Source organism: Cnephaeus nilssonii (assembly GCF_951640355.1).
Source record: "Cnephaeus nilssonii genome assembly, chromosome: 1".
In the NCBI taxonomy this organism is placed as follows: domain Eukaryota; kingdom Metazoa; phylum Chordata; class Mammalia; order Chiroptera; family Vespertilionidae; genus Cnephaeus; species Cnephaeus nilssonii.
In genome coordinates this window covers 16,826,872-17,070,664 of record NC_137072.1, presented here as the reverse complement: position 1 = coordinate 17,070,664, position 243,793 = coordinate 16,826,872, and the positions used below count along the sequence as shown (strand labels likewise).

The 243,793-nt window shown below is 42.1% G+C and overlaps 3 protein-coding genes and 3 pseudogenes across 14 annotated transcripts; 4 read left to right on the top strand and 2 right to left on the bottom strand.

The window, feature by feature from the left end:
- Positions 1-1,845: 1,845 nt before the first annotated feature.
- ACBD5 (acyl-CoA binding domain containing 5) lies at positions 1,846-70,324 on the top strand (the record flags this gene model as incomplete). 8 transcript variants are annotated; one of them, XM_079773000.1, is made up of 14 exons in its annotated part: positions 1,846-1,967; positions 3,482-3,647; positions 11,195-11,315; positions 15,656-15,728; positions 20,754-20,868; positions 20,964-20,996; positions 31,559-31,693; positions 33,697-33,900; positions 34,880-34,986; positions 41,506-41,773; positions 44,764-44,963; positions 58,053-58,097; positions 58,419-58,528; positions 68,061-70,323. In XM_079773000.1, the coding sequence occupies exons 2-14, from the start codon at positions 3,572-3,574 to the stop codon at positions 68,071-68,073; spliced, it is 1,500 nt and encodes a 499-aa protein (XP_079629126.1). In that variant the 5' UTR covers positions 1,846-1,967; positions 3,482-3,571. The 8 variants fall into 8 exon arrangements, with proteins under 8 accessions (XP_079629126.1, XP_079629129.1, XP_079629127.1 ...); XM_079773003.1 differs by having other exon boundaries at positions 1,925-1,967; positions 3,531-3,647; positions 68,061-70,324; XM_079773001.1 differs by having other exon boundaries at positions 1,946-2,012.
- LOC307100649 (phospholipid-transporting ATPase IF-like) lies at positions 50,486-53,648 on the top strand (annotated as a pseudogene). Its single transcript has one exon. The product of its transcript is annotated as a phospholipid-transporting ATPase IF-like (transcript).
- On the bottom strand, positions 63,467-68,039 carry LOC307100657 (large ribosomal subunit protein uL24-like; annotated as a pseudogene). Its single transcript has one exon. The product of its transcript is annotated as a large ribosomal subunit protein uL24-like (transcript).
- A 13,534-nt stretch (positions 70,325-83,858) lies between the features above and the next one.
- MASTL (microtubule associated serine/threonine kinase like) lies at positions 83,859-131,682 on the bottom strand. 2 transcript variants are annotated; one of them, XM_079772934.1, is made up of 12 exons: positions 131,450-131,682; positions 126,502-126,639; positions 122,459-122,598; positions 121,705-121,793; positions 117,506-117,612; positions 116,646-116,796; positions 102,610-102,782; positions 95,321-96,463; positions 93,884-94,025; positions 88,329-88,442; positions 88,140-88,241; positions 83,859-85,169 (listed from the first exon to the last, which is right to left on the bottom strand). In XM_079772934.1, exons 1-12 carry the CDS (start codon positions 131,633-131,635, stop codon positions 85,012-85,014), a joined length of 2,643 nt encoding a protein of 880 aa, XP_079629060.1. In that variant the 5' UTR covers positions 131,636-131,682; the 3' UTR covers positions 83,859-85,011. The 2 variants fall into 2 exon arrangements, with proteins under 2 accessions (XP_079629060.1, XP_079629061.1); XM_079772935.1 differs by having other exon boundaries at positions 93,884-94,022.
- A 922-nt stretch (positions 131,683-132,604) lies between these two features.
- On the top strand, positions 132,605-207,529 carry YME1L1 (YME1 like 1 ATPase). Its single transcript, XM_079772695.1, has 19 exons — positions 132,605-132,783; positions 143,170-143,301; positions 155,586-155,748; positions 161,448-161,546; positions 170,111-170,220; positions 171,444-171,594; positions 171,978-172,061; positions 174,781-174,863; positions 181,585-181,675; positions 185,622-185,774; positions 187,235-187,367; positions 188,827-188,889; positions 189,924-190,036; positions 190,968-191,123; positions 192,909-193,060; positions 194,316-194,442; positions 194,534-194,607; positions 195,483-195,569; positions 200,217-207,529. The coding sequence occupies exons 1-19, from the start codon at positions 132,751-132,753 to the stop codon at positions 200,358-200,360; spliced, it is 2,148 nt and encodes a 715-aa protein (XP_079628821.1). The 5' UTR covers positions 132,605-132,750; the 3' UTR covers positions 200,361-207,529.
- On the top strand, positions 146,077-152,510 carry LOC307102085 (cdc42 effector protein 3-like; annotated as a pseudogene). The gene is made up of 2 exons: positions 146,077-146,178; positions 151,324-152,510. The product of its transcript is annotated as a cdc42 effector protein 3-like (transcript).
- Positions 207,530-243,793: the final 36,264 nt, after the last annotated feature.

Genomic DNA, 243,793 nt, shown 5'->3' with positions numbered 1-243,793 from the left:
CAACTTGGCCCACAGTTTCTCTAAGTCTTAGGTCGGGCATGAGTTCAGCTCCATGGAGATTGGTACCATTTTGTTCTGAAGGTTGTCCATGTTATTGAGTTTAGAGGTGGTGAGATAATATAGGATTCAATTTGTCCTAATTAGTTCCACTTTGTCTTTAGGGGTTTCAGTTTGTGTTTGCTCTTCCCTACTTCACATCAGTTCCTGAGTATGAGGCATTCTGACTTATAGCAATTTTAGGCTCACCTCCAGACACAGAGGCCATAGTCTTCTATAAGCCTCGTTACCAGCCTCACAAATATATAAAGTCTAATCTCTGTAATTAATCTTATACCATGTCAATCATAGTGGTTCTGCTTTCCAGATCAAATTGTAGCTGATACAAAAGTATATAGTCTATAGACTGATGAACAAAGTACAAACTCTTTTGCATGGCATACATGACCTTCAACCAGCTTTTCATCCAAAGCCTTGTCCCACCTTCCTTCATATCTATGGTTCCTTCACGTGAACAAAGTTACTACTTATCACATATGGTGTGCTGTCCCACCTTTCCCTAGAATGGCTCTTTCCCATCTTTTCTGCTTGTAAATACTATTTCATCCTAGAAAAAAACAGCTCAAATGTTGCTTGCTCAGTGACATCTTCCCTATCTGTGTCACATACATTTACCAGGTAATCACTCTCTTGTCTTCATGGCACTTAAAAAACTTTAATATAAATTTTAATTGAACTTTCACATACACAAAGAAAAATAAACAAATCTTAGCTGCATATTTTTCCCGACATATTTCAACAGAACCTCACAAAGTGAACATACTCATGTAACAAGCACCTAACTCAAGAAACAGAACATTAACAGAACCCCAAAATTCCCTTATCCCATTTTCAGACACTATACCTCCAGCCTGAATTTGAACATACATTGGTTTTGCCGGATTTTGAGCTTATATTAATAAAATCATACATTACATTCTTTTGAATCTAGATTCTTTTCCTTAACATTATGTTTACGTGACTCAAAGTCGATGTTGAACAGGTGTGGTTCATTTGTACCAATTGCTCTTCAGTACTTCATATTTATCTATTCTACTGCTGCTGGTCACTGAGTTGTTTCCAGGTTTGGGGCTATTTACCAAATAGTGCTGTTGTAAACACACTGTAAACCAGCTTATTACAGAAGCTTAATAAAGAGTTTTAAAAATGAAGTCCTAGGTTAGAAATATAACGCCCAAACCCTTTTAAAACTATGCATGACTGACTAAGTTGGAACTGAAAAGAATGCATAAAGAACAAGAAAAAAGTAGAAAAAGCAGTAGATATTAAACCTATAAAGTCTTCCTCGTTTGAGTAAACTAGAAAAATTATTAGTCTCTTACACTTTGGTGTTCTGTTAAAAGCCCAAGATTTAAAGCAAGAGTTTTTTTTTTTTTTTTTTTTTTTTTTTCTGGGTTGACTGACTCCAGGCTCTGCTACTAAGGTGTGGGGCCTTGGGCAAATCAGTCTCAATTTCCTCATTGGTAAACACCCTGGGCTGTTTTTGGAATATGTTTCATAAACCAGGCAAAAATCCGGCCGTAGTCTTTATTACCTGACGGCACTTTCGCTTTCTTATACACAACCTCGAAGTTATCACGCATCAGGAGCAAGAACTTAGACCCCCATTTCCTAACCTACGTCTGACCACACCAGGATCCCCACGACAGACACCACAGCGGGCCCCGGTGGCCGAAGCGGATGTGGTGTTCCGAATTGGTTCCCGGCGCGGCGCCGTAGAAAGGAGGGGTTTCCGCCCAGAGCGCCCAGGGGCCGGCGGACCCAGAAGCCTAACCGGAACAGGTGGGAGGGACGCCCGCCGTCGGGAGGAGGTGTCCGGAAGCGCCAAGCCGAGGAGACTACATTTCCCACAAGTCCTCGGGGCAGGCGTCAGGGACCTTACCGGACAGGCCTTGCCCGGCAATACCAAGGTAAATGCCGGCACTGCGGCTTCGAGGGAAGAGTAGTTACTCTAGGTTTGTACTAGTAGATCTGTACTAGTAAACTTCCTAACCCATCCCGAACGGACAAGGACGACCTGGCGACTTGGGGGTTTCCGGGCCGCAGGACTCCACGCCCACGACCCACCTCGGCCCCCCGCCGTGGGCCTGGGAGCGATTTCTGGAGGCCTCGGGGCGCCGGGCTTGTGCTAGAAAGGGGAAGGCCCGGCACCTCTCTAGGGTTGGCGATCCGTACCGGGGCCTCACTCGCCCCTCCCCCACGCCCTGTGCCTGTCACCGCGGGAAGGAGCTAGGCCATGCTCAGCTCCCGTGGGGCTCCGTGTTAGAGATGCAGGGGAGGGTGCTCTCCCTGTCCCCAGACTAGGACACCCCCCCCCCCCTCCTTCCTTTCGTTGTTGCTTGGACCAACGTCCTTTTCTTCTGGCGGCTAAAGCTGTCGGAGACTTGCGAGCCAAGCTCTGCGAAACACCTCCACCCAGCATCCCTAAAATCTTTCACCCACCTTTGGGGAGGTGTCAAGATTGCCACGGGAGAGGCTAAGTTAACTTGACCTCGGACGGTCACAGAACTTAAATGGTAGAATTTAAAAAAAAATGTTTTTTATTGATTTTAGAGAGAGAAAGGGAAAAGGAGAGAGAGAGAGAAAAAAAACATAGATTGGCTGCCTCCTGCACGCCTGTTATTGGGGGTGAAGCTGTACCCAGACCGGGAATGGGTCCAGGACCTCTAAGTGCGTGGGACCATGCTCAACCAACTGAGCCACACCGGCCAGGGCTTAATTGGAAGAATTTAAGGTTCGCACCGAGCCTCTCCCACTCTAAAGCCCTTTGTTTACGTCCCATCACCTTCCTCTAACCTTAACCTAACAGGGCAGGCGCTGGTGACCAGCGTCTTTTTATTTTTTATTTTTTGGCCAGCGGTGCCCACAGTGCTGCTATGGGCCCAGGCCCAGCAATCCGCGTCCCGTGCTCGCTGCGCGGGTGTGTACACACGGGTCCGGTCTGTTCCCAAAGTGAACACCGCGTCCTCCGTCCACCCATTTCACTGCTTTCCCCCGGTCTCGGGCCCTCGGTCGCCGCGGCCCAGGGGCGGTGGGTGGAGTTTGCTGCGCCGCAGGGGCGGCGGCCACAGCTGGTGGGCTCTCCGGCGGCTCTGGGCGGGGCCGCGGGGAGGGCGCGGAGGGACCGAGACCCCGCGGAGATGGGGGGTGTGGCTGCTCCGTCCGGGTCCCGCGGGTGGGAGAAGGGCTCCGCGACCACCGGTGGCCCGAGCCCCTCCACCTTCCGATAGAGATGGTCTTCCTCTCGGTGAGTTCTCCCGGCTTCGCGGGCCGGCTCCTCGGCTCGGTCACGCCCCCGGGAGGAGGCCGGAGCGGGCCGCCCGGGTCTGTGTGCCCTGGATAGGGCAGGGGAGCTGACCGGCTGGGCTCCTGGGCCTCCTCCCTGTGGGCAGGTTTGATCGGCGGCTGGCGCTCCTTGTTCTAGTTTCATGCAGGCTCCTGGGAAAGCTGGTGCTGCTGCTTTCTGATTCCAGCCCACAGACCTTGGGACCGGGACGGGCTCCGGCGGCTGGAGATGGCAGACACTAGATCCGTGCATGAAACTAGGTTTGAGGCGGCGGTGAAGGTGATCCAGAGTTTGCCAAAAAATGGTACGTGCGCTGGGGCCCCGGTCGGAGAAACCTCCGGCAGAGGCCTTTGAGGCCCCAGTTTATGAACCTCACCTCCTCATGATTCTCACCTCCTCTAATCTTTCTGCTTCTACTCTTGCTTATTTAACCTACTTCTTTTCTGCTTTAAAAGGAATGTAACTAAAGGGAGGCATTATATGTGAATTAATTCCTGGCTGATTTTTCAAGCCTGAGACAAATACGTTATCCAGGTTTGGAGTACTTTACATTGTTGCTGAAAACAAAAGTCTTGTTATTTAATGACTGCGGATTTTGGTATGTTAAAAAACTGGCACGGGATGCCTGGTGGCGCATACTCACCAAATCTACTATTTAAGCCTTTTGAAAACTTTGATACGAAGGGAAAGAAATGAAAGAACTACTTTCATTTGTAAAATTATTTATTGTAATAAATACATATATTTACTACTTATTTTGCTATTGTACTAGTTTCTCCTTATTATACTCATATTAGACCTGGGAGAAAAGTAATTCAGGTTGTTCTTTTGTATTGAATGTGTCATTTCTCTGGCTACTTTGAAGATTTTTCTCTTTACCTTTGATTTTCTGCAGTTTGACTAGGATATGTCTAGGTATGGTTTTCTTCATATTTATTTTCTTTGGGGTTTGCAGTACTGTTTAAATTTATCAGTTTATGTCTTTGACTGATGTTGGGAAGGTTAAGGCCATTATTCAAATTTTCAGGGTTTTTTTCCCCCCCCTGTGGAGAAGCTTGGAGAGGGGGACTTTTATTTTTCACTTCCTATCTTCCTGCAATATATCCTTCTGAAAAAAATAAACCTGTATTTTATTTTTTTAAAATATATTTTATTGATTTTTTACAGAGAGGAATGGAAAGGGAGAGAGAGTGGTGAGAGAGAAATATCAATCAGCTGCCTCCTGCACACCCCCTACTGGGGATGTGCCTGCAACCAAAGTATATGCTCTTGACCGGAATCGAACCTGGGACCCTTGAGTCCACAGGCCGATGCTCTATCCACTGAGCCAAACCAGTTAGGGCTAAACCTGTATTTTAAATGATGCTTTTAAGTACTATTATTGTGACAGAATGTAATACTAACTGAATACAACATTAATGTATGATTATAGTATTTAATATCATGTTCTCTATTCTTATGAATCATCATTTGGCTGCATATTGGACATTCAACACCATTCAATAAAAATCAATTAAGTGCAGATTCAAAAAATTTGGAAACAAATATACACAAAATAGTATTCTTCTTTTTAAAATATATTTTTATTGATTTCAGAGAGGAAAGGAGAGGGAGAGAGTGATAGAAACACCAATAATGAGAACCATTGATTGGCTGCCTCCTGCACTTATTGAGCATGTGCCCTTGACCGGAATCAAACCCAGGACCCTTCAGTCCGCAGGCCCACTCTCTATTCACTGAGGTAAACTGGCTAGGGCTAGTATTCTCTTTGTAATGTCAACTATCAAATTGGAGGAGGAAATATGGGGGATTGAAAGATAAGAGTGAGTGAACAAAATATAAAGAAATATTATAGGAACTTATTTAGGTATTGATTTTATAAAATATCCAATTAAGAGGGTCTATAGAAAGACATGATTCTCAGAGTTTTGTATAAGTTGTACCATCTCCTTTCTCCTAAACTACATGTTTTTATATATTTTTAAAAATTAATAAAGCTAGACTTGATGTCTCTAGTCTACTACCTTTATTGACATTACATATTCCTTATTATTTTTTCTTTTCTTTTTTATTTACATGTCATTTATTAAGAAACCTATGTAAATGTAAATAAAATTTCTATTAAATAATATTTAAGAAGATATTGCAAAGTTAAGATACCCTGCCAAATGGCACCTATGTTGGACAATGTTCAAAATACTGTTATCTTCTGAAAATAAATTGATATTGAGACAAAAGTATTATTATAATGGATTATTAAATATATTTACATTACTTTAAAATTGTTTGGTTTGCCCTGGATTGTTTTTCAAAGAATAAGATCATGTATATACTAGTACATATACATATTTATATCCCATACTAGAGGCCCAATGCACAAAATTCGTTCCAGAGTAGGCCTTCCTTCCCCCAGCTGCCGGTACCAGCTTCCCTCTGGCACCCGGGACCTGGGCTTCCCTCTGGCCACCGGGAGGCACCCGGGATCCAGGCTTACCCTCCGGCTGCCGGCAGGCACCTGGGACCTGGGCTTCCCTCGCAACTCCGGCTTTGTTCACAAGGTCGTCCAGTCTAATTAGCATATTATGCTTTTATTATTATCTACACTAATAAAAGAAGAAGATGCAAATTGTACCTTCACGATGCCCACCAGCCAATCAGGAGCAAGTATGCAAATTAACCCAACAGAAATGGTGGGTTAATTGGCATACACAGGCACGAGCGGCCAGGAGCGGGGCGGGACGCAGGTGTTCCTCACAGCTCCAGCCTCTCTGGGCCTCTGGGCAGCGTGGGAAGGCAGAAAGGCAGCTCCAGCCGGAGCGAAGGCGGTGCTGGCAGCCAGGGGAAGGAAGGCCCATACTTGCACGAATCTTCATGCATCGGACCTCTAGTAGATAATAAAAGCCTAACATGCTAAGTGTCCGGTCGGCGGTTCAACCAATCAAAGCGTAATATGCTAATGATATGCTAAGGCTGCTCAACTGCTTTCTGTGATGTGCAGTGACCACCAGGGGGCAGACACTCTGGCCGGTAGGTGAGCTTGCTGCTAGAGTCTGGCCAATCAGGACTGAGCGAGATGGGCCAGACATGCCCTGGAGCCATCCTGCGGTCCCTCCCGGGCCCCAATTGTGCACTGGTGAGGTCCCTCAGCCTAGCCTGTGCACTCTCGCAATCTGGGACCCCTTGGGGGATGTTGGAGAGCCGGTTTCAGCCCAATCCTGCAGGCCAGGCCAAGGAACCCCATTGGTGCATGAATTCATGCACTGGGCCTCTAGTCTATACTAATAAAAGGCTAATATGCTAATTAGACCAGACATCTTCCGGACTTCCTTCTGGACTAAGCCACGGTGGCAGGGGCCTAGGCAGAGGCAGTTAGGGGCTATCAGGCCAGCAGGGGGGAGCAGTTAGGAGGCAATCAGGCCGGCAGAGGGGAGCAGTTAGGGGGCTACCAGGCCAGCAGGCAGAGGCGGTTAGTGGTGATCAAGCCGGCAGGCAGGCAAGTGGTTAAGAACCAGCGGTCCCGGATTGCAAGAGGGACGTCTGACTGCCGGGATCGGTCCTAAACCGGCAGTTGGACATCCCCCAAGGGGTCCTGGATTGGAGAGGGTGCAGGCCGGGATGAGATACCCTACCCCCCGTGCACGAATTTCGTGCACTGGCCTCTAGTCCTATATAATCCTATATAATAAAAGGTTAATGTGCAAATCGACCAAATGGCAGAATGACCGGTCGCTATGATGTGCACTGACCACCAGGGGGCAGACGCTCAATGCAGGAGCTGCCCTCTGGTGGTCAGTGCGCTCCCACAGGGGGAGCACTGCTGGCAAGCGCCACAGTGGTGGCGGGAGCCTCTCCCACCTCAGCAGTAGCACTAAGGATGTCCAACTGACAGCTCAGCTGTCAGATATCCCCCAAGGGCTCCTGGACTCTAAGAGGGCCCAGGCCAGGCTTAGGGACTGCCCCCAGCCCAACCCAGTGCACTGGGCCTCTAGTATGTATATATATAAATATATTTTTACTAGAAGCCCGGTGCACGAAATTCGTGCACGGCTGGGGGTTGTCCCTCAGCCCAGCCTGTACCCTCTCCAATCTGGGACTCCTGGAGGGATGTCCGACTGCCCGTTTAGGCCCGATCCCATCAGGACTGCTGGCTCCCAACTGCTTGCCTGCCTGCCTTCCTGATTGCCCCTAACCGCTTCTGCCTGCCAGCCTGATCACCCCCTAACCACTCTGCTGCCAGCCTGGTTGATGCTTAACTGCTCCCCTGCCAGTCTGTTTGCCCCCAACTTCCCTCCTCTGCCAGCCTGGTCACCCCTAACTGCCCTCTCCTGCAGGGTTGATCACCTCCAACTGCCCTCCCTTGCAAGCCTGGTCCCTCTCAACTGCCCTCCCTTGCAGGCTGGGTGCCTCCCAACTGCCCTCTCCTGCTGGCCATCTTGTGTCCACATGGGGACAGGATCTTTGACCACATGGGGCAGCTATATTGTGTGTTGCAGTGATGATCAATCTGCATATTACTCTTTTATTAGATAGGATAGAGGCCTGGTGCACGGGTGGGGGCCAGCTGGTTTGCCCTGAAGGGTGTCACAGATAAGGGTGGGGGTTCCCTTGGGGTGTGGGGCGGCCTGAGTGAGGGGCCTGTGGTGGTTTGCAGGCCGGCCACGCCCCCTGGCAACCCAAGGGGAGGCCCTGGTATCTGGAATTTATTTTCCTTCTACAATTGAAACTTTGTAGCCTGGAGCGGAGCCAAGCCTACTGTTCCCTCCGGGGCGGCAGCCATGTCTGTGGCAGTTAATTCACCTTCTACAACTGAAACTTTGTAGCCTTAAGTGGGTGAGCCTGGCCAGGGTGTGCGGAAAGCTTTGCTTCCCCTGTTGCCGCCGGCAACCCTGGCCTGCTCTCTCAAGCTCCATTCTGCCGCCATTTGTTTGAATTTGTTTACCTTCTATAATTGAAACTTTGTAGCTTGACTGCAGGCTTAGGCCTGCAATGGCTATGGAAAGCTTGGCTTGCTCTGTTACCTGGGAAACCTTGCTCTCTGTGGCTGTAGCCATCTTGGATTGGGGTTAATTTGCATACTTGCCCTGATTGGCTGGTGGGCGTGGCTTATGTAGCGGAGTGATGGTTAATTTGCATATTACTATTTTATTAGAGAGGATATATATACACATACATACATACATACATATATATACACTAGAGGCCCGGTGCATGAAATGGGACCCCCAGGAATACACACACACACACACACACACACACACACATATATATGTGTGTGTGTGTGTGTGTGTGTGTGTGTATTCCTTTTTAAAAAAATCCTTACTGAGGATATGTTTTACAAATTTTTTATTTTATTATTTTTTTTAGAGAGAGAGGGGAAGTGAGGGAGAGTGATAGAGAGAAACATTGGTGCATGTGAAAAACAGCCATCAGCTGCTTCCTGTACTCACCCCCACTTGAATTGAACCTGCAACTCAGTCATGTGCCCTGACCAGTAATCCAAACCCACAACCCAGGAATGTGCCCTGACCGGGAATCCAACTGGCAACCTTTGGATGTATGGGAGTTTGCCTTAATCAACAGCCACATCAGCCAGGGTGTTTGTTTTTTTTTTTCCTTTTTACTTTCCAGCCAGGGTGTTGTTGTTTTTTCCTTTTTGCTTAATCTGTACTTTAGACCTAAGGTTATAATGAATCCTATAACATCTATGTCTGGTATTCCCTTCACCTTTAGAAATTTTAATTCTTAGATAATACTTTAAACACATATATCAAGTTTATCATGTGTGAGAACCTTGAGGACAGAAATTATACTTTAATTCAGTGTCTTACAGAACACCTTCATTATATGTTATCAGTTTTGGTTGTAACCTATGCTAATGTATATGTCATCCACCTTAACCAAAAACCTTTAAACTTTATTTGATTAACTTCCTGAAGATATTGTAAGTTGAGGCTTTTGATGTTTTAAATTTAGATCTGTCTACTTATTAGATAACAATTTTTAACTGTAGTTTTTAAAAAATTTTCCGTCTGCTATATAAAGAAGGACTTTTCATTGAAATAGTATATCTAATAGATACTCCTAAATGAGCATATGTTATATAGATAATTATTATTGTGATTTTGGAATTAATTATTCACTCTTGGCCAAACCTGAAACACCAGCTCTCATCTTGTCTCTCATAATTTTGACATTCATATAATACTAGCTTTCAATTACTACATGTTTATTATGTAATCTATAAAGTTTTTTTTTTTGTTAATCCTCACCTGAGGATATTTTTTCCATTGTTTTTTTAGAGAGAGTGGAATGGAGGGAAAATGAGAGAGAGAGAGAGAGAGAGAGAGAGAGAGAGAGAGAAACATTCATGTGAGAAAGACACATTGATTGGTTGCCTCCCGAACACTCCTCAACCTGAGCTGGGTATCAAACCTTCAACCTGGGTACCTGCCCTTGACTGGGAATCAAACCCAGGACCGGACCCTTCAGTGCATGTGTTGATCCTCTAACCACTGAGTACACTGATCAAGGCAATCTATAAAGTTTTTAAAATATAAAAATTTTATAGTTTTAATATTTATATTTAAAATTTTTTATATAAAAGTAATATACACTGACAGTAAATATTTTAAAAATACAAACAAGCAAAAGAAACGTAAAAATAACCTGTATGCCTACTATCCAGAGATCCTCTTTTAACTATTTGATGTTTTCTTCTACTATACTTTAAAAAAAAAATATATATATATATATATATATATGTGTGTATATATATATATAGATTAATTGATTTCTGAGAAGAAGGAAGAGGAAGAGAGAGATAGAAACATGAATGATGAAAGAGAATCATTGATCACTGCCTCCTGCATGCTCCATACTGGGGATCGAGCCCACAACCTGGACATGTGCCCTTGACTGGAATCAAACCTAGGACTCTTCAGTCCACAGGCCGACGCTGTATCCACTGAGCCAAACCAGCTAGGGCTGATTTACTTTTTAAATAATCATTCAGGTTACTGGGTATAACACATACTGAAGGGAAGGCAAGAATAGAATCAACCAGCAGGGAAGGTATTGTAGTCTAGACAGGAAATGACAATTGCTTGGACTTTAGTGGTAGGGTGAGGAATTGAGAGGAGAAGATATATATATATATATATATATATATATATATATATATATATATATATATATATATTATTTTTTTTTTTTCCTCCACTGATTTGTTGTTTTACTTATTTATACATTCATTGGTTGCTTCTTGTATGTGCCCTGACTGGGGATAGAACCTGTAACATTGGCGTATTGGGCCAACGCTCTAACCCAGTGGTCGGCAAATTCATTAGTCAACAGAGCCAAATATCAACAGTACAACGACTGAAATTTCTTTTGGGAGCCAAATTTTTTAAACTTCTTCTAATGTCACTTCTTCAAAATAGACTCGCCCAGGCCGTGGTATTTTGTGGAAGAGCCACACTGAAGGGGCCGAAGAGCCGCATGTGGCTTGTCACAGTTTGCTGACCACGGCTCTAACCAACTGACCTACCTGGCCAGAGCTGTTTTTTTATTTATTGAACTGTGTTAGGCATTGTTATTAAAGTGTAGTCTGAGTTTTTAAAATTAAAAGAGTAAAGCAACTAGCAGAGCCATAACTTTTCTTTTTGTAGGATAGAAATAATTATTTGAACTATTAATGAACTATTGAAGATCACAATATATATAGCTCAGTGACTTTGTAGCCTTAGATTATTAATTGTATTCTCTAAGTGACTTTTATTTATTTATTTATTTATTTATTTATTTATTTATATTTTTTCAAGTGACCTTTATTTAATGTCATTTTTCCAAAAGGTTCATTCCAGCCAACAAATGAAATGATGCTCAAGTTCTATAGCTTCTATAAGCAGGCAACTGAAGGCCCCTGTAAACTTTCAAGACCTGGATTCTGGGATCCTATTGGAAGATATAAATGGTAATTTTACATAGAGATCTGTGAAGGAAATTTTATTGTAACGATAGTTATTTATGTGGTTATATATTATCCTGTGCATAAAATGTTCTAGGTATACGATACAATTTTTATCATTCTTGTACTCTTAACACAATTTCACACAAATAGGAATATCTTGAGGAAGAGAGGAAAACAATAAAACCACAAGCTGTAGGTGCACTGGAGATAATAAAGAATTTTCAGTTAGTCTTTCCTTTTCTGGAGTTTTTTTCTTATTATGCTAAGAGCAACTCCCATACAAAGTTAAAGGAGCAAACTTTCCTGCCTGTTTGACCTGACATGAAAGATAGTGACTTGTAAAGTGACATTGTTTTGAGCCTTTAAGATAAAAACTAACTAGGAACATGACTCAGGTACTGTCTACTAACATTTTATCTAAGGCGTCACTCTTGTCCCACTATCTATCTATATAAAAGCCTAAGTGACCATCGCAACCGAACGGACAACCAAACAGGCTGCGTGGGGCGACCCGGCCGGCAGGGGGGTTAGTGAGGGGTGACCAAACAACCAAGCAGCAGGCTGCATGGGGCGACCAGGCCGGCAGGGGGGTTAGTAAGGGGTGACCAAATGAATGAGCAGTAGGCTGTGTGGGGTGACCAGGCCGGCAGCGGGGTTAGTGAGGGGCGACCAAACAACCGAGCAGCAGGCTGTGTGGGGCGACCAGGCCGGCAGGGGGGTTAGTGAGGGGTGACCAAACCGAGCAGCAGGCTGCATGGGGAGACCAGGCCGGCAGGGGGTTTAGTGAGGGGTGACCAAACAACTAAGCAGCAGGCTGCATGAGGCGACCAGGCCAGCAGGGGGGGGCAGTGAGGGGCGACCAAACGACCGAACAGCAGGCTGCGTGGGGCAACCAGGCCGGCAGGGGGGGGGGCAGTTGGGGGCAATCAGGCCGGCAGGCAGAGGCAGTTAGGGGTGATTAGGCCGGTAGGGGGGCCGTTAGGGGCGACCAGGCAGGCAAGGGGGCAGTGAGGGGGGATCAGACTGGCAGGCAGAGGTGGTTAGGGGCGATCAGGCAGGCAGGCAGGTGAGCGGTTAGGAGCCAGCAGTCCAGAATTGTGAGAGGGATGTCCGACTGCCGGTTTAGGCCCGAACCCTGGGATTGGGCCTAAACCGGCAGTTCAACATCCCCCGAGGGGTCCTAGATTGGAGAGGGTGCAGGCGGGGCTGAGGGGACCCGACCCCCCCCATGCACGAATTTCATGCACCGGGCCTCTAGTCTATATAATAAAAGCCTAAGCAACCGTTACGGTGGAACAACCACAACGACCGGTCACTATGATGCATACTGACCACCAGGGGGCAGACGCACAACGCAGATGCTGTCCCCTAGTGGTCAGTACACTCCCACAGGGGGAGCGCTGCTCAGCCAGAAGGCGGGCTCATGGCTGGCAAGCGCAGTGGTGGTGACAGGAGCCTCTCCCACCTCCGCAGCAGGGCACAGACTGGGCTGAGGGACCCCCCTCCCCAGTGCATGAATTTCATGCACGGGGCCTCTTGTACTTGAATAAAAATTTGATCTTTAAAGAAATTTATTGATTTTGTTTTAGAGAGAGAGGAAGGATGAGAGAGAAAGAGTGGGAGAGAAACATTGACTTGTTGTTCTACTTATTTATGCATTTATTGGTTGCTTCTTGTATGTGCCCTGACCAGAGATTGAACCCCACCTTTGGTGTATTGGTACAGTGCTCTAAACAATTGAGCTAAGTGGCCAGGGCTAAAATTTGATTTTTAATATATTTAAAAGAATAATAAAATGTGCAGAGTCTCCCTGGCTGGGTAGCTTAGTTGGTTAGAGCATCATCCTGATACGCCAGGGTTGCGGGTTCAATCCCTGGTTAGAGCACATACAAGAATCAACCAATGAATGCATAAATACCATATTTTCCGGCATATAAGATGACTTTTTAACCCAGGAAAATATTCTATACGCCCAGTCGTCTTATACACCGGAAAATACGGTAAGTGAAACAACAAATTGATGTTTCTCTCTGTCTCTCTAAAATCATTCAATAAATAAAAATGAAAAAAGAAAAATCCAGAGATAGCTTTGCCATTTTTTTCTTTTAAATATATTTTTATTGATTTCAGAGAGAGGAAGGGCTAGGGAATAGAGAGATAGAAACACTGATGAGAGAGAAACATCATTGATCGGCTGCCTCCTGCATGACTCCCACCAGGGATCGAGCCCACAACCCTGGCATGTGCACTGACGGAAATGAATCAGTGACCTCCTGGTTCCTGGGTTGACTTTCAACCATTGAGCAACACTGGTCAGGCAACATTTTTAAAAAAATATTGATCGGCTGCCTCCTGCATGCCTCCTACTGGGGACCGAGCCCGCAACCTGAGCATGTGCCCTTGACCGGAATCGAACCCGGGACCCTTGATTCCGCAGGCCAACGCTCTATCCACTGAGCCAAACTGGCCAGGGTGGTCAGGCAACATTTGATGTTTTAAGTACTCCTGAGGACTTTACAAATATCTTAACAAAACGTCTAACTAGACTGTTCATTATGAATAGAGCATGCTAATTGGTGAAGTATGTCTTAAGAGCCACACATTTTAAAGGCTAAATTTCTTCTTTCTGAATTGTAAGTCCTTAAGTTCCTTTGAGGATTTCTTAGTTCTCTACTTTTCTCTGAGAGCTTTATGAATAGTCTTAAAATAATAGGTTAAGCCCAGCTGGTGTGGCTCAGTGGTTGAGCATCCACCTATGAACTGAAACACAAGGTCACGGTTAGATTCCCAGTCAGCAACATGCCTGGGTTGTGGGCTTGTCCCCATTGGGCGGGGAGGGGGTGCGTGACTCAATGACTCTCTCTTATCATTGATGTTTTCTCTCCTCCTCTCTTCCTCTCTGAAATCAATTAAAAATATATTAAAATAATAATAATAGGTTAAGTAAAATGGCAACATATTTAATCTGTTTAAAGAAAGTTTATTTACCATTTTTCCTTAGAATTGACTTTTGGTAGAGTTAAGTTGCTTCCAGAAAAAATACATAAAAAGAGAGGTGTTTGCCCTAACTCCATGGTCGGTAAACTGCAGCTCGCGAGCCACATGCGGCTCTTTGGCCCCTTGAGTGTGGCTCTTCAAAAAAAATACCACGGCCTGGGCGAGTCTATTTTGAAGAAGTGGCGTTAGAAGAAGTTTAAGTTTAAAAAATTTGGCTCTCAAAAGAAATTTCAATCGTTGTACTGTTGATATTTGGCTCTGTTGACTAATGAGTTTGCCGACCACTGTCCTAGCTGGTTTGGCTCAGTTGATAGAGCATCGGCCCAGGGTCCCGGGTTCAATTCTGGTCAAGGGCATGTACCTATGTTGCAGGCTCCATCCCCAGCCCTAGTTGCGGTGCCTGCAGGAGGCAAGCAAACGATGTCTCTCTCACATCAATGTTTCTCTCTCTCCCCCTCCCTTCCACTCTCTCTAAAAATCAATGGAAAAAATATCCTCAGGTGAGGATTAACAAAACAAACAAAAAATAATAAGAAGAGAGGTTTTCATTTTAGGCAAAAGTTTTAAAGGACTATTCTCATTATCTAGGGGTTTAAAATGTTCCTTTTTAGAAGAAATCATTGCCATTTTTCAAATGTGTAAAGTTAGACTTTTATTTAAATTAATGGGCATTTTAAACCAAAACTTTGTTTAAAACATAGCTGTGACAGGTAGAGGCTTCTAAAATATTTATTTCTGTAATTGTTCTTTATAATGACATAAAAACTTATATAGCAAATATTTATGAATAGTCTATAGTCTATATAGTAAAGCATCTATAATCTATAGTCTATAGGTGGATTATATACTTATTAATTTAAAATACTGTTTAATTTGTCAATTTATTCACTGTGATATTTTTATTCAAGATGGTGCATTTAAAGATATCCTTTGGGAATATAACATGGCTTTAAGTAGAGCTCATTTTAAACTTATGACCCTATATTATTAACTATAAATTATATTCTGAGCAATTGAAAATCAGGAGTCTTTCAAACTGGCAGTCACAAAATAGTTGTGGAGATGTAAAGTACAGCATAGGGAATATAGTCAATAATATTGTAATAACTATGTATGGTGTCAAATGGGTACTAGATTTGTCAGGATGATCACTTTGCAAATTATATAAATGTCTAATCAGTGCCCACTTCAACTGCACACACTAGTATACTAAAATATAAATGTCTACTCACTGGGTTGTTCACCTGAAACTAATATAATGTACATCAATGAAATAGAAAAATTGAAAATTATTTAAAGAAAAACCAGGTGTCTTTTTGTTGTTATGTGAATATTTTCAATTTTAGGGATGCTTGGAGTTCATTGGGTGATATGACCAAAGAGGAAGCCATGATTGCATATGTTGAAGAAATGAAAAAGGTAGGGAAAATAATTCATAGAAGAAAATAAAAACATCTAGAATCATTCTAATTTAATTTTTTGTTACTAGGAAAATTAGCTGCTTTGTTTTAAGGAACAAGGAGATTATAATCTGTTAGAATATAGAATCTAGATTATTGAATTTATTAGGGCTTTATCTGTCTTAAGTTCATCAAAGTTCATCTTAAGTGTTTTTTCCTTAGATATGTCACATTCGAGTGACATCATATTTTGTTCTTTTGTGTGTTTTTTCCTTTTCCTTGTCTTCCTGGATAGTTCACTTTTGCAGAAAGTGTATAAATATGAATATTTCAAAATACTGATGTCCCTTAGAGTCTGAGAAGTACCTGGACTGTCTTCACAAGGCTTCCTCACAATGGTCTTATACACCTTTTGACTCATATATTACCATCACTATTTCTCAGTAACAAGCATTTTTTTTTGTCAATGCCAAGTTCCTTTGAAGCAGATAAGGATGCATTTAGTTTCTCTGATAACTAGTGCATTCCTTTTAATAAACAAAATAAACTGATGAACAAAATAGATCCAGAGACATAGAAGCATGGCACAGACTGTGGAACTCAGAGGGAAGGTAAGGGTGGGTGGGTGGGAAGAGATAAACCAAAGAACTTGTATGCATATATGCATAATCCATGGACACAGACAATAGGGTGGTGAAGGCCTGGGGAGGGGTGGAGGCAGGCTAGAAGGGCCAATGGGGGAAAAAAGAGGACATACATAGTACATTCAACAATAAAGGTTTTTTAAAAAAAGTGCATTCCTTATTAACTAGCTCTTTTAAGTCTGTTCAAGGCATTGTTTAGAGGAGCAAATTTATGAAGAAATCTTAGATTTAAAAAATGAACTTGGTGCCTTTTTATAAAAGACCATTTTTATCTTGGAGATGGATCAGAAGTTATAAAATTTAGGTCTGTTTATAATCTTAAGTAAATTATCTTTGAACATAAAATCTATAAAAAAAGAATAGGTTTCTTTTGCCAGGTGGCTTAACAGTATTAATCTATGTAGTAATTTCAATTTGGTAGATTCAAACTAGTTTTTTGGGTTTGTTTTGTTTTAATCACATCTACACTGCTCAAATTGTGCCCTTTGTTACATTTCCAAAAGTTTTTTTTAGCGACTTTGTTTGTAACAGAGGGCAGAGTTTAGTTTTTCTGGCTAACTGTGTCAGTAACACAACAACAAAGGAGCCTTTCAAAATCAGAGAAAGAGAATCTAAAGCTTTTTTGGTTTGATAACTATTCCTTTTCTTTACCTTAAATATCATTATTATTTTTAGGGTACACCTTAGTTATATAAATCTGGATTGACACATTAAGAAAATTTACTCATTTTTCCTTTTGAATTTTATTAATACATGATGTAGCCACAGTTTAAATTTGGGGGGAGGGTGGTGAAACAATGTGTATTCTGCTTTTCCCCCCAGAAAGATTAAAGCTATACTGCTGCCTTATAGCTATTTTAAAATGCTCCCACTGTGCCTGTAGAATTTTGTAGCTACTTCTCTAATTAATTTTCATTTCATACTGTGAATATAATAAAGTTCATAGAAAACTTTTAGAGGTAAATTTAAAAATTTTAAAGATATACATAGATTGAAAATTTGATTAGTGTATTCATTTATTTTCAGATGTTAACTTTGTGGACATCAGTAGATAAAATTACATGCTCCAAATAATCATGTGGGGATAGTACATTATCCCAAAGATTTCATAACTGAATTTGGGACTTTTATTATATTTTATTTATTTAAAAATATATCTTTATTGATTTCAGAGAGGAAGGGAGAGGGAAAGAGAGATAGAAACATCAATGATGAGAGAAAATCATTGATCAGCTACCTCCTGCACGTCCCCTACTGGGGATCAAGCCCGCAACTGGGCATGTGCCCTTGACCGGAATCGAACCCAGGACCCTTCAGTGTGCAGGCTGACGCTCTATCCACTGAGCTAAACCAGCTAGGGCAGGACTTTTTCTAATAGTAATAATTTACTTAACTGAAGCAGTCATTGAATTATGTTTTTAAATATAGTTGACAAATCACTGTACTATTGCTCTTTAGAATTACTCTTTTAGTATAAATCTTATTCCATGCTTTTGCATTCAAGGTTTTAAGGAGCCTTATTAATTTTATTTATATATTATAATAGATAATGTTTTATGAAAATTATGCTTTTCATGATTTATAAACTGTTTTGTGAAATACCACCAAAAAAGTTGCGGGAATAAAAATTCTAAAATAATTTAATAGGATTTTAGCTTTGAGGGAATAGAATAATGTGGTTTGGGGTAAATAATCTATGTTTTTATATATAGTTTATTTTGATTTATAATCAGAAAGAAATATAAAATTTTGTTTACTGTACAATTTTACAGGCTGCATTGTGGGGGTTTCCAGAAAATCAGCCAGTATTTGAATAACTTGCATTATGTCTGTTGAGTTTAAAGATAGATCAGTGTACCTTAGTTCCCCATAACCATGGGGTATATGTTCCGAGACCCCTAGTTGATGCCTGAAATCGAGGATAGTACTGAAATCTGTATGTACTGTGTTCTTTTTATACGTACATTCAGACCTTTTCACTTAAAGTAGGGTGGGGAACCTTTTTTCTGCCAAGGGCCATTTGGATATTTATAACATCATTCATGGGTCATAAAAGATTATCAACTTAAAAATTAGCCTGCTATATTTGTTCAAACAAATTATTGAAGTCATCCCTAATACCTTGGCAGGGCCAGATCAAATGATTTCGTGGGACATATGGCCTGGGGGTTGGACATTCCCCACACCTGACTTAAAGGAAGCACATTATGGCTTTTCTTTGACATATTGCATTGTCATCAATCACCAATTGATAGCTATTTATTTGAATGCCTTTTTAGTTCATATACCTTGCTGTTTAAATTTGATGCTTCTAAATTGGCGCACAGTTGTAAAGGTGCCTGAAAGTGGTTATTTCCTACTTTACTTTTGTGCCCTATTAAAAATAATACCATAGAGCTCTAGCTGGTTTGGCTCAGTGGATAGAGTGTGGGCCTGCTGACTGAAGGGTCCCGGGTTTGATTACAGTCAAGGACACATGCCCAGGTTGTGGGCTCAATCCCCAGTAAAGAGTGTGCAGGAGCCAGCCAATCAGTGATTCTCATCATTGATGTTTCTTTCTCTCTACCTCTCCCTTCCTTTCTGAAATCAATCCTATCTAATAAAGAGTAATATACAAATTGACCATACCTCTGCTATACCCACAAGCCATGCCCACCAGCCAATCAGGAGCGAGTATGCAAATTAACCCAACCAAGATGGCTGCAGCAACAGAGAGCAGGAGGCTTGGGTCGCCCCTGGCAATGGAGGAAGCCAAGCTTTCCGCCTGCCCTGGTGGACCCAGGCCTCCACTCAAGGCTACAAAGTTTCAATTATAGAAGATACATAAGTCCCAATAGAAATGGCTGCCGCCATGGAGCAAGCAGGAGGCTTGGCTCCGCTCAAGGCTACAAAGTTTCAATTATAGAACATAAATAAATCCCAGATACTAGGGCCTCCGCTTGGGTCGCCAGGGAGCATGGCCGGCCTGCAAACCACCACAGGCCCCTCGCCCAAGCCACCCCACACCCCAAGGGAACCCCCACCCTGATCCAGAACACCCTTCAGGGCAAGCCAGCCGGCCCCCACCCATGCACCAGTCCTCTATCCTATCTAATCCTATCTAATAAAAGGATAATATGCAAATTGACTGTCACTCCAACACACAAGATGGCTGCCTCATGTGGTCAAAGATGACTGCTGCCATGTGGACACAAGATGGCCAGCAGGGGAGGACAGTTGGGAGGGACCAGGTCTGCAAGGGAGGGCAGTTGTGGGCGATCAGGCCAGCAGGGGAGGGCAGTTGGGAGGGACCAGGTCTGCAAGAGAGGGCAGTTGGGGGCAATCAAGCCTGCAGGGGAGAGCAGTTAGGGGTGACCAGGCCAGCAGAAGAGGGAAGTTGGGAGGACCAGGTCTGCAGGGGAGGGCAGTTAGGGGTGACCAGGCCTGCAGGGGAGGGCAGTTTGGGGTGACCAGGCTTACAGGGGAGGGCCGTTAGGGGCAATCAGGCTGGCAGGGGAGCAGTTAGGCATCAATCAGGCTGGCAGGGGAGTGGTTAGGGAGTAATAAGGCTGGCAGGCAGAAGCGGTTAGGGGCAATCAGGAAGACAGGCAGGTGAGCAGTTGGGAGCCAGCAGTCCTGGATTGTGAGAGGGATGTCCGACTGGATTGGGCCTAAATGGGCAGTCGGACATCCCTTGAGGGGTCCCAGATTGGAGAGGGTTTAGGCTGGGCTGAGGGACACTCCCCTCCCCCCCCGTGCATGAATTTCGTGCACCGGGCCTCTAGTAAAAAAAATATTTTAAAAAATAATACCATAGAGTTAAAGAACATACAGTTTATACTAATCCACAGCTTTCTATTTTATTTACCATTAGTGTCCTTAGTTTTTAATGCACAATTTATAAATTGTATAAAATTTTACATGAAACTTAGTTTTCAAAATGAGAACTATTTTTGTTGTTGTTAATCCTTTGTTGATGATATATTTTCATTGATTTTTAGGGAGAGTGGAAGAGAGAGGGAAAGACAAAGAGAAACATCAATGTGAGAGAAACACATCAATTGGTTGCCTCCTGACCAGGGCCTGGGCCGGGGAGGAGCCTGCAAGCCAGGTACATGCCCTTAACTGGAATCAAGGATATTTATAACATCATTCATGGGTCATAAAAAATTATCGCAGGCTGATGCTCTAGCCACTGAGCCAAACAGGCTAGGGCAAAATGAGAACATTTTTAAGTTTTTAATATATTTGAAACTTTTCTAGGAGGTTATATACATTAAGTATGTAATTAATATAGATACTTTGGGAGTCTGTAAATGAACCTCATATATCAAAATTATCAAAATGTTGTATTATTGGTTAGTAATTTAGATCAGCTTAATAATTTGTGATTTCACAAGATGTGTTTCTTTTGATTACAGATTCTTGAAACAATGCCAATGACTGAGAAAGTTGAAGAATTGCTACATGTCATAGGTCCATTTTATGAAATTGTAGAGGATAAAAAGAGTGGCAGAAGTTCTGATTTAACTTCAGGTTGGACTATTTTACCTCATTTTTAACTCAGCAACTGATACATTATAATACATTAATACTTATATGTCTAATTTTTTTTTATTCTCACATGCCAGTCCGACTGGAGAAAATCTCTAAATACTTAGAAGGTAGGAAAAGTGAAATCCATGTAAAATTTTGTTTAAAATTCACATATCAAAGAATTCTGCACAAATTTATATAACTTATAAGCTTGTCACTCAAGAGTTTTAAATCCAAGCAAATAAATTGCATAAAGTTCTAAAATATATCTAGGTGGGTGTGGCTTGGTAGTGGAGCATTGACCTATGAACCAGGAGGTCATGGTTTGATTCCCAGCCAGTGCACGTCCCCAACTGTGGGCTTGATTTCCAGTGGGGGCGTGCAGGAGGCAACTGATCAATGATTCTCTCTCATCACTAATGTTTCTATCTCTCTCTCCCTCTCTGAAATCAATAAAAATATACTAAAAATATTATAAAATCTTAAGTTTTAACTCTTAAGTTATTGAAACATGATAGGTAGTTCACTTAGTATGTATAAAATTGTAACAGAATTCATAGTTTTATCCTGATGGATTATATTTTCTATTTTGCTTTATTTATATTATCAGTATCATGGCTGAAATCATTTTTTAGCTAATTTTAAAATGCTATATTTACTTTAAAGTGCTAGGTGTTTGTTTTTGTTTGTTTATTTCTAATCTTCACCTGAGAATATGTTTTTATTGATTTTATTTATTTTTAAAATTATTATTATTTAAATATGTTTTTTTGTGTTTTTTTTTTTTAATAGATGCCACGAAGTAGGTGGCAATGCCTTAACCGTATGCGTGTTGTTAGGCCCGAGAGCCTCTTCCATCCTTGTCAAGGGGAGTGCTAACCTTCTCTCCTTTCATACAACACTAAATATGTTTTTATTCATCTTCTTAGAGAGGGAGGCAGGGAGAGAAAGGAGAAACATTGATTAGAGAAACATTGATCAGCTGCCTCCTTCAGACCCCTTATTGGGGATCGAGCCCACAGGCCTGGCATGTGCCTTGATCAAGAATTGAACCCACAACCTTTTGATGTATGGGATGATGCTCCAGCCAAATGAGCCACGCAGCCAGGGCAAGTGCTTGGTTTAACTGTAGCTTAGCAAGCTAAAATAAGGTATCAGTGAATTCACTTAGCTTGGATTTTATTTATTCTTATTTTTAAAATTTTTTTTATTGATTTCAGAAAGGAAGGAAGAGGGGGAGATAGAAATATCAATAATAATTTATTTTTTATATTTATTATTGATTGATTTTATTTATTTTAGATATACATATATCTTTTAAAATCTTTATTGTTGAAAGTATTACATAAGTCTCCTTTTTTTTCTGGCCAGGGTCTGTCTTTTTTTTTTTTTTTTAAATATATTTTATTGATTTTTTACAGAGAGGAAGAGAGAGGGATAGAGAGTTAGAAACATCGATGAGCGAGAAACATCGATCAGCCGCCTCCTGTACACCCCCCACTGGGGATGTGCCTGCAACCAAGGTACATGCCCTTGACCGGAATCGAACCTGGGACCCTTGAGTCCGCAGGCCGACGCTCTATCCACTGAGCCAAACCGGTTTCGGCGGGTCTGTGTCTTTTTGTGTACTCCATAAATAATTGAAAGATGTGTATCTTTTATATATTAGCAGGAGTTGAAGATGCACATTTGCTGGCATTAATTTTAAACATTTGCTCTTGAAATTTTATTAGAAAGCAGAGTGAAATGAACCAATAAGAGTCAATTTAAATGAAAATTGTGTGTTTTAATATATATGGTATCCCCCCCCCCTTTTTTTTGCCATTCCTATTTATAAGGCATCTTTTACTAATTGATGGCAATTACAGTGTTTCAGGACAGTAATCATCCTGTTCTGTCATAAGGCCTGCAGTTTGTGTCTGCCATAACTGATAGTGACTGCTTACTGGGCATAACTCTGTACCATACCTTCTATATCTGAGTTGCCTAGAGGAGCCAAATATTATAAAATACTCTTCCTTACTCAGGCTTATCCAATGCAGAAAGAATATTAAGTGTTTTTCTCTGTATGAAGCATGTTTTTAGGATGCAGATGGCCATAAATCTGGACCTGCTTTAGTAGTGTCCAGCCTACTGGCCAGAGGCAGATGCTTATTTATTTATTTTTTCAGAGACAGATATTTAAACAACTAATTATAAAAATAAGGAAGAGTGAATAATAATAATAGTGGTTCAGTTCCACAATTCCTTAGTTTTAATTTAAAAATTATGAAAGCTTGATGAACCCAAGGTTGTTGTTTTTTTTATAACTCACTAGAGGCTCGGAGCATGGATTTGTGCACCGGTGGGGTCCCTCGGCATGGCCTGCCTGGATCGGGCAGAAACTGGCAGTCCAACACCGCCTCCCACTCCTGCCTGCTGCTTCCGCTCATCCCAGCCCTGCTGCACCTGCCGCAGGCTCGTGCCCAGTCAGTTTCAATCGGGAGAGGCTCGTGCTGCTGCAGTGGTGCTTGCCAGCCCTGAGCCCTGCATCTGGCACCCGTTGGTCAGCTGAGTGGCGCTCCCACTGTGGGAGCACACTAACCACCAGGGGGCAGCTCCTGCGTTGAGCCTGGTGGTCAGTGCACGTCATAGTGACCGGTCGTTCGGTCATTCGGTCGCTTAGGCTTTTATATATATAGATTTGGCAGCAAAACTTGTCCTGATATGAACAAATTGAGGGGCAAACCCTAACTTAAAATGACATGAAGCTATTTGAAGTCTTTATTTAGTCCATCTAGAACTATTCATATATTTTGCTGAAAAAAAAAAATCTTAATTTAAAAAAAAATATTTTTTCATTGAATTTTAGAGGGAGAGAGAGAAACATCAATGTGAGAGTGGAACATTGATGGGCTGCCTCCTGCACACCTCCTACTGGGGATGGAGCCCTTCTACCTACCCCGAGGCATGTACCCTGACTGGGAATCAAACCGGTACCCTTCCAGCATACAGGATGATGCCCAGCCAACTGATCCACACTGGCCAAGGCTTAATTTTTTTTTTTTTTTAGTGAGAGCTGCCTACATTCTGTTGTGTTATGTAATATACAGTATATATAGTGTATTACCTTTACAAAGTTAGAATACTCTGTATTTTGAATCATATCTGAGTCTAGGGGTGGTAAGGACATTGTAACATAATCCATACCATTGTAATGTACATTTAGATTGTTTCTTCTTCTCATCTTCAAATGTTGCTGAACTTGACCATGTCCAAATGTCATTCTATATATGTGGAAGTATAAAATAAGAAATAGTATTTAAAATATAATTGCTGGATCAAAGGATATGGGTGTTTGTTGGGTGTTTGCAATTTTGTAAAATATTGCCACATTGCAGGACAGTTTGCCTGTTGACTTTTTGTTGTTGTTGTTGTTGCTAATCCTTACCCAAGGATAATTTTCCAGTGATTTTTAGGGAGAGTGGAAGAGAGAGGGGAAGACAAAGAGAAACATCAATGTGAGAGAAACGCATTGATTGGTTGCCTCCTACAAGAGCCCTGACCAGGGCCCAGGCAGGGGAGGAGGCTGCAACTAAGGTATGTGTCCTTGACCAGAATCGAACCTGGGAACCTTTGGTCCAAAGCTCAATCCACTGAGCCAAACTGGCTAGGGCTGCCCTGTTGACATTTTTATTTAAACAAAGCATTTTGTTCAAAATAGCCATGTAGGGTTAATAGAACAGATGTATCTTTTCCCCATTGGCTTTTTCAGAATATACATATACTAGAAGCCTGCTGCACAGATTCGTGCACCAGTGGGGTCCCTTAGCCTGGCCTGTGCCCTCTCGCAATCTGGGACTCCTTGGGGGATGTCAGACTGCCGGTTGCAGCCCAGTCCCCGCAGGCCAGGCTGAGGGACCCCACTGGTGCACGGTGCACCGGGCCTCTAGTCTATCTATATAAAACTCTAATAGACTGAACGGCAGAACAACCGAACAACCAATTGCTATGACGTGCCCTGACCACCAGGGGGCGTGCACAGAACATGGTGGGCGTCAGTAGCAGGTGGCAGAGCACGGAACATGGTGGGTGTCGGCTGTAGCGGATGGTAGAGCAGGTGAGTGGGGGTGCTGGTCGCTGTCATCAGGGTGAGCCTCTGGTGGTTACTGAAAATTCTTTGCTCCTGCGCACCGCGGTCCCACCTGGTGCTTGAACCTGGTGCCAGCGCCAGCCCTGCTTGCACCCGCTGCTGGTGCCTGGCACTGGCCCCAATCGCCCCTCAGAACTTCTCCACCTCCCCATGTTCTTGAGGGGTAATTCGGGCTGGCAGCTACCTCTCGCACCCACTGCCAGCGCCAACCCCGCTTGCATCTGCAACTGGCGCTGGAGCTGCTGCTTGCACCTGCTGCCGGTGCCCAGCGCTGAAACGATCACTCGGTGCCATTAGTGGGTGTGCGCCGGCTGCCAGCCTCCGTTGCCCCTGAGGGCTTCTCTACCTTCCCCTGCTCCTGAGGCGTGATTGGGGCAGCAGCTGCTGCTTGCACCAGCTGACGACGCTGTCCCCACTTGCACCCGCTGCTGGCACCGGCCCCAATCACCTCGCGCTGTCAGTGGGTGTGAGTGAGACTGGCGCCATCAGGGTGTGGGGGCGGCAGCGGCAGGCTGCCAGCATAGAGGGTACTGGGGGCCGTGGTGGGAGGGGCCTGGTGGGGGCGTGGAGGATGGGTCAAGACCCGCCCCTGTGCCCACCGCAGCCTCATGGCCCACAGTTCCTTTCAAGGTGCACAAATTCATGCACTGGGCCCCTAGTATACATATAAGATCTTTGGTTAACCTCTTCCCACCCTTCTCTCTTCCCTCTGAGATTTATCAGTTTCCATGCCTGTCTGTTGAGCATCTGCCCCTGGTGGTCAGTGCACGTCATAGCTACCAGTCGAACAGTTGAACTGTCGGCAGTTGGACACTTAGCATATTAGGCTTTTATATATATAGATAGTAAGTTTTGAAATTAGAAAGTTTGAGCTGTCCAACTTTGTTCTTTTTCAAGATTGTTCTGACTATTCTGGATCCCTTGCATTTCCAGATGAATTTTAGAATCAGTTTGTCAATTTTTGCCAAAAGTGCCAGCTGAGATTTTGATAGGGATTGCACTGAATTATAGATCACTTTGGAAAGTATTGTCATCACAACAATATTGCCTTCTACTTCACTTATTTAGATCTTTAAATTCTTATAACACTGTTTTTGTCATTTGCAGTGTATAATTCTTTCTTACACTTTCTTTTGTCAAATGTGTTTTTTTTGTTTGTTTGTTTTTGTTTTTTTTTAATATATTTTATTGATTTTTTACAGATAGGAAGAGAGAGGGATAGAGAGCTAGAAACATCGATGAGAGAGAAACATCGATCAGCTGCCTCTTGCACACCTCCTACTGGGGATGTGCCCGCAACCGAGGTACATGCCCTTGACCGGAATCGAACCCGGGACCCTTGAGTCCGCAGGCCGACGCTCTATCCACTGAGCCAAACCGGTTTCGGCTCAAATGTGTTTTTAAGTATTTTACTCTTTTGGGGGCTTTTGTAATTTGAATCATTTTCTAATTTTATTTTTGGATAGTTTATTATTAAGTTATAGAAATACATAACAATAATTGATTTTTGTATATTGACCTTGTATCTCCAACATCACCAAACTATTTATTAGTTCTAATAGTTTTTTGTAAATTTCTTAGGATTTTCTATATAGAAGAACATGTCATCTGCAAAAAAGAGATTATTCTACCTCTATCTTTCCAATCTGGAAGCTCTGTATCTTTTTAAAAAAAATATTTTATTGATTTTTTACAGAGAGGAAGGGAGAGGGATAGAGAGTCAGAAACATCGATAAAAGAGAAACATCGATCAGCTGCCTCCTGCACACCCCCCACTGGGGATGTGCCCGCAACCAAGGTACATGCCCTTGACCAGAATCGAACCCGGGACTCCTCAGTCCGCAGGCTGATGCTCTATCCACTGAGCCAAACCGGTTTCGGCTGTATCTTTTTTTTTTTCTTGCCTAACTTCCCTGGCTAGAACTTCTACAATATTAAATAGAAATGATAAAAGCAGACATCTTTGTGGTGCTCCTTATTTGGGGGCCGCAAAACTCAGTCTTTTTATGTTAAGTGTGAATGCTCATTGTGAGTTTTCATAGGTGCTTTTTGTCAAATTGAGGAAATTCTCTTATATTTTTAATTTCTTCAGCATTATTATCTTGGATTTTGTCAAATGTTTTTTCTGCATCTGTTGCCATAATCATGTGGCTTTTGTTCTTTAGTCTGTTAAAGTGGTATGTTACATTAATTGATTTTGGGGTGTGGAATAAGGCTCACTAGTAATTCTCTGCTTTCTACAACTTACATTATAGAACTGTTGTAATGCTGTTTTTGCTGCTATCAAATAGTGTTTGACAGTCATTCATATAATGGGGATTTGGGGTGTTTTTTTAAATTGAGTTTTAGAGAGATGTAGTGAGAGAAACATCAATTTGCTGTTCCACATATTTATGTATTCATTGGTTGATTCTTGTATGTGCCCTGATCAGGGATCTAACCTGCAACCTTGGCATATTAGGACGATGCTCTAACCTTTTGGTATTTTTCTTTTTGTTGTTGTTATTCTTGCTTTTTTGGTTGTTGGAAGAATAAGGGAGATTCAAGAACTATGCTGCTACTATGATTTTCTAAGTGAGACTAGAATACAATGCTTATGATAGATTTTAATTTTAAGTCTTTAGTTTCATTAATTAGGTAGACTTAAATAAGAATATAGGTCTGAACCCAGTGACTCCACTTCTGGGATTATATCAGAAGAAATCCAAAACACTGATTCTAAAGAATATATACACCAACAGCGTTATTTATAACTAGAGGCCCGGTGCACAAAATTCGTGCACGGTGTGTGTGTGTGTGTGTGTGTGTGTGTGTGTGTGTGTGTCCCTCAGCCCAGCCTGCACCCTCTCCAATCTGGGACCGCTCTCACAATCCAGGACTGCTGGCTCCCAACTGCTCGCCTGCCTGCTTGCCTGATTGCCCCTAACTGCTTCTGCCTGCCAGCCTGATCACTCCCTAACCACTCCCCTGCCAACCTGATCGACACCTAACTGCTCCCCTGCCGGCCCGATTTCCTCTAACTGCCCTCCCCTGCCGGCCTGGTCACCCCTAACTGCCCTCCCCTGCCGGCCTGGTTGCCCCTAACTGTCCTCCCCTGCAGGCCTGGTTGCCCCCAACTGCCCTCCCCTGCTGGCCCGGTCACCCCTAACTTCCCTCCCTTGCCAGCCTGGTCGCCCCAAACTGCCCTCCCTTGCCAGCCTGGTAGCCCCTAACTGCCCTCCCCTGCAGGCCTGGTCCCCCCCAACTGCCCTCCCCTGCAGGCCTGGGTCCCCCCCAACTGTCTTCCCCTGCAAGCCTGGTTGCCCCCAACTGCCCTCTTCTGCTGGCCCGGTCACCCCTATCTGCCCTCCCCTGTAGGCCTGATCGCCCCCAACTGCCCTCCCTTGCAGGCCTGGTCCCTCCCAACTGCCCTCCCCTGCTGGCCTGATCTCCCACAACTGCCCTCCCCTGCCGGCCATCTTGTGTCCACATGGGGGCAGCCATCTTGTGTGTTGGAGTGATGGTCAATTGCATATTACTCTTCTTTTAAAAAAATATTTTATTGATTTTTTACAGAGAGGAAGGGAGAGGGATAGAGAGCTAGAAACATCGATGAGAGAGAAACATCTACCAGCTGCCTCCTGCACACATCCTACGGGGGATGTGCCCACAACCAATGTACATGCCCTTTACCGGAATCGAACCTGGGACCTTTCAGTCCGCAGACCGACGCTCTATCCACTGAGCCAAACCAGTTTCGGCTGCATATTACTCTTTTATTAGATAGGATAGCCAAGATTTGGAAGCAGCCCAAGTGCCCATTAGTAGATGAGTAGATAAAAAGGCTGTGGTACATTTACACAATGGAATACTGCTTGGCTGTGAAAAAGCAGTGTATTTTACCTTTCTTGACAGCATGGATGGACCTGGAGAGTATTATGCTAAGTGAAATAAAACAGTCAGCAAGACAAGTATGATATAGTTTTACTTATATGTGCAATCTAATGAACAAAATAAGCAAAATAGAATCAGACTTGGCTGGTTCTTCAGTGGTTAGAGCATCGGCCTGGGGACTGAGTGTCTTGGGTGTGATTCCCAGCCAAGGGCCTGTACCTCAGTTGCAGGTTCAATCCCTGGCCCAGGTCAGGGTGGGAGCAAAAGGCAACCAATTGCTGTGTCTTTCTCACATTGATGTTTCTCTCTCTCCCTTCCTCTCCTCTCCCTCCCTTCCATTCTTTCTAAAAAAAATCAATGGAGCCCTAACCGTTTTGGCTCAGTGGATAGAGCATCGGCCTGTGGACTGAAAGGTCCCAGGTTTGACTCCAGTCAAGGGCATGAACCTTGGTTGGGGGCACATCCCCAGGAGGAGGTGTGCAGAAGGCAGCTGATAGATGTTTCTCTCTCATCGATGTTTCTAACTCTCTATCCCTCTCCCTTCGTCTCTGTAAAAAATCAATAAAATATATTTTTAAAAAATCAATGGAAAAAATATCCTTGGATGAGGATTTAAAAAAATAAAAAAAAATAATCAGATTCAGAAAACAGAATGTCAACTGTTAGAGGGGAGGGGGATTGGGAGGCTGGTTGGAAAGGTGACAGAATTATCTAAAAATCCAAACCAAAACAAAAAACCCTTAGACACAGACAACAGTATGGTGATTACTAGAGGGAAGGGGAGTGAGGGAAGGTAGAAGAGGGTAAGGAGAGGATAAATGATGATGAAAGGAGACTTGACTTTGGGTGTTGAATACACAATACAATATAAAGATGATGTATTATGGAATTGTGTACCTGAAACATAATTTTATTAACTGATATCACCCCAATAAATTCAATAAAAATTTTAAAAAGAATATAGGTCTGACTATTTAAGATGTATGGATATTTGAAATTTAATATGTTATTTGTGATGCAGGGAATCATCCAAAGTGCATATGTGTAAGTGAAAATAAAGGCTAAAAGTTTATGGAGAAAGACCACTGTTTTTGACCAGTAGGTACTTAAGAGGTCTTTAGTAGCTTAAAGAGTTGATGAGAATGTAATTCCCTGTATCTCAAAACGAGGACCAGTAACCAATAGCATTGGTATCACATGGGAGCTTTATCGAAATGCAGAATCTTAGATCAGCCCCCACTTACTGATTCAGAATCTGCATTTTAACTAGATCTCAGGAGATTACTGTACATATTAACATTTGAGAAGCTCTGATGTATTTACTCTCATGGTATGAGTTTGGGCAATAGGAGTATATGCCTTTTTAAACGATTGATTGCATTAACTGATACTTTAAAAAAATTTTTTATTGATCTCACAGAGGAAGAGAGAGAGAGAGAGAGAGAGAGAGAGAGAGAGAAACAAACAAACATCAATGATCAGAGAGGAACATTGATTGGCTGCTTCCTGCACACCCCCAACTCAGGATGGAACCTACAACCCAGGCATGTGCTCTAACCAGGAATCAAACTGTGACCTCCTGGTTCATAGATCGACACTCAACCATTGAGCCATGCTAGCTGGGCTGATACTTTTTTTTTTTAAGTTTATAAAGATATAAGTTGTACAAAAGAAAAAGAAAAGTTGTGCACCTGAAGCCCTAAAGGTAATAAAAGGAAAAAAAATTTTTAATGTAGTCCAACTATAATATGATTGCTATTAGAACTAAAAATAATATACTTATGTTTTAAATATGCTAGCATATAGCAACTGTCTTCATTTACCATGTATAAAGGAGATCATTCATCTCTAGCTTTACTATTTTGAATGATGTTAACTAAAAAATAATTTATCCTCACCTTGTTCAGAAAGGTTCAGAAAGGTTTTAATATTGCTTTATCATTTTATTATAAACTGATAACTGAAGGTATTTATTTATGTAATATATGTAATATTTATAGTCAAAGAAAAAAATACTGCCTGGCTGGCATGGCTCAGTGGTTGAACATCAACCTATAGACCAGGAGATCATGTTTCGATTCCTGGTCAGACAGGGCACATGTCCAGGTTGCAGGCTCCATCTCTAGTAGGGGGCAGAGAGAAGGCATCTGATCAGTGATTCTCTCTCATCATTGATGTTTCTCTTTCTCTCTCTCTCTCTCTCTCCCTTCCTCTCTGAAATCAATAAAAAATGTTTTAAAAAAGAAAGAAAAGAATACTATAATTATATATCAGAACCTGTTTCCTTCAGAATTATTCTATTATTTGTAAACTAGAGGCCCGATGCATGACATTTGTGCACAAGGGGAGAGGATCCCTCAGCCCAGCCTGCACCCTTTCACAGTCCGGGACCCCCAAGGAGTCCTTAGCACTGCCATGGAGGCAGGAGAGGCTCCTGCCACTACTGCTGCGCTCGCCAGCCCTGAGCCTGGCTTCTGGCTGAGCAGTGCTCCCGCTGTGGGAGTGCACTGACCACCAGAGGGCAGCTGCTGCGTTGAGCGTCTGCCCCCTGGTAGTCAGTGTGCGTCATAGCTACCGGTTGTTCCTCTGTTCAGTCGATTTGCATATTAGCCTTTTATTATATAGGATCACAGCATTATTGCATGTTAAATGATTAGAGATTAAATGGTCATTTTTGTATTTTAGATCTTGGTAATGTTCTAACTTCTCCTCCAAATGCCAAAACTGTTAATGGTAAAGCTGAAAGCAATGATAGTGGAGCTGAGTCTGAGGAAGAAGAGGCCCAAGAAGAAGTAAAAGGAGCAGAACAAAGTGATAATGGTAATCTTTGGATGGTGGGATAATAATTTTACATTAAATAAGATAAAAGGATATGGAGAGGCTTGGGCTGATTTGGCATTGTAGGAAGTGGTGGGATGTGGGTTGTTGACCCTATAACCAGGTTTTTGTGTTCCAAAAGGGCTATAGAAACAGCCAGCCTTATGCATAGATGGAATAGATGTCCATTGAAGGCTAACAAGAATAGGCCACTCTTCCCAATGTGATACCTGAAATGCTGCATTAGAAATATACTAGTGGCCTGGTGCATGAAATTCATGCACGAGGGAGGGGGTTTCCCTCAGCCCGGCCTGCACCCTCTCCAATCTGGGACCCCTTGGGGGATGTCCGACTGCCAGTTCAGTCGGATATCCCTCTTGCAATCTGGGACCGCTGGCTCCTAACCAATCACCTGCCTGCCTGCCTGATCGGCCCTAACCACTCTGCCTGCTGGCCTGCTCGCCCCCAACTGCCCCCTCCAGCCGGCTTCTTGCCCCCAACTGTCCCCCCTTGCTGGCCTGATTGCCCCCATATGCCCCCCACCAGTCTGCTTGCCCCCAACTGCCCCCCTGCCGGACTGATCGCCCCCAACTGCCCACCCCTGCCGGCCTGATTGACCCCAACTGCCCCCCCACACTGGCCTGCTCACCCCCAACTGCCCCCCCCCCCCGCTGGCCTGCTCACCCCCAACTGGCCCCCCCTGCTGGCCTGCTTGCCCCCCAACTGCCCCCCCCCCCCCCGCTCGCCAGCCTGATCAGCCCCAACTGCCCTCTCTTCCTGGCCTGATGGCCCTTAACCGCCTCTGCCTTGGCCTCGCCACCATGGCTTTGCCCAGAAGGACGTCTGCAAGGTCTCCCAGAATGTCTCCCGGTCTAATTAGCATATTACCCTTTTTTAAAAAATATATATATTCCATTGATTTTTTACAGAGAGGAAAGGAGAGGGAGAGAGCCAGAAATATCGATGAGAGAGAAACATCGATCAGCTGCCTCCTGCACACCTCCCACTGGGGATGTGCCCGCAACCAAGGCACACGCCCTTGACCGAAATCGAACCTGGGACCCTTGAGTCCGAAGACTGACGCTATATCCACTGAGCCAAATGGATCAGGGCAGCATATTACCCTTTTATTGGTATAGATTCCTGTAGTGTATTGTTTCCAATATGAATATGCATATGTTATCAAGGAGAGGAGACAACCATACTCTGAATATCTTGTCAAGAATAGAGTGGAATCAAGAGGATAGGATTCAAGCAGAAGGTTTTTTGTTTGTTTTTTAACCCAAGGATATGGTTTTTTACTGATTTTTTTTTTTTCAAAAGAGGGGGAGGGAGAGAGAAGAGAGAGAGGAACATTGATGTATGAGAAAAACATCGATCAGTTGCCTCCTATACTTGCCAGGTATTGATCCCACAATCTAGGTATATGCTCTGACCAGGAATTGAACTGGTAACCTTTCAGTGCACAGGCTGACTTTCCAACCAACTGAGCCACATGGCTAGGCCCAGGTAGAAGTTTTGACAAAGAAGGAAGATTGGAATCATGGGGCCCTGAATTGGAGGGTCCTTATTAGGAAGACTGTTTTAGAAAGGAGACAGAAAGACACTAAAACAAACTGCCTGGTTTAAGTTTGCCTTCTGGTTCCATTAAGATAAGACAAGTAATACTTTCTTTGAAGGATCTCTTTATTTGCTATATGTACCCCTTTCTACTGCTAGGTCTCATAGAACATTTTGCTCATCCTGAGAGAGTGTGTGAAAACCTTGAGAGATTATCTCTCAAAGGAGGTTCTGGGAAATTCACAGTGAACTGAAACAGTTTTGAAACCAATACAGTTTGTGTGAGTTCTCAGCATATAAAACACCCCTTTTCTAGGAGCACCCCATCTCTCTGCTCCTAGTAGGAAACCCTTCAAAGGGATTATGGGTAGGTTGATATCAGAACAGGGTACACAGAAGTTGACCTAATGTGAACTTTTATGAATCTCTCCATTTTCACATAAAAGATAAGAAAATGTTGAAGAAATCCACAGAGCATAAGAATTTAGAAATCATTGTCACTAATGGCTACGATAAAGACAGCTTTGTTCAGGATGTACAGAATGATATCCATGCCAGTTCTTCCCTGAGTGGCAGAAGCACTGAAGAAGTAAAACCTGTAGATCAAAACTTGGAGCAAACTGGAAAACCTGCTGTCTGCATTCACCAAGGTATTTCCCATATTGTTGAGTCTGTTTCCTATGAATAAGGTATTCTTTTAATAATTTCAGGATATTAGGAGCAATTTAGAATTTAAAATCTCTTATTCAATAGTATAAAAGGGTTTATTTATATTATAAGGGTTTATATCTTTGAAAGACAGTGAATTAGGGCCAGGGTTTTTATGTTTTTCATTGAGATTTTTAATTTGTTTTTATATAGCATTTTAAAATATAATTTTGAAATTTTTTTCAATTGATTTGAGAGAGAGGGAGAGAGAGAGAGAAAGAGAGAAAGAGAGGCACATTGATGTGAGAGAGTAACATGGAACGGTTGCATCCTGTACACTCCCCAATCTGGTATTGAACCCACAACCTGGGTATGTGCCCTGACCAGGAATCAAACCCACAGCCTCTTGGTGTACGGGATGATGCTCCAACCAAGCCACACTGACCAGGGCAAATTTTGAAGTTTTTACTCTTATTCCTGATGTTTCTTTTAACTTAAAACTCTGATTATAGGATACCTTTATCCTCCAATCAGCAAGGTAAGCTATACTCTTTTCATATTTTAGGGATGAGCCTATAATATATATATGGTGAATTATTAACATTATTGCAATTCAGCCAAGTAACCAAGAAATATAATTTCTAAATGGTACAATCAAACTTGACAATAGTCATCTAACTTTAGGCTTCCTAGCTGCTATTTAGTTTTCTCTTATAAGGTTACTGAGTTCTATAAGGTTTGATCTGGGCAGTATCTTTGTATAATTCCATGATAAAATACTTTGATATCTTTTCATGTAAAAATTATCAACTAAACTTAATGTTTTGATAAGTTAAAAGAAAAAGAAGTGTGGCTTGGTAAATCAAATTTGTCTCCCAGTATGAAAATAATGTAGAGCTAATCAATTTTGAAAAGAGGATAAATGCATTTTTTCTTCAGTTAGAGAATAATTATTCTATCTGGGCATTTATTCATCTTTAGATATAAGTGATGATCATGTTGAAGATGTCTCAGGAATTCAGCATTTGACAAGTGATTCAGACAGTGAAGTTTACTGTGATTCCATGGAACAACTTGGCCAAGAAGAGGTAAAAATGACATTTAAAAAATTCTTTATTATTGAAAGTATTACATATGTCCCTTCTTTTCCCCCATTAACCCCCTACAGACCACCCTGCCTTCTGCCCCAGACCATCACCACCCCATTATCAGTGAAAAATGACATTTTTTGATTGGCAAGTTTTCAAAGTGGTATATCAGAATTTGATGCATAACTTCTTTTGATATATATATCGTAGCCATTAGTGACAATGATTTCTAAATTCTTATGCTCTGTGGATTTCTTCATCATTTTCTTATCTTTTATGTGAAAATGGAGAGAGTCATAAAAGTTCACATTAGGTCACATTCTGAATATATATATATTTCAGAAAGGAAGGGAGAGGGAGAGAGAGATAGAAACATTAAAGATGAGAGAGAATCATAGATCGGCTGCCTTCTGCACGCCCCACACTAGGAATCGAGCCCGCAACCTAGACATGTGCCCTGACCAGGAATCAAACAGTGACCTCCTGATTCATGGGTCGATGCTCAACCACTGAGCCATCTCAGCCAGGCTTGATGTGTAACTTCTGTTAATACCAGATGTACATGCTGTTCATCACTTTGAAAACTTACCTCTAAAATGTTTAAACATTTCTATTTTAAATTTTCTTTTGTGAGTTAGAAAGAATATTCAATTCCTGATTATTCAAAATAATTTAACTGTTATAGTTTATAATATTTGTAAATATTCTGAGAGAGGTAGGATGGGTAGGGAGACAATAAACTTATGCTAGTCTCTATATTTGAAACATTGATTAACATTTAAGAAAATTAAATAATTTTGAAACAAATCTGTACTTCACATTGACTTTAATATGTTGAACTGAAAGTTTGAATTGAAATTCTTTTCAAATTTTAGTTAATTAAGATTCAGTATGTGAAGCTAACATTTGAAAAAATTATTAAAACTACATGAATTAAAACAATTTTTTTATTGATTTGAGAGATAAAAACATTGATTTGTTATTCCACTTATTTATGCATTCATTGGTTGATTCTTGTATGTGCCCTAACTATGGATTGCAGTCTTGGCGTATCAGGACGATGTTCCAACCAACTGAGCTACCTGACCAGGGCAAAACTACATCTTTTGTTTTGTTTTTTCCTCTTTGACAACTTTTTCTGTTAATGACTAGTGGTTTTGACAGCTGTATTTATGTTTGGTGGTTTTGAATTCTACCACTATTTCCCTGCCCTTGTTCTAAAAGTTCAGGGTACCTTATAGAAAATTATTTCTCTTTTGCCTCCCTGAAGTAATGATTTTAACTTTTTCTCCTTGTGTTTCCCCTTTTAAAAATGTTATAATGCATCTAAATTTACCTCTTAGCTTTCTCAAACATTTTAAAAAATATTTTTATTGATTTTGAGAGAGAGAGAGAGAGAGAGAGAGAGAGAGAGAGAGAGAGAGATATCAATCCATTTCGTCCCCTACAAAGGATCAAACCTGAAACCCTGGTATATGCCTGGTTAGGAATTGAACTGGCAACCTTTTGGTGCTTGGGACAATGCTCAACCAACTGAGCCACTCTGGCCAGACAACTTTTTTCTTTTTCTTTTCTTTATTTCTTTTTTAAAAAAAAATATTTTTATTGATTTCAGAGAGAAAGGGAATGAGAGAGATAAATAGAAACATCAGTGATGAGAGAGAAACATTGATCAGCTGCCTCTTGCATGCCCCCTACTGGGGATCAAGCCTGCAACCTGGGCATGTGCCCTTGACCAGAATGGAACCTGAGACCCTTTAGTCTGCAGGCTGACGCTGTATTTACTGAGCCAAACCGGCTATGGCTACTTTTTTCTTTTTAAAAAGATTTGCTTGGAGAAGGTTAGTGATAAAGAACTGGATGAGATTAATCAGTAAATATTTGGTTACTAGATTCTAGGTTTGCTCCTATCCTGTTTAATAAAAGCCTAATATGCTAAGTGTCTGACGGTCATTTGACCATTTGACCAGTCGCTATGATGCACACTGACCACCAGGGGGCAGATGCTCTGACCGGTAGGTTAGCTGGTTGTTGGGGTCCCGCTGACTGGGACTGGGTGAGATGGGCCGGGCATGCCCTGGAGCCCTCCTGTGGTCCCTCCCTAGCCCTGATTGTGCACTGTTGGGGTCCTTTGACCTGGCCTGCGCCCTCTTGCAATCCGGGACCCCTTGGGGGATGTTGGGAGAGCCAGTTTTGTCCCGATTCCCCGCAGGCCAGGCCAAGGGACCCCACTGGTGCATGAATCTGTACACCAGGCCTCTAGTTTTTTTTATAAGTCAGTTGATAGACTAAACTCCTTTATGGAACTCTGCCTGATCTGGCTCCTACTTATCTTTTTGGCCTCTGTTCACACCACTCTCATGTTTGGGCTTTGCTCATACCTACCCTAGCCTTCCCGCTGTTTCTCTAATAAGGTCCGCAAAATCATTTGGTCTGGCCCTGCCAAGGCATTAGGAGTGACTTATTTAAGTATTTGACCAAATATAGCAGGCTTTCTTTAAGTTGCTAATTTTGTATGGCCTGCGAATGATTTTATAAATATCCAAGTGGCCCTTGGCAGGAAAAGGTTCCCCACCCCTGCTCTAATATGCCAACCCATTTCCCCTTCTTCTTCCAGCACCAGCATCTTTGCATTCATTTTGCTGGAATGTAATTCACCATTCATTGCTGCATACACAGAGTTTACTCCTTCACATCCTTTAAACCCTAATGCAGATGTCCCTTCTTGAAGGGAACCTTCTTCTTAGATAAGATGCAGCCCCACCACATCATCCATCCTCACTAAGAGTAGGTTAATTATAAGTTGTCACCCACAAATTTCCTAGGTGCGTACTTAAAAAAATACATGTAATTTCTATGATCAATTTTGGAGTCCTTAAGAATCAAGTTGTTTTTCCAAGTTCTATTTGTGAACAACTAATATCACATTTATTTTTTGCCTATTATGATTTGAACATTTTCTTATTATTTTCCACTTAAAAAGGTACCTATAAAAATTTATAATTACCTCTTGAATATAGCAGTTAAGCATGTTCCTACCCCAATATACATACAAGAGTAAGTTATATTTTTTAAAATTTTGTATATTTATTATATTTATGTTGCAATAAAGTATGTAGCCTGATAATATGATATTTAGGATTTGTTTCAGAATAATTCACTGGGGATGAGCATGGGAGTCATAGGTAAAATAAAACAAGAGTAAGAGTAGCCCTGAAGTGATAATTGTTAAAACAGACTTATTGGTACTCTACTCTAGTATGTTTGAAATTTTCCATAATAAAAAGTTTAAAAATAAGATTATAGTCTGTGGAATGTTTCTTTCTCAAGTTGCTTCTGTAATAGTTTTCTTTCCTTTTTTTCCTTCTTCCACAAAAACATTGAATTCACTTATATTCTACGTACAATTAGACCATCATTATTATTGCTCTGTAGTTCAGTTATCACTTTATAATGAGTTCCTTTTGCTGTACTTTCTTATGACTTCTAGAATAACATGAAGAGCCATTATTTATTTTGTACACAAGCTTCATCTATTTCTTATCCATTGAGGTGTTAGTCAATCTGCTAGTATAATTAAATTTTTTAATTTTCTGATCTATTTTTTAATTTAAACTCATTCTTTTTTGTTTGTTTGTTCATTTGTTTTTGTTAATCCTAATCTGAGGATTTTTTCCCCATTGATCTTTAGAGAGAGAGAGTGGAAGGGAGGTAAGAGGGAAAAGAGAGACAGAGACAGAGAAACATCAATGTGAGAGACATCAATTGAGTGCCCACCGTATGTGCCCTGACCAGGACTGGGAATGGAATCTGCAACCTAGGTACATGCCCTTGACTGGGAATTGAATCAGCAACTCTTTGGTGCACAGGCCCACACTGTAACCACTGAGCAACACGGGTCAGAGCTAAGCTCATTCTTTTTAAAATATATATATTTTTATTGATTTCAGAGAGGAAGGGAGAGGGAGACAGAGATAGAAACACCAATGATGAGACAGAATCATTGATTGGCTGCCTCCTGCACGCCACCTACTGGGGATCAAGCCTGCAACCTGGGTATGTGCCCTTGACTGGAATCAAACCCGGGACCTTTCAGTCTGCAGGCTGACGCTCTATCCACTGAGCCAAACCAGCTAGGGCAAAGGTTGAGGTTTTGAAAGATCAAATTATTAGCAGTTACTATTTTGCAGAAGCTGAAAACAAACCATGTTCTAGAATAACCACTTAATGGAATAGATAATGGTTTGGAAGTACTGTTCTGAAACAAATCGATATTTGAAGATATGAAATATTATATATATATAAATAAATAAAAATAAATGAATATATATATATATATATATCTGATATTTCAAACCAGAATACCAATGCATACCAGTACAACATTTGGAATTTTATCAGGTGAGTTAGATTTCTAAGATAAGAGAATAAGAGAGAGAAACATTTTAGATTTTTTTTCTTTCCCCTTTTATACATTTTCATCTATTAAGCAGTACTTTTCAAATTTTAATGGGGAGCTTGTGATAGTACAGATGCTTGGGTCTGAACCGCAGGTTTTCTCATTTCATAGATCTGGGATGGGATCCACAAATTTACATTTCTAATCAGCTTTCAGTTGATGCTGATGCTGCTGGTCTGCAGACCACACTTTGAGTTGCACCTAAAGCATAAGGAGCTAGAGTTCTACCAGAATGGGAGATGTGGGTAGGGGATTAATATTTATTAGTCCCATTTCACTTTTTCCTTGCTTTCATAAAGTAAATTTGTTTTCTGCTGCACTGAGAAGATAGAAGCCCTTAGATTGTTACTCCAACTTCACGCCTGGACACTTATGTCTTTGACTTACTGACTCTAAGCTACACCCATTCAGTCTTTGTCACCTTCCCACCTCAAGCCACTTTCTCTAAAATGTATCATATTTTCTCTCACCTCTTTGGGAACCTTCATTTTTTATACCTTCCAGACTATTCCCAACCAATGTTGCTCTTCTGGTTCTTTATTTTTCTCAAGCTATTATATTTCTTCCATCTTTAAGAGAAAAGACTCTCTGAACCTTCTGATGCCTTGTAAATATTGTCTTATCTCCCTCCTCCCCTTTATAGTCAGGCTTTCTGTTGGTTGTGTTCATTCATGATATTGATTCACTTCAGATATATATCATTATGCCTTTGTTGCTAACTTTTTGTTTGTTGCTAATTTGAATGGATGCTTTACATTTTCCATCTCACTTGAATATCATTAAATAATATTAACTACTTTGTCTTTGAAAATACTTCCTTGGTTTCCATTACACCATTTTTAAGAGCTTCTTTTTATACTTCTTAGGTCCTTTGTAACCTTCCTCTGTGAGTTTTTCTTCCTCTTGTTGACCTCTTAAATTTGGCGTTCTTCAGGCATATATTCCTAATTATTACTAACTTGGTTTTAACTATCAATCACATGCTAATTACTCTCAAAGGGATATCTCCAAGCTATATTTCTCTTCTGAATTCTAACTGCCCTATTAGACATCTTGCTTAGGAATCTCAATTTTTTACCTATCTATAACTATACCATTGTCTCTTTTGTCCCCTAAAGCTCCTTATCCTCTATATTTCTTTTGGTGAGTTTCACAAAACCATCTAGTCTTTTCCTTTCCCTTACTCCTCACATTCAGTCTTCAAGTCCTATAGATTCTGTAATCTCAAAAGTTCTCAAATCATCCTCTATCCCACTACTATGTTATTGGTACATGCTGTCATCATTACCACACTTTGGAATTGGCTTTTACTCATCTGTTCTTTAAGTTTTGTGGGTGTGTGTTGTTTTTTAAACACAAAACAAAAGAAATTTATTATCTCATAGTCCTAGAACTTTAGGGAGGCTAGAAATCTGCAATCAAGTTATCAGCAGAGCTGTGCTCCTCTGAAGCCTCCAGGGGACAATCTGTTCCTTGCTTCATCCAGCTCTCCTGGCCCCAAGGGCTCCTTGACTTGTGACTTTATCACCCCAATCTCTACCTCCATCTTTACATGGCCACCTCTTCCCTATGTTGTTCTTCAAGTTTTAGTTCATATCATTTCTTCCAGGAAGGCTGTCCTGACCAAGCCCAGTATGAGCTCGTATAGCAGCCTTTGTATATATTTTTCATTATACTTATCAAACTATGTTATAATAATATTCTCTCTTTTGCTAAAACTAGAAGCCTCTTGCAGTGATTCTCTTTTTTCATATTTATCCTTAGAGTTTAGCATAGTAACTAGGCTAAAGTAGACATTTAAATGTTTCTTGGATGAATGAGTGACTCATGAGAACAGTTTATTGCCATAATTTCTCAATTCTTTGTTCATGGATGATTCATTTCTATCCCATTTTCCCCTACATATAGGAGGCAGAATATGAATTGAAGAATTTTAAATAAAAATACTTTTATAATAACATGAAAAAATATTTCATAAAAACAGTAATCTATTAACAAGAAAACTTTGTGGTGTATAATTTAGGTTTGTAGCTTTTAATTGTCTTGTTTTAAATTTATAGTCTTTAGATATCTTTACATCAAACAATGGACCATATCGATATTACTTGGGTGGTGATCCCAATAAGCCCTTGGAAAATTCTGGTTTTCCTGAAGATGTTCAAATTTCTCCTGGAAATGGCAACATTGGGGAGATGCAGGTGGCACCAGTCGAAGGAAAAGGTGAAGTAAAGCATGGAGGAGAAGATGGCAGAAGTAACAGTGGTGCGCCACACCCTGAGAAACGGGGTGGAGAAAATGAGGAATTCTCTAATGTCAGAAGAGGGAGAGGTGTGTATTCTTTCTCTCTCTTTTCTTTCTTTCTTCTTTTTTTTTTTTTTTTTGCTGACTTTATAACCTAAATAGCAAAATGGTAGGTTTTAGATTGGAAAAACATTACAACTATCAATTTACAAAGGGAATGTTAAAAGTTATCTGTACATAACATCTGACCACTTTTTAAAATTTCTAGTTCTCTCCTTTTATTCCACAAGGCATAGTGGTGTATTCTCTAAAAATATGGGGAGAGGGCATTTTTATATTTATATTTTTTATGCAGTTTTTTGAGGCAGCCAACTTTTCACTCCCTGAGTAATCACTTAGCAGTTCCTCCAACTGTGCTGATGCTTATTTTACTTACTTTTGATAAAAATTAAAATTCTTGGTCTTTTTTACATTTCTTTACTTAAGTTAAAAGATATTATTTAACATTGACAGTTCAGATACATAAAACATTACAACAGAGATAAAAGAATATCCTAGCTAATAAAAGAGTAGTATGCAAATTGACCATCACTCCAACACACAAGATGGCTGCCCCCATGTGGACACAAGATGACCGCCACAAGATGGCCGGGAGGGGAGGACAGTTGGGAGGAACCAGGCCTGCAGGGGAGGGCAGTTAGGGGTGACCAGGCTGGCAGAGGAGGGAAGTTGGGGGCAACCAGGCCTACAGGGGAGGGCAGTTAGGGGTGAGCAGGCCTGCAGGGGAGGGCAGTTAGGGGCAAACAGGCTGGCAGGGGAGCAGTTAGGCATCAATCAGGCTGGCAGGGGAGTGGTTAGGGGGTGATCAGGCCGGCAGGCAGAAGCGGTTAGGGGCAATCAGGAAGGCAGGCAGGCGAGCAGTTGGGAGCCAACAGTCCTGGATTGTGAGAAGGATGTCCGACTGCCCGTCTAGGCCCGATCCTACTGGGATCGGGCCTAGACGGGCAGTCGGACATCCCTCAAGGGGTCCCAGATTGGAGAGGGTGCAGGCTGGGCTGAGGGACACACACACCCGTGCACGAATTTCGTGCACCGGGCCTCTAGTTTAACAATATAATAGTAAGCATTAAGAATAGTAATGTGATGAGGTAATAGAGTTGAATGGGGAAGAAAAGTAAATAATTTATAATTGTTCATAGTAAGGAATGAATAGGTATTGTCACAAAAGAGAATTAATGGAAAGACAGATGCTTATTATCTCACTTATGTGGAATCTAAAAAACCAACAAACAAAAACAAGTTCATAAATACAGAGAACAGCTGCAGATTGGTGGTTCCCAGAGGCGGAAAGAGGGCAAAATGGGGAAGGTGGTTGAAAGGTACAAACTTTTAGTTATAAAATAAATAAGTCATGGAGGTGTAATATACAACATGACTATAGTTAAATGATTCTGTATTATATATTTGAAAATTACTAAGAGAATAGATCTTAAAAGATCTTATCACAAGAAAACATCTGTAACTACGTATGGTGACGGATGTTATCTAGACTTATTGTGGTGATCATTTCACAGTATATACAAATATCAAATCATTATGTTGTACACCTAAAATAAAAGGAAAATCCCTGTTTAATTTTATGAGGTCATAATACGTTAAAGGATTATCTGTGAGTTTGGTTGAAAAAAATGTACATAAAACAAATTAAGACATGGTTTTGTGAATACTACTGCTTTAGGGTTCCAGGATGCTGAAGGGCAATGAGGTAGGTAGTTTCCGGTTTATTGTGGAAAACAAAACAAGTAAAACTTACCCATTATATTAGCAAATGTAAAAACTTAAAGTATTTCATTTCTGCAAAGGTAGGGTAGCATGGTGGTACCTTTTATATATTGCAGTACAGAACTGTCTCAGCCTTTCTAAAAAATAGCTTGGCAACACTTGTGAGGAAACTCCACAGAGCTGTTAACCCTTGACCCAGTAATTCTTCCAATCTTTCTGTCCTAAAAAAAAACACAGTAGAAATCTAGATAAGAATTTATATACAAAGACATTTATTTCAATGTTATTTGTAATAGCAAAAATTGGAATTGATCCTAACTATCCAAAAGTGAATAGTAAGATTGAATAAATTACTTCATGTCTTACTAGGGAATTTATGCAGCCATTTCAGTGTTTCTGGAATAAAGTTCAATGATGATAAATATTTATAATATTTTTTTAAAGTAGGATACAAAATCATGTATAAGGGGTAATGCCAATTCTGTAAATATATGCAAGAAAAAAACAATAAATGATATATAATAACATTTTTAAAGTAATGAAATTTTAATATTTATATAAATATAATGGAATTTATAATAAAAACATTTTATTTTTATTTTATTATTTTAAAAACATTTTGTATTTATTTTATTTTATTTATTTATTTATTTATTTATTTATTATTATTATTTATTTCAGAGAGGAGGGAGAGGTAGAGAGAGATGGAAACATCAATGAGAATCACTGATTGGCTGCCTCTTGCATGCCCCCTATTGGGGATCAAGCATGCAACCCTGGGCATGTGCCCTTGACTGGAATTGAACCCAGAGTGCTTTAGTCCGCAGGACGATGCTCTATCCACTGAGCCAAACCAGCGATGACCAAGAAAAGCATTTTAAATCACTTGAGAGACTTACAGTGACCAGAAAGGAAAATAGAGTTATTTAATACAGTTTTTAATACTCTAAAGGAAGTCTTCAAATATTTTCAATCTTGTTACTTTTAGTAAAGAATTTTTGAGAATCCACCCTGAATATGTATATATCATTTGTGAATTATATGCATTTAGTCATGTGCTAGTATATTAAGTACATTATAAAACCTTAAATAAAAACTCTAAGAATATATCAATGTATGTAGAAGTGTACATATCTATTCTTTGACCCCAGTAATTTATTTTGTGTAGTTCCTGATTGCTCCACTCCACTTAGGAGAGTTAGATCTTAAAGAAATAATAGGAAAATAAATGAAACACACCATTTCTACTTTTATAGGAATAACTTACAACTAACTTCTTTGCTCTCTTAAAATAGGACATAGGATGCAACATTTGAGCGAAGGATCCAAGGGTCGGCAAATGGGAAGTGGAGGTGATGGGGAACGCTGGGGTTCAGATAGAGGAACAAGAGGCAGCCTCAATGAGCAGATTGCTCTTGTGCTCATGCGGCTGCAGGAGGACATGCAGAATGTCCTTCAGAGACTTCATAAACTGGAAACACTAACAGCTTCGCAGGTAAGCTTCCAAATTTATCTTCTACTTGTTGATCTTTTGAAACTATAATCTATATTGATCAGATTTACAGAAATTAATGTATTTTAATGATTAAAAAATAAATAAATAGGACCTACTTTTGAAAATATTACTTCAAACTGACCCAAAAGCTAAATGCCAGTTAAAATAATAGTAAAATTTTAGTGTAAAATTAGCAGTACCATTTTGGAGGAAGGATAGGTTGCTTGGTGGTAGAAGAATAAGAACTTTAAAAATAGTTTAATTTAAGTAACTAATAAATAGATCATACCTAATGCCCTAGAGTTCATGATTAAAGAGTCATTCTTTTGTAGTAAGCATTGTCCTCTTATCTTGACCTCTTTTAAAAATGCTGTAGAGCCCTGACTGGTGTGGCTTAGTCGTTGAGCATTGACCTATGAACCAGGAGGTCACGGTTCTATTTCTAGTCAGGGGACTTACCTGGGTTGTGGGCTCAATTCCTGATCCCTGGCAGGGGGTGTGAAGGAAGCAGCCCATCAATGTTCCATTCTAACATTGATGTTTTGCTCTCTCTCCCTCTCCTTTCCTCTCTAAAAATCAATAAAATAATAAAATCTTTTTAAAAAAATGCTGTAGAGATATGTTAAGTTACTGATTCTTTTTGTTGTTGTAGTTGTTAATCCTTACCCGAGGATATATTTCCATTGATCTTTTTAGAGAGAGTGAGAGAGGAAAAGACAGAGAGAAACATCGATGTGAGAGAGACACATTGATTGGTGTGATGTTTCTTTTTCCTTGATGTTTCTATCTCTCTCCCCCTCCTACCCTCCCTTCAACTCTCCCTAAAAATCAATGGAAAAAATATCCTCTGGTGAGGATTAACAAAACAGGAAAAGAAATAAAATTCACTGGAAAAGGAGATTCAAATGGGTGTGCCCCAAGGAGGCTGCCCCTACCCAGTTTTTAATGACTACCTCTACTCAAAGCTCAGTATTTCCAAAGAAACTATATGACAGCAACTTTATGAATCTGGGAAGACTTGATACAGAAAAATAGTCACAAAAAGTAATACATTGCCAAAACCGGTTTGGCTCAGTGGATAGAGCGTCGGTCTGTGGACTGAAGGGTCCCGGGTTCGATTCCGGTCAAGGGCATGTACATTGGTTGCGGGCACATCCCCGGTAGGGGGTGTGCAGGAGGCAGCTGGTCGATGTTTCTCTCTCATCGATGTTTCTAGCTCTCTGTCCCTCTCCTTTCCTCTCTGTAAAAAATCAATAAAATATATTTTAAAAAAAAGTAATACATTAAGGGTAGTCATTTGGACTTACTTAACAGGTCTGCTCTTAGTATTTAACTCATGGATAATTTATTATTATTTCAAATTTTAATTGTATTTCTTTTTAAAACATTTATATTGATTTGAGAGAGAAAGGGAGAGTGAGAGAGATAGAAGCATCAATGCTGAGAATCATTGATCAGCTGCCTCCTGCATGCCCCCTACTGAGGATTGAGCCCACAACCTGGGCATATGCCCTGACCAGGAATCAAACTGGCAACCTCTTGGTGCATGGTCTGATAATCAACTGTACTACACTGGCTGGGTGGAGTCCTTGTCTTTTAAAAAAAGATTCTGACACATTAAGGACTTTCCCCCTTAAATTTTGCATAATTCATTTGTATGAATGAAAATTTGCATAAATAGCCCAGCCAGGGCGATTCTCTGGATATTTTATTCTTTTAAGTATATTAAAAATAAAATTTTACCCCTGGCCAGTTAGCTCAGTTGATTAGAGCATTGTCCTAATATGCCAAAGTTGGGGTTCAATCTCTGGTCAGGGGCATATATAAGAAGTAACCAATAAATGCATAAATAAATAGAACAACAAATCAGTGTTTCTCTCTCTTTGACAAGTATCATTGAATTTTTTTTCTTTAACAATATATATGGATAAATATCATTAAAGCAAAAAATCATCGTGCTTATTATATACTAGAGGCCCAGTGCACGAAATTCGTGCACGAAGAGGGGTTGTCCCTCAGCCCAGCCTGTACCCTCTCCAATATGGGACCCCTTGAGGGATGTCCGACTGCCCGTTTAGGCCCGATCCCACACGGGCAGTCGGACATCCCTCTCACAATCCAGGACTGCTGGCTCCCAACTACTTGCCTGCGTGCCTTCCTGATTGCCCCTAACCGCTTCTGCCTGCCAGCCTGATCACCCCCTAACCACTCCCCTGCCAGCCTGTTTGCCCCCAACTTCCCTCCTCTGCCGGCCTGGTCACCCCTAACTGCCCTCTCCTGCAGGGTTGATCACCTCCAACTGCCCTCCCTTGCAGGCTTGGTCCCTCTCAACTGCCCTCCCTTGCAGGCAGGGTGCCTCCCAACTGCCCTCTCCTGTTGGCCATCTTGTGGTGGCCATCTTGTGTCCACATGGGGGCAGGATCTTTGACCACATGGGGGCAGCTATATTGTGTGTTGCAGTGATGATCAATCTGCATATTACTCTTTTATTAGATAGGATAGAGGCCTGGTACAGGGGTGGGGGCCAGCTGGTTTGCCCTGAAGGGCGTCCCGGATCAGGGTGGGGTTCCCTTGGGGTGTGGGGCGGCCTCAGCGAGGGGCCTGTGGTGGTTTGCAGGCGGGCCACGCCCCCTGGCAACGCAAGCGGAGGCCCTGGTATCTAGAATTTATTTTCCTTCTACAATTGAAACTTTGTAGCCTGAGGCTCCCTGCAGGCCGGCAGCCATTTGTGTTGGGGTTATAATTGAAACTTTGTTGCTTTAAGCGGGTGGGCCCTGCCAGGGTGTCCGGAAAGCTTTGCTTCCCCTGTTGCCGGCGGCAACCCTGTCCTGCTCTCTCAAGCTCCATTCTGCCGCCATTTGTTTGAATTTGTTTACCTTCTATAATTGAAACTTTGTAGCTTGAGTGGAGGCTTAGGCCTGCAACGGCTATGGAAAGCTTGGCTTCCTCTGTTACCTAGGAAACCTTGCTCTCTGTGGCTGTAGCCATCTTGGTTTGGGTTAATTTGCATACTTGCTCTGATTGGATAGTGGGCGTGGTTTGTGGGCATGGCTTGTGGGTGTGTCAGAGGTATGGTCAATTTGCATATTTGTCTATTATTAGATAGGATAAGTGCTAGAGGCCCAGTGCATGAAATTCTTGCATGGGTGGCGTCCCTAGGCCTGGCTGGCAATCAGGGCCGGTCAGATTCCCCGCCTCCCCATCTACCTGCCTCCCCCCTCCTCCTTCCCTCATCTCCTGCTTCTGCTGCCACACACTCCTGGTTCCCCGTCCCAGCCCAGGGCCAGGCCCCGATCAGGTGATCGGGACCTGCTGGCTGGGGGGAGGGACTGGAAGGTTGGCCTGCAGGCCCCAATTGGGCGATCAGCCTGCCGACTGGGGGTAAGGGCCAACTACCACCGCAGCAGGCGGGCGGCAGGTTGATCGGGGCCTGTTGGCTAGGGGAGGGACAGAGGGAGGGACCCGGGAGGTTGGCCGCTGGCCCCGAGGAGAGAGCTGGCCCTCAGCCCCACTAGGAAAGGGGCCATGTCTGCTTCCACCCACCCCAGTTCCCCATCCCAGCCTGGTGGCCCAGCCTGACCAGGTGATCAGGGACTGCTGGCCGGGGAGAGGGACCAGGAGCTTGGTAGGCAGGCTCCATTGGTGATTGGGGCCTGTGGGCTGGGAGCAGCTCCTGTGTTGAGCCATCTACCCCTTGGTGGTCAGTGTGCGTCATAGTGACCGGTCATTCTATCGTAATGGTTGCTTAGGCTTTTATATATATAGACTAGAGGCCCGTTGCACAAAGATTCGTGCAATAGGCCTTCCTTCACCTGGGTGCCGGCACCGGTTTTCCTCTGGCACCTGGGACCCAGGCCTTCACTCTGGCCGCTGCCTTCTGTCTTCGCTCCAGCCAGAGCCTTCAGTCTTCGCTGCAGCCAAAGCACCGCTCCTGTAGCTCCCTCCGCCCCCCCGCCCTTCCCCTCAAGGCCGGCATCCCACCCCGCCCGGCCACTCCGCGCTTGCATGCGTGCTGTCCAGAGGCCTGGAGAGGCTGGGGGGCAGGGCCGCCACCATCTTTTTTTGGGGGGGTTAATTTGCATGCTCACTCCTGATTGGCTTGTGGGCGTCGCAAAGTGACGGTCACTTTGCATGTTTCTCTTTTATTAGTGTAGATTGCCAGTTACTACTTAGTTGTAAGCAGGTGTCTTTGGGAATCTTCATTTGCCTTTCCAGAGCATTTGTTACATCGAAAAAAAATTTACTTATAGTTGCATTTATTCTGATTCTTAGTATTTGTTAGTAATTGCTGATTTGTTCACGTTGAGTTCCTTTCTAAATCATATTGACTTATGGGACCTTGGATAAATCATCAGATACCTGGGAGCTCAACTTTGTAAATCTACCCTCTATTTCATTAAGCCTGGAGAAGTAAATCTCTTGGTTAGATATTAAAGTAAATCTCTTGGTTAGATATTATTATGCCTATAAGGTAGTATTACAAGGAGCATTATAAAAATCCTTACCTTTTCTAGATTCTTTCCACATTTGCAACTTGAGTATACTAGAACTGTAACTTCTTTAACACCTTAAAGGTCTGAAGACTTAATGCAACATCCAGAGAAAATTAATTTAGTTTTACCTGTAAGGTGTAGTCATACTGGGCCACACACATTTGCCAGCAGCAGGCTCCCTCCCACCCTGGGTCTTAGCACTTGCTGTTATCTCTGCACAGAAGTTACCCACATAGCTTACAATTGTTCTTTGTTTAGGTCTTTGCTCAAATTTCAGCAAAGCCTTCCTCGGCCACTCCTGCTTCTAAGCTTTCCCTCCTTCCAACATGTCTCATCTCCCTTCTCTGTTTTATTTTTCTTCATGACACTTATCACTACCTGACATACAGTATACTTTACTGATTTATTTGTTATTACCTGTAGCCTTACATTAGAATATAAGCTTCATTAGGTCAGTGATTTTTGTCACTTTGCTCAATGTCCAGAATAGTGACTACTACATAATAGACACTCAGTAAATTTTTATTGAATGAATCAATGAATGATCTCATTAATCTTTATACCATTTCTCAGAAGTTATAATAAATGGAGAAACTGGAATAATAAGTTTCTAACATCTAGCCTAAATAAACTTGTGGGGTGTGTGTGTGGGGGGGGGGGGGGGGGACAAGCAGGGTGGGGGTGGGGTTGTGGCAGTGCTTTGGGTGACAAAGGTCCCCAGAAACAAGGAGGCATGGATCAGACTGTCGGGCCTCAGAGGGAGGGTAGGGAAGGGTGGGGGTAAAGGGGAGAGATCAACCAAAGGACTTGTGTGCAAGCACTTGAGCCTAACCAGCGGTTGAGGACAACAGGGGGGTGGGAGCATATGTGGGGAGGGGTGTGGGATGGGAATGGGGGGATGAGGACAAATATGTGATACCTTAATCAATAAAGAAATTTAAAAAAAATAATAATGAAGGTGGTTGCGGAGAGGCACCCGGCTCAGCAGCGCTGGGTGGGGGTGGCATCGGGCAGCGCCGGTGAGACCTTGGGGCCCCGCGCAGGGATTGAGGTGGTGGCGGCAGGAGCAGCGAGCGCAACTTTAGCCAGAGGGGCTCTCACACTTCCTCCTCCGGCTCGTGGGCCTCCACCTGCAGCCCCTCTGCCCCCGCGTCCTGTGGGACCAGGACAGTGACGTCGAGGGGCATGTGGCACTGGGTCCGGCAGCAGCTGGGTTTTGACCCACCACATTAAAGTGACACAAGAACTATTTACATAGCCAACAGGTTTCCTCAGAATGGCCTTTACACACCTCAGAAATTTATAGATAACCGGATCGTTTCATCTAAGTACACTGTGTGGAATTTTGTTCCAAAGAATTTATTTGAACAATTCAGAAGAGTGGCAAATTTTTATTTTCTTATTATATTTTTGGTTCAGCTTATGATTGATGCACCTACCAGTCCAATTACCAGTGGACTTCCATTATTCTTTGTGATAACAGTAACGGCCATAAAGCAGGGGTATGAAGATTGGTTAGGACATAACTCAGATAATGAAGTAAATGGAGCTCCTGTTTTTGTTGTTCGAAGTGGTAGCCTTGTAAAAATGAGATAAAAAAACATCCGGGTGGGTGATATTGTTCGAATAGCCAAAGATGAAATTTTCCCTGCAGATTTGGTGCTTCTGTCCTCAGAGCGACCTGATGGTTCTTGTCACATTATAACTGCTAGTTTGGATGAGAAACTAACCTAAAGACTCATGTGGCAGATCCTGAAACAGCAGTATTACAAACAGTTGCTAATTTGGACACTCTTGTAGCTGTGATAGAATGTCAGCAACCAGAAGCAGACTTGTACAGATTCATGGGATGAATGATAATAACCCAACAAATGGAAGAAATTGTAAGACCTCTGGCCCCAGAGAGTCTCTTGCTTCATGGAGCCAGATTGAAAAACACAAAAGAAATTTTTGGTGTTGCTGTATATACTGGAATGGAAACAAAGATGGCGTTTAATTATAAAAGCAAGTCACAGAAGCGATCTGCAGTAGAAAAGTCAATGAATACATTTTGATAATTTATCTAATAATCCTTATTTCTGAAGCCATCATCAATACTATCTTGAATTACACATGGCAAACTGAAGAAAAATGGGATGAACCTTGGTATAACCAAAAAACAGAGCATCAGAGAAATAATAGTAAGATTCTGAGATTTATTTCAGACTTCCTTGACTTTTTGGTACTCTACAATTTCATCATTCCAATTTCACTATATGTGACAGTCGGAATGCAGCAATTTCTTGGATCATTTTTTGTTGGTTGGGATCTTGATCTCTATCATGAAGAATCAGATCAGAAAGCTGAAGTCCATACTTCTGATCTGAATGAAGAGCTTCGACAGGTGGAGTATGTGTTTACAGATAAAACTGGCACACTGACAGAAAACGAGATGTAGTTTCGGGAATGTTCAATTAATGGCATAAAATACCAAGAAATCAATGGTAGACTTGTATCTGAAGGACCAACACCATACTCTTCAGATGAAAACGTAAGTTATCTTAGTTTTTCCCATCTTAACCCTTTGCACTCGCTTGCTTTTTTCTCGATTCCTTTATTCTAATGCTAACTGTGTCGAGTCATACTCGACATCCGAGTGCAAAAGGTTAACAACTTACCCCATCTTACATCCAGTTCTTCTTTTAGAACCAGTCCTGAAAATGAAACTGAACTAATTAAAGAACACGATCTCTTGTTTAAAGCAGTCAGTCTCTGTCACACTGTACAGATTAGTAATGTTCAGACTGATGGCATCGGGGATGGTCCCTGACAAGCCAGCCTTGCATCCTCCCAGTTGGAGTACTATGCATCTTCACCAGATGAAAAGGCTTTAGTGGAAGCTGCTGCAAGAATTGGCATTGTATTTATTGGTAATTCTGAAGAAACTATGGAAGTTAATATTTGGAAAACTGGAATGGTACAGACTGCTTCATATTCTGGAATTTGATTCAGATTGTAGGAGAATGAGTGTAATTGTTCAGGCACCTTCAGGTGAGAAGTTTTTATTTGCTAAAGGAGCTGAATCATCAATTCTCCCTACATGCATAGGTGGAGAAATAGAAAAAAACAAGAATTCATGTAGATGAATTTGCTTTGAAAGGGCTAAGAACTCTGTGCATGGCCTATAGACAGTTGACATCTAAAGAATATGAGGTAATAGATGCTTATTTGAAGCCAGGACTGCCTTGCGGCAACGGGAAGAGAAATTGGCAAATGCCTTCCAATTCATAGAGAAAGACCTAATATTACTTGGAGCTACAGCAATAGAAGACAGACTACAAGATAAAGTTCGTGAAACTATTGAAGCATTGAGAATGGCTGGTATCCAAGTGTGGGTACTTCCTGGAGATAAACATGAAACTGCTGTTAGTGTGTTTATCATGTGGACATTTTCACAGAACCATGAATATCCTTGAACTTATAAACCAGAAATCAGACAGCAAATGTGCTGAACAATTGAGGCAGCTTGCCAGAAGAATTACAGAGGATCATGTGATTTAGCATGGGCTGGTGGTGGATGGGACCAGTCTATCTCTTGCACTCAGGGAGCATGAAAAACTATGATGTTTGCAGAAATTGCTCAGCTGTATTATGCTGTCGTATGGCACCACTGCAGAAAGCTAAGGTAATAAGACTGATGAAAATCTCACCTGAGAAACCTATAACATTGGCTGTTGGTGATGGTGCTAATGATGTAAGCATGATACAAGAAGCACATGTTGGCATAGGAATCATGGGTAAAGAAGGAAGACAAGCTGTAAGAAACAGTGACTATGCAATAGCAAGATTTAAATTTACAAGTTGCTCTTCGTTCATGGTCACTTTTATTATATTAGAATAGCTACCCTTGTACAGTATTTTTTTATAAGAATGTGTGCTTTATCACACCCCAGTATTTATATCAGTTCTACTGTTTGTTTTCTCAACAAACATTGTATGACAGCATGTACCTGACTTTATACAATATTTGTTTTACTTCCCTACCTATTCTGATATATAGTCTACTGGAACAGCATATAGACCCTCATGTATTACAGAACAAGCCCACCCTCTATCAAGACATTAGTAAAAACCGTCAACTAAGCAATACAAATTTTCTTTACTGGACCATCCTGCGTTTCAGTCATGCCTTCATTTTATTTTATGGATCCTATTTTCTTTTTTAAAAAAAAAATATATATATATATATATATATATATATATATATATATATATATATATATATATATTATTGATTTTTACAGGGAGGAAGGGAGAGGGACAGAGAGCTAGAAACGTCGATGAGAGAGAAACATCGACCAGCTGCCTCCTGCACACCCCCCACCGGGGATGCGCCCGCAACCAAGGTACATGCCCTTTACCGGAATCGAACCTGGGACCTTCCATTCCGCAGGCCGACGCTCTATCCACTGAGCCAAACCGGTTTCAGCTGGATCCTATTTTCTAATGGGGAAAGATATATCTCTTCTTGGAAATGGCCAGATGTTTGGAAACTGGACATTTGGCACCTTGGTCTTCACAGTAATGCTTATTACAGTCACAGTAAAGATGGCTTTGGAGACTCATTTTTGGACCTGGATCAACCATCTTGTTACTTGGGGATCCATTATATTCTATTTTGTATTTTCTTTGTTTTATGGAGGGATTCTCTGGCCATTTTGGGGCTCCCAGAATATGTACTTTGTATTTTTTCAGCTCCTGTCAAGTGGTTCTATTTGGCTTGCCATAATCCTCATGGTGGTTATATGTCTGTTTCTTGATATTGTGAAGAAAGTATTTGACAGACATTTCCATCCTACAAATACTGAAAAAGCACAGCTTACTGAAACAAATTCAAGTATCAAGTGCTTGGACTCCACAGGCTGTTTCTCAGAAGGAGAAACAGCGTGTGCATCTGTTGGAAGAACGCTGGAACGAGTAAAAGGAAGATGTAGTCCGACCCATGTCAGCAGGAGTGAAATTTCTCTAAGTAGCCTTTGCTGCAGATGAGTGTCCTGTAAACTGGAACAGATGAACATGCATCCCTAGATACCTAATAAATCAGCAGCTGGTTTTACCAACTGAAGCAGGAAGTGTGCTATTTATTAGCACTCTTTGAAGGTAGATTTCACTTTATGGCTGTGGGTAAGGGGTTCTATCGCTAACAAAGGAAGAGAAAGCACCTTTGAAGAGACTTTTCATCTAATGAACAAAAAATGTTGCTTCATAATCTTTCTAAAATGTGGTAAATAGGAGTGTGTATATGGTATTCATATTTGGTTTTTATTTTTATTTTTTTTTATTTTTTATTTTTTATTTTTTTTTTTAAATATATTTTATTTACAGAGAGGAAGAGAGAGGGATAGAGAGTTAGAAACATCGATGAGAGAGAAACATCGATCAGCTGCCTCTTGCACACCCCCTACTGGGGATGTGCCCGCAACCAAGGTACATGCCCTTGACCGGAATCGAACCTGGGACCCTTGAGTCCGCAGGCCGACGCTCTATCCACTGAGCCAAACCGGTTTCGGCCATATTTGGTTTTTATAACTTTTTACTCTGCTACTGTTTTATTTCCTATATATTTTTGTTTGGTTGGCTTTTGTATTTACCAGTACAAAATAATCTACATATAACAGTAAAATCAAAAGATTTTGCTTTTCTTTTTCTTGGTCTATATTTTCTAGTCAGTCATTTGAGACTTTGACATATTTATAAACACACGAGACTGTATTGCTGTTTTCCTACTCCTTTTTATCTCTGTAATAAGGTTTATAATCAGTTGGGATTTTTAAGTTTTTACTTGGTATTTATGGTCTAATTAAAAGTTGTTAAGCTAGAACAGGCTCTTTAAATTATAGTTTACTAGAGGCCCGGTGCACGAAATTCATGCACGGGGGGCCCTCAGCACAACATGCACCCTCTACAATCCAGGAGCTCTCAGGGGATGTCCTACTGATGGCTTAGGCCCACTCCCCATGGTTCTCTGCTCTCTGCGGGGCCTGGGGGTTTCGCTGCAGCCATGGAGATGAAGCCCCCATGCCTTGCTGTCCGCTCTCTGCCTGCCGCCGCCCTGCGCCATGCGACGGAAGCCCCAATGCCCTGCAGTGTGCTCTGTCTGCCAGGCCTGGGGGCTTCGCCAACACTGACACACTAAGGAAACCCCCATGCCCTGTTGTCCGGGCTCTGTCTGTGGGGCCTGAGGGTGTTCCTGCCACCACCTTGCTAAGAAAGCCCCCAAGCCCTGCTGTCTGGGTCCTGTCTGCCATGTCTGGGGACTTCCCCGCCATCACCCTGCGAACGAAGCCCCCAAGCCCTGCTGTCCGGGCTCTGTCTGCCGGGCCTGGGGCTTCCCTGCCATCACCCTGCAAAAGAAGCCCCCAAGCCCTGCTGTCTGGGCTCTGTCTGCCATGTCTGGGGGTGGATCCAGCCTCGCCGCTTGGTCCCCACGAACCCCCACGGGGCTGATGGGCCCAGACATTGCAGCACCTGTGGAGGGGGCAGATCCAGCCTCACTGCTCCAGCGGACAGGCCCGGACACTCCAGCAGCGGGGCTGAGGGGTCTGGGCTTTGCCATCTTGTGGCTATGGGGGCCGCCATTTTTGTCGTGGAGCAATGGTTAATTTGCATATTGCTCTTTTATTAGCTAGGATTAGTATATTTGTATTTTTGTCTCCTCTAAAATCTATTTCTTTTTTTTTTATAATATATTTTTTATTGATTTCAGAGAGGAGGAGAGGGAGAGAGAGGGAGGAGCGTCAATGATGAGAGAGAATCATTGATTGGCTGCCTCCTGCATGCCCCCCAATGAGGATTAAATCCACAACCCAGGCATGTGCCCTGACGGGTATCAAACCGTGACCACCTGATTCATGGGTTGATGCTCAATCACTGAGCAATGCCAGCCAGGCCCAAATCTATTTCTTAAAAGATTTATCAGTGCTTGCTTTTGTGGGTCACAACAAACAATGCAGTTTTTTGGTAAATTCCACTTAAATTTATTTGAAAGTGAAATGTATTCATTTCTTCATACATTTCCCCAAGAGACATATTATTTAGGGGATATTATTATTTAGGGGATATTAAGGAGTAGCAATAACTTGTCACACTTTGCGAACGAAGTTCTCAAATATGTTTGTAAATTGGTAGTTTGTATGGAAATTAAAGAATTAATAAGATCCCTGGCCAAGTAGCTCAGTTGGTTAGAACGTCATTCTGATACACCAGGTTTGTGCATTCGATCATTGGTCAGGGCACATACAAGAAGCAATCAATGAATGCCTAAGTGTAACAACAAATCAATATTTCTTTCTCTCTTCCCTTTCTTTCCCTCTTTCTCTCTAAAAATCAATAAATAGCCATGGCTGGTGTGGTGCAGTTGGTTGGGTGTTGTCCTGTGCGCCTTAAGATTGCAGAATCGATTCCCGGTTAGGGCACATATCCAAGTTGCAGGCTTGACCCTCAGTAGGAGGCATTCAGGAGGCAGTGGATTGATGTTTTGCTCACATCGATATTTTTCTCTCTTTCTCCCTTTTCCTTCCTATCTCTTTCTAAAAGTCAATAAAAGTATTTCTAAAATAAAAATCCATAAATTCATGAGAAAAGTTGATTAGGTAATTAAATTAGAATGTAAAATAAGTAATGGTTTAGGTCCCTGGTCGGCAAACTCATTAGGCAACAGAGCCAAGTATCAACAGTACAACGATTGAAATTTCTTTTGAGAGCCAAATTTTTTAAACTTAAACTTCTTCTAATGCCACTTCTTCAAAATAGACTTGCCCAGGCCATGGTATTTTGTGGAAGAGCCACACTCAAGGGGCCCAAGAGCTGCATGTGGCTCACGAGCTGCAGTTTGCCAACCTCGGGTTTAGGTTAATTTAAGGTGGTTTTTTTTTGTTGTTGCTTTAAACATTTTTATTCATTTCAGAGAGAAAGGGAGAGAGAGAGAGATAGAAACATCCATGATGAAAGAGAATCATCGATTGGTTGCCTCCTGTATGCACTCTACTGGGATCGAGCCTGACTGGGAATCAAACTGAGACCTTCTGGTTTATAGGTCAACGCTCAACTTACTGAGCCACACCATCTGGGCAATTTAAGATTTTGATAATTTCTAAAATTTAAACTATGAAATATAAAACGTCAAAAGCATTTATTACGCTAGTAATTTTAGGGACCTTAAAAAATGCTAGGGACCTTGTCATTTGCTCAATATGGTTTTCAGAATAATCAAATCATAATTAACAGAAGAAGAGAGAATAAACTAATATTTCAGTTTTGCTTTTAAGATAGGAAATTGAAAAATTACTGTAGCCCTATCTGGTTTGGCTCAGAGGATAGAGTGTTGGTCTGTGGACTGAAGGGTCCCGGGTTTGATTCCCTGCAAGGGCACATGCCCAAGTTGCGGGCTTGATCCTCAGTAGGGGGAGTGCAGGAGCCAGCCAATCAGTGATTCTCATCATTGATGTTTCTCTCTCTCCCTCTCCCTTCCTCTCTGAAATCAATAAAAATATATTTTAAAAAATTATTGTATTTTTCTTATTTATCAAAGCTAAATCACTTTCATTTGTATTTATAGGCAAAATCATCAACATTACAGACTAGTAATCTGCCTTCCTCACAGGTAAGAAATCTTTTTTAAATCTAAGAGCCAGGGTTTCAAGTAAGTTACAGTTAATTTAGATTATACAGGCCCTTAAAGAATTCCAGAGGAAGTCTACCCTTTAGGACTTTGAAATTAAAAGCATATATTTATTTTGTGTTTATTTAAGTCTGAACTACTCCTGAAAGTTTATTTACCAAATTATTGTCTGAAATACAGATTTTTCCCTCTCTTTATCAGGAGATTTATTATTAGTTATATATTTTCAGAATTGTGAATTATTTTTAAATTTATACATACAATATGTAATAGATTGCTAACCAGCTTATTTTATTTTGTTAGAGATCATCGTGGTGGCCCTTTGAGATGTCTCCTGGTGCATTAACCTTTGCTATCATATGGCCTTTTATTGCCCAGTGGTTGGTGTATTTATATTATCAAAGAAGGAGAAGGTAATATTATAGTTTTATAATTCAAAGTGGTGCATAAACTCTTAAAATAGAAGAGCCTTTAGCTGCAGTTAAAAGGATAGGCCCATTTCATAGATATATTGTCATACTGAATATTGTATTGATCCTGAGATTGAAATTATTTTGAAAGTGATACCTGGTGGGTTTCTAGGTACTTGTTGGACCTTAGCCTTTTTTCACTTGAGAGCATCTGGTGGATTTGTGCACCTTTGATTTAAGCAACAATAAGAAAATGATTATAGGCTTACTTTTATGGCTTATGAAGAAACAATGTTCTTGAAGTCTGATCTTTATTTTGGGCCCTTTGCTAATAAAAAGGACAATGGAGCCCTGGCCAGTTTTGCTGAGGGTTAGAGTGTCAGCCCTCGAACCAGTAAAGGGCACATACCTGGGTTGCAGGTTCGATTACTGCCCCAGTCAGGGCAGGTGTAGGAAGCAGCCAATCATGTGTCTCTCACATCGATGTTTCTCTCTTTCTCCCTCCATCCCTCCCTTCTACTCTCCCTAAAAATCAATGGAAAAAATATCCTCAGGTGAGGATTAAAGAAAAACACACACAAAACAGATAGGTTAAAAAAAAAAAAAAGCCTGCATGCTCTCTATACCTTTGAAATATAGATATTGACATTTCAGAAAATGCTCAGTTCGTAGTTAAACTTTCTCTATAAATAGGGATTATTATTATTCCAGGGCCAGGAATTCCAGTTTGGGATGCTAGGAGGTAACTCAGATAAGTCTGAGAATAATAGGTTGCAATCCTTGAAAGTGCTCTGAGATTGTCTAGGTTAGGAATACCTGAGGCCAAAACTCTTGGGTTCAAGAAAATCCTTAAAACCTTTTTTTGGGCACTATATAAACTGAATTACTTTCCATTGATGGGCCCATAGAAAATTGCTTACCTCACTGCTGGCCTCACTGATTATGTTTTTGTATTTTGTCACCATTTCCCATTAAGTGACAACAGATGGGGAAAAGAAATAGGGAACTTAATAATAAGATTTTGAGTGCAGTAGAAATACATTTAAAAAAATATACAGGTTTACATAATAATGGGTGTGTTGTTCCTCTACCAAAGAACCCAAGTTTCTAATTATTACATTTGATAACAAAAGCAAAAACCAAACATTTGCCCTTCTCTGATGAAGGGATTATCAGACACTTGTGTAAATGCTCCAGTTATCCTATATAATAAAAGGCTAATATACAAATAGACAAAATGGCGGAACAACCGAACAACCGGTTGCTATACCGTGCGCTGACCACCAGGGGGGATGCGTGGAACATGGCAGGCGTCTGCTGCAGCGGGATGGTGGAGCAGGTGATCGGGGCCGCCAGACCAAGGCAGGGTGCCGGTTGCTGTCATTGGGGTGAGCCTCGGGTGGTTACTGAAAATTCTTTGCTCCCACACACTGCGGTCCCACCTGGCACTCACACCTGCTGCTGGCGCTGGCCCTGCTTGCACCCACTCCTGGTGCCAGAGCCGCTGCTCACACCCACTGCTGCCGCCAGCGCTGGCCCCGATCGCTTGGCGCCGTCAGCGGGTGCAAGCAGCAGCTGCTGGCCCCAATCACCCCTCATGGCTTCTCTACCTCCCCCTGCTCCTGAGGGGAGATTGGGGCCGGCAGCTGCCTCTCACACCCGCTGCTGGTGATGGCCCCACTCGCACCTGCTGCTGGTGCTGGAGCCACTGCTCGCACCCACTGATGGTGCCAGAGCCACTGCTTGTACCCGCTGCTGGTGCCCGGTGCTGGTCCTCATTGCTTGGCACCATCAGCGGGTGCGAGTGGCGGCTGCAGACCCTGATTGCCCCTAAGGGCTTCTCCACCTCCCCCTGCTCCTGAGGGGCGATCGGGGCAGTAGCTGCTGCTCGTACCCACCGATGGTGCTGGCCCAACTTGCACCCGCTTCTGGCACTGGCCCCAATTGCTCCATGCCTTCAGCAGGTGCAAGCAGGGCTGGTGCCATCAGCGCGTGGGAGCAGCGGTGGTGGGAGCAAGGCTGCTGGCAGACAGGGGACGGTGGGCCGGGGCGTGAGGGGCTGGACAGGGGCTTGGAGGATGGGCCAAGACCCGCCCCTGTGCCCACCGCAGCCTCACGGCCCACAGTTCCTTTCAAGGTGCACAAATTCATGCACTGGGCCCCTAGTGTGTATATTTAAATACTAGAGGCCTGATGCACGAAATTCATGCAAGAGTAGGCCTTCCTTCCTTTGGCTGCTGGCACCGGCTTCCTTCTGGCACCCGGGCCAGCACGCACCTGGGGTCCAGGCTTCCCTCACAGCCCCGGCTTCATTTGGAAGGTCGCTCCAGAAGGATGTCTGGGAGGACATCCGGTCTAATTAGCATATTACACTTTTATTATTATAGACTAGAGGCCCAGTGCATGATTAAATCATGCACGTGTAGGGTCCCCTAGGCCTAACCTGCCATCCAGGCCATATCCACTGCCCCGCAAAGCCTAGCATGCTCCACGGACACTGCTAGTAGCCTGCTCCCCGCTTTTTATGGCAGGGGGTCCGCTGGTGCTGGAGTGGACACACAGCTCCCCGCTTTCGATCGCGGGGGCACTGGCTGTCTGTCCGCTGGTGCACCAGGCCTTTCGAAAGCCTCCGGCACGGTGGAGGCTTTTGGAAGGCCTGGTGCCGGAGCGGACAGACAGCCAGCTCCCCCGCTTTCGCTCCCCAATTTTGATGGTCCACAGCAGGACGTGGGCTCGCTGCCCCAGAGGCCCCTTCTGTGCCTCAGCACAGCCATGACGCAGACGCTGAGCTCGCGCCGGTGCTGGCGACGCAAGCTCAGCATCCCACCGGCCCAATCAGCCACCCCGAGTCCCGCCCCCTGCGCCTCCCGCTGGCCCAGTCGTGGGCGTAGCAGAGTGATGGTAATTTACATATTACCCTTTTATTATGTAGGATATTTTATTGATTTCAGAAAGGAAGGGAGAGGGAGAGCGAGATAGAAACATCAATGTTGGGAGAGAATCATTGATCAGCTGCCTCCTGCACATCCACAATCTGGGCATGTGCCCTTGATCGGAATTGAACCTGGGACCCTTCAATTCACAGTCTGGTGCTCTATCTGCTGAGCCAAACTGGCTAGGGCTCCAGTTATATTTTATAGTAGGGAAACTGAAATGCATGTGACATTAAGCGAATTGTTTCAGTTTTCTTTGTTCTCTGCTTTATGTTCACAAATGAACCAAATATATTGTTTGATATACCTGCCCACCTGAAAAACTTTAGTAGGATTTCAGAAACATAATTTGCTTTCCCAGTATTATTTACTCCCTTCCTACTTCTCTTGTGTATGTGTCATTTCAGTTGTTAAGATATAGACTTCACTTTAAAGCCTTTCTTCTTTCATACGTTTTACATTTCTCCTACAGTGGTTGGCTTTAGTGCTAAACAATGTTTTAAATTCTGATTTCCCTGATAACAGGAAGAAAAAAGAACCAAACCTTTATAACATGTAGTAATTTAAGCTGCGGGGAATAGTGGCACTAAAGCCAGGTGTTTACATATTTTGCAATGCATTTCAAAGTTCCCTTTCACGTTTCCTATGTAGAAAGTCAGAGTTGGAAGGTAGAGAAATTTGGCATAAGACAAAAAACTTACTTTGGTTAATAATTTATGCCCAAGATTAAGGCAGCTTGTCACTTTATTAAAGGCTGAAAAAGCAAACTATATTTTGCTGTAGCAGTCACGCAAAATAGCAGTTTTTCTAAAATTATATTTAAAAAATATTCTTTACCAGTAGACATATACACCATATCTCCTAAATATCCCTTTCAGTTATTTACAGATGTCTCTGAATGAAGAAATTCTTCCCTACTTTGAAATTTCTACTTTGTTGTTATTGAATCTTTATCAAATTTTCTGTTGTATGTTAGGTGTTTAATTCTTCCAAATTGCAAGTTATATAGTACTGCGTGACTGCGTTTGGATGAAATATAGTGTTTTTATGTATTATTTGCTTATATATGTAACAAATTAACTGGGGTTAGAGATAGAGCCATGTTTGATTTCAAAATAAATTTTTGCCTTAGGGGGATTTAGGCAAGGTTTAATCTGGTAGGGCTTAACAATGTTTAATCTGACGTTTCAGGAATAAAGATTAGAGAACAGTGTGTAAGGTTTGGAGGAGCTAAGTCTGTTTTGGAGATGAAAAGGAAGATCAAGAAATCCTGTTAGGAAGGGAAAAGTGTGGGCAGGAGATGATTTGCCCTACTCATAATAGAGACCATCCTGTACCTCATCCCTACTACAGTGTATGGTATGTAGTAAGCTTTCAGAACTGTATGCTGAAGCTCACTATTGGCAGAATGGCAAACTGAAGTGCCATAGGATATGGAAAAGCTTTAATTTTATCTAATAAATGTGCATCTGGACCCAAACAGACACACTGAGATAATCCTATACATCCTATATAATAAAGAAGTAATATGCAAATTGACCCTCACACCCTTGCACAAGATGGCTACCCTCATGTGGTCAAAGATGGCCACCCCCATGTGGTCAAAGATGGCTGGCAGGGGAGGGTAGTTGTGGGCGATCAGGCCAGCAGGGAAGGACAGTTAGGGGTGACCAGGCCAACAGGGGAGGGCAGTTGGGGGCAACTGGGCCAGCAGGAAAGGGCAGTTGGGGCGACCAGGCCTGCAGGGGAGGGCAGTTGGGGGTGACCAGGCCTTCAGGGGAGGGCAGTTGGGGGTGACTGGGCTGGCAGGGGAGGGCAGTTAGGGGCAACCTGGCTGGCAGGGGAGGGCTGTTGGGGGTTACCGGGCCAGCAGGGGAGGGCAGTTTTGGGGGGCATTCGGGCTGGCAGGGGAGCAGTTAGGCGTCCATCAGGTTGGCAGGGGAGTGGTTATGGGGTGATGAGGCTGGCAGGCAAAAGTGGTTAGGGGCAATCAGGCAGGCAGGCAGGCTAGCGGTTGGGAGCCAGCAGTCCCAGATTGTGAGAGGGATGTCCGACTGCTGGTTTAGGCCCGATCCCTAAACCGGCAGTTGGACATCCCCCAAGGGGTCCCAGATTGGAGAGGGTGCAGGCTGGGCCTCTAGTATGGAACATAAATGGCTATTTTGTGGTGAGCTTTAAAACATTTTTTTTTACATTAATAGTAATAAGGTCCACTGCTTGGATCCTGCCCTCCCCCCAGGATAGAAGAATATAAATTTAAAAGTAAAAGAAATTTCTCACATTACTTTGCAATGGATTAGAAAAATCTTCTTTCCGTATGTGATATGAAGAACACTTGCAGACCTGTTCAAAAATAGGCTCTGAACAGTCTCCTGTAGTGCCACCTCTCCCCAGTTACCTAACCTCATAATTCTGCTATTAAAATTATCCATGAGTGGGGTGGAAAGTGATGGGTGGAGGTGGAAGAGGGCATAGAGGGGATAGAAGGTAATGGAAAAAATAAAGTACAATTAAAATGTACCCAGCTGGTGTTGCTCAGTGGTTGAGCATCGACCCATGAACCAGGAGGTCACAGTTTGATTCCTGGTCAGGGCACATGCCTGAGTTGTGGGCTTGATCTCCAGTAGGGACCATGCAGGAGTCAGGCAATCGATAATTCTCATCATTGATGTTTCTATCTCTATCTCCCTCTCCCTTCCTCTTTCTGAAATAAATAATATTTTTTAAAAAGAAATACAATTAAAATGTGAAAAAAATTTTTTGAAAAAAGAAAATAATAGTAATAATGATAATAATAATAATAAATTATCTATGACTTAAATACTAAAAGCAGACCTGTTAAGTCCAAATGACTACTTTTAATGAATTACATTTTCCTGACTAATTTTCTTTATCAGTCTGCCCAGATTCATAAATTTGCTGTCATATAGTTTCTTTGGGAATACTGAGCTTTCAGTAGAAACATAGTCATTAAAAACTAGGTAAGGCCCTGGCTGGTTTGGCTCAGTGGATAGAGCATCGATCTACGGACTGAAGGGCCCCAGGTTTGATTTTGGGTCAAGGGCACATGCCCGGGTTGCAGGCTCGATTCCCAGTAGGGGCGCACAGAAGGCAGCTGATCAATGATTCTCTCTCATCATGATTTTTCTATCTCTTCCTCTTCCTTTCTCTCTAAAATCAATCTATATATATAAAAGCCTAAGTGACTGTTACAATTGGACAGATGAATGGCCAGTAGCTATGACACGCTCTGACCACCAGGGGGCAGACGCTCAATGCAAGAGCTGCCCCCTGGTGGTAGTCAGTGTGCTCCCACAGCCAACCTCCCATGGCTGGCCAACCTCCCTCAGTCCCTCCTCCCAGCCAGCTGGCCCCGATTGGGACTGGGCAAGATGGCCCCAATTAGCCCCGATCGCTGGCCAGGCTGAGGGACCTCACCCGTGTACGAATTCATACACCAGGCCTCTAGTGAAAATATATTAACACACACACACACACACACACACACACACACAAACCTGGGTAGGGCGAGCCCTCCTTGTAGCACACCCACTTGAATCTCCTTTTCAAGTGAATTTTCTTGTGTGTTTTTTTTTTTTTTGTTAATCCTCACTCAAGGGTATTTTTTTCCGTTGATTTTTAGAGAGAGAGGAAGGGAGGGAGGAAGAGAAAGAGAAAGAGATGATTGGTTGCCTCCAAAACATGCCCCATTTGGGGCCAGGGAATCAAACCTGCACCACAGGTATACATCCTTGACGAGGAATCGAACTGGCAACCCTTCAATGTGCAGGCCAACATTCTAACCATTGGACAACACCTGCCAGGGCTTGAGTGAAGTCTCTTTATCCTAAAACTCTAAAGGTCCCTAGAAGACTTGGAGACTTGTAACCAGGGGAGCAATGGGCATTGGCAACTTCTTCTGGGCTAACGCCCTGACCCAGTCCTCAAGGCCCCTTTTTCTCTGACTTTCCAGTGAGCCAATAGCAGCCCCACCTCGGCTCACTTCTGTCCTTGTGAATTTTATTTCGTGGTGAGTCAAAGCAGCCCTGCCTAGGCTCTCTCCTGTTGCTGCTTCTCTCCTAAGCCCTTCCTTGTTTCACTGTCCCCAGCTTCAGTAAACATACTCTGAAAAAAAATCACCCAAAACTAGGTAGGGGTGGAGAGGATCTCAGGAGAAACATTCTTCACTGGAGCCTGGTGAAGATGGTACTGGCCCAGAAAGGCAGGCCTGTGCTTCTGGGGAGGAAAAATAATCTCAGCGGTACAACCAGAGTAGAGTTCAATGGGCGAGGGCAAAGGCAGAATTTTATTCCTATTCCCTTATTTGTTGCTTTTTGTGTATTTTCTTCCCTATCACACCATACCCTGCATTTTGCAAGTTAATTTAAAAAAAAAGGAGAGAGATTTTGTTAAAAGGCTGAAAAACATTCTAAGGTTCTGAAGATAGTGATGTCCAGTCTATTTCCCCACTGTCATAGAATAATGTAGAGGATTAGGATTTATAGACCAAGTTGTATAAATCTGCAAAGAATTTTTTTTCATTTTAAGTTTTTAATGAAAGTTGTATATAATATTACTTTATACCTGCATCTTCTCAATTGTTTCTTCCATGTATTTTCCCTTTTCCTTTCCTACGTGGCAAGATATGGCTTTACGTTCAAGGATCTTTTTGCGGTCTTTGTCCAACTTTAGTCTAGTGAGAACCACCTTGCTGGGTTGAATGTTCACATGAACAGTTATACCATTAGCTTTCTCCTGCTGCACTGGTTCAATGTAGATGACATATTTCTTCCTGTAAACCTCGACTACTTTGCCAATTTGCTGCCCTTTGTAATGTCCTCGAACAACCTGAACTTCATCATCCTTTTGCATGGGCATGGATTGAACATTGTACTTCGGTCTCAGCTCCTTGGAAAGAGGAGAAGACATAATCTTGCTTTGAATGTGGGAAAGTGCATTGAAATGCCTTTTATGGTTCTAGCTCCGGTCAGAAGTCACAAAGGATTGAACTTCATTTTGACTGCTGGCGCTTCTAGGATGGCCACAAGAGGGAAGAGCTGCAAGGGTTTTTTTTTTTTTTTTTAATTTTTTTTTTTCAGAGATGATTTTAGAGATGAAGGGAGAGGGAGAGAGAGATAGAAATATCAATGATGAAAGAGAATCATTGATTGGCTGCCTCCTGCATGGCCCCCACTGGGGATCTAGCCTGCAACCAAGGCATGTGCCCTGACCAGGAATCGAACCAGTGACTTCCTGCTTCATAGGTCAACACTCAACCACTGAGCCACACCAGCCAGGCTGCAAAAGACTTTGTGTAGTAATCTGCATCACATGGGTTCTTGATAAATGTTGCTAACTGTTCAAGCACCTTCCAGCTAACATTTCTGCTAAAAACTTGCTCAGGCACTTAAGTCTTTAGAACCACCTACAGCTTTATTCCTGCAGGGGCCTTTTTTCTTTATGCCATGACTTACGTGAAAATTGGTATGATTATTTACTATTATTATTATTTGATTTATTTTTAATCCTCACCCTGAGGATATTTTCCCATTGATTTTGAGAGAGAGGGAAAGACAGTAAGAGGAACACATCAACTGGTTGCCTCCTGCAATAATGGCCGGGGAGGAGCCCACAACCAAGGTACATGCTCTTGACTGGAATTGAACCCGGGACCCTTCAGTCCTCAGGCCATCGCTCTATCCACCGAGCCAAACCAGCTAGGGTTGATCTGATTATTTAAAATGTTACTCCTGCCAAGGAGGTGTAACTAAGAAGATTTGTTCAAAGGATAAGGAATTATTTGATTATTTAAAATATCACTCCTGCCAAAGGGGTTGTATATGAATATTTCCACAGAGGAGAGGAATGAATCTGTGCTGAGACAGCTTCAGCCATTTTGGCATCTTGAGTGCTGGGCGGGTATAGAGATTTTATTTACAGCTCGGGGAACCTTTCTCAGAACTCAGATCATGTGTGATTGTTGTGTCTTGTGATAATAAGCCCACCAATTCTCTGATACCTCCTTCACTCTGCTATCATTAAAACCATCACATTATGCATATCTGAATTGTTGGTTTATATATCTCCCTACCCCCTCAATTAAACCAAAACGTCTTTTGAGGGTTGAGAGCCTGCCTCATTTATGTTTAAATCCCCAGTGCCTGGCACAGTGCCCAGAACAGATACATAATATATATTAATTAAATTAATAGTCCAGATTGTACATCTGTCAACTTGTTGTAGTTTTATTAAGCTATTTTGTTTCACAGCCTTTCCATTTCCCTAAATTATTAAATAATGTAAAAAAAATCTGAACTGTAATTCTCAATAAAAGGTTGAGAATTTAGAAGCTGTGGGAGGAGGAATATATATTTAAATTATTTATTACAAACCATTTGATAATGTCAGCACTTGCAATTAGATCTTTCCTATTGAACTATAAGTGACATGAAATAATTTTAGAAGGATCATTTGTGGGTTTATGGTTTTATTTTGAATTTGAATGTTAGGATTATGTTAGAGAATTCTTTGGCATGGGGTGTGTTTCATATTCAGGTTGCATTTTTATTCATAGGAAATTGGTTTTTACTTTCTTTTTAAAGAAAACTGAACTGAAGAAAATGGTATTTTACTCAAGAAGACTACTAGGCCTGGATGACCTTGGAAGGAAATGGATTGTGGAGCTAACAAGAAAATCCTAGTTTGTGATTATTACATTGCTTTTTGTTGTCTAATACTTTGGTTTGTGTATATATATATACATATATATTTTGCACTACACAATGATAACATTTTAAGGACTAATTTTGCTGATACTTGAATAATCAATCTCAACTAGATTATAAGCATACATAGATTTCCCCTACCCTTGAACTTGAAGGACATTAAATTATTAATTATTGTTTGGTAACATGTTTACCTGATTATCTCCCATAGAGAAATATAAGCTGCTTAGGTACAGTTGTTATAATGATATTAGATTTATAACTGGGTATTTTTAATTTTCTAAATTAAATATGAGAAGTAATGCAAACCAGAAGTAAATTTCAAGTAGATTAAATTGACTTTATATCTTAGTCACTGAATTGCCATGTCAAGAAGTAGAAAACTTCTATGATCTTTGTTGGGTATTCACAGTTCTGACTTTAGTGTTCAAACAACATTATTATAAACTAGAGTACTATATAAGAGGCTTAGTTTTTACAAATGATTCACAGAATAGAAATAACTTACTGATGGGAAAGATGAAGAATGGGCTTAAGGTATGAAAGTTTATTCTGAGCCTGCAGATCATTAATAAGATTATTATTAAATCCTATACATTTATTCCTTTGTAATCATTTGTCTTTAACTGAGTATATCTTGTCTCTGCTTCACCAGGTGCTTTGAAATATAAAATGAAAGACCTTATTTATACTGTTTTTACAAAGGTCAAAAAGGATACACATGAAAATTATTTTTCTGCAACTGGTAAACTACCCAGCCTGGACTCTTAACCTTTTAGTGCCTCAGTTTTTCATCGGGGTATAATATTTGAGAGATGCCTATTTCATAGGGATATTAACAGGATCTGTAAGCTAACAGGCTATGTACTTCCATATGAATAAGGCATACCCAATTAATATAAATTTCAGTTTCTCTCCTCTACCTCTCACATTTAAACTAGAAAGAAGACTGTAATTTTGATCTTTGACGGCTTTGTTTGGAATTAAAAAATAATTTTTTAATTGATTTCAGAAAGAGGAAGGGAGAGGGAGAGATAGATACATCAATAATGAGAGAGAATCATTGATCCACTGCCTCCTGCACGCCCCCGACCAGGGATAGAGCCAGAAACCCGGACATATGCCCTGACCGGGAATTGAACCATGACCTCCTGGTTCATATGTCAACACTCAACCACTGAGCCACACTGGCTAGGTTGGACTTATTTTTCCTGTCTATCTGCTTATTTAGATGTACTTTGTACTTTAAAGGTATCTCTGATTTAAAGGTTTAGTAGCAAATGTTTTAAGCATTCTTGGTATGTATGATATTGGATTTAGCATCATGTGTTCAGAGTGTTTGCAATAAGAGAGAAAGTAATACATCTCTTTTATGGAGGGTGGTTCTTCGTTTGCCTGAAGAAAAATGTATAAGAATACAATTTGCTTTTCCCAAGACTCTTTTTTTCCTTATATTTTCCTTTCATGTAACTTGATGTTTTTTATTTTTTAATCCCATCTTAATTAAAATGTGTCCCTAGAGACGGATCTACTAAGATTGTGTGTCTTTTTTTTGTTAATCCTCACTTGAGGATAATTTTCCTATTGGTTTTTAGAAAGAATAGGAAGGAGGGTGGGAGGGAGAGAGGGAAGGAGAGAAGAAGAGAGAGAGAGAAACATCGATGTGAGAGACACACCTTGATTGGTTGCCTCTCTCACACACCCCAACTGGGGCCTGGGGTCGAACCTGCAACCCAAGTACGTGCCCTTGACCAGGAATCAGACCCAAGGCCCTTAGGTGCATGGCTGATTCTCTAACCACTGAGAACACTGGCCAGGGCTAATATTTTAAAAACTCCTCAATTTAGGGAAAAAAAAGTTTAGATCCATGGATCATGGATTATTTTTAAAAATTAGATATCAATCTGGTATCAAAAATGGTGGCTTTTTTCTTAGTATATAAAGAAATAAAATGCAAATTAAGAAAGTAAGCAGTTGTGATTCATTACAAGCAGTTAGGGATTACTAATTCCTAGGGTTAACTGTTTGTATCCTATTCCAAAGTCTTATTTTATAGTTTGAAAAGCACTTTGCAGACAGTTCTTGTATATATAAATAAAGATGTTATTATAGGCTAGAGTGTTACTGCTTTGTTTAATATGAACTTCATTTAAACTTTTAAATTGATAGCATTGATATTTTTTTAATGATCTTTTCAGTTTCTTTATTGTAAACCTAAGTTAAAAATAAAAGGTTAATGAGAAATGATATGGTTTTATTACTTGTTACTGTTAGAAGTGCATTGATTTTTATACAATAAGGATTAAATGAGGATAAATAGTAGGAATTCATAGAAAGGAATCATTTTTTAAAAATAAAGCCATGCTGTTACATCCTACCTAATAATAGACAAATATGCAAATTGACCGTACCTTCGCTATGCCCACGATTGGCCAGGAGGCGCAGGGGGGCGGGACTCGGGGTGGCCGGGGTGGCTGATTGGGCCGGCGGGATGCTGAGCTCGCGTCGCCAGTGGCGGCTGGAGCTCAGCGTCTGCGCCATGGCTGTGCTGTGGCACAGAAGGGGCCTCTGGGGCAGCGAGCTCACGTCCCGCCGCGGACCATCAAAAGCAGGGGAGCTGGGTGCCTGTCCGCTCAGGCACCAGGCCTTTCAGAAGCCTCCGGCGCGGCTAAGGCTTCTGAAAGGCCTGGTGCACCAGCGGACAGGCACCCAGCTCCCCCGTGATCGAAAGCGAAAGCATGTAGGGGACCCTACACGTGCATGATTTAATCATGCACTGGGCCTCTAGTATCTATATAATAAGGAGCCAAGGTCGTAATGACCGTTACGACTGAAGGCTCGACCAGACCGGAAGTCAGTGCTGGGTTGCCATGTTGACCCAGCACTGACTGGGACTGCTGCTGGCGCCCTGACCCAGCACTGACTGCCTACGGGGCTGTGGATCAGGCCCGGAGAGAGGCCTGCAGAGAGAGAGGCAAGGTCTGTGGCAGCCGTTGATCAGAACTTGCCTCTCTTTCTCTCCCGGCCTGGCCACCAGCTGCACCTCCATTTCTCTCAAGGCCTCCACTGGGGCTGCTTATCAGCCCTGTCTTTCTGATCAGGCCCCGTTGATAGGCCCAGAGATGCTGACTGGCATAGAAACTGACCAATCAGAACCAAATCTGGGTGAATGTAAGGAGCCAATGGCTGCCTAGGAGATGGAGCTTTTGATGCTGACTGGCATAGAAACTGACCAATCAGAACCAAATCTGGGTCAACTGTGAGGAGCCAATGGCTGCCTAGGAGGAGGAGCTTTTGACACTGACTGGCATAGAAACTGACCAATCAGAACCAAATTGGTTGGCAGAGGAGGGCAGTTGGGGGCAAGATCAGGACAGCAGGGGAGGGCAGCTAGGGGTGATTAGGCGGGCAGAGGCAGTTAGGGGTGATCAGGCAAGCAGAGGAGAGCAGTTAGGGGTGAGATCAGGCTGGCAGGGTGGGGCAGTTGGTGGTAAGATCAGACTGGCAGGGGAGGGCAGTTGGGGGCAAGATCAGGCTGGCAGGGGAGGGCAGTTGGGGGCAAAATCAGGATGGCAGGGGAGGGCAGTTGGGGGCAAGATCAGGCCGGCAGGGGAGGGCAGTTAGGGGCAATCAGGCAGGCAGGCAGAGCCAGTTAGGGGCGATCAGGCAGGCAGGCAGAGAGGTTAGGGGTGATTAAGCAGGCAGGTAGAGGGGTTAGGGTCAATCAGGCAGGCAGGCAGGCAGGTGAGTGGTTAGGAGCCAGTGGTCCCAGATTGTGAGAGGGGTGTCCGACTGTGGTTTAGGCCCACAGGGATCGGGCCTAAACCAGTGGTCTGACATCCCCTGAGGGATCCCCAATTGGAGTGGGTGCAGGCTGGGCTGAGGGAACCCCCCTCCATGCACGAATTTCATGCAGCGGGCCTCTAGTAATTTTATAAAAATCAGAAATTGGGATAAAGTTTAATTCATTTATTCATTTAGTTGAGAATGTTACTGACCCAGTCAAAAAATCTAGTTTCAATTCTTATACCAAATAGACAGCTTCTTATAGCCACTCAATGCTCCTTTAATCAGACATCTTAAATACATATAGTTGTTCCTAGGTGGAACATGGTAAGAGGGTTTTGTGTTTTTAATATAAATACATAACTTTTTACTTCTACAGATAGTGATAAAAGTGATGTAAGCTATTTGTATTATTTAAGATAGTAATGTTCTGCTACATGTTATAGAAGTCTACCTGCAGTGGCTTTCCATTAATCCTCCTTTCCAATTGTACCACATCTTATAAGCTGGAAAATGATGAATGTCCTTTTCCTTTTAAAAAACAAATATATCTTTTACACACACACACACACACACACACACACACACATATCCTATATAATAAAGAGCTAATATGCAAATGGTCATCATGCCCTCATGCCATCAAGCCATAATGGCTCAGACACTCAACACTTGGGAGAGAGGAATGGGGACCAGCCAGGTACAAATGAGCTTGAGAGAGAGGAATGGGCACCAGCCAGGCAAAAATGAGCTCATGAGAGAGTAATGGGGACCAGCCAGGCTGCGGCCCAGGAGAGGAACAAGCCGCCCACCCCACTCCTGGGCACCAGCAGCTGGGGCTGCAGTCTGGGAGAGGGACAAGCTGCCCGCCCCGCGGTCCTGGGCACCAGCGGCTGTGCCTGTGCCTGTGGCCAGGGAGAGGGACAAGCCGCATGCCCCGTGGTCCTGGGCACCAGCGGCTGCACCTGCGACCCGGGAGAGGGACAAGCTGCCTGCCCCACGATCCCGGGCACCTGTGGCTGTGGCCCGGGCGAAGCCGCCCACCCACGGTCCCCTGCGGCTGTGGCTGGCCCAGGCGAAGCCAGCCTGGGTCCTGAGTGCCTGCGGCCAGCCAGGGGGAGGGAACCCCGGGTCCCAGGTGCCTGCGACTGGCTGGAGGAGGGAACCCTGGGTTCTGGGTGAGGGGTGAGGCAGAGGCGGTTGGGGCAATCAGGCCAGCAGGGGGAGCAGTTAGGGGCAATCAGGCTGGTAGAGGAGCAGTCAGGCAGGCAGGCAGGCGAGCGGTTAGGAGCCAGTGGTCCTGGATTGTGAGAGGCAGTCGGACATCCCCCAAGGGGTCCCAGATTGGAGAGGGTGCAGGCCGGGCTGAGGGACCTCCCATTTGTGCACGAATTTTGTGCACTGGGCCTCTAGTAGATATAAATAAATATCTAGTGGATATATATATATAAAAGATGGTCTGGAATGAAGGGCAGTAAGTGTCTCACTCACAGGACATGCAGAAGTGCAAGAGAGCCATGAAGAATTATCTCCTCACACATTTGTATTATGGTTAGATCAGTACTCAGGGTTCATATTGTTAGGGCCATAAATAAATATCTACTAGAGGCCCGGTGCATGAAATTCATGCATGGATGAGGTTGCTAGGCCTGGCTGGCGATCAGGGCTGATCAGGTTTCCCCCAACCCCGCCTCTCCGCCTCCTCCTTCCCTTGCTCCCTCAGCACCCCACTGCTGCTGCTGGTCGCTTGCCATGTTCTGTGCCACCCCCTGGTGGTCAGCACACATCACAGTGAGCGATTGAATTCCTGGTTGAACTCCTGAGGGGACACTTTGCATTTTAGCCTTTTATTATATAGAGATACCCTATATAATAAAAGGCTAATATGCAAATCGACCGAACAGCAGAATGACCAGTCGCTATGACGCGCACTGACCACCAGGGGGTAGACGCTCAATGCAGGAACTGTTCCCTGGTGGTCAGTGTGCTCCCACAGGTGGAGTGCTGCTCAGCCAGAAGCCAGGCTCACAGCTGGTGAGTGCAGTGGCAGTGGTAGGAGTCTCTCCCACCTCCACGGCAGCGCTAAGGATGTCCGACTGCCATCAGTCAGACATCCCCCGAGGGCTCCCAGACTGCAAGAGAGTGCAGGCTGGGCTGAGGGATCCTCCCCACCCTGAGTGCATGAATCTCATATACCAGGCCTCTAGTATACACATAATACAGGTGAGGTTGTCGCCATTGTTGTGTTTTCTGCCCTGGACACTTTTCTCCTTCTTTCAATGAGAGCACCACTCTCCTCTGTCCCTTCCCTTTGAGGGCTCTTCCTCTGCCACTCTACTCAGGCTCTGCTCCGAGCCACAGCAATAGGCATATGACACAGACCTGGCCAGTGCATATTGCATTCTGACACAGGGATGGTCCCCAGGATGAGCACAGGGCCATCAGTGAGGCAGACAAGTTATTCTCTGGGTTTATTTCATGAAGGTAGGAGAGAGCATTTTGCCTTTTCCAGAATGTTACATAGTTGGAATCATACAGTATGTAGCCTTTTCAGATTGGCTTCTTTCACTTAGCAATATGCATTTAAGGATATCTCCATGTAATTTCATGGCTTCATATCTCGTTTCTTTTTATATATTTTTTATGCCTGTGTTTCACTAAGCTTTATTTACAAAACAAGCAGAGGGCCAGGTTTTTCTGACTTCTGATTTAGAAAGCTCATTTCTTTTAGCAATGAATAATGCTTCATTGCATAGTTGTACCATACTTTATTTATCCACTCAACTATTGAAGGACATCTTGGTTGCTTCCACATTTTAGAAATTAAAACTAAAGCTGATATGCCCAGCCGCTGTGGCTCAGGGGCTGAGCATCAACCTGTGAACCAGGAGGTTAGAGTTTGATTCCCAAATTGGGGCACATGCCCTGGTTGCGGACTCAATCCCCAGTAGCGGGTATGCAGGAGGCAGCCGATCAATGGTTCTCTCTCATTATTGATGTTTCTATCTCTCTCCCTCTCCCTTCCTCTCTGAAATGAATAAAAAAAATTTTTTAAAAATAAAGCTTCTATAAACACCTGTGCAGATTTTTGAGTGGTCATGTGTTTTCTACTGATTTGGGTAAATAGCAAAGAGTGTGATTGCTGGATCATAAAGTGAAATTATGTTTAGTTTTGTAAGAAACTGTCTTCCAAAGTGGCTTACTCCCCTAGCTGGTTTGGCTGAGTGGATGGAGTGTCAGCCTGGGGACTGAGGGAACCTGGGTTCGATTCCAGCCAATGCCCAGGTTGTGGGCTCGATTCCCAGTAGGGGGCGTGCAGGAGGCAGCCGATCAATGATTATCTCTCATCATTGATGTTTCTATCTCTCACTCCCTCTCCCTTCCTCTCTGAAATCAGTAAAAATAAAGAATGTTTAAAACGAAAAAAAACAACAAAAAAAACCGAAGTGGCTTACTATTTTGTTTTCTCACCAGCAGTGAATGAGAGTTCCTGTTGTTCCACATCTTTGTCAGCGTTTGGTGTTATTAATGTTTTGAATTTTAGCATTTTGATAAGTATGTAGTGGTATCTCATTGTTGCCTTTTTTCTTTTTGAATTATAGCCTATTAGGTTATTCCCCTAGGGATTCTGGGGCCATATATCCTGGCACTTGGAGGAGCCTTAGATCAGTGGTTGCCAACCGGTGGTCCACGGACCACTGGTGGTCTCTGAAGTCCAAAAGGTTGGCGACCACTGGTTTAAGGAAACCTTTGGAGCAGCGGTCGCCAACTGGTGGTCCGTGAGGTCCGAAAGATTAGTGACTGCTGCCTTAGATAAAAGGCTAACATCTAGTCCTAGGCACTTAGAAAAGAGTCCAAAACAGTGAGTTCAAGTCCCTTAATCCAGTTAACTCTGAATCACTACCCTTCTCTTTATACAGTTTGTTTACATGGGTTAAAAATTACCATTTTTTAAAAAAATTTATTGATTGATTTAAGAGAAAAGGAGAAGGGGGAGAAGGAAAGAGGGAGGGAGGGAGGGAGGGAGGGAGGGAGGGAAGAAGGGAGGGAGGGAGGGAGGGAGCGAGCGAGGAGAGAGAGTGAGAGAGAGGAGAGAGAGAGAGAGAGAGAGAGAGAGAGAGAAAGAGGAGAGAGAGAGAGAGAGAGAGAGAGAGAGAGAGAGAGAGAGAGAGAGAGGGGAAAGAGAGAGTTGTCCCACTTATTTATGCATTCATTGGTTGATTCTTATTTGTGCCGTGCCCTGACCAGGATCGAACCTACAACTTTGGAGTATTAAGACGATTCTCTAACCAACAGAGCTACCCAATGGCCAGAAATTTCCATTCTTATTTAAGGTAGTTTAAGTTAGGTTTCTGCCACTTTTAACCAGAGTCCTAACTTGTATAGATAGCTCTTAATTCTCAGGGTTGAGTGCAGGCTCTGGAGCCAGGCTGTCTAGGTTAGAATTCTGTGCAATCAAGGGAAAGTCACTTCGGGTTTTAAATTTCCTCATCTATAAAACTTGAATAATATGTCATAGGGTTAATATATGCAAAATACATAGAACAGTGCTCAGGATGCATTAAGTACTTGGTGACTAATAGCTATTGTGATGGTAATAATACTTTTGTTATTTCACTATCAGTACTTTTATAGAAGCAGGGCAAGAAGGCATATTAATCCAAATCCCTTTTGCAGAGATAGACACTGGAAGTGTTGGTCCAACAGGAGTAGCTGGAGTATTAGCAAGTTTGTACTGATGCTCCAAGGCCCAGATCCCACAGAGTGATGCCAAGAAGCCAGGTGACACCTGCAGATGGATTATAGGAGAGGAACCCTGACTTTAGGTAATTGAATCTTTTCTAATGGTAGTAAGCAGGCAAAATTTTACTAGGGAGAGAGACCTTATCTATATATACAAAAAGCCAGGCGTCCCAACCGGAACAACCGATCAACCAGTTGCTATGACGTGCACTGACCACCTCTTGGTCCCTCCCTCCAGCCCACAGGCTCCCATCGCTGGATGGCCACCGGGGAACCACGGGGCACCCGGCTGGGTGGCGGTAGAGCGGGACTGGGGACTGGCGAGCAGGCGGAAGGCAGACCTTTCGGTCCCTTCCCCTGGCCGGCAGGCTCCGATCGATCCTCAGTTTCTTCCGAAAGGAACGGGGCGCCTCCACTGTGCAGCCTCCAGGGGATGCGGACTCACTGCTATGAGGGGCTCCGGAGCGGAGACTTCAACAAGGACTTCAGCGCCTGCAGCGACCCTCAGCCTTCACTGCTGGGAGGTGGACAGAGAGCATCAGCTTTAAAGCACAAACACCCTCCTCAGGAAGGACCTGCACCCTCCCTACTCCACAGCAGCTTCCAGGTCTGCAAGAAACTGCGCATGCTCCTCCCTGCGGGTGGGCGGGGCCAGAGCCTGAGCTGAGCGGTTCGCCTTGGGGGAGGGGCCGAGCCAGGCTGCTGGGCCAGTGCAGGGACAGAGGGAGGGAGAGAGGGAGGGGGGGGGGGGGGAGCAGGAGCAAGGGGGCAGCCCTGGTTCCCTGCACCTCCTCCCACAGGCATAGTCCTTCTGGGTTGAGTTTCCCACGTCATTGTGAGGGTTTTGTCTGGCGATGCCGGCTGTGAAAGGATTCACAAGGGAGAGAAGAGACAGGTGCAGAGAGAAGGCGTTTATTTTACTTCTGTAAAGGGAGCTAAGGGCCAGGTGTCCTTTGATGGCACAAGGCACCTACCGCAGAGTGGGCTGTTCTTTTGGTCACTGGATGGCAAACGAGGAACTGGGGTGGCTGGCAGCAGCGGGGCCGGACTGGGGACTGGCAAGTGGGCGGAAGATGGCCCTGATCGCAGGCGAGGCCTAGGGACTCTACTGTGTGCTGGGCTTCTAGTCTATATTATATTAGCAAGTATCCTGCCATTTATGCAAAAAGAGATATTATCTCTGTCTTCCAAGGCTGTTCATTGTACAAACATCCTTGAAAAGATGGTCTGGAATGAAGGGCAGTAACTGTCTCACTCACAGGACGTGCAGAAGTGCAAGAGAGCCATGAAGAATTATCTCCTCACACATTTGTGTTAGGGTTAGATCAGTACTCAGGGTTCATATTGTTAGGGCCATGCAAAGACTCTTCACATCTGAGCAATTTATTAACCTATGATCATTTTCCTTTCCTGCACAGCTTTTTAAAATTATTATTTTTAATCCTCACTTGAGGATATTTTTCCATTGATTTTCAGAGTGAGTTGAAGGGGATAAGAAGGGGAAGAGAAACAGAGAGAGAGACTGAAACATCGATGTGACAGACACATCAATTGGTTGCCTCCTGCCCGTGCCCCAACTGGGGCTGGGGGTGGAAATGCAATCCAGGTATGTGCCCTTGACCAGATATTGAACCCGTGACCCTTGGATGTGCAGGCAGATGCTCCAATCACTGAGCCACACCAGCCAGAGCCCAGCTGTTCATTGTTGCTGGAGTTAACTTTTTTCATTTGCTAGCTTTTCTTTCTACTTATCAATAATTCAATCTCTAATTCTTCCCCCGTTGTCTAAATAACCTATCAAGACATTCAGATAAACCAGAATATAAATTTCATTGATATTCTATCAATTTCATATATCTGACAAAGTCTTCTGGAAACTTGACCTGCTTTGAACTTGCTGCCCTCTGTGACTGGGACACAGCTCTTATCCTGGGCTCACACTTGACCATCATCCTTGGGGGTTCTCTTTAACTCCTCTATTAGACAGTCTGCTTCCCTTATTCTATGGATTCTTCTTTTGGTTCACTCTCTTATTTTGATAGAGCCTGGTTTGCAGTGTCTTTCTAAATAAGGAAGGACGCACAAGAGGGAAGTATTTGGGGACTTTGCATGTATAAAAATGTCTTTCTTCCTTTCTGAAGTTTGAAGATGTTGCTCCATTGCCTTTTTAAAATTTTTTATTTTTATTAATTTTAGAGAGAGAGGAAGGGAGAGGGATAGAAATATCCATGAGAGAGACACATCAATTGACTGCCTCCTGCACACCCCCTCCCCCACAGGGGATGGGGCTCACAACCCAGGCATGTACTCCAACTGGGAATCAAACCAGGTACCTCTTGATTCATGGGTTGATGCTCAACCACTTAGCCACATCAGCCAGACTCCATTGCCTTTTTGTTTGCAGTTGTAAATGTTAAGTTTGAAAACATGTCAGATGCTTCTTTCTAAAAACCAGTTCCATAGAAAAAAAATTCAATCTTCCTCCTGTGTTTTCTTTTATTCTTACACTACTCACATTTCAGAAACCAGCTGTGCAGAGTTTTATTCTCACATCAATAAGCTCTTCTGTGGTAACAGCTGGGTGTCCTAGCATTTAAATAAATTTTGACACGTCCGGCTGGCGTGGCTCAGTGATTGAGCATCGACCTATGAACCAGGAGGTCACAGTTTGATTCCCAGTTAGGGCATTTGCCTGGGTTGAGGGCTACATCCCCAGTGTGGGGCGTGCAGGAGGCAGCTGATCAGTGATTCTTTCTCATCATTGATGTTTCTATCTCTCTCTCCCTCTCCTTCTTCCTCTCTAAAATAATATATATATATATATACTAGAGGCCCAGTGCATGATTGAATCATGCACGTGTAGGGTCCCCTACACGCTTTCGCTTTCGATCATGGGGGAGCTGGGTGCCTGTCCGCTGGTGCACCAGGCCTTTCAGAAGCCTCTGGCTCAGCGGAGGCTTCTGAAAGGCCTGGTGCTGGAGCAGACAGGCACCCAGCTCCCCCACTTTTGTTGGTCCGCGGCCGCTGAGGGGGGCTGCCGCGGACACCTGGCTACCCTGCCGTTGAGAGGCGCAGCTGGGTGTCCGCGGCAGGCCCCCTCAGCGGCCACAGATCTGGCAGTTGAGAGGCACAGGGGGCGGGAGTCCTGCCCCCTGAGCCTCTCAACAGCAGGGTAGCCCCCCTCAGTGGCAGCGGATCCGTGCCTCTCAATGGCCAGATAGGCCACCCGAGTCCCGCCCCCCAGCCTCCCGCCGCCCAATCGTGGGCGTAGCGGAGTGATGGTAATTTACATGTTACTCTATTATTATATATATATATATATTTATTTAAATAAATAAATAAATAAATAAATTCTGACACTATCTACCTGGATAGCATCAGATCTCCAGGTTAAGGGCTCAGTCCCACAAGATTGTTCTCCCCTGACTTTAGATGCCAATTGCAAGTCCAGATTGTCACCTGTGCTTTTGACCAAGCGGCTACAAATGGAGATTCCCATAATGCCCTCCTTGGGTTGTATTAATTTGCTAGAGTGGCTCAGAGGACTCAGGAAAACTTACTGCTTTCCAGTTTATTATAAAAGGATATGGTAAAGGATACAGATGAGCACTCAGAAGGAAGAGATATGCAGGTTCAAGGTGTGTGGTAAAGGGCATGGAGCTTCCTTACACTCTCTGGGTGCACGACTCGCCCAGCACCTCCACGTTTTCACCAACCTGGAAGCTCTCTGAACCCTGTCCTAGTGGGATTTTTATGGTGGCTTCATCATGGAGGCATGATAAAACATAAACTCCATTTCCAGGCTTTCCCCTTTCTGGAGAATGGAGGGATGGGACTGAAAATTCCAAGCTTCTAATCATGACTTGGTCTTTCCAGTCACCAGCCCTGTGCAGGAGTCTCCTCATTAGAATGAAAGACACTCCTACCACCCAGGAAATTCCAAGGGATCTAGGAGCCCTGTGTCAGTAACTGGGATCAAAGACCAAATATTAGAACAAAAGATGCCCCAAGTGCTCTTTAACACTTAGGACAGGGGTGGGAACCTTTTTTCTGTCAAGGGCCATTTGGGTATTTATAACATCACTTGTGGGACATACAAAATTATCAACTTAAAAATTAGCCTGCTAGCCTGGCCGGTGTGGCTCACTGGTTGAGTGTCAACCCATGAACCAAGAAGTTGCAGGATCGATTCCTGGTTAGGACACATGCCAGGGTTGTGGGCTTGATCTCCAGTAGGGGGTGTGCAGAAGGCAGCTAATGTTTCTGTCATCGATGTTTCTATCTCTCTCTCCCTTCCTCTCTAAAAAGAAAACATTTTTTTCCCAATTGAATTTACCATTTTTCAGGCTTGTTCACTGATGGGATGTGTGGACTAAAGTACAAAAGCTTGGAACTGGAGTTTTAAAATATATATTTACTAGAGACCTGATGCAGAAAATTCATGCAGGAGTAGGCCTTCCTTCCCCTGGCTGCTGGCACCAGCTTCCCTCCTGCACCAGGACCCGGGCTTCCCTCGCAGCCCCGGCTTCATCCAGAAGGTCGTCTGGAAGGATGTCCGGTCTAATTAGCATATTACGCTTTTATTATTATAGATTGATTTCAGAGAGGAAGAGAGAGGGAGAGATAAAAACATCAATGAGAGAGGATCATTGATCAGCTGCCTTGAACAAAAATCAGCTCTTGACCTGACAACCCTTTCAGGATGACAGAAAAGCATCTCTCAGGCCACAAAGGAGAAAATGCAAGCCTACTTACTATTAACATCTCAGGAAATTGTGCTGTGAATATTTTATACTTTTTTAAAAAAAATTAATTATTGTTGAACATGTTACATATGTCTTCTTTTCCCCCCATTGACCTCTCCCCACCTGCTCCCAACCAGCACATGCCCTCACCCCTCTACTGTCTGTGTCCATTGGTTATGCTTATATGCATGCATACAAGTCCTTTGGTTGATCTCTTACTGCTGGGGTCTTTTCCGCATCTACAAGGGTTCAAGGAATCTGGAGAAGGGGCTGTGCATAAATTAGTGAAGAGACTAGTAGAGAAGAAATATGAATTTTGAAGGCATTTTGGGTTGCCAGATGGAAACTTAATTCTAGTGACTAAGCTCCCTGAATCTCCAGACCCAGGGCTTTTTATTCACACATTTTGCCCTCTAACAAAGCAGATATACATATCAAAGGTAAGGTTTGGTAAACAGTAAAGGACCATCAAGTTGGGGGAATTGCCTTAGGCTGTTCCAGCAGCAGGTAATAACATGCAGATTTTCAGCCCTGCTGAAAGAGTCCATTCAACCTTTTGAAGATTTCTCGCATTTATTATGACCTGCTGGACGTAACCTCCAGCATCTTACCTCTCCCCACGCCCCCCTTCAGCCCCCCTGCCTTCTCTCTGAGGTTTATCGGTCTGTTTGATGCTTCTGTTTCTGTATCTATTTTTGATCATAGAGCAGGACTCCCTTCAGCAGGGCTCTGGTGCCCGCTGAGTGTTTCCCTTGAGTGTGTTGCTGGTAGAGGAGGTTGGATGGAGCTCCAGTGTAATCTGAAGATGTCTATTGGGTGCCTTGGCTCAGGGGCCTACTGGGAGGTGCACCCCAAGATCATCCACTGCCTGTGCCCCGCCCAGGGCCAACTGGCATGAGCTGCAAAGCGAGCTGCACATGGCTGCCACTTGTGCTGGGCTTGGAGGTGTCTGGGCGAGGCCAAGCTGTGAACTGAGACCACCTGCTGCTAGTCCCAGGCTTGGCCCTGCTTAACAAGAGGTACAGGGCATGCTGAGGCCACATGCTGCTTATCTAAGGTTTGTGGGCCTTTGAGAGATTTTAGGAAGTCTGCTGCATTAGCCAAGACGGGCTGTTTGTATTGAAATGCCACTGGCAGCATCTTGGGTGGGCCCACAAGTTGGGTGGGGTGGGCTCTCAGGGAAGCACCAGGGCAGGGTGAATGGTGTTAGCCAGGAAGATGGAGATTCAGATATGGCCCTGGATCAGTGAAGGGGAGAGCTCAGCAAAGGAACAATGGCCTCTGCCAGCACTTCTGTCTGGGAGAAAGCTGCCCCTCCAACCCTCGCCTTGAAGCCAGACAACTCAGTTCCTCCCTTATGTCCCTGATGCCTTTCAAGCTGCTGCCCCAGCACTAGAGCTCAGAGGAAGTGAATCTAAGTAAGCCTGTTGCTGGCCCTTTAAGAGGGACGCCTGAGTTTCCAGCCACCTTCTGTCTCACTCAGCCATAATCTCCACTGGTTTTCACATCCAGAAGTTATGGCGAGTTCTCTTCCCAGCACTGGATCCCTAAGCTGGAGATCCTGGTGTGGAGCTGGGACGCCTGGATTCACAGGGGGTCTTCCGCAACAGATACCCATCTCTGTTTTTTTAACTGTATGTGTGGGTGTGGGATCTGCCTGTTCCTTATCTCCACCTCTCCTACCAGGCTCAGATGTGGTTTCTTCTGTATATCATTAGTTATAGGACTTCTGTTCAGCTAGACTTCAGGTTGTTCTCAGTGATGGTTGTTTATAGTTTTAGTTGTGATTTGATGTAGTTTTGTGGGAAGATGCAAGTGCTGAGGTTCCCTATTCAGCCACGTTGACCGGAAGCTCAGGTTTTTCCTTAACCAGTATCTGAACCCACCACATCTTGACAGATGCTTTAAAGGGTTGGTTAATTTTAGATAAAAAATCACTTGTTCCCAGTAAACACCACTACAGCATGCAGAGTTCTAGGTGACTATAGCAGCACATGCTAGGTCAATAACAGCAAACTTTTTCACTTAAAGGCATGGTTGTTGGCCTTGGGAATAGGGTCACTGTACATTTCCCCAATAGAAAATTATCCCTGGTCCAAGGGCGTGGCCAGCAAGTGAAATGTCAGTGCATTGCCATCTGCTGAGCATAAAGAAACCTCTAGGATTGGATCTTACTCTTTTGAGCATCAATATTTTTTTTAGTTTAGCTATCTTTCATGAATAATAAAATATAGAGTTTCCTGCCTTATTTAAAAAAAAATCCTTGGTGAGGATTAAAAAAAATAATAAATAATCTTATTCTTTTACCTAATTAAGGAAAGATGTAATTTATATTAAATGAAGTTTTAGTAACTTATTTTAAATATTTTATTAGAAGAGCTGACTATTAGGAGGGTTAAATCTAAGTAATCATTACTACTAGTAAAACAAGCTCAGTAAAAACATTAAACCATGGATTAAATTATATAGCACTGTTTATAACTGTCTATCTTTCACGTAAGTTTTACACTTGTCCTATCTTTCTCAGCTACTTTAGCAAGGCTTTTACTGGGATGGTAATGGAGAGTAAAAACATAAAGCCAAATGCAAAAGGAACAATAGTATTAAATAGATTAGCAGCAAATTTACATACATACACTTAAATTTGAACTCTGCTCTTTTGAATGGTAAGTACGCTGACAGCCTCAATGTGTTTAAGATATGACCTGTGAAGCTGAATCTTAGTGTGTGTATAAAAGAATGATGTTGACAAATAATATACTTGAAGTATGTTACACTTATATTTATTAAGCCAAGGTAAATTTTTTATAAAGGATCAGGCTGGTAATGCTGCATATATTTTAAACAAATTATCTTAAGATGTAAACCATCACATTTTTTACTAAAACTGAACAAGCTGTTAAAATTGCTACAGTATATCACGACTAATCTTTCCATAACTATTTTAAACAGATATGCATTGTAGAGAAAGCAACAGAAACAGTCAAAGCAGCAAAACTATATTCATAGGAAAGCAAGCCAAAACCATAGTCCTTTTGTTTATCCCTCATTCCCAAAAGGAGCTACACTACTGAGTGAAGAAATTTTCCAGCTGCATATTGAGGTCACAAATGCAGCCTTAAAGGATTGCCCTTGAGACTACAGCTTTTGCAGGCAATCATGTACAAATAAATTACATTAAAATAAAACTGTATGGTGTTTTGTTATTTTAACACCGAACTGAATGGTGGACTGAAATCAACAGATGAGAAAGGAAATCAAGCTCAAGGCTCAGTCTCTCTAAAATGGTAGTGTCATTCTAGTTTTATTGATGCATTAATTTTCATAAAGTGCAGTGACAAAATAAATAAGATGAAAGAAACTTTGAGATTAAGATAACTTGTTGATTATATTCTTGGTAGCCTTTTACCTCTGTGGAAGCTGTAAACATACATAAAAGCTCATGGATCCAGGTAAAATGATTTTCCCCCTTAAATAAAACTTATAATAAGGAATATATAATTATGGTAGCTCTTTCTATAAGACAAGGTTAGATTAAAGGGCAAATTTACGTGCTATAGACTAAATCCAGATACGGTCAAGTGCTGAGCATTATTTCTGGCTTCAAAATATGATGTATCTGTTTCACCATCTGGTTGGGGTATGAAAGGCATAGTTTGATGCTGTAGATTTTCCCAGTCCACATCACTGAAGAGAGGATGATGTTTCAACTCTTTGGGAAAACAGGAAACAAAATGAAATATTATGACACCATTACCTAAGCAAGGACTGTTCTATCGGAATGAAGAAGAGACACTCTCACATATACTTTGCCATACTTTATTATGTCACTTTCATAGGCATTTGTTTGTCTGTCTCTCTATTTACCCACATTCTTCTCAATGACACACACTGTGTCATTTTGTATATCACTCGGTATAGGACAGGTGCCTGATTTGTATTTGTCAAATGAGTGATTGAATGATTTGTCTTAACAGAAGTCTTTCTCATTGCCTGCATCTTCTCACAAAATCCCTGACTTTAAGAGAGCGAGTATGCTCTACTTTCTGATCCCCATTCAGCTTCCAAACCACTCATCTTCCATGATTAATATCCCATTTCTCATCCCAAGTCTTTGCCACCTCTTTGTAGCTCTGCAATCCTTAGCACTACCTATTGCCCTAGATAACTTTAGCAAGATGCTCATCTCCACTCCCTTGCTGTCTTGGCTGGGCTCCGTCCTTATCTGTCATGGTGATTTCAACATACACATTGATGACACTTCTGACACATTTTTATTATGGTTCTTTGACTTCCTTGATATCACTGACTTGCACCTTCACAAAACACTGACTGTTCAGCAGTATGATCACCTTTCCTATAACCTTCTACCTACTAAAATGAGTGTGCTCTTTTGATCACACTGATATTTAGTTGCTAGACATACCACCCTTCTCAACCCTTCACTTCATAAGGTAACTATAACAGCATTGCCAAAATAATGAAGTGGCCATTAAGGCAGTAAACAGTCAAAAAAAAGCAGCAATCGTATTTGAGGAAAATATTGGGAGAAGACTACACAGACGGGAAAGAATTATGTGTCTGTATTGGGGTCATGGGTTGAGAAATCCATATGCCTACATGTTGACTTTTTCCTAAACTAAAAGACTGTTAGCAATAAGTTATCCTCATTTAGGATACCATAGCAAAATCAATTTTCATTTAGAAAATTTATTTGTCTTTTAATTGTTCAAAATAAATATCTGAGCATGGATTACTTTAGAGTTACTTGCCGTAGTAATTCTTAAAACTGTGACATCTGAATGTGATGTGATGTTTTATGATCCTCTCATCATAGCTATTCACTTAAACTGAATCTATAAAGGAATTCTAATCTAGGTTAAGATGAACTAAACAAACAGTTGAAGCAACTGTTTTGTAACTGAAGAATACCCCTACCATTGACTTCCCTATGTAAACTAGCAGAAATCTGAGGTCACTAGTAAAACTACCTTTCTCCTGTCTCCACTTATTTTGAGCAAATTATAGTACATTATAGATATTTGCTGAACAGTGGTTTCTCAACTTCAGCACAATTGAAATTTGGGACCAGATATTTCTTTGTTGTGTAGACTCTCCCGTGCATTGTAGGAGGGTGAGCAGACTCCCTGGCCTCTACCTACTCAATGCTCCAAACACTTGTGACAACCAAAAATGTCTCTAGACAATGCCAAGTGTCCTTTTGGGAGCAAAGTCACCCCAGTTGAGAGCCCTTGTTCTAAAGTAAGTTTTAGAGCTCAGTTTACACTAATGTCTATACTATCACATTATACAGATTTTTGCACAAATTCCACTTTTCACAGAGGTCTTCCTGACCACTCCATCTAAAAAATATCTCCTGCCCTGACTGGTTTGGCTCAGTGGATGGAGCATCGGCCTGCAGACTGGAGGGTCCCAGGTTCGATTCCGATCAAGGGCATGTACCTTGGTTGCGGGCACATCCCCTTTAAGGGGTTTGCAGGAGGCAGCTGATTGATGTTTCTCTCTCATCGATATTTCTAACTTTCTATCCCTCTCCCTTCCTCTCTCTGTAAAAAATCAATAAAATATATTAAAAATATATCTTTGTATTCTCTCACCCTGCTTTATCTTTTTTGTTTTTGTTTTAATCCTCACCCAAGAATATGCTTTTCATTGATTTTAGAGAGAGAGAGAAAGAGGGAGAGGGAGAGAGAAACATCAATTGGCTGCCTCATGCATGGGCCCGGACTGGGGATTGAATCCATGGGTATATGCCCTGACCTGGAATTGAATCCATGACCCTGCAGTGCACAAGACAACACTTTAATCACTGAGCAACATTAGCCAGGGCCTGCTTTATCTTTCTCCATAGTCCTTACAACTAGATGGCATTATGCCATAGTTGCATTTGTTTACTTCGTCTTTCCACTAGGACATGGGTACCTCTAGCACCTGAAACAACACTGTCTGGCACCTAGAAGTCACTCTATAGAATTTGTTAAACAACAAACGAGCAAACAAACAAACTATGGAACTTATTAGAGGGGACACTCAGAAGCTGATGCAAATGACATATTACTAAAGATAAATTTTCTAAATATACCCTGCAAATGGAAATGTAATGCTTATTTGTCTCTCTATATACCCTGTTACAAAAAGGATCTGATGGCAGCTGATGAGATTTACTAGCAGTTCAAAACTATAGTTAACATATCCCTGCAGTGGAAAAAAACCACTGAATGGATCATAATGGACCAATTAGTCTTATTGGAGGTAGTATGGTACCTGATACATTTGTCAATCAATAATGGTATTAGAAAAGAAGCAGTATGAAATTATAGAATTAAAGTTTTGGTAAAAAAATATTTCTTATATATTTTTTTCCTTGTATTTATTAGGTTCTGATAAACCTAAGACACTGACAAGATAAAACTGTTTCAGGAACCTGCTTGAGATTAATAAAGTTCAATGAGTGACTGTCACAACCTGATCACATTAAATTTTAATGTAGAATAAGGACAAAAATATCAATGGATACCTCGAGGGCAAAAATAAACTAAAAATCTTTTAAAACAAATTTAACAGTTAAGTTATCTTTAGTATTATGAACTTCATATTATTATTAACATTCTGCCCCTGAAACAAATCAAGGGTAGAAGAGTTTATTAATACAAAAGCTTACCTTTCATTCCAGCTCTCTTTGTATCATCAATAGTTAAAAGTATTTCTACTGCATTTTGAGCATCATCAGATAACTTTTCTTCACCTTCAGGCCAAGGGATATCTACAAATATGAATAAGCTTATTGATCATTGCTCAATATATTACTCAGAGATAAATGGATCTATCTTAATAGGAGAAAAAGAATCACCTCTTTTCAGGATATTCTGGAATACCTGTTGTGGTGTTTCATCATTGAACGGGGGAATTCCTGTTAGAAACTCAAACAAGCAAACTCCAAGTGCCCACCAGTCTACCGCAGGACCTAGAATTTAAAAGGAAGTAGTTGAATTTGCAAGAATTTTCTACAAATGTTTGATCAACTAAAATGTTAATACATGGATATTTGGGCACAATCAAAGCATTCATTTCCTAAGGCTTTCTTCCGGCTTCATAAGGTACAAACAGTCAAATGACCTTCAGTTATGCAATATGGCCATTACTTTCCTTCTCTATTTTCTAAGAAGTTAAAAGTAGCCATTAATACATCTAGTTAAAGAAAAGTTAAAGCTATCTTTGGTCATTTATTAATAACCTGATATTCTGGATAGTTTCATGCTCTAAATCCTAAAACACAACCAAGGAATGCATTTAAGCTAAAGATTATTCTCTAAAATAATTAGAGTACCTCTCAATTTCAAATTGGGAAATAACAAAATTTAGATGATTTTATGTTTCACGCACTTCACAAAGTATGAGATGAAGTAGCTACATTTATACTAATTGGAGGATAGACTGGTAATTATGGAAAGCCTTACTTACAAAGTGTTTTCATGTGCTTTATTCCTTTTAAGTTCATAGAGGGATAAATTAGTTTAACAAGTAATATTCACTTAAACTACAGCTTGAGGTAATTAGGAGTTAAGTCTTAATAAGTAGGTAAAACTGATTTCTAAATAGTATTTTTATTAAAGCACCAATTATATACAAAGATGTTTTAAAGGATTATTTTAAAATGACCGTATAATCTGGTTTATGCTTTTGTTTAGTTCTGTCTACCAATAAGGTATTTACTAACCAAAGGTTAACTTTAGTCCAAAAATGGTTAACTTTAGTATAAATTTAGACTAGGGATTCTAGTCTAGTGCTAAATTTGCCTGGAAATCACTCTTAAAAATCAATTTCACAAAATCCATTACAATGGTTAAACAACTGCCACCCTTTTAAAACAAATAGGAAAGCATTGTGGAATATGCCATTAGAAAAAATAATCACATGCATATAGAATACCTTTTCACCTGCAAGCAACATAACCCCACTTCCCCTGAGAACACAAGATGTAAACAGTCCATAGGCTTTTATGTCTTTAGTAATCACTATAAAAACATACAAACCACCTCAGTTAGTAGATTTTTTAAGCAGCACCAAGAAAGTATTCCTGTAGGTTAGATAATATAACGAATATAACCAAACAACAGAAAGGTAGGGGGACATCAGGAAAAAACATACATTTTATTTAGTTTACTTAGATTAGAAATTAGGACCCTTTGACCAGCTCAGCCCAAATGTACTCATGTCAAACACATACATGCTTTCTCCATGGATATGTCACACATACCCATATATGTGAGTCAAAGTCTAATAAGATCATATATTGGGATTAATTATAGCAATTATATCATTAGCCAGAGAAAGAGAACAAACATTTTATACTACTGACTTTCTAATTCACAACCCACTTCTGTAATTGGTATATTGATACTGTTTATACCTTTTTCTTTTCTAATAATAACAGAATTAAATGGTTTAGAAAATTCCAGCCATTTTGTAGCTGCTAATTTTATTATTTTTATCAAGCCTATTTTCTCTGTTGCAGTAAAAATAAATAAATAAATAAAAGCAGAATCTTCAGTCTCTGCTACCTTTAAAAACTAAAAAAAATGCTGCACGCCTACATTTGTTTTCACAGAGCAGAGCAACCCTCATGTCTTCCTGCTCAGAAGACAGAAGATACTTCATTTTTATAATTCATAAGTGAGCTGAAGTGAAAAATAATTTTTTTCTGCAATGTGATCCAGTTATACTTTGACTTTTCTGTTTAATGTGCTTTGCCATATTGCTTTAAAGAGAAGCTCACTCACCCGAAGTCAGAAATCCTGCAGGTAAGAAAACAATAGTTAGGTGCATTGTATTAAAATTCTGAGTTCATTCTCTCATCATGCATTGAACTAGATAACAGGGATTGTGCCGGTATAAGGGGTACAAAGATGAATAAGAAAGAGCTTTTTCTCAGGAGAAAATACCCTGCTTTGGGAGAGACAACACAGATAATTTTAACACAATGTTAAGAGAGCTGAAACAAAAATATGCACAAGAAGCTATGGGAGTGTCCTGGCCGGTGTGCTCAATGGTTAGAGCACCAGCCTGCGCAATGAAGGGTCTCAGGTTCAATTCCTGGTCAAGGGCATGTACCTGGGGCCCAGGTCAGGGCGTATCTGGGAGGCAACCAATCAATGTCTCTCTCTCTCTTTCTCTCCCCCTCACTCTCTCCGAAAAGCAATGGAAAATAATATCCTCTGGAAAAAATATCCTCGTGTGAGAATTAAAAAAAAAAAAAAAAGAAGAAGAAGAAGCTATGGGAGAATCTGGCCAGAGTTCATATGTCTGCATGCTGAGGGGAAGACCATGGAGGGCATCAGAGGAGTCATAGCTGTGCCTCAGCGTGACAGTGGGAAATAGAGAGGTACACATATAGGAAGGAGCAGAGACTGCCCCTGGGATCTGGGATGTGGGACGTGGGGGAAACAGGTAGAGAACAGGGAACTGCTGTGTTGTTTTTTTTTCCTTTTGATTATAAATAGCTTTGTACTACTTGTTATTTTAAAAACGATATATCAAATTACTTTTATAGAAAATAAAAATTTAAAAATATATCACTAGATAGCGGAGGTAACTAGGTGCCCCACTAAAATAGTGGCAAGATCTGATAAAGTAAATCTTTACATCTAAAGCTTCTTTTCATACTTTATCCTAAGTTAGAGAACATGCAAATTGTAATACAGTAAATGGGCTAGCAAATCCATGACTTAGCAAAAGGGGCACTGTACAAAACCAGTTACGTGCCCAGAGGAACTTAGTTGCTTTGGCTAACAGAGGTGAACAGTAAATGTGTCTGTCCACTTGCAATAGTGGAGAGATTTTTCTCAAAGGCTACTGAGCGCTGCCCAGGAATTCTCCTGGACTGCTATCTCGAGGGAAACTTCAGACACTAGTCTTAGGAAACATTCTTAAGCTTTTGTAGTGGAGAAAATATAATAACTAACTATAACATAGGTAGAATGACTTGAGTTTTAAACAGTTTCTAATGAAGTAATATAGTAGTGAATAAGTAAATCTCCATAACTGATCAAGGGACATTTTATGGAATAGGTGACATTTGAACTGATCATGGATGAGAAAAAACTGAAGATGATTGGGGACTGGCTTTTCTAAGCTACTTGTGGAAAATAAGGGAAATTTGAAAATAAATGTGTCTTAAGAAGTGGAATGGGGATATAAGGCCTATTAAGAGAATCTCTGAGAGAGGTGGCTACTATTAGAGCTTGGAGCCTCAAGTGCTATGATCACTAATCTGGCTTTTAAAGGGTCACCAGAGTTTTTCAAGGAGGGAAGTAGCACAAACCATGCTATGTTTTAAGAGGAAAACCTGGATTTTGTGCTGCGACCCTCTGGGATGCTTGTGGTCTCTCCTACCGGACTCCAGGTTTTTAAAAGTTGGGCAAGGGTATAGAGTCATGGGAAGAGAATAATTTAAATGGAATCAAAATCTAGACTGAAACATATAAAACAGCTCAGCTATCTGTGCATTTTTCTATGGTTTTCCAAATAAACGTCTTAAAGAAAAAAAGCAAATATGGGGGGAAGATGAAAAATCTGGTGGCAATGATTATAGATAACAGAATGAAGTTGAAGAGACCAGAAAGAAAGCCATTATATGAACAAAAGGAAAAGATGAGGTGGAGATAGTGGCAGAAATGAAAAGGTGAGGAGAAATACTGCAGAGATAATTAACCTGATTTAAACGTCTGAATGTAGGGACAATGTCTGTATCACCACAAAGATGGCGAAACCGAGATAGGGAACAGAGGAAGAGAAAACTGGATAAGAAATCCAGTTTTAACAGGCAGCATTTGAAAGACCAGTCGAATACTAAATAGAGACTAGGCGTGTGTCTGCTGCCTAGTGAAAGTTAGGGTTAGAGATCAGTATTTGGGAAACACCAACATAGACCCAACCAAAGGCATGGGAGTGACAGATTAACAGGGAGCACATCAAAAAGGGTAAGGGGCAGAATCCTGAAGAACATCCATATTTACAAGAGATAAGGAAGACTGAGGAGTAGCAATAGAGGTAAGAAGAGAGACTGAGAAGAGGCGGGCAGATTTGTAAATAATGACATCATAGATGACTGGTAATAAAGTTTCAGTTAAATAGTTGGGATAATAATCAGATTGCCAAAGCAAAAGAGGCACCTTTGAGGAGTTGGGTAGTGAGTGGAAGGGTGGAAACTAATTTTCAGACTAAGGAAAAAAATCCAGCAAAGAAATAACAGTTGTGGAGGGTGCGGTGGGGAAGATGAGACAGATGACCGCCAAGAGTTCAAAGCATCTATCAAGCTGTAGAAGAAAGGGCCCAGTCGGCATGGCTCAGTGGTTGAGCATCGACATATGAACCAGGTCATGGTTGGATTCCCAGTGAGGGGCACATGCCCGGGCTGCAGGCTCCATTCCCATTGTGGGGCGTGCAGGAGGCAGCCAATCAAGGATTCTCTCTTATCATTGATGTTTCTCTCTCTCTCTCCCTTTTTCTCTGAAATAAATATATATAAAGATGTAGAAGAAAGGGTTATGTTGTGGGTTGAATCATGCCCTCCTGAAAAAAGATAAGTTGAAGTCCTAACCCTGAGGTTCCCTGAATGTGACATTTGGAAATAGGGTCCTTGCAGATATAATTAGTTAGGTTAAGATGAAGTCACACTGGAGTAGGGTGGGTCCCTAATTTAATATGAATGGGGTCCTTATAAGAACACAGCCATGAGACTACAGAGACAAAGGAGAACACATATGAAGAGGGAAGATTAGAGTGATCCATCCATTTACAAGCCAAGCATGGTCCTGTCAACTCTTTGATTTTAGACTTCTAGCCTCCAGAACTGTCAGACCATAAATTTCTGTTGTTTTGAACCACCCAGGTTATAGTATGTTACACTAATCCTAGGAAACAAATACGGCTCATTTTCAGAATGTAGGAAGGGAAAAAAGGATAAGTGAAAATGTCATCCTTTTATTCCTATATTGCAATTTGAAAAATGGCTCATTTCTGGCTTGACTCTCTGGGGAGGGTATAAGTGAGATTAAGCCCTAAACAGGAACAGGCTTCTGCAGACTGAACAGAGGTATAGGCTCAACTTTGTGTTTTTGAGCCCAAACGACAACAGACTTGAGGAGACGTTTAAAGCAAAGGAAACCAAGTCTGAAAGGCGCGAATTCTCTGGGTCACTGAGACTATACCAGAAGCAAACAACAAATGGCTGCATGTCTTCTTTTCCGGTAACAAATGCCATATATAGGAGGAAAGAGTAATGCATGAGTTAATTTTCTTCTACTTCAGGTAATCCAAGTACCAAAGAAATTTAAAACAATTTTACCTCAAAAGAAAATGTAGCGATAGGTGACATTTCAGAAACTCAGGACGTGTATGCCTTACCATGGGCCCTGCCTAATAACAGCTCAGGTGCGAGGTAGTCTGGGGTTCCCAGGATTCGCGCATCATCCACTGGGGCCGCCCCTCTTCTCACACTCTTTGGAGTTCGATACGGAGTTCCTGACTTGACCTGACTTGGGGTCTGCTAATTTAAAAAGAATTTTTAAAAGACAATAAATATCTAAATTCCTTTTACAGTGAACAGAAATGCCAAAACCAAAAAGCTGGGCATAAAGGACAGACTCATATCCTTAATTTTGAAAAAGGACTGAAAGAATTATAATTATACACAGTCCTCATATCTAACAATACTCAATAGTTTAGGTAACACCAACTATTTCAATAAGATCTGCATATGCAAGAAAAAATGAAAAAGTTAACAAGAAAGAACTCCACTGTAGGAGCTTGAGACTGACAAATGACTGAAATATTATGATAATATGCAAGATAGAACTAAATATAAATAACCTCTTGTGCTAAGATATTTTGTTGTCTCATAAGGACTCTGAGATCAACAGGATAGAGAGCATTATATTCTACAGACAGAAGGAAAACAGAGACTCTGAGGGTAAGGGACTTCTAAGTCACCCAGTAAGTTCTGAATAGAAAACCCAAGTTGTAACTCTCAATGCAAGTTTCCACTTTTTAAATTTTTTATTATTATGATGTCTCTCCAAGGGGAAAATAAAAGATAAGGGGTTAGAAAATAAAAACAAAATAAGATTTAAAATATGTATTTTCAACTTTTTTTCTGTAAATAAGAGATCATCTAAATATGACTTTAGAAGAGAGCAGAGTAGATTTTAATTTTATAACTCACAGATTTTCTGGGGTCAAGTGAAAATATGTAGTTATTAAGAGGCCTGGTGCATGGAATCGTGCACCAGTGGGGTTCCTCGGCCTGGCTGGTGGGGATGGGGCCAAAACTGGCTCTCTGACCTCACCTGAGGGGTCCCAGATAGCGAGAGGGTGGTTCTCAGGTAACCCCCCCCGCCAATCAGACTTCCTCCTCTCTGGTTCCAGGTGCATCACCTGAGAACCGCTGCTGCCAAGTGACTACAGCTCAGCAACTCCTGCTTTGAGCGTCTTCCCCTTGGTGGTCAGTGCGCGTCATTGCTACTGGCTAGTTGGCTGGTCACTTAGGCTTTTATATAATATAGATTTAAAATATGTATTTTAAATCTATATTATATAAAATATTTTATACATATTTTAAATCTATATTTTATATATATAGATGATTGTAAATATATGTAAGTGTATAGAGCAGTACAACCACTAGCTTTACCTTTTTGCATTAAAACTTCCAAAAAATTTTCCAACAAGTAAAACAAAACTATATGCTTAATATCATATAGTTTAGCTGGGAGGCAAGAGTCTGGTCTTCATAGTTTACTTTTCTACCATCCAAAGAACGAAGTGTTAGGAAGTTATACATACCTGATATGGCAAGTAGGATCTTTCTTTTTGAGTTGGGGTTATGGCCATGGGATATGAACCACTATAAGCACACGAAATATCCATTGCATCTAAATTAATGCTCATTTTGGATGGTTCTGAATTATTGGATACATTAATATGGCTGTTAAAACTTCGAAAAGCTACTGCATTTCTTTTAGAGACGGTTAATGTTTTCAACACCTCTGAAGAAGGAGCTAACATTTTTTGGTTACTGTCTTGGACAACAGGATTCTCATCACCTTTTGGCAAGGTACTTTCTTGGCAGCTGAGTGATACACTAAGTAAGTCTTCAATATTTGATTCTTCAAAAGAAGATTCTTTGATGTTTTTGTTTGGATTTAAGGACTGCCTTTCTAATGGACTTTCCAATATAGAAATTCCAGGAAAAGATGAATCAGAGTCCATACAAATACTTTTAGAAGCTCTATCATCATCAGAACATAGAAAACTAGAACTTAAGTTGTCCTTGTTATTTTTGTCACAATCTTCATCCAGTTCGCACATAAGATTTTTTGCTATCATTGGGATATTTGTTTTTTCTGGTGTTTGTTGTTTATCCATAAAAGAATCGACCATATTCTCCTTATAAGTACAGTCATTTTGCTGACTTCTATATACTGACAATTTAAGGTCCTGAATTTCAGCTGTTAAGCCTGTACTTTGATTTGTGTAACAATCTCTCATTTCATTACTACGCTTATACTCTATACAATTTTTTTTATTCAGTATAGTTTTCTGACAAGGACTGGAGTCAACTAACTCAAAATGTCTCTTAACACTTTTTTTCCCAAGGGGCTCTTCAGTTATACCAGTGGACTCTACAGTCCCCTGATCTGACTGATGAAAACCAGAGTGCCTTGTGCAAGTGGCCATATTAGTGTTATTTATATCCAGGTCTCTTGCTTCCCAAGCATCTTTCCCAGAGAAGCACTTTTTAGCAAGGTTTACACAAGAGCTTCCACTGGCAGGAATGGTACTGCTATTCGGAATGGGAGAAAGGGCTAACTCAAGATTCTTCTTATTGAAACTTATGGTCTCGATGTCATTTGTAGATTGTGTACATAAAGGCTTTTCAGTTGTGTTCCAACTCATCATTGTAGAGCCGAATCCATCATCACTTTCCTAAAAGGAGAGGAAGAACCTTTTTTTAGTTATATAAAGCTGAGATTTTTAAACCTATTAAACCTCTGTCCACTTAGGTGGAATAAATGCCTCATAAACTATTATGCTACCTATTCCTACTTTCCAATGGAACAAAAGAATGATGATAACAGATAATTAAAAAGCAGCATAAACAATTAGAGCATACACTTATACACATTATTTAGAGTGAAACACTGGTCTAAAATGTAAATCAATTACTCTATAATACTTATTTGATACTGTATTACATGTTATTTAAATAGAATAAATTAACAGGCAACATATTTAGACAAATTTTGGGGTAAGGCAACATTATGTATATATCTTCTTTGCAATAGGAATATGATTGATTCTGTTTTGAACTGCAAAAGTACAGGGCTTGATATAAATATAGTTAATAGGAAATTATAGATTAAAATATTATTATTATTATTTGTTAAATATACTTTTATTGATTTCAGAGAGAAAGGGAGAGAGAGAAAAACATCAATGATGAGAAAATCATTGAAGGGCTGCCTCCTGCACACCCCACACCTCAGGATTGAGCCCGCAAACTGGGTATGTGCCCTGACCGGGAATCAAACAGTGACCTTCTATAGATCGATTCTCAACCACTGAGCTAGGCCAGCAGGGATAGATAAAAAATACTATTAATACAAGCATGTATAACTTCAAACAAGTATAATAAAACCAAGCTGATAAGGATGAGGCTAAATTAGTAGTAATTTATAATGAAAAACCAAAATAACATGGGTTAAATCCATTGTCAATAAGTTGAATTAATGATACATTGATAACAAAATGTTTTTCTTGAAAACTGAATTTCATATCACTCTTGGGTGATATGAGCTTTGTACCTAATATTGCAAATTGGTGCATTAATTAGGATTTTTACAAGATCATTCAATTAGAGGGAGTCTTCAATCACTAACTTTATTTTATTTTTTAAAAAAATACATTTTATTGATTTTTTTTTACAGAGAGGAAGGAAGAGGGATAGAGAGCTAGAAACATTGATGAGAGAGAAACATCGATGAGATGCCTCTTGCACACCTCCTACTGGGGATATGCCTGCAACCAAGGTACTTGCCCTTGACTGGAATCGAACCTGGACCTTTCAGTCTGCAGGCCGACGCTCTATCCACTGAGCCAAACCGGTTAGGGCATCAATAACTAACTTTAATAGTACCTATTTTTGACATGTGAAAATGAAGTTTTATTAATTCACTTAGTATTAATTCGGAGCACTTAGTCATAAAACAAAGAAAATTCCTGAATTACAACTCATTGATCTGTAAGCACAGAAATGATGCATTTGGGGATTAGCCCAGGGTTTATCAGGGTTCCCTCATCCTTCTATAATCCAATCATTGTATTTCTCAGGGATGCAGAAGTAGAGGAAGAATGCAAAGCTGTGTGCAGTTGAAATACTATTATTTCTTTCTTGAATAGGACAGAAATGAAATAATAGTACTAGTAATGCAAATCTGGTTTATTCTGTAATATATACATATTACCTACAGAGCAGCCCATAAGGAGAAAAGGAAAAACAATTGAGAAATCCTGCCTTAACTAAAAAATAGTTTGATCCTGCTCCTAAAATGCAAATATACAACAGTAATAAAGAGGAAACCAAGATAGTGGCATAACGTACACACCTGTACGTGCTGCCTCTCACAACCACACCAAAACTACAACTAAATGACAAAACGTCTATCACCCAGAACCACGGGAAAGCTGGCTATTGAGTAGAAATTCTACAACTAGAAGGAAAGAGAAAAGAGCATTGAGACCAGGTAGGACATGCACAAGCGCGGAAAAGCAGAGGTACGGAAGCGCGCAAATCGGGCTGGCGGCTGGCGACTGGGTGCTGTGTTTTTTTCAATCCGAAGGGAGACACAAGCTCCCGACTGCTCTGAACTCCAGTTTCCGGCAAGACTCTGGGGACCCAGACTCCTATGGGGAGAAGCTGGACTGTCTACCATCGGGTAGGAAAGTGAGGGTGGCTTTCTTGCAGAGAGGTGCGCGCAGGAATCATTGTTTACTGCACTGGGGCACGGGACCTGGGAACGCAGAGACGCAGAGACAGGTGACTGGCAGCCATCGCTGTTTGCCACACCCTAGTGCAGTGATGGGCAACCTTTTGAGCTTGGTGTGTCATACTTCGCCAAAAAACTGAGCATAACTCGGGTAGTGTGTCACTTTGAGGAAAAAACATTATTTCGCAAATGTTTCATCCTCAGGAGCAGCAAATGTTTCATCCTCGGCATGCAGCCGCCTCAGCGGCCGCGTGTCATCAGAAATGGCTACGCATGTCAGCACTGACATGCGTGTCATAGGTTCGCCATCACTGCCCTAGTGATTCCCTGAGACCCCGCCCCGTCCAATTTACAAACCCACCCAAACTGTGCAAAGCGGCTTTTGCATATGAATGTCCTTCCCTATTGCAGCTTAACCTAACAAACTGCGGCTCTGGTCAGACAGCTACAAAACTTCCAAACCCAAAGCAAAGAGGAGAAATCTGCAGTTCTCGCTGTAGATCCTGCTGGGTGGCCTCAGACAGTAGCTGACCTGAACCCCATTGGAAATTCAGGAGCCAGTGTACCTAGTGGTCAGTGTGAGACGACACCAGATTTCAACACCTCACATCCATAAGTGACACATTCAAGAGGCAGACTCAATGAGCACCAAAGCCTCACTGAAACAAGTCCTGCTCCATAAGAGTTTCTCCAGCATAGCAGTTCTTCCATTATAGACACAGCGGGTTCTCACAGCCAATTGGCCTGGAGGTCAATTCCTCCCTGTGTACCAACAGCAATCAAGGCTTAACTACAACAAGACTGTGCACTCAGCCCACAAAGGGGTGCACCAAGAGTGTCCACCTCAGGTGATTGGGGAGGCTGAACCACTGGACCGTATAGATCACCTACCACAGAAAACCACTCCATCAACACAGGGAAGCAGCCAAAATGCAGAGACAAAGAAACATGTCATGGATGAAAGAAATGGAGGAAAGCAAACTACTGGACATAGAGTTCAAAACCACAGTTATAAGGTTACTCAAGAATTTTCTAGAAAAAAAAAAAAGAATTTTCTAGAAACCTCTGAGGAACTTAGTGAGACCTTTAAGGATCTTAATGAGAATGCCAAAAAAATGGAAAAGGACCAGTCAGAAATTAAGCATACACTGTCTGAAATAAAGAATATACAGAAATTCAACAGTAGACCAAAGGACTCCAAGAATCAAACCAAAGATTTGAAATATGAGGAAACAAAAAACACCTAACCAGAAAAACATAAAGAAAAAAGAATCCAAAAATATGAAGATAGTGTAAGAAGCCTCTGGGACAACTTTAAGTGTACCAACATCTGAATTATGGGGGTGCCAGAAGAAGAGAGAGAGCAAAATATTGAAAACCTATTAGAAGAAATAATGACAGAAAACTTTCCCTACCTGGTGAAAGAAATAGACTTACAAGTTCAGGAAGTGCAGAGAACCCCAAACAAGAGGAATCCAAAGAGGACCATACCAAAACACATCATAATTAAAATGCCAAGGGCAAAAGACAAAAAGAGAATCTTGAAAGCAGCAAGAGAAAAACAGTTAATTACCTACAAGGGAGTACCCATACAACTGTCAGCTGATTTCTCAACAGAAACTATGCAGGCCACATGGGAGTGGCAAGAAATATTCAAAGTGATGAACAGCAAGAAACTACAACCAAGATTACTCTACCCAGCAAAGCTATCATTCAGAATTGAAGGTCAGATAAAGAGCTTCACAGGCAAGAAAAGCTAAAGGAGTTCATCATCACGAAACCAGGATTATATGAAATGCTGAAGTGTATTCTTTAAGAAGAGGAAGAAAAAGAAAAAGGTAAAGATAAAAATTATGAACAACAAAGTGACAACAAATACATACCTATCAACAAGTGAACCTAAAAATCCAGTGAATAAAAAATCTGATGAACAGAATAAACTGGTGAATATAATAGAATCAGGGGCATAGAAAGGGAGTAGACTGACAATTCTCGGGGGGAAGGGGGTGTGAGGGGTGCGGGAAGAGATTGGACAAAAATCTTACATCTATGGATGAATACAGGGGCAGGGGGTAAGGGAATGGGGTGGGGGGGAATCAGGTGGAGGGAACTATGGGGGAAAATAGAGGAACATCTGTAATAATCTGAACAATAAAGATTTATTTTAAAAAATAAATTTATTAATTAAAAAAAAAGAAAATCATGATTGAGAGTGAGGAACAAATACAATCCAAATTATTTAATCACACAGAAGGTTTATTCTTTGTGCACTACCATTATTCTAACATTATTATTACTAGAGGCCCAGTGCGTGATTTACGCGAGGAGGTGCCCAGCCTCCCGCCGTGCGAGGAGGCACCCTATGGGGGGCCGGGATCCACGCCTGACTTGCAGCGTCCCCTGGTCCCCATGCTTGTATCCACTCTGGAGCCGCTACGCTGGCTCGGGCGGGCCCCCGTCTCTGTCTCCGTCTCCACTCCAGGCCTCACCTGCGTGCACAACTTCCTCCTGTCCAGTTGTGACCCGTTACGGCAGCCCAGCCTAATTTGCATATCACACACGTATATGTGTATATATATAGATTACTAGAGGCCCGGTGCACAAAATTCATGCACTGGGGGGCAGGAGGGTCCCTCAGCCCAGCTTGCAGTCCGGGAACCCTTGGGGATTGTCCGACTGATGGCTTAGGCCCACCCCCACAAGGAGTGGGCCTAAGCTGGCAGTTAGGAGTGTACTGACCACCACGGGGCAGCTCCTACATTGCACATCATAGCGATCGGTCATTCTGCCATTCAGTCGATTTGCATAGTAGCCTTTTATTATCAAGATTATTATTATTATTATTAATCCTCACCCAAGAATGTTTCCACTGATATCATAGAGGAAGGTAAAGAAAGAGAGAGAGATAAACATTGATGTGAGAGAGAAACATTGCCTGCTATACTAGCCCCCACTGGGGATTGAACCCAGATCCTGGGTGTATGCCCTGACCAGGAATCAAACCCGCCACCTTTTGGTGTATGAGATGATACTCCAACCAACTGAGCCACACTGGCCAGGGCTAATCTAATGTTATTTTATTGGAATTTTATGAGGGCAACTTTATTATAATTTAAAATTTTAGTTCCTCTCAGTTTTAATATTTTTTAAAAATAGCAAAACCAGAATATATAAACAAAGTAAATTCACTCATTTAGCAAGCAATTTTCTTAGAATAGAAGCTTTTAAAGGTACACTTATATTACCTTTGTGGTCTAAAAGTTATTCCTGGGGGTTAGGGGGTGATAAGATTTTACTTTGGGTGGCGAGCACATGGTGCAATATACAGATCTTGTAACATAGAAACTCATACCTGAAACCTGTATGATCATATTAACCAATGCCACCCCAATAAATTTAATTTAAAAAAAGCAGAAAAAAACACACAAAAACCCTCTTAGGTAAAAGTTACTTGTTATCCAGAAGAGTTGCCATTCCATTAAATGAGAAACTGGCAGAAAATAGTACAGAAAGAGGTAGTGTTAGTTTAAAAATAAGATATAGGTTAAAAAAAATCAACAAGCTAATATCTGTGTCACAGGTAGGAAATTAAAAAAAGTCTATTTAGGTGTCTAGAAGACAAACATTTACTATCAATTTACAGCAAAAACTTTAAAAATTGAAATCTCATTAAATAATTTCATGTTTGAACAAGAAGTAAAATATATGTATTTTTCTTTTTAAATATTTTTTATTGATTTCAGAGAGGAATGGAGATATAGAAACATCAATGATGAAAATCATTGATCAGCTGCCTCCTGCATGCCCCCAACTGGGGATCAAGCCTGCAACCTGGGTATGTGTCCCTGACCGGAATCGAACCTAGGAACCTTCAGTCTGCAGGCCAATGTCTATCCACTGATAGGGCAAAAAGTAAAATATTTCAAAAGAATTTGACAGGATGTACAGGACAATGAAGAGTACCTTTACTGCTGTTGATGTAACAACTTCATTTCCATACAGAATTTAAATGGAAAGGTAAAAAGTGTTTCTATCATTAATTTCTCATACATAACTGATTATGGTTAAGATAAATTTCATTCTAACCTGGCAATCTTTTTCCCATGTAGGACTGCTGTGGCATTCAGATTCCATACTTGATACAAAAGTGTAGGACTGACTGCTGGCACTGGATGTAGCCAGCCTTTTCCTAGACTGGAGTAGATTAGAAGTTAGACACTTTACAGGCATTCTGGGATTGGAGGCAACTGTTTCAAGACCTGTAGGGAAGAGAAAATATTGAAGCATATGACACATTTTTCTTTTTTAAAAAAAATATATTTTTACTAAAGGCCCAGTGCACGAAATTTGTGCATGGGTAGGTCCCTAGGCCTGGTTAGCAATTAGGGATGATCTGTGGGACAACCGGCGGGGCAATCGGGGGACCCCAGCTGGCACCTGCCTTGGCCAGCCTGGCGCTGCCCACTCGCTGGCCCCGCCGCTGCTGCCTTGGCTGGGCTGGGTCCTGCGAGCTGTGAGCAGCTCCTGTGTTGAGCGTCTGCCCCCTGGTGGTCAGTGCACATCATAGCAACTGGTCGTTCTGCCGTTTGGTCGATTTGCATATTAGGTTTTTATTATATAGGATTGATTTCAGAGAGGAAGTGAGAGGGAGAGGAACAGAAACTTCAATGATGAGAATCTTTGATTGGCTGCCTCCTGCATGCCCCCTACTGGCAATTGTGCCCACAACCTGGGCATGTGACCTTGACCAGACTCGAACCCAGGACCCTTCAGTCCACAGGCTGACACTCTATCCACTGAGCCAAACCAGCTAGGGCTGACACATCTTTCTTAATTACTCATGGAACCTGAATCTTTATAGATAATTAGGCAAAGCATTAAGTATTGCACAACAGAGCTATTTAAAAAAAAAATTAATCCTTACTTGAGGGTATTTTTTCCATTGATTTTTAAAAAGAGTGGAAGGGAGGGAGGGAGAGAGGGAAAGAGAGAGCGAGAGAAACATAGGGGCCAGAGATCAAACCTGGAACGCAGGTATGTGCCCTTAACAGGGATTTGAACCCGCAACCCTTTGGAAAACAGGACGACACTCTAACCACTGAGCGACCAGCCAGGGTATATCAGAGCTATTTCTATGTAAACATTACCCAATTCACAAGGATGGCTTTCACTGTTTTTGGTATGCTAGTACAAATACTGTTCTGGAACCAAGATGGCAGCATAGGTAAACGTCAGTACTCACTCCCTCCCACAACCACATAAAAATTACAACTAAAATACAGAACAACCATCATGCAGAACTGCCTGAAAACTGGCTGAATGGAAGTCCTACAACTAGAGAAGAAAGCACATTGAGGCTGGTAGGAGGGGTGGAGGCCTGGAATGGGCTGGTCCTATACCCATGTGTGGCGGTTTTTTAATTGGGAGGGAGATTGTCTCAGTGGAGGAGCAAGGGGTCCCAGCCCCACACCAGACCCCCAGGCCAGGGTTCCAGAGCTGGGAAGAGAAGTCCCTATGCCTATAGGCTGTGAAAACCAGAGGGGATTGTGGCTGAGTGACACCGAGGCTGCTGGATACCCAGGTGTTCCTCTTTTTTACTTTATTGTTTATTGTTTAAAGTATTACATATGTCTCCTTTCTCCCCTCCCCTATAGAACCCTCCTCAGCCACTCCCACCCTAACCCTAACCTTAACTCTAACCCACACCCCCAGTGTCCGTGTCCATTGGTTATGATTACTGGTATATGCATGCGTACAAGTCCTTTGGTTGATCCCTTAACTGCCTTCCCTCTGAGGTTTGATGGTCTGTTCAATGCTTCTCTGTCTCTGGGTCTATTTTTGTTCATCAGTTTATGTTGTTCATTATATTCCACAAATAAGTGAGATCAAGTGATATTTATCTTTCTCCGACTGGCTTATTTGCTTAGCATAATGTTCTCCATGTCCATCCATGCTGTGCGAATGGTAAGAGTTCTTTCTTTTTTACAGCAGCATCGTATTCCATTGTGTAGATGTACCACAGTTTTCTAATCCACTCATCTGCTGATGGGCACTTGGGCTGTTTCCAAATCTTAGCTATTGTAAATTGTGCTGCTATGAACATAGGGGTGCATATGCCCTTTCTGATTGGTGTTTCTGGTTTCTTGGGATATATTCCTAGAAGTGCGAATACTCGGTCAAAGGAGAATTCCATTTTTAATTTTTTGAGGACACTCCATACTGTTTTCCATAGTGGCTGCACCAGTCTGCATTCCCGCCAGCAGTGAACAAGGGTTCCTTTTTTTTCACATTCCTGCCAGCACGTGTTGTTTGTTGAGGATAGCCATTCTGACAGGTGTAAGATGGTACCTGACTGTCATTTTGATTTGCATCTCTTGGATGATTAGTGACTTTAAGCATGTTTCCATAGGTCTCTTAGCCTTCTGTATGTCCTCTTTTGAGTGAAAAGTGCCTATTTAGGTCCTTTGCCCATTTTTTGATTGGATTGTTTATCTTCCTTTTGTTAAGTTGTATGAGCCTGTAAATTTTTGAGATTAAACCCTTATCAGAGATAACATTGGAAAATATGTTTTCCTATGCAGTGGGTTTTCTTGTTGCTTTGTTGTTAGTTTCTTTTGCTGTGCAGAAGCTTTTTATTTTGATGTAGTCCCATTTGTTTATTTTCTCCTTAGCTTCCATTGCCCTAGGAGCTGTATTGGTAAAGTTATTGCCACGACATCTGTCTGATATTTTGCTGCCTGTGGATTCTTCTGAGAGTATTATAGTTTCCTGTCTTATGTTTAAGTCCTTTTTAAAATATATTTTTATTGATTTCAGAGGGGAAGGGAGAGGGAGAGAGAGATAGAAACATCAATGATGAGAGGGACTTATTGACTGGCTGCTTCCTGCATGCCCCTCACTGGGGACTGAGCCCAGCACATGCCCTTGACAGAAATTGAACCCAAGACCTTTCAGTCTGCAGGTCGATGCTCTATCCACTAAGTCAAACCAGCTAGGGCCCAGGTGTTGCTCTTAAAGGACCAGTGCATGAACTTTCTGGGACTCAATCCTTCTGAGCTCCAGCGCTGGGCGGCTTTGGGGGAAACAGACACATACAGGGAGGAATTGTATTGTCAGACATCGGGGGAAGAACCTGGGGGAAGCTTTATCTTAGATGGGGCTGGTTGCAGGGGTCATTGTTCCTGTGCTGGAACCTCCCTTGTCTCAGAGCTGACTAGCAATAATATGAGTTTCCATCAGTCTGGCTCACACTGTTTGTTCCACCTTGGTGATTCCCTGGGACCCTGCCCCATCCAATTTGCAATCTCACTCAAGCTGTTTGTAGCCACTTTTTCATATAAATGGCCTGTCCTGGCTCAGGCTTCAGACTTTTCTAAATTCTCTCAAATAAGCTGCAGCTGGTATCAGTGTGCCCCAAACCTATCAATAAAAGGCCCAGGACCCACCACTAGCACCAGCATATCTTGCTTCACATCTGGGTCTCATTTGAGCACTTCCAATCTTAATATAAATAGCCACTGCCTGCACATCTCTCTGTAGCTCCTGCCAGGTGGCCCCAGGTACTGGCTGGTTTTGCACCTCCTTGGAGGCCCTATAGCCAGTGAACCCGGTGGACAGCTTTAGACCTTACCAGATTACAACTCTACACATCCACAAGTGACACACTCAAGGGGCAGACTCAGTGAGCATCAAAGCCCCACTTAAGCAAGTCCTGCTTTGTAGGGGTATTTCTGCACAGAAGCTCTCTCACTGTAGTGGCAGTTAGTCCTCAGCCAATTGGCCTGGAGGTCAATTCCTCCCAGTGACACTAATAGAAATCAAGGCTCAACTACAAGACTGTGCACACAGCCTACACAGGGGTGCACCTAGAGTGCCCAGCTCAGGTGATTGGGGGAGGCTGAGCCATTGGGCCCTACAGGACACCTACTATACAAGGTCACTCTACCAATTCCAGAGGACATAGCAGTTCTTCTCAATACATAAAAACAAACACAGGGAAGCAACCAAAATACGAAAATAAAGAAATGTCACAAATAAAAGAAATGGAAGAAAGCAAACTACTGGATACAGAGTTCAAAACCATGGTTATAAGGTTACCCAAGGATCTTCATGAGAGATTCAAGGGATTTAGTGAGACTTTTAAGGGTCTTAGTGAGAATTTCAAAGACATGAAAAAGGACCAGTCAGAAATTAAGCATACACTAACTGAAATGAAGAATAATCTACAGGGATTCAACAGTAGGGTAGAGGATTCTGAGAATCAAATCAACGATTTGGAATATGTGGAAGCAAAAAACACCCAATCAGGACAGCAAAAAGAAAAAAGAATCCTAAAATATGAAGATAGTGTAAGGAGCCTCTGGGACAACTTCAAGTGTACCAACATTCACATTATGGGGGTGCCAGAAGGAGAAGAGACAGAACAAGATATTGAAAACCTATTTGAAGAAATAATGATAGAAAACTTCCCCTATCCAGCGAAAGAAATAGACTTACATGAAGCGCAGAGAGTCCCAAATGAGAGGAACCCAAAGAGGCCCACACCAAGAAACATCATCATTAAAATGCCAAGGGTTAAACACAAAGAATCTTAAAAACTGCAAGAGAAAAGCAGTTAGTTACTTACAAGAGAGTGCCCATATGACTACCAGCTGATTTCTCAACAGAAACTTTGCAGGCCAGAAGGGAGTGGCAAGAAATATTCAAAATGAAGAACAGCAAAGACCAACAACCAAGATTACTCTATCTAGCAAAGCTCTCATTTAGAATGGAAGGGCAAATAAAGTGCTTTGCAGATAAGAAAAAGCTAAAGGCATTCATCACTACTAAACCAGTATTACATGAAATGTTGAAGTGTATTTTTTAAGAGGAAGAAGAAAAAAAGATTAAAAATATGAACAATAAAACGGCAATAAATACATATATATTAACAATTAAATCTAAAAGTCAAAATGAACAAGAAATCTAATGAACAAACTAAACTGGTTAATAAAACAGAATCAGAGGCATGGAAACATGGGACTGACTGACAAATCTCAGAGGGCATTGGGGAGAGGAGACACAAAGAGATTAACCAAAAGGTTGTCAAAGATGTTGCCTAAGGACACAGAAATAGGGTGTTGAAGGCTTGGGGTGAAGCAGGGTGGGAACTGGGTGGAGGTGGGGCAATGGGGGAAAAGAAAGAGGAATCCTACCTAATAACAGACATCCTACCTAATAACAGACAAATATGCAAATTGACTGCACCTTCGCCACGCCCAAGCCACACCCACCAGCCAAGCCACGCCCATCAACCAATCAGGACGAGTATGCAAATTACCCCAACAAAGATGGCGGCTAATTTGCATATCAAGACAGCATAGAAAGAAGCCAAGAGCTGCAGAAGGGAGCAAAGTTGCGGAGAAGCAAGCAAGCCGGGGGGGGGGGAGGAGAAGGGAGGAGCGGAGGCGGGGCCGGGGGCAAAGGAAGGAGAGCGGGCGGGCGGGCAGAGAAGGCGGGGTGGGGGAGAAGAGAGGAGCGGAGGCGGGGCCGGGGGAGAAAGAAGGAGAGTGGGCGGGCGGAGAAGGCGGGGCGGGGGAGAAGGGAGGAGCGGAGGCGGGGCCGGGGTCGAAGGAAGGAGAGCGGATGGGCTGGTGGAAAAGGGAGAAAAGCAGGGGGGCTGGTGGAGAAGGCAGGGCGGGGGACAAGGGAGGAGAGCAGGCGGGGCGGGGTAGAGTGCAGCAGGAAACCCTATTGCAGGATTTTTCCTGCAATGGGAACGCTAGTATCTGTAATAATAAAGACTTAAAATTTTTTTTAAAAAACCTCATAAATGATAAAAAATAAACAAAACAAATACTGTTCTGAGAGTTAAAAAAATACTTTTAACATTTGTAAAGTAAAAATCGGGACAAGGGCACTCATTTATAATTAGGAGCAAATCCATTTGAATATTCATTACCCAATTTGATAAAGGAGCATTATTGATGTACTATATCCAGATGTGACAGGAGGCTCAAATGTGACTAATTTTTCTCAGTTCAGTTTGTATTCAATTAAAAAATATAGCTTTATTTTAATGTTGAGGTTTATGTGCTTACAAGTGTAAATTATACACATGCATAAGGGATTTTTTTTTAATACCACTGGGTAAAACAAATAAGTAATGATAAAGTGACTCAGAGTGAGCTACTGGAAGAAAGCAGCACTATCAACATGATACATATTCCTTCATTGTGTAAATAAATAATGATGCCAAAAACTATTGCTCCTGAACTTATAATTAGACACAACGGACAATCATGCTTTTACCAAAGATCATAAAACATAAAATATAAAGATTTTATACCTATATAAAAAGATACCTTTATCTTGTTTTCCTTTTTCCAAAATGGGTGAATGCAACTTTAATCCCAAATAAATTATTAATCTTACAGGGTTTTTTTATTTAATAAATCTTATTAGAACTTTAAATCTGGAAGAAGAATTTCAAAGTTCATCTAAGACAACTTTCTTTTTGGTACATAAATCTGTCAATCGAATTCCTGAAACTCAATGGATACTGTCCTTGATATTTGACCAAACTGTTTAGTTATCTTTCCTGGTAATATGGAACTTGTGTCTAATCCAATGCCAAGTGCATACTATGTATCTGCTAATGAGTTCTTTCTGGATCACTATGATCAGACCATTCTTTACGTTGGAACTTTTTTTTTTTTTTTCTTGTGTGTGTGTGTTTTTTTTGTTTTTTTTTTTTTATTTTTTTACTTTGGAACTTTTGATGTCTCCCCTTTTTCTACAGCTTAAATTCTAGGTTCCCTGTAATGACACTTGATCCTTCCCTATCTACCTGCTAAGCTTTCTTTTCCATTGTACATACTTCTCATCTAAATATATAAAGCCTACGTGACTGTTACAACTGAACAAACGGTTGACCAGTTGCTATGATGCGCACTGACCACCAGGGGGCAGATGCTCAATGCAGGAGCCGCCCCGATGGCTAGTGTGCTCCCATAGCCAACCTCCCGCAGCCCTTCCCCTCCCTAACCTCCACTGGCTAACCTCCTGCAGTCTCTCCCCTTGGGCCCAGATCGGGGGGGGGGGGGGTTGGCCAGCCAACCTTCTGCGGTCTCTCCTCCCCAGCCAGCCGGCCCCCCGATAGAACCCCACCTGTGCACAAATTCGTGCACCAGGCCTCTAGTTCTCACATAATACAGTAAGTCCCTATGGTGTGAAGGTGGAATATACTTCCATGTGTCCATGCCTTTGCTCATGTTAGTGGTTCTATCTGAAATGCTCTTTTCCACTATACTTGGAATTACTAAGTTCCTCTTAATGAATCTAGCTTGGCTGTTGCTATATCTTTATTTAGAACCATTCCTGATTTTCCAAGGTAGTATTTGTCACTTTCTGTTTTGTATAAAAGTATGGCTCTGTGACATTTATTTCATTGTTATTGTTATGGTTACCATTTTATACCTATAATTACCACAAAAGTATAATTTCTTCTGAGGCAAGGATATCTTTTATCTTTATATCCATAGCACAGTGTCTTGCAGCTATCTAATTCTGACTAAAGAATGACTAAGGGAGTTACAATTATTTTTTCCTAAGACTAAGGCTATAAAATAACATTGACATATTACATACCAGATGTACCGGTTAATAATGCAGATTTTGTAATCAAAGAAAACATGATAATTTCAAGAGAAACATCAAAAGTGCTTTATTCAAAGTAATGTCCATCGCTAGCTACACATTTCCCCCATCTTCCAGGTAATTTGTGGATACCGTCCCAATAGAACTTTTCTTGTTTTGAGGCAAACCATTCAGAGACCAAATTTTCCACTTCTTCGTATGTTTTTAAGTGCTGCTCGGAAAGTACTTGTGCCATTGATTAGAACAAGTGGTAATCTGAAGGAGCAAGGTCTGGTGAATATGGTGGGTGGGTTAATACTTCCAAGGCAAGATCTTTTAATGTGTCTTTAACTGGTTTTGAAGTGTGTGATGGTGTTTTTTGTTCTTTTTTTCTCAACGTGTTTTTTAAATTTTTTATTTAATAAATCTTTATTGCTCAGATTATTACAATTGTTCCTCCTTTTCCCCTCCCATATCTCCCCTCCACCTGGTTCCCACTCCCCCTCTGCCCTTACCTCCCCCCAACCCCCGCTGTCCTCATCCATAGGTGTATGATTTTTGTCCAGTCTCTTCCCGTACCCCCCACACAGACACCCCTTTCCCCCTGAGAATTATCAATCCACTCTCATTCTATGCCCCGATTCTATTATATTCACCAGTTTATTCTGTTACTCAGATTTTTAATTCACTTGACTTTTAGATTCACTTGTTGATAGATATGTATTTGTTGTTCATAATTTTTATCTTTACTTTTCTCTTCTTCTTCCTCTTCTTAAAGAATACCTTTCAGCATTTCATATAATACTGGTTTGGTGGTGATGAACTCCTTTAGCTTTTTCTTATCTGTGAAGCTCTTTATCTGCCCTTCAATTCTGAATGATAACTTTGCTGGGTAGAGTAATCTTGGTTGTAGGTTCTTGCTATTCATCACTTTGAATATTTCTTGCCACTCCCATCTGGCCTGCATAGTTTCTGTTGAGAAATCAGATGATAATTGTATGGGTGCTCCCTTGTAGGTAGCTAACTGTTTTTCTCTTGCTGCTTGTAATATTCTCTGTCTTTTGCCCTTGGCCTTTTAATAATGATGTGTCTTGGTGTGGTCCTCTTTGGATTCCTTTTGTTTGGGGTCCTGTGCGCTTCCTGGACTTGTAAGTCTATTTTTTCACCAGGTGGGGGAAATTTTCGGTCATTATTTCTTCAAATAGGTTTTCAGTGTCTTGCTGTCTCTCTTCTTCTGGCACCCCCATAATTCTGATGTTGGTACGCTTGAAGTTGTCCCAGAGGGTTCTTACAGTATCTTCAACTTTCTGAATTCTCTTCTCTTCTTGCTTCTCTGGAGGAGTGTCCTTTGCCTCTTTGTATTCCAAATCTTTGACTTGATTCTTGCATTCCTCTAGTCTGCTTTGGGTCTCTGTATAATATTTTTTATTTCAGTCTGTGTATGTTTAATTTCTAGTTGGTCCTTTTTCATATCCTCGAGGGTCTCATTAAATTTATCGGCCTTTTCCAGGAAATTCTTGAAAAACCTTATAACCGTGGTTTTTAACTCTATGTCCATTCGTTTGTTCTCCTCCATTTCTTTCGTTTGTGATCTGTTTCCTTGCCTCCTCATTTTCGCTGCTTCCCTTAGTTGGTAGGGTAGCTTTGTGTACTAAGTGTTCTATTGGTTCAACGGGTCAGCCTCCCAGTTTCCTGAGGTGGACGCTCTTGGTGCACCCCTTTGTGGACTGTGTGTACAGCCTTGTTGTAGTTAAGTCTTGATTGTTTTTGGTGTCACTAGGAGGAATTGACCTCCAGGCCAATTGGCTGTGAGGATCCGCTGTGTCTATAACGGAAGAATTGCTGTGCTGGAGACACGTTTATGGGGCAGGATTTGTTCCAGTAGGGCTTTGGTGCTCACTGAGTCTGCCTCTTGAATGTGTCCCTTATGAGAGTGGTTGAAATCTGGTGTCATCTCACACCGACCACTAGATACACTAGTTTCGGGATCTCCAAAGGAGTGCAGGTCAGCTACTGTCTGAGGCCACCCAGCAGGAGCTACAGCGAGAACTACAGTTTTCTCCTCTCTGCTTTGGTTTTGCAGTTTTGGAGCAGTCTGACTGGAGCTGCAGTTTATTTGGTTAAGCTTCCACAGAACAGGCCATTTATATGCAAAAGCCAATGTGTGGAGCCTGGGCGGGTTTGTAGAATGTGTGGGGCAGGGTCTCAGGGCGGGGTGGGGTCTCAGGGCGTCACTAGGCTAGGGCGTGGCAAACAGCGATGGCTGCCGTCAGCCGTCTCTGCCTTTCCCCGTTTCCAAGTCCCTGCGTCCCGCGCTCCAGCACAGTAAACAATGATTGCTGGGCGCACCTCTGCAAAAAAGTCACTCTCACTTTCCGACCTGATGGCCGAGAATCCAGCTTCTCCCCGTAGGTGTCTGGGTCCCCCTCATGTCCCCTGAAACTGGGTTTCAGAGTGATCGAGAGCTTGTCTCCCTTCGGGATGAAAAAAAGCCATGTGCCCAGTCACCCGCCACCAGCCCGATTTGCGTGCCTCCGTACCTCAGCTTTTCAGTGTTTGTGCTCCTTTCTCTTTCCTTCTTAGTTGTAAAACTTCCACTCAGCCAGCTTTCCCGTGGTTCTGGGTGGTAGACATTTTGTCTTTTAGTTGTAGTTTTGAAATTGTTGTGCGAGGCGGCAGTTTAGTTGTTTACCTTTGCCGCCATCTTGGTTCCTCTCTCTCGATGGTGCGTTTTCATGAAGCAAAATTACTTTGCCGTGTCTTCTGGCCCATTCTGGTCATTTTACAATCAAAGCGTGGTTCAAATTGACCTGGATGTTCTTTGTCTTTCACATCAAAATCATCACTTTTAAAGTGTTTAAACTAGTGTTCACAAGCATCTTGACATGGAGCCTGTTCACCATAAGCTTACTGAAGTATACGATACCTTTCAGCAGCACTTTTCTTCAAAATAAAGTAATGAATTAAAACTTCCCACAAATGCTCTTTTTTTGGCATGAAATTGAGACATTTTTAAGCGTAAAAATATCTATGATGTTAACACCTTCAGAAAATTTGACATATGAAGTTTTGAAGCTTGTTGTCAATACAACAAAAAAGCATACATATCAAATCACATATATCCTACCTAATAAAAGAGTAATATGCAAATTAACCATCACTCCGCTACACCCACAAGCCACGCCCACCAGCCATTTAGAGAGCGTATGCAAATAAACCCAACCAAGATGGCTACAGCCACAGAGAGCAGGAGGGAGACTTGGGTTTCCCAGGCAATGGAGGAAGCCAAGCGTTCCTCCTCCCCTTCCCGGCCTAAGCCTCCACTCAAGGCTACAAAGTTTCAATTACAGAAGGTAAACAAATCCAAACAGAAATGGCGGCAGCCACGGAGCTGGAAAGAGTGGGAGGCTAGGGCTGCCCCTGGCAATGGAAGAAGCAAAGCTTTCCGCACACCCTGGCCGGCCCAGGCCTCCGCTTAAGGCTACAAAGTTTCAATTATAGAAGATACATTAACCCCAACAGAAATGACTGCCGGCCACGGAGCGAGCAGGAGGCTTGGCTCCGCTCCAGGCTAAAAAGTTTCAATTGTAGAAGGTAAATAAATTCCAGATACCAGGGCCTCTTCTTGGGTCGCCAGGGGGAGTGGCCGGCCAGGAAACTACCACAGGCCCGTCGCTCAGGCCGCCCCACGCCCCAAGGGAACCCCCACCCTGATCCAGGACACCCTTCAGGGCAAACCAACTGGCCCCCACCCGTGCACCAGGCCTCTATCCTATCTAATAAAAGAGTAATATGCAAATTAACCATCACTCCGCTACACCCTCCAGCCACGCCCACCAGCCAATCAAGAGAGATATGCAAATTAACCCAACCAAGATGGCGGTTAACTTGCATATCCAGGCGCAGAGCGAAGACTGAAGACAGTGGAGAAGGAAGCCAAGCACTGCAGAAGGGAGCAAAGCTGCAGAGAAGTAAGCAAGCGGGGTGGCGGAGAAAAGAGGGAAGCAAGTGGGGCGGGGTAGAAGGGAGGGAGCGAGGCAGCGGAGATGAGTGGGAGCGAGGCAGCGGAGACGGGAGGGAGCGAGGCAGCGGAGAAGGGAGGGAGCGAGGCAGAGGAGACGGGTGGGAGCGAGGCAGCGGAGAAGGGAGGGAGCAAGGCAGAGGAGACGGGTGGGAGGGAGTGAGGCAGTGGAGACGGGAGGGAGCGAGGCAGCGGAGAAGGGAGGGAGCGAGGCAGAGGAGACGGGTGGGAGCGAGGCAGCGGAGAAGGGAGGGAGCAAGGCAGAGGAGACAGGTGGGAGTGAGGCAGAGGAGACGGGTGGGAGGGAGCGAGGCAGCAGAGACGGGTGGGAGCGAGGCAGCGGAGACGGGAGGGAGCGAGCCAGCAGAGACAGGAGCGAGGCAGCAGAGATGGGTGGGAGCGAGGCAGCAGAGATGGGTGGGAGCGAGGCAGCGAAGACGGGAGGGAGCGAGGCAGAGGAGACGGGAGGGAGTGAGGCAGAGGAGACGGGTGGGAGGGAGCGAGGCAGCGGAGACAGGTGGGAGTGAGGCAGCGGAGACGGGAGGGAGCGAGGCAGCGGAGATGGGTGGGAGCGAGGCAGCGAAGACGGGAGGGAGCGAGGCAGAGGAGACGGGAGGGAGCGAGGCAGAGGAGACGGGTGGGAGCGAGGCAGCGGAGACAGGTGGGAGTGAGGCAGCGGAGACGGGAGGGAGCGAGGCAGCGGAGATGGGTGGGAGCGAGGCAGCGAAGACGGGAGGGAGCGAGGCAGAGGAGACGGGTGGGAGCGAGGCAGAGGAGACGGGAGGGAGCGAGGCAGAGGAGACGGGTGGGAGGGAGCGAGGCAGCGGAGACAGGTGGGAGTGAGGCAGCGGAGACGGGAGGGAGCGAGGCAGCGGAGACGGGAGCGAGGCAGCGGAGATGGGTGGGAGCGAGGCAGCGGAGACGGGAGGGAGCGAGGCAGAGGAGACGGGTGGGAGCGAGGCAGCAGAGACGGGAGGGAGGGAGCGAGGCAGCGGAGACGGGAGGGAGGGAGCGAGGCAGCGGAGACGGGTGGGAGCGAGGCAGCGGAGACGGGAGGGAGCGAGGCACAGGAGATGGGTGGGAGTGAGGCAGAGGAGATGGGTGGGAGCTTCGCTCAGGCTGCAGGAAGCCCTATTCTTGCAGGAATATTCCTGCAATGGGCTGCTAGTCCTATCTAATAAAAGAGTAATATGCAGATTGACCATCACTCCAACACACAATATGGCTGCCCCGATGTGGTCAAAGATCCTGCCCCCATGTGGACACAAGATGGCCACCACAGATGGCCAGCAGGGGAGGGCAGTTGGGAGGCACCAGGCTGCAAGGAAGGGCAGTTGAGAGGGACCAGGCTTGCAAGGGAGGGCAGTTAGGGGTGACCAGGCCTGCAAGGGAGGGCAGTTGGAGGCGATCAACCCTGCAGGGGAGGGCAGTTAGGGGTGACCAGGCTGGCAGAGGAGGAAAGTTGGGGCAAACAGGCTGGCAGGGGAGCAGTTAGACATCACTCAGGCTGGCATGGGAGTGGTTAGGGGGTGATCAGGCTGGCAGGCAGAAGCAGTTAGGGGCAATCAAGGAAGGCAGGCAGGTGAGCAGTTGGAGCCAGAGTCCTGGATTGTGAGAGGGCAGTCGGACATCCCTCGAGGGGTCCCAGATTGGAGAGGGTGCAGGCTGGGCTGAGGGACACCCCCCCGCCCTCGTGCACAAATTTCGTGCACCGGGCCTGTCATATATATATATATATATATATATATATATATATATATCAATCAACATATATGTAACTCCATCTATTGAAAAAAATCCACATTATTAATCGGTACACCTGGTATTTTATCAGTCTCTGTTTACCCAACCTATATATATGTATTTCAGGCATTTTTATTTTTACAGTGGGTTTTGATAGAAGAAACAAGATTCACTAATCTGTAGGAAAGACAAATGAACAGAAAATTGTATTTGCAACCAGGACTCAGCTTACTCATTTACTAGTGTGTAAGTAAGCATTTTCAAATATTAGCTTTCTCATTTGCAAAAAGAAGATAACAGTATATGTTCTAGACATGTACAGATATGTTGAGGACCAAATTCAAAATGAGGTAACATCCATGAAAACAACTAACACTATGTTATTCACATTCCCAAGATGAAGAACATGAGTGTGGAGAATGAAATTGCCAAGTAATAAAGAGTGATGTTAAGTACCATATAAATGTTAAGTGTCCCACTCTCCTCTTCTAGTACTTGGCTTTGTATTTTATTGTATGCTACTTAAAAAATTATAACTTTTCTTTGACTACTTTATAGATAATTGAAGATTATCTCATTAGCTAGAATTTTTGTTCTGTTGACTTAAACATCTGGAACAATTCCTGTCAGAAGTAGTGTCTACATAATGAAATACAGGCATGCCACAGACTATTCAAATATTTGCATTTTTTTATTGCTAAACTGATATTAGAAGTAAACTGTTTTTTTCTTTTATACTCACATGATTTTAGTAGTTTACTGGAATAAGGAGTACTGTCCCTTTGTTCTACAGACATAGGACAAATTTGTCCTTGAGAAAGCTGTGATGTTTCAGATACATCGGCTGAAAGAATATTTGCAGAGTCTTGACTTTCTTCTTCAACTGGCAGGTGCTATTAAAAAGAGAAATACAAATATAAATGTTAATATCTATCTTCACAAAAACACCACCTACTGGTAAGTGCACAGACCTAAGTAGATTAGCTCTCAGAGTAACCTCACATGCTTGATACTTACAGTAATATTTTTATTTTATTTTTATTTATTTATTTACTTATTTAATATATTTTATTGATTTTTTACAGAGAGGAAGGTAGAGAGATAGAGAGTTAGAAACATCAATGAGAGAGAAACATCGATCAGCTGCCTCCTGCACACCCCCCACTGGGGATGTGCCTGCAACCAAGGTACATGCCCTGGACCGGAATGGAATCACAGACCTTTCAGTCTGCAGGCCAATGCTCTAACCACTGAGCCAAACCGGTTTTGGCTACAGTAATTTTTTTAAAAAAACCATATTTTTATTGATTTCAGAAAGGAAGGGAGAGGAAGAAACATCAATGATGAGAGAAAATCATTGATTGGCTGCCTCCTGCATGCCCCCTACTGGGGATCAAGCCTGCTACCTGGGCATGTGCCTCAGACCGAAATTGAACCCGGAACCCTTCAGTCCATAGGCTGATGCTCTATCCACTGAGCCAAACCTGCTAGGGTTACTTACATTAATTTTGATCATTTATTTAAAAAGAAAAATATTTTATATTTTAAATGGCTATCATGAAAGGCCAGGTTATGTGATTTTTTTTCTTATCAAGTACTTACAAATCCCAAAGAGCTGATGAGAGATAATATTTGTCCTGGAGTTCTTGAATAATCTTGCCTAGGTTTAGCCATTGATGGTGTTATAAGGATATCCATCATATTGATATCTATGGAAAGAGAACTATATGAAATTATTTGAAAACTTTAACTGTCATTGACTAAGTCTATAATAATCTGTCCTGAACTTTGCCCCTCTTTCCACATTAAATTATCTACCAATTGGCTTGTGCCAGACAAATATACACAGGAAAGCCAGATGCCATAAAGCAAACATAAAAAACTAAGCAACTGATTGAAATCATTAATCTGATAAGACAGTCTTGCTCTGGAATGACTAAAATTCAGTGTAATGACAAAAAGTCTTAGCTTTTCAGGGAGTACTTAGTCACTAAACAAGAGTGTATCTAACTGTCAACAAAATAATTCTTGGTAAATAATATATTAAAAAAGGTGGTGCAAGCAAAATTAAGAAAGAAATCATAAGATAGTAGGAATATAAATTAATTTTAATATCAGAACTTATTAAAGAAATTAATACAAATTATGGGCCTTTCATGTTAATTAAAATATGCAAATATAGGTCAAGATAGAAATTAACACAGATCTTTATAGATCTCAGTGCATAACACTGTAAAATAAAATAATTCAACATCCACACATTATATCATATTATTTCTTGACTAAGGAATAGGGTCCCTAGGCCTGGCCAGTGACCAGGGTCCATCTGTGGAGTGATCGGGTGCCCCGATTGGCACCCGCCTTTGCTGGTCTGGGGCCTGCGGGCTGGGGGCAGCTCCTGTGTTGAGTGTCTGCCCCTGGAGGTCAGTGTGCATCATAGTGACAGGTCGTTCTGTTGTTCAGTCAATTTGCATATTAGGCTTTTATTATATAGGACTAGAGGCCCGGTGCACAAAATTTGTGCATGGGAGGATGTGTGTGTGTGTCCCTCAGCCCAGCCTGTACCCTCTCCAATCTGGGACCCCTCAAGGGCAGTCGGACATCCCTCTCACAATCCAGGACTGCTGGCTCCCAACTGCTTGCCTGCCTGCCTTCCTGATTGCCCCTAACCGCTTCTGCCTGCCAGCCTGATCACCCCCTAAGCACTCCCCTGCCAGCCTGTTTGCCCCTAACTTCCCTCCCCTGCTGGTCTGGTCACCCCTAACTGTCCTCCCTTGCAGGCTTGATCACCCACAACTGCCCTCCCTTGCAGGCCTGATCACACACAACTGCCCTCCCTTGCAGGCCTGATCACGCACAACTGCCCTCCCTTGCAGGCCTGGTCCCTCCCAACTGCCCTCCCCTGCTGGCCATCTTATGTCCACATGGGGGCAGGATCTTTGACCACATAGGGGCAGCCATCTTGTGTGTTGGAGTGATGGTCAATGTGCATATTACTCTTTTATTAGATAGGATAGAGGCCTGGTGCACAGGTGGGGGCCCGCTGGTTTGCCCTGAAGGGTGTCCCGGATCAGGGTGGGGATTCCCTTGGGGTGTGGGGCAGCCTGGGCAAGGGGCCCGTGTTGGTTTGCAGGCTGGCCATGCCCCCCGGTGACCCAATAGGAGGCCCTGGTATCTGGGATTTATTTATCTTCTGTAATTGAAACTTTGTAGCCTAGAGCGGAGCCAAGCCTCCTGCTTGCTCCATGGCTGCAGCCATTTTTGTTGGGATTTATTTATCTTCTATAATTGAAACTTTGTAGCCTTGAGTGGAGGCCTGGGCCTGCCAGGTCATACAGAAAGCTTGGCTTCCTCCATTGCCGGGGAAACCCAAGCCTCCTGCTCACTTCGTGGCAGCATCCATCTTGGTTGGGGTTAATTGGTATACTCGCTCGTGATTGGCTGTTGGGCGTGGCTTGTGGTGTGATGGTTAATTTGCATATTACTCTTTTATTAGATAGGATATGTCAAAAATGGTAAGAGAAGTATAGGATATAACTTTGCATGGGATATAAGACTTTTAAAAATAGACTGAAAATTTGAATATAACAAATTCCATTTATATGTCATCTATATACCAGTATATAAAAGGTTAAGTGTCCATTCTTCTCTCGGACCAGTAGCTATGAGGAACAGTGACCACCAAGGGGCAGATGCTCAACACAGGATCTGCCATGATGCACACTGGCCATTTAAAAATAAGCGGCAGCACAGATCTGGCGCCAACAAGACAACATTCAGCTTTCCCTAAGTGGGACACAGGCCCGGCAACCACCCTAGAGCGACACCCACCAAATCTTAGCCAACGCTGCCAAGACCCCATGGAGCAAAATGCGGCCCAGAGCCCAGCCCAGCCCAGCCCAGCCCAGAAACAGTAGCTGTGGGTGCCGGGTAATGACGTTACATAGCAACGCCTGGCTTCCTCTCCCTTGCGATTAGCCTTCTTGCAGTTTCTTCAGCCCAGGAACCCGACTTGCTTTATAAGCAGGTGCAAACATTTTACAGTTCAACCAAATGTTTGTGAAGCGTTTTCCCATGCCTCATCTCATTTGATCCTCACAGAAGTCCTGGAGTAGATAGATAGGAAACTCGGTGGAATCCTATTTTCTTTTCATTAGCTGGAAACCGGAGATTTAGAAAGTTTAGAAACTTGAGCCAACTGAAAAGAAGTAAGAAATGATGGAACTTGATAATGGCTTCAGGTTTCCTCACTGCTCAGAATATAGTCAAACACTGCTGCAGTTAAATATTTTACCCTTTGTTCTCCCTGCGTGATCTACAATAATAATATGCTTCGTGTTGATATTTACTGCTGTGTGCTGTCAATTACCTGAAAGAGAAGTTGTGGTGCTTCATTGGGCTGGAAAAAGTTTAGCTAAATCAGAAAGTAGGTCTAATTAAGCAAGTTGATCTATATACATAAAAGGCTAAGTTGACTTGCGTATGTGCGATACATATAAAACTCTCACTGGCACCAATCACACATGCGTGTTTCGATCTGTCATTGTCGATTGTATTGTAGAGAAAGGGCGAATAGCGATATTAAAATTTTTCTTCTAATTAATTTCCTTAGTATATGTATATTTGTTAATCCTCACCCGAGGATATTTTTCCATTGATTTTTAGAGAGAGTGTAATAGACAGGGAGAGAGAAACATTGCAAACATTGCATGCATGAGGTACATGCCCTTGACCAGAATTGAACCTGGGACCCTTCACTCCAGGATCTGATGCTCTAGCCACTGAGCAAAACTGGCTAGGTCCATTTACACCTTATATCGATGAAGCAGCAAGTTTGTTTTTTTTGTTGTTGCTAGTTTAATAGTATAAAATGATTCATTTATTATTTTTAATATGTGTGTGTGAATTGTATTTTCACTTTCTTTACCCCTTGTTTAATAAGGTCTTATTGTTGGTCAAATGTATTTGGGTAAGTTCTTTAGCTATTAACTGTTCACTGTGTTATAGTTATTTTAGGAATTTTACCAATGTTTAATTGGTCAGATCCAGTTTCAGTAGGGGTAAAAAGTAGTAAAACAACAACCAGAAATTGTGAGTTCCTCTTGAAGATCTAAAGATCTTCAAGGACCTTTGAGGATTTAAAAATAATTATTTCTATTTTTCATCTTTAATTGAAAGAAAGGTACCATTACATCTTTCCAGTCTATTTCAGAACCAATAATTATCAAAAATCAGCCTAAGTTAATGAAATGTGATGTCTAAAATTTGTTGGATTTTCTTTTTAATCCTCACCTGAGGATATGTGTTTTTAAAAATATATATTTTTATTTATTTCAGAGTGGAAGAGAGTAGGAGATAGAAACATCAATGATGACAGAGAATCATTGATAGGCTGCCTCCTGCACACCCCCAACTGGGGATTGATCCTGCAACCCGGGCATGTGCCCTTGACTGGAATCAAACCCAGGACCCTTCAGTTTGCAGGCTGATGCTCTATCCACTCAGCCAAACTAGCTAGGGTGAGGATATGTTTTTTATTCATTTTAGAGAGAGGGAAGAAGAGAGAGGGGAGAGAGAGAGAGAACGAGAGAGCGAGAGAGAGAAAGAAAGGAATATCGATAGGTGGCCTCCCGTAGGGGTCCCAACCAGGGATCAAACCCAAACCTAGGTATGTGTCCTGACTGGGAATCGAACCCGCAACCTTTTGGTATACCGGATGATGCTCCAACCAACTGAGCTACCTGGCCAGGGCTAAAATTTATTGGATTTTAAAAAAAGGACTTACCTGCTATTTTTCTTACCTCTATTCAAAGTAACTTTGGAAAGGCCAAAATCAGTTAGTTTAATATGACCTTCATTAGAAATAAGCATATTGTCTGGTTTCAAATCCCTGCACATACAGAAAATAAATAGGAGATGACTAAAAGAAAGCTAGTATTGATGTTAGAGTTTTCTTGAGGGGAAGAAAAGTTACAGAAGTCTCAAACCCTATTTATTTTCTTTAAAATAAGGCACTCATTGGTGGTTTTAAAACTACAGAAAAGCCTAAAAAGCAAACAACCTTTTGTATATATGAATCTACAACACAGAAAACTAATTTAATGGTTCTCTTTTGCATCATTCATTAGATAGTTCATTAAATAAAATCAACTTCATGGGATAAAATAAATCTCAAGCTAGGTCAAAATCCTATTTACTTCTTTCAAGGAGGTTAAGATCAAGCTTTCATAGAGCAGAGCCACTAAACCCGAATTTCTTTGCACACCGTAAATCAGCTGGGATTATAAAATATGGTAATTTTGTATGGTGGTAAAGGATTGAAAAAAAACCAATTCAATATTTATTACAACAAAGTGGCACACTCATGGTCAAAGCAACATATTATTAAAAACACAAGGAGATGAAGGAAGAACTGATGGAATACGTAAATTTGCACACGTCAGTAATAGACTTGAGATAACCTGGATATATGGGCTAATGATTTTGCAAATATTTAAAACATAATTTAATTATTTGTGTTCTTAAGTAATAGTCCAGAGAAAAGTCAGTTTTTACCTGTGAATGATTCCATGTCTATGAAGGTAATCTAGAGCCTGTGCCACTTCAGAAATATATTTCACAGCCATCTTTTCATCAAAATAACCATATATATGCAGGAGAGATTTGACATCTCCACCAATAAGATATTCCATTAGCTATCAGAAAGGAACATAAATGTTGGAAAATAAAATCAATATGATTACATTAAAATTTATATTATTTGAGCATCACAGTTACATATTTTTAGCATGGTTCTCTATGAAACACATTTTCTCAATACCACTCAGTCTGCATTAATACCAGGTTTGGTCATGTTACCATATAGTTGTTTTTTTTTCCCAATATATTTTTTTATTGATTTCAGAGAGGAAGGGAAAGGGAGAGATAGGAACATCAATGATGAGAATAATTGATCGGCTGCCTCCTGCATGCCCCCAACTGGGGATTAAGCCCACAACCTGGGCATGTGTCCTTGCCCAGAATCGAACACGGGACCCTGAAGTCCTCAGGCTGACGCTCTATCCACTGAGCAAAACAGGCTAGGGCTACCATATAGTTTTTAAAATAGTTTGCCAAATTCACTTTTTCCCTCTCCACATATATGACTATAAAATAAATCATATTTATGCAAACCTTTAAGATAATTACGTTTCAAAATAACAATTCTTAACGTTATTAACACACATAAAAGCAGTATTTTTTGTTCAGATAAAAGAGTTTAATTGAAAAAGCTATATGGCAGTATTAGCAATTGGTATTAACGTATAATTTTAAATCTTTGCTAAATAATCAAGAATAAGTTGAAGATGCCGTAACCCATCACTACTAAATTCTTCATCATGTGTCTGCTAACAAGCATGTTCTCAGCCTAGACAGCCTGGCTAGTGGTTGAGCATCAACCTATGAACCAGGAGGTCACAGTTTGATTCCTGGTCAGGGTTCATGCCGGGGTTGCAGGCTAGAACCCCAGTGTGGGACGTGTAGGAGGCAGCCTATCAATGAGTCTCTCATCATTGATGTTTCTATCTCTTTCTCCCTCTCTCAAATCAATAAAAATATATATATTTAAAAAGGATGTTCTCACATAACTATGGCATAATATAATTCTGAGAACTTAACACTAATATAATGCTATTATCTAACAATGTTTTCCATATTCACATTTCTCTGATTTCAGTATTGTCCCTGAGAGCATTTCTTCCCATCTCTCATGCCTAAGCCAGAATCATGAATGGGATTTAGTTGCCTTGTCTTTTTTAGTATTCTTTAATCTGAAACAGTTAGTAACTTTTAGGGGGGATAGTGGGAAGCAGTCTTTTATGACATATGTTATTTTTTTCATGATTCAATTCAAGTTATGCATTTTTGGCAGGAATACTACATTAGCAATGCTGAGTCCTTCTCTGTTACTCCCAACAGGTGAGACTAACATCAGTGTGTTCTTTTACTGGTGATGTTAACTTTGATCACTTAAAGTTGTGACTTCTAGATTTCTTCACTGAAGAAGTACTTTTCCCCCTTTGCAATTAATAATTAGTCTGGGGGAGATACTTTGAAACTATATAAATAACCTGTTTCTCAACAAACTTTCATTCAGTGATTTTAGCATTAGGTAACTACAGATGATTTCATTATTGCTGTGTGTGGTTGCTAAGTTCTATTATTTCTTGTATACATACTGGGTATTATTCCAAAATTTTCTATAGTTTTAAGCTATAAAATACTGCCTACTAAGAACTTAATAAAACAAGGTCATTTCTTTCCTCCTTAGGTTAGTAGTTTCCCTGGTACATAGAAGTTAGTCAATATTTATTGATGAAATCAATCATTAAAAACATTTATTAAGCACAGAATCTGTGCTATATGCCCTACTAGTACTGGAAATACATCCTCATCAACAGTGATTACCAATCCTTTTCATCTTTGTTAATCTAAGAAAGAAAAGACAGACCAGTTTAAATGTTTATTTATTTTCAGGGAGATATCTTTACATGTTATTTTTGGCATTTTATATTTCTTCTATGAACCACTTCTATTCTTTGCCCACTTTCTACTGGGGTACTTACCCTTTTTTTATTGATTTATAAAATCTCTTTATTAAAAAATATCTTTTATTGATTTCAGAGTGGAAGTGAGAGGGAGAGATAGAAACATCAATGATGACAGAATCATTGATCGGCTGCCTCCTGCATGCCCCCCACTGGGGACAGAGCCTGCAACCCGGGCATGACTGGGAATTGAACCATGACCTCCTGGTTCATAGGTTGATGCTCAGCCACTGAGCTATACCAGCCTGGCAAATCTCTTTACATAGTATTAAAATTAGCCCTTTCTGGACAATAACTATTTTATCCAAACATGTCATTTAACCATGTAATGGTATTTTGCGTCACATGTTTTTAAAGTTTAAGCAAGTTTTATGTTGTACTTAGTAAATCTTGTGCCATTCTATGATTATAAAAATACTGATATCAATTTTCTTCTAGTACTTTTATGGATTCTCACTTTTCAGTAGAAATCTCTGATATAAAAGGGGAACATATGCACCTAGCTCTACATCAAATTTCATAACCTCAGAGTATTATTATTTCAAGTGACATCAAAACTCAGAACTTGAAAGTATATCAAAAGGACAAAAAGAACTTCAAAGAAATCCAAAATCCAATCCAATTGTTTTAATAGTGTTAGTAAAACACTATTGGTATTGTTATTCTGAAAATATTAGATATACATGTATTGTATGTTAAAGCAAATAAGTAATTATGTTAATGTTATTAGGATCTCAGATTCTCAGGGTAAAAAAATACAAAAATTTTCTCCCAAACGTTTTATAATTTATATATTTTTCAAGATGTTAAGTAAAAATTCTATAATCTCCCATTGAATTGAAAATATCAGTATGAATTCATGTTATATTTTGTCTTTCTATAAAGATGTGTTTCCTAGTCCATCCACTGAAAAGGCCTAAAAGGAATGATAGCCTAGTGGCAATGAATTTTAATAATCACTGTCTCCTAGATTGTGGTCTCAGACAGTATAAAAAGATAATTAACCAAAGGGGTCCCCATTCACTTAAGATGGAACAACTGAAACATGACTACAGTGAATACAATCTATGTGTTATAAATCTATACAATTCTATGAATTTATAAAGATACTTAATAAATATCTTAATATTTTTAATAAAAACTAAAAGAAAAACTGTAAACATCTGGAAGTAGCTCTTCTGAAAATTGGTGATGAAAGGAAAAGAATCAAGTACTTGCCCTAACCGGTTTGGCTCAGTGGATAGAGCGTCAGCCTGCGGACTCAAGGGTCCCAGGTTTGATTCCGGTCAAGGGCATGTACCTTGGTTGCGGGCACATCCCCAGTAGGGGGTGTGCAAGAGGCAGCTGATGGATGTTTCTCTCTCATTGATGTTTCTAACTCTCTCTCTCTCTCCCTTCCTCTCTGTAAAAAATCAATAAAATATATTTTTAAAAAAAAGAATCAAGTACTTATTCTGCTTTCCTCATAAAAGCTGTATTTCAGAGTAATAATTGGATGATAAGGGAAAGTTCTTTATAGAAAAATTCTAGCTAATCAGAACTACAACAATAATAAAAATGTAAAAATCATCATCTTCAAGCTTTAATAAGATAATATATCCAGGCAATGAATCCAAGGATGCCAAAACCATTATATGAAAGGCTGATCAGGTTCATTATGTTAATCTTTTGATTTTTGGTGTATATTTAAATGTTTCCATAATAAATGTTTTCATCTTTTTGTTCCTGTTACTAGAATAGCACCTGGCATGTAGTACTGAGAGATGCTCTTTGTCATGCTGTTGAGTCAGCACGAAAGGGTTGTTCCACAATGAGAGACATTTTTTTTCAGTAAACAACTTGGTAGAGAACCTAATTGTTGGAGATGGGAGAAGTTAGAGAACTGATGTTTCACTGTAAGTGCAAGAGCTGGGATTTAAACCGAGGTACGCTGGCCCAGAGACCTTAGTTTTAAGTCACTGAGTTCAGTGATTGCTGATTGAAGTCAAAAAAGTAAAATTGTTTACTCACCAAGTAGACATTGTTTGCTGACTGCAGTGAATAGTACAAATGGACAATGAAAGGACTTTTGCTTAGGGCCAGTGCATCCCTCTCAGCTTGTATCTGACCAGTCATATTTTTGTTGATCATGTCTGCTTTTTTGACAACCTATAGTAGATAACATGACAATAGACATTCATTTTATTTTTTAATTACAAATTGTTCTCAGGGTTGAAATTACCACCATGAAACAACCAGAGAGAGAAAATGCATAGATGTCATTTGGATTTTGGATTGCCACCAGGAAACTGCCAGAAAAATAGCTAATATGGAAAAAAAAACAAAAGCAGAACATTTCCAACAGAAATGTTCTGCTTTTGGGTTTATCTTGCTATCAAGTGTCAAAAGTATCACAATCCCTTTTAAGAAGGAAAAAGAGTAAACAAATGGTCTTTGACTGTCCTGTATATTAGGAGGGAAAACAGTTTCTGTTCAGCTCTTCTTTTTTCTTTTAATCCTAACTGGAGGATATTTTTCCCCATAGATTTTTAGAGACAGTAGAAGGGAGGGAGAGAAGGGGAGAGAGGGAGAAAGAGAGAAACATCAATGTGTCTTGCATCCATTGGTTGCCTCCTGCATTGCATGTGCCCAACCAGACCAGGGACAGAACCTGCGACCCAGGTATGTGCCCTTGACCAGGAACTGAACCAGAAACCCTTTGGTGTGTGGCTGATGCTCTAACCACGAAGTCACACCGGCAAGGGCATGTTTTGCTCATTTTTTTTGATCACAAAAAAACACACAAAGTCTATATTTTTATATCGGGGGGAGGGAGCAGAAAAGAAAGCAGCCTCTACTCACTGGCAGCTTCTTGCTCCATAGGATTAAGGAAGACTTTGAGGAAATAAAAGTTGTTTGGAAAAATCCAGGTGTAGTTGCTTTATATGCTGTGATGGGTAGAAGGGATGAAGTGAAGTGTGAAGGCCCCTCACACCCTCCATCTTGCATCAGACTATGCCCTGGAACCCTGGGGCGGAGAAGGCACCACTTTCATTCCTGCTTCTTGTTGACGGCCATGTAGTGATAGAGAACGACAAGCAGGAAGAGCGACGTGCCCAGCATGTCAGCGAAGAAGTAATCACCCTGACCAGCTGCGTTGGGCTCCGACAGGGTCTGTGCACTAGCTCAAGGTAGGTCTGCTCTTCTTTTAACAAAATCAAAAGGTAGTAATGTTCCTAATAGCTCCCAGATAACCAGGAACCTAGGCACAGAGAAATAGTAACTAATTACAGGGTGCCCCCCCCCAAATGTATACACACTTTAACAGCTAAGAGCTCAATTTTGAAAATGAAATGTATCTTAATAAACAGTGCCTTTATAATTATTCAAAAGTGTGTGTGTATATTTTTTTATGACACCCAGTATATATTTTTTACTTTCTGATTCTTTGATGGATGAAAATAGAACCAGAAAGAGAAAGAATGTAGGAAGTTTGCCTAGAAAATAAAATCTTAATAATGGTTAGAACTACTGAAACTTAGTTTCAGATGCTGCCTTACAAAAAAACAAAACAAAACAAAAAAACACCACAAAACAAAACACTAATTTTTTCAAGTTTCAAAATAACTAGTAGAGAGATAAAACTATAATCTACTCAGTGATGGCGAACCTATGACACGTGTGTCAGCACTGACACGCGTAGCCATTTCTGATGACACGCGGCCGCTGAGGCAGCTGCATGCCGAGGATTAAACATTTGCTGCTCCGGAGGATGAAACATTTGCGACTAGAGTCTTGGAGTGCTTTGAAGAAATTAAGGTATTTCTTGACGAAAGGATCTGGGAAACTTTCCTCAGCTTAATGATGATAAGTAGGTCAACACCCTGATGTTTTTTACAGATCTCTCTGTTCATATTAATGAACTGAACTTAAAGTTACAAGGTTTTGGCAAAAGTATTGACGTTATGTTTGTATACATAAAAGCGTTTGAAAGCAAAGTTAAAATTTTCAAGCGAGATGTAGAAACTAAAACTTATAAGTATTTTCCTCGAGTAACAAAGTATTTTGAGAAGGCCAGTGCAGCTGTACAAAACGAAATGGAACTCTTGCATATGAAGTACCAGCATGTTTTAGACTCGTTACTTGACCAGTTTAGTGATAGATTTAGTCAATTTAGAAGTCTAGAACAGACCATGAAAATAATTAAGTATCCTGATGTAGTAGTCTACAGTAGTTTGGATATAATGGTTTCCAATGGATGCAAATTGATGATTTGGAGATGCAACTTGCAGAATTTCAAGACAGTATCTGGGCTCAGGTGTTTGTCGACTTGAGGTCAAAGCTTGAGAATCTGGAAAGGTGCCGCTTGGAGAATCAAGAGGAGTGCCACTACGAACAGGAAATTTGGAGTGCCTGGAACCGACTACCAGACACTTTTAGCACCCTGAAAAATATAGCAATGGCTTTACTCACAATTTTTCCCTCTACATACTTTTGTGAGGCCTTATTCTCAGCGTTAAATAATATCAAAACCAACAAAAGAAACAGATTGACAGATGAAGTTAGTAGCACTTGCTTGGGCCTGAAGTGTACAACATACCAACCTTCAATTGAAGATTTAGCCAATGAAATTCAGCAACAAAAAAGTCATTAATAGGCAGGTTAGTTAAAGAATTCCCCCTCCCCCTCACTTATCTTAGTTCATGGCACCCCACACAAGCTAAATAATATCAAGACCAACAAAAGAAACCGACTGACGGATGAACAAAGAAGTCACTAAGCAGGTAAGTTAAATATTTAGTTTTTGGTTTATTAAATACAATTATATATGACAATTATACATTTATGTTATTTAAACTATAAATATCGCAAAATGTCTTTTCCTCAAAGTGACACACTACCCGAGTTATGCTCAGTTTTTTGGCGAAGTTTGACACACCAAGCTCAAAAGGTTGCCCACCACTGATCTACATTAAATGCAGAGCCCTAACTAAATAGTAACATTGAGATCAAGTTTCAGGACTAACTCAAGGAAATGAAGATGAGGTATTTAATAAAATCATGAATACATTGTCAATTCTAACCTTAGATCCTTACCAGAAGAAAACTATGGGAAACTGACAAAGCCAGTTTGTAATCTATCATTCCATTAGATCGGAAATTCCATGAAGGCAGGTTTGTTTTGATCACCACTGTAGCCCTGATCTTACAAATGAAGGGATGCTCAATAAATACTGAAAAATGAATTGATTTCATTGGTTTTCATTTCAACAACAGATAATGACTGTTTAGAAAGTACAGTAGAAGGAAAAGCAAAGCATCTTGGGAACATAAGAAGCAAGGAAGAGTTCATTTTAATGGGATGGGTCTGAAAGGTCAGGGGAGGTTTGAAGGGGAGGCTAAGATAAACCTTAATACATAAATAACATAGGTGAAGAGGAGCAGGGAAGGGTAGAAGAAAAGCACTTAAGGAGGGACCAGAATAAAGATAAACTCAGAAGGAAGACAAAATGCAAAATTCAGGGACTAGTCTATTGTCTGGAGTGACTGGAACACAGGATATGTGGAAGATACAAGTGGAAGTTTAGAGCCAGAATGAAGCAGAAATGTTTTTTTCTTTTTAAAAATGAATGCTTTTCTAAGGAGTGCGGACTTTAGCTTTTATGTCCCGGCCTGAGGAATGGATGAAAAAAAAAGTTATTCCAGTTAGGGGGCTATTCTAGTAGATTAGGTATGGAAATGAAGGCCTGTTGAAACTTAAAAATATCATGTCAAGTGAACAGAAAACAAAGACTGTATATTGTATGATTCTAATTATATGCAATGTCTAGAAAAGACAAACCTATAGAGATAGAAAGTAGGTTGTTGGTTACCTGGGAGGAGGGTAAAAGGGGTGGCACTGCAGATGGGCAGGAGAGATCTTTTTGGGGTGATAGAAATTTTCTAAAATTGGGTTGTGGTGATGGTTACCCAATATTTAATTTACTAAAAAATAAAATTCTACTTTAAGGAGGAAGGAATAAAGAAAGAGAATGAATTTAAGGAGGAAGACAAAATGAAGGGCAGACTTGGGAAGGGAATGGAATGGAATGGAATGGAAGGAGTAATAAGAATGTTGGACAAAATTGACAAGATAGGATACACAGTTGTATCCTTGAGAAGATAGGATACACAGTTGAAACAGAGGAAAGTTAAATGACACAAGGTTATGACAGGGATAATGGTGGTGGTATTAAATGGAGAAGGAATGCATGAGGTTCAGAGTTGAGGCAGTTAGTGGAGAGGAGTGGTCAAAGTTAGGCAAGTACAATATGGAGATGCCTGCTAGACATTTATATAGCAATGTCCAAGAGAAAGTTGAAACTTTCTCCTGCTGGTCAGACAGCTCTGCCCTTCCCTTTATCATGAACACTAACTGCTGAAATGTGAGTAATCTGAAACTACGAGATTGGATAACCAAGAATGACTGGAACAACTTTAAACACATTGAAAGCTCTTGAATGCTTTTGGAATGCTATATACTGCTGCAAGGATAAAAGGCTGGTTTAGGACGTATTTCAGTTTATCTTTAAATAAAAATTCATTCTAGACTTATAATGGAAGGTTTAATGGTAAAAAATGAGGTTGTTTAATGAGATCTTCTCGCTATATAGTAGGTCAGACATTCATCTATATAAAACGGATGGAATTAAAACATAATTTGGAAAATAACTTTAAAATTTAAAGTTTCAAACTTAATCCTTGTAAAGGCCAAATCAGTATAAAGGATTCAGAAGTTCTGGTGTCTCCTAAGCAATCGCGGTGTGAAGAGAAGGGTGGGGCAGAGTTGAGACAACCAACTTGCCCTGGGCTGATGTCACCCGGGTGAGAGGGCAGCTCGCAGCGGTCAGTGCAGGCGTCAGCAAACGGGGCCACCCAATCTAGCTGCTCCAGCGGCCCCGGAGCCTGCCCAATTCAGGGGGCAGCAGTAAGGGCTTACCTTGACTGCATACAACTTGCCGCCTTTCTGTCCTAGATACACCTTCCCAAAGGCGCCACGGCTAATGGGCTTCACTATGGTGAAGTCCTCAATGGAGGGAGGTCTTGGCACCGAGATCCTAGTCACGCATTTCCCTGTAGCTGCGCCTCTTCCACTCTCCTCCTCGCTCCCCGCGGTGGACTCCATTGCAGGCCAGCCCAGACTGAAGCCTGCCGCCGCCGCCAGAGTCCCGGTCCCAGCCACCGCTCCCGCCAACTGGGTTCAAAGCAAGGCCCCGCCCACGCCGCCCGCAGCCGTGACGTCACCACGCCGCCGCGCTCGCCGCGTCCAGCCCAGCGCAGCCCCGTTCCGGTCATTTCCCCTTTGCAGACGCCGAAGGACCCAATGGGAGTGAGGGCGGGGACGCTGGGAATTTCTCCAACCAACCACGCACTACTCCAGGGCAGTGACCCCCGCCCACCTTCTCTGTGATGAGAGGGGGTGGGCAGGCGGTGCTACAAACAAGAAAAGGGACCGCGGGTACCTGACGCTGCTTCGCGGGATTTGAAGAGTTAACTCTCGACCTTCAAAGGAGGCTGTGGGAATCCCGACTTCCTGCATTTTAAAAAACTCCTTCGCGACCTACCCCAGTTCCCCCTTTCCGCCCCCCCCCCGAAATGTAAACCGGTGGGGTAGGTTCTGGAAAATGGTGGCCGGTGACACGGTAGATGTAGAGAAACTGGAAGAGCAGGAATCGGGTGGTGTAATCAGACATTTTAACGGGATGTAATTTGCCTGATTGAAGCAGATTAAGATCAAGAGCCAGAATTTTCTACTTATTGTGAAAACAGAACACACGTGTAACCAAAGACCTTGCAGCTCATTCTATCCCAGTCGGGACACCACACATTGATTGCATAAGGAAGCTGGAGAAAGGTTTAAGAGGGTGGAGGCCGGTCCCTAAGGAAAAGAAAAATACGGCCAAAGGAGCTTTCGGGGTTAGTCAATGTGCTGTTTATTCAACAGGAACACCAACTGCTCTCGGCGGCCAGCGGCACTGGCAGAAACGCCAGAGGAAGGCCGAGGGCTGACCCGGGTCTGGCGGGGGCGGTGCTCCCCTGCCCCGGAAGTACTGTTGCGTTAGAGCTTTGCTTTCCGGGGCAGATGATCGGTGCCGCAGCTTTAGGGAGGGGAAGCCATTTTCCGTTCGTAGGCAGAGTGCGGGTAAGGGGAGGGAGAAAAAGGGCTCCGCGCCTCCCTGCCTGGCGTGGACGGACGGGCGGTTTCAGCAGGCGGGTGAGGTCGCCGAGGGCCCGAAGGAGATGTTTTCCCTTTCGAGCACGGTGCAGCCCCAGGTGAGTCCCGGCATCCCGCCCAGCCCCCAAACCCCCCCCCCCCCCCGCGTCTGTTTGCCATTTGCTTTTCTTGGAAGCAGTTTCTCCTAAGGGGTCGTTGCAGGGAAGCGATTACACCAACTTGAGTTCTGGGGGCCAGAAGGACTCAGGGGTATCGCTGAGAGTACAGGGCTGACGGTGAAGCAGGGGCATGCCCTAAGCGTGATGGGGATCTTGGCTGGTCGAGTTGACTGCGTGGAATTTTTGCTAGAGAATCTCCCAGGCATTGTTTAGTGCCGGACATTCGGGGGTAGAGATTGGGTAGAGACCTCCTTGCCATAGATGTGAAGGAAGCAAGTAAATAGTTGCTTTCCATATTTCTGCCTCCGATCCCCTATTCTTTCTTTCCTTTTAAATGAAATTGAACCGAAACGTGCTGTAACAATTTGGATAATCTGCCACGAAAGCTTTCATTTTTTTTTTGGGGGGGGGGGACCAGAAATGACAGATATTTTCAACTTATTGACTGCCTGCAGTTAAAGTTTTGATTCAGCTTCCTCCCCATCTTTTCTTAAAGCAAAAGATGGGGCAGAGAAGAATTATTCCAAGAGTTTGCAATTATCTTCTCTCAAGAATAAACACTTGTAACAAAGTTTTGTTCTCGGTTCATTTAAAAATCTCTCTTGATGGTAACATTTTCCCCTTGGTTAATCCTACCTGAGGATATTTTTCCCATTAATTTTTAATATATTTTTTAGCCCTAACCGGTTTGGCTCAGTGGATAGAGCATTGGCCTGCGGACTGAAAGGTCCCAGGTTCGATTCCGGTCAAGGGCATGTACCTTGGTTGCGGGCACATCCCCGGTGGGGGGTGTGCAGGAGGCAGCTGATCGATGTTTCTAATTGAAGTTTCTAACTCTCTCTCCCTCTCCCTTCCTCTCTGTAAAAAAAATCAATAAAAAAAATATATTTTTATTGTTGATAGTATTACAAATATCTCTCATTCCCCCCCTTCTTCCCTTCTCCCAGCCCCCACCCACCCCCACAGGTCTTCACTGCCCTATTGCCTAGTCCAGTGATGGGCAACCTTTTGAGCTTGGTGTGTCAAACTTCGCCAAAAAACTGAGCATAACTCGGGTAGTGTGTCACTTTGAGGAAAAAACATTTCGCAAATGTTTCATCCTCAGGAGCAGCAAATGTTTCATCCTCGGCATGCGGCCGCCTCAGCGGCCGTGCGTCATCAGAAATGGCTACGCGTGTCAGTGCTGACACGCGTGTCATAGGTTCGCCATCACTGGCCTAGTCCATGAGCTATGCATATCCTCCTATATAATAAAACCCTAATATGCAAATCGAACGGGGGGGGGGGGGGATGACTGGCCGCTATGACACACACTGACCACCAGGGGGGCAGACACTCAATGCAGGAGCTGCCCCCTGATGGTCAGTGTGCTCCCACAAGGGCTGTGCCACTCAGGCAGAAGCCGGGGTCACAGCTGGGAGGCACTAAGGACCCCTCAGGGGATGTTCGAATGCTGGCCTAGGCCTGCTTGGGGAATGTCTGACCGCTGGCTTAGGCCTGCTCCCCGTGTGCACGGATGTTGTGCACTGGGCCTCTAGTAAGTATATAAGTTCTTTGGTTCACCTCTTGTCCCCCCCCATCCCCACTTCGAGGTATGTCAGTATGTTCTATGCATCCATGCTTCAGGTCTTTTAAAAAATTTTTTTTTATTAATTCCAGAGAAGAAGAAAGAGGGAGAGAGAGAGATAGAAACATCAATGGTGAGAGAGACTCATTGATTAGCTGCCCTCCTGCATGCCCCCTGCTCGGGATCGAATCCACAACCTGGGTATGTGTCCTGACTGGAAATCGAACCTGGGACCTCTTGGTCCATGGGACGATGCTCAATCCACTGAGCTACCACAAACGGACCTTCAGGTCTTATTTTGTTGGTCAATTCATTTTGTTCATTACATTCCACAAATAAGTGAGATCATGTAATACTTGTCTTTCTCAATTTGGTTTATTTCACTTAACATAATATTTTCCAGGTCCATCCTGCTGTCTCAAAGGTTAAGAGATCCCTCTTTTTTTTTTTTTTTTTTTATAGCTGCATAGAATTCCACAGTGTAAATGTCTCACAGCTTTTTTATCCATTTATCCACTGATGGGCACTTGGGCAGTTTCCAAATCTTTGCTATTGTAAATAAGTTGCTATGAACATAGGGGCACATATATTCTTTATGATTGGTGTTTTTGGGGTTTTTATGATATATTCCCAGAAGTGGGATTACTGGGTCAAATAAAAGTTCCATTTTTAATTTTTTGAGGGAACTCCATACTGTTTTCCATATTGGCTGCAGGAATCTGCACTCCCACCAGCAGTGAAGTAGTGTTCCCTTTTCTTCACATTTTCACTAGCACTTTTTGTTTGTTGCCTTTTTGGTGATAGCCATTCTGACAGATGATACCTCATTGTGGTTTTAATTTGCATTTCTCTGATAATTAGTGACTTTGAGCATTTTTTCATGTCTCTTGTATGTCCTCTTTGGAGAAATGTCTATTCATGTCTTCTGCCTATTTTAAAAAATAATTATTTATTGTTGAAAGTATTACATATGTCCCTCTCTTTCCCCCATTGACTCCCTCCTGCCTACTTCCGCCCCCCCCCCCCCCCCCGCCCCCATGCCTTATTGTCTGTGTCCATGGCTTATGCAAGGTCTTTGGTTGATTACCTCTCACCCAACCACCCTCGCCAACTTCCCTTTGAGATTCTGCACTCTGTTCCATGCTTCCATGTCTCTGGATCCACTCGGTTCATCAGTTTGCCCATTTTAAAATTGGATTGTTTAATTTCTTTTGTTGAGTTGTATGAGTACTTTATATATTTTGGATATTAACACTTTATCAGATTTATCATTGGCAAGTATGTTCTTCCATACAGTGGGTTCCCTTTTCATTTTGATTCATTGATTTTTAGAGAGTGGGAGGGAGGGAGGGAGGGAGGGAAGGAGGGAAGGAAGAGGAGAGGGAGAGGGAGAAGGAGAGAGAGAAGGAGAGGGAGAGAAACATTGATGTGAGAGGGACAAATGGATTGGTTGCTTCTTACACATGCCCTAACCGGGTCCCGGGATCAAACCTTCGATCCAGGTATGTGCTCTGACCAGGAATTGAACCACAACCCTTTGTTGCTCGGGCTGGCACTCTGACCATGGGAGTCACATCAGCCAGGGCTATTCCGCTAGTTTTAAAAGAACTTATTGTTCACTCTGGCTCTAAAAATAATACAGCTCATTGCCAAAAATGCTGAAAAGAAAAATGTAAATAATGAAATCAAGATGACCTGTAATCTATTCAAAGAGAACACTTTTTAAAATAAATTCTTTTATATTTTTTATCTCTACACAAATATGTATTGGCATAGTTAAGAACAGATATTACAGATAATTTTACAGCCTGTTTCAATTAACATGAAATAAATTTATTTTTATATCAATAACTGAAATGAAAAGTCTTTACTTGGAATCTGGATTCAGATTATCTGGGTTAGAATTCTTGCTCCTGTACTTACTAGCTGTGTGACTTTGAATATGCCACTGAACCTATCTAAATTCTTGCTGTTTTAATTAAATAGGAAGTGTAATAGTAACAAGTTTATGGCTGTTAAATGAAGATTAAATAATAATATAAGTAAAGCACATAGTACAAAACCTGGATAAGAAGAACCTATTTAATTCATTTACTCAACAAATATTTATCTATCATCTACTTTGTGCATTGTTGCTTCACTGAGCTGTGGTATTGAATAACAAAAATGAAATATGGAAGTTATGAATAAAATAAAGAAAAATAAAATATAATTTATGAAACATTTTATACTAAATAATTATATAAATAAAATAGAGAGAAATAAGGTAATATAAAGAAAAAAATCCCTTGCCACTTGGAATTTATATTTATATTTATATTTAGAGTGTGGTATAATACAAAATAAAGATTTCTTTTGTGTTCCCAATTTTTAGCACAGTTTCTAAATCCCTTGGAATTTCTTTTTTTTCTTGAATTTTTGTTTATTGATTTTAGGAAAAGAAACATCGATTTTATTATACCACTTATTTATGCATTCACTGATAGATTCTTATATGTGCCATGTATGAACTGGGATTGAATGTGCAATCTTGGTGTATCTGGATGATGGGCAAAAAAACCTGGCCAGGGCAAAAAAAAACCTTTGGAATTTTGTGAGCCATAGAAGTGTAATTATTTATAAGAAGTCCTTTGGAATCACTCCTGGATTTATGCTAATAAAGTGATATATGCTAATAAAATGAATAAGGTGATTTCTGTCAATAAAGTGACCAGATTTTCTGAAGCCTCTTTAACCAATAAATAGCTTATATACAAGATAGCATCAGGGCTGGTCTGGTCATCAGTAAGACCTAGTGATTAGAAAGTGGGAACTCTCAACCATAGCCAGACCTAGGGCATGTATGGTCTGGGCTGGAGTTTGAGCTTTCAAAACTTTTTTTTTTTTTTTTTTTTTAGTATCAGGCACTGCTCTTTCCTCCCTGCCCCCCATTTTTATTAAGGTATTATATGTGTACATAGCTTACCATTGCCCCCCCCACCCCACTCCCATACATGCCCTCACCCCCCAGTGTTTTGCGTCCATTGGTTATGCTTATATGCATGCATACAAGTCCTTTGGTTGATCTCTTATCTCCCCCACCTCTCCCTAACCTTCCCGCTGTAATTTGACAGTCTGTTTGATGCTTTACTGCCTCTGTATCTATCTTTTTGTTCATCAGTTTATAATGTTCTTTATTATCCACAAATGAGTGAGATCATGTGGTATTTTCTTTCATTGGCTGGCTTATTTCGCTTAGCATAATGTTCTCCAGTTCCATCCAGGTTGCTGCAAATGGTAAGAATTCCTTCTTTTTTATGGCAGCATAGTATTCCATTGTGTAGATGTACCATAATTTTCTGATCCAGTCATCTGCTGACGGGCAGCTAGGCTGTTTCCAAATCTTAGCTATTGTAAATTGTGCTGCTATGAACATAGGGGTGCATATATCCTTTCTGATTGGTGTTTCTAGTTTCTTAGGATATATTCCTAGGACTGGGATTACTGGGTCAAATAGGAGTTCCATTTTTAGATTTTTGAGGAAACTCCATACTGTTCTCCACAGTGGCTGCACCAGTCTGCATTCCCACCAGCAGTACACGAGGGTTCCTTTTTCTCTGCATCCTCACCAGAACTTGTCATTTGTTGATTTGTTGATGATTGCCACTCTGAAAGGTGTGAGATGGTATCACATTGTTGTTTTGATTTGCATCTCTCAGATAATTAGTGACTTTCAGCATGTTTTCATGTGTCTCTTGGCCTTCCTTCTGTCTTCTTTTGAAAAGATTCTATTTAGGTCAGTTGCCCATTTTTTTATTGGATCATTTATCTTCCTTTTATTAAGTTGTATAAGCTGCCTGTAGATGTTGGAGATTAAACCTTTATCAGTGATAACATTTGCAAATATGTTCTCCCATACAGTGGGCTTTCTTGTTGTTTTGTTGATGGCTTCTTTTGCTGTGAAAAAGCTTTTTATTTTGATGTAGTCCCATTTGTTTATTTTCTCTTTAGCTTCCATTGCCCTAGGAGAAGTATCAGTGAAGAAGTTCTTTCGGCATATGTCTGAGATTTTGCTGCCTGTGGATTCCTCTAGTATTTTTATGGTTTCCCATCTTATGTTGTAAGTCCTGTATCCATTTTGAATTTATTTTTTTGTATGGTGTAAGTTGGTGGTCTAGTTTCATTTTTTTGCATGTATCTGTCCAACTTTCCCAACACCATTTATTGAAGAGACTGTCTTGACTCCATTGAATGTTCATGCCTCCTTTGTCAAATATTAATTGAGCTTAGTGGTTTGGGTCGATATCTGGATTATCTATTATATTCCATTGAATCTATGTCTGTTCTTGTGCCAGTACCAGGCTATTTTGAGAACAGTAGCTTTGTAATACAGCTTGAAATCTGGTATTGAGATTCCTCCTACTTTATTCTTTTTCTCAGGATTTCTGTGGCTATTCGGGGTCTTTTTTTTATTTCGGATGAATTACTGGAGAGTTCTTTCTAGGTCTGTGAAATATGCCGTTGGTATTTTAATGGGGAGTGCATTGAATCTATAGATTGCTTTGGGTAGTATGGACATTTTAATGATGTTGATTCTACCAATCCATGAACATGGTATGTTCTTTCATCTGTTTACGTCTTCCTCTATCTCTTTTTTCAGTGTCCTGTAGTTTTCCATGTATAGGTATTTTACCTCCTTGGTTAAGTTTATTCCTAGGTATCTTAATTTTTTTGGTGCGATGGTAAACGGGATTGCTTTTTCAGTCTCTCTTTCTATAAGTTCATTATTGGTGTATAGAAAGGCCATAGATTTCTTGGCGTTAATTTTGTATCCTGCTACATTGCCGAATTCATTTATTAAATCTATTAGTTTTTTGATGGAGTCTCGGGTTTTTTATGTACAATATAATGTCATCTGCAAATAAGGACAGCTTTACTTCTTCTTTTCCAATTTGGATGCCTTTTATTTCTTCTTCTTGTCTAATTGCAATGGCTAATACTTTGAGTACTATGTCAAACAAGAGTGGTGTTTGTTCCTGTTCTTACGGGAAATGGTTTTAGTTTTTGCCCATTGAGTATGATGTTAGGTGTGGGTTTCTCATATATAGCTTTTATTATGTTGAGGTATGATCCTTCTATTCCCACCATGTTGAGAGTTTTTAATCAAGAAAAGGTGTTGGATTTTGTCAAATGCTTTTTCTGCATCAATTGATATGACTATGTGATTTTTATCTCTCAATTAGTTTATGTGATGTATCACGTTTATTGATTTGCGGATATTGTACCATCCTTGCATTCCTGGGATAAATCCTACTTGGTCATGGTATTTGCCGGAAGCTTTTTGATGACTGCTTCAATTTCTTCCATAGTTACTGGCCTGTTGAGCTGTTTAGATTCTTCCTGATTGAGTTTTGGAAGGTTATATTTTTCTAGGAATATGTCCATTTCCTCCAGGTTGTCCAGTTTGTTGGAATAGAGTTGTTTGTAGTATTTTGTAATAATCCTTTGTATTTCGGTGGGGTCTGTTGTTATTTTACCCCTTTCATTTCTGATTTTGTTTATTTGGGTCCTCTCTGCTTCTTGGTGAGCCTGGCTAGAGGTTCATCAATCTTGTTTATCCTTTCAAAGAACCAGCTCTTGGTTTTGTTGATCTTTTGTATTGTTTTTTTGGTCTCTATGTCATTTATCTCTGCTCTGATCTTTATTTCCTTTCTTCTGCTTACACTGGGTTTCTCTTGTTGCTCTCTTTCTAAGTCTATGAGTTGTAGGGTTAGGTAATTTATTACTATTGTTTCTTGTTTTTTTGCAGTAGGCTTGTAGAGCTATGAACTTCCCTCTCAAGACTACTTTTGCTGTGTCCCATAGATTTTGGATTGTTGTATTTTCATTGTTGTTTGTTGCCATGATGTTTTTCATTTTTTGGATTGTTTTTATTGTAGTTGATTTCCAGTTTAATGCCACTGTGATCTGAAAAGATGCTTGATATGATTTCTATCTTGAATTTGAAGAGACTTTGCCTATGACCCAATATTTGGTCTGTCTTTGAAAATGACCCATGTGCACTTGAGAAGAATGTATATTCTGTGGCTTTGGGGTGAAATATTCTGAAGATGTCAACTAATTCCATCTGGTCTAGTGAGTCATTTAGGATTGATGTTTCTTTGCTGAATTTTTGTTTAGAAGATTTGTCTAATGGTGATAGTGGGGTATTAAAGTCTCCTACTATGATTGTATTAATGTCAATCTCTCCCTTGATATCCTCAAGTAGTTTTTTTTATGTATTTGGGTGCTCCTGTATTGGGTGCGTATATGTTTACCAGAGTTATGTCTTCTTGTTGGATTGCTTCCTTTAGTATTATGAAGTGGCCTTCCTTATCTCTTGTTATGTCCTTCACTTTGAGATCTAATTTGTCAGATATAAGTATTGCTACCCCAGCTTTTTTTCATTTCCATTCAACTGGAAAACCTTTTTCCATCCCTTCACCCTCAGTCTGTGTGCGTCTTTTTTTCTGAGGTGGGTTTCTTGTAGACAGCAGATATATGGGTCGTGTTTTCTTATCCAATCCATTACCCTATGTCTTTTGATTGGGACATTTAATCCATTTACATTTAAAGTTATTATTTATGGGTACTTATTTGTCACCATTTTTATTCTTTACCCCTGTGTTCCTTATTCACTTCCTTTTTTTTTTTTTTTTACAGTAGACCCTTTAACATTTCTTGCATTGCTGGTTTGGTGTTGATAAATTCTCTTAGTCCTTTTTTGACTGTGAAGCTCCTGATTTCAACTTCAATTTAAAAAAATATATATATTTTATTGATTTTCTACAGAGAGGAAGAGAGAGGGATAGAGAGTTAGAAACATCGATGAGAGAGAAACATTGATCAGCTGCCTCCTGCACACCCCCCACTGGGGATGTGCCCGCAACCAAGGTACATGCCCTTGACCGGAATCGAACCTGGGACCCTTCAGACTGCAGGCCGATGCTCTATCCACTGAGCCAAACCGGTTTCGGCTCACCTTCAGTTTTGATTGTTAGTCTTGCTGGGTACAGTATTCTTGGATTCAGACCCTTCCTTTGCATGACTTTGTATATTTCATTTCATTCCCTTCTGGCCTGATGAGTTTCTGTTGAGAAATCAGTTGCTAGTCTGATGGGGGTTCCTTTGTATGTAACTTTCTATCTCTCTCTGGCCCATTTTAAGATTCTTAATTTGTTGTTAGTGTTTGCCAATTTAATTATAATGTGCCCTTTGGGGTTCATTTTGCTTAGTACTCTGTGAGCTTCTTGGATTTGTGTGGGGTTTTTCTTCCCTATATCAGGGAAGTTTTTTGTCATTATTTCTTCAAACAGGTTTTCTATTCCTTGCTCAGTTTCCTCTCCTTCTGGAACCCCTATTATGCGGATGTTGTTTTGTTTCCTGTTGTCCCAAAGTTCCCTTAGGCTCTCCTCCTGCTTTTTAATTTTTTTTCTAGAAGCTGCTCTACTTGGGTATTTTTTCCCACCTTGTCTTCTAGCTCACTGATGCGGTCCTCTGCTGCTTCTTCTAGTCTACTCTTGATACATTCTATTGAGTTCTTTACAGCAGCGATGTCATTTTTCATTTCTTGGTTCTTCTTCATTTCCTCTTGGTTCTTACTCATATTGTCGAATTTGTCTTCCATTCTTTTCAGCCACCTTATTACCATTTCTTTGAATTTTTTCTCTGACAGGTTGCTTGCCTTTATTTCGTTTACTTCCTTTTCTGGTGATGCCTGCTTTTCTTTCATATGCGGTCTGTTTCTTTGTCTCCCCATGGTCTCTCTTCTCTGGATGTGTGGTTATGTAGTTCTCTCTCTCCTTATCCCAGGCGAAATATGACCTTTCCGTGGTGGAGTGTAGAGCTCCTCTGAATCCGCGTGTTTGCGCCAATTGGGGACCAGTGTTCTGGGGCTCGCAGCTGTTTGGTGGTTGCCGCAGTTGTAGATTTTCAGGCTTCCCAAGCTTTCAAAACTTTAACAGTGAAATTCAGTGAAGAGATTCACAGTGCAGGAAGGTGGTACACTCAGGATCTATAGATGAACTTTTGAGTTAAGAACTCAAGAGTGTTGCTGAAACTGGTTTGGCTCAGTGGATAGAGCGTCGGCCTGCGGACTGAAAGGTCCCGGGTTCGATTCCTGTCAAGGGCATGTACCTTGGTTGCAGGCATATCTCTGGTGGGGGGGGGGTGCAAGAGGCAGCTGGTCGATGTTTCTCTCTCATCGATGTTTCTGGCTCTCTGTCCCTCTCCCTTCTTCTCTGTAAAAAAAAAAAAAAAAAAAAGAACTCAAGAGTGTTTAAGGGCGAGCTATGCTACTAACTGTACAAGAGGGAATAAATAATGTGCAGACCTTGAAGTGAAACCTGCCAGGTGTGTTTCAGGAATAACAAGGAGCCCAGTCGGGCTGGAGCAGAGAGAATGAAGGGGAGGAGCATACTAGGGAATAAATTCAGAGAGGTAATAAAGACCCAAGGAGGGCTTTATGTATCATAGTATTTATAACTTGGTTTTTATTTTAGTGAGAAGAGAAGCCATTGGAGGGTTTTGAGCAGGAGTGATGGATCTGACTTTAATTTTACTAGAGCATACACAGGGAGAGCAGTTAGGAGGTTATTATAAAAATCTACATATTTGTGATGGTGACTTAGAACAGGATGGTGTAGGGGAGAAGGGGAGAAGTATCAAATTTTGGATATATGCTTTGAAATATTTCATTTTGTGGTGGTACACACTAAATATCAACTTACATAATTTTCTAGGTTACAGTTCCTTTGAGTCATCTCATCAATGCCTTCCATTCTCCAAAAAGCACATCATCTTCTGTTAGCGCATCAGTTTCTCAAAATGAGCATCGAGATGTGATTCCTGAGCATGAGACTCCCAGCAATGAGGTAATGGTTTTTATCCTGGTTGTGTGAGAAAGCATTTTGATTTAGTACATTGTAAACATGTTTGAAGCATTTTTCTGTGTTTAGACATTTGTAATGTGATTTCTGTCATCAGCTTAATCTTTAATCTTCTTTGTGATTAAAGATGTCTAATCCTGGCTTTATTGCACAGTTAGAAAAGTTACTTTATTTCATTCTTTATAAAAATTTTATATGGAAGTAAACTTAGTATTCACTTCTAGGTTACCACTTGTGTGATACCATGCAGATTTTCTTTTGTGTTGCTCCAGTAGTAGCAGTGAACTCATAGTTAACTGGCCATATTTGCCTGCCAAGTCTCATGGAGGATAGAATAGTGTAATTGAACAACTAAAATGTAGGTACTTGCAAGTGAAATGTATAAGCTACGAAACTGTACTTTAAGTATTTTAGAGAATTATAAAATCAGTGTTGCCTAGGATATAGGGAATTCCTAGTCTGGGAACTCTTGGGTTTATAAAGCTCATTAATAAGAGAGGTGCTTATTATAGTTTAGAATACATTTTTTAAAATAGAAAACATTATAATCTTTAGGAAAGTTTTTAAAAGCCTCTTTAACCAATAAATAGCTTATGTATTTAGTTCTGATATCAGGGCCTATGGCAAAGGCCAGTCGAGGAAGATTTGAAGAAAGTTCACTTTTGGGGGTGTAGTTGTTAGGTTTGACTTAAGATAAAATTTTAATTAGTTGAAACTTTGTCTAAATCATCTTTATGCTTTCCTTTTATACTGTTTACCCAATTCCTATTGCCTCTTTCTGTAGGCATTCCATTGTTTTCTACATCCTGACACCCTTCTCCCAAATTATAGGCAAAGAGATTTTTCCTAAGGAAAATGTTATGTGTTTTAAATATGCTACATGCAGTAAAATTATATTCATTTTAGAAATTTCGGAAAATATGTACATGGGAGAAGTGAAATTCACTTGTGAACCTATTATTCCTCAGATATAATGCCAACATTTTGTGCTTATATTTCATGCCTCTTTTTTTCCTGTTATCCTAATATATAAAAAGCTAGGAGCCATCATGACTGAAACAACTGGACGGACTACTGAATAGCAGGCTGCATGTGGTGACCAGGCCGGTGGAGGGGGGCCATCCAGGCTGGCGGGGGAGCAGTTGGGGCGATCAGGCAGGCAGGGGGGCAGTTAGGGGCGACCAGGCTGGCAGAGGGGATAGTTGGGGCAACCAGGCCGGCAGGGGGCGGGGAGTATGGGGTGACCAGGTTGGTTGTTGGGCAGTTGGGGGCGACCAGGCTGGCAAGGGGGTTAGTGAGGGAAAACCAAATGACTGAACAACAGGCTGCGTGGAGCGACCAGGCTGGCAGGGGGGTAGTTAGGGGCGACCAGGCTGGAAGAGGGGGGCTGTAGGGCACTACCAGGTTGGTGGGGAGGGGGGCAGTTGGGGTTGACCAGGCCGGCAGGCAGAGGTGGTTAGGCATAATCAAGCTGGTGGTGGGGGTGGCAGTTAGGAGCAATCAGGAAGGCGAGCAGTTAGGAGCCCGGATTGTGAGAGGGATGTCCCGGCTGGGCTGAGGGGGACCCGCCCCCATGCATGAATTTTGTGCACCGGACCTCTAGTCTATATATATAAAAGCCTAAGCAATCGAACGACTGGTCGACTGGTTGCTATGATGTGTACTCACCACCAGGGGACAGACAGTGCACAGGATTGGGCTCCCTCCTGTCTGGATCGGGCCGAAACCGGCTATTCTACATCACCCAAGGGGTCCCAGATTGCGAGAGGGCGCAGGCTAGGCCGAGGGACCCCACAGTTGCATGAATCCGTGCATCGGGCCTCTAATACTTTTATATTTTACTAGAGGCCCAGTGCATGATTTAATCATGCACCTGGTGCACCAGCTGGCTGTCTGTCCACTGGTGCCCCAGGCCTTCCGAAAGCCTCCGGCGCGGTGGAGGCTTTCGAAAGGCCTTGCGCCGGCGCAGACAGACAGACAGTTCCCCCGCTTTGGCTTTTGATCGCGGGGGAGCCGGCTGGCTGTCTGTCCACTGGTGCCCCAGGCCTTCCAAAAGCCTCCGGCGCGGCGGAGGCTTTCGAAAGGCCTTGTGCCAGCGCAGACAGACAGACAGCTCCCCCGCTTTGGCTTTTGATCGCGGGGGAGCCGGCTGGCTGTCTGTCCGCCGGTGCACCAGGCCTTCCGAAAGCCTCCGGCGCAGCCATGACACAGACGCTGAGCTCGCGGCGCCACTGGCGCCGCGAGCTCAGCGTCCTGCTGGCCCAATCAGCTACCCCGGCCACCCTGAGTCCCGCCCCCTGTGCCTCCTGCTGGCCCAATCGTGGGCATAGCGGAGTGATGGTAATTTACATATTACCATTTTATTATGTAGGACTAGTGGCCCAGTGCACAGATTTGTGCACATTGAAAGGAAATTAATTAGAGGTGGCCGGTGGGGCAGGACTGGTGAGAACGGGCTGGACATGCCCTGCAGCCAACCTCCTGTGGTCCCTTCCTGGCCAGCCATACCTGGGGCAGTGCTGCGGCTCTAAGGGCATCTGGGGAATGAGCGGGGTCCCTCTGGCAGGTGAGGTCCCTCAGCCTGACTTGCGGGGATTGGGCTGAAACTGGCTCTCCGACACATCCCAAAGGGTCCCAGAGTGCAAGAATTGCTATCGCTGAGCATCTCCTATGTTGAGCGTCTGTCCCCTGGTGGTCATTGCGCTTCATACTTACCCGCCAAGTTGGCCGGTTGCTTAGCTTTTTATATATATAGACTAGATGCCCAGCATGCGAATGAAATTGCATGAGGAGGCACTCCACGGGGGGCCAGGGACCGCGCCTGACTCACATAGCGCCAGCTGCTGCATTGTGTCCACTTGGGTGGGTGTGTGCTCCAAGCCACTGGGGTGGGTACAGGTGCTCCTGTGTGTTGTGTCTCTGCTCTGGCCTGCCCCCAGCCCCAGCCTCCCCATGGCTGCTGGGGCTGGGGGCGGCGCGCAGTCCCCTCCCGTCTATCTGCACGCGCAGCTCCTCCTGAACGGGTCGTGATGCAGCCTCTTCCTGAATAGGCTAATTAGCATATACCTTGTTATATATATATAGATAATTGGAACACACTGCTGTGCTGATTTAGGTTCTGCTTTCTTCATTTAATAGTCCTATGAACTTGTTATTTCATACATTTTCCAATTTTTTAATGACTTCAACGTCTTCATCCTATGATGTCCCATTTTTGGATATTGTTTCTAAATTTTTGTTGCTATAAACAACACCATTTTACTATCCCAAATTGCTAAGTCTTTGACTCATTAAGTGAAATTGCTAGGACAGTATTAAAGTTCATTTTGGGGGGCTTGAAAAGGAACTAAACTCTAGAAGCCAATGTTGAAGTTAAGACTAATGGTCTCAAATGTATAATTGGTATTCTTAATCTCTGATGATACCTTCATTAGTTCTATTGTTTTGTCTTTAATGAGTGCTAGTTATCGCTTCACAAAGTTTCATTCTTAAGCGTAAGCATCCTACCTCATCTCTGCTCTCACTTCCTTTGCTGTGTGGTGACTGCTTTCATCAAGTCTTGCTCATCCAAATATCCACTCTACAACACAAACAAAACAGCTGCCCTTTAACTTCCTTCAAACTATTAACCCTTTGCACTCGCTTGCTTTTTTCTCGATTCCTTTATTCTAATGCTAACCGTGTCGAGTCACACTCGACATCCGAGTGCAAAAGGTTAACTTGTTTTTTCTTTGCTTTCAGAATTTTTGAAAAAGTAGTCAGAACTTCTAACTGTACAATAGTCGCACTTTATCTGTGTGGGTGATACATTAGAAGATGTTCAGTGGATACGTGAAACTGCGGATAAGACTGATATATATGCATTTTTTTCTATATATACACACTAGAGGCCTGGTGCACAAAATTCATGCATGGGTAGGGTCCCTAGGCCTGGCCAGTGATCAGGGCCGATCTGCGGGGTGACCAGCGGGCCCCCGCTGGCACCCACCTTGGCTGGCCTGTGACTGCGGGCTGGGGGCTGCTCCTGTGCTGAGCATCTGCTCCCTGGTGGTCAGTGCGTGTCATAGTGACCGGTCATTCTGCCATTAGGTCAATTTGCATATTAGGCTTTTATTATATAAGATACCTATGATAGTTCAGTTTATAAATTAGGCACAGTATGAGATTAACAACAATACTAATATACAATTGAACAATTAAAACAGTATGCTGTAATGAAAGTTATGTGACTAATCACTTGTTCCAAGGAATTCATGCTGAAATCTTTGTATAGGCTTAATGCTTTCAGGTGCAATACATTCCTGTCAGTTGGAACATGTTTTTTTTGTTCATGTCTTCCACTGACAAATATAAGGCTTTTTCTATTTTAACTAAGCACTTACGTATTATGGCTGTAACATTTTCAATTTGAGATATGACAGCAAAACTAGCATTAATTTTTTTCCCTTCACAGTTTCATAGATAGAAAATGCATTCTTACCATAGATCTTAGCAAACGCAGCTTATAGTTTTTTTTCTTTTCTTATTAAGTCAAGAACTTTGACCTTTTCACTTAAAGAAAGCACTTTATGGTTTCCTCTTTGTCATCTCTGAATTCTCAGCACAAATAATTTTGGGCTAAGGGGCCATTATGCATTAAGTAAAAGAAGGGTGACTTGAGCATGTTACAATCCATAGGATAACCAAGAATACAGTCTTGGATCTGATAACCAAGAGGGCCACTAAGTGACTAATTGGCAGGGAAGATGATTCGTGGTCCCAGGCCTGACAGAGCACATAGCATGAGATTTCATCATGCTACTCAGAAATGGTGCACAATTTACTTTGTAAAAATTTTTATTTCTCAACATATTTTTATTGATATCAGAGAGCTTGAAGTGAGAAGGAGAGAGAGATAGAAGCATCAGTGATGAGAGAGAATCATTGATTGGCTGCCTCCTGCACACCCCCCTCCTGGGGATTGAGCCTGCAACCAGGGTATGTATCCTGACCGGGAATGGAACCATGACCTCCTGGTTTATAGGTCTACACTCAACCACTGAGCTATCGTGGCTAGGCTGGTGTACAATTTGGAACTTTCCAATTCTTTATTTCTGGCATTTTCACTGATATTTCAGACTGTGGTTGATTGCAGGTAATTGAAATCATGTAAAGCAAAACTGTGAAAAGGGGGTACTGTGCTTGTTAAGCTTTTATTCACACTTCATTCGTAGTTTGGTTACTACTTTTAACATTTTATAGATCTATTTTTGCTAAAGGTATTGACTTCCTTAGTGTAAAATACAGGCCTCTTTAAAAATATACATCTTTTTCAACTTTTCTTAGCATTTGACCTTGCTGAACATGTACTACTTCTAAAATACTCTCTTGAATCGAGTGATATTACATCGATGATCGTTATTTTCTGTTTTGCTGGCTTTTTTGAATGCCAACCCCTTAAATATTGGCTGTATAGTGCATTTATTATTAATCTAATTATGCACAGTCTCCCAGGTTATGTATGTAATCCATTTTCATATCTTCACTTAACATCTATATATATCCAAAAGTTGATAACTCCCAATGTATCTCCAACCCTAAAGTCTCTAAAATTTTAAAGTAATTTAGGTAGTGGCTTACTAAATTACCTCTCTGGATAGCCTTAATGGGCTTCAAAATTAAGATGCCCAAAACAGAGCCACTCCCCCAAGTTCCAGTGTATTTGTACTTAAGTGGTTTTAGCCCCTCTTTATCTATCTGAGTCCCACCAGGAGCGAGAAACCACAGTCCTTTGAACAGTGACAGTATAATATGAAAAATATAATTTTTAGTTTAATGTTTTAAAAATCCTATTTTTATAGGGGATTGGAATAACTAGGGATTGGCTAGTAACAAGTAAAGAAAACTCTAAAATATATGGGCTAATACATTTGAGAAGCAGCTAATTGCTCCTAGGATTCAGGTCGAACTTCCTAGGAAGATTTCTTCACCCCCCAGGAAAAGGGATGATTCATGGCCCCGGGTCATGACCTTGTTGGAGAGGACATGGCCTTGGCTCACTGAATGGCAGAGAAACCACTGTGGTGCCATGCAAGCTGAATTTAATAGAAATCTGCCCTTTAGGGTTCCAGGGAAAGCTGTTTATACGTTATCTTTTACTAGAGACACTGCTGGGTACTGCAGGCCACTTCACTGCAGGTGCCAGGTATTGGAGAAGTTGCTTAAGGGACAGGAGCCAGATGCTGGAGAAACCGGTTTGAGCATACCAGAATCCGAAAAACTTTCTTCCTATGATGTCGTTCTAGTGCCCTCTACTGACAAAGTTCAGCACTTCATCAGCTAGCAAAGCAAAAATATTTAAAGGTTGGCACAGATCCATGTTCCTGGAGCCAACCAAAAGGATGAAAAGGAACTAAGAACAAGAAATCAACAACCAGCACATCCATCCAGAAATCCTCTCAACCCTTATACTCTCTACTTGATTCTTCAAATGTCTATTGTCTATGATTTGTTTTTCCATCCTTTTAAGGGCTTAAATTAGGCTCATATAATTTTTTCTCTTGTTCCATTAGCCTTCTCTCTTCCAGTTTATCCTTTTTATCTTCTGTTTTCTTCCTGTAAAACAAAACTAACCATATTACCTACAGAATTAAATTCAAACAAGGCTTTTCACAATTTGGCCATAGCCCACCTTTCTGTTTCTAGTCCCTTTCATCACTAAGCTTTTTACTACATTTCAGACATCCCAAGCCATTTGATGACTATTTGTTTGCTCCTTCTCCAAGTCTTCCTTCCCCATCATTTTTCAAATTAGGTGTTACCTCATTGAAACCTCCTCTGAGTTAGGAAATTAGTTGCTCTGTGTTCTGTGTTCTCTCACCACTTTTAAAAGTCATCTCTTTAGTAGCAGTTAACATGGTGTATGAAAATGACCATGTTTATATGTACTTTGTTACTCTTACATTCCTAGGACCTATGACACTCTGAATAAGGGGAATAATTTTCTGTCTTTGTTTTCCTTTTGAAGTCTATGCATTATAAATAGACTTTTGGGCTTCCCATTTTACAAGATAACTTTTGAAAAGTAGCTCCTGCCCTAGCCGGTTTGGCTCAGTGGATAGAGCATTGGCCTGTGGACTGAAGGGTCCTGGGTTCAATTCCGGTCAAGGGCACATGCCTGGGTTTTGGGCTCAATCCCCAGTAGGGGGCATGCAGGAGGCAGCCAATCAGTGATTCCCTCTCATTGATGTTTCTCTTTCTCTCTTCCTCTCTGAAATCAATAAAAATATATTAATAAAGAAGCTCTTGAATACTGTAGTCTTTTGTTTCCATTATAATAATGTGCTTTATGCTGTATAGTTTTTAATAGTTTAAAAGACACTTGTAAATATTTTATTTCTGTTTGTACCTTCTCTCCAGCAGGCTGTCCTCAGTGGCAGGGGTGCCTTGGGCTGTGAGGCTGGGTCTGCACTAGCAGGGGGGACTGTATATGAGCCTCTGGGCAGCAGCTGGGGTGGCAGCTGAGATCCTCGGGTGCTGCTGATTTCTTCCATGTTGTGAAAGGGATTGGATGTTATAACTGACTCTTCAAAAAGCCCCGCTTTGCTGAAACTTTAGGAAGGTCTTTTTGACCTCTGTCTCCTTTCATAGCCACTTCTGAAGCTACCTGACACAAGTGGTGAGACAGTTCCTATTGAAAGGATTGTTGAAAACATATAACCTCTGTGAAGAAAGTGTCCCTTTTTCCTTTTTTGCAAAAGAGACATTCTCAAAATGCCAATTAACCCCCTAGCATATTTTCTCCATTGATTAGTTTTTTTAGAGAGAGAGTGGAAAAGCGGGAAGGAGGGGGAGTGAGAGAGAAAAACATTGATGTGAAAGAGAGACACATCATTTACTTTCTTTCCACACTCACTGATAGACTGGGGAGGGGATTGAACCTGCAACCCAGGTATATGCCCTTGACTGGGAATTGAACCTGTGATCCTCTGGTGTGCAGGCTGACACTCTAACCACTGAACTACACAGGCCAGGGCTGAAGGACATTTTGTCTCCTTGGAGACTTGCCACACCATTCACATTGGCAGAGAGCCAGCATGATGTCTTTGGAGATATTTTCTTACTTCAAGGAACCTGTGACCTTTTTACCTGGAAACCTAGAGAAAGTACACTAGAGTGAGTTCCCTGGGCATAATGAGTCCTTCTGGGCCAACAGAACAAGAAATGCCCTCCCCTATGCTCAAAAATGCTATCTCCCTCCTAACCATGGTAGGTCACGAGCACTCATTGTCCTTATTGTCACTGGTGACATGTAATTCCAAACAGGAGACCTTTGTGCCAACAAAGCTGCCCAGGCTTAACTGTGAGACTGTCATGGAGGAAAAGGCTCAGGAGAAAAGCAGTCTGTTGGAGAATGGGACAGTCCACCAGGGAGATGTCTCTTGTGGCTCCACTGGGTCCGCGTGGCAGTACGATGGTAGGGAGAGCTACTCCTCTAGCCTTTCAGAACAGTACCCCTGCCAGGGACATATTTGACCATTCCACCCTTGTGCAAGCTTGGCAAGGAAAAGGAGGAGTCCCTCTCTGATCTGGCAGGTTTCTGCCTCTTCATGAAGCTTGATCTTGGGCCCTTATTTCTGGATGAGGTGCTGAATGTTAGGGATAAAAATAAGTAATGCATCTTTTCAGCAATTCCTTTGAGGTAAAAGTTACCCCCCCAAACAAACAAACAAACACCACACATAACAAAAACCCAACAACCTCAGAACATACACCACAAAACAAAGAACCACAGTGAAAGAGGTGAAAGAGAAGAGCATCACCGGCTCTATTTGTGGTTGTGTGATGGATTTTCTAAAATAATGTTCTTACAAAGTTTTGTGTGTTTTTTAAAAATATCTTATGCACAAAACAAAACAAAACCCCCCCAAAAAAACTTGCCTGGGAAAAAGAGGGAGTCAGTCAGAAGCCATTTTCAGCAGGCATGGATGATGTTCAGCTCACGCTTTGTTTGTAGACATAAGAAATCTGGCTGGGCCAAGATGGGCACTAGCTATGAAGGGCTGCCCAAATCACACTGAGGAGTTTTATACTCCTCATTTTCTGAGCAAGAGGAAATAAACATTTAACACCTAAGCCTTTTTCCTAGATTCTTTTCTATATAATACTAGAGGCCCGGTGCACGAAATTCGTGCATGGAGGGGGGTTGTCCCTCAGCCCAGCCTGTACCCTCTCCAATATGGGACCCCTTTAGAGATGTCCGACTGCCCGTTTAGGCCCGATCCCAGTGGGATCGGGCCTAAACAGGCAGTCGGACATCCCTCTCACAATCCAGGACTGCTGGCTCCCAACTGCTTGCCTGCCTGCCTTCCTGATTGCCCCTAACCGCTTCTGCCTGCCAGCCTGATCACCCCCTAACCACTCTGCTGCCAGCCTGTTTGCCCCCAACTTCCCTCCTCTGCCAGCCTGGTCACCCCTAACTGCCCTCTCCTGCAGGGTTGATCACCTCCAACTGCCCTCCCTTGCAGGCCTGGTCCCTCTCAACTGCCCTCCCTTGCAGGCAGGGTGCCTCCCAACTGCCCTCCCTTGCAGGCTGGGTGCCTCCCCACTGCCCTCTCCTGCTGGCCATCTTGTAGTGGCCATCTTGTGTCCACACGGGGGCAGGATCTTTGACCACATGGGGGCAGCTATATTGTGTGTTGCAGTGATGATCAATCTGCATATTACTCTTTTATTAGATAGGATAGAGGCCTGGTACAGGGGTGGGGGCCAGCTGGTTTGCCCTGAAGGGCGTCCCGGATCAGGTGGGGGTTCCCTTGGGGTGTGGGGCGGCCTGAGTGAGGGGCCTGTGGTGGTTTGCAGGCCAGCCACTCCCCCTGGCAACCCAAGTGGAAGCCCTGTTATCTGGAATTTATTTTCCTTCTACAATTGAAACTTTGTAGCCTGGAGTGGAGCCAAGCCTGGGGCTCCCACTGAGGCCGGCAGCCATTTGTGTTGGGGTTATAATTGAAACTTTGTTGCCTTAAGCGGGTGGGCCCAGTCAGGGTGTGCGGAAAGCTTTGCTTCCCCTGTTGCCGGCGGCAACCCTGGCCTGCTCTCTCAAGCTCCATTCTGCCACCATTTCTGTTTGAATTTGTTTACCTTCTATAATTGAAACTTTGTAGCTTGAGTGGAGGCTTAGGCCTGGCAAGGGCAGGCGGAAAGCTTGGCTTCCTCTGTTACCTAGGAAACCTTGCTCTCTGTGGCTGTAGCCATCTTGGTTTGGGTTAATTTGCATACTCGCTCTGATCGGATGGTGGGCGTGGCTTGTGGGTGTGTCGGAGGTATGGTCAATTTGCATATTTGTCTATTATTAGGTAGGATTGTTCAGATTCACCTTATCAGATTCTTCATTGTTAAGACTTTTGTCTAAGTTATTTTTAAAGTTAAAATATATTTTATGTTCCTTTGACTATTTTTGCAGTCTGCATTTTATAGATACTACATCAAATGACATTTGACTTGTTTTTATTGCAGTCCATTATAAGCTGTATATGTGTATATTTAGAAAAGTGTATTCCTATTTGGCTTTGTTTTATCTTTTCTTCATCTGTTAAACTTTTCACAGCAACCAACAATGGATTGTAAAGTATAAAGGCACAGGTTACTCATAATGCTTCTGCAGAGGCTATGGCTGTACCACATAAAATGTACTTTGGAAATAGAAGTATTTTAGCATTGTACATATTTGCATTACATACAAAATAATAAAGAGTAAATGTGAAAATGGAAAAAATTATGTCATGATGTCTTTATGTGTAGGATAAGATAGGTAGATGAGCACAGCATGACCTCTTCCTTTGATCCTTACTATCTCATGAAATAGGCAGGACATATTTCATAGTCATTTTATTAACAAGGAAATGGATTCTAAGAATATGAATGACTTCTTACAAAGCTAATAAGTGATTAATAAGTGATAAACTCCTGGACGTCAATCTACAGCTATATTATAAAAAGTTGATACTTGTTCTGTTTATTTTTACTCTCTTAATTAAAGTTCTAACTGTCTGGGGCTTGTAATTGTTGTCTTTAGTGTCTCTCAGTCAGCTCACATGGGCAAAAAAAATAACTCACTCAACTGTTTGTTATGTTAGAACTATTTTAGGTAGGTGTATTGCATAGTTTTCACATATTTTTTACTTTGTTTAGTTTTCCTCCTTATTAGAAGACTAGGAGCCCGTTGCATGAAGTTTCGTGCAATAGACTTTTCCTTCACCTGGCTGCCAGCACCAGTTATCCGCCAGCAGCAGTTTTCCCCTGGCCACCCGCCGATCAGAGCGCCTCCCGCCAGCACGATCGGCCACCCTGAGAGGAACTCCGATCGGGAGGCGCTCCGATCGGGCGGGTGGCCAGAGGAAAACTGCTGCTGGCGGAAAACTGGTGCCGGCAGCCACGCAATCGGCCACCCCGTGTTCCGCCACCAGCGTCTTCCGCCGGCCCCATGGGTCCTTCAGCAGCGCCGGCTGTTTAAGCCGGCGGGAGGAGCGGGGGACGGGGACTTGCGAGTCCCCGCCCCCCGCTCCTACCGCCAGCCAATCGGCCACCCTGAGTCCCGCCCCCCGTGCCTCCAGCCGGCTCAATCGTGGGCGTAGCGGAGTGATGGTAATTTGCATATTACCATTTTATTAGGTATGATAGTTATGGGTAACTAGAGTACCTGTCAGTTCAAAGAAGGATCTCAGCAATAAGGCCAGTGGAGTGAGATACTCTATGGTAGCAGAGCATACACTTTATTTATTAAACTAGAGGCCTGGTGCACAGATTCGTGCATCGGTGGTGCCCATCGGCCTGGCCTGTGCCCTCTCGCAATCTGGGACCCCTCAGGGGATGTCGGATAGCCAGTTTAGGCCCGATCCAGACAAGAGGGAGCCCAATCATTTGTGTTGAGTGTCTGTCCCCTGGTGGTCAGTGCACATCATAGTGACTGGACGACTGGTTGTTCGGTCGACCGGTCACTTGGGCTTTTGTTTATGGGCATTAGAGATTAGAAGGTGCTTTAAAGCTCTAAATACTAGTGATGATACCATCAAGAAGATAATTTTTTTCAACTTCTGTCAAACCTCTCATGATTGACCTTAAGAAAACAAGAACTTTGAAAATATTTCCACCAATTTATATATTAGAAAGAAAAAGGAAACCAGTACATTTGTTAGATTTTAAAAACCTATATTGCTTTAACTGATGAGTACTCTATAAATTAAATATCTTGAGAGCATTAATGCTTACTTCATTGACTTAATGTTTTACAGCCTGTGCTTAACTTAAGGGACCTTGGATTATCTGAATTAAAAATTGGACAGATTGATCAATTGGTAGACAGTCTTCTTCCTGGAATTTGTAAAGGCAAAAACATTTCTTCCCATTGGCATACATCTCATGTCTCTGCACAGTCCTTCTTTGAAAATAAATATGGTAAGTTAATATATTTTTTGTCTTAATTAATTTTAGTACTATTAATAAGTATAGTAGTGATTATAACAATCACTGTGTACCAGATTCTTTGCTACTTGTTTTATTCCTTTCTTCCTTCCTCTCTTCTTTTTCCTTTCCTTCCCAACTTTTTATATTGGAGTTATTTTATTTTGTTATTATTTTTTAATATATTTTTGTTGATTTCAGAGAGGAAAGGATCAGTAGAGAGAGATAGAAACATCAATGATGAGAGAGAATCATTGATTGACTGCCTCCTGCATGCCCCCCCTCCCCCCCCCACTGGAGATCAAGCCCTAAACCTAGGCATGTGCCCTGACCTGACCGAGAATCGAACCTCGATGCTCAATCCAGCTGGGCTATTTTATATTATTTTTAAAATATGTTTTTATTGATTTGAGAGAGAGAGAGAGAGAGAGAGAGAGAGAGAGAGAGAGAAACATTGATGTGAGCGTGAAACATCGATCGGCTATCTCCTGCATGCCCCCCCATTGGGGATCAAGCCCACAACCTGGGCATGTGCCCTGACCAGGAATCAAATCAGTGATCTTTTGGTAAACAGGATGACGTCCAATCAACTGAGCCACACTGGCCAGGGCTGTATTGGAATAATTTTAGATTTACAGAAAAGTTGTAAAGGTAGTGCAGAGTTCTTCTATACTACAGTCTTCTATTATTTAGATTTTTACCAAATAAGTTTAATTTTGCAAATCACTAGTTTTTCCAGTAGGATTCATTTTCTGTTCCAGGATATAATACAATATACTACATATATTGCATTCCATGTAACATACTACTAATCTCAGAATATATTGAAGAAACTGTCACGGTCCCTTTTTTTTATAGAATGTCCACATTTTTTCTTGAGTCTTGTAACAATCTGGAATTATAATAAGTGGGTATTTTGTTGGAAGAGATGTCAGCTTTATGCATTCTTTTTGGATGATACTTAAACTAGGAATGTTAGAAGCTTGTCAAATTACTTGTTCTATATTGATAGAAGACCAGATTTTTAAATGCCCCCCTACTGGGGATCAAGCCTGGACATATTCCCCGACTTGGAATCGAACCGTGATCTCCTGGTTCATAGGTCCATATTCAACCAATGAGCTACACTTGCTGGGCAAGAACAGATTTTTAAATCAGTACAAGCACCCCGACTGAAGATCAAAACCTCATCCTACGTATGTGCCCTGACTGGAAATTGAATCTGCAACCCCTATTTCGTGACAGTGTTATTTACAATAGCTAAGACCTAGCCCAAATGGCCATCAGTAGATGAGTGGATAAAAGTGCTGTGGTGCATTTACACCATGAGATACTACTTGGCTATAAAAAGAGAAAGAACTTTTACCCTTTGCAGCAGCATGGATGGACTTGGAGGTGTGTTTTTTTAAAAATATTTTATTGATTTTTTACAGAGAGGAAGGGAGAGGGATAGAGAGTTAGAAACATCGATGTGAGAGAAACATCGATCAGCTGCCTCCTGCACAGATGTGCCCACAACCAAGGTACATGCCCCTGACCAGAATCGAACCCGGGACCCCCCAGTCCGCAGGCTGACGATCTATCCACTGAGCCAAACCGGCTCCGGCAGATTTTTTTTTTTATATAATGATTTAGAATCACAGACTATTATTTTGTTCTTAAAAAAAAATTTTTTTTAATATGTGTCCTATCCCTCCATTGCCCCCCGCCCCCCCAGCCCTCTACTCATGTTCTCACCCCCTTGGTGTCTGTGTCCATTGGTTATGCTTACTATATGCATGCATATAAGTCCTTTGGTTGATCTCTCCCCCTTACTCCCACCCTCCCCTACCTTCCCTCTGAGGTTTGATGGTCTGATCGATGCTTCTCTGTCTCTGGATCTGTTTTTTTTCATCAGTTTATGTTGTTCATTATATTCCACAAATGACTGAGATCATGTGATATTTATCTTTCTCTGACTGGCTTATTTCGCTTAGCATAATGCTCTGACCTAGAGATTTTTATGCTAAGCGAAATAAGCCAGTCAGAGAAAGACAAATAGCACATGATGTCACTTATATGTGTAATCCAATGAGCAGAATAAACTGATAAACAAAATAGGACCAGAGGCATGGATACATGGAACAGATTGACAGATCTTCGACTGAGAGGGTTGGGGAGACTGGAAGAGATTAACCAAAGAACTTATATGCATACTAGAGGCCTGGTGCATGAAATTTGTGCACGGGGTGGGAGGGTGTGTGTCCCTCAGCCCAGCCTGCACCCTCTCCAATCTGGTAAGATTGGGCCTAAATGGGCAGTTGGTCATCCCTCTCACAATTCAGGAATGCTGGCTCCCAACTGCTCCCCTGCCTGCCTTCCTGATTGCTCCTAACTGCTTCTGCCTGCCAGTCTGATCACCCCCTAACCACTTCCCTGCCAGCCTGATTGATGCCTAACTGCTTCCCTGCCAGCCTGTTTGTCCATAACTGCCCTCCCCTGCAGGCCTGGGCACCCCTAACTGCTCTCTCCTCCAGGCCTGGTCATCCCCATCTGCTCTCCCCTGTAGACCTGGTCGCCCCCAACTGTCCTACCCTGCAGGCCCGGTCGCCCCCAACTGCCCTCCCTTGCAGGCCTGGTCCCTCCCAACTGCCCTCCCCTGCTGGCCATCTTGTGGTGGCCATCTTCTGTCCACATGTTGGTGGCCATCTTTAACCACGTGGGGACAGCCATCTTGTGTGTTGGAGTGATAGTCAGTTTGCATATTACTCTTTTATTTGATAGGATATGCATTGCCCATGGACACAAACACTAATGTGGTAAAGGCCTAGGGTGGGGCAGGGATTGAGTGGAGGAGGCAAAATTGGGGGAAATTTGGGACATCTGTAAAAATGTCAATAATAATGGAAAAAAAAATTAGCCCTACCTTGTGTTTCTCAGTGGTTAGAAGGTCTCGGATTTGATTCTGATCAAGGGCGTGTACCTGGTTGCAGGTTTGATCCGCATCCCTGGTTGGGGTATGTATGCATGGCAACCAATTGATGTGTCTCTCTCACATCAGTGTTTCTCTGTGTCTCTCCCTCCTTCCAGCTCCCTCCCTCTCTTCCACTCTTTAAAAATCAATGGAAAAAATATCCTTAGGTGAGGATTAACAACAACAACAGAAAAAGAGTGAGGAGTAGATTATGATAAAATTCAATCCTGCCTCTGATTGATTAGTATTTATTTAAGTTCTTTAAATTGCTGTTTTTTCATATGAATGTGAGGAATTACTATTTCACTTTATTTATTTTTTTGGTTTTTGTTTGTTTGTTTGTTTAAAGCAGCGGTCGACAACCTTTCGGACCTCACGGACCACCAGTGGTCCATGGACCACCGGTTGGTGACCGCTGCTCCAAAGGTTTCCTTAAACCAGCGGTCGACAACCTTTTGGATCTCACAGACCACCGGTTGGTGACTGCTGGTTTAACCTTTTGCACTCTGATGTCCACGGTTAGCATCGGTAGCAGCTTGTATGTTGAATTGTATTGAATGTATCAATAATTTGAAATATAAAAAAATCCAAATAAATAAGTTTGTATGAAAAGAAACTCCAGTTTTTTATTCTACTGCCACGCTTTGTAAAATCTGGGGTATTTAAAAAATTAAATCCCGAGTAGAATAAAGGAATCGAGAAAAAAGCAAGCGAGTGCAAAGAGTTAAAGTATTAAATATGTCTCCTTTTCCCCTGATTGACCACCCCCTCTGCCACTACTTCCCCCCAGGACACGCCTCCACCGCCACACTCTCCATGTCTATTGATTATGCTAATATGCGTGCATACAAGTCCTTTGGTTGACTCTTATCCACCTCTGTCTTCTCTCTGAGGTTGGACTGTCTGTTCAGTGTTTCTTACTCTAGATCTATTTTTGTTCATCAGTTTATGTTGTTCATTATATCCCAAAATGAGTGATATCGTGATATTTATCTTTCTCTGGCTTATTTCACTTAGCATAATGCTCTCCAGTTCCATCCATGCTGTTGCAAATGGTAAGAATTCCTTTTTTATAGCAGCATAGTATTCCATTGTGCAGATGCACCACAGTTTTTTAACCCACTCATCTGCTGACGGGCATCTAGGCTGTTTCCGAATTGTAACTATGGTGAATTGTGCTGCTATGAACATAGGGGTGCATATATCCTTTCTGATCGGTGTTTCTGGCTTCTTGGGATATATTCCCAGATGTGGGATTACTGGGTGGAATGGGAGTTCCATTTTTAAATTTTTGAGGAAACGCCATACTGTTTTTTACAGTGGCTGCACCAGTCTGCTTCCTACCAGCAATGCACGAGGGTTCCTTTTTCTCCACATTCTTTCCAGCATTTGTTGTTTGTTGATTTGTTTATGATAGCCATTCTGGTAGGTGTGAGATGGTACCTCATTGTCATTTTGATTTGCATCTCTGGTATCGTTAGTGACTTTGAGCATGTTTTCATATGTCTCTTGGCCTTCTGTATGTCCTCTTTTGAAAAGTGTCTATTTAGGTCCTTTGCCCATTTTTTTTATTGGATTTTTTATCTTTTGTTAAGTTGTATGAGTTCCCTGTAAATTTTGGAGATTTAACCCTTATCTGAGATAGCATTGGCAAGTATGTTCTCCCATACAGTGGGCTTTCTTGTTGATTTGTTGATGGTTTCTATTTCATTTTAGAGGACCAGATGAAATAATTTGAAGTCCTTGGGGCCCATATTAAGTATTCATTAGAGTAAAATTATTATTATTATTATTATCATCATATTTTTACTATTTATTATGCTTTTCTAGTTTTCTTACTTACGTACCCTTACTAGCAGCCATTTTCTAGGCTTAGGCAGGCAGAGGTATTAGGAAGGGTTTTCCGATTTTACTCTAAGGGTTCTTAGAAGAATTTTTGAATCCTAACTGGGATACAAGGACAGATGAGAACCACTGTTTTTGTTGTTTCTTCATAACTTTTCCATAGGCTCATGGAAATAAAGCAGGATGGGGCCCATTAGTCAAGAATAGGAGTTAGGAAGGAACCCCAAAGTATTCATGGCTTATAGCTATAGAAGAAACATTCTTGGTTCCAAATGACTATGGAAGCCTTAAGAGAGAAAGATAGCAGTATATCTGGTTTTATCACATTGTTCATTAGAGTATTTTAAATTGTCTCTAGGAAATAATGTTCTTTATCTTTTTATGCTCTAAAGTAAAAGTAACTTTAGCTAGTCCTAGCTGGTTTGGCTTAGTGGATAGAGAGTTTGGCTGCAGACTGAAAGGTTCCTGGTTCGATTCCTGTCAAGGGCACATGCCCCGGTTGTGGGCCCAATCCCTAGTGGGGGGCATATAGGAGGCAGCTGATCAATGATTCACTTTCATTATTGATGTTTCTATTTCTCCCTCTTCCTTTCTCTTTAAAATCAATAAAAATATATTTTAAAAAAGTAACTTTAGCTAAACATATATGTCTTTTACCACTTAATGTGAATTTAATTTCATTGGCTGCCATATTTGTATATCAGATAACACGACTGACAAGTGATGGACAGTAAAGTGGTGAAGAACTATATTTGGATTAGATATATATAAAAGTATGTACAAATGAAAGGCAAAACTCATATTTTGATTTTTCTAATACTCGGTAAAACTATGTTTTATATGCATTTTTAATGGTTTGTAATTAAAACATTTACTTATTTCATTTCCCCTCTAGGTTACATAGATGTATTTAGTACTTTACGTTCCTCTTGCCTGAACAGACAACATTCAAGAACTCTGAAGAACATTTGTTCAGATCTTCAGTACTGGCCAGGTATGAAGCAATGACTATTTATTTTGGAAAAAATAGATGTATTTAACCCTTTGCACTCGCTTGCTTTTTTCTCGATTCCTTTATTCTAATGCTAACCGTGTCGAGTCACACTCGACATCTGAGTGCAAAAGGTTAATAAATTCTGATTTGCTTTTCTTAATGATGCTAACTATTGTAGCACACAGTAAAACTTATAGAGTATTTGTTATTTTTAGTTTGGGTATATCTATGGAAAATATAAAGTAGGAGCTAAATTTTGAATGTGATAACTGCCATAGTAAATCATAGTTTAGGGTACTTATGTACACCTGCTTCAAAATGTCTGACTAAGCACATTTGCTTGCTTACCCTCATTTTCGAAATACCATTGCAAGACAGAAGAAAATAGAAAAATGAGAAATAAGTCAGGGCAAGAAATAGGAATTTCATCATTGTGTCAGAAATTTGAGTACTTTACATACATCCTATCTAATCAAGAGGGAATATGCAAATTGACCATCACATAGTCACAAGATGGCAGCCTCACAGTGGGGGCAGGGGAGCGGGCTTGATGGGCCGCCTCACCCTGAACTGCTGCCGCCCTTGCTTGCCGCCCGCCACCTCCCCACTCACCCCGGCCTCCCTGCCGCTAGCTTCACCTGGTAGTCTGTCTGCAGACTGCAGGACCCTAGGCAGGCTGTGCATGGCGGAGTCCACACTGAGGGGGATGAGGCAGGTGCGTGGGCCGCGGCGATCCCTGCGGTGCGGGGATGGACTGAGACTTCAGGTGACTCACTGGTGGCTTCCAGGTGTCGCTGGGCTGGGCTTGGGGTGGGGTGGGCTGGGGTGGGATGGGGTGAGGTAGGGTGAGTGGGGACAAAGCCTCACCGTAGGCTGTGGGCAGGGATGGGAGCCAAAGTTTAGTGCAGGAGATGGGGAGGGGTGGGGTGCCGCCGGGAGGTGTGTGGCAGGTCTGGGCAGGTGGAGACGGTGCCCGGGAGCCTAGCACGGGACCGCTTGGACCCGCCTGTGACAGACTCGTTTTGTGGAATTTCAAGGTCACCCTGCACTTCACTTAATATTTTCAAAACTGGCGTGATGCACCTGAGCGGGAGTCCTATGCAGTAGGGAATGGATGTTAGGAGTGGCGGCGAGAGGAAACCTCACAGGGGGTCAGGGAAGTGGGTCCCCAAAGACTGACTGCCCGCCTAGGTGTGAGGACGGGCTGAGGTGAGAAGATCCGCGGATGGCAAGGAGTAGGGAGCAGGCAGCAAGCATGTCTCACACAAATCCCAGTCACTTTGTGGTAATTGCCATGCCTGGTGTATTGTGTACAACCCTGGAAAGAAATGTATAGGTCCTTTCGGCTTTTATCTCTTACAAACAGGATTTTTAAACTGCAGCTTTGTTTAACATACTGAATGTAAAGGCCCTGTATTTCTTATTAAGGGATGTGACCTAACATGGCAGTCATGTCAGGATTAATGATATATCACTTAAATTGATACCATATAGTTAAAAAACAGGACTTTGTCTAAGTCAACAGGTAAATTCCTATTTAAAATTCCCTATATGAAAATAAAAACAGAGGAACTGTTGCCTTTCTGGAAAGATGTACATATCCTTTTTGGAAATGAATTAAAAAATAGCTTTGATTTAATTGTCATGATTCTCTTATGATAATTTTCCTGCCTTTTCTGGGAGGTATCTAGAGTTACAATTTTGGTCACATTTTTAGATCAATGCGATTCTTTTTTTTTTTTTTTTACCCCCAGCCATATATTACTGTTGTAACTATAAGATTGATCTAATTTTGCATTCTTATTTATGCTAATATTTCTTTACAGGTGACTTTGGGGGCGGGCACAAAAGTCTTCTTTGAAGAGCTTTGTACAGTTACTGAAGGATATTAGAAGCAGTGTTGATTGATCTATTTGATTTGACATTGAACTCTCAGAAAAACTATCCGATATTACTGAAGACATTGAATGCTGTTAGGTACCACCATGCTGCCAAGGCCGAGTTCCTTTGCATAATGTGTTGAACCGGCAGTTGGACATCCCCCGAGGGATCCCAATTTGGAGAGAGTGCAGGCCGGGCTGAGGGACCCCCCCACTGTGCACAAATTTCGTGCACCGGGCCTCTAGTCTGTAATAAAAGTATAATATGCTAATTAGACCAGATGCCTGAACAACCTTTCAGACAAAGCTGGGGCTGCAAGGGCTGAGTCCCTTATATGAATTTTGTGCATTGGGCCTCTAGTAGTTTATAAATAGATGGCATCAAATTGCTAGCAAAGTCAAATATGCATTTATTCATATTTATTGATTATCATTTGATAGCATTATATCAGGCACTAGTGATGGGTTTTAGGTCACAGTGATAAATAAAAATGACAGATGCTATCTACCTTTATGGAACTTAGATTGATATAAGAGGTCTGTCCTATTTCCAGTGGAACTTAGTAAAACCCCCAAAGTTCGAATAAATTATAATGGGCTCTGGGATGGTTGATATAGTAAACAGTTGGAAGATATCAAGAAATGGGCCAATTGTAGAACAGATACAGCTTTTAAATTTTAGGCTACAATTGGCAAGAAAAACCTTTGCATTACGGGTCTGTGTGTGTGTGTGTGTGTGTGTGTGTGTGTGTTGAGAAGAGTTTGTCTCTGAAAACTCCTGGTTTGAACTCTGATGTCAAAGAGAGAAACAAAACAGTGGTACTCCAGATTACCTTTGGACTTGAATCATACACTAAAGGCATCCTGCTCATTCACCATAAGTCTATGTTTTATAGTCTAAATACAGTTACCTACCAACTTGGTAGGTTTGAAGAAACCTATCAATGAATTAGTAAGACTCTCCACATATTTGAGGAAAGCTTGCAGCATGAAAGAGAGGCACGAAGTTGAGTAGTAATCCTCTGAAGACCAATAATCATCTGAAGAAATTGTTAATACAGAAGACAGAAATATACTTAAGAATGATATATTTTTAAATATTCATGGAGACCAAAGCTGACCATGTATTAGGGTATGAAGTATATCTTCATTTTCAAAATGTTTATAACACAGAGGTCAGGGTCTCTGATCATACAACAAAACTGAAATAACAGAAAGGATAGTTAAAAAATAACCTAAATATGTGGAAATTTAAAGATACTTTTCTAAATGTCTCGTGACTAAAGGAATATATCAAAATCAAAACTGAAACAACAAACAATTAGTAATGAACCACAATGAAAATCTGCATATCAAAATGTTTGGGTTGGTGACATACTGATGTAGACAGCATTGTATAATTTATTAGGAAATGAGGATGGGAAATGAATTGATTAACAGTCATTTTGAGAATTTTTTAAATGTGAGAAGTTAATATGGATAAAACAGACATTAAATTAAGTGAATATAACAGCAAGAACCTTTTACTTAATTAAATCAAGAACAGCCCTAGCTAGTTTTTCTCAGTGGTTAGAGTGTTGGCCCACCCGTGGACTGAAGGATCCCGGGTTTGATTCTTGGTCCTGGTCAGGATGTGTTCGGGTGGCAACCAATAGATGTGTCTCTCTCACATCAATGTTTCTCTTTCTCTCTCTGTCTTTCCTCCTCCCTTCCATTCTCTCTAAAAATCAATGGGAAATATCTTCCCTTGAGTAAAGATTAACAATGAATGAATGAATGACCGAATGACCGACTGACCGAACGAAGGAACTAAGAACAAATTTACTTTGAAAGAAATTAAGAAAATAGAACAGACAATCTGATTAAGAAACAGTAAGGAAATACAAACAGTATTAGAACTGAAAAGTGGGACCTGCCACAGATAATCCTCCTATATAATAAAAGGCTAATATGCAAATCAGCCGGATGGCTGAACAACCAGTTGCCGTGACACGCACTGATCACCAGGGGTCAGATGCTCAACACAGGAGCTGCCCCTTGGTGGTCAGTGTGTTCCCACAGGGGCTGCGCTGCTCATCCTGAAGCCAGCCTCCGCATCAATTGGACATCCCCCGAGGGATCCCGGACTGTGAGATGGCACAGGCTGGGCTGAGAGGACCCCCCTGCCCCGCCACTCTCCCACGCATGAATTTCGTGCACCAGCCTCTAGTGAAGATTATAAAATTGCTAGAAGCCCAATGCATGAAGATTCGTGCTAGAATGGACTTTCCTTTCCCTGGCTGCCGGCACTGCCTTTCCACTCTGGCCCAGCCCTTTTCCGCTCAGGCCCCGGAGCCGCCTCTTTTTGCTCCAGCCCTGCCTTCCCGTGCTGCCCAGAGGCCCCGAGAGACTAGGGGTGAGGCAGAATGCCTGCGTATGGTGACGACGCAAGCGTCCCCTCTACCCCCTGTCACTAGGTGCCTGTGTATGCAAATTAACTGCCATCCTTGTTGGGTTAATTTGCATATCACTCCTGATTGGCTGGTGGCGTAGCGGAGGTACGGTCAGTTTACATGTTTTTTCTATTATTAGGTAAGATAAGAATGTTCATAGAGAGACAAATAACCTTACGACTTCACTCATGTGGAATCTTGAAAAACAAACTGCAAAAATGCATAGATACAGAGAGCAGATCAGTGCTTACCATAGAGGAAGGGAGTTGGAAAGTAGGTAAAAAATGGTGAAGGAGGTCAATTGCGTGGTGATGGAGAGTAACTCGGTTTTTGGGGCTGATAATTTTATAGCATGTACAGAAGTCAAATTATAATGTGCACCTGAAATTTATATAATAAAAAATAAAAAAGTTACAAGATGCTGTGTATAATTTTATATTGTAAATAAAAATGTGTTTGAACATAATTATTCAAGCTATAAATTAGCAAATTTGACACAATAAGAGATAAGACAATACCGTAAAAATGGGAAGGTATAGTTTTCAAATATAATTCCTTTGCCCCAAAGCACTAGGCTCAGTTGGCTTTATGGTTACATTCTGTTTCCCAGGATTAGCAGTCTCTTGTTATTTAAAACTGTTTTATTAATAAGAAAAGATAAAATAGGCTTTCCTGTTTATTTCATGAAATGACTGACACTCAAATATTAGCAACAAAAAAATACAAAGGATCGATTTAGCTTAATAATATAGATACAGAAACCCTAAAATCTGAAAAAGCAAGTTTAAAATGTGCTAAAAAATTATGATTAAGGAGTAAAAGAGAGAAGAAAAGCAATGTTATTTCAGTGTATGATTAAAAAAAAAGCTGTGTGGTATATTTTAATTGTTGTGCTTCCTAAAAATTCTTAGAAAGTTAGAATAAAATTTTTAGTTTCTTAAGGATAGCTATTGGATGTCATTAATATTAGAAACAAGGTATGTAACATCCTGTGTTTGTGTAGTGGTAATTTGGAGGTTCTGAGCAATATGATTAAAAAGAAAAAGAAGGGAATTATATATAAGCTAAAAGAAGGGGGCCCTAGCCACTTTGGCTCAGTGGATAAAACATCTGCCTGCAGAGCAAAGGGTCCTGGGTTTGATTCTGGTCAAGGGCATGTACCTCGGTTACAGGCTCCTCCGTGGCCCAGGTCCTGGTCAGGGTGCATGCAGGAGGCAACCGATTGATGTGTTTCTCTCACATCAATATTTCTCTCTGTCTTTCCCTCTCTCTGAAAATCAATGGAAAAATATCCTCGGGTGAGGATTTAAAAAAAGGGGGGGGGGGACAGAATTAAAATTTTAGGTGAGATGCTTGTTTATCAGGATATTCAAGAAAATCAACTGAAAGGCTGTTCAACTAGTAAGAGTTCATTACATAGGTACCATGTAAGATAAATGCATAAAAATCAATAGTTATTTTAGCAATAGGTTTTATTTACAGTTTTTTCAAAACCCATTATGTATTTTATCCTGACAAGAAACATGCAACATAAGGTATACACACACACACACACACACACACACACATATATATATATATAAGTCTCTGCATAGAAAACTTCACTAAAAGAAGTAAAGGAAGAGCTGAGTAAAATACAAAGAAAAATACCATAGTCCTTTATAGAAGGACTTAGTATTATAACAATACCAATTCACACCTAAATTTATCAATTCAGTACAATTCTAGTAAAGACTTATTATGAATTAAGTTGATTTTAAACTTGGATGTAAAAAAACACACACAACAGAATCTGATTCTTTTCTTACATTAAAACAAAAGTTCCAAGTAGGTAAAGGTCTGACAAAAGAAGCATTAGATGAAGTCAGTAGACTACCTTTAAAATCATAGTTTGGGTGTTTGAAAGAGCAATGATATTCAAGTTATTAAAGTGAGACCCTTCAATATCTTTTCTTTTGTGGGCTTATTAATTTTCTCTATTTTTCTACTTATGATAAAGCACAATACAGAAGCTCTGCTGGCGTGGCTCAGTGATTGAGCATTGACCTGTGAACCAGGAGGTCATGGTTCGATTCCCAGTCAGAGCACATGTCCAGGTTTTGGGGTGTGTGCAGGGGGGAGCTAATCAATGATTCTATCTCATTACTCATGTTTCTAGCTCTCTCTCCTTCTCCCTTCCTCTTTGAAATCAATAAAAAGGTATTTTTTAAAAAGTACAATGCAAAAAACTATAGATTAAAAGATAGGGCTACCTTAATTTTATAAGTTACTGTATCAATTAAGAGACAAAGACATTAAAATAAATGTTTGAAATAAATATAACTGAAGGTTAGTATACATGACATCCATATTCTACAAATGAAAATATGTGCACAGGTCATGCATGAGTAATCAATTTACTAAAGAAATAAAAATCCTATCTAATAAAAGAGTAATATGCAAATTGACCATCACTCCAACACACAAGATGGCCGCCCCTATGTGGTCAAAGATGACTGCCCCCATGTGGACACAAGATGGCCGGCAGGGGAGGGCAGTTGTGGGTGATCAGAGAGGGCAGTTGGGGGGGACCAGGCCTGCAGGGGAGGGTAGTTGGGGGCAACCAGGCCAGCACGGGAGGGCAGTTACGGGTGACCAGGCCTGCAGGGGAGGGAAGTTAGGGGTGACCGGGCCTGCAGGGGAGGGCAGTTAGGGGCAACCAAGCTGGCAAGGGAGGGCAGTTACGGTTTACTGGGCCAGCAGGGGAGGGCAGTTGGGGGCGACTAGGCCTGCAGGGGAGGACAGGGGCGACCAGGCTGGCAGGGGAGGGCAGTTAGGGGTGACCAGGCCAGCAGGGAAGGGCAGTTAGGGGTGACCAGGTCAGCAGGGAAGTACAGTTAGGGGCAATTGGGCCGGCAGAGGAACAGTTAGGCGTTGATCAGGCTGGCAGGGGAGTGGTTAGGGGGGTGATCAGCCTGGCAGGGGTTGATCAGGCTGGCAGGCAGAAGCAGTTAGGGGCAATCAGGCAGGCAGGCAGGTGAGCGGTTGGGAGCCAGCAGTCCTGGATTGTGAGAGAGATGTTTGACTGCCCTCAAGGGGTCCCAGATTGCAGAGGTTGCAGGCTGGGCTGAGGGACACACACACACACACACACACACACACACACTGTGCACGAATTTCATGTACCGGGCCTCTAGTAATCAATAAAAATAAATTGTTTTCAATATTTACTCTCACTTCTATTCCAAGATGCAAATTAAAACAAAATACTACTTTTTGCCCATCAGATTTATACAAATTAACAAGATTTATATTACCCATTGTTGCAAAGACTGTGGAGAAAAGGATAATCATATTCATTGGTGGGTGTATAAATTGATAATAGCTTTCTAGAGGGCAATTAAGTGGTAAGCCATGTAAATCTTACAGTTTTACTTTTAGGAATTTAGTCTACATGTACTGAAAGAGAATAGGCGTAAGAATTTTACTGCAGCATTATTTTTAGCAATAAAAATAGGAAGCGCCCTAGCTGGTTTGCTCAGTGGATAGAGTGTCTGCCTGCAGACTGAAGGGTCTTGGGTTCTATTCCAGTCAAGGGCACATGCCCAGATTGTGGGCTTGATCCCCAGTAGGGAGTGTGCAGGAGGCAGCTAATCAGTGATTCTCTCTCACCATTGATGTTTCTATTCTCTCTCCCTCTCCCTTCCTTTCTGAAATCAATAAAAAAATATTTTAAAAAAATAGGAAGCAACTAATGTCTGGAGTAGAGAAATGGTTAAATAAATTGCTTTACGCAGATAAAAAATTGGAAAACTATAAACAGCCATTAAACTGAAAGTACTGTCTGACCTATTTTGAAAATGTCTATGATATATTAAGTGAAAGAAAACAATGGCAAAAAGTTATGACTTATTTTTATAGAAAGAACGTGTTTAAACACATAGAAGTGTAGTCATCGAATTGTTAAGCAACACTGGTTACTTATAGGAAGTAGGAGTGTGATTTGAGGAATTAGGAGACACTGATTTTTATTTGATATGCATCTATGTTTCATTTTTTACATTTTTAAATTACCAAAATAAAAGTAAAGTCGATTACATAGATCAATCCATTTTAATGACAAGTGTGTTGAAGTGTCAGGGAAAGAACTGGTAAAAAATAAGATGAAGATCTAGGATGTACAGGTCTGGTGTCAGCATTTTGAATCTTAGGCATAATTCTCTTCTTGTACAAAATGTATGATGAGAAGTAAATGTGATATTGTTTCATTCAGTTTTCATACAGTCTCGGGGTTTTAAAACGTTAAAATCAAGAACACGACGTCTACAGTCCACCTCTGAAAGATTAGCAGAAACACAGTATATAGCACCATCATTTGTGAAGGTAATTAGACCATTTTTGTTTGTTTGTTTGTTTGTTTGTTTGTTTGAAAGAGCAATAATTTTCAAGTTATTAAAATGAGAACCTTCAATATCTGATTTCTTTTGTGGGCTTATTAATTTTCTCCATTTTTCTACTTATGATAAAGGATGAATATCCTGTGTAGTCCTAACTACAACTCTTCTGGGTGTCAAACTTCTCTCTCCACTGGCCTATTAGACATCTCACTCTGTTTCTTCTCCCTACCAACCTATACCTGCTTATGAGTAGCATCCACTCAAGCTAGTAGCCTGCTGATCAACTTTGATGTGTCCATCTTTTATCTCCCACAGCCATTAATCACTAAGTCCTGTTGATTACTAAAATCCTGTTGATCCAACCCAGCCTCTTGAGTCTCTGTTTTATCCCCTCCCAGTTCTGTTGCATAGACTATTACAGTAATCTAGGCAAGAAATGGTTACAGGCACTCAGGTAGTCTACATGCCTTTAGTTTTACTACCTTCAGTTTAGCCTCCAGACTGCCACCCACCAGTGCATGTAAAATGTATTACATGTCATAATTGTATTTCTCTGCTTTATTGTTACCTGCCATGATACACAAGGCATGTTATTGTTTGTTCTCCTGCTTACATTTTTTTCCCCCCTCATCTCTCAATGTGTAACCCCCTCTTTACCCCTGCTGTCTTCCTCTTTTGGCATTTTAAAGTCCTGTCACATAATCTTGTAGTTCTTCAGCTCTAAAGACTGTTGTTTCATGCCTTTTTAGATTGTGCTGTTTGTTCTCTGCGGCTAAGGTATCCCATTCTCTGAAAGGCCTTTCTTGACTTCCTTAGGTAGCATTTAGTTTACCACCATGCCTAGTACTTCTGATATAATGTCAAAACTTTATATATCTCTCCCCAATAGATGGAAAGCATTCAGATAATTGTTTATTCATCAAAGGAGTTTGAACATCAAGCAATTAGAACCCTAAGTCAACCTGTTTTAAGTATAGTGTTCTTACAGAGAGTTTCTTGATTGACATAGGTATAGGACCCACTGTTAGTTTCCTAGCCATTGATTAAGTAATTTATTATTGAGATTGTATAAAATTTGTCACACTAACAATAAAATTAAAAAATTCTAGAATTTCAATAAATTTTTGAGTGTGTGAGTGGTCAGTATTTCTGGGGAGTGTTACTACCTTTTACAGTTAGTTAATACTGTTGAATTGCTTGTGTATTTAGGGATTTCTTTTGCGGGACAGGGGATCAGATGTTGAGACTTTGGACAAACTCATGAAAACCAAAAATATACCTGAAGCTCACCAAGATGCATTTAAAACTGGTTTTGCAGAGGGTTTTCTGAAAGCTCAAGCACTAACACAAAAAACCAATGGTAAGCTAATTTGACATTCATGTTTGAAGAGAATGTATGAAAGGAAGTCAAAGTTCTATCTTCAAGTGATTATGAATAGCTTTTCTACTACTTATCCAATTTTTAATTGGTTATATTGTATTATGTTTATAACTGAAGCTGTGCAGAAATTGGAAATATCTGCTGGTATTTTCCCTTTCTCAACTGAGAAACCAAAGTCAAGGCTTTATGAAGTTTTTGGTAGCAGGGTGTTAAAAGGAAATTATGGAAATTATGCAAAAGAACACCAGGTCCCAAAATTGTGTGTGATGAAATATGATTACCATCAGTAACCTAATGTTTGCATCTCATCGAGCTGTCATTTCTCATTGATAAAATTTGATTTACTGCTTTTTCTTCTCCAGATTCTCTAAGACGAACTCGTCTGATTCTCTTTGTTCTGCTGCTATTTGGCATTTATGGACTTTTAAAAAACCCATTTTTATCTGGTAAAGTTTCTTTTTATTTATCTGACTTATTAATCTTAAAAATATTTCACATACTCATTTCTTTTTCATAGTCTAATTAATATTTAAGACTTAAAGAAAATTTTACATTGATTTGTAGATTACAAGAAAAGTTTCTTTAGGCACTGTACAAATTAAAGTTTTGCGCATTTTGAGAAAATAATGTTTTTTGGAAGTTCCAAGGATTGTGTTAGAGTGAAAATGTTATTTCAACTTCTAGTAGCGATAGTGGTTGGTTTCCTAGATTTTAATCCTCACAGAGGTTCACTATTGATTTTTTTTTTTAAGAGAGGAAGAAGAAGTGGGGGAGACAGAGAAAGAGAACGAGAGAGAACATCGATTAGTTGCCTCCTACACACCTCTACCAGGGATTGAACCTGCAACCTAGGTATGTGCACTTACTGGGAATCAAACCCTAAACTTTTTGGTGTATGGGATGACACTCCAATCAACTGTGCCACCTGGCCAGGGCTATATCTGTCCAATTATTAAGTTAAAAAACTATGTAGCAGAATTTTATAATAGCAGTACAAAATGATACAGTTATTTTAAAGACAAATTAATAAATTGAATGAATTGAAAATTACTTTATATAAAATTAAATGTGTCCTATAGTTTTTCAGTTTCCCAATCTAAAATGAAGTAATAATGTGAAGTTTAAGTGGTTCAAATTGCTTTTTCAACTACTGTTTTTACTTTCTTCATGATTACCTTGAGAGAAAAAGAACTGATGTATTATTAAGAATATCAGTTGATTTGGATCAGGACTTCATTCTAGAACTTGCATGTAGCCTGAGATATTATTAACGTTTTTGTGTGACATGAAACCTGAGACCAAGTTTTTAACATCCATAAATCGCTTTTACATCTAGATTACCGTCTCATGCTTCCTTCTGTTTTAAAAAAAGAACCAGTGTCCGGCTGGTGTGGCTCAGTGTTGAATGTTGACCTATGAACCAGCAGGTAGCGGTTCAATTCCCAGTCAGGTCACAAGCCTGGGTTGCGGGCTCTGTCTCTCTCTCTCTCTCCCTCTCCCTTCCTCTTTGAAATCAATAAAGAAATATACATAAATATATTTTTTAAAACCCACTATAGGATGATAGGGTGATATAGTAGGTTGTTAGAGGGAGGGATGGCATGACCACTGATTATTCTTTTTTCTTTTTAATTAATGGCTTACATTAAGCAAAACATATATTACAGTATGAAATGCACTGCCTTTGGGTAATTACTCTAATTTTTTATTAGGTCCAACTGTTTCTGCTGCAAATTTATTAAATCCATTATATAAAGTCTTAAAAAGTAGTTTAGTGGGCTGAACTAATTATGTGTATTCTAGAATTACTATTTTAAACCTGCTCTCCTGACTTGTATGTTCTTGATTTGCTAAGTATTTCTTGATAATCCTATGTTTTTGCCTGCTCAGTTTTGGCTTTTATATTTCAGTATCCTAAAGACAGTATTTGTGACTTATTCTGAGGAAATTAGAAATTGCTTAGTTTACTCATTCATATCTGTCTAGTCTAGAAGTTTACCCAAGAGGGAGAGGTTTAAGAAAGCTTTTTGTTACCTAGTTTATTTGTTTGTTCTCCATAGTTGATCCCAGATATTTTACTATTCTACCAAACTTTTACTATCTTTTTAAAAAATATATATATTTTTTGATTTCAGAGAGGAAGGGAGAGGGAGAGAGAGATAGAAACATCAATGATGAGAGAAAATCATTGATTGGCTGCCTCCTACTGGGGATCGAGCCTGCAACCCTGGACATGTGCCCTTGATCAGAATCGAACCCAGTACCCTTTAGTCCGCAGGCTGATGCTCTATCCACTGAGCCAAACCAACTAGGGCTTTTACTACTTTTCTTATTCTTAGTGATATCATTATTGATAAATCATCTAACAGCATATAATAACAGTTGTCAGAGGAAGAAGGCTGTTTAAAAAGTGCAAGTGTAATGCCCTGACCGGTGTGGCTCAGTGGATGGAGCGTCAGCCTGCGGACTGAAGGGCCCCGGGTTGGGTTCCGGTCAGGGCCATGTACCTTGGTTGCAGGCGCGTCCCCAGTAGGGGGTGTGCAGGAGGCGGCTGGTTGGTGTTTCTCTCTCATTGATGTTTCTGGCTCTCTGTCCCTCTCCCTTCCTCTCTGTAAAAATCAATAAAAAATACTAAAAAAAATTGCAAGTGTTAAGCTTCACTTTTTTTTTTTTTAATGCCTAGATTTGTATGCTAGGTTAAGGCAAAATATTTCAAACTGTAGATCTCTGATTGGTTGTATCATGATAAGTGAAGATGATTGTTAAAAATGCAAACTCTAGGTGCCCTTTTCCTAAATCTACAAATCAGAAGTTCTGTGCCGTGGCCTGAGAACCTGCATTAACACATACTTCAAGTGATGTTTATGCATACTGGATTTTGAGAGCCATTGGTTTAAGATTTCTGTCATTGGCTATTACAAGGAGAAAAAGAATATAATCCTTAGTTTTAATTGGAAAGTACAATGATGTAATTTTAATGTGAGTCATTTATTCCTTGAATTATGGTCCAGAAATCCAGAAAACCTAGTGTTTACTCCTCACTCTAATTTAATGTATGTGACGTTAGATATATAATTTGTCTGGGCTTTGCTTTCTTGCTTCTGAAAAAATAAGGTGGTTGGAATTCTATGAATCTGTCAAACATACATATTTTGTTTCCTTTAGTCCGCTTCCGGACAACAACGGGGCTTGATTCTGCAGTAGATCCTGTCCAGATGAAAAATGTCACCTTTGAGCATGTTAAAGGAGTAAGTTAAAAAGTTTACCTTCACCTCTTTAAACATTAACTGTATAAGGTCAATATTTAATTCTAAAGGTGTGAATAATAGAAAATACATATATTGGTCTCTGCCCCCAGTACCTGGAGCAGAGCTCCTAAAACACTCATAATTTCCTATGTGATGAGAGAACTGGAAGCATCTTTTGTTCAACTATTTGGCCTTTGAGCACTATTTCTGACACAGAGCTTCTAAATCCCTTGGAATTTCTTGGATGATATGAAGCGTCTTCTTTTTTCTGTTTTTATTTTTATTTTTTTTAATTTAATAAATCTTTATTGTTCAGATTATTATAATTATTTCCCCTTTTTCACCCCATAGCTCCCCTCCACCTGGTTCCCACCCCACCCTCGGCCCTTACCTCCTCCCCGCCACTGTCCTCATCCATAGGTGTACAATTTTTGTCCAGTCTCTTCCTGCACGCCCCTTAACCCCTTTCCCCCTGAGAATTATCAATCCACTCCCATTCTGTGCCCCTGATTCTATTATATTCACCAGTTTATTCTGTTCCTCAGATTTTTAATTCACTTGATTTTTAGATTCACTTGTTGATAGATATGTATTTGTTGTTCATAATTTTTATCTTTACTTTTTTCTTCTTCTTCCTCTTCTTAAAGAATACCTTTCAGCATTTCATATAATACTGGTTTGGTGGTGATGAACTCCTTTAGCTTTTTCTTATCTGTGAAGCTCTTTATCTGACCTTCAATTCTGAATGATAGCTTTGCTGGGTAGAGTAATCTTGGTTGTAGGTTGTTGCTATTCATCACTTTGAATATTTCTTGTCACTCCCTTCTGGCCTGCATAGTTTCTGTTGAGAAATCAGCTGACAATTGTATGGGTGCTCCCTGGTAGGTAATTAACTGTTTTTCTATTGCTGCTCTTAAGATTCTCTCTTTGTCTTTTGCCCTTGGCATTTTAATAATGATGTGTCTTGGTGTGGTCCTCTTTGGATTCCTTTTGTTTGGGGTCCTCTGTGCTTCCTGGAGTTGTAAGTCAATTTCTTTCACCAGGTGGGGGAAGTTTTCAGTCATTATTTCTTCAAATAGGTTTTCAGTATTTTGCTCTCTCTCTTCTTCTGGCACCCCCATAATTTTGATGTTGGTATGCTTGAAGTTGTCCCAGAGGCTCCTTACACTATCTTCAAATTTTTGGATTCTTTTTTCTTTTTGTTTTTCTGGTTGAGTGTTTTTTGCTTCTTCTTATTTCAAATCTTGACTTGATTCTTGCATTCCTCTAGTCTGCTGTTGGGTCTCTGTATAATATTTTTTATTTCAGTTAGTGTGTGTTTAATTTCTAGTTGGTCCTTTTTCATATCCTTGAGGGTCTCATTAAATTTGTCAACCTTTTCTAGGAAATTCTTGAAAAACCTTCTAACCGTGGTTTTGAACTCTATGTCCATTTGTTTGTTCTCCTCCATTTCTTTCGTTTGTGATCTGTTTCTTTGTCTCCATATTTTCGCTGCTTCCCTGAGTTGGTAGGGTAGCTTTGTGTGGTAGGTGACCTATAGGGCAAATATATAGCTTTGTGTGGTAGGTGACCTATAGTTACCTGAGGTGGACGCTCTTGGTGCACCCCTTAGTGGACTGTGTATACAGCCTAGTTGTAGTTAAGTCTTGATTGTTGTTGGTGTCACTGGGAGGAATTGACCTCCAGGCCAATTGGTTGTGAGGACCCGCTGTGTCTATAATGGAAGAACTGCTGTGCTGGAGACACGCTTATGGGGCAGGACTTGTTTCAGTGGGGCTTTGGTGCTCATTGAGTCTGCCTCTTGAATGTGTCACTTATGGATGTGAATAGTTGAAATCTGGTGTCATCTTACACTGACCACTAGATACACTAGCTTCTGGATCTTCGATGGGTGCAGGTCAGCTACTGTCTGAGGCCACCCAGCAGGAGCTACAGCGAGAATTACAGTTTTCTCCTCTTTCCTTGGGGTTTGGAGGTTTTGGAGGTGTCTGACCAGAGCTGCAGTTTGTTAGGTTAAGCTGCGATAGGGCAGGCCATTTATATGCAAAAGCCGCTGCGTGGATCTTGGGGGGGTTTGTAGATTGTGCGGGGCGGGGTCTCAGAAAGTCACTAGGCTAGGGAGTGGCAAACAGCGATGGCTGTCAGTCAGCCATCTCTGCGTCTCCGCGTTTCCAAGTCCCCGTGTCCCGCGCCCCAACACAGTAAACAATGATTGTTGAGCGCACCTCTGCAAGAAAGTCACCCTCACTTTCCGACCCATGACAGACAGTCCAGCTTCTCCCCGTAGGAGTTTGGGTCCCCAGTTTCTCCCCAGAAACTGGAGTTCAGAGTAATTGGTAGCTTGTCTCCCTTCAGGTAGAAAAAAGTAGTGCAGCCAGTTGCCTGCTGCCAGCCTGATTCACGCACCTCCATACCTCAGCTTTTCAGCACTTGTGCACGTCTCAATGCTCTTTTCTCTTTCCCTCTAGTTGTAGAACTTCCACTCAGCCAGCTTTCCCGTCGTTCTGGGTGATAGACGTTTTGTCTTTTAGTTGTAGTTTTGAAATTGTTGTGCAAGGCAGCAGTTCAGGTGTTTACCTATGCCTCCATCTTGGTTTTCTCTCAAGGAGTGTCTTCTGTTCTAATGAGGTGTCTGTTGGTGGGCTACTGGATAGCTTTAGAATGAGGGCTGGTTACCAGAAAGACCAAGCCATAATTAGAAGCTTGGAGTGCCTAGATCTAATCCTTGAGTGAATAGAATGGTTCATTGCTAGTTCATAGGCAATTAATTAAATTATTGGTTTGACAAATAATTAATAGTGTCTTTTAAGTGCAAATTCCTGTTTTATGTACTGGGATAGAAGAACTGAAAAAAATCTCTGCTCTCTTGGAGTTTTAATTCTAACAGGAATTGGACAAGGATATATGCCATATAAGGAAATAATAGATGTTAAGTGATAAAGGATTATGGTGGAAAATAGAGCAAGGTGTAAAGAGGATGGGAAGTTCTGGGATAAAGGTCACAATTTTATTATTTTTAAAATTTTATTTTTCAAATGACAGCTTATATTCAGTATTATTTGGTACTAGTTTCAGGTACAGTATAGTGGTTATACCATCGTTTGCTATTTTCAACACCTACTTGACACCATACATAGTAATTAGAACATTGTTGACTATATTCCCTGTGTTGTACTGTATATCCCCATGACTATTTTGTGACTATCAATTTGTACTTCTTAATTCCTTTACCTTTTTCATCTATTTCCCAACTCTACTCACCTGTGGCAACCTGCAATTTTTTTTTCTCTGTATCTATGTATGAGTCTCTTTCAATTTTGTTTGTTCATTTATTTTGTTCTTTAGATTCCACACATAAGTGAAATTATATTGTATTTATCTTACTCTATCTGTTTTATTTCACTTAGTATAATACCCTCTAGATCCATGCTATTGCAAATAGTAAAATTTCATTCTTTTTTTATGACTGAGAAATAGTCTATTGTATATATGTACGAGCTTTTTAATATACTCATCTATTGATGAACACTGGGGTTGCTTCCATATCTTGGCTGTTGTAAATAACCCAGTAATAAAAATAGGGGTGTATATATTCTTTCAAATAAGTGTTTTGGATTTCTTCGGATATATATCCAGAAGTTGAAGGCTGGGTCATAAGGCAGTTCCTTTTTAAAAAAATAAAAAAATCTTTATTGTTGAAAATATTACATAAGGGAACTATAACCCAAAATAGCCCAAAGGATTCTCACCTACCGCACATGCCCTTCCTACCTGTTTCGATGCAGGTTCCTCTGTAAATTTTTAGTTATAAGTCTTCTGTTCAGCTAGTGGACAGATGATTATTCAAATCGATTGTTCTGCACTTTAGCCAATACTCTGATATGGTCCTGGGAAGAGGTGAGTGTATCTTCCATCTACTCTGCTGCCATTTTCAAAATTTCTAAAGGTGACTTTTTTTTTTTTACTGATTTCAGAGAGGAAGAAAGAGGGAGAGATAGAAACATCAATGATGAGAGAGAACCATTGATTGGCTTCCTCCTGTGCACCCCCTGCTGGGGATTGAGCCCGCAACCTGGGCATGTGCTCTTAACCGGAATCGAACCCAGGACCCTTCAGTTCCCAGGCCAACACTCTATCCACTGATCCAAACCGGCTAGGGCCTAAAGGTCACAATTTTAATTGGGGTGTTCAGGGAATGATTGAGTGAGATGGTGACATATAAGTGAAGATTTGAAGAAGATGGGAAAAGCTATACATGTATTTGAAATAAGAACAATTTTTGCTAGAGGAAGAGAGAATAAAGGACCTAAAGAATTAATGTTCATTATTTGTTCATGGAGCTATTGATGAGAGAGAGAGAGAGAGAGAGAGAGAGAGAGAGAGAGAGAGAGAGAGAGAGAGAGAGAGAGAAGGAAGAGAGAGAAGGAAGATGGAGAGAGAGAAACATCAGTGTGAGAGAGAGACATCCATTGGTTGTTTCCCAAAGGCCCCCCCTGACCTGGGCTGGGGATTGAATCTGCAACTCAGGTACATTCCCTTAACTGGAAATTGAACTTGTGACCCTTTGGTGTGTGGGCCGATGCTCCAACCTTTGAGCCACATTGGCTAGGGCACCTATGTTGTTTTAACATCTGGCCTTCTGCACTAATTTTTGGTATCATTCTGGCAGTAGTGACTTTTGATATCATTTGCATTTGTGACTTTTCTAGTATGCTAACTAGGAAAATGTCTCACCATTTCTGATAGGCAGCTTTTGTAATCTTACATTAGAGTTTTTTAAAAATTGAGCTGATGCTCTATTTATTATCTTTGTTGGTAGGATTGGGATTCATTCATGGTAGAAATGAGTTCTGCAAACAGTTATTTTGAGGATTAAATCTTCTAAACTTTTTTTGGCCACATCCTTTTACAAAATATCATTACGAAAAGGAGGACCTATGTAATACTTTCAACAATAAAGATTAAAAATAAATCATTACATCATAGCTCAATTCTAGTTATGCCCTTTAGTGTTTATGAGGAACTGAATAATTTATAATCTAGTAGAAATTCCTTATAATGAAAACAACCTCATAATCACAAATTAATGTTTTAAGTTAAACACAGATCCCTTATCATTAATATAGCATGGCAATATACTGTTATTAACATATCATCCTACCTAATAAAAGAGTAATATGCAAATTGACCCTAACTCTGCTACACCCACAAGCCACGCCCACCAGCCAATCAGGAGCAAATATGCAAATAAACCCAACCAAGATGGCTACAGCCCCAGAGAGCAGGAGGGATGCTTGGGTTTCCTCAGCAACAGGGAAGCCAAGCTTTCCGCCTGCCATTACCGGCCTAAGCCTCCACTTAAGGCTACAAGTTTCAATTATAGAAGGTAAACAAATCCAAACAGAAATGGCGGCAGCTACGGAGCTGGAAAGAGCAGGAGGCAAGGGTTTCCCCCAGCAACGGAGGAAGCAAAGCCCTGGCCCAGGCCTCCGTTTAAGGCTACAAAGTTTCAATTATAGAAGATACATCAATCCCAAGAGAAATGGCTGCCGGCCAGGGAGCAAGCAGGAGGCTTGGCTCTGCTCCAGGCTACAAAGTTTCAATTGTAGAAGATAAATAAATTCCAGATACCAGGGCCTCCTCTTGGGTCGCCAGGGGGCATTGGCTGGCCTGCAAACCACCACAGGCCCCTTGCTCAGGCTGCCCCACGCCCCAAGGGAACCCCCACCCTGATCCAGGACACCCTTCAGGGCAAACCAGCTGGCCCCCACCTGTGCACCAGGCCTCTATCCTATCTAATAAAAGAGTAATATGCAGATTGACCATCACTGCAACACACAATATGGCTGTCCCCATGTGGTCAAAGGTCCTGCCCCCATGTGGACACAAGATGGCCACCACAAGATGGCCAGCAGGGGAGGGCAGTTGAGAGGGACCAGGCCTGCAAGGGAGGGCAGTTGGAGGCGATCAACCCTGCAGGGGAGGGAAGTTCGGGGTGACCAGGCTGGCAGGGGAGGGAAGTTGGGGGCAAACAGACTGGCAGGGGAGAAGTTAGGCATCAATCAGGCTGGCAGGGGAGTGGTTAGGGGTTGATCAGGCTGGCAGGCAGAAGTGGTTAGGGGCAATCAGGAAGGCAGGCAGGCAAGCGGTTGGGAGCCAGCAGTCCTGGATTGTGAGAGGGATATCCGACTGACCGTATAGGCCTGATCCCGGTGGGCAGTCGTCCGAGGGGTCCCAGATTGCAGAGGGTGCAGGCTGGGCTGAGGGACACCCCGCCCTCCGTGCACGAATTTCATGCACCAGGCCTCTAGTATGGTAATATACTTTTTAATAAAATATAGTAAGTCCACATAATTTGCCCTTGAAGCTTATAACCAGGTCCAAAAAAAAAAATTTTTGGATTTTAATCTTGATCAAATACCACTGACATATATGAATAGAACTTTTAATATAATAGTTTTTGTTAACTGGAGGAAGCACTATTTTTTAACAATGTAAGAAGTTTAAAATGTATTTTGTTGGGATATATAAATAGACTTTGCATAATTGGCAGTAACGGCCAGGAAAAAACTCTTGATATATTTATAAAGGGATATTTTTGTATACTCCTTTCACTAAACCAAACAAACAAAAAATTCAAATTAAAATTTCAATTTCCAAGGAGCAGGCCTTGATAATCAAATCTTTATTTTAAATTGTTTGGTAAATTGTGTCACTTTAGGTGGAGGAAGCTAAACAAGAGTTACAGGAAGTTGTGGAATTCTTGAAAAATCCACAAAAATTTACTGTGCTTGGAGGCAAACTTCCAAAAGGTAAGATATTTTTCCTTTACCAGATTTGCCATAAAAAAATACTGTAATATATTACTAACTTAATTGTTATCAGATTTAACTGATTAAAGTTTAGTTCTTAATTACTATTTCATAAATAACTGCTCCTTCTGAACATACCTTTCTATAACCTTTTTTTGTGTAATTTAAAATTTTATCATACAAATTTTAAGTCAGTTTGCAAAAATATGACAAAGAACTCTACTCAACCCACACTCAACCATTTTAAAACATTTTGTCTTACTTGCTCATTCACTTTCTTTTTCTTTTTTTATTGTTTATAGTATTACATATAGTAGTACATATATCTCCTTTTTTTCCCCATTCACCTTCCCCCAGCTTCCCCTACCCCTGTCGCATGCCCTCATCCCTCCCCCCGCCAGTGTCTTGTGTCCATTGGTGTGCTTATATGCATGTACACAAGTCCTTTGGTTGATCTCTTTTCCCCCCTCCCCGATACTCCCCAGCCTTTCCGCTATAATTTGACAGTCTGTTCGGTGCTTTACTACCTCTATCTATCTTTTTGTTCATCAGGTTATAAAGTTCTTTATTTTCCATAAATGAGTGAGATCATGTGGTTATTTTTCTTTCATTGTTCATTCACTTTCTTTACATACATGTATTTTTTGAAGAGTTGAGAGGAAGTTCTGAATATTACATCATATATGCTTCTTTATTCCTAAATAGCTCACTGTATATTTCTTAAGAATAAGGATATTTTCTTTACATAACTCCAGTACAGTTATTAAAATCAGGAAATTTAACAATGATCTAAAACTTATCAAATTCAAATTTCAGTTTTTGTCCTAATAATAACCTTTTTAGTTAAGTTTCCTCATTGCACTCCCAACCCAGGTTCAGGACCCAATCCATGTTCACGTATAACATTTAGATTTTCTTTAATCTGAAAAAATTCCTCAGCTTTTTTTTTTTTAAACGGGGATGAGGGTGAATTTTCTTAAGATCTTAAAAATTGTATAGAGTACACATAAATTTGTAGAGTGACTCTCAGTTTGGTTTTGTCTGATGTTTTCTCACAGTTACTACTCAGTATGATTTTTTATTTTAAAAAATATATTTAATTGATTTTTTTAGAGAGAGAAGAAGGGGAAGGGATAAATAGAAACATTGATGAGAGAGAAACATTATCAATCAGCTGCCTCCTGCACGCCTCCCACTGGGGATCAAGCCCAAAACCTGGTCATATGCCCTGACCAAGAATTGAGCCAGTGACCTCTTAGTTCATGGGTTGACGACGCTCAACCACTGAGCAACACCGGCCACGCTCAATATGAATTTTAATTACTGTGTGATATTGTGATTTACAATAAAAACATATTTGGTCTTAGTCCCTGTTACTAATACAGAGCTCTTAAAACCTGGAATATCATAGTGAAGAGAGCAATTAAAGGTGTGTTTTGCACTAGCTGGTTTGGCTCAGTAGATAGAGAATCGACCTGTGGACTGAAAGGACCCAGGTTCGATTCCAGTCAAGGGCACATGCCCAGGTTGCTTGATCCCCAGTAGGGGGTGTGCAGGAGGCAGCGATCAGTGATTCTCTCTCATCATTGATGTTTCTATCTCTCTCTACTCTCCCTTCCTCTCTGAAATCAATAAACATATATATTAAAAGAAAGGTGTGTTTTGTTGTATTAATGAAGTAACTTTTAGAAAACACTTTAAGATGGGGGCAGGTTGCCTGGAGAACCTATTCTGTGCTTAGAAGGTTGGAACATTTAGTACCAACGCACCCACCCATTTCCCCGCCTCTGGGGAGTGAGAAGGGCTTGAGGTTGAATCAGTGTTCAATATCCAGTAATTTAATTAATCATGTCTATGTAATGAGGTCTCCAGAAACCCAGAAGGATGGAGTTTGCTTGCCCCACCATATGGTTGCTTAATTATCATACTATAATAAACTAGTAATCTACTAAGTAAATGTTTCTCTGAGTTCTGTGAATTACTCTAGCAAATTAACCATACTGAAGGAGGAGGACATTGGAACCTTTGACTAGCTAAAAAGTATAGGAAATAACCTGGTCTTCCTTTGGAAATCTCTCAAGAGGGAGGGGGAACAATATTATGGTACTGAGTTCTTAACTTGTGGGAATCTAATGCTATCTCCAGGTAGGTAGTATCAGAATTGAATTGAATTGTAGGATAAACAGCTGGTGTCAGAATTGCTTATTGATGTGAGGGAAAAACCCAGTATTGGATTTAGGTGCAGAATTGTAATGACTTTATGGTGTCCTTCTAGATGGTTGTAGTATACTTTAACCATTTATATTGAACTTTTAAATTATTTCTTATCTTTTACTATTTAATCTTAATATCTTAAGGCTTTGCCTACATGTTTAATTATTTCCTTAGAACAAATTCTAGATTTATTCATTTTATTGTCTGTAAATTATTGTAGATTCCAATGCTAGAAATGGAGTTAGTGAGTTCAAGGGGCACTACTATATAAGGCTTATTTTTGTACTCTGTAGTATCTCTACTGGGAATGTTCAGTGGTATATAAAAATAGCTGCATGAATCTTTCTTAATGTAGAGTTCACTTATTAAATCAGTACTGTAACGTCATTAAGGAACATGTTTAAAACAAACAAAAATTACATTTTTCTTTCTGATCAAAGGAATATTTTATAAATTTGTGGGAAAATTCTCAGGTACCAAGATATAATCTACAGAAATTGATATGAGGATGATTTAAACTAGTTAGGAACAACAATAACATGAAAAGTATAGTCTGTGGGATATTTTTGAGTTTTTCTTAAAGAGAGTTTTTTAGCTCACGCTGGTTTGTCTAAAGCAAGGATAGAGCAAGGGCCTGTGGACTGAAGGGTCCCAGGTTCGATTCCAGTTAAGGGCACATGCTTGGGTTGTGGGCTCAATCCTCAGTAGGGGGCATGCAGGAGGCAGCCGATCAGTGATTCTCTCTCATTATTGATGTTTCTATTTCTCTCTTTCCCTTTCTCTCTGAAATCAATAGAAAAATACTAGTATATTTTTTAAAAAAGTATTTTTAATATACAGCATTAATACAATTTTGTTGCTTTTTAAAATGTAGTCTGAAAGATGAAAAAGTTATGTAAACCAGGGAATTCTATTATCCTAATATGAAAAACTTGTTAGGAAAATTTTCAAACATACAGAAAAATTAGAAAGAAAGCTGTAGACATTAACTACTTTATTTACATCTCAATATTTTGTTATGCATCACCTAAGAGTAAGGACATTGTCCCAAATAAAAATAATAATTTATCCTATCAAAACTAAACACTATTTTCTTAATTTCATGAACTCTTCCGTATTTTTCAAATTTTCAACAGATGCCCCTAGAATTTTTAAAAATCCACATATTTTTATTGATTTCAGAGAGAGAGGGAGAGAGAGAAACATCAATGATGAGAGAGAATCATTGATCAGCTGCCTTCTGCATGCCCCGCTCTGGGGATTGAGCCCACAACCTGGGCATGTGCCCTGACCGGGAATTGAGCCATGACCTTCTGGTTCATAGGTCGACGCTCAACCACTGAACCATGCCAGCTGGGCCTAAATGATGTGCTTTTTTATGGAGGTGCATCAGTTCAAGGTTCATGCATTACATTTGTTGTTTAGTCTCTTAAACTGTTTTATGTGAATCTTATTTGCTTAATCATAAGTTTATATTCCTTTCCCCCAAGATTTTGTCCTGTCTATGGCTGATACGTAAACAGTATTTAGATGATACAAGAAAATGAGTTATGGAGAAGATCCTGAAGTGAATTATTAGTAGGGAGAAATATATTTTGCTATGTTTCAAAATATTGGTCATTGATGTGCTCGTAACCTCAATGTTTTATAAATTAATTATTCATTTTTAAGATGTATATCAGAATTTGTTTTTGTTTTTAATTTCAATTATTCTTGTACTTTTTTTTTATAGGAATTCTTTTAGTTGGACCACCAGGAACAGGAAAAACACTTCTTGCCCGGGCTGTAGCTGGAGAAGCTGATGTTCCTTTTTATTATGCTTCTGGATCAGAATTTGATGAGATGTTTGTGGGTGTGGGAGCCAGCCGCATAAGAAATCTCTTTAGTATGTTTAAATGTATCTTTTATACAGTACTAATTTTTTTTTTTAAATTTCAGGGGAAGAGGTTTTTTTATTTTACCCTTTCTTTGCTACTTAAGATTGTTATTCAGCTGAACAAAGCTATTTGGGGGTTCTGGTTTCAGAGAATTTTTTAAAAATATGTATTTTTATTAATTTCAGAAAGGAAGGGAGGAGAGAGAGATAGAAACATCAATGATGAGAGAGAATCATAGATCGGCTGCCTCCTGCACGCCCCCTACTGGGGATTGAGCCCTCAACATGGGCATATGCCCTAACCAGAAATTGAACCATGACCTCCCAGTATATAGGTTGACACTCAACCTCTGAGCCATGCCAGCCGGGCTGGTTTCAGGGAATTTCATGTGTGAACTAAAACAGAATTGTACTTTTTTCCCCAAATACAGTCAGAGTAGCTAATGGAAGTGTTAGATGTCGTTGGGCGCTGCAGAAAAGCTGGGTCTTTCTGTTGTTTTTTTATTTAAAAGTTCATCATTTCTATAGTATGTAATTAACCTCAAACCTGATTGTATATAGTTGAAAGAAGTAGGAAGAATGAGTGAATGCACAGTTGTTTCTATTTATTTGTTTGTTAATCATCACTGGAGGATATTCTTTCCATCAATTTTTATTTTTATTATTATTTTTTAATCCTCGCTCAAGGATATTTTTCCATTGATTTTTAGAGAGAGTGGAAGAAAGAGGGAAAGACAGAGAGAAATACTGATGTGAGAGAAACACATCGATTGGTTGCCTCCTGCATGTGCCCTGACCAGGGCCTGTGCCAGGGAGGAGCCTGCAACCGAGGTATGTGCCTTGACCGGAATTGAGCCCAGAACCCTTTGGTCCCCAGCCAACGCTCTAGCCACTGAGCCAAACTGGCTAGGACTTTCCATCGATTTTTAGAGAGGGTGAAAAGAAGTGTTGTGCGGAGAGAGAAGAGAGAAAGAAACATCTATCTGTGGTTGTCTTCCGCACATACCCTGACTGGGGCTGGGGATCAAACCTGCAACCCAGGTACGTGCTCTTGACTGGGAATTGAACCGTTGATCCTCTGGTACACAGGTCGATGCTCTAACCACTTAGCCATGTGGGCTACAGCTGTTTTTAATATATATCATTCTTTATGATATAATTATTTTTTTCCTTCTGAGGCTATTGTTTTTGTTTTTGTTTTAGCAAAGGTGGAAATTTATTGAAGAACAAGTACAGACTCCCACGTGGGGAAGGGGAAAGAATCTCACAGCACAGATTCCCACATGGGGAGGGAGAAAGAGTCCCCTGAGGCTATTGTTCTTTATCAGTGAAAAAAAAAAGAGAACACAACAAAATCTGTTTTGGTGTATTTTCTCCTTAATATCTTTTTGTTGGCTTTTGACAATTTTGCAGGTTTTTAATATTTATATGATTTTTCATTAAAATTTGAATCTTTTCTGTTTTCTTAGGGGAAGCAAAAGCGAATGCTCCTTGTGTTATATTCATTGATGAATTAGATTCTGTTGGTGGGAAGCGAATTGAATCTCCAATGCATCCATATTCAAGGCAAACTATAAATCAACTTCTTGCTGAAATGGATGGGTAATTGAATCTTCTGTCTTTGGAATATATTTAGTAACATTCTAGAGAGGAAAAATCTTATGTTTGTAGGCAACAGAGTAGTCCTTCATGCAAAAAGTCAAGACAAGCTATTTTTAGGATTGTATTGTTTCTAATTCTAATAGCGTAGTTAATGTATCAACTCATTTAAGTTGATGATAGTTGCACCTTTTTTATTTATTACTAGAGGCCCGGTGCACAAATTCATGCATGGGTGGGTCCCTAGGCCTGGCCGGCAATGAGGACTGGCCAGGGCGAGGGACAAAGAGTGGGAAGTTGGCCACTGGCCCCAAGAAGGGAGCCAGCCACCACCTACTCCTGGTTCCCCGTCCCAGCCCAGGGCCCTGAAGTCCCTGGTGGAGTTGGGAGAGGAGGTGATTGTTGCTGGGCTGGGTGTGGAAGGAACGGATGCCGTACATCAGATGCCAGCACACCACCACTGCACAGTTCCCCACCTCCCCCGTCCTTCCCTCGCTGCCACTGTGGCAGGCAGGCAGTGGGCCGATCAAGGCCTGCTGGCCTAGGGGAGGAATGGCGTGTGGGAGGTTGGCCGCCTTCCTCGAGGAGGGAGCCGGCCCTTGGCCCCTCAGGAAAAGGCGTCGTGTCTGCCACCACCCACCCCCGGTTCCCCGTCCCAGCTGGGTACCTGAATGCTCTGGGTAGGGTCGGCAGAGGAGGCAATGGTCGCCGGGCCGGGTGCAGAAGGAGCGGCCACCAGTTGTCCATGGGAGGTTGGCTGTGGGAGTGCACTGACCACCAGGGGACAGCTCCTGTATTGAGTGTCTGCCCCCTGGTGGTCAGTGCATGTCATAGCGACTGGTCGACTGGTCATTCCGGCCGTTAGGTCGTAGTGGTCGCTTAGGCTTTTATATATATAGATGACAGGAAAACAGTGATTCCTGCTCACATTATTTGGAGGTGTAAAGGGAGAGTATGCTGATCCCTACACAATTTGTGACCAGATTTTAGTGTTGTGACAGATGAAAAAGCTTGCATCAGTTTTCATAATATAAAAAGCAAGAGGTGGGGTTGCTTGGAAAGAAGCAAAAATATTTCTTAAAGTCATATAAGACATCCTGGAACCAAATAGGAAGTTTAGGAGCACATAATTTGAATTAGTAAACGTGAAAATAATTTTCAAAAATGTAGTCAGGTGCCCAAGCTTCTTGTGTCAGGTCATCTCTTCCTAAGTAAGACAAATAATTGTGCAGGTATATAATTACAGATGATTTGGTGATTATATATTAGCAGTTGTAGTGAAGTATACTGGGCTAATATTTGTTTTTTTAAAAAAATAGAGATATCATTTGGGGCATAAAAATACCAATCCTTTTTTTTTTTGCTGTTATTAAGATTAATGATAAACAGTTTTATGTAGAGCATTTATATATGTGTGTTGTTTTAATTTTTAGTGAAAAAGTACTTTTTTTTTTTTAAATAGTTTTAAACCCAATGAAGGAGTTATCATCATAGGAGCCACAAACTTCCCAGAAGCATTAGATAAGTAAGTATTAAAAGAAAATTTTTGTGAAGTACTGATATATGTTGAAACATGGATGAACTTTAAAAATATGATGCTAAGGGGAGGAAGCCCATCACAAAACATCATATATGGTTCCCTTTATATGAAATGTCCAGTATAAGTATATCCAGGGCAACAAAAAGTAGGTAGATTAATGGTTGCCAGAGGCTGGGGAGAATGGGGAGTGACTACCAGTGGATATGGTTTTTTTTGTGTTTTATTTTTGAGGGGTGATGAAAATTTCTAAAATTAAATTGTGGTGATGGTTACAGAATTCTGAATATATTAAAGAGCTTTGAATTATCCACTTATTTTTTAAATTATAAGAGAAAGTTTATTCAGAAAGTCACAGAGATAGAAAAGGTAAGACAGCTGGGCTGTGTGGGCACAGGAAAGGAGTCACAGAGGCAAAAAGAAGGGCACTTGGAGTTTAGGAAAAAGAAATACAGAGAGAAGGAGCCTGGGGGAAGGGAAATTGCTCAAGAGGGAGAAAGAGCATGCTGGCTTATCTACTTTAAATTTGGTAATATGTAAACTATCTCAATAAAGCTGTTAAAAGGACCTTCTGAAAACCTATATATCACAAAAACTTTTTTGGGTGGAGAGCATTTTTAAAATAAAATTTAGTATAATTTTAAATTTTTATTGATATTATTATAGAAGTTATTCATATTTTTGTTTCATCTAATAGTTTGTCTTTGCCTGAGACTCTAATAGACTGGTACAGAATTATCTGTTCCCTGGCTGATTGACTTGCACATTTTTGTTTCTGAGGGGTGTCTGCTATCTGTAGGCACACATTTATCAGTATATATATGTTCTGTCTTCTGGTTATTAAAACTTATTTGAGCCATGTTTTATAAGGAACTATCTGAATACTTATGTTCAAAACTATAGCTAACCTCGGGTTGCATTGTCTTTCCAACCTCTCCTTAGTGTGGTGGTCCTGTTTAACTTTTGACCTTCAGCATAGTCACCTTACTAATTTTCATTTTCTTTTTGTATTCTCTCTTTAGTGCCTTAATTCGTCCTGGTCGTTTTGACATGCAGGTTACAGTTCCAAGGCCAGATGTAAGAGGTCGAACAGAAATTTTGAAATGGTATCTCAATAAAATAAAGTTTGATCAGTGTAAGTCTTATTCCATGATACAAACATTGTTATCTCCATAAAATGGTAATATGTCAATCCCACCCTGTTTGTGGTTCTTATTTGAGCAGTATCTTAAAAGACCAGTTCCGTTATAAATCATTTTTTCTTCCATTTATGAGTCCTTTTTTTAAAAAAAAGTCCATTTCATACTTAATGCATATCCAGTAGATTTTATCATTTTGAATCCTGATTCTAATGAAAGTTTTCTTTTGAGTATTCAGGTAGATAATACTTAAAGATGAAATATGTATGTTTTTAAAGATGAATGTAAAATATGAAATAATAGAAAAAACACCTGCATATTATGAGCACAGTATCTCATGATATAGTCACTTTGGTGTCAAAGGAGGAGAAAATCACCTGTAAAACAAAACACACGGAAAGGAAGTATCATGGACCAACCTGAGTAATAAACGCAGCTATTAAAGCTGCAGTATTTTCAAAGATAACTGAATCAAGTGAAAATAAACACAAATAAGTTTTCCATAATAAAGGGAGCTTTTATGTCCATAGTATTTCAAAATGAAATTTTAGAAAAAAAAATGTTTACAAGTATGCTTCTTCGATTTGTCATTAGGCCACTAATGCTGTAGGTCATAACTGAAGGCTTTTAAATGATCAGATAACTCTACATTTCTTTATTTTTTCACAGTTATTTAAATTTAAGAGCTTTTGTTATTTGTCCCAATGGCAGTTTTAATGGCATATTTATAACAATTTTGACTTTATTCCCTTAGAAGTTATTAAAATAAATTTATTTTTTAGTTTAATTAAGATAAATATTTTAAATTATAGTTCACGATGGCTGGGTTTTTTTTGTTTTGTTTTTTGTTTTGGAATTTGAGTTCTTCCTGGCAAACTTTCTGTTGACTGTTTTGGGACTTTAAGATATTGTGTTATATCCACACAGCTGTTGATCCAGAAATCATAGCTCGAGGTACTGTTGGCTTCTCTGGAGCAGAGTTGGAGAATCTTGTGAACCAAGCTGCTTTAAAGGCAGCTGTTGATGGAAAAGAAATGGTTACCATGAAAGAACTTGAGTTTTCCAAAGATAAAATTTTGATGGGTAGGTTTTCTTTTTTTTTTCCTGTCTTACACTATTCAGTATGTTAGAGAATAAATTCTTCATTTTGAGAGGTTATTAAAAGAACAACAACAAAGGTAGCCCTGACCAGTGTTTCTCAGTGCTTAGAATCTTGGCTTGAGTATTGAAGGGCTGAGGGTTTGATTCCCAGTCAAGGGCATGCACCTGGGTTATAGGTTAGATCCTAGGCCCCAATCTGGGCAGGTGTGGGAGGCAACTAATCAATGTGCCTCTCTGACATCAATGTTTTTCTCTCTCTTCCTCCTCCCTCCTTCCTTTCCTCCTTCTCTCTTTTCCTCTCTCCCTTTCCCCACCTTGCTCCTTTCTACACTTTTTTTAAAATGTAGAAATATATATATATATATTTATATATTAATTATATATATATATAATTATATATATATATATATATATATATATATATATATATATATATATATATAATTATTATTATTGATTTCAGAGAGGAAGGAAGAGGGAGAGATAGAAACATCAATGATGAGAGGGAATCATTGATCGGCTGCTTCCTGCACACCCCTTAGTGGGGATCAAGCCCACAACCCAGGCATGTGCCCTTGGCTGGACTTGAACCCGGGACCCTTCAGTATGCAGGCCAATGCTCTATCCACTGAGCCAAACTGGCTAGAGCCCTTTCTACACTTTCTAAAAATCAATGGAAAAAATATCCTCAGGTGAGGATTAACAACAACAACAGCAAATAATAAAAACAAACGTATAGGGACATGAAAATATATATTTGAATGTAGCAAAACAATTTGGCCTCTCACAGACAAATGTAGATAATATAATTATTAGAGGTCCGGTGCATGAAATTTGTGCACTGCGGCGGGGTGAGGGGGGTTCCCCCTCAGCCCAGCCTGCAGCCTCTCCAATCTGGGACCCCTCGGGTGATGTCTGACTGCCGGGTTAGGACTGATCCTTGGACATCCCTCTCACAATCCTGGACTGCTGGCTCCTAATCGCTCGCCTGACTGCCTGGTCTCCCCTAACTGTCCCTCGCTGCCGGCTAGGTTGCCCCCAACTGCCCCCATTCTGGCCTGGTTGCCCCTAACTGCTCCCCTGCCGGCCTGGTTGCCCCCAACTGTCCCCCGTGCTGGCCTGGTCGCCCCTCATGACCCACCCACTGACCTGGTCGCCCCACGCAGTCTGCTGTTCAGTTGTTTGATCATCCCTCACTAACCCCCCTACTGGCCTGGTCGCCCCACGCAGCCTGCTGTTCAGTCGTTTGGTCGTCCCTCACTAACCCCTCCTGCCAGCCTGGTCATAGGCAGCCATCTTTTGAGGACTTGATGGTCAATTTGCATATTACCGCTACTTTATATAGGATACTTGTTTGGGGTACATGGGTGCCTATGTTTTTACTCTTGTCTAATATTGCTGATGAAAGGATAGTTAATTTTACTCTTCTTGGTATTTTTTACTGTAACTCATGAATTGGCTTCAAAACAGGTTAGATAAGACATTCCTTTTAAATTGAAAGTTTATTTTCTAGAAATATAATTAAGCTTTCCCTTTGGCTATGAGAGTAAGATGATAGTTCTAACAATTTTGGTTTTCAGTTGACATTGTTGTTGTTAATATGTATTGTGCAATTGTACTTATTTTTAAACTTTTACTTTGTTTAAAATATTTCTTAATGAAATTAAATCATGTTACTCTAAGAACAACTTTGAAGCAGATGGGTTTCATTCATTTAAATATACCTCTCTAATGGAGCATTTAACCTGATTAATTTTTTGCTGTTAGGGCCTGAACGTAGAAGTGTGGAAATTGATAACAAAAACAAAACCATCACTGCGTATCATGAATCTGGCCATGCTATTATTGCATATTACACTAAAGATGCAATGCCTATCAACAAAGCTACAATCATGCCTCGAGGGCCAACACTTGGACATGTAAGTATCTTGCAGTTTTTCTTTGCTTTCAGATAGCACTTTCCAGAAGCATATGTATGAAATTGCTGATAAAATCCCCTTAAAACAACATTCATCTACTTGCTAAATTTGTTGATATTTTCTTATATATTTTTTAATATATAATTTTATTGATTTCAGAGAGGGAGAGGGATAGAGAGATAGAAACATCAATGATGAGAGAGAATCATTGATTGGCTGCCTCCTTTACGCCTCCCACTGGGAATTGAGCCTGCAACCTGGCATGTGTCCTTGACTGAAATAGAACCCGGGACCCTTCTATCCACTGAGCCAAACCGCCTAGGGTTGTTGATATTTTCTTTTTTTTTAATATATTTTTATTGATTTCAGAGAGGAAGGGAGAGGGAGATAGAAACATCAGTGATGAAAGAGAGTCATTGATTGGTTGCCTCCTGCACATCCCCACAACCCGGGCATGTGCCTTTGACCAGAATCAAACCCGGGACCCTTCAGTCCGCAGGCCGATGCTCTATCCACCGAGCCAAACCAGCTAAGGCTGTTGATATTTTCTTTAACTTCCTGAACCATCTTGAAATTAGAGATACATGTGAAATTTATCTTTTAATAAAGAATATCCTTAATATTCCAGATATTTTATATTACAATATGAAATTTAATTCTGGAATAGCAGCAAATTATAATTCTTAATTAGGTAATTGCATTTTTCCCCCCACAAAATAAATTATGTACTGGCTCAGTAGTTTTTCTAAGATTTTTCTTATTGAGTACAAATTTTGTTCTCATATCTTTCTAATTGCAGAGATTTTAAGCATTTTTGTGCAACAGAAGATAGAAGAGTCCTATATCAGCATTATCTACCTGTTATTTATAAAATGTATTTTGCTTTATAAATAGTTTTCCTTATTTTATAAATTGCTGGTTTTTTCAATGGTCATCTCTAATAAAAGTCTTTGGGCTTTCAGCATTATGGTATTAAGCAGGCGTTCTCAAACTACGGCCTGCAGGCCACATGCGGGTGTTTTTGCCGTTTTGTTTTACTTCAAAATAAGATATGTGCAGTGCACATAGGAATTTGTTCATAGTTTTTTTTAAACTATAGTCCGGCCCTCCAACGGTCTGAGGGACAGTGAACTGGCCCCCTGTTTAAAAAGTTTGAGGACCCCTGAAGTAAGGTGAGAGGGCCAGATGATAATTCTGGTTATTAATGTAGGTGTTCCAAAACTCTCTGAATTTTTTTTGTTTTTCAATTGTCTAGGTGTCCCTGTTGCCTGAGAATGACAGGTGGAATGAAACCAGGGCTCAGCTGCTTGCACAAATGGATGTTAGTATGGGAGGAAGAGTGGCAGAGGAGCTTATATTTGGAACTGACCATATTACAACAGGTTGGCTGTAAAGAATGGCGTTAGTTCAAATTGTGTTTGTTGGTTTAAAGATATTTTTTAAATGAGTTCTATGTTTATTTTTAAATTTTAGGTGCTTCCAGTGATTTCGATAATGCAACTAAAATAGCAAAGTGGATGGTTACCAAATTTGGAATGAGTGAAAAGGTATTGGCTAATTTTATTATTCCTTATGTCTTAAATGATATGTGCCAAATGTCTCTTGAGAGAGGGTTTTCATTATAAATTGATAACATTTACTTTCCTCTGTCTCATTCCAAATGGAGTAGTCTTAGCTTATTCTAAACCAGTGGTCGGCAAACCGTGGCTCGCGAGCCACATGTGGCTCTTTGGCCCCTTGAGTTTTTAGCAAAGGCCAGCTTAGGAGTACCCTAATTAAGTTAATAACAATGTACCTACCTATATAGTTTAAGTTTAAAAAATTTGGCTCTCAAAAGAAATTTTAATTATTGTACTGTTGATATTTGGTTCTGTTGACTAATGAGTTTGCCGACCAGTGTTCTAAACTAAACCTTATTTTCTGAGTAATTTAGTATTGTCTCCATTCTAGCTACTTGAACACAAACAATTATTCGTTCATGAGTTAACAAAATGATAAGACAAATTCTTTAGCCATTTCTATTAACATGACGTAAAAAATCTACTTGCTGATCCTGCCATATTTTACCCTTTTCATGTATTTCACTTTCTTGCATTATCACTGTGGTTCCACGAAGCAATTCTAATACTCTGAATTGTGGATTTCTGGACTTGGAATAGCTGCCAAGGTTTTCTAAGAAGGCATTCACAAGCATACTTATGATTTTAAATTTTCTGTCTTGCTCACACTTTAGTTTTAGTGTATACTTTCAGAAAAATTATAAAATTTCTTTGCCCTTAAGGCCATTTTATATTGAATTTCTTAATTTCCCCCATGAAATTGGTTTTCTTATGTATAGGATGGTACTTTCTCTGTTATCTTTTATTTATGGAGTTTTTTGTTTTGTTTTATTTTCTGTTCAATTTCTTCCCATTTGTTTTAGCTTGGAGTTATGACCTACAGTGATACGGGGAAACTAAGTCCAGAAACGCAATCAGCTATTGAACAAGAAATCAGAATCCTTCTGAAGGTAATGATCATATTTTTCTGCATTTATTTATTTAGTCATAATGTGCCTAAATAGTTGGGTGCTTACCAAATGATAACTGAACCCTTTTGTTCTTTAGAAATAAAGATAATAAAGATAATAGGTGCACTATTTCAACCATGATTTATTTATTTATTTGTTAATACTCACCTGAGGATATTTTTTTCATTGATTTTTAGAAAGAGTGGAAGGGATGGGGCTGGGATGGAGTGGAGAGAGGGAGAGGGTGGCGAGGGGATGGGAAGAGAGAGAGAGGAGAGAGTGAGAGAGAGAGAGAGAGAGAGAGAGGTGAGAGAGACACATTGATTAGTTGCCTCCCACACAGGCCCCTACCAGGGATGGGAATCGAACCTGCAACCCAGGAATGTGCCTTTGATTAGCCTTGACTGGGAATTGAATCCACAATCCTTTTGTGCATAGGCCGATGCTCTAATCATTGAGCCACACCAGCCAGGGGGCAACCTTGATTTAAATATGTTGTTAGAGACATGTGGTCATAGACTGGATCTTTATGTTATTCTGACTGTAGACTAAGAACAGTTTATATCAGTGATTATAAATATTCAATTCTCTTATTTACAAAACCATAAGAGTTATTAGAATGAACTATACTGATTATTGATTCTTTATTGTTTTCCCATTCTGACATATATTCAACATGTGCTATTATTTGCTCGTGCCTAGCAGTGTGCATATGCTCAGAATACTGAATAAGCAAAACAAAGGTCATTTTAACTGCAGGGTCCAATACAGATTAGGGTAAAAGAATATGTAAGAGTAGATTCAGTGAGATCATTTGGTAGGTACTGTGGTCACCTAGTCACGGTATAATGGATGCTCGGGTTAGGGTGGTGAAATGTAGAAATTGAGAAACGTGTGGCTTAAAGAGATGCTAATGTAGTGGAATCAAATGCTTTTGTGATGTTTTGGTTGAGAGAGCAGCTATGAATCTGAAAACAATATTTTAGATTTCTGCCTCATGCAACTCAGTTGTATCCTTTACTGAGTAAACACTGGTGATGGCCTAAGGCTGGCAAGGATGTAGATCATAAGGTCAGTTTCATACCTGTTGAATTGGAGGTGTTGTAGTGAAGGTTAAAAGTTGGGAAAGATTCATGGGTGTGGAGCTAGTTCAGAGGTTGAATATGTGTTCTATTTGGGTTTGCATGAAGGTAGGTCTTGGAATGGAGAAGAAGACTGAGCCAAGAGCCAGAAGTCTTTAGTGAATGAGAACTTAGGTAGCACAGTGAAGGCTGTTGGGAAAGGCTGTAGTCAAATAGCATGAACTTGAAAGGAATAGAGCTTGATAGAAGAGGGAGTACAGCAATGTCTGGCAGTGTTGATGGGAACAAAGTGCTCACTTTTTACTCTGAAGTATCTGGGATGAGAGTGAATAAATAATTGCCACTTGGAGGCTTAGAGAAAGCAGGCTCCCCAGGGTGGCCAGGTTTTGATTAACTCAAGGTAGTAGAAGAAATGCTTTAGAGTAGTTAAGGTTATGGGAAGTTTACATAATGGAAAAGTTTAAAAGGTGTTTCAGAAGAAGTCTCTTATTTCCCTGAAGCTTATTTCTTTCCCCTTTACTATTGATGTTATTCTGAGTAAATTATTTATGTGTTAGTACTCCTGGAACAACACTCTTCGTTTGCTTTAGTACATTTCTGAAAACTCAGAACACAGAATGGCAAACATTGTGTTTTTTCCTTCTAAAAGGATAGCTTGGAAAGGCAGTAGGTACTCTTTCCACTAGATGGCAAGCCTCCATTGTTATTAAGGGAAAACGATTACTAGTTAACAGCATTTTAGGTTCAGATGTAGTCCTGCATTATATTTATATGATCTATGCTTCTTGGTATTGGTAAATTCATTTATATATTTTCTACCCAGTTGTATTTTTATTTTATTGTTTTTAGTTTTCAATCAAGTTTTAATGAAAAGATCATAAAATAACAGTTTATCATTACAGTACATTAAGACTGCACACTTCTGAATGGAGAGATCAGTCATAGGTGAATTGCTTTTCTATGCCACTTGGCTGCATACTTACAGCTCTGACCTGAATTTATCCAAACTTTTGAGGGAAGTAAACTCAATGTGATGACTGACAGTGGCGGTGGCCAGTACAGGAGTGCGATCACAGCGTCCCTACCCCTTTCTGGGAAGGATATAAAGCAAGGACATGATCCCTCTTCCAGTTCCAATTAAACAAAACAACTATAACCCCATGTCTCCCTTCCCCTCAAAGTATTTACGAATGGGCCAGTGCCCAACCTGGGGCTGCCCAAGCGGGGAGAGGGAAAGCAAGTGATGAGTAGGGTACAAAGAGGCTCCTCTCAGCACCTGGCCCCAGAGGGGCCTGTCAAATGGAGGTGGGGCGCTGTGGAGTTCCTTTCTGTCCCAAATGAGGTCTGTTATGCAGCATTCTTGAGGTCAATAAATTACAGTAATAAATAGCAAGGTGAGGTTGGGGGAGGGGTTCCTGGTAGAAAATTAAAGTGGGGTGACTGAAGCTGGGGGCACTGGACAGCTTCAGTTCCCAAAATGCACACCCACCTCCTCATTTGGAATGTCAGACTGAGGCTTTGGTTAGGTCCCTCTCCATCTCCCTACTCCAGGCATCGGATTCACAGGTACAGTAACATCTGCCCCAACGTGGCTCAGGAAGAGCAAGGGCCTTTGTCCCTTCAGGGGGCATGGTGGAGCTGAGACCCCTTGTTTGTTCTCTTAAGGCCTGGCACCTTTGCTTTTGTCCCCTAAGTCAAGGGGACAGGACAGATGCAGTCCCCTTCTGGCTGCCCAGGCCTCATCCCAACTCAGGACAGCTGCAGGGAAGGCAGCTGAGGTCTACCTACCCAGCCAGCCAGCCAGCCCAGATCATACTCCTGCACTCAGTCAAGTATAGTGAATTCTGATGGGGTGGGGGCAGGGGCCATCCCAGCGCCCAAGTGGTAGCTAATAGGGAGACACACACATGGCTGCATGAGGTTTTGAAAGTCAGCCTGGGTCCATATTGTTCATTCACAGGCTGAGGTGTGCTATGCTGCAATTCTCTTGAGATTCTTATTTGCTTAAAGGTTCATCTTTGCTTTTTTGCAATCGTGGGTGAGCCCTTGCAAGAGCTCGGTCTTGCAGGAGTGTGTGGTGGCAGATCCTGGGCTGCCTGCCTCTGGCTCACTCCAAGTCTGTAAAATAAGTACATTCATCATTGCACAAACTGATACAAAAACATCACGGTTCAGAGTGTTTACACCATCTGTGTTGGTACGGACCAGCCCAGTAATCCCCTCCTGTTACTTGTGATGGTGGTGTGCGTCCCCAAAGACTGGGAGCAGCCAGAATCAATGGATTTGCAAAGGTCCTGGCTTTTTGGCTTGAGAGGGACCCTCACATCAACCCCAGGATCTCAGGCAGAGCAGCAGGTGGGGCTCACATCTAGCCCTGGGCCCAAGCCCAGGCATGGTCTTGTGGTCAGAGCTGATAGCCACCCCTGCTGTGCCAGCTGGTTAGGATGGCCAGGAGGCCTGGGGGCAGTCAACACTGGCCCAAGTTCTTTTCCACCCATTTTTATAAGGGCAAAAATATGACTAAATATAAAAATATTGGCAAAAACATTGTACAGACAAATGTGACACTGCCAAAAATGAATTGTTGGTAGTGTTGTTATCTTATGACCTAATAAATTCAACCCAAACTCACTTTTGGAAAGACAATTGAAGGATTTAAATGACAAATTCAAGGTGGGTTGCAAAGAAAAATGTATGAAAATCAAGGGTCAGCTGTAATAATACTGTTATAGTTGTCACAAATTAAAAAGTAAATATATTATACAAGTGAACAAAGGAAATAATAGGTCTTTTCTGGCCGTTAAATAAGTCAGTGAAATCAAGAGGCAAAAGAAGCAAATTTCCTTCTTTTTAAACATATATACTGAATAAATAGATTTCTATGTTCAGAGGCCTTATTTAAAAAGCATATAAGTACAAAGTATAATTTAATTTTTTAAAGTACCTTTTTATCTAGGGTAGTCATTTTTTCTATGTGATAGATTTTGAGGTAAAAAATAAAACATTTGGAAAGTACGAAAGTATTATCTTTGGGAACCAAGCTTTTATATGTTTTTATTTGCCTTGGCTGGGTAGCTTAGTTGCATTGTCCAGATAAGCTGAATTTATGGGTTTGATTCCTGGACAGGGCACATATGAGAGTCAGCCAATGGCCAGGCTGGAGTGGCTCCATGGTTGAGCATGGTCCTGTGCACCAAAAGGTTGCTGGTTTAATTCTTTGTCGGGGCACATAAGGGGGGCCACCAATTGATGTTTCTCTCATACATCCATGATTCTCTCTTTCTCCCTTCTCTCTATGCATGTCCTTGGGTAAGGATTAAATAAGAAAAAAAGAATCAACCAATGAATAAATACATCAATAAGTGGAACAACAAATTGATGTTTCTCTCTTTCTCTCTCTCTTTCTAAAATTAATAAAATTTTTAAATGCTTTTATCTTTATAAATAGAAATGAATTGATTTCACATTTTTAGGGTACATAGATTTTTTTTTTTCTTTTCTTGTTTATGGTTTTTGCTTCTCCGAGGTTTTTTTTGCCTCTTATAGATCTGCTTTTCTATTTTAGGACTCATATGAACGAGCAAAACATATCTTGAAGACTCATGCAAAAGAGCATAAGAATCTAGCAGAAGCTTTATTGACCTATGAGACTTTGGATGCCAAAGAGATTCAAATTGTTCTTGAGGGGAAGAAATTGGAATTGAGGTGATCTCTCTTGAAATGGGTCCGTTGCTGGTTTTACTGCAAGAATATAAGTAGCATTGAGTACTCTCCTTTTGCAACACTTCTCTCCCATCTTGACTTGGTATCACTCAAGGGTGTGAAACACTTTGTCAACCTTTTGTCACATTTATCTACTTTTGGTTATTCTCATGATGATACATATTGCAAATTAGCAATCCATAGTAACTATGTTAAAGAAAATAAAGAACTATCAGGATTGAAACAGCTTGTTTGAGAAATGTCCATCAGTTATTAAGTTGCTCATAAATAATGATTTTATGGTGGGTTACTCTACTAGATGTGAATAAATATGTGCCTTGAGCTCCTTGGATGTCTTTTTACTTAGAGGAAATGAAATTGTTGAAGAATTGTCCTCATTTCTAGGTAGTACCATTGATCTTTGATAAAAAAAATGATGCTATTTGGCTGCTGGTAAACCATATTTCTACATACATCTGTGGAAACTTCATTAAGATACACTTAATTATGCTCCAGATTGTCCACATATAAAATTGTATTAAAAAATCTTAAAAATAGTGAATTGTAAATGCTAAGGTACAATCAGAATTTAATTGATTAAAAATGTACCTTGCATTTTTGTGGTCTTTTTTTTTTTTTTTTTAACATTATCATGGTCACTAATGAAATTTATTTCAGGACTGCAGTCTTTTGTTAAATAAAAAAATGACACTTCCAATTTTGAATAGTATATAATGATGCTTGATATTGAAAGTAAAATTAGATCAAAAGCTCAGTCCCCTTTAAAATGAACTTTTGAATTACACTGTATCAGAAATGGAAAATTGTGTTTGTTTTTCATTCAGATTTTGTGAATATGAACATGCTGTTACAGGATTTACAAATTTATTTAACTCAATAGAAAAATTATTTTAGAGTATTTATTGCTTTTTATATTTAACCAAATTATATTCTTAAAGTGATTTTATTAAAATTACCTGCAGTTTTCTAATAACTTTTAAGCTGTATATGGTCTTCATTGAGGATGTTGATCACAGGAACTTGCCACATGATATTTGTGCCCTTTTTAAAAATAATTTTAAATTTGATGTAATTTCAACCTTACAGAAATGTTAACAGAATAATAGAAATAATTTCCATATACTCTTGACAGAGATTCATTAGTTGTATTCATTTGCCTAATTTTCTATTGCCACCTCCCTTTTTCTCTTCTCTTCCCTTCCACCCTCTCCCTCTTTATGTGTGTATATGTATATGTGTGTACATGTCTTTGTGTGTATTTGTGTTTCATTTCTCTTGCTAGACTTCTGGGATTAAAGTTGATAAGTCATATGGTAACTTTTATGACACTGAGGAATTGTTTTCAAAATAACTATACAATAATATTATATTCCAACCACCAGTGTTGAAGGGTTCCAGTGTCTCCACATCTTATACAGTACTTCTTATAGTCTTCTTTTTTTAATTTTAATTTGCATGTATTGGGGTGATATCAGTCAGTAAAATTATATAGGTTTCTGGTATACAGTTCTACAGTACATCATCATCTGAATATTGCACTGTTGCTTATCTTATTCATTTTAAGAAATCACATATTATGACTACAAGTCCTTTATCAGCTGGATCTTGCCTTTTTAAAATCCATTCTGACAATCTCTTCTGTTATTTCAGTTGGGTATGGTTCATTCATGTTTAATATTGTTATAGTTGTTTATAATACCTATTTCACTTTTTGTTTTCTGTTTTTCTCATAGCTAAACAGGTCCCCTGTGTTCCTCTTTTATTTAAGTTACATTTTAGTGGTTGTTCTAGGGATGATAATACACATCAACTTATCACAGTATACTTCAAAATAATACGAACTTAATTCTGGTAACATTGATTAACTATATTTTAGCATTTTCTTCTCTTTGTGCTATTATTGTCATTTGTAATATCTTTATATATTACAACTCAACAATACAATATTATACTGCTATCTTATATTTTTAGTCTTTGTTGGGAATATCTTTAATTTGCCTTTTTTAAAGAATAGTTTTGCTGGGTATAGCATAATACATGGACTGACCGGTTTTTGTTTTCTTTTTTAAAGATTTTTTAAAAAATATTTTTTTTTATTGATTTCAGAGAGGAAGGGAGAGCAAGAGGAACATCAGTAATGAGAGAGAATCATTGTTTGGCTGCCTCCTGCATGCCATCTACTGGAAATCAGCCAGCAATCCTGGCATGCTCCCTGACTGAGAATTGAATAGTGACTTCCTGGTTCATAGGTCAGTGCTCAACCAATGGCCATGCTAGACTGGCAGTTTAAAAACGTAAGTTTGAATATGTTATCCTGGAGATACTTCCATTACTTTTGGAGAGAAGTTAGCTATTAATCAAAATTTTGATCTCCTTTGGTGATAGGTTATTTATCTCTTATTTTTAAGAAGTTTTTCTCAGCCTTGACTTTTTTTAAAACAATATTTATTGTTCAGATTATTACAGATATTCCTCTTTTTCCCCCCCATAGCTCCCTTCCACCTGGTTCCCACCCCACTCCAGGCCTTCCCTCCCCCCAACCCCACTGACCTCATCCATAGGTATAAGCTCTTTGTCCAATCTCTTCCTGCACCCCCCACAACCCCTTCCCCTTGAGAATTGTCAGTCTGCCCCCTTTCCATGCCCCTGATTCTATTACATTCACCAATCTATACTATTCATCAGGTTTTTTATTCATTTGACTTTTAGATTCACTTGTTGATATATCTGTATTTGTTGTCACTTTGTTGTTCATAATTTTTTATCTTTACCTTTTTCTTCTTCTTCCTCTTCTTAAAGAATACCCTTCAGCATTTCATATAATACTGGTTCGGTGGTGATGAACTCCTTTAGCTTTTTCTTGTCTGTGAAGCTCTTTATCTGACCTTCAATTCTAAATTATAGTTTTGCTGGGTAGAGTAATCTTGGTTGTAGGTTCTTGCTATTCATCACTTTGTATATTTCTTGCCACTTCCTTCTGGCCTACATAGTTACTGTTGAGAAATCAGCTGACAGTTGTATGGGTACTCCCTTGTAGGTAACTAACTGTTTTTCTCTTGCTGCTTTTCAGATTCTCTCTTTGTCTTTTGCTCTTGGCATTTTAATTATGATGTGTCTTGGTGTGCTCCTCTTTGGATTCCTCTTGTTTGGGGTTCTCTGTGCTTCCTGGACTTGCCGAAGTCAATTTCTTTCACCAGGTAGGGGAAGTTTTCTCTGTCAATATTTCTTCAAATAGGTTTTCAATATCTTGCTCACTCTCTTCTTCTGGCACCCCCATAATTCGGGTGTTGGTATGCTTAAAGTTGTCCCAGAGGCTCCTTACATTATCTTCAAATTTTTGGATTCTTTTTTCTTTTTGCTTTTCTGATTGGATATTTTTGCTTCTTCTTATTTCAAATCTTTGACTTGATTCTTAGGATCCTCTAATCTGCTGTTGGATCTCTGTATATTATTCTTTATTTCAGTCAGTGTATGCTTAATTTCTAGTTGGTCCTTTTTCATATCCTTGAGGGTCTCACTAAATTTCTTGGAGGTTTCTAGAATATTCTTGAATAACCTTATAACTGTGGTTTTGAACTCTATATCCAGTATTTTGCTTTCATCCATTTCTTTCATTTGTGACTTGTTTCTTTGTCTCCACATTTTGGTTGCTTCCCTATGTTTGTTTCTATGTACTGGGTAGCTGCTAAGTCTCCTTGAGTTGATAGAGTGGTCTTGTGTGCTAGGTGTCCTATAGGGCCCAGTGGCTCAGCCTCCCCAGTCAACTGAGGTGGATGCTCTTGATGCACCCCTTTGTGGGCTGTTTGCACAGTCTTATTGTAGTTAACCCTTGATTGCTGTTGGTATCACTGGGAGGAATTGACCTCCAGGCCAATTGGCTGTGATGACCAGCTGTGTCTACATTGGAAGATTGTTGCTCAGGAGACACCCTTATGGGGCAGGACTTGCTACAGTGGGATTTTGGTGCTCACTGAGTCTGCCCCTTGAGTGTGTCTCTTATAGATGTGGAGAGTTGTAATCTGGTATGGTCTCACTCTGACCACTTGGTACACTGGCTCTTGGATCTCCAAGGAGGTGCAAGGTCAGCCACTGTCTGGGGCCGCCCAGCAGAAGCTACAGAGACATCTGCAGATTCCTCCTCTTTATATGGCGTTTGGAAGTGGCCAGATGAGGCCCAACTGTGAAGCAAGGCAGGCTCCTGCTGCCAGGCTTTGGGCCTTCTTTTGGAAGCTCTGTGGCTTTCTGACCTAGCTGCAGTTTGACAGGTTTTAGGCAGAGAAAGGACAGGCCATTCATATGCAAAAGTTGATGTGCACAGCTTGGGTGTGTTTGTAAATTGGGTGGGGCGGAGTCTCTGGGAATCACTAGGGCAGGGCAAATAGCAATGGCTGCCAGTTAGCCCTGCACAGGAGAGGTCCCTGGGTCTTTGCATGCCACGCCCCCGTGTAGGAACAATGATCACTGCAAGCACCTCTGAGAGAAAGCCACCCTTGCATTCCTGTCCCGATGCCAGACAGACCAGTTTTTCGCTGTATGTGTCTGGGTCCCCCAGAGTCTCGGACTGGAGTTCAGAGCAAGCAGGAGCTTGTATCTTCCTCCAGGTTTAAAGAGCAGCACATCCAGGTGCCAGCACTCTCCGTGCCTCCGCACCTCTTTCCAGTCTCAATGCGCTTTCTTCACCTCTCTAGTTGTGGAACTTCCACTCAGCCAGCTTTCCCATAGTTCTGGGTGGTAGTTGTTCTGCCTTATAGTTGTAATTTTGATGTGGTTGTGAGAGGCAGCAAGTATAGGTGTTTAACTATGTCGCCATCTTGGTTCTTTCCTTCATTAATTCTTTAAACATGATTTCCACTAGTTCTCTGAACATGTTCACAACAGATGCTTTTAAGTCTATGATAAATTCAACATCTCGAGGAGATAGTTTCTATTTCTTCCTTAGTAAGGGTCACACTTTCTTATTTCTTAGTTTTCTACTTTTTTTTTTATGCTTTCTAATCTTACTGAACTTCAGCTTGTGTTGCAATATGGAGTCGATTTTCTTTATGGAGGGTTATCCTTGTTTTGTTTATTAAGTTGCCTCCAGCAAATTTGTGAAGTTTGTCCCTACTGGAATGTGTAGCTGTCTGTTCATGTATAGAATGTTTAAATCTTGCTTCCTAAGGTTTGTTGCTGTGTTTGCATTGCTTAGCATTTAGCCAAAGATTAGACTGAGGTTCTCTTCACATCCCATTAGTCAGGACTTCCACCTGCTGATGGATCTGTGTGTTGGCTCACAAGGACATTCAATGTTCAGGTCATTTTCAAGCCTTCCCTGGTTTTGCACATCCGAGAGAATGAATGAATCTGTTGTGGAAAAGTGTTCCCCATGTTTCTTGGTTACTCTTACAGGGAAAACACATTAATGACAGCCTTTGAACTGGAATTGGAAAACCTTTGCTAAGGGATTGGTAAGGCATCCATCTCTCAGTCATTTTTCATCACAAAACAAATACTAGTCTACACATTATGAATTCCATTAGCATAACTTAAATGAGTGTGCAGGGAGGCTGAACCAGGGCATTATTTGAGTCTTCGATAGGCCTGAGGATTCCAATCAACACCTTTCTACAGGGCATCTGCTCTAGGTACAAAATTAGTTCCACAAAAATCTGGGAATGGGAAATTTTAAATTCCGATTGCTCGTTTGACCAAGGAAACACAGAAACTCAGAGTTGGCCTAACATTTACTCTGAGTATCTCTGGTCCATTGAGAAACACTAGGGTCCACTGACCTGGAGTCCTGGTGACTGCCTCCTACCTCTCTGCAGCCGGGTCATGTCTCTGATCCTCATTGTAGGCTGAATCAGGAATGGCAGCCTTCTCTTCACATGTCACTACAGAGAGCCTCTCCTGTAAATCTGAGGAGCAAATGGGGTACAGAGATCATTTTCTAATTGGGCTGCTGTAGGAGGCAAATGCTAGGTGATCATAGTTTAAACCATTCACTCACACCAAAACCAGTTGGTATAACTAAGCTGAGTCGTCCTGAGAATTTTTTGTTGTTGGTTTGGTTAATTGTTCTTTTACCAATGAAGGCACTTGTCCCTCAGCAGGGGACCCGTTCACCAGCAGCAATTTTTGCAGAAGTCCTGGCACTCAGCTTCTGAGTTTCCACTCTAAGAAATTTTGTAAACTATTGAACCAAAGAACAAAATGGCAATAAATGGCCTCAGAAGAATAACTACCTAAATTAAAACCTATGCATTTGTCTTGCTGTAAGATGTGTTTACCAAACGTTCACATTTTCCTGGTGCATTTTATGCAATGTTGGTTTCTGTTACTTTTCATTTTGGCTAGCTCCTGAACTCATTAGCAGATGTAGTAGGAATGTGTTGAGTTCTGAGTTAGCTGGGTTTGCATTAGCTGTTGCTGTGTGCCTGCTCCTGCTCCTGTGTGTTCCACCCACCATAGCAGGTGTAGTCCAATTGGAATTGCTGGATCAAGAACTACACTAAAAGGAGTCTCTGTTGGCACTCACATGTTTATACCAGTTACTGTGGAAAATGGAGTCAACCTATTTTACTTTCCTAAGAAATAGAATAAAGATGGGAAGACAGGAGTTGCTGATAGAGAAAGATGGAAGCAAGGGAAAATGAGTATTTAGACTTTTAAGTTTGTAAATCTTAAAGAATATAGAACATGTATGGAGCACAAGAGGCTTCATAATGGTGAAGATGATAAGCTCACTAAGCGAATTACTGAAAGATTTGGCTAATGGGATTTGAGGGAAAAAATAGATATTTTATGTCATTTTAAAAAACAATTATCTTACCCTTCAATAAAAACAACCCCTCTTGCTTGCATTTTACTTTATTTGTTTTTTTCATCTGCATCATAAAATTCCTCAATATTACATCTTTCTGGTGAAATCTTTACCATCTAGTTTGCCTTCCCTGCGAAACTGCCATAAACTGTCAACTCCTTCACCAGTTACAAAATTACAGCTTGAAAACTTCTTCAGTCAGATTGTCAACTGTACAGATATTAATATAATAATCATTTATAATAATGGAAAAATATTCCATCACAATAAAAAAATGAAAAATCCCTGATATGTCTGAAGTGGGCAGGATTTACAAGGAAAACACCTACCACATCACTAATAGTGTCAGCAACAACCACAAAAACAAACCAAAAATGCAAAAAATGAAAGTATCACCCTGCCTGGGAGCTCAGTTGGTTAGAGCACGGTCCAGGTATGCCAAAGCTGTGGGTTTGAATCCCAGTCCAGGCACATATAAGAAGCAACCAATGAAAGCATAAATAAGTGGGACAACAGATGTTTCTCTCTAAATAAGAATATTTTAAAAGATTTATTTAAAAAAAAAAAAACTACCAAAAGCTAAGAGGAGCATATACTAGGACTTAAATTAATTGAGAGACATCATATGTATCTGAATATACTGATTCGAGAGATTGGCAGTTAAAGTTAATTCTCAAGCTAATTAAAATCTCACTGATTTTTTTTTTAACTTGGAATACTGATTAAAACTTCATTTCAAATAATTTCAAGATAAACATTCCCATGAGGCGACAGAAAAAGAATAACAAGGAGAAACATTGAAACTGTAAAATACTACAATACATTTTATAAAGAGGTTAAATAGTGCAGTGTGGATGCAAAAAGAAGCAGGCAGTTCAATGGGTAAAACAGACCACCCAAAAACAAAAAACATAACCAGAGAGTGTAATGCACAGTAAAGTGACTTTTAAACTGGGCGAGAAAAGGTGGTTTGGGGCAGGTGAATAGTAATTTTTTAAGGAAGTTCTTAAATGTGAACACCCGGCTCCAAAATAAATCTTGGATTGATTGAAGATTTATTTGGGGGAAATGAAATGTAATGTAAGAGGTGGGCCGAAGAGGGAGGGTTAAGAGGCCTGCGGAAAGGTGCTTTCATCTGGAGAACGGGCACTGGTTTCTCCTAAATTTGCACCTGCAGATACACATTGCCACAGTCTCCGAAACCATGAAGACATCCTGCTGTTGTTGCATCCGCTAAACTCCCTGGAGATTGGCTGGGGCCAGAGGGATGTGGAACAGATATAAGCTAGGGCACTGGGAGAGTTAGAGATGTTTTTAAGGGGAGTTTTCTGGGGGACCAGACCTTGAGCGGCCTGAAGTTCCACACCACCTTAGCCCTGGTCTTAGGCAAAGACTGCTTTTTCACTGGGGTAACTATTGCAAATCTCTGCAAACACTTGGCCAACTCGCAGGGATGTTTGAACAGAACCCACACCTGCCCACAGGCAATCACTGAGATTTTTTTAAGTTTTAATTTTTGTTAATCCTCACTGAGTATATTATTTCCATTAATTGTTTCTTTGTGGAAGGAAGGGAAGGAGGAGGGGTGGGGGTGGGAGAGAGAGAAATATCGATGTGAGGGAGACCTTGGTTGACTGCCTCCCGAATGCACCTGACTGGGGACCAGGGCTCTAATCTGCAACTTCGGTTCATGCCCTTGACTAGTTATGGAACCCGCCACCCTCTGGTGCTCAGGTGGAAGCTCTAACCAGGGAGACACACCCACCAGGCAGTCTCTGAGATCTGAGTTACTGGGGCTTTGCACATGGGCTCTGGCTACCCTTGACCACAGGCCCTATGCACATGCCTAGTGATGTCAGAGGCCGTTGCTTGGTTACTATGATTCCGAGAGGAGAGATGCTAAACTGCCAAACTGCCCTGCTTGAATGCTGTGGCGTGAGGTGGTTGGCTAGAGAGCTGGTATTGAGCTCAGGAGGTGCGAAAAGCGAAAAGCGGAGGGAAGGTGAGGCTTCTCTGAAGCCCTGACTCTCTGCCATGAAGAAGGTGTTCTCTTTTCTGAGAAGTCCCAGCATGGCGGCCAGGGACTCCCCCACCAAACCTGGGAGCAGTGGCGTGGGAGCCAAAAGGCCTCTCTTTCAAGACAAAGATATGGGAGCGATCCACAAAGCTGCCAGCGTGGGCAACGTGCGGAAAGTGAAGCAAATCCTATTGTTCAGGAAAAGTGGCCTGAATGATAGGGACAGGATGAGCAGGTAATGGGGACTGGGAGGCTGGGGCCTGGGGTCCACTGGGAGGAGGCGGGTGGGTCTGGCTCAGCAGCTGGAGAGCAGCCTCCTGTCAGCCAGGGCGCTGGGCTGACTCCCCTCCCGGGGCCCGCAGCTGCTCCCTGGTGGACACCTGACCTGGGGTCAAGCCCTCAGACCAACTTTATGAGCAAAAACAAAAGGACCCACTCACAATTCCTCCTACAGAACACTTGACTGACAACTTTTAAGTGATATAACTACATATCAATAATGGAAACAAAATTAAGTATATACAGCATTTTATATTAGACCAGAGGCCTGGTGCACAAAATCCCTCAGCCCAGCCTGCGCCCTCTCACAGTCCAGGACCCCTCGCTCCTTACCACCCGCCTGTCATTGCTCCTTAGTGCTGCTGCAGAGGCAGGACAGGCTCCCGCCATCCCACTGTGCTTTCCAGCTGTGAGCCCGGCTTCTGGTTGAATGACACTCCCCTTGCGGGAGCACACTGACCACCAGGGGGTAGCTCCTACATTGAGTGTCTGCCCCTGGGGGTCAGTGCGCATCATAGTGATTGGCCATTCCACTGTTTGGTCGATTTGTATATAAGGCATCTGTTATATAGGATGTACACATTTTTACACTAATGTTACATGCTACAGAAAAATGCATAATGAGAGAAATAATTCCCATAATCGATCAACTTCTGGGCTAAAAGTTCTTTGGATAAAATCCAATAACCGCTTTATATCAGTGTGCACCTATGTTCTTTATGGAGGGACCTCAGAAGGAACTTTGAAGTGGGAAGATGGCTGTGGTCCGGATTAGGAAGATTCACTTTCTCAAAATGTGTGTTCTTCCTGTGTTTATCAATTTTACAACCAAATAAATATGTTTTAAAATTCTTCCTGTTACATGCCATCTTTCATTGTTGTGATGAAATGAAGAAAATTTTGTATAGTAGACACAAGTTTACCCTTCTAGCTATCAATGTGCTATAAACTTTCACAAAGTATCCTATCTAATAAAAGAGTAATATGCAAATTGATAATCACTCCAACACACAAGATGGCTGCCCCCATGTGGACAAAGATGGCTGCCCCCATGTGGACACAAGATGGCCAGCAGGCGAGGGCAGTTGGGAGGGACCAGGCCTGCAAGGGAGGGCAGTTGGGGGCGATCAAGCCTACAGGGGAGGGTAGTTGGGGGGGACCAAGCTTGCAGGGGAAGGCAGTTGGGGGGGAGACCAGACCAGTAGGGGAGAGCAGTTAGGGGCGATTAGGCTGGCAGGGGAGGGCAGTTAGGGATGACCAGGTTGGCAGGGGAGGGCAGTTGGGGTGGGACCAGGCCTGCAGGGGAGAACAGTTGGGGGTGACGAGGCTTGCAGGGGAGGGCAGTTGGGGTGATGAGCCTGGCAGGGGAGGGCAGTTAGGGGCAATCAGGCTGGCAGGGGAGTGGTTAGGGGGTGATCAGGCTGGCAGGCAGAAGTGGTTAGGGGTAATCAGGAAGGCAGGCAGGCAAGTGGTTGGGAGCCAGCAGTCCTGGATTGTGAGAGGGATGTCCGTCAGACATCCCTCGAGGGGTCCCAGATTGGAGAGGGTGCAGGCTGGGCTGAGGTACACACACCCGCCCTCCCCCCGTGCACGAATTTCGTGCACCGGGCCTCTAGTTTATAGATAAATGATTGGAACAGAATGGAAAATGCCCAAACACCCCAAATATATGTAAGACTTTAGAAATTGATACTGGTGACATTTCATGTTTGTAGGAAAAGGTCAATTAAAAATGGTGGGAATTTTCTGTTAAGTATTTGGAGAAAAGTAACTAGATTAAAATAAATTCCAGATTAAAAATTTTAAATATAGAAAATGAGAAAAGTACCAGAAGAAAGCACAAATGCCCATTTATACATTTAAAAAAAAATGTTGACCAAGACTTCAAGAGCAAGATTTCAGGGGGTTGATTGAGCAATATAAAAAATTCAAACCCTCTGTGTATCAGAAAATAATATTGGCAAAATTAAAGAAAATGTACTTGCAAAATATTTGCAATGTATGTGTATCAGAGAAAAAAAAATGTTTTCCTTTTACAGAGTCTTTATTTTTTATTGTTTAAAGTATTACATATAGTAGTACATATATCTCCTTTTTTTCCCCCATTGACTTTCCCCCAGCCTCCCCTACTCACTGTCGCATGCCCTCATCCCCCCCCTCCACCCCAGTTTCTTGTATCCATTGGTTGTGCTTATATGCATGCATACAAGTCCTTCGGTTGATCTCTTTCCCACCCCTCCCCAACACTCTCCAGCCTTCCCGCTGTAACTTAACAGTCTGTTTGATGCTTTACTGCCTCTGTATCTCTCTTTTTGCTCATCAGGTTATAATGTTCTTTATTTTCCATAAATGAGTGAGATTATGTGGTATTTTTCTTTCATTGCCTGGCTTATTTCACTTAGCATAATGCTCTCCAGTTAAGTCTTTAAAATCAACAAGAAAAAACTCTAATTTGAAAGTGGACAAAGTACTTTTTGCATAAGTATAAGTGACCAGCAGACAAAGGAAAAAATATTTAGTGTCCCTGGTAAGAAAAGGAATAAGTTAAAAGAGGAGTGAAATAATATTTTCCATGCAAAAATTTGTGAAGTTGACCAGCAGTTGTCTTTATATTGCTCCTTCAAGTTTAAGTTGCTTTTGACTTTTGAAATAGGCAATTTGATGCTGAGTACCACTATATATATATATATATATATATATATATATATATATATATATATATATATATATATTCAGCACTTTTTAAAATAGCAGTGTATTAATAAGAAAGACTCAGTTTGGCTATACATACAAACAGACTATGATCTTTTGTTATGGAAAACATGTGCAAAATGTGATAAAATTTATTTCTGAGCATTTGTATTATAAATGGACATTTCCTTTTTAAAAAATCTAATTTTTTTAATGAGCATATACAGACATTCTAGTAAATATTATGAATTGATTTCTCACTTTCTGTTTTTTGGAATTTTTGGGAAAATTTTTTTGAGAATTGGTATCTTCTGACAACTGTTGACCTCTTCAGAAGGGAATATTTTAATTTTTATGTTTATTTTTATTGTTGACACTGTTACAGATGTCCCCATTTCACCCCCTTAGTGGCCTTCCCCCCAGCCCCCTTCAGCCTTCACACATTGTTGTCTGTGTCCATGGGCTGTGCACATATTCATTGTATGTTCTTGGCTAATCTCTTCCAGTTCCCCCACCCCCTCCCTCTGAGATCTGTCAGTCTGTCCCATGTATCCATGCCTCTGCTCCTATTTTGTCTGTCAGTTTATTTTGTTTATTAGATTCCACATGTAAGTGAGATCATATGGTATTTGTCTTTCTCTGACGGGCTTATTTCATTTACCATAATAATCTCCAGATTCATCCATGCTGTCACAAAGGGTATAAGAGTTCCTTCTTTTATATAGCAGTGTAGTATTCCATTGTGTAAAAGTACTCCATCTTTTTCATCTATTCATCTACTGATGGGCACTTGAGCTGTTTTTCATCTATGCCTGTAAGCACATCATATGTATTTTACTTTATATAGCTTCATTACATATAATATGTAAATGGTTATAGATTAATATCTTTAGTTGTGTGGTTATAAAAATAAAAAATTCAAAATAGTGCCCTGACTAGTATGGCTCGGTTGGTGGGAGCATCGGCTGGTACCCCTCCTGTACACTGAAAGGTCTCAGGTTCTTTTCAAGTCAGGACTCCTATCCAGGTTTCTGGTTTGATCACTGCTTGGGTGGGGTGCCTATGGGAGGCAACCAATTGTGCTTCTTCACATCAATGTTTCTCTCACTCTCCCCCTCTCCTCTCTCTCTCTCTCAAATCAATTAAAAATATTTAAAAAAAACATTTAAAAAAGTTTTCTTTTGTTTTATTGTTGACAGTATTACAGATGTCTTCCATTTTTTCTTTTTTGTCCTCCCTCCACCCAAACCCCAACCCACCATATGACTTTTCCATATTATTGTCTGTGTCCATGGGTTATGCATATACAGTATATTCTTTGGTTGATCTCTTTCTGTCCTACTACCACCCTGAGATCTGTTGTTCTATTCCATGCATCCAAAACTCTGGCATATTTTGTTCATCAGTATGTTTTGTTCATTAGATTACACATATAAGTGAGATCACGTGATGTTTTTCTTTCTCTAACTGGGATTTTTTCTTTAAAAAAATAATAAAATAGAAAACATAGGAGAACTATGGCCTGTGGGGATCGGCCAAAAGTGGCAGTCCAATGCTGCCTGCCGCTCCTACCTGCCACTCCTGCTCCTCCCAGTCCCACTGCACCGCCCCCACCACCACTCCTGCTGCTCCGCCGCAGTCTCTGGGCTGTGGCAGCCAGCTTTAAGCCCTGCATCTGGCGTCTGTCCATCAACTGAGCCGCGCTACCACTGTGTGAGCACACTGACCACCAGGGGCAGCTCCTGTGTTGAGCGTCTGCCCCCTGGTGATCAGTGCACATCATAGCAACAGGTCGACTGGTCAATCGATTGCTTAGGTTTTTATATATATACTAGAGGCCCGGTGCATGAATTCACGCACGAGTGGGGTCCCTCGGCCTGGTCGGCAATCAGGGCCGATCGGGGCCGTCTCGCCCAGGCCTGATCGGGGCCCACTGGGGCCAGCTGGCCGGGGGGAGGGACCATGGGAGGTTGGCCGGCAGGAGGTCACTGACCACCAGGGGGCAGCTCCTGCATTGAGCGTCTGCCCCCGGTTGGTCAGTGTGGTCCTTCAGTCGCTTAGGCTTTTATATATATAGATACCAGAGGCCCAGTGCATGAAATTTGTGCTTGGGGGGGTTGGTCCCTCTGCCCAGCTTGCACCCTCTCCAATCTGGGACCCCTCAGGGGATGTCTGACCAGCAGGGATCGGGCCTAAACCAGCATTCAGACATCCCTCTCGCAATCCGGGACTGCTGGCTCCTAACTCCTCACCTGCCTGCCTGCCTGATCACCCCTAACCACTCTGTCTGCTTGCCTGATCTCCCCTAACTGCTCCCCTGCCTGCCTGATCACCCCTAACCTCTCTGCCTGCCTGCCTGATTGCCCCTAACCACCTCTGCCTGCCTGCCTGATTGCCCCCAACTACTCTCCCCTGCTGGCCTGATCAGCCCCAATTGCTCTCCCCTGCTGGCCTAATCGCTCCTAACTGTTTTCCCCTGCTGGCCAGATTGCCCCTAACCACCTCTGCCTCAGCCCCCACCACCATGGCTTTGTCCAGAAGGACAAAGACATTCAGTCTATCCAGTCTAATTAGCATATTACCCTTTTATTATATAGACTAGAGGCCCAGTGCATGATTTAATCATGCACCTGGTGCACCAGCGGGCTGTCCGCCGGTGCCCCAGGCCTTCCGAAAGCCTCCGGCGCTGCGGAGGCTTTCGAAAGGCCTTGCGCCGGAGCAGACAGGCGGCCAGGTCCCCCGCTTTGGCCTTTGATCGCGGGGGACCTGTCCGGCTGGCTGTCCGCAGGCGCCCCAGGCCTTCCGAAAGCCTCCGGCGCTGCGGAGGCTTTCGAAAGGCCTTGCGCCGGAGCAGACAGGCGGCCAGGTCCCCCGCTTTGGCCTTTGATCGCGGGGGACCTGTCCGGCTGGCTGTCCGCAGGCGCCCCAGGCCTTCCGAAAGCCTCCGGCGCTGCGGAGGCTTTCGAAAGGCCTTGCGCCGGAGCAGACAGGCGGCCAGGTCCCCCGCTTTGGCCTTTGATCGCGGGGGACCTGTCCGGCTGGCTGTCCGCAGGCGCCCCAGGCCTTCCGAAAGCCTCCGGCGCTGCGGAGGCTTTCGAAAGGCCTTGCGCCGGAGCAGACAGGCGGCCAGGTCCCCCGCTTTGGCCTTTGATCGCGGGGGACCTGTCCGGCTGGCTGTCCGCAGGCGCCCCAGGCCTTCCGAAAGCCTCCGGCGCTGCGGAGGCTTTCGAAAGGCCTTGCGCCGGAGCAGACAGGCGGCCAGGTCCCCCGCTTTGGCCTTTGATCGCGGGGGACCTGTCCGGCTGGCTGTCCGCCGGCGCCCCAGGCCTTCCGAAAGCCTCCGGCGCTGCGGAGGCTTTCGAAAGGCCTTGCGCCGGAGCAGACAGGCGGCCAGGTCCCCCGCTTTGGCCTTTGATCGCGGGGGACCTGTCCGGCTGGCTGTCCGCAGGCGCCCCAGGCCTTCCGAAAGCCTCCGGCAGCCATGGTACAGACGCTGAGCTCGCGGCGCCTCTGGCGCCGCGAGCTCAGCGTCCTTCTGGCCCAATCAGCTACCCCGGCCACCCTGAGTCCCGCCCCCTGCGCCTCCTGCTGGCCCAATCGTGGGCGTAGCGGAGTGATGGTAATTTACATATTACCATTTTATTATGTAGGATAGATAGTATTCCATTGTGTAGATATACCACAGGTTTTTAATCCACTCATCTGCTGCTGGGCACTTAGGCTGTTTCCAAATCTTACCTATGTAAATGGTGCTGCTATGAACATAGGGATGCATATATTCTTTCTGATTGGTGTTTTTTTATTTCTTGAGATATATTCCTAGAAGTGGGATTGCTGGGTCAAATGGGAGTTCCATTATTAATTTTTTGAGGAAACTCCATACTGTTTTCCACAGTGGCTGCACCAGTCTGCATTTCCACCAGCAGTGCACAAGGATTCCTTTTTCTCCACATCCTCACCAGTACTTGTTGTTTGTTGATTTGTTGATGATAGCCATTCTGACACGTGTGAGATGGTACCTGATTGTCATTTTGATTTGCACCTCTCAGATGATTAGTGACTTTGAGCACCTTTACATATGCCTCTTGGCCTTCTGTATGTTCATTTTCAAGAAGTGTCTATTTAGATCCTTTGCCCATTTTTTAATTGGATTGTTTATTATCAAATATGAGTTTCCTATAAATTTTGGTGATTAAACCTTCTCAGGCCCTTTTCATTCTTATAATCTCCATGTTGCCCAATATGAGCAAAATGAGAAATTCATAATGGAAGTATTAAGACCTCATCAGGTTTAAGTTTTTTCTCCCTGCTTTCAAACAAAAGTATTTCTGAATGAAGGAAATTGTAAAAGATAACCTTTGCCTGCCATTTTGAAATGTATAATAATATGAAATACAAATATTGATCATTGGGAACATATGCTTTCCGTACAATCTATAAATCTAAATATTGAACAAAATGAGCCATCCTATGTATTTGAATCCTGATTCTCCTCTGGCTTAAGTTTTCTTTGAAAATCAGAGTAAGAATTAATTAAAAAGAAAATTCGTGTTTTGCTTTTTTAGTCCTCTTTCCCCCATAAGGCTTTTAAGAATTAAAATTTATTTAAATGCCAACCATTTGACTAGAATTGCAAGAGGTCTGTTGTAGTTACCATTATTTCACTTAATGTAAAGAACTTGACTGGCATGATGTCAGTATTTTATGTATCAAAAAAAAAAATTTAAATGCTGCCAATAATAGTTGTAAGACATTCTGAACTAAAAATTGGATTCCAATGTCAGAGATGTTAAAGTGAGAGAATATAACCATTTTATTTTATTTATTTATTTATTTATTTATTTTTTATTTTTACAAATCACTTTATTTTTTTTATTAAGGTATTATATGTGTACATATCTTACCATTGCCCCCCCAACCCACTCCCATATATGCCCTCACCCCCCAGAGTTTTTCGTCCATTGGTTATGCTTATATGCATGCATACAAGTCCTTCGGTTGATCTCTTATCTTCCCCACCTCTCCCTAACCTTCCTGCTGTAATTTGACAGACTGTTTTTTTTTTCTGATTGGTTTTCGATTCTTTATTGTCAAATTTCATTTGTTAAGAGTTGAAATACGCACAGTTCACTTTTCAAGATCACTAAGTTGTGAATATCAAAATTCAAATGAGTTTATGTCAACAGGTATATAAACCACATGCTTACATGCTTTTATGAATGTGTAGGACTTTTTCAATATTGACCAAGTTCGTTCTCCATTTTTTAAAAATTTTTTACTCTTTACTATATTTCTATTGGTTTCAGAGAGGAAGGAGAGGGAGAGGGAGAGGAAGTGTGAGATAGAAACATCAATGATGAGAGAATCATTGATTTGCTGTCTCCTGCACACCCCACACTGCAACCCGGGCATGTGTCCTGACCAGGAATCAAACCATGACCTCCTGGTTCATAGTTCATAGGTTGACAATCAATCACTGAGTCAATGCCGTCCAGGCAGTCCTCAATTTTTGAAAAACAAACAAACAACAACAACCAATTTCTTCCTCCCTTCCTTCCTTCCTTCCTTCCTTCCTTCCTTCCTTCCTTCCTTCCTTCTTTCTTTCTTTCTTTTTTTTTAAAATTTCTTTATTGATTAAAGTGTCACATATTTGTCCTCATCCCCCCATTCCCATCCCACACCCCTCCCCACGGATGCCCCCACCCCCCTGTTGTCCTTAACCATTGGTTAGGCTCATATGCATGCACACAAGTCCTTTGGTTGATCTCTCCCCCATACCCCCTCCCTCCCCTACCCTCCCTCTGAGGCCCGACAGTCCAATCGATGCCTCCTTGTTTCTGGGTCTGTTCTTGTTCATCAGTCTATGTTGTTTATCATTTCCCCTAGATGAGTGAGATCATGTGTTACTAGAAATCTTACCTAATAATAGACAAATATGCAAATCGACCATACCTCTGACACACCCACAAGCCACGCCCACAAGCCACACCCGCCATCCAATCAGAGCGAGTATGCAAATTAACCCAAACCAAGATGGCTACAGCCACAGAGAGCAAGGTTTCCTAGGTAACAGAGGAAGCCAAGCTTTCTGCCTGCCCTTGCCAGGCCTAAGCCTCCACTCAAGCTACAAAGTTTCAATTATAGAAGGTAAATAAATTCAAACAAATGGTGGCAGAATGAAGCTTGAGAGAGCAGGCCAGGGTTGCCGCCGGCAACAGGGGAAGCAAAGCTTTCCGCACACCCTGGCTGGGCCCACCCGCTTAAGGCAACAAAGTTTCAATTATAACCCCAACATAAATGGCTGCCGGCCTTGGAGGGAGCCCCAGGCTTGGCTCCGCTCCAGGCTACAAAGTTTCAATTGTAGAAGGAAAATAAATTCCAGATACCAGGGCCTCTGCTTGGGTTGCTAGGGGGCGTGGCCGGCCTGCAAACCACCACAGGCCCCTCGCTCAGGCCGCCCCATGCCCCAAGTGAACCCCACCCTGATCCGGGACACCCTTCAGGGCAAACCACCTGGCCCCCACCCCTGTACCAGGCCTTTATCCTATCTAATAAAAGAGTAATATGCAGATTGATCATCACTGCAACACACAATATAACTGCCCCCATGTGGTCAAAGATCCTGCCCCCATGTGGACACAAGATGGCCACCACAAGATGGCCAGCAGGGGAGGGCAGTTGGGAGGCACCCGGCCTGCAAGGGAGGGCAGTTGAGAAGGACCAAGCCTGCAAGGGAGGGCAGTTGGAGGTGATCAACCCTGCAGGAGAGGGCAGTTAGGAGTGATCAGGCTGGCAGAGGAGGGAAGTTGGGGGCAAACAGGCTGGCAGCAGAGTGGTTAGGGGGTGATCAGGCTGGCAGGCAGAAGTGGTTAGGGGCAATCAGGAAGGCAGGCAGGCAAGCAGTTGGGAGCCAGCAGTCCTGGATTGTGAGAGGGCAGTCGGACATCCCTCGAGGGGTCCTATATTGGAGAGGTTACAGGCTGGGCTGAGGGACAATCCCCCTCCGTGCACGAATTTCGTGCACCGGGCCTCTAGTATACATATAAGAACCGAATGTGAGATGAGCAATAATAGTTATGCTGACAGGCAAATGAATCAGTCTGTAGTGAGTTTCTTTCTGGACCAACAGTTCTTTGGAGACCCAATTTCAATGTCCACCAGTTCCTTATGTGTACATGTCGGCACTGACTTTTCAGCTCTCGATGGTGGACAAATGGTGGTAATGCAGGTTTGACTCCCTCTGGTTTGGTCTCGCCCGGACCCAGGGGCACGGCTTCACCCGGACTCAGGGGTGTGCAGCCTCACCCGGACCTGGGGCCCAGCATCACCTGGGCCCCAGGGCGTGTGGCCTCACCCGGACCAGGTGCGTGCGGTCTCACCCGGTCCCGGGATCCAGCCTCACCCGGACCCAGGGGCATGCGGCCTCACCCAGACCTGGGGGCATGCGGCCTCACCCGGACCCGGGACCCAGCCTTACCCAGACCCAGGGGCGTGAGGCCTCACCCAGACCCAGGGGCGTGTGGCCTCACCCGGATCCAGGGGCGCGTGGCCTCGCCCAGACCCAGGGGCGCGCAGCTTCACCTGGACCCGGGACTCAGCCTCACCCTGACCCGGATCCCAGCCTCGCCCGGACCCAGGGGTGTGCGGCCTCACCCGGACCTGGGACCCAGCGGGGCTTCGTCTTCTTGATCCCAATTCCTGTCGGTCAATTCCCTCTCAGCAATTCCTCCGGCCATTTTCTCAAAGCTCCGGGGCGACTGCTGTGGAACTCGCTGGGCAGCGGGCTCGGCGAATCTCCGGTGCGCCCGGTGCACGGTGGCAGGCTGGTCCGGTGTCGCTGCGTCGGCGCTCGGCTCTGCAGCGGTGGCCGGTCGCCGGGTGTGCACACCTGGCCATTTCCGGGGCGCTGAGATTCTTGAAGGACTTGGAGGTCAGCAAGCGCGGGGTCCCATGTCTCCCAGGAACTCGTCTGTTCGTGCTCGGCAGCGAGTGGAGCCGTCCCCTCAGCCGGAGACTGCTGGGGGAACTGCGCCAAGCACGTTCCAGGCCGCCATTGTGTCGCCAGAGCCGTAGTTCTTAAAGGGTGATCTTTGGCTCACCGGCATCAGCATCATGCCGCGTACCCCTCTCTTTTATTCTAGTTGTAGAGCATCTGCTCAGCTAGCCCTCCGGTGGTTCTGGATGTTGTCTGCTCTGTTTTCCCGTTGTAGTTTCAAAATTGTTGTGGTAGGCAACAATCAGGCGTCCGCCCTATGCCTCCATCTTGGTCCTCCTTTGTGTAGTTAAGTCTTGATTGTTGTTGGTGTCACTGGGAGGAATTTTCCTCCAGGCCAATTGGCTGTGAGGACCCGCTGTGTCTATAAAGGAAGAGTTGCTGTGCGGGAGACACGTTTATGTGCCGGGTCTTGTTCCAGTAGGGCTTTGGCGCTCACTGAGTCTGCCTCTTGAATGTGTCCCTTATGCGAGTGGTTGAAATCTGGTGTTGTCTCACACCAACCACTAGATACCCTAGTGTCTGGATCTCCAATGGGGTGCAGGTCAGCTACTGTCTGAGGCCACTCAGCAGGAGCTACAGCAAAAACTGCAGTTTTCTCCTGCTTGAGTAGTTTTGGAGCAGTCTTACTGGAGCTGCAGTTTATTTGGTTAAGCTGCCACAGGGCAGGCCATTTATATGCAAAAGCTGCTGTTTGGAGCCTGGGCGGGTTTGTAGAATGTGCGGGGCGGGTCTCAAGGTGGGGCGGGGTCTCAGGGCAGGGCGGGGTCTCAGGGCGTCACTAGGCTAGGGCGTGGCAAACAGCAATGGCTGCAAGTCTGCTTTTTCTGCCGTTTCTGCCTTTCCGTGTTTCCAAGTCCCCGTGTCCCGTGCTCCAGTGCAGTAAACACTGATTGCTGGGCGCACCTCTGCAAGAAAGTCACTCTCATTTTTCGACACGATTGCCGAGAGTCCAGCTTCTCCCCGTAGGTGTCTGGGTCCCCCCGCGCGTCCCCAGAAACTGGATTTCAGAGTGATGGGGGATCCTTTTATTTATTTATTTTTCCTCCTCACCAGAGGATTCCTCCTCCCTCCGCCCCCCATTGATTTTAGAGAAAGTGGAAAGGAGCGAAGGATTGAGGAGTAAGAGAGAGAGAGAAAGAGAAACATCAATGTGTGGGTGCCTCCTGCTTAGGCCCAGACCAGGGCTGGGGACCAAACCTGCAACCCAGGTACAATCTCTTGAATGGGAATCAAACCTGGACCCTTCCATGAGCAGGCCAGTGCTCCAACCAGTGAGAACACCAACCAGGGCAAAAGGGGCTACTTTTTATTTACTTTCTGTATTATATGTTTAAGTTCAGAGGATCTTGTATAAGTTTTAATGTTCAGTTTGTATATATATAATTTAATAAATTATAAACTGTTTTTCTGTTTATACAGGATGACTTCACACCACTTTCACTTGCTAAATATGAAAACAAAGAAAAAATGGTGGAATTTTTAGTAACTAGAGGTTCAAAAGTCAGTCACGTGGAAAGGTACAATTTTTCATTCCCTATGTTTTATTTGGAGGGCACATTTATTTACTTATTTATTTTAAAATATATTTTATTGATTTTTTAACAGAGAGGAAGGGAGAGGAATAGAGAGTTAGAAACATCGATGAGAGAGAAACATCAATCAGCTGCCTCCTGCACAACCCCCACTGGGGATGTACCCGCAACCGAGGTACATGCCCTTGACTGGAATCGAATGTGGGACCCTTAAGTCTGCAGGCCGATGCTCTATCCACTGAGCCAAACCAGTTAGGGATGGAGGGCACATTTATTAAAGCTGGGGACAGTGAAACAATGAAGGGATTAGGATAGAAGAAGCAGGTACTAGCTGGAACCATTCTAAGCTGTCATAGGGATTGAAATAAAGTTGCAGGAAAAGACCAGACTTTCTCCTTTGTTACCAGATCTGCCTCCCAAGGACACTAGAGCATCTTTGTTTAGGTAGTGGAAGATCCCATGTCACCTTTCCCAGAGAAATAGACAGCAGCCTGCCTAAGACTCCATAATTGAGGTTGGCCCCTCAAGGGATCTCTTTGCCATAAGAATGAAACATTCCCAAGTGAGTTGAATTTACCTCAGGTTTCAAAATATTTTAAATTGTGCCTCACATGGAAGCCAGTTAGAAAGCTATGATTAAAAACTAGGTTATTGGTTCTTACAATTGCTAAGGCCCCATCCGTAACTCATCAGTATCCATGAGAGACAAGTAGGATTTTATCATCCAAGCCAATTGGGAGTGGACAGGGATATTAAGCATCATTCTCATAAAGATCTGCTGGTTCACAGTGTGAGTAGAAAGGGAAGGGATAGTAGTAGTCCATGCCAGGTCCTGACTTCTATTAGTTTTTAGTGGTTGGTATGAATCACAACAAAAATAAGGGAGCATTATGTTATCTAACTTCATGCAATAATGAATTTGTATGTAAATTTAGTTGCAAGTTATATAGTAGCTGAGACAACCTGAATTACAAACCACAAAGAAAGAACAGGTAATCACTGAAATCTTATATAATAAAAGCCTAATATGCTAAGTGTCTGGTTGTCCCATCATTCGTTCAACCAATCAAAGTGTAATATGCTAATGATATGCTAAGGCTGCTCAACCACTCGCTATGATGTGCACTGACCACCAGGGGGAAGATGCTCCGACTGGTAGGTTAGCTTGCTGCTGAGACTGAGTGAGACAGGGCCGGACATGCCCTAAAGCCCTCCTGCGGTCCCTCCTCAGCTGACCAACTTCCTGCTTCCCTCCCTGGCTCTGATTGTGCACCGGTGGGGTTCCTCGGACTGGCCTGCACCCTCTTGCAATCCGGTACCCCTCAGTGGGGCACATTGACTGTCAGGTAGTTCCATCCTAGATAATAAAAGGCTAATATGCAAATCAACCAAATGGCAGAATGACCGATTGCTATGACATACACTGACCACCAGGGGGCAGAAGCTTAACACAGGAGCTTCCCCCTGGTGGTCAGTGTGCTCCCACAAGGGGAGTGCTGCTCATCCAGAAGCCCTGAGCTGGGCTCATGGCTAGCGAGCACAGTGGCAGTGGCTGGAGCCTCTCCCGCTCCGTGGCAGCACTAAGGATGTCTGACTCCCAAGTGGGCCTAAGCCATCAGTTGGACATCCCCCGAGGGTCATGGACTGCAAGAGGGCATAGGTCGGGCTGAGAGAACCGCCCCCCCCCCACCCCCCGCTCCTCCCACACACTGATTTCATGCTCTGGGCCTCTAATTAATATTATTTTCTGAGAACTGCAACATTTGAATGTTAGAAACTATGAAAAACCCACATTGGGATTTCATTGGGATTCTAAAATAGTTTCAAAAAATAAAGCTCATGAAGAGATTTTTCCTTTGCCTTACTGTTTCTCCTAGCATCTCTTTTTGCTATATTATCATTTAATTCTCCAAACAACCTTTGAAAGTAAGTCAGTAAAACTGTTATTTTGTAGAGGAGGACCTTCAGCCACAGAAAACTGACTTGTTTGAGAACAAATAGCTCTTGGTTATAGAACTAGGATGTCTGAGTTCAAGAGACTTGCCATTATGTCAAGCTAACTCTAATTAATTCACCAAACTATATTGCCCTCAAATCATGACTGTTTTATGCTTTTTTTAAAAAATGACATGCTTCATAAGAAGTTTGTAGAACTTACAAATTTGAAGTGTATAGTAGAATTAAAGTTTTAATATTGACTCTGATATTATATGAAATATTCTAAGAATTTACAATATTTGGGAAATATTTTATGTTTGTATTAACATAGTGATATTATTTATCACAATTTTTTATTCACAGCAAGCAACAACTAACTTCAGAATATAAAGAAGAAAGACCTATAAGATCTTCTGAAAGTAGCAATCTTGGTAAGACTTCTGATAGTGAATTACTCTTGGTGGCTCTACCATAGATGAATTAAGAGTAAGAAAGTTTTGCTAATGAAAGAGCAATAAAAGAAACACACACCAAATAATGTGTAAGTTGCATGTATAGTTTTTCTTAATCTCTTTCTTTTTTTTTTGTTTAGTAACTGGTTTTAATCAATTTCAAACAAGTCATTGCTATGTACTATTTCATGATTTACTTCATCAGTTATTCCTTGTTGAAGGCATATGCAGACAAATATGCCAGCTTCAACTCCAGTATCATGAAAAGGGACTGTGCACGAGACCAAACTCCATCTCCTGTGGATGGACTTTAAAGGGCAAAACTGATAAGCCAAAAGCAATTCAGATTTACTTACCCAAATCAAGTTACTTAGAATCTTTTTTTAAAAAATTTCTTTATTGATTAAGGTGTCACATATTTGTCCTCATCCCCCCATTCCCATCCCACACCCCTCCCCATGGATGCCCCCACCCCCCTGTTGTCCTTAACCATTGGTTAGGCTCGTATGCATGCACACAAGTCCTTTGGTTGATCTCTCCCCCCTACCTCCTCCCTCCCCTCCCCTCCCTCTGAGGCCCGACAGTCCGATCGATGCCTCCTTGTTTCTGGGTCTGTTCTTGTTCATCAGTCTATGTTGTTCATCATGTCCCCTAGATGAGTGAGATCATGTGTTACTAGAAATATACTTATAAGAACTGAATGTGAGACGAGCAATAATAGTTATTCTGACAGGCAAATGAATCCGTCTGTAGTAAGTTTCTTTCTGGACCAACAGTTCTTTTGAGACCCAATTTCAATGTCCACCAGTTCCTTATGTGTACATGTCGGTACTGACTTTTCAGCTCTGGATGGTGGACAAATGGTGGTAATGCAGGTCCGACTCCCTCTGGTTTGGTCTCGCCCGGACCCAAGGGCGCGGCTTCACCCAGACTCAGGGGCGCGTGGCCTCACCCGGACCTGGGACCCAGCATCACCCATGGCCCGGGGAGCGTGGCCTCACCCGGACCCAGGGGCACGGCCTCACCCGGACCCAAGATCCAGCTTCACCCGGACCCGGGACCCAGCCTCACCTGGATCCAGGGGCGCACGGCCTCACCCGGACCCGGGATTCAGCTACGCTCAGACCCAGGGGCGCGTGGCCTCACCCGGACCCAGGGGCATGTGGCCTCTCCCAGATCCAGGGGCGCACGGCCTCACCCAGACCCGGGATCCAGCTACACCCAGACCCAGGGGTGCGTGGCCTCTCCCGGACCCAGGGGCGCGGCCTCACCTGGACCCGGGACCCAGCCTCACCCGGATCCAGGGGTGCACGGCCTCACCCGGACCCGGGATCCAGCTACACCCGGACGCAGGGGCACGTGGCCTCTCCTGGACCCAGGGGCACGGCCTCACCCGGACCCAGGACCCAGCCTCACCCGGATCCAGGGGCGCATGGCCTCACCTGGACCCGGGATCCAGCTACACGTGGACCCAGGGGCGCGTGGCCTCACCCAGACCCAGGGGCGCGTGGCCTCTCCCGGACCCAGGGGCGTGGCCTCACCTGGACCTGGGACCCAGCCTCACCCGGATCCAGGGGCGCACAGCTTCACCTGGACCCGGGATCCAGCTTTACCCGGACCCAGGGGCGCGCGGCCTCGCACTGACCCGGGGGCGCGCGGCCTCACCTGGACCCGGGACCCATCTCACCCGGATCCAGGGGCGCGTGGCCTCACCCAGACCCTGGGGCGCGTGACCTCTCCTGGACCCAGGGGCGCGGCCTCACCTGGACCCGGGACCCAGCCTCACCCGGATCCAGGGGCGCACAGCCTCACCCGGACCTGGGATCCAGCTACACCTGGACCCAGGGGCGCGTGGCCTCACCTGGACCTAGGGGCGCGGCCTCACCCAGACTCGGGACCCAGTGGGGCTTCATCTTCTTGATTTCAATTCCTGTCGGTCAATTCCTTCTCAGCAATTCCTTCAGCCATTTTCTCAAAGCTCCGGGGCGGCTGCCGCGGAACTCGCTGGGCGGCGGGCTTGGCGAAGCTCCAGTGCGCCCGGTGCACGGCGGCAGGCTGGTCCGAGGTCGCTGCGGCGGCACTCAGGTATGCAGCGGCGACCAGTCGCCAGGCGAGCGCACCTGGATCTGGGACCCAGCGGGGCCTCGTCTTCCCGATCCCAACTCTCATCGGTCAATTCCTTCTCAGCAATTCCTCTGGCCATTGTTCTGGATGGTGTCTGCTCTGTTTTCCAGTTGTAGTTTCAAAATTGTTGTGGTAGGCAACAATCAGGCGTCTTCCCTATGCCGCCATCTTGGTCCTCCAGAAGATTCTTAAGTAACCTTATAAATGTGGTTCTGAACACTGTGTCGTCCATTAGTTTACTTTCCTTCATCCCTTCTATTTGTGACCTGCTTCGGTGTCTTCACCTTTTGGCTGCCTCCCTATAGCTCAGCTTCCCCAATCTCCCTAGGTGGTCGCTCTTGATACCCCCCTTTGTGGGCTGAGTGCAAAGTCTTGGTGTTGTTAAGCCTTGATTGCTGTTGGTACACTGGGAGGATTTGACCTCCAGTCCAATTGGCTGTGAGGATCAGCTGTGTCTATGCCGGGATACAGCCTTATTCAACTAGACTTGCAAAATTGTAAAAGCCTCTGTGCTCAGCTTGGATGGGGAGGAGTTACAGGCGGAACCTACAGCCTTGGCTTCCCGTCAGCCCCACCCTATGAGGTTCCTGTGTCTCAGTGTCTCTCTGTACCCCCTGCAAACACCTCTGAGAGAAAAGCGCCCTGGAGTTTCGCCCGCTGCCAAACAGTCTAGTCTCTCCCCCAATGAATCTGGATTCCCAGATTCTCGCCCGGAACTGGGTTTCAGTGTAGTCGGAACTGGGGCTCAGCACAGTCTGGTGCTTTTGTCTCCTTCCCACCAGGGCAATTCAGCGGCACAGTCAACAGACCATCCTCTGCACGCATTCACGTGCGCGCCTCCGGAGCTCTGCCTTTCGCCGCTCCTCTGTGTTTCCGCCCCACAGCCCAGATTCCCCCAGCATGAGCCTGGCTTCCCAGGGTTTCGACCGGAACTGGGGTTCAGTGCAGTCGGAGCTGGGGTTCAGTGCAATCGGGAGCTTTTATGTCCTTCCTGCTAGAGAACGCTGGCCAGGCTTTCAGCCGCCCCTTCCTCTTTGGCTCCGTCCTCCCCGCACGTGTGCGTGCTCATGTCTCCGCCCGTGTCTCCATACCTCAGGCTTTTACGGCTCCTCTGATTTTCCTTGTGGTTTTCTCTTTCCTTCTAGTTGTGGGCATTTCAGTCAGACAGCTTTCCTGTGGTTCTGGATGATGTCCGTTTTGACTTTTAGTTGTATTTTTGAAATTGTTGTGCCAGGCTGCAGGTTAGGTGTTCAACCTATGCCGCCATCTTGGTTTCTCCCAAGTTACTTAGAATCTTGACTGAAGGCAGACGCCAGGAAGGCTGAGCAAAGGTCTCCCCCTAAAAGGCCGGACGAACACGAGGCGTCCTGATTTTATCTTAATCTCTTTCTTAATAGAATAGTATTCAGTATTATTAAAAAAGTTAATTATAGGTAATTTTAAAATCTGAGGCAATATTATTTGAAAAGAGGTTATTTATTTAGTCTTGACCCCTAAAATCCTATATGATACCTTTATGTAAAAAAGAAAAAACGACTTTAAGTTAGGATGTTGTGTGTTTTCTCTATATTCACATTGTAACAAATAGGACTTGTTCTAAAAATGGATCTTATGTTTAGTTTTTACAGACAGTGGATTACATTTAGTAAATGAAAACCTGTTTTTACATAGTGCTTTGTCTCACTAAAAAAGTCACTAAAACTGAGAACTCAACAATACTTTCCCGATACCACAAACAAATGGCAAACAATAAGAACTACAACACTTAGTTAGTGTGCAACAATCTCAATAAGATTGTTTTTCTCGATTTCAGAGAGGAAGGGCGAGGGAGAGAAGCATAGGAACATCAATGATGAGAGAGAATCATTGATCGGCTGCATCCTGCACACCCTACACTGAGGATGGAGCCTGCAAAGGGGACCAATGCCCTGATCAAGAATTGAACTTTGACCTCCAGTTTCATAGGTCGATGCTCAACCACTGAGCTGTGCTGGCAGAGCCCAATGAGGTTGTTTTTTATTTTTTTTTATTTTTATTTTTTGCTTTTTTTTTTTTTTTTTTTAATCTTTGTGAGGTTGTTTTTTAAAGGTACCTACCAATAGCACAGAAGTCAGAAAGGCAATACCTGTTGAGAATCATTGAGTATTTTACAGATCATGCCAACAAGATCTCACTATTATCAACTTCGTTCCTCAGAAGTCAAAACAGAATGAGATACATTGATTCAGTAGAACAAGATGTTTCCTTCTGTTTATTGAATAATTGTCAGGACATTGTAATTTCTTTAGAACAAGATGCTCTGTTACCATTGATCAGAAGATAATGCTGGTGGTCTTGATCCGGCATCTAGAAGGTTTCAGGAGAAGGCGCTGTGCGTAAATCAAGAGTCCAGAGACAAAACATAAATTTGAAAGGCATCATGGGGAGTCAGAGAAGACTTAGCTAAAGGAACTAAGTTCTCCCCTGTCTCAGGACCCTTTGCTTTTTATTAACACAATTTGTTCTAAGGCAAGGTGGAGATATACACATCAAAGGATAGGGTTTGTATACACAATCCTTTCAGATTGGAGAATTGCCTACGGCTGTTCAGGTGTTTGGCAAGTAGGAGGCAATGACATGTAGACTGAAATGCCCTGAGCTGTCTGGCAGCAAGCAATCACTTAATGCATCCTTTTCAGGTTTGGGGAAATGCCCTCAGCCATCTCTAGATGATTCATCCTTGCTGACATGCTGGAATTGGCATCTGGCAAGAAGATAATCATAATAAGTATTTAAAGAATCCAATTCAGAACTCTACAAATTTCAATAAAAGTACAAAAGTGTTTCACAATGACAAAAATGCCAGTGTGCTAACCAAATGGGGCACCTAGTTTGTTGTGCAGTTGGAAATGTATGAGGATACCTTGGGCTTAGGACTTATGTAGGTTGCTTTTGCAACTTTTAGGAAATACAAGGATGAAATAGTGTTTTGACCTTGAAGATTCTCATAATATGTGAACGCTGTCCCTGGTTTATTTCTGTGTGTGTGTTTTTTTTCATTAGAATTTTCAAAAAAATTTTTTTGAAAATTTAATTATTAATTTGTCTGCTTAATTAATTTGGTCTACTATTTAACTTTCAGGTGCCATTTAGGTACTGAATGCTATTCTGATGTTGCAGAATTGAAATATTTTAAAAACACAGTCCCTGCCCTCTAAGAGCTTATTATTGTCATTGTCATTCCTTTTATTTACTATACTTTATTCAGTGCTTACCAGGTGGTAGAATGCACTAGGACCTTATAATTATCATTATTTATTCTTTTTTATTGATGTGTAGTATGTGCTAGCCACTCTAAGTCCATGATGAGAATTAGAGTTTTAGAAATGTGGATGTGGCCTTGGCCCTGTAGGTCAGTTCTTAAAGCATTCTTACCAATATGAGAAAGTGTGGGTCTCATCCCTGGTCATGGTACATACCGGAATCAACCAATGAATGCATAAATAAGTGGAACAACAAGCCAAAGTTCTCTCCTTTTCTCTCTCTAATCAATTTTTTTGAAGTACTTAAAAATTAAGTAAAAATAAAGGTGTGCTTGCATGCCCAAGCCTTCCCCCCTTTCTTTTCCCACAGGGATGCAGCTCCTAAAATCTGAGGGCCCCCAGGAGGCTTACAACCAGAGCAACAATGGTCAGTGGCAATTTATCCCGGGCAAACCCTCTAAACCTGTCCCCAAGACCCTCTTTTCTCAGACTCCGCAGTGAGCCTAGGCTCATTTCCCCATCCCTTTCTTGTTTCACTATCCCCAACTTTAATAAATGTCCTCTAAAATTCACACACACACACTAAAAAAAATTAAAAAAATAAAAATGTGGGTGGGATTTAAAGTAAGCATGCAGATGGAGAAGAAGTTTACCAGGTAAAGGGGCAGAAGGGTTATGTTTGGCAGGAGGAACAGGTATTGCGATTACACGTTAGGCAGCAGGAACAGCAGGGCAAGAGCTAAGATGTACACGTGAAGTTTATGGGATTCACGAGCAGTACCGTTTCAAAGTCAAAATGTGTGCTATGGGAATGGTTGGGAAGGAGTTGAGTGCTTAGCTAAGGCAGGCTTATGAAAGCCTTTAGTACGACAGAAAGGACTGGATCTTATCTTGTAGACCTTGGGAACTTATCAGATAGAATGCTGTTAGCTTCAGATAATAGGTGACCTAATTAAGCGGCTGACACAATAGGAACCAGGATTGTTTTGGTGATTCAGTGATGACATAAGGATCCCAGGTGTTGACCCTTATTCAGCTGTGATATGGAACAATAATAGTTGATGGAATCCGCCACCCTCCCTTCCCCCATGAGGGCCATTTGTTAAGAACCAGTTTTTGACTAGGGCAGCGACAGTAGCAAAATAAAGCAGAGACAGCAGAGAGGTCTAGTTCATATGATTGTGGTGATGATTGCATGTACAGAGTTAACGGGGAGAGAGAGATCTAAGGTGATTCATAGGTTTCCTGGTAGAGCACTGCATTTAGATTGGACATGAAGAATAGGACTTTTTCAGATGAGCGGGAAAGAGCAACAGTTCAACTGGAAAGAGCAGTAGGTTTCCATACATGTTGAGTTTGGTGGAATATCCATGGATATCCCTACATGTTGGATATAATTTCTTTGACTTTTTTACTTGTCTTGCCAACAACTGCCTTTAATAGGTGAACCATGATTTTAGTTTTATAAGAAATTAGGAACAAATAGAAAGAATTCTGTAAGCACAAGGATACTATTATGCTAATATAATAATTACTAGAGGCCCGGTGCACGAAATTCATGCACGGAGCGGGGTGGTTCCCTCAGCTCTGCCTGTACCCTCTGCAATTTGGGACCCCTACATCTTTTTCTATCTAGCTAACCTCTTCACAATAAAAAAAATTAACTGAAATATCACCTATTCTAGGAAATCCTCTTTGAACAAATGTCTTTACAATCTGTATTAAGTATTTTCATAGTATACCATTCTTTTTCTTTAGCAGCAACTTAGAGTGGATGCAATGTGGTTTTCATTCTTTCATCTGAATTTTTTCTTCTTGCTCTTGTAATAGCAAAGCTTATCCAATTTACATTTGCCCTTCAAGGGCTTATATTTGGTTCAGTTTCTAGTTGGCTCCCTGCCTTTTTTTTAAGCAATAAATTTGAGTTGTGATAGTAAGCCTCACTTGTAATCAAGCCTGTAGGTCTCTCTATCTGAATATTTCTATAATACCTATCACTTTAGCATACCAGAGATTGTGTTCGTTTATAGAAAATAACAATAAATGTCACCTGGTCATTTGATCTTCTAGTAATATTTTATAGCAAGATGTATTATTCTAGTAATTTAACTATTATAAAATTGAGGCGTACAGAATAAATTACATTGAACAATAAAGAATGACTCAAATATCAAAGCATGGTACACTTAGGGCTCCCTTGTCCTGTGCCTCAGATATGATAGCATAGTTCACAGTTCACATGGAACTCAGCTTCCTTTAAAATAGAAAGGGATGCCATTCTCATGAAGCAGCTACTTCCACACATATTTTTTTAAAATTTAATTCATAGCACATACTCTTTGTACTAATTAATGGAAAATCATCCTAGCAATTGCCTCTGTTCCTCTCTGTATTGTTGCCTTACATTCTGATGTTATTACTGCGCTTTTATCATCCACTCGCTCTAATAAGATTGTGAATTTTTTAAGGGCAGAAATCATGACTTGAGCTTGTGTTTCTCTGTCATGGTGCCTAGATAAATACTCAAATGCCATCCAGTCCAAATGACTGTGATGAAAGAGGCCCACCATTGCTGGAGACCTCTGATTTTTATTTAAGGGCCTCACTTGTTCTGTGCCTTTACAGAGGGGTGAGTAGGGGCTGAGGGAATTTGAGGAAACCCAGACAGAATTCTCCTCCTAAAAGATTTTGCTAAGCTGGCAACCACTTGTCCAATTAAAACCCGGACACACAGCAATAACAAAGGCACTGGTCTCCTACTGCTAATGCATGGGAATCAAACCCCAGCCTGCAGGAACTCACCCCTGCAGTCAGGACCAGGCCGCTGGGTAGACCTGGGCTGGTGCTCCTAACTCTGGGGAGAGGGAGACTTCCCATGGCTGCAGGCTAGAGGCCCCGGACTCCACACCACCTGCCCCAACAGGTCCCTAGTGCAGGTTGGTCAGCGGAGCGGCTTCTTAGCCTGGGATTGCAGGGTGGCTCGGCCAGGCTCTGCTGGCCTGTTCACCCATGATCATGGGTAAGCTTGGCCTGGCCTGTTCGCCCTGTGATCGCAGGGTGGCTTGGACCCGGGCTCTTTACTCCATGATCGCGGGGTGGCTTGGACTCAGGTTCTTCGCCCTGTAATTGCAGGACAGCTTGGACCTGAGCTCTTTGCCCTGTGATCACGGGGTGGCTTGGACCCGGGCTCTTTGCTCCATGATTGCGGGGCAGCTCGCCCTGGCCTGTTCTCTCTGTGATCGTGGGGCAGCTTGGACCTGAGCAGGCGGCATCGGGCACTGCCTGCCTGGGTCCAAGCCGCCTGACGCTGCCTGCTCGGGTCCCCATCTCCTCTTGGATCCGCTGGCTTCTGGTGCTGCCTCCTGCTTCCTGCCCAGGTCCCTGACTGCAGCTTGGATCCCATAGGCCGCATAGGGCCTCTGCCTGCACCGCCTGCATATGCAAATTTACCCGCCATCTTTGCTGGGTTAATTTGCATATCACTCCTGATTGGCTGTGGGCATAGCGGAGGTATGGTCAATTAGCATTTTTCTCTTTTATTAAGTGTAGATGGTCTTTCTGCAGTTATCACAGTTACTTGGTTGATTCATAACTATTCTAAAAAGGAATTAAACCCTGCTTAGTTGAAGAAAATTGTCAGTGTGATGTTTTCCTTTTCTTGAGAGGAACTTCTATGTTATAGAACACATTGCCAATTATTAGGGCTTTGTATTTTCTATTCTGAGTAAATAGGATTGTTGCTTGTTTCACAATGTTTTCTGACATCATTGTTTTATTTATCCCTTTCCTGCCTTTATTCCAATAGCTACAGATCTACAGGAATCTTCAAAATCAGCACAAAATGAAACAAAATCAAAGACAGGTATTCTGTGAAATCAGCTTCTGATTGTAATCATGGATAACGTATCAACCCAAGTAATAACAATTTCACATAATACAATTTTGTTAGAGGGTCTTTAACCCACACCTAGGTTTGCTTATTCACTAGAAAAATTTACAGGACTCAGCATATAGTAGTGCTCATACCTGAGATTTATTACAGTAAAAGGCCAAAGTAAAATCCCCAAAGAGAAAAGGTGTGTGTGACCAAGGGTGGAGGACACCAGGCACAAGCTTCCAAGGGTCCTTTCCCTGTGGAGTTAGCAGGAGGTGCTTAGTTTCTCCAGTGTCAAATTCTGACAACACATGTGAAACAATGTCATCTACCAGTCTTGTTAGACTCAGTGCCAAGGTTTTTATGTCATGCTAGTCACATGGGCATCTTCCCCATAGCCTGTACCTAAATTCTAGATTCCCAGAAGGGAAGGAAGTGTTCAGCATGAACCCCATTGGTTGTACAAAGTGTTTAGGCACCAGGGCCACTCTTCTCAGTGAGGGAAAGGTGGAAACCCTCCCCAGATTTAGGTTTTCAGACTCCAACTGAAGGGCAGCCATTTAAGCAGGACTTTCTAAGGATAGCAGTCTCAGGCCTGCTGCATGAAATGTTTCTGCACAGCAGGCATAGCCCTGACTGAATCTTTGGTGCTCACCTACAATTTTATTTTAAAAGCAAGTAATATAACATGGTACTAGTTTCAGTCACATCATCCATAATTGCCTGCAATGCTGATTACAATTGTGACTCTTGGTGAGTATTTAACAGGTATCTACACTAATAAAAGAGAAACATGCAAATTGACCATCACTCCACTACATCACCAGCCAATCAGGAGAGAGTATGCAAATTAGCCCAACAAAGATGGCGGCCACATAGAGCTGGAGCGAGCAGGAGGTGTGGGTTGTCCCTGGCAATGGAGGAAGCCAAGCTTCCCGCCCACTCTGGCCAGCCCTGGCTTCTGATCAAGGTTACAAAGTTTCAATTATAGAAGATAAATAAATCCCAGATACCTGCTTCCAGATGGCCCTGGCCTCCGCTCAAGGAGGCTCTGAAAAAAAGAAAGAAAAGAAAAAATGAAGGGGTTGGGAACCTAGATTGCTGGGGGGTGTGGCTAGCCTGAAAACAGCCCTCAGCTCCTCACCCAGGCTGGCCACACCCCCATGGGGTGAGGGTCCCCACTGGAGGGCATGGCCAGCCTGCAAACAGACATCAGCTCCTCACCCCGGCTGACTAGGCACCCCAGTGGGGACCCCCACCCTGAAGGGGGTGTGGCCAGCCTGAAAATGACCCTCAGCCCTTCACCCAGTCTGGCCAGGCCCCCCAGTGGGGACCCTCACCCCATGGGATGTGGCCGGCCTGCAAACCACCACAGGCCCCTCGCCCAGGCCAACCCCATGCCCCAAGGGAACCTCCACCCTGATCTGGGACACCATTCAGGGCAAACCAGCCGGCCACCACCCGTGCACCAGGCCTCTATCTATACTAATAAAAGGGTAATATGCTAATTAGACTGGGAGACCTTCCAGGAGACCTTCCAGACATTCTTCTGGACAAAGCCATGGTGGCGGGGCTGAGGTAGAGGCGGTTAGAGGCCAAGAGGGGAGGGCAGTTGTGGGTGAATGGTGGGGCTGTTGGGAATAGCAGACCAGCAGGGGGGCCAGTTGGGGAAGCAGGCCGTCAGTGGGGGTCAGTTGGAGGTGATCAGGACAGCAGAGGGGGAAGTTTGAAGTGAGCAGGCCAGCAGGGGGGCAGTTGGGGGTGAGCAGACCAGTGGGGAGGGCACGTAGGGGTGAGCAGGCCAGCAGGGGGGGCAGTTGGGGGTGATAAGGCTGGCGGGAGAGACATTTGAGGGCAAGCAGGCTGGCGGCAGGGGTGAGTTGGGGTGAACAGGCCAGCAGGCAGAGTGGTTAGGGGCAATCAGGCAGGCAGGCAGGCAGGTGCAGTTAGGAGCCAGCATCCCAGATTGCAAGAGGGATGTCCGACTGTCGGTTTAGGCCCGATCCCTGTAAATTGGCAGTAGGACATCCTTCGAGAGGTCCCAGATTGGAGAGGGTGCAGACCGGGCTGAGGGACACCCCCCTCCCCGCCCATGCTTGAATTTTGTGCACTGGGCCCCTAGTTTGTACATAAATTATTACTAGGGCAATATTAGGCAATGATAAGCTCTCCTTTTTATCCAATTAATGTTTCAAGATAATTTTAGATAAAATCAGCATAATAATTTCTGATTTAAAATTAGAATAAAAAGTGTCTTTTAATTACATGGATCACTCGGTTTTTATTTGTATTGCACTAAATCCCCATTTATAATTACCAAGTATTTTCTTGTCCTAGTTTACAATTAATATTATTGGCTTCATTTTTGTCTTTCCATATGCTTTCACTCAATTTTGAGGACAATACCCATATTCTGATACTTTGATCTTTATGTTAATTTCTAAGGTGACTGTGTCTTGAAAATAGCATTAATATGTTGATATATGTTAATAGCAGATTCAGCAGAAACATTTTTAAAAATAAATGTTAATAAGCCTTATTTTTTTGAGATGTTTTAGGTGCACAGCAAAATTTAGCTGAATGTACAGAGTTCCCATAAACCCCACAGCCCCTACAGAAACAGCCTTGCTCATTTTTTACTTCCTGCACCAGAGAGGTACATTTATTACAATGGATGGATGTGCATTGACACATCATTATCAACAAAAGCCCATAGTTTACATGAAGGTTCACTCTTGGTGTTGTACATTCTATGGGTTTTGACAAATGTATGATTACACATATCCACCATGAAGAATATCATATAGAACTACAGCCCAGCCTGTACCTTCTCCAATCTGGGACATCCCTCTCACAATCCAGGACTCCTAGTTCCCAACTGTTCACCTGCCTGCCTGCCTGCCTGATCACCCCCTAACCACTCCCCTGCCAGCCTGATTGATGCCTAACTGCTCCACTGCCAGCCGATTGCCCCTAACTGCCCTCCCTTGCCAGCCTGGTCACCCCCAACTGCCTTCCCTTGCAGGCCTTGTCCCTCCCAACTTCCCTCCCCTGCAGGCCTGGTCGCCCCCAACTGCCCTTCTCTGCTGGCTCTGTCAACCCTAACTGCCCTCCCCTGCAGGCCTGGTTTCCCCAACTGCCCTCCTCTGCCAGCCTGGTCACCCCTAACTTCCCCTACAGGCCTGATTGCCCCCAACTGCCCTCCCCTGCCTGCCTTGTCCCTCCCAACTGCCTTCCCCTGCACGCCTGATCACCCACTACTGCCCTCCCCTGCAGGCCTGGTTCCTCCCAACTGCCGTCTCTTGCCAGCCTGATTGCCCACAACTGCCCTCCCCTGCTGCCTATCTTTGACCACATGGGGCGGCCATCTTGTGTGTTGGAGTGATGGTCAATTTGCATATTGCCTCTTTATTACATAGGATTGTTTCATTGTCCTAAAATTCCTCTGTGCTCTGATTGTTCATTCCTACCTTCTCCCTAACCCCTGGAAACCACTGAACTTTTTTTTTTTTTTCCTGTCTCCATAGTTTTGCCTTTTTCTGAGTGTTGTATAGCAAGTATCATGAAGTGGGTATCTTTTTGAGTGTTTAAAAAATTAAAACGCTATGATAATTGGATATAGTTAACCAAGATGTTCTTTGAACTTTGTGGCTTGTTGTTGTTGTTCATCAGCATAGGCTATGATGACATATGCCACACAAGCTGAAAGAGAATGGTTTCTGTAGGCATTTCCACCTAATGGGGAAGGTTGAGAAAAATGACCTCACTCTCTACTGCAGAGCACTAACTGTCTGGACCACGCTGGTCTATGTGGTGTGAACAGATACACTGTAGCAATGGAAGGAAACAGTCTCAAGGGGTTCTACTTTATACAACTGGAATCACAAAGCCTCTCCTACTTATCTTGCAACTAGAGGCCCCAGGCACGAAATTGGTGCAAGGGGCTCGGCCCCCACCACTGCGGAGGCTGCCTTGGCCCCCGCCCAACGCAGCGGCCACCTCTGCCTTGGCCTCCGCCGCTGTGGCTTCATCTGCAAGGTCATCTGGAAGGATGTCCAGTCTAATGAGCATATTACGTTTTTATTATTATAGATTATTATAGATTGGAAATGGGGCCACAAAGAGTCTGTTTCCTATGTTTTGCTGTGCTGGAAAGTGTAGTGTCTAGCAACCAAGCTTCCTTTTTTTAAAAAAATATATTTTATTGATTTTTTACAGAGAGGAAGGGAGAGAGATAGTCAGAAACATCGATGTGAGAGAAACATCGATCAGCTGCCTCCTGCACACCTCCTACTGGGATGTGCCCGCAACCAAGGTACATGCCCTTGACCGGAATCGAACCTGGGACCCTTCAGTCCACAGGCCAATGCTCTATCCACTGAGCCAAACCGGTTTCGGCCTTTTTTTTTTTAAATTTCTTTATTGATTAAGGTATTACATATGTGTCCTCATCCCTCCATTAACCCCCTAATCTCCCCCCCCCCCCAGTCATGTCCTCACTCCCCTGGTGTTCATGTCCATTGGTTAGGCTTACATTCATGCATACAAGTCCTTTGGTTGATCTCCTTTCGCCCACCCTACCCTAGCTTCCCTCTGAGGTCTGGCAGTCTGATTGATGCTTCTCTACCAAGCTTCCTTTTGATGGAGTGTTCCATCCTAAACTGGCTGTATTCATTGAAGAGCTGGAGAAATTGTACTGTGCTACGACAAAATAAGTATACTCTCATCTAACTGCTCCTAATGGAAGGAGTCCAGAAAACTCATGCTATTCAAGTTTGACATTGTTGTTCCATGACTAGAGGCCTGGTGCACAAATTCATGCACAGTAGGGGTCACTTTGGGTGGCCTGCGGGGATCGGGCTGAAACCTGCAGTCCAATGCCACCTGCATCTCCTACCTGCTGCTCCTGCTCATCCCGGCCCCACTGCGCCAGCTGTGGGCTCACGTCCAATCAGTCCCTATCCGGAGAGGCTTGCACTGCCACAGCAGCACTTGCCAGCCCTGAACCCTACATCTGGTGCCCTCGAGAGGGGAGTGGCCTGCAGGATTGGGTTGAAACTGGCTCTCCCCATTCTTTAGGGGCAAAGAATTCTGGATTATGAGAGGGCTCAGGCCAGGCCAAGAGACACCACAGGTGCACGATTGAGGCTGGGGAGGGACAGTGGGAGAGCTTCAGGGTGTGTCCAGTTCACCTCACTCAGTCCCAATAGGCCGGACCCCAGCAGCAATCTAACCTACCAGTTGGATCATCTGCCCCCTGGTGGTCAGTGCACATCATAGCGATAAGTTGAGCTGCCTTAGCATATCATTAGCATATTATGCTTTGATTGGTTGAACGGTTGAACAGACAACCAGACACTTAGTATATTCAGTTTTTATTATATAGGAATCTGCTTGTACTAATGTTGCCATTATCTGTCAGCCGTATGGGGTTTGGTTGGGATTATTATTATACTAGAAGCCTGGTGCACGAAATTCGTGCACGGCAGGGGGTTGTCCCTCAGCCAGCCTGTATCCTCTCCAATATGGGACTCCTGGAGGGATGTCCGACTGCCCGTTTAGGCCCGATCCTGGTGGGATCGGGCCTAAACGGGCAGTCGGACAACCCTCTCACAATCCAGGACTGCTCGCTCCCAACTGCTTGCCTGACTGCCTTCCTGATTGCCCCTAACCGCTTCTGCCTGCCAGCCTGATCACCCCCTAACCACTCCGCTGCCAGCCTGGTTGATGCTTAACTGCTCCCCTGCCAGCCTGTTTGCCCCCAACTTCCCTCCTCTGCCAGCCTGGTCACCCCTAACTGCCCTCTCCTGCAGGGTTGATCACCTCCAACTGCCCTCCCTTGCAAGCCTGGTCCCTCTCAACTGCCCTCCCTTGCAGGCCTGGTCCCTCACAACTGCCCTCCCTTGCAGGCCGGGTGCCTCCCAACTGTCCTCCCCTGCTGGCCATCTTGTGGTGGCCATCTTGTGTCCACATGGGGGCAGGATCTTTGACCACATGGGGGCAGCTATATTGTGTGTTGCAGTGATGATCAATCTGTATATTACTCTTTTATTAAATAGGATAGAGGCCTGGTGCACGGGTGGGGGCCAGCTGGTTTGCCCTGAAGGGTGTCACAGATAAGGGTGGGGGTTCCCTTGGGGTGTGGGGCGGCCTGAGCGAGGGGCCTGTGGTGGTTTGCAGGCCAGCCACGCCCCCTGGCAACCCAAGCAGAGGCCCTGGTATCTGGAATTTATTTTCCTTCTACAACTGAAACTTTGTAGCCTGGAGTGGAGCCAAGCCTGGGGCTCTGGCAGCCATTTCTGTGGCAGTTAATTCACCTTCTACAATTGAAACTTTGTAGCCTTAAGCGGGTGAGCCCGGCCAGGGTGTGAGGAAAGCTTTGCTTCCCCTGTTGCCGCCGGCAACCCTGGCCTGCTCTCTCACGCTCCATTCTGCCGCCATTTGTTTGAATTTGTTTACCTTCTATAATTGAAACTTTGTAGCTTGAGTGGAGGCTTAGGCCTGCAACGGCTATGGAAAGCTTGGCTTGCTCTGTTACCTGGGAAACCTTGTTCTCTGTGGCTGTAGCCATCTTGGATTGGGGTTAATTTCCATACTCGCCCTGATTGGTTGGTGGGCGTGGCTTGGCTAGTGGGCGTGGCTTATGTAGCGGAGTGATGGTTAATTTGCATATTACCATTTTATTAGAGAAGATTTTTTTCATTTATTTATTTTTTAAATAAATCTTTATACAGATTATTACAATTGTTTCTTCTTCTCCCCCATATCTCCCCTCCTCCCCGTTCCCACCCTTCCCTCTGCCCTTACCTCCCCCCCTCACTATCCTTATCTATAGGTGTATGATATTGTCCAGTCTCTTCCTGTACCCCCCACACAGACACCCCCTTCCCCTGAGAATTATCAGTCCACTCCCATTCTATGCCCCTGATTCTATTATATTCATCAGTCTATTCTGTTCTTCAGATTTTTAATTCACTTGACTTTTAGATTCACTTGTTGATAGGTATGTATTTGTTGTTCATAATTTCTATCTTTACTTTTTTCTTCTTTTTCCTCCTTTTAAATAATACCTTTCAGCATTTCATGTAATACTGGTTTGGTGGTGATAAATTCCTTTAGCTTTTTCTTATCTGTGAAGCTCTTTATCTGACCTTCAATTCTGAATGATTACTTTGCTGGGTAAAGTAGTCTTGGTTGTAGGTTCTTGCTATTCATCACTTTGAATATTTCTTGCCATTCCCGTCTGGCCTGCATAATTTCTGTTGAGAAATCAGCTGATAATCGTATGGGTGTTCCCTTGTAAGTAACTGACTGTTTTTCTCTTGCTGCTTGTAAGATGCTCTCTTTGTCTTTTGCCCTTGGCATTTTAATTATGATGTGTCTTGGTGTGGTCCTCTTTGGATTCCTTTTGTTTGGGGTTCTCTGCACTTCCTGGACTTGTAAGTCTATTTCTTTTACCAGGTGGGGGAAGTTTTTGGTCATTATTTCTTCAAATAGGTTTTCAGCGTCTTGCTCTTTCTCTTCTTCTGGTACCCCAAAAATTCGGATGCTGGTACGCTTGAAGTTGTCCCAGAGGCTTCTTACACTATCTTCTACTTTCTGAATTCTCTTCTCTTCTTGCTTTTCTGGAGGCGTGTCCTTTGCCTCTTTGTATTCCAAATCATTGACTTGATTCTTGCGTTCCTCTAGTCTGCTGCTGGGTCTCTGTATAATATTTTTTATTTCAGTCAGTGTATGTTTCATTTCTAGTTGGACCTTTTTCATATCCTCGAGGTTCTCATTAAATTTATCGGCCTTTTCCATGAAATTCTTGAAAAACCTTATAACCGTGGTTTTGAACTCTATGTCCAGTCGTTTGTTCTCCTTCATTTCTTTTGTTTGGGATCTGTTTCCTTGCCTCCTCATTTTCATTTTTGCTGCTTCCCTGAGTTGGTAGGGTAGCTTTGTGTCCTATTGTGTCCTATTGGTTCAACGGGTCAGCCTCCCAGTTACCTGAGGTGGACGCTCTTGGTGCACCCCTTTTTAGACTGTGTGTACAGCCTTGTTGTAGTTAAGTCTTGATTGTTGTTGGTGTCACTGGGAGGAATTGACCTCCAGGCCAATTGGCTGTGAGGACCCGCTGTGTCTATAAAGGAAGAATTGATGTGCAGGAGACACGTTTATGGGCTGGGACTTGTTGTAGTAGGGCTTTGGCACTCACTGAGTCTGCCTCTTGAATGTGTCCCTTATGCGAGTGGTTGAAATCTGGTGTCATCTCACACCAAACACTAGATGCCCTCGTTTCTGGATCTCCAATGGGGTGCAGGTCAGCTACTGTCTGAGGCCACTCAGCAGGAGTTACAGCAAAAACTGCAGTTTTCTCCTCTTTGCTTGAGTGGTTTTGGAGCAGTCTGACTGGAGCTGCAGTTTATTTGGTTAAGCTGCCACAGGGCAGGCCATTTATATGCAAAAGCTGCTGTTTGGAGCCTGGGCGGGTTTGTAGAATGTGCGGGGTGGGTCTCAGGGTGGGGCGAGGTCTCAGGGCGTCACTAGGCTAGGGTGTGGCAAACAGCAATGGCTCCTCGTCTGCTTTTTCTGCCTTTTCTGCCTTTCCGCGTTTCCAAGTCCCCGCGTCCCGCACTCCAGCGCAGTAAACACTGATTGCTGGGCGCACCTCTGCAAGAAAGTCACTCTCACTTTCCGACATGATGGCCGAGAGCCCAGCTTCTCCCCGTAGGTGTCTGGGTCCCCCGCGTGTCCCCAGAAACTGGATTTCAGAGTGATCAGGAGCTTATCTCTCTTCGGGTTGGAAAAAAAGCCGCACGTCCCGTCGCCCGCCACCAGCCCAATTCATGCACCTCCGTACTTCAGCCCTTCGGCATTTGTTCTTTCTTTTTCCTTCTTAGTTGTAAATCTACCATTCAGCCAGCACTCCTGTGGTTCTGGGTGGTAGACGCTTTGTCTTTTAGTTGTATTTTTGAAATTGTTGTGCGCGGCGGCAGTTTAGTTGTTTAACTTTGCCACCATCTTGGTTCCTTCTGGTTGGGATTATGTTCATTGTAAATAGCAGTTGACAGGTAGGTATCAAATTTTGAAAGATCCCATTCTCTTTTATTCTTGGATTTGATAGATTTAAAAGGAGAAAGTAAGTGTTCTTAATGGCCTACCAATTATATGATTAATATTCCATCTGGTATAAGTCGTTGTGTGTGGTCCTAAAGGAATACTTTCTAACAAAGCATTACTCTGATACTTTTAGTGTCCTGTATTTTTCTATTGTTGTTTTAAAATGTATTTTACTTTTTTTCCTTAATAGTGCATGAGATCTCTGAAGAAGACTCTTTATGCAGGTAGGATTTTATGGGTTTTTAAAAATTACATGTTAACTAAGGGAATGCAGAGAAAAGAAATTAAAAGTTCTAGAGTGTTCTACTGTGGGCTAGACCCTATATTATGTAATTAACCTGTGTTAGGTAGTCATCACAATAGCTGTCAATGTAGCTGTTATTGTAGCCTACTTTTTATTAATGAGGTAATTCAGAGAGGTGGATGAATTGACCCATGATTCCATAATTAGCAAGTGGCCAACCCATGATTGACTGTAAACCTGTTTGACTCCCCAGTCTGTTCTGTTGTCCCTCAACATACACTGATAAGTTCCTGTGTAGCGCTGGCATTGAGAAATAGATGTGAATCAGATCAACTCAGAAAGTGAAATCCGATTGTGTGTTAACTCTGATTTAGAGATTTTCTAAGAGGCTCAGTGAGTCTAAGCATTTATCTTACTTTCCTTGACAACTGTAGTGGTAAATAGGACCTTGCTCTTCCCACCAAAGCTTGTAGGGCCCTTCTCAGTTAGCTATGGCCACAGAACCAAAGGTTGTACCTACGCAAGGCCAAGTCAGGCAAGCGTTGTTAGGTAAAAGGATATCGATTCTTCTTGGAATGAATTACTTATCTGTAAGTAAAGAATATCTATGTATAGTTCATGTTATGTTAATTAAATTCAGGGTGTATTTAGAGGATATTTCTAATTGATTCCTCTATTTACTGACTTCCCAGTCTGATTTTCTCTTTAGGCTAAGACCTTTGCCTAGTTGTATGAGGTTTTTTCTTTGTTCCTATAGTCTTTTTCCCTCTTCCAGGAGTTCTTGATTTTATTTTATTCTCTGCTTTTTTAAGTGTTTCTTTCATTGTGTTTCCCCCCCTCCCCAATTCTTCCAGCTATGGTGTTCTCCATTTTTCTATAGATAGAATCAAAGGCACATAGAATTTCAGTACTTTAAGGAAGCCTAGCAATTAATTAAACAAAACTGCCTCTAGCTATTCAACCTGTGTTTAATGTCTTGGCTAACTGATGTTGGCATAGAATACTGGAAATAAAAAGAGATTAAAGTGACTCATTGGGATATATAAGGTGGTGGAACTGACTTGTAAATTCAGGTTGCTAAGTATAATACACTACCTTCTTTATCATTCTGTAGGAGAGTTTC

Coding starts and splice junctions, on each gene's coding strand:
- MASTL (XM_079772934.1), bottom strand. CDS start 131,635: ATGGAGTCCACCGCGGGGAGCGAGGAGGAGAGTGGAAGAGGCGCAGCT. Junction 96,464..102,609: donor CATGGGAAAAAGATTGCCAG/GTTAGAATGAAA, acceptor CTCTCCTTTTAG/GAAAGTGATGATGGATTCGG. Junction 88,443..93,883: donor GTTATTAGGCAGGGCCCATG/GTAAGGCATACA, acceptor TTTAAATTCTAG/GTCCTGCGGTAGACTGGTGG.
- YME1L1 (XM_079772695.1), top strand. CDS start 132,751: ATGTTTTCCCTTTCGAGCACGGTGCAGCCCCAG. Junction 132,784..143,169: donor CGAGCACGGTGCAGCCCCAG/GTGAGTCCCGGC, acceptor ATAATTTTCTAG/GTTACAGTTCCTTTGAGTCA. Junction 190,037..190,967: donor TAAAATAAAGTTTGATCAGT/GTAAGTCTTATT, acceptor ATATCCACACAG/CTGTTGATCCAGAAATCATA.